Here is a 283,907-nt window from a genome sequence, read left to right as displayed (position 1 = left end):
TTATTTATTTACCTACTTATTTTATATAGCTGCCCCATAGCAGAAGAACTCTGGGAAGCCAGTGTGGTGTATGTTTAGAGTGTCTGACTAGGACCTGGGAATGAGGGTTCATGAAGCTCATTTGTTGACCTTGGGCCTGTCACAGCTTCTTAACCTATTTTACAGGCTCATTGTAGGGATTAACTGAGGAGGGGATAAATCATGTACTCCTTGGATAAAAAGGTGGCCTATAAATGTAATAAAATCTTCTTGTATGCTTAAGAAAGCTGGAGCGGCCAGCCAGATGAAGATGTCAGTTGCCAACCTAGCATCCAGAGATATCCATGTGGTCAAAATTGGACCCACTAGCAAAACACTCCTGGCACCTGGGTGATTTCTAACACTGCTTCCAACTCTACAGTTCTATGTAGAACTGCACTGAAAATGACAAATGGTCTTATCTCCAATTGTCCTTTGGCAGAACTGGACAACATTGATACCACACTCTTTCGGCTTGAAGGTTATCAACTAGAAGGGCAGGCCAGTACCTGGGGATTGTTGGGTGGCCGTTAATTGTAGATCCCATGCTTCCATGTATAGGAGGATTAGCCTATTTGCTTCCACTCACATCTTCCCTAGTTCCCCTACAGATTGGGCAAGTAGTAAGCACAAGATCATTCTAGTCTTCAACCCCTTCCTCTCTTGGTCAGCAGTCACCATAAGGCTCATTGTAGAGAAAAATAAGTGTTGTGTGCCAGATCTTCTGCTCTGTATGTCTTTCTAGGAACTTGAGGTATAATGCCATAAGGAAGTATGTCTGTTCTTGCATGCAGTTTTCACTTACTGTATATGGGGGGGGGGCATGTATTTCTAAATTCATTTGTTGAAGGCATTTTGATGACATGGAAGAAGGGCCTCGGAGGATGATTTCGGGGTCTGGGTAGGTTTATATCAGGCATCCCCACACTGCGGCCCTCCAGATGTTTTGGCCTACAACTCCCATGATCCCTAGCTAACAGGACCAGTGGTTAGGGATGATGGGAATTGTAGTCCAAAACATCTGGAGGGCCGAAGTTTGGGGATGCCTGGTTTATATGGAGCGAAGTGATCCTTGAGGTATTGCGGTCCTAAGCCGTTTATATAGCAAGAGAGGGATGGTACTTTCTGGGTGAGCCATCATTCTAGAGATGGTTGGTGGACTTTTTATATCAATCATGCTGTCAGTCATAGTCTGCCAATGGTCAGGATCTGCAATGATGGCAGTTGTGGTCCAACAACATCTGAAAGGCCACAGGTTTGTTATGTACACAGTGGTTTTCAAGATGTAATGTCAGTAATCCCAGCACTCCAGTTACTGTAATTGCATCTCCTCTGTCATTCTCCAAGCTGTCTGGGGTATATGAATGTTGTTGTTTTTAAGGCATGCTGATGAGATTACAGATGGCTCTGTTTATATTAGGATTACATTCCAGGGAAAGTGCCTAATACCAAAATTGCATATAGCTGGGTTCAATGGCAGGTGGGGTTGCTAAAGTCTTTTTTCCTCTGACGTCTGCCCCCTTTTCTAATTTTACCAAGTGCATAAAGTTAAATGTGCCTAAGTTGCAAGTTACCTGTAGTGTAGTGAGCAGTATATTGCAGTCCGAAAGGAAAAAGTCTCTACATGTGTTACAGTGGTGAGATGTTGATTGGCTACTAGTGTAAGTTTGGCCTTTGGAAAGCTTTTAGTGAATTATTGAGATTTTGCTTCAGCTTCAGTACTATCAGCTACTGTAGATGGAGGTTTTCTAAGTATTATTTGTAACTATAATCTTCTGCAAGAATTTGCTCTTGGTAAGCACCCTGCTCCCACTTCGGAGCATTGTTAATCCCTCCCCAGGAGCTGCTTCCCATTTTCCAAACATTAACTCCGTTGACAGGATTTCTCTGTGCCCAGGTGTCACCTCAGAAAGACAGCCAGGCCTGCTTGCTGAGTTCTGCTGGCCGCTTAGATAAACTAGAGAACTTTTGCAGAGGACTGAGCTATGTAAATTTAAATATAAAAAGTCTAATATTTGTTTTAGATAAACTAGAACTAGAGAGCTTATTGGGATAGCTAACATTGTGCCTTCCAGATGTTGAGACTAAAGCTCCTATCAGCCCTAGACAGCATGGCCCATGATAGATGATGGGAATTGGAGTCTGAAAGTGCACCATGTTAGTTACCCCTGGCGTAGATATTTTATTAAAGTCCCAGAGCAACAATAGAAACAAAATAAAATAAATCCTTCCAGTAGCACCTTAGAGACCAACTAAGTTTGAAATTGGTATGAGCTTTCGTGTGCATGCACACTTTTTCAGATACAACAACAACAACAATAATTATTCCAGGCTAGGGTTGCCATATTTCAAAAAGTAAAAACCAGGTCAACCTGCAAATTTTTGATTGACTTGTCTAAGATCCAGGACAAAGCACCACCTTTCAGAAATTCTCCCCGGATGTCAATTGCCTTTGAAATCCTGGTAATGTCTGGGAAAATCCAGAGTTATGGGAGCCATATTCTAGGCCCTAGCATAACTTTCTCTGGTTCATGAGCAGCTTTAATGAGTGTAAACAGACCAATTGTAATTCCATGACTAAATCATAGTCCTGCAATACTGTAGTTCTATTGATCCCCTTTTGTGAACTATTAACGTTTTTTGTGGGTGATAGCCTACTATGTCATACTCATACAAATTTAATAATAGACCATTGATTTCAATGGGTCTACTCTGAGCATGAATTAATTGGATATCTCCCTGTATATTTTTGATAGGCAATGTGCCTGAAGAGTTTGGCTTGTAGTGCAGATAGTGCAGAAGTTGCTAATGCAATGTTAAATATAAACCAAAGAGAGCTTTATGAGTCTTACTGGAGCCCTGCTCAATATAGTGCATCCTAGTTGTTAATGTTGATTCATTACATCATTGCCATTTGCTTCTGAAAAACTTGCAAGCTTAAACAGTGGCTTATTGTTGAGATAAATGCTTCCATCTTCTCAAGATCCGAAATGTAAGGTCATTTGAATGTTGTGCTTATGTGTATGAGAACACATAGATCTGTGCACATAAAATGTAACTCTTGACACAATTTTTGTATGAGCTTTTCACTTCTGTTGCTGGAGGCACTACACTGTTGTTGCAAAACTTTTAAATGTTGCATGTGGGTTACTTTTTGAAAGAACAATAGTACTGTATTTGTACAACATGAAGGAGGTAGATACTCCCATGTATTCCTGCATATTCTTTTTCTCTCTCTCTCTTATCTAAAGAAGTCTTTGAAATAGTATAGTTTTGAGGCTGAAAAGAAATAACGTGACTGTTGTCTGTTGGAGAAATCTATATTGTGTGTCCTAAAGACACGCTTCTGGAAGCAGTGTTGTACAGTTTAAGCCATGTATTAATGTCTTGATTGATTCAAACCTATTTCTCAAATTGAATGTCAGCTATGGTGAAATATATCTCTATTAAACTTTTTACTTTTTACTGTATATTGATTGCAAACCAAACCCCGATGCTTTTGCATAAGATTTGGACAAAAGGACACATGCTTGCAGAATCTTACATTTTGGCAACATTTGCTACAGTATAGTTTCTCCTGGAAAGGGGCTATGATTTAAGTACCAAGATTGCTGCTGTTTATAATCTAGCTTTGTGGAAATTGATGCTTATTGAAGGTACACAGCGCAAAGGTTTCACAGTTCTTGGCAGCAACTTTATAATGAAAAAAATAGTGCTTTTTTGGCTGATATGATATGGAATGCATACAATTATCTTTATTACAGGGTTCTTCCCTGAAAAGATCCATTCTTTGTCCAGTACACTTTCTCTTTCTGTTCTCCTGTTTGGGTGTGCCTCTTAGATGGAAGAATTGCTGTGCTGCATTGCAGTGGTTTCATTGCTGTAGTGTTGGCTGCTAAAGCAGTGACATCATCCTCTGAATTGTCGGTTACTAACAGGGCTCTTCCCTTTTTATCTTAGTTCTTCTGCTATATTTATAATAATATATCTTAAATTCAAACTGTTTGAGGAAGCTGACTGATTTTTAAATAAATCTGATTTCAGCTGAATTTGAGAAGAACTGGATTTTGTTGAGAGGCCAAAGTAGGCTAACATAGAATAAAGGGAAAGAGATAGCTTTCTGTGCAATAGTAAAGTTAATGCTAATGAATTCCTCTAGCTTCAGAGTCACGCATTTTGAGTGATACAAGGCTGCAGTCCTGTACCTGGAAGCAAGAGTCAAAGCAAGACTTAATTTGAATAGATATGTTTAAGATTAAGTTGTGTTGTGTCTCTAAATATTTAGGCATTCTAACTTGAATGTAAAGTTCTGAACATGTGGCTCATATAGGAAATTAGTGGAGGAGACATGCAGGAGATGTTAATGAAATTTCCTAATTCTTTCCAGAGGATGTTGGTGATGAAGGAGAAGAAGAGAAGGAATTTATTTCCTATGGAATAAGTACTGACATTCATTATGGGATGAAGTCAAACAGGTGAGTCGAATCTGTGTCTCTTCTGACAATAAGCAAACAAGCCGTGCACTTGATGCAATTGTGGGACTGAAGAGGAATTCTGAGATTTAGGAAAAAGCTGTATTGGTAGGAAATTCTCTCCTGGGCCAATGTTAGTTGGACAGGAAGAGATGAATGGGAGCCATGCCCACTGGCTGATAGAGGTATTTCGTATGACTGCAGAATCTCTCTGCCATCATCTCCTCCTGTTCCTGCCTGCTCCACCAATTTTCTGTGCTCACATAATGTAGAAATGTTGTTCCTTCTTTCTATCTGGGAAAGTGCAAAGTGAAGGAGAGAGCGAGAGCTTTGCTTTCTGCCTGAATGCCTCTTTCTCCCTTGTGATCCCAATTGTGACAAAAAAAACCCACCAAAAAAACCAAGGCAGATATTTAAATGGGGGGAGGGGGTTACAGCAACAACAACAAAGAAAAAGAACAAGAACAATTTTATTATAAGCTACCCATCTGACTGGGTTGCCCCAGCCACTCTGGTCTGTTCCCAACAAAATATTAAAAACACAATAAACATCAAACATTACAAAATTCCCTATAAGCTTCTAAAGAGAATAGGTTAGTAATTTCCATGAGTGTGCATACAATATTTTTTTCTGAATCCCACCCCCAGAAATTTGGTTTGCACCAAATTCTGGACTGATCCACTGGTTGGCATTTCACTTCTGAGCATAAACCCATGGTCTTAACTCTAGAAAGACAACATGGGGACTGTTTGTATACACCAGGTTCTGCCCCACTTCTCAAGCCCCTGGGCATAGGCTAGGTGACTGGAGCACCTTCAGCGTAACCCGATAGCCTGGACTCACAACTGCAGTTGTGAGCACCAATTCAGCAGTAGCAGAGGATAACTGGGAAGCTTGCTGTGGAGGTTAGAAGCATATACCTCATTTTATTATCAAACAGACTACTGCATACTATAGAATACTACCGGCTTGCATGAGTGTAACATTCCTCATTCAGCCACCTTATCTCTACAAGATAAATTCGAAACCCACACTGAGTCAGGGACTGAAGAAGATAAGAGCAGTTCCTTCCCCCCTCCTTTCTCAAAACATCAGATCACCAGATTCTCACAATGGGAGGGGTGAAAATGTCAACAGGGACATTGACTTGCTGCCTGGAGAGTGCCTTCTGACAGCAGATGCAGTCATGAGCAAGGCTTACTCATGAGTAGATCTAGAAAACAGGAAGGACCTTAGCCAGTTGTTTGCTGTAGAGCCCAAGCAGATGATCTCTCAGATTGATCTGTGAATTGCATATCTGCAAATAGAAGAAAACACGTACATGGCAAAGGAGGAACGGAAAGGAAAAGCTTCCTTCCTCCTTTTCTTAGAAAAGAACTTCCAGCTATAAATATAGTTGCTTCTGCAAGGCAGGATTAAACTGTGTCCCTGACTCCTCACTCCCTTAGCCCCTGTGAGACCCCATTCATATTGCATCCTCATTCTGCATACAAGGGCATAGAGTCTGGGTAGGCAAGATTTTACCCACGTAAAATACCATATTCCTTCAATCCTAACCAATGAAACTTTTCTTACTTTTAAAATGTTAGGAAAACTTTAGATGTCTAGAACTTCTTTAAGTCTAAAATTAGACTCCCCCCTAAAGAGGTTAATGTTCATTAAACTACAATTACCTTGTGAACTCTAAAATACATATGTTCTCAGGTTAAATTGAATAGGTGCTTACTATTATTTCTTTGGTTTACAGTTTGGCATTCATTAAACGAGCACCAGTAATTGATGCGGACAAGCCTGTGTCCTCACAACTCAGGGTGCTTACCCTCAGTGAAGACTCTCCATATGAAACTCTGCATTCCTTCATCAGCAATGCTGTTGCTCCCTTCTTTAAGTCCTACATCAGAGAGTCTGGCAAAGCAGACAGGTAACTACTTTCGTTTGTGTAAATTCTAGCCGTTGCTACATGAAGGAATAAAAGATGTGCAGGGGAAGGAAGATATAACTGGAAAGTGGATGGTGGTCAAGATCCCAAGAGCTTTGTGTGCATGTTGAAGCACATATTTGTGTGGATCAGGGGTTCCCCAAGCTTTTCTTCTGGCTGCAGCTTCTCTGCATTAGAGGCCTGCTCCCAAAGATCCCCAGAGATTAGGGAGCAGCTTGCCAAACAACATGGGTAATGTTGAACTATGTTAAATTGAACGTCATTGGCTAGCCCTTTGAAATCTTAGTCTTACATGCTAGCTTAAGAAATTTGAAACTTGGAAATACATGTTGCCTTTATGGGGTGGGGAGGGCAGCTGCATGCACATTGATTGTACATGACTCTGTGTGGGGTGGGTTTTCCTTTGGCTCACTTCTGTGTTCCCTCAGGGATGGCGATAAAATGGCTCCCTCAGTTGAGAAAAAAATTGCGGAACTCGAAATGGGACTTCTGCATCTGCAGCAGAACATTGAAATCCCAGAGATTAGTTTGCCAATTCATCCAATCATTACCAATGTTGCTAAGCAGTGCTATGAGCGTGGAGAAAAGCCGAAGGTTACTGATTTTGGTGATAAAGTTGAAGACCCAACTTTTCTCAACCAGCTGCAGTCTGGAGTTAACCGGTGGATTAGAGAAATCCAAAAGGTAAATTCGAAAAAGAAGCTTAGTGTTCAAGGGATGTTCAGTTTCCCTCTTTAGTTCATTGTTGGATACCTTCCCACTTACATATGGTTAAAGTGAGGATGAAATCTTCAGTGTGTAATATGGAGCATATTTGGAATTGCATGTTCTTAATTTAAAAATAAGAAGCAGTTTCACATTTTACTTTCCTATATTCTTCCATTAACTATTTTATGTGTAGCAATGTGAACACACTCGGGTACATTATTTAGCAGTTTTATTTTTTTAAAGCAGGCATCCCCAAACTTCGGCCCTCCAGATGTTTTGGACTACAATTCCCATCATCCCTGACCACTGTTAGCTAAGGATCATGGGAGTTGTAGGTCAAAACATCTGGAGGGCCGCAGTTTGGGGGGTGCCTGTTTTAAAGTAACCCTTCCATCTACTTTGAGATAATCCATCTGAAGCTGTTGGATGCAAGTAATCCATAGATTAATATTTTGAAGATGGGAGATAATGTCTATATAACCAAATGTTATGCCTTCAGTTGCTCTGACTCCACCATTTGTTGAACAGTAGAAGCATCATTACCCTCTTTACCAATTTTCAAGGTGACCAAACTAGATCGGGACCCTGCGTCAGGCACTGCTTTGCAAGAAATCAGCTTTTGGCTAAACCTGGAACGTGCTCTATACCGTATTCAGGAGAAGCGTGAAAGCCCTGAAGTCCTCTTAACTTTAGATATCTTGAAGCACGGCAAACGCTTTCATGCTACCGTCAGCTTTGATACAGACACAGGTAAGAGCTTATGGAAGCTGTCCAGAAACAGAATTTGGCAGGACTATAGCCATTGTAGCACATTTACATTAACACGAGCCAAGTGATTAAATTCTTTTAAATGTTTGAAAAAGTGAAATCGGCTTTCTCTTGTACCATCTAGGTCTAAAACAGGCATTGGAGACAGTAAATGACTACAATCCGTTGATGAAAGACTTCCCTCTCAATGATTTGCTGTCTGCTACTGAACTGGATAAAATAAGGCAGGCATTGGTTGCAATATTCACCCACCTGAGAAAAATCAGAAATACAAAGTATCCTATTCAACGAGCGCTGCGCCTAGTGGAGGCCATTTCAAGAGACCTGAGTTCTCAGCTACTCAAAGTGTTGGGGACACGGAAATTGATGCATGTTGCCTATGAAGAATTTGAGAAGGCAAGTCTTCATTTAGATCCTTATGGATCCGGGGCGGGGGGGGGCTTGAGCTAAACTTTTGGAAAGAAATACAGCCCCATCCCAGAAGCCACATTGCACTCCTCCTTGCTAGCTGAAGCCTTAGCATTGCAATAGGTAATAAAAGGTAGAGATGTATGGTGACACTACCTTACAATTCTTTTAAAAACAACCTTTGGCCCTATATACCTGAAGGAGTGTCTCCACCATCATCATTCAGCCCAGATACTGAGATCGAGTGCTGAGGGCCTTCTGGCGGTTCCTTCACTGCGAGAAGTGATGTTACTCGGTGGTGACGCATGCCCTGTGGAATGCCCTCCCATCAGATGTCAAGACAATAAGCATTAGACTTTGAGAAGACATCTTAAGGCAGCCCTGTTTAGGGAAGTTTTTAATGTTTGGTGTTTTAGTATGTTTTTAATATTCTGTTGGGAGCCGCCCACAGTCGTTGTGGCAACCCAGTCAGATGGGCGGATGTTGTCAGTCATAATGCCAAAGTCATTGTTTGGTGCAATATAGCTTTTTCTACTCTTTCATAACCGTCCATCCCCCCCCTCCCCCGCAAATAAAGTTTGGAGGCAGATCTATCATCACATCCTTAGTGAACGCATACAATATGCAGAATTTGTGTGATGGAGCATGGTATTCAACTTTCTTTCAGGTCATGGTTGCATGCTTTGAGGTCTTCCAGACCTGGGACGATGAATATGAGAAACTGCAAGTTCTACTGAGAGACATTGTGAAAAGAAAAAGGGAAGAGAATCTAAAGATGGTGTGGCGCATCAATCCTGCTCACAGAAAGCTCCAGGCTCGTCTTGATCAGATGCGGAAGTTTCGACGCCAACATGAACAACTGAGAGCAGTTATCGTGAGAGTGTTAAGACCACAGGTAAGTAAATGGCTGGTGCCTTTTTTAGAGACTTGGGTTGTGATTTGTTAGAATGGAACTAGTCCATTCAAAGTAAGAACTTACTCTTGTCCTGACCTGGACTATTTTCACCTAGAACACTTTCTGCGAAGCAAGCTGCCCCTCATTTGGGAGGAACGGTTTAAATCCATTTCCAAAGGAATTGCTTCAATGCAAGAGAGCTCCCCCTACTGGTTCTTAGGATAAATACTAAAATGAAAAGCTTGATAGTTATTGAATTTTGACTATCAAGAGACACATTAAAAGAGGCCCTGTATATCTGACAGACAAGTGAGCTAGTGAGTGAAATAACCACAGCTGCTGTTTTTTGAACCTTTGTTAGAGGAGGAGGCCATGTTGCTGTGTGTTCTTGGTAGTGTGATTACCACTGCTATTGCTTAACGTTATCTTTTTTTATGCAGGTGACTGCAGTAGCCCAGCAAAATCAGGGAGAGGTACCTGAACCACAGGATATGAAAGTAGCAGAAGTGCTGTTTGACGCTGCTGACGCCAATGCGATTGAAGAAGTAAACCTTGCTTATGAGAACGTTAAAGAAGTCGATGGCTTGGATGTTTCCAAAGAAGGCACAGAGGCCTGGGAAGCCGCAATGAAACGTTACGATGAAAGAATCGATAGAGTTGAGACCCGCATTACTGCTCGCCTAAGAGACCAGCTGGGCACAGCAAAGAATGCCAATGAAATGTTCAGGATCTTCTCCAGGTTCAATGCTCTGTTTGTCAGGCCCCACATCAGAGGTGCCATCCGCGAATACCAAACACAGCTGATTCAGCGTGTGAAAGATGACATAGAGTCGCTTCACGACAAATTCAAAGTGCAGTATCCACAGAGTCAGGCTTGCAAAATGAGTCATGTTAGAGACTTGCCTCCAGTATCAGGGTCTATAATCTGGGCGAAACAGATTGACAGGCAGCTGACAGCCTACATGAAGCGTGTTGAAGATGTCCTTGGGAAGGGTTGGGAGAACCATGTAGAGGGCCAAAAACTGAAGCAGGATGGAGACAGCTTCCGTATGAAGCTCAACACCCAAGAAATATTTGATGATTGGGCCAGGAAGGTTCAGCAGCGTAACCTTGGTGTCTCCGGCCGCATTTTCACCATTGAAAGCACTCGTGTTCGAGGCCGAACAGGGAATGTCCTCAAGCTGAAGGTCAACTTCCTCCCAGAAATAATCACCCTGTCGAAAGAAGTCCGCAACCTTAAGTGGCTAGGGTTCCGGGTTCCTCTCGCAATAGTCAACAAAGCTCACCAAGCAAATCAGCTCTATCCTTTTGCTATTTCTCTGATTGAAAGCGTCCGTACATACGAACGAACCTGTGAAAAGGTGGAAGAACGGAACACCATTTCCCTCTTGGTTGCTGGACTAAAGAAGGAAGTGCAGGCTTTGATCGGGGAAGGAATTGCTCTAGTCTGGGAATCGTACAAACTAGACCCATATGTCCAACGGCTAGCAGAGACAGTCTTCAACTTCCAGGAAAAGGTTAATTTGCTTTGAAGTTTATTATTGGGATTCGGCAGTTTTGCAGTGCATGATTCATTGATAATGTATTGCTTCAATAAAGAAACTTTGAGAAATTGCCATTTAGCTGTTCAGCTTGGTAGCCATAATGCCAACACTCTAAAGCTGGCCTCATGCAACAATGGATTTTGATACAGCCTTTTAATAAAATATTTCAGTCAAACTAGAAGTAAGGCAGTATTGACTATATAAAACAGGTTATAGTATTTTTTGTCAAAACCTTATTAGTACAATATTGCATACCAGACAGGATATCAGTCTAGTTAGCGAAATCAATACTTGAAAATGCAGTTTTTATTTGCATTGTATTCAAATGCAGTGATCCTGAGAGTAAATAACACTGCTAATAAGCATGCACTTTGTTTAAAATCTGAATCTACTGGGAGTAATGATATATTAGACTTACATGTTGGAAAGGCAACTTAGACATTCGCTAATGGGTGGCTTTATAGAGAACAATCATTTTGCATACTGAAACTGAACTTTAAAGACTGTTTTCATTTCTGTCTTTTAGGTGGATGATTTGCTTATCATTGAAGAGAAAATAGACCTGGAAGTCAGATCCTTGGAAACTTGCATGTATGATAACAAAACCTTCTCTGAAATTTTAAACAGAGTTCAAAAAGCTGTGGATGATTTGAATCTTCATTCATATTCCAATTTACCCATCTGGGTTAATAAACTAGATATGGAGGTAAGCTTTGCAAGTGGTTACCAGGACAAGATAGCTCTATTTCTTAGTAAGCTAAATTTTAAAGTTATCTGGTTTGAACACTTGAGAGATTTTGAGCTAAAAGCCTGCTGGAAGTTAACAGTTTCCTAATATATCCCATCATCTTTCACTCACGGGATGCAGAGTCCAACTGCAAGGCTACAAATGTATGTGATACTAAAACAATAGGCTCAGCAGTAATGCCCAGCATTCTTCTGCATTATTGTTGCTGTTAATTAAATTTGTATATACCACCCTTGATCCAAGTATGTCCAGGCAGTTCACAGCCTTGCATGAAAGTAATGTCGTCAGCTGGTGCCTAAAAGGTATAAGAGCCAATGACCGCTGTACAGGCAACTCCCCATTTACGTGCGTTCAAGGAATGCATGACCACCCACACATGCACCACTGCAATCCCAGAAGTGGCAAAAAAGACGGGGGGGAACGGCCCTAAAATCATGAAAATGGTATCCAGCAATCCCACAAGCCTTTGAGGCCTGTGGAGAGTTGGGAGTTTGAGCAAGGAGGTTTGGAGGCAGCAGTTGTGGAATTTGGTGCATTTTTGGTTTTTAAAAGGGTTTCCAGAGGTTTAGAGGGTGTTTGCAGGCTTATTCCCAATATACATGATTTCAGTTAAATGCATGGTGCCTCGGAACATAGCCCCCACATAAATTGGGAGTTGTCTGTATTTCAGAGGAGAGGGAGCTCCATAACGGGTGCCGCCACTGAGAAAGCTCTGCTTTGCAGCACCACATAATGAACTGCTGACAGCTGAGGTACCACAAGGAGTGCCTACTTTCCCACCCACCACATATCTCAGTACATAGGTGGGGCTGTGTGGGAGGAGTCACTTGCAGGTACAAAGGTCCTACGTTGTGTAGTCAGTCACACTGCTTCAGCTAACCTAATTCAACCAAGAAGGACAAGTGTCTAGAGGACATGTCAGAGAGCTCTAAGCACCAGTCCATATCCTCAGGTCTCAAAGGGGCTAATAAGAAAGGATGCTGATAAGAAAAATCTTTCCATGGATGTTTAGTAGCATGTGCTGTCATTGCTAACTTCAGGTCTGCTGCGTTTCTTTCAGTACTTCAGTTTTGTTAATACAATTGCTTCCTAGATCGAGAGAATACTGGGAGTTCGTCTGCAGGCTGGTCTGAGAGCATGGACTCAAGTACTACTTGGTCAAGCTGATGACAAAGCAGAAGTTGATATGGACACAGATGCTCCACAAGTCAGCCATAAGCCAGGTGGAGAGCCAAAGATCAAAGTACGTGGTGTCTTTACTTGACTCCATGGAGTCTTGCAAGCTGGAAGTAATACATGCAAAACCTCAAACTAGAAAAAAATGTGTATTGAAATGCTGCAATATAACTTAAATCTTGTCCTGTGTTTGCACAATTCAGGTAAATCTGATGATGTTGCACAAAATTTGGCATCCAGAGAATCCATAAGAATCCATAATTTTGCTGAATGAAGTTCCCAGCTCTTACGATCACAGAAAGAATGCTTATATTATGAGCATTTATTTAAAGGCTTGGAGTTGCAGGGAACAGGGATGTCTTGAGCTCTTTCATACCAATCATTGGCCAGCCTCCGCCATCCTTTTCCATGGCTGCCTCTTTTTAGTCCTGTTCAATTCCCTGTGTCTTGTGGGGAGTAAATAGTTATTTGGTCTATTGTTACAGGATGTATTGCGTTCATCAACCTTCGCAATAACTGTTACTGAATCAAATGACAAATATATATACTGCTGAAGACACCACGCTTGGAAATAAATAAAATCATTTTTTTAAAAGAATTTCAGAGACAAAGGGTACAGCTCTGTGTCAGGGAGCTTTCATTCTAAAATTTGACAGTTTAAGAGATCATGGAGGAGAGGATATAGGATTGCATATATGTGCTTAGCCTTGACGGTGAAGATTAAGGGTTACGCTAAAGGCTTTACACGAGAGGTGGCTTTTTAGAGACTGAACAGAATACATAACTTCATCTAGTGCAGTTTATATTTGTGCTATAATGCACAGTTTCAAAGATAACTTAATACCACAGTCAGATTTTGGGTTATGCTACCAGACTAATGATAGTTTAATGCATTTTGTTATTACTTCCTCCAGTAAACCAAAACTGAACATGGCTTTATATTCCTGCAGAATGTTGTGCATGAACTGCGGATAACCAACCAGGTAATCTACCTGAATCCACCCATTGAAGACTGCAGATACAAACTGTTCCAAGAACTGTTTGCTTGGAAAATGGTAATACTGTCGCTACCTAGAATCCAAAGTCAGAGATATCAGGTAAGAATAAAGAAATACGACTTTTGAATCCTAATAATCTTGATTTAACCTAAGTCTTTTTTTAAAAGAAGTTATCAAATGTCTGGTTGCTTTTAAATCAAAATGTGGTACATCTGCTGTGTTTTGTTAGGTGGGTGTGCACTATGAATTATCAGAAGAAGAAAAATTCTACCGTAATGCCCTGACACGGATGCCAGATGGCCCTTCGGCACTTGAAGAGTCTTACTCTGGAGTCATGGGGATCGTAACAGAAGTTGAACAGTATGTGAAGGTAAGAGAACATGTTGTGTTTCCTATTCCAGGGTTATTACATAACATTATTCCACGTGACAGTGTCTTGATCAAGAATATGGAGTGATGAGTTATTTAACATTTGCTTAAAGTACGGCGTTTACCATTTCCATTATCAGTTTGTACACCCAAGATATATCTAATATATATATGTAATAGCTTACAAATTCTTAAAATGAAAAATTTAAGTACTGCTTTTGTGTGTGCGCACTCGATCTGTAGGTTTGGCTCCAGTATCAATGTTTATGGGATATGCAAGCTGAGAATATCTACAACCGCCTTGGAGAAGACTTAAATAAGTGGCAAGCACTCTTGGTTCAGATAAGAAAAGCCAGAGGAACCTTTGACAATGCTGAAACCAGGAAGGAATTTGGGCCTGTTATCATCGACTATGGAAAGGTAAACACCCTGAAGGAAAATAGATCTGATAGTAGAGTTATAGAATCATAGAACTGTGGAGTTGGAAGGAAGCCCAAGGATCATCTAGTCCAATCCCCTGCGATGCGGGAATAATGTAGTAGATATCTCCTACATTAATTTTCGTTAAACAGTATCAAAGAACAGACCACAAATAGAAGGGGTGGGGGAATGAGTAACTACAGTATATAAACTTAGTTGGTCTCTAAGATGCTACTGGACAATTTTTAAATTTTTTATTTCTACAGTATATAAGAAACATAAGTTTGCAAATTATAAGATAAGATGGCATAGAGTAAAATTACCACTGTTTTAATTGTATAGGTGCAATCCAAGGTGAACTTGAAGTATGATTCTTGGCATAAGGAAGTGCTCAGCAAATTTGGTCAAATGCTGGGCCAAAACATGACAGAGTTCCATTCTCAAATTTCCAAGGTAAGTTTGCCAAAATTCGTCCCACTGAAAATAGCTAAGCAATTTTTTTTTTGCCAAAGTGCCCCTAACCATAGATAGCAATGCTCGCTTCTCTTCTCTCAATATGGGATGAAAGAGATGGTTCCATGTCAAAGCTTTCTTACTTTGGGACTCTTAGAGAAAACCCATGTGTAATAGTGGGATGTCTGAAGAACTGTGAGTACCTATACTAAGCCTGTATTAAACTAATTGGGTGTGATTGGCACCACCATAGAGGCTTTCCTTGTCTTTTGAACAGGGCATCTAAAACTTACTCCCTTTCCTTTATGAGAGCATTTTTAAATTTTCCCTTTTCCAATTTCTTAGTCACGGCAAGAGTTGGAGCAGCACTCAGTGGACACAGCTAGCACATCCGATGCTGTGACGTTCATCACATATGTGCAGTCACTGAAACGCAAAATCAAACAATTTGAGAAACAAGTTGAGGTAAGCTTTCTACAACACGTTTCTGCAATCAGTTTCAATGGTAAAAAGCTTTGTAATAAAGATAGAATCAGAAGATATGTGATCTAAGCCTGTTCCAAATAAAACATCGCTGTACATATCTCCTGTTCGGAGGATGTGTCAAAATAATATACCCATTTTTTAAATAAAAAAAACCCTACATGGTGATGGGTTTCAGTATAACGGTAGCATCTGAACTTCACACTTTTCGTTGCAATCGTAACTAATTTTTTGCTGCCTATAGCTCTACCGTAATGGCCAGCGCTTGCTTGAGAAGCAGAGGTTCCAATTTCCTTCATCCTGGTTGTACATCGATAACATTGAAGGAGAATGGGGTGCTTTCAATGACATCATGCGTCGAAAGGATTCTGCCATTCAGCAGCAAGTAGCAAACCTGCAGATGAAAATTGTTCAGGAAGATCGAGCTGTGGAGACTCGTACAGTTGACTTACTGACAGACTGGGAGAAAACAAAGCCTGTAACCGTAAGTCGTCTTCGGTGCCCTGGAATTTTGACCCTCAAGTCATCATTCCTTTGACACCTATGATCTCCTTTAGCCAAAACATGCATCTAGTGGTGCACTTAGCACTTAACAGCATGATCACCATACAAATATCCTGCCTTAAGTCAGGCTGAGACCCACCAATTGAAGACCACTGATCTAAATTATGAATTTTTGTAATTGTGCTTAGCTGTCTCATTCACTAACAAACCCCAAGGATACTTGGGACTAACCGACTCAATGCGACCTTGAGAACTGGAATTTGGTGCTTTTATATTCCTTGACATCCCAACTTAATGGGAAGTCTGGAAACGGGGTGCTTGTACCTCTCTTCTGCAAAACTGGGATATGCTATATCCCAAAATAGCTTAAGGTAGTCGCACACTATCTATAAAAGTGAAATTTGGTACACGTAGTCAAAAGTGCCACCTTACCATAGCTGCCAAGTACCCCGTTTTCCCTGGGAAACCCCCGTTTTTACTTACCTTTTCTCGGCGGTCCCCCGTATCACTTCGTCTCCCGTTTTTCTCTGTTATATTCTCCTGCCGACGGCCATTTTTTTTCTGATTTGCCCTTCTATGGGCACCATAAATGGCTGCCGCTGGCTTCAAAAGTCGCGTCTATGCATGTCTGGAAGTGCGTAGACACGACTTCCAGTGTCGGCGGTGGCCATCTTTGGTGCCCATAGATGGGCAGAACGACACCGGAAGTTGCGTCTACACACTTCCGGACATGCGTAGACTTTCAAGGCCGGCGGTGGCCATTTTTGGTGCCCATAGAAGGACAAAGCGACACCAGAAGTTGCGTCAACGCAACTTCTGGTGTCACGCGGCTGCTGGTCCTGGACTCTGCAGTTCGGGACTTGGAAGGTAAGCACCTTACATAACAGTGAATTATGGTGGATTAAAGAATGGATTCAACTTAAAGATACTGACCTATTAGACCTGGAGGGACAAGGGCTGGGATTCGGCTGGCATCATTATATGTTAAAGGAAAAAATAGTTAAAAGGAATACTTTCATGTATAACATCATTCGAAAATCGCTATACTTAACATGGCAGAAATATAGAAGATATTTCGAGCCCAATACACCCTGGTGGATTTCACCATTAGAGGTAGTTGCGGTGAGGAGAAGGAACATGGAATCAAATTGGCCGACATACAAAGAGTTATTAATTCAAAAAGACGGGAATTGGCAGATAAAAGAATATTCGGAAATAAAGGGATTATTAAACACTTGGCTAGAATATTTTCAAATAAATCAAAGGCTACAAATTGACAGAAAAATAGGATTTAATAAAGAACCATCCAAATTAGAAGAAATATTATTGGTGAATAAAGATAAATTTATATCAAATTTATATCAAATCATTTTAAAATGGAAAACAGAGGAGGAAATGACCAAAGATTATATGATAAAATGGAGCCAAGACATAGGACAACCAATAATAATGAAGGATTGGGAAAGTCTTTGGAAAAGAGATCTTTATTTCACACCAAATTACGATTTGAGAGAAAATATATTAAAGATGCAAAGCAGATGGTATATTACACCAATTAAAATGGCCAGATTCTACCCGGGGTCAAGCAACATCTGCTGGAAATGCAACCAAGAAGTAGGAACTAACATACATATGTGGTGGAATTGTAAGATAATCAGGGTGTATTGGGATTCGATTTATAAGGAATTAAAGAAAATGTTGAAGTACTCATTTAAGAAATGCCCGAAACTATTCCTTTTGGGGATGATGCCCAATGATATCAAACCCAGTGATAGATGCTGTGTCAGCTATGCGGTAGCCGCTGCGAGAATACTAATTGCAAAAAACTGGAAAACCACAAGCGCCCCCAGCAAAGAAGAATGGCAAGGAAAACTTCTTAACTATTATAATTTGGCGATAAAACACGATGAAATCAGTAGTAAAAAAAACAAAGAATCCAAAAGTAATTGGAAACCATTTCTAAATTATTTGCAAAAAAAGTTAGAAATTCCACAAATTTTTTTGGATATTTAAAGGGCTCTTTAATAAATAAAGCTAGCAAACAAGGATATAAAGAAAATTTAAATGAAATTATGTAACATCACAAAACCGTAAAGTAAGGTATGCAGAACAACCAAAAGGAATAGTGGGATGAGTTTAGAAACGGTTGTGAAGTCAACGGGTGGGTTAGGGGGGGGGAGGGATTTGAGGGGATATAATCGGGTGAGAACGGAATAAGAACAATGTAACTATTAGATGTATTACTCATTTTATGGTATTGACTGTATATAATAAAGTTTTCTATAATAATATTTTAAAATAAAAATAAAAAAAAAAAACAGTGAACTCCAATATGCCTCATCTGATAATAGTATTTCACTTCTTTCTTCAGGGCAACCTGCGCCCAGAGGAAGCTCTCCAGGCCCTTACCATCTACGAAGGAAAGTTTGGGAGGTTGAAGGATGACCGTGAGAAATGTGCAAAGGCCAAGGAAGCTCTAGAACTTACAGATACAGGACTTCTCAGTGGTAGCGAAGAACGTGTTCAGGTATGAAAATCTAGTAGCCGGGTACAGTATATAAATTTCAGCAGCTGTATTCCGTAGAAAGACCTTTCCAGCTACGCTGATCGAAACCTACTAGAATTATTTGTCATATCCTGCTTCTCCCCCCCCCTTTAAATTACTGCTGTTTCGAAACCATCTCTTGTCTTGTAGGTTGCTTTAGAAGAGCTCCAAGACCTTAAAGGAGTCTGGTCTGAACTTTCCAAGGTCTGGGAACAGATTGATCAAATGAAGGAGCAACCTTGGGTTTCAGTACAGCCTCGCAAGGTACTTCAGCTGTGTATGTGTAAAGAACTTGAGGACCATAGCAAGAGAAATTGCAAATCTATCCTCTTTGAACTGTGTAAAACAGAAGCTAAAAATGTTCTGCCGTATAGTCAGCTTTGACATGGTTTGGCATATATTTGATAGCACTGATTAAACCTAAGGGCCCAGGGACTTCCATTCTGTCCCAGAGCATCTTGACCATCTCTGCACATCTCTGAACCAACTTGGGTGTAGGAAGCTAACCTGTCAGTAAGGCAAAGGGACTAACCTACCAATGGCTACCACTGCAGGCTTCAACATCGGCTTCTTTACCTTTCTCTTTATTTAAATTAGCAGTGCAGCTTGTTGGCATTTGTAATCAAGGGGGAAGAATTTGGGATGCAGAGAAGGACGGTGAGGATGTCGGATGACAGGGGGATTTAGGTTTGAAAGATGGGTGGGGGCATCTGCTATGACATTTGGAAAACTTTGGAGGACTGTGGGGAAGTTGCAGAGGGATGCTCAGCAAAGGAGAAGCTGAAATTATGTTGCAAACCACCCTGACATCTATTGATAAAGGGTGGTATACAAATTTGATAAAAATTGGGGGGCATGGTGGTACTGGTATGGAATTTGGGCAGGCAAGATGCATGAAAGTAGCACATTGGGACCAGGTGGCAAAGGATATTTTAGAAGAACACGTAGAATGAGTTTGTGAGGCTAGTCTTTTTTAGGGAGTCTTTGAGTGACTTGATAAAGAGCAACTTATGCAGATGGGCTCTTATCAAAAAGGAGAACAAGATAATAACTTGGTCAGTGTTCCTGGCAAACAGGACTAATTGGGTGAGCCATCTGTTAATAAAGGTGACAAATGAGTATAATGCTCAGCAATTTGCGCAGTCTGTTAACTTGTTAAAAGTTGCTCCCCATGTTCCTTACAGCTTCGACAAAGTCTAGATGGCTTACTCAACCAGCTGAAAAATTTCCCTGCTCGCTTACGGCAATATGCATCCTATGAGTACGTGCAGAGGCTCCTGAAAGGTTACATGAAGGTAAGCTTGCTTATGAAAGACCTCTGGATAGAACATCGTGCTGATGCCTAACAAGACAAGGTTACACCTTTCCTTCATTTCCACCCCCCGCAGATAAACATGTTGGTGATAGAGTTGAAGTCAGAGGCTCTTAAAGATCGCCATTGGAAGCAACTGATGAAGAGGCTGCATGTGAATTGGGTGGTTTCCGAACTAACCCTGGGGCAGATTTGGGATGTTGATTTGCAGAAAAATGAACTGATTGTGAAAGATGTGCTACTTGTAGCACAGGGAGAGATGGCACTGGAAGAATTCTTGAAGCAGGTACCTATTGGCTTTTAATAAATACTTTTGCTCGTTCAAAAACTTTAAATCTGTATTTCCAGCGAAGTTCCCTTAACTCAAACAAAACTATTGTCACTGAAAGAAGAAGTCCTGATGCAATGGTTGCTACTTATTTGTGACTCTGCATACTGAGAGAGTAAAGGGAAAGTGGCAGGAAGACTTGCTGGAAAAGGCTAAGAGGTTTCCTTCAAGGAACACAGCCTTCTGTACTCAGGAGTGCAGGGGAGTCTTCCTGAAGAAGAAGGAGCAACTTGCTTTCAATATTCTGTTCTTCCCAAGGAAGTCCAACTTTTTAGAGGACAGTTGGTTAAACCTACATCAGGCTGCAGGGTGTATTTCAAAAAGTTTTGTTCTTGGCAGCTGCTGTTGATTTTAATCATCTATTGAATATTTTTGATCGTTAGTGTTAACATTTTATATTTTTTGTAAACTGCTTGTCTCTATCAAGCAGTATATACATTTTATTAAATAAAGAAACAGCTAATTACTGTAGAATGAAATAATGATAGAATCAAAAGTGGAACCATTTGAACATCTGGCCACAGGTCTTGCTTCCTGACAATCACTTGTTGCATGAAGATGTTCTCTGGCTCTTCTTCGTTTGTTGGGCTATTTTTAAAGAAAAGCAGCCTGGGCCTGCCTGATTTTTTTACCTTTAATCCTAAACATCACTGTACATTGTTTTCTGTAAAGATAAGAGAAATGTGGAACACCTACGAGCTGGATTTGGTTAACTACCAGAACAAATGTCGTTTGATTCGTGGTTGGGATGACCTTTTCAACAGAGTAAAAGAGCACATCAACAGTGTTTCTGCAATGAAGCTATCGCCATACTACAAGGTAGAACCCAAAATGTATCTTTTGCTCTTTTCTGTCTCTTTAATGTACTGTATTCAGGAATGTTAATGCATATGCTTCAGTTTGCACCCTTTTGTATAGTTATGACTAACTAGCAAGCACAGCTTAAATATAGATGCATTGTGCTTTATTTGCAATAAATGTGTAACTCAGTTACATAAATGGAAGCCATTTATTGATCTGCAGGTGTTTGAAGAAGATGCCCTAAGCTGGGAAGACAAACTGAATCGTATCATGGCACTTTTTGATGTCTGGATAGATGTCCAGAGGCGCTGGGTTTACCTGGAAGGCATCTTCACTGGGAGCGCTGATATCAAGCACCTGTTGCCTGTTGAAACACAGAGATTCCAAAGGTAATGTTTTGTTCTCGAGGATAAATGTGAATGCAGGAATCTCTGTGACTTCTTATCTCACCCAGGAGGCTTTCATGTATAAGTGTGTCCCTCCTTTGGGACATTGATGGGTGGTGGTTCTGTTTTGTTTCAATGCTCTCTCTCCTTGACTTCACAGCATCAGTACAGAGTTTCTGGCCCTCATGAAAAAGGTGTCCAAATCTCCCCTGGTCATGGATGTTCTGAATATTCAGGGTGTACAGAGATCACTGGAAAGATTAGCAGACTTGCTTGGGAAGATCCAGAAAGCTCTGGGAGAGTACCTGGAGAGAGAGAGAGCTTCTTTCCCTCGGTAAAGAATTGATATTTCACTGCATTAGTTTTGTTCTATAAGCAAACTTTGGCATTAATACGTTGTCCCCCCAGGTTTTATGTTACCTTATCATCCCCATGTTCTAATTTTGTGTTTGACCAAAATATTATACCACCTGTGCAAATTTTGGCTTGGAAGTAATTTAGATTGGGAACAAGCTTTTAAAAGAGAGTGAATGTTGACATTAAGATATATGCCTTCAGTGAAGAGCTATACTTTATTAAATTTCTATACCACCCTTCATCTGAAGATCAGAGGGCAGTTTATGATTTCAAAACACAAAAATACATACCATAATAACTAACAAAAACAATACCCCCCAGTATTATTATTTCTTAAATAATAATCTGAAGATCACAAGGCAGTTTACGATGTCAAAACACAAAAATACATACCATAATAAGTAACAAAAACAATACCCCCCAGTATTATTATTTCTTAAATAATAATCTGAAGATCACAAGGCAGTTTACGATGTCAAAACACAAAAATACATACCATAATAAGTAACAAAAACAATACCCCCCCCCCAGTATTATTTTTTATTAAATTTCATTTGGGAGCCTTGGATTGAGACGTTTTGTGACTTGACACAATACTATATAGTAACTGGATTCAGTAATTTGCGGCCTGGGCTTCCCATGTTGTCTTAGACCAAAACTAATTACCTACCTACTAACGGCAAATGTGAATATGTAAATACAATAAACAATGCTGTTGGCTTTATTATTTTATGTTTGAATGACTTCAACGTGGCTTATAAAAATCAGTAGTAAGATGGGGCCCTGGTCTTAGGCCTACAACCTAAATATGTGACCCCCAAAAAATACTGGGGGGGGGCAGGAAAAAAGTAAACTCAGGCACTAGTTCTCCACAGTCAGAGGCAGTAATGCTTCAGAATGCCCGTTGCTGGAAACCACATGAGGGAAGAGTGCTCTTGTGCTCAGGCTCTGCTTGAGGGTTTCCCATAGGCAACTGGGTGGCCACTGAGAGCAGGATCCTGGACTAGGTGGACCATTGGCCTGATCCAGCAGGTTCCTCTTCTGTTAGTCAACAAAGGTGTTTGAATGATCAACTGGAATGGAAAGAGTTGAATGGGTTGGAGGAGCAAAAGGTTGCCGAGTTGGTGAAGTGGCCTCTTCACCCTTCCTCTGCTGCATCCCGGTGGAGTGGGAGCTCCCAGGTAACAGTTGTGGGAGGGAGAATCCTGATAGAGCTGGCTTCTCAGCGTAGCTGATGGCTACCTTGTTTCCCTTCACTCCCTCTACTGCAGCCAAATGGAACAGCTCCCGTCCGCTGACAAATGTAGTCTTCTGTTGCTTCACTTGACAGTCCACATAGAAAAATCCTGGATTTATTGAGGGTACTAGATGCTTGTCACTTTGCATTTCGCTGTATCCCTTTTTGTCCATTAAAATGTCAAGCGCTATTTTTTATAGGTTCTACTTTGTTGGTGATGAAGACTTGCTCGAAATCATAGGGAACAGCAAGAACGTAGCTAAACTGCAGAAGCACTTCAAGAAGATGTTTGCTGGAGTGGCGAGCATCATCCTTAACGAGGACAGCTCCATTGTTCTGGGAATATCTTCACGCGAGGGAGAGGAGGTACAGTGAAGGGATACCTCACTCTTTAAAACGGGTGGGGAACCTCTGAACAATCAGGCCATCAGGAGCAAGCTACGCCCACCTGCCCTACACCTGACAACAGGTGAAGGGCATGTAAAGGCAGGGCGTGGCAGGATCCACCAATTGGCTTACCAAGACCCCAAGCATTAGCTGGTTGTCAAGCACTTGGGAAGTGCTGTTCAAGGGGCTCTGCAACTTCATTTGGAAAGGGGGAAAAAGCCTCTGTTCTTACAAGTATATATTTTCTCCAAAGGTCAGCAGGTTTGGAGTTACTGCATATTAGCTGATAGGTGGTAACTCCAAACCCTTTGAATCAGCTGTGTGTTCAAGTTTTCCGTAGGGGGCTTGGTCACACAGCCAATCGCTGCAGAAAGAAGGTTTAAAACGAGTTACTTCTTGTTAGCTGAATTCCAAGTCTCTCTGGTGCTTCAAAGCACCACACAGGGCTATTTGCAAGCTCTGCACATCACTGTGAAGTCCTCACATGTTGCAGATCTTCTATCTCCCTGCGATGAATTTGACAAATGTGCAGACTGTTAAATCTGGCCCACCAACTAGAAAGATTCCCCATCCTAGCTTTTATGAAAAGAAAAACACACTTAGGCAAACTTGGTTTTTTTTCCTTCAGGTGCTGTTCAAAACTCCTGTTTCAATCACGGAGCATCCCAAGATCAACGAGTGGCTCACACTTGTTGAGAAAGAAATGAGAGTCACACTTGCCAAACTGCTTGCCGAGTCTGTCACAGAAGTCGAAATCTTTGGCAAAGCAACCTCTATTGATCCAGCTACCTACATCTCCTGGATTGACAAATACCAGGTATAGGTTTGTTCTCTTCAGCCTTCAGAAAATACATTGTGCTTTTTGGGGAGGGAAAGGGAAACATCTGGCAAAAGCCAATGTCTATTTTTGTTTAATGCTCTAGGCCCAGCTTGTTGTCCTGTCAGCCCAGATTGCCTGGTCAGAAAACGTGGAGTCTGCTTTGAGTGGCATGGGCGGTGGCGGTGACAGCAGTCCTCTGCAGTCTGTGCTGACCAATGTTGAGGTCACCCTGAATGTGCTTGCAGACTCTGTGTTGATGGAGCAGCCACCTCTCCGCAGAAGAAAGTTGGAACACCTGGTAAGCCCACAGCCTTCGTTACACTCTCTAGATGTCCCATCTCCAATTGCTTTTAAACATAATGTTTCATGAAATAGTTGTTTTGATACTTCGCATTCTGAATTTCACCTTTTCTTTTTTTCAAAAGATCACTGAACTGGTCCACCAAAGGGATGTCACGCGATCACTGATTAAAAGCAGAATTGACAACTCCAAATCCTTTGATTGGCTGAGCCAGATGAGGTTCTACTTTGACCCTAAACAGACAGACGTGTTGCAGCAACTGTCCATCCAGATGGCCAATGCCAAGTTCAACTATGGCTTTGAATACCTTGGCGTTCAGGATAAACTGGTGCAGACTCCTCTTACTGATCGATGCTACCTGACAATGACCCAAGCTTTGGAAGCCAGGCTGGGAGGTTCTCCATTTGGTAGGTTACTGTTTTCTGTATGCCCATTTCTCGAAAACTTTCTTAACGCTGGAAACAAAAAAAAATAGTGTGTTTAGGTAGCAAAGCGATTTTAATAGCTGCACAGATAATTTAGTCTTAACTAAAAGGATCTCGGGGTTGCTATATAATATAGCAGTCTTGCTGAAACTAAACACACCTACTTAATTACTGGGTAGAAGGTCTCCTGCGAGTCCTATGTACAATGCCTTAGGGTTCTAGTTTGGTATCGAGCTGGAATTTGACTTGCATCCTCCAGAGACTGAGGGTTATAAGAAAATTGTATGGCTATAAAGTGGTAACAAGTGTTGGGCATGGCTATTATTTGGAAGTGATGGTTAAGATGACATGAAACATGTCTCTTTTTTTATATAATGGACAGGGCCTGCTGGAACCGGTAAAACAGAATCCGTTAAGGCTCTCGGTCACCAGCTTGGACGCTTTGTTCTCGTGTTCAACTGCGACGAAACATTTGACTTCCAGGTATGGTGGTTTCAACTATGCTACCTTGGAATACTGATAATCCTGCAAGTTTCAAGTGTCTGTGTCTACTGTACAGGGAAGCTATAGTTGGTTTCATTGGGCAGCCCCGTATTCTGAAGCAAGAGGAGGAGCACTTCTTTGATTCTGTGTCTGTACAAAATATTGGTACCATATAGGATGCCCTGCCCAATAAGAGCAATTTCTGCCTCTCTAAAACTTAAGGAAAAATCCAGCCCCGTTTTACAACTGCTCAGTCTACTATTCAGCTGTATAATACTCCACAGCTTCTCAGTGTTCATTAACCTTCCCGATCTTTTCTTCAGGCAATGGGACGCATCTTTGTGGGTCTTTGCCAAGTGGGCGCGTGGGGCTGCTTTGACGAATTCAACAGACTTGAGGAGCGAATGCTTTCAGCCGTTTCCCAGCAGGTCCAGTGCATCCAAGAAGCCTTGCGAGAACATTCAAATCCAAACTTGGAGAAAAGTATGTTTGACACAAACACACTCTGCAGCTAATTATTCATGTGTGGTATCTAACAGGATACAATTCCTGAAACAAACTCTGGGGGCCCCCAACCAATTAACATCTCTCTTAAAATTGGACATTATAAACATGGGTTCTATCTCCGTGCTATATTTTTGCTAGTCGTCGTCACAGTGGCAACAGCCTGCATATGCTCAGGGTGAGACAAGCACTAGAGTCAGGCAGGCAAGTGAGTGGGGGTGGGGCAAGCTGAAGTGGTGGGCCAGTGAGCTGGGCTTAGGGAAGTGGGGCAGGTCAGCTGAGAAAGGTGGGGTGGTGGGTTGGGTGACAGGGGTGGTGCAGGTGAGCTGCAAAGGTTTGGTGGGCTATGGGGAGCAGGTGCTTGAACAAAGAGGGGGGGAGGGGAATTTGGAGAGGAGGAGAAGGGTGCTTGGAGACCTAAGCAAGCAAGAGTCATCAGCCCCTAGTATTTCAATATAAGTGGCTTTTATTGTGAGTAGGTGCCTTGCTGACTTCCTTTCATGTATGCGTGCATACACAAGTTGATTTGGTTAAGAACAGCAGACTGAACGACCAATGCTTGCTTCCAGCTTCTACCACCATTACCTGTGAGTTGCTGAACAAACAAGTGAAAGTGAGCGCAGACATGGCAATTTTCATCACAATGAACCCTGGCTATGCCGGTAGATCAAATCTCCCAGACAACTTGAAGAAGCTGTTCCGGAGCTTGGCCATGACAAAACCTGACCGTCAGCTGATTGCCCAAGTCATGTTGTATTCCCAGGGATTTCGGACAGCAGAAGTGCTTGCCAACAAGATTGTCCCATTCTTCAAGTAAGAAACACTGCTTGGTAGTAGAAGCGCATAGCATGATTTGTTCTTAGAGCTGTGTGAATTCAGCATTGACTGGTCCAACCTGCTGCTGGCATTGTTATATTTCTGAAACTTAATCATCAATTATTCTGATGCATCTGACTGTGCTTATGCAACCGCAGTATAACTTGGAAAAGCATCCAACTCCAAGCCAACCTCAGCATTAATCAGTTGGTGTCTTTGGCTCCTTAGGTTATGTGATGAGCAGCTCTCCTCTCAAAGCCATTATGACTTTGGCTTGAGAGCTCTGAAGAGTGTCCTGATCAGTGCTGGCAATGTGAAGAGAGAGAGGATTCAGAGAATAAAACGGGAGAAGGAGGAGCGTGGTGAAGTGGTTGATGAAGGAGAAATTGCTGAGAACTTGCCAGAACAAGAGGTATAGCCTGGGTTTGCATGTGACGGAACTAATGTAAAGTACATTTACGTACGCAGATGCTTGCAGACTATGGATGCACAAAAGGAGGGTAGTGTTAAATTGATTGATTTCTTGCACTCTGTATTCATGCCTATCATGCCTCTTGCTGCCGTAGATGTTGCTTTAGCTGGCTACCAGTAGGCTTTGGTAGAAGGCATTTAAATTGGTGTCAGAAATGCTGCTGTTCATCATGAGGGTGAGCAAACTTCATGTCTTCTCCATAGTACAGTATCTAAAAATCTAAAGGAAAATTCAGTAATTGACATTGCATCATTCACAAAGTTTTTATTTCTTTACATTTTATCTAGCACATGCTTCCTCAACCTCAGCCCTCCAGATGTTTTGAGACTACCGTGTTTCTCATATTTTAAGGCATCCCCAAAAAATAAGCCATGACAGGATTTCTAAGGGTTGGTGAAAAATAAGACATACCCCGAAAATAAGCCATGTCGTGTAGCCCCGACCGAGCGAGAGGCGAAGGCGCGGGACCCAGCAGGAGCTCCCTGCCTGCTTCCCCGAGCCGTCGCGCATCGGGGGACAGAGCCGAAGATCGGAGGGCGCTCCTTGCTGGGCTTGACAAGCCCGGCAAACAGCGCCCGCCGATCTTCGGACCTGTGCTGTGTGACAGGCAGGGGTGGGGGGAAGCGGAGATCGTTCTCCGCTCTCCCCCCACCCCCGCCTGTCACCAAAGATCGGCGGGCGCTCCTTGCTGGGCTTGACAAGCCCGGCAAACAGCGCCCGCCGATCTTCGGACCTGTCCTGTGTGACAGGCGAGGGTGGGGGGGGAAGCGGAGATCGTTCTCCGCTCTCCCCCCACCCCCGCCTGTCACCAAAGATCGGCGGGCGCTGTTTGCTGGGCTTGACAAGCCCGGCAAACAGCGCCCGCCGATCTTCGGACCTGTCCTGTGTGACAGGCGGGGGTGGGGGGGAAGCGGAGATCGTTCTCCGCTCTCCCCCCACCCCCGCCTGTCACCAAAGATCGGCGGGCACTGTTTGCTGGGCTTGACAAGCCCGGCAAACAGCGCCCGCCGATCTTCGGACCTGTCCTGTGTGACAGGTGGGGGTGGGGGGGGAAGCGGAGATCGTTCTCTGCTCTCCGCCCACCCCCGCCTGTCACCGAAGATCGGCGGGCGCTCCTAGCTGGGCTTGACAAGCCCGGCAAACAGCGCCCGCCGATCTTCGGCCCTGTGCTGTGTGACAGGCGGGGGTGGGCGAGAAGCGGAGATCGTTCTCCGCTCTCCCCCCACCCCCGCCTGTCACCAAAGATCGGCGGGCGCTCCTTGCTGGGCTTGACAAGCCCGGCAAACAGCGCCCGCCGACCTGTGCTGTGTGACAGGCGGGGGTGGGGGAGAAGCGGAGATCGTTCTCCGCTCTCCGCCCACCCCCGCCTGTCACCAAAGATCGGCGGGCGCTCCTTGCTGGGCTTGACAAGCCCGGCAAACAGCACCCGCCGACCTGTGCTGTGTGACAGGCGGGGGTGGGGGAGAAGCGGAGATCGTTCTCCGCTCTCCCCCCACCCCCGCCTGTCACCAAAGATCGGCGGGCACTGTTTGCTGGGCTTGACAAGCCCGGCAAACAGCGCCCGCCGATCTTCGGACCTGTCCTGTGTGACAGGTGGGGGTGGGGGGGGAAGCGGAGATCGTTCTCTGCTCTCCGCCCACCCCCGCCTGTCACCGAAGATCGGCGGGCGCTCCTAGCTGGGCTTGACAAGCCCGGCAAACAGCGCCCGCCGATCTTCGGCCCTGTGCTGTGTGACAGGCGGGGGTGGGCGAGAAGCGGAGATCGTTCTCCGCTCTCCCCCCACCCCCGCCTGTCACCAAAGATCGGCGGGCGCTCCTTGCTGGGCTTGACAAGCCCGGCAAACAGCGCCCGCCGACCTGTGCTGTGTGACAGGCGGGGGTGGGGGAGAAGCGGAGATCGTTCTCCGCTCTCCGCCCACCCCCGCCTCTCACCAAAGATCGGCGGGCGCTCCTTGCTGGGCTTGACAAGCCCGGCAAACAGCACCCGCCGACCTGTGCTGTGTGACAGGCGGGGGTGGGGGGGGAAGCGGAGATCGTTCTCTGCTCTCCGCCCACCCCCGCCTGTCACCGAAGATCGGCGGGCGCTCCTAGCTGGGCTTGACAAGCCCGGCAAACAGCGCCCGCCGATCTTCGGCCCTGTGCTGTGTGACAGGCGGGGGTGGGCGAGAAGCGGAGATCGTTCTCCGCTCTCCCCCCACCCCCGCCTGTCACCAAAGATCGGCGGGCGCTCCTTGCTGGGCTTGACAAGCCCGGCAAACAGCGCCCGCCGATCTTCGGACCTGTCCTGTGTGACAGGCGGGGGTGGGGGGGAAGCGGAGATCGTTCTCCGCTCTCCCCCCACCCCCGCCTGTCACCAAAGATCGGCGGGCGCTCCTTGCTGGGCTTGACAAGCCCGGCAAACAGCGCCCGCCGATCTTCGGACCTGTCCTGTGTGACAGGCGGGGGTGGGGGGGAAGCGGAGATCGTTCTCCGCTCTCCCCCCACCCCCGCCTGTCACCAAAGATCGGCGGGCGCTCCTTGCTGGGCTTGACAAGCCCGGCAAACAGCGCCCGCCGATCTTCGGACCTGTCCTGTGTGACAGGCGGGGGTGGGGGGGGAAGCGGAGATCGTTCTCCGCTCTCCCCCCACCCCCGCCTGTCACCAAAGATCGGCGGGCGCTCCTTGCTGGGCTTGACAAGCCCGGCAAACAGCGCCCGCCGATCTTCGGACCTGTCCTGTGTGACAGGCGGGGGTGGGGGGGAAGCGGAGATCGTTCTCCGCTCTCCCCCCACCCCCGCCTGTCACCAAAGATCGGCGGGCGCTCCTAGCTGGGCTTGACAAGCCCGGCAAACAGCGCCCGCCGACCTGTGCTGTGTGACAGGCGGGGGTGGGGGGGAAGCGGAGATCGTTCTCCGCTCTCCGCCCACCCCCGCCTGTCACCGAAGATCGGCGGGCGCTGTTTGCTGGGCTTGACAAGCCCGGCAAACAGCGCCTGCCGATCTTCGGACCTGTCCTGTGTGACAGGCGGGGGTGGGGGGGAAGCGGAGATCGTTCTCCGCTCTCCCCCCACCCCCGCCTGTCACCAAAGATCGGCGGGCGCTCCTTGCTGGGCTTGACAAGCCCGGCAAACAGCGCCCGCCGACCTTCGGACCTGTCCTGTGTGACAGGCGGGGGTGGGGGGGGAAGCGGAGATCGTTCTCCGCTCTCCCCCCACCCCCACCTGTCACCAAAGATCGGCGGGCGCTCCTTGCTGGGCTTGACAAGCCCGGCAAACAGCGCCCGCCGATCTTCGGCCCTGTGCTGTGTGACAGGCGGGGGTGGGGGAGAAGCGGAGATCGTTCTCCGCTCTCCGCCCACCCCCGCCTGTCACCGAAGATCGGCGGGCGCTCCTAGCTGGGCTTGACAAGCCCGGCAAACAGCGCCCGCCGACCTGTGCTGTGTGGCAGGCGGGGTGGGGGGGAAGCGGAGATCGTTCTCCGCTCTCCGCCCACCCCCGCCTGTCACCGAAGATCGGCGGGCGCTGTTTGCTGGGCTTGACAAGCCCGGCAAACAGCGCCCGCCGATCTTCGGACCTGTCCTGTGTGACAGGCGGGGGTGGGGGGGAAGCGGAGATCGTTCTCCGCTCTCCCCCCACCCCCGCCTGTCACCAAAGATCGGCGGGCGCTCCTTGCTGGGCTTGACAAGCCCGGCAAACAGCGCCCGCGTGCACTTTATTAAAAAATAAGACATCCCTCAAAAATAAGCCATGTCGTGTTTTTTTGAAGAAAAAATTAATATAAGACATGACTTATAATATGAGAAACACGGTACAATTCCCATCATCCCTGACCACTGGTCCTGCTAGCTAGGGATCATGGGAGTTGTAGGCCAAAAAACATCTGGAGGGCCGAGGTTGAGGAAGCCTGATCTAGCATGTAGATTTTAAGTATTTGTGCTTCTATTTTGCATTCTTTTCTTGCGAACCACTCTGAGAGATTTGGATGAAGGGTGGTATATAAATTTAATAAATAACAACAACAACAACAACAACAACAACAACAACAACAACAACAACAACAATAATTAAATAATTAAAAAGTATTTCTGATGTAGGATCTCAAGTATTCACACGAGTTTAACAAGCAAGCCGGGTTTTTTTGTTCTTCTGTGTATAGATCCTGATCCAGAGTGTCTGTGAAACAATGGTACCCAAACTGGTTGCAGAAGACATACCATTGCTTTTCAGTCTCTTGTCCGATGTGTTCCCTGGCATTCAGTATCACCGTGGAGAAATGACTGCCCTGAGGGAAGAGCTTAAGAAGGTCTGTCAGGAAATGTACCTGACGTACGGCGATGGGGAAGACATTGGCAGCATGTGGGTTGAAAAGGTAGGTTGCATCAGCGCTCACTGCCAACAAATAGCACAAAGTTATGTGAGATCTGGCCACAAACAGCCTTCTAGAAATCTAAGCAAGATAATTATATCTTCCTTCTATTTATATGCTATCTCTCCTCCATCATGGAACCCAAGGTGGTATACATGTGGTTCCTAGGTGTCTCCCACCCAAGCACTGAGCAAACCCAGACTTGCTTTAGCTTCAGCAAAGTGGTGGCCTTCCTTGTTTTTGGACCGCGACAGCTGGACCCACCCAAAGCATTCTACATTAAGATGTTCCTCATGCAACACTTCGATTTGTCTCCTTCTCCATAGGTTCTTCAGCTCTACCAAATTACCCAGATCAATCATGGTTTGATGATGGTGGGCCCATCTGGAAGTGGAAAGACCATGGCTTGGAGAGTTCTTCTGAAAGCACTGGAGAGGCTGGAGGGTGTGGAAGGTGTTGCCCACATCATCGATCCCAAAGCCATCAGCAAAGACCATCTCTATGGCACTCTCGATCCCAACACCAGAGAGTGGACAGATGGACTGTTTACGCATGTCTTGAGAAAGTGAGTGTGTGGCTATAAGTAAAGGTGTGAGCTAGAAATTTCTCCCAGGTGTAGGAAGAACTTGGGCTGGTTGGATGTTTTCTCAAATGGCCCTACATTATTCCCTTGTCTAGGATAATAGATAACGTGAGAGGCGAACTACAGAAACGGCAGTGGATCATCTTCGATGGAGATGTTGATCCTGAGTGGGTTGAGAATTTGAACTCTGTTCTGGATGACAACAAGCTGCTGACACTGCCAAATGGAGAACGTCTGAGCCTTCCACCAAACGTAAGGCTAGCTACTCTTCCCCCTCCCCCCCAAAAAATAAGAGAATAAATTTGCTTGGACAATATTGCTGGATTGGGAAAATGTCTGGTAATTTTGAGGTGCTGCTATCAGCCAGGAAATTCATTTTAAGGTGTTTCAAGCAGACATAGTTTGGAAGTAGGTTGTTACTCCCTAGTTTTGTCATGCAGGCTCTTATCAGGGCATGGGCTAAGGTTAGTCAAAGGAGAAAACTCTTAGAAGTTTGCCACAGCTGTGTCCTCAGATAATTTTGAGGTCAACGCTGGTTTCTAAGCCATCTTTCTGCTTTTTCCCATAGGTGCGCATCATGTTTGAAGTTCAAGATCTGAAGTATGCTACTCTGGCCACAGTGTCAAGGTGTGGCATGGTTTGGTTCAGTGAAGATGTTCTAAGCACTGACATGATTTTCAACAACTTCCTGGCCAGACTGAGGAGCATCCCTCTGGATGAAGGTGAAGAGGAAGCTCAGCGTAGGAGAAAGGGCAAGGAAGATGAGGGGGAGGAAGCAGCTTCCCCAATGTTGCAGGTATAGTTCAAGAGCATATAACATGAAAGATTGCAGTACCACCTTGCTGTGGGCACGCAAATTATTATACAAGTAGTTCAGCTCTATTTTGCCCGAATAATGGTTGACAAAATGCTGTTTCAACAGATTCAGAGAGATGCAGCAACAATTATGCAGCCATACTTCACATCAAATGGGTTGGTGACGAAGGCGCTTGAACATGCTTTCAAGCTGGAGCACATCATGGACCTCACACGCTTGCGCTGTCTTGGCTCTCTCTTCTCCATGCTGCACCAAGCTTGCCGCAACGTAGCACAGTACAATGCCAACCACCCAGACTTCCCTATGCAGATAGATCAGCTGGAACGCTACATCCAGGTAATTCCCATAGCTGAGTAAACAAAAAAGAGGGAACTGCCAAGCTGCCCGCCTTGTTGATTAATCTTGCTGGTAATTTTCATGTGGCTCTCTTGTGTGGGATTCCCTTTTCTCTGCACTTTTACTGATCAGTTTCTGAACTTTCCCAGCGATACCTCGTGTATGCGATTCTGTGGTCCCTTTGCGGAGACAGCCGTCTGAAGATGAGAGCCGAGCTGGGTGAATACATCAGGAGAATCACAACTGTGCCACTGCCTTCTGCACCAAATATACCTATCATTGATTATGAGGTAAAAAATAACCTTTCTATTTAATAAATGCCAGGCTTAATGTAATTACTTACTGATGCTATTTGCACAAAACTTAATCAATACAACAAAATAGATGATTTCATAGCCTTCTTCCAAAGACTTAGCTGCAACATATTCAGTGCGCTTACATTTTGGACCATACGCTTAACTAAACAAATTTCTTGGTGATTTGAATTTAATGCTGTCATCAGATTTACAGACTGATCCTTTGAGCCTTGTTGATCTGGTTGGTTTTTAATTCATACACTTGCATATCGGAATAAATAAGTTTTTTTAAAAAAAAGTATACTTTGCTTTTAGATGGTATACTCAGGTATTTTTGAGTCATTTCCCCCCACTCAGAAGTGTATTAGCTGCTGTCTGTAATGAGTTACTTTGTTAAAATCTTTTATAAAGTGTTCTCAATCTGCTGTCGGCTTAGTGGAGGCACTTCACTTTTTTTAAATTCCAGCAAACAAAAGCAGGGCCAATATAAATATATAGAAGTCAGTAGTACCAGCAATATATAAACAAACTTATTTTAAATGCTTTTTATCAGCTTAATGGTGCAAGTAATGTTAAACCTTGAAGTAGCTGCTTTTAGACAACACCAAGTTGTTGCTTTGGCAGCAGGAGAAGCAGATAATACAAGATACTTATTTTTCTTTCTCTCTCCCCATAGGTCTCAATTACTGGAGAGTGGGTTCCCTGGCAGTCAAAGGTCCCGCAGATTGAAGTCGAGACTCACAAAGTGGCAGCTCCTGATGTTGTGGTGCCAACCCTAGACACCGTCCGCCACGAAGCATTGTTGTATACTTGGCTTGCAGAGCACAAACCCCTGGTGCTGTGTGGCCCACCAGGTTCTGGAAAGACCATGACTCTCTTCAGTGCACTCAGGGCTTTGCCTGACATGGAGGTAAACAGTTCTTTGTGTGTGACCTTCTCCCATTCCAAACATTCTGAATGAGTAACCACATCTGCAGGCTTTAAAATGCCACTGAGCAGAAGAAGATCAGAATAATTTATTCATCTTCCATGTTTAATTAAATCTCTCTGCACAACAATGCAATAAGCAGAACAAGCCTGCCTCTGAGCCAGAATCGTTTGTTAGTTTAAGAACTTTATATACCACTTTTCAAGTTTACAAAAAGCAATTAAAACAAATTCAGCTAACCTGGCATGCTAGCAGAAGAGCACGATGTTGACTTCCTCCCGTAGAAACATGAGCAGCATTCATAAAGAGCAACAAAACTTTAAAAGCTGTCACCAGTTGGCAGTGTTTATGCCTCTTGGATCTTGCTGGTATTCCTTTCCTGATCACGTCCTTGCATTTTTAGGTGGTTGGTCTGAATTTCTCCAGTGCTACTACTCCAGAGCTGCTCCTGAAAACCTTTGATCACTACTGTGAATACAGGCGTACGCCTAACGGTGTGGTGCTGGCTCCTGTCCAGCTAGGAAAGTGGCTGGTGCTCTTCTGTGACGAAATCAACTTGCCGGATATGGATAAATACGGCACACAGAGAGTCATATCCTTCATCAGACAGGTGAGTATAAGTCAGATTAAAGAACTCAACTTTTTTGTTGTAGTTACACTCCATTGTAACCGCCTCTCTCAAATCCTCAGATGGTGGAACATGGAGGTTTCTACCGCACATCTGACCAGACATGGGTGAAACTGGAGCGAATTCAGTTTGTTGGAGCGTGTAACCCACCTACAGATCCTGGAAGGAAGCCTCTTTCACATAGGTAATGTGTCCACATTGCTATCTATAAGTTGCTGAAGTTGCTGCAGTCTAAATTCATATTAATGTGCTTTACTAAGAAGTAGGATTCAGCCTTTCAAATGCTCTATTAATGTTTTGGCTACTGGGATGTAGAACTTCAGAGTTTTTGTTGTTGCAGTAGGCTTTGCATGCTAGTTCCGACACCTTGAATGTGGCCTGGCATCTCAATGGCAGCCAGTGCTGTGCTTTCGGGATCTGTTTTTGCCATATCTAGACCCATGTATTTAGGCTCTCCTGTATGTCTTTCTAGATTTCTGCGCCATGTTCCTGTTGTGTACGTGGACTATCCTGGCCCAGCTTCCCTCACTCAGATCTATGGCACTTTCAATCGCGCTATGTTGCGGCTCATTCCATCCCTCCGCACCTATGCAGAACCTCTCACTGCAGCCATGGTTGAGTTCTACACAATGTCTCAGGTAACTGGAATAATAAAGCACTCTGCAGCTTTTTTTATCAAATGTCTAGAGCGAGTAGTTAAAAAATACTTCCCTGGTTACTATGGACAACTCCTTATCCTGTTACTTCCAGGAAAGGTTTACTCAAGACACACAGCCGCACTACATCTATTCACCCCGTGAAATGACTCGATGGGTGAGAGGGATCTTCGAAGCTCTGAGACCGCTGGAAACATTGCCTGTCGAAGGCCTCATTAGAATTTGGGCACATGAAGCTCTGCGTCTCTTCCAAGACAGGTAAAGTGTCTCTTATTGGGGGTAGAAAGTTGGTGGAAGTATTTATAGGTCCTGTTTCAGTACCACTGCTATGGGCCATCTTTCCACCCAAATCTATCTCTTCCATATGAATGTCAAGCTTAATGCTACTTAATGCAGGAAAAGAGTAGATGGCTAACTGGGGGGAAAGTATATTTTAAACATGTTTAGATAACGGAATTTGTGAGCAAATTTCAAGCTAGCTGAGTACTACTTTTCACAACTCATAATTTGAACTCTGGGCATATGATGTAAATGTCAGTGTCTGGGTTCAAAAGATTAGACAAACTCGGGGGGGGGATTGCTTAGCCAAAGGAATATTCAGAACACGGATTACTCGCCCGTGGTGTCCCTGAATCTTAGACCGTCGCAAGTGATAAGCAACCATTACCTTTCGCTAGTAGTTGGGAGAAGTGCATTTCACACTTATGAAATACAGTGGTATCTCGCAAGACGAAAGTAATTCGTTCCGCGGGTCGTGTCATCTTACGAAAATTTTCGTCTTGTGGAAACAAATGGCAGACGGCAAAAAATTCGTCTTGCGAGACGCGGCCATAGAAAACTTTGTCTTGCAAGGCAACAAAGAATCGCTAGACGCTTTCATTTAGCGAGTTTTTTGTTGCGCGAGGCATTCATCTTGCGAGGTACCACTGTAGTATTAATGCCAAATCTTCTCTGTCATGAAGTCTTAACTTTAAGCAGTTAATGTGCTTTCTAATACTAATGGTTGCTCCTTTTATCTAGGCTTGTGGAAGATGAGGAGAGACGGTGGACTGATGAAAACATTGACATGGTAGCTCTGAAGCACTTCCCCAACATAGACAAAGAGAAAGCAATGGCCAGGCCCATTCTGTACAGCAATTGGCTATCCAAGGTAGAAGCTCTGCCTCTTACTTGAACTTTAATACCTTGCTTTAGTTTGTGGGCATATAGAAGTGTGCTGCGTTTAATTTTTTCTGCTTTTTCAGTTGATTGAGAAAACCTATGACATTAAAACTCCTTTAATCAGTTGCAAATTGTATTATCATGACTTAATCATTGGTGGCAGGTGTTGACTTGGTTTGAATAATATTTCTTTTGATAATTTAGTCAGAAAGGAGCATAATTACATTTAGTGTGTTTATATTGGAAGTTACTGTCTTGACCTCGCTTTTAAAACTTCCTTGGATATCAGGGCACAGCTATCCTTTTGAGGATGAGCACCTCTCAATTCCCCCCCCCCCCAGTGTAACGAACCGTAGCTACTATCTGTTTTAGTGTGAGATTCATGCAAGAATGGAGCTACCTGGGATTTTGAGTGTCTCTTAAAATAAATGTAATTAGGTCCATATTCCATTCAGGCAGAATGTTTGCCTGTATGGGAATTGAGTTGTCCCATTGTCCAGCTCACATACATTTCTCCTCTTCTGCTTCCCTTCTTGTAAAAAAAGAGTCTACGTCTGCATGTGCAAAATTCTCCCACGTGGCTGTCTTCATTCTTGCCCTTTTTTCAGTGATTGCTTCTCATTCCCTGTCTTGGGAAGACGTATTTGTTTGTTGCTCACCACTGTTTCCTACTTGGGAAAAGCTTGGGGATTATTGTTAGTCAACATGAGGCAGTCAATTAATTGAGGTGGGTGGATAAGCTTCATGAATAGGCAATACTTTGTGCCTCTTCAAATATTGTCATAAGCAAGGACAGCTCCAATGCTGATGCTTTATGGTTTGCAAGTATATAAGTAGTTGTTTAAACTGTCTTTTAGGATTATATTCCAGTTAATCAAGAAGAGCTAAGAGACTATGTGAAAGCCAGACTGAAGGTTTTCTATGAAGAAGAACTTGACGTACCACTTGTCTTGTTCAATGAAGTCTTGGACCATGTGCTAAGAATTGACAGGTACATGGCACTTGTGTTCTAAACTTTTTTCCAGTTGTAGCACCTTGGCAAATATGTTTCTAAACCAATCCAGTATGTATTTAGAAAGGGGATGCAGGTTTTTTTTTAATCACTTGGATATTGAGTGCTAGAGCAGAACACAAAGAATACTGCCTACTATGTACCAGTATTTTTGTAGGGGATAGTTGTTTACCAGTTACTCCTAAGCTGCAATTGTAGGCACAGTTAACTACGTAGGAGTAAGTGCCATTGAAAACAATAGAATTTAACCCCTGAGTAAGCATGCCTGGGATTCTCTGCTAGTCAGTATTGTATCTTCTAAGTCAAGACTCTCTTTTCAGAATCTTCCGTCAGCCTCAGGGACACTTACTTCTCATTGGTGTTAGTGGAGCAGGAAAAACTACTCTCTCGCGATTTGTGGCTTGGATGAATGGCTTAAGTGTCTACCAAATTAAGGTTGGTGTGCCCATTTCCCTAAACTGAAGGTCCAGCTTCTGTTTCCTGCAGCATTAAATCAAGCTTGGCAGGCTAGATAAAAATCATAGACGTTTAATCTATAACGGATGTTCACAGGTGCATAGAAAGTACACTGGTGAAGACTTTGATGAAGATCTGAGAACAGTATTGAGACGATCTGGCTGCAAGAATGAGAAAATAGCATTCATTATGGATGAATCAAATGTACTTGATTCTGGATTCCTGGAGAGAATGAATACTCTGCTGGCCAATGGAGAGGTAACCTTACTAAAGGCTGGACTTGGGGGGGGGGGTCCGAACTGTGCCATCCAATCCTGTTTAAGAGATTCTGGATTACTGACAAGCTGCTATACAGACCATTATAATTCTTGTTCCAAACATAGTAATTTATTTATTAAATTTGTATACTGCCATTCATCTGAAGATCACAGTACAGTTCACAAAATAACAATACATAACATAACAAAACTTAACAATACAAAATGAGAATATAAAATACATAATACAACAGAAAGAAACCAATAATCCCTCACCTCCAAACAGATTATTAGCTCGTTGGAGGGTCTTGCACATTCTGTGAAAAAAACAATTTTTTAGAGGCTCTTATTTCAGATTGTCATTGGATCCTCATCAATATTTATCTCAACACAAAATTCAGAGATCTGTCTGTAAATTAAGGTGTCTCTCTTCCATTTAGGTTCCTGGCTTGTTTGAAGGGGACGAATATGCCACACTTATGACTCAGTGTAAGGAAGGAGCCCAGAAAGAGGGTTTGATGTTGGATTCGCATGAAGAACTTTACAAATGGTTCACCAGCCAAGTCATTCGTAATCTCCATGTGGTCTTCACCATGAACCCATCTTCCGAGGGCTTGAAGGACAGAGCAGCTACATCTCCAGCCCTCTTCAACAGGTACACAACTGCTTATTTTCCATTACACCCATTACATTGGTGTATGGATAATTCAGATGAGCAGGACTGTAAACTACGGTTAGTCTTCAAAGCGTGTCATCTTTTGCTTTAGGTGTGTCTTGAACTGGTTTGGAGACTGGTCGACAGAGGCGCTTTATCAAGTTGGCAAAGAGTTCACCAGCAAAATGGACCTAGAAAAGCCAAACTACATTGTACCAGACTACATGCCAGTTGTCTATGACAAGCTGCCACAGCCACCATCACATAGGGAAGCCATCGTGAACAGCTGTGTGTTTGTTCACCAGACCCTTCATCAGGTGGGTTTGTCCTCTCACTTTTTGTGCACCTTCTTGCAGTCCTCAAAACATTTCCTACTTCGAAGGATATTTTAAAATACATCAGTTTTTTAACACTCTTTTTTCCCCTTCTGGCAGGCTAATGCTCGTCTAGCCAAACGAGGTGGCAGGACAATGGCCATCACTCCTCGTCATTATTTGGACTTCATCAACCACTATGCCAATTTGTTCAATGAGAAACGGAGTGAGCTGGAAGAGCAGCAGATGCATTTGAATGTTGGCCTTAGGAAGATCAAGGAAACGGTTGACCAGGTATGAGTCTTAAGGAAAAGAGCATTGGAAGAAGGAAGAAACCATTCATAACAATCCTTGGAAGTTGTTTTGAATAGAGTTCACTTTAATTGAGAATTTCCTGTCGGTTCTAGGTTGAAGAACTTCGCCGTGACTTGCGGATAAAAAGCCAGGAGCTGGAAGTCAAGAATGCAGCTGCTAATGATAAGCTGAAGAAGATGGTGAAAGATCAACAAGAGGCAGAGAAGAAAAAGGTGAAGACCTCAAAGTCCTTTTTAGTGCATGTTGTCACACCAAGTTGTGCCTCTTAACTCAGAGCAGGTAGGGTAAGAACAGGGATCTTTAAATGTCCTGTGTAACTTGCTTCCAGGTTATGAGCCAGGAAATCCAGGAGCAGTTGCATAAACAGCAAGAGGGCATTGCAGACAAGCAGATGAGCGTGAAGGAAGATCTGGATAAGGTGGAGCCTGCAGTCATCGAGGCTCAAAATGGTATGTGAAAGTCATCTGTTGAGCAGCTTTTCAGTGCATTCCAATCTGCTGCATGCAACAGGCACATTTTGCTCCATGCTTTCGAATATGCCCTTTACGGCTCCAAAAAAAATCCGTGCTTTTTGGCTTGTCAGCTTAATTCTTCTGGGTAATACTTTGATCAATGATCAGGTTTGGGCTCTGATTGATTAGAAGCACAAGTAGTGCAGCTTTCCAGAATGCCAGATCATGTTGCTAGATAATCCACATTGTATATGGATGTTGTTGACTTTTAATAAAAAGCTTTGAGTACAAAAGCATTGTCTTTTAAAAACAAAACCAATTAGTTCATCTGCCTTGAAAAGGGGTGCCCAGTCTGGCTATGCCTTTGACAGATGACAAAGTTGCTCATCATAGTTTTGTGTGTTTTGAAATGGTGTTTCTGAAGGCTGAGAATCTGGGAAACATCCAGGTCCTTTTCCCTTGGCTTTAAAAAAACAGTGGGAGATGTGCCTGGTAAATTGTGCCTTTCATTTTTTAAATCAAAGTTGATTTTTGCTGAAGCTTAAAAATCTTTCACACCGATCCGCAGGAGACTTGCTAATCATCTTGCTCTTCACTGTTTTCTCCCAAATCATTATCTTTTCTCTCCTGGCTGATTGGGCTTGCTCCTTCCTAGCTGTTAAATCAATAAAGAAACAACATCTGGTGGAGGTCCGTTCTATGGCCAACCCTCCTGCTGCCGTGAAGCTGGCGCTAGAGTCGATCTGCCTGCTCTTGGGTGAAAGCACAACTGATTGGAAACAGATCCGTTCCATCATAATGCGGGAAAACTTCATCCCAACCATTGTAAACTTTTCTGCTGAGGAGATCAGGTGAATAATTGGCAGGTTTACAGTGGCTGCTGCTGGGAACAGAAATAAATGGTTCATAAAGACTTCTGCAACACTTCTTGCAAGTTGCAGATAAAAAGCATAAATTTTTAGGGCTTGATTTCTACTTCAAATTAGTAAATCTCATCTTGGTTCAAGGAGAACATTCTCAGAAAGAAACTCTCCACTCAGTGGATTCCATTGTGGCCAAATCTCAGTCTTGGAACCATGTTTCTTTCTCCTATTCCCAGCAGCAGCCTTCAGTGTTTGTTTTTGCATGCTGAACCCTTTTTTCCATCCTCTTAATAGCTGTGAGCTCTATAAAGAAGCAGCACCTTATTGAAATAAGAGCTATGGGCAACCCACCTGCGGCGGTAAAACTGGCTTTAGAATCCATCTGTCTCCTGTTGGGTGAGGAGACGAATGACTGGAAAAAGATCAGGCCAGTTATTCTGAAAGATAATTTCATCTCCAGCATTGTCAACTTTAATATTGAAGACATGAGGTATTTGTGTTCTATAGCTTTGCTTATCAAGGTGATGGGATAACTTGCAGGCTTGGCAGTTGCATGCTGAATGGTAACACCACACTTGTCCAGATACTTTCTCAAACTCTCTCTCTCCTTCCCCCCCCCCTTATTCCAGTGATGCAATACGGGAGAAAATGAAGAAGAACTACTTGTCAAATCCAAGTTACAATTATGAAATTGTGAACAGAGCGTCTTTGGCCTGTGGCCCTATGGTGAAATGGGCTATTGCACAGGTAACTTGTCTTGTGGTATTTAACTGGATTAGGATTAAAATAACATAGAAGCGCAGTAGTATTTTGAAGGTGGTTTCCTGCCTCTTGCTGTTTAGCTCAGCAGGTCACTGACAGACCCATAATGGCTTTAAAAATAACAAAGCTTTTAAGCTAGAACTGTTTCAAGTGTCCCAGAACTGAGTGACCTGGTGTTATCTTTTTGTTTCCCCCCCCCCCAGCTGAACTATGCCGACATGTTGAAACGGGTGGAGCCCCTGAGAAACGAACTGCAGAAACTGGAGGACGATGCCAAGGACAACCAGCAGAAGGCCAACGAAGTAGAACAGATGATTAGAGACCTGGAGGCCAGCATTGCCCGCTACAAGGAAGAATATGCCGTGCTGATTTCCGAGGCTCAGGCTATTAAGGCAGATCTGGCTGCTGTGGAAGCAAAAGTGAGATGGCTGTGAATTTATCCTTGTTGCGCTTCCTTAGAAATTTGTCGGTGGTTTCCCTCTTTTATCACGTCTCCTTAAGGGCTTACATTATAGTTGCGACCTTGAGTGGTCCAGTTGAGGGAAGCAAAAAGATAGTGGAATGCGTGCTTCTAAGCATTCTACAGAATTTCCTTGTTAGTCCTCTTTGTTCAGGCATGAATTTAAAATCCAAAGTTCATTTAGAAGCTTAATTTAAAAACGTGTGTATCACTACTTCTGTGTTTTTTGTAATAATTCCTACAGCTGCCTAGTGCTGCATATATTCTAGGTTTTAAGACTGCCTTTTAAGCCAAACTTAATAAGCAAACAATTTTGCTATGCTTCTTTGTTGGTGCTAGCTGCACCTCCTAATAAAAAATCGTTGTGGTTTGCTCCCGTTTTCCTCAGCCTCCCAGGTATTTGAAATGTGAGTTTCGTAATAGGGTGCTGAAAACCTGGCCCTGTATCTGGTGCAATTACAAACTTCTCAAATGTTTTCAAAGGCAGTTAGCAATCTTCGATCCAGTTTTCGTTTAACGGTAGCGATGGTTTTACTTGCAGGTAAACCGCAGTACGGCCCTCTTGAAGAGTTTGTCTGCAGAGCGTGAAAGGTGGGAGAAAACAAGTGAAACCTTCAAAAACCAGATGTCCACCATTGCAGGAGACTGCTTGCTCTCAGGAGCCTTCATCGCTTATGCTGGTTACTTTGACCAACAGATGCGTCAGAACCTGTTCACAACATGGTCTCATCACTTGCAGCAAGCAAATATTCAGGTAAAAAACTGTCCATAGGTCATAAAGACCACTGCTATTTGCTTGAAATAATTAGAGCACTTCACTTTATGGTGCACCTTCCTCTTCTGTGAAGCTCAGAACAGCTTCTGCATGTTTCACACATGGTCTCCCACCTGAGCAGCTTGCAAAACCAGATACACTTTGCAGGACCATCATGTCCCTTCAGACCATTTTATTTTGTTCCCAGATGTCCATAGCTGTCAAGTTCTCCCTTTTTTTTTTTAAGGGAAATTCCCTTATGCCGAATAGGCTTCCTCACGAGAAAAGGGAAAACTTGACAGCTATGGATGTCTGATGATTTTATAAGGTGGCCGAATATAAAGGGTGATGCAACATGCATATTTTAGGATGGGATAGCTCAGTTGGTAGAGCATAAGACTCTTACTGTCAGGGTCGTGGGTTCAAGCCCTGGGTTGGGCGAAATATTCCTGCATTGCAGGTGGTTGGACTAGATGACCCTCAGGGTCCCTTCCAACTCTACACTTCTACGATTTGTCAACACTATTGCCATCACCTCCTTTGACTTCAAGCTCTGCCCCCACTTTGCCATAAATAGCAGTGAGTGAATATGGTCTGCAGCCAAGAGAATGCCAATGTTTGTGGGAGCCTAAAGCCATAAGTAGCAGGAAGACAACTGATTGCTTCACCTAGTCACAAAAGTTTGTCAGTTCTTGGCTATGAAACACAATGGTCCTTTCCCTGCAGTTCCGTACAGACATTGCTAGGACCGAATACCTGTCCAACGCAGATGAGCGCCTTCGCTGGCAAGCAAGTTCCCTACCTGCAGATGACCTGTGCACAGAAAATGCCATCATGCTCAAGCGATTTAACCGGTATTGTTGATTTTCTTTTAATTAATTTTGTGCATACCAATGGCTTCTTCAGGCCAGAAAAGCTTTCCAGTGGAAGTACCATCTCAACCCTTCTGATGTGATCATTTCTGTCCAGGCTTTCTCTAGTGATTATGAATGTTTTGGAATTGCCTGGGCTCTCGGCATTTACAAAAGAAGCCTTGTTAAAAGACAGGCGAACCCTGCTCATTCAACACATTGTGAGCATAGAGTTGTTTGCCAGAGGAGATTGTGAATGGCCACTGGTATAGACAGCATGTGTTAGGAAAATTTTGTGGAGAAGTCTAGCATAGTCTTAAAATGAAACTTTCAAGTGTTGTCTGGCAAAACCACCGTTCTAAGAATTGCCATGCGAGATCAGATCCCTCTAACAGCACCCTATAGTCAGAATGGAAATTTAGAAGCTCAAAAAGGTAATGTACAGTAACTTTGAGCCCAACTATTTCAATAGTAAAGACTGGATGATATACACATATATTATGTACAGCACTCATAATTTCTGAAGTAAAAATTATTCCACGCCCCTATTTGGTATCTACAGCATATCAAAATACAAAAGAAGGGCTTTCAAAATATTTGAAGGACACCTAGTATAGCTAATTGTAAACTTTTTCTGTTCCATGAATCCATAAATTGAAAATGCTTCTTCCACTAATATGTGTTGAACAAATCTCCTCCTCCTGGGCTCTCTGAATCTTAACTTACATTCTACCAATTACCTTTTTAGGTATCCCCTGATTATTGACCCCTCTGGGCAAGCTACAGAGTTCATCATGAATGAATATAAGGACCGTAAGATCACTCGTACCAGCTTTCTGGATGATGCTTTCAGGAAGAATTTGGAGAGCGCATTGAGATTTGGTAATCCTCTGCTTGTCCAGGTTAGTTCTGTGCATATATATATATATATTTATAACTGGCACAAGCTTTGAATGAGTTGTTGAAACAAATATTGTGTAACTTGAATAAAAGGGCTTCAGAAAAGCTGAAAGATAAGCACTTCACATGATATCAGAAAGACCACAGTCAAGATCCAAGGAACTGTAACATTAGTTCCATGAGCCCAAGGGAGTTTGGATTTAGCACTGTGTGGAAAACAGCTTTTGAAACTTGGGGAGAGACTCTTCAAAAGGCAGCTTGTAATACAGCATGGGAATTTGCAGTTCTAATTAAAACAAGAGAGACCTCAATGGGTCCAAACTCTTGGGTGTGCCTAGAAGAAACTTTTGGAGTCCCAGCCTATATGTGGATTGCTGTTAGAACCAACTTCAGAGTTGAGGGGAAGTACAATTCTTAACACTTAAATTATTTCCCCCTTTCTTAATTGCTTGCCCAGGATGTGGAGAGCTATGACCCTGTGCTGAACCCTGTGCTGAACCGTGAAGTCCGTAGAACTGGAGGCCGAGTTCTTATTACCCTGGGAGATCAGGATATTGATTTGTCTCCATCATTCGTCATTTTCCTCTCCACCAGAGATCCAACGGTAAGCAAAAAACTTTATTTGCCTGACCATCTGTTGGTGGGAGTGGAAGGGAAAGAAGATTCTATGTAAAAGGTAACTATTGCTCTGTTTGGTAGGTTGAGTTTCCTCCAGATCTCTGCTCCCGCGTGACGTTCGTCAACTTCACAGTAACTCGCAGCAGCTTACAGAGCCAGTGTCTGAACGAAGTACTGAAAGCTGAAAGGCCAGATGTGGATGAGAAGCGCTCTGATCTCCTCAAACTTCAAGGTACAGTATTGGCAGGAATCGGATCCCGGGCGGGACTTAGCACTGTAGGTGGGCCTTAAAGCAAGCTAGAGATATTTGCAGAATCTCCCTCTGCTGCATTCTGACCCAGATTTTATAGTTCTGCACACACAGGTAAGTTCACTGCTTTTATAAATGGGGGTATGCAGGGGTACACATACCCCTAAACATTTAGTGAATCTAAGTTTGGCCTCATTGAGGGGCAGTATTTCAATACAAGTAGGAAAAAGAGAGTACCCCTAAACATTTTTAAGGTAAAAAAAAGCACTGGGTATGTTCACTAGAATATCAGAATCTTTCAGGGGTGCATTTTCCAGCATCTTTCAAGCTGAGGGAGATTTCTGTTACTTTATTTTTAATGTTTTCAAGCCAATGACACAAAGAACTCTGCTATACAGTTGAAAACAGAACATTTTAAGTGCATTATACAAATGTGACACTAGATGGTGAGCTTATGGCAAATTCAATGTATATATTTAAAACGTTTTATTAAAAAAGCATTTTCACAGCGTTTTTTTGTATCTAGAGTCCACTCAAGTGAATTGAATTAGAAAATGAAGTGCCTCGTCACTGACATATATTGTTTATTTGTGTAATTGTACATATTTTTGAATAAAAACGTGGCTTTTATAACCTTAAAAACCTAGAATTGCAGGATGTGGGGGTTACTCTGCAACCTCTTCAATTTCATTCAAGGGCCCAAGAGTGAGGGACTTTACATTTTTAAATACTCTTGTGAGGGCAATCTGTTACTGACCTTCTGAAATCTGATTGATTTGAACCCAAGGGATATCGGCTTGGATCCAGTGGTGGCCGCTGAATTCTTCAGGCTTCCCCATTCCACTCTGGCCCGCCTCATGCTATTCCAGGGGGTTCCTCAACCTTCAAAACAACTTGCAGGGGCACAGGGAGCTGTAGTGAGTTGAAGGAGCCAGGAAAGCCCCCATTGTGCAGGTGGAGTTTTGCTGACTCTGGGTCCAACCTGTCATTTTCATAACAACTGTGGAAGGGAAACTGATGGAATCTGTTCACCCTTAAAGAAGCCTAATTAAATTAAGGACTGCACTGATGTTGCTCTGTGGCTGAAAGCAATTTCTGGGGGATGTTGCAGAGTTCTTGGATTCGCGCAGTGTATAGCTGCAATTGTACTTAAGGTTTTTTTTTTTCCTCTACCCAAAGGTGAATTCCAGCTGCGTCTGCGGCAGTTAGAGAAGTCGCTTCTCCAAGCCCTCAATGAAGTGAAGGGCCGGATCTTGGATGACGACACCATCATTACTACACTGGAGAACCTCAAGAAAGAGGCGGCTGAGGTCACCAGGAAAGTTGAAGAAACCGATATTGTCATGCAGGAGGTGGAGACTGTGTCTCAGCAGTATCTCCCACTTTCTACTGCCTGTAGCAGCATCTATTTCACAATGGAGTCGCTAAAACAGGTACAAAAGCACGACTGGCTTGCCGCCTTCTACCTGTTAGCCATGTTTGTTGCACAACATGATAAGATGCCACAGGTACAGAAGCTGCTGCTGTTGCTGCTGTGTGACTGTTATTCCCTCTTCAACTCCCCTTTAGATACACTTCTTGTACCAGTACTCCCTCCAGTTTTTCCTGGATATCTATCACAATGTCTTGTATGAGAACCCAAATCTGAAGGGGATAACAGACCATACCCAGCGTCTTTCCATCATCACAAAGGATCTCTTCCAGGTTCGGTAAAGCCATATCAAGTTAAAGCCATATCATGTTATCAGTAGGAGATGAAACTGACCTTTCTCACTTTGCGTTGATAGGTTGCTTTCAACAGAGTCGCACGTGGCATGCTGCATCAGGATCACATAACCTTCGCTATGCTGTTGGCCAGAATAAAACTGAAAGGCACTATTGGGTAAGCATACAATTCTCCTTTCTTCAATAGGTGGCCCAGTCTTCAGTCTCTTACAAATGTAGGCAGTGTGTCGTGGCAGTTCTTTAAAATAAAAGCATACCCTGTCTTTTGCAAAGGTGGCATTTGTAAAACCAACGCAGTACAGCCTAATAAACCACAAAGCAAGTTTACAAAAAGATAAGTCAAAAAAATCAAGAAAAATTCATAACCCGACTTTAAAACATACAAAAATTAAAATACTAAAACAGATTAAAATTACCTCCACTTTCTGGGCAGGCCTGGAATGTTTATAGCAGGAGCTGAAAATATCAATAGTCTGGGAGTTCCAAAGTGCAGGAGCTGCCGCATTAAACAATCAAGTTCTTACAAACGTGGAATGAATATTAAGTGGCAATTCTAGTAGTGCCGTGGCCGCCAGTCATAGCGGTCAAATGGGCCCACTTGGGGTAAGGTGACCTTGTAGGTAAACTGCTCCCACCTTGTTTTTTATATAAAAAAATTAATTTGTTATTTTGACAAAGTAATAATAATAAAATAATAATAAAAATAATAAAATGTGCACCCCACCCCCAAGACCATTTCATTGTAACTATCCAACCTCCCAAAATTTCAACACCTCTTGCGATTGTTTGACCCATTTCCATTTTAACAGTACAAATTATACAGACACCTTCCATATCTCCTCCAAATCATTTCTCCTGCATATTCCCCATCTTACCTTAATAGCACAGGTCAGTTTATCATTAACAGCTATATCCCACACCTCTTTGTACCATTCTTCCATTTTACATTCTGCCTGCCCCTTCCACTTCCTAGATATAATAACCCATGCAGCTGTCAATAAATTTGTGAGCAAGTCCTTCATAGCCTGTGTACACCTTCCACCTCATCGTAAATTGATGATAATGCTACCTCTGGACTTTCAGTCAGCTTCAACCCAGTTATTTCTGTTAGCTCCTTAAACACCCTTTGCCAAAAAAAATTATACATATTTACACCCCCACCACATGTGAACATAATTCTCCGTTTCCTGGCATCCCCTCCAACATAACACCAAATGTTCCTTGTTTATATGATTTAATCTGACTGGTGTTAAATACCATCTCCAAATTAATTTATAATAATTTCTTTTTATCCTTATAGACAACATTTTAAAAGTGCGCCTCTCCCATATTTTCCCCCCAACTTTGACTATTTATCTGCTCCCACGTTCTTATGGGCTGAAAATGCTACTGCTTTTGTCCATGAGCACAAATAGTGATTTTTTCTCTAACATGCTCTTCCTTTGTTGCCAATTGCAGGGAGCCTACCTATGATGCAGAATTCCAGCATTTCTTGAGAGGGAAAGAAATAGTACTCAGCAGCACACCTCTCCCCAACATCAGTGGCCTGACTGTGGAGCAACTGGAAGCCATGATGAGGTTGAGTTTCCTTCCTGCCTTTAAGGATCTGGTTTCCAAAGTCAAAGCTGATGATGTGAGTACTGTCTTCAAACAAAGCTGCCAAACTGAAATTAAAAAGGAATTGCTGGTGCAATGGGAGAGGGCCTTATGCCTTGACATTATCTTTATTGGGGACCTTCTTAACACATGGCACCTTTTTCTTGCACTGAGAATTTGTAGATGTGTTTCGCTTCCATACTTACTGCTTCCAGTACATGGACTGGATAGCTAAAGCTGCCTGATCAGTGTATTGTACAACTTATCAACTTTAATATGTAGTAGTGATATAGGTGCTGTTTTTCCATGTCAGTCTCCCACCCACCCACCCCACAGACACACTCTTAGTATCTTCATTGTGGTCATTGGTCTAACACAAGGTTCCTGTTCTTTATCTCCACATGAATCACAGCAATTCTGCATTTGGCTGGACAGCAGCTCACCGGAGCAGACTGTGCCATATATTTGGGCAGAAGACAAACCTGCAAGTAAGTGGAGAACTCCCATTTCTGGATCAGTTTTAAGTATATTTGGAGAAAAGGCAAAGCAGGTGGATGTGGAGATTTATTCCGTTGCTCTGGGGAGCGGTGCTTCGGTATTACGTGCGCAAGGAATCTATTGCAGTTGGCCATTCGTCTGCCTTTGGTGGTGGCAAGTACCAGTTGTCCCCCGGGAACACCTACAACTGAAATACTGTGTGAACTGGCTGCAAGTATGTACGCCGTATCCATGGTCAGAAACTGAGGGCCGCTGTCATGTGCTTTGTCCTGAGGAGATCCGAGGTAGCTTATGTGCTTCTAGGGTTTAGTCACTCTCTGTATTCCCCTACTGGGAAAAGTTGGTGTTGGAAGAAGCATACTCCCTCAGTCCTCCTTTGCAAGACCTTTTAACTGAAGACTTTTTTTCTCTCTCTCTCTCTCTCTCCCCCCCCCTTTCTTTGGCTCAGCAACCATTGGGCAGGCCGTCCATCGCTTGCTCCTGATCCAGGCTTTCCGTCCTGATCGCCTACTGGCAATGGCCCATCATTTTGTTTCCACAAACCTTGGAGAAAGCTTTATGTCGATTATGGAGCAGCCCTTGGACCTGGCACACATTGTGGATACAGAGGCAAGTAGGCATTTTAAGTCACACCCATTCCATTCCACAGAACCTCAGGTGGAACTTCTGTAGGCATGCTGCTTAAACTCTTTCTCCATTTTGCTTAGACCGCTTCTGTACCACTTAAATGTAAAAAAACAAATCTATGTGATGTACAGGAAGCTAAAGCAGCAAGAGCAGACAGCTTGAACAGCACAGATGTTAGAAAAATGCACAGTTGCATATGCAAATATTACATTAATACAAATTATTAATAAATATAGGCCAGTGTCAATTCCTTCTCCTTCTGAAATACCTCCTGGCCTCTCACTCGGGGCCCAGAGAAACTCACAAAGAGGGTTCCTGGAACCTGCTGACATCACCCTACTCTAAACTTGTTTTTATGGGCAGGCACCAAGGCAGATGGCGTTTCCTCAGGCTGCCAGCCGCTGTGTCCCAGTCAGCTGCAGTCCTTGCAGCCCTGCTTCTTCCTCTTGTAATTTGCAAGGTGGTTTTCTGTGGCATTACAACATGCCTTTTTCTAAAAGGTTGACTGTGGTTCTGCATGCCTGTGGGGAGTTCAGGCTTCTGAATCTTAAAACAGCAGTGCCCAGCGCCACATAGCATAAACACTGTTGAAACTTTGCAGACTTTTCAGAAGCAGTCTGTGATACGGCTCAGGTTTTGCTGCTCAAACAAAGCCCCACTTTCAAAGACACCCAGCACACCTCAAGTAGACCTTTGGATCTCAGCCTATATTGGGAAACTGGGGTTTGGATTGAACCTCGACCTAGATCCGGAACCTACCTTAAATGCCCACAAGTCAGCGGGAACATGAAGGAGAAGAGGTCTGTTTGGAAATGTGCAAGGCATTCCACCCTCCTTTTATTACTGAGTGCAGTTACAATCCTGCGAGTGTTCCCCTCAAGTCCTCCCTGTGCCGTCAAAACGTGAGAAAAGTAATGATCAGCTCCTGTGGATGTTAAAAAAAAGCAAACCTGCTTTGTCCTATAACTACCCTAATTGCTTTACCTCTTTTCTTTCCCCTGACCCACCCTTCTTGGATTTTAGGTGAAGCCTAATACTCCTGTGCTGATGTGCTCAGTGCCTGGCTATGATGCCAGTGGGCGTGTTGAAGACCTTGCTGCCGAGCAAAACACACAGATCACCTCTATTGCTATCGGTGAGACCTTTGGGCATCCTTGTCACTCCAAATGCTGCAGAATGTGGCTTTAAACTCCGCCTCTAAATTGTAAACTTCGTGTTGGCAGGTTCCGCTGAAGGATTTAACCAAGCTGATAAGGCAATCAATACAGCAGTGAAGTCTGGCAGGTAGGCTCTGCTCTGTCTGGCATTTACTCTGGCATTGTACAAATAAGTATACTGGAACTTCTTAATCCATTTTTTTTATAAAAAACAATTATTCTAGATGGGTCGTGCTAAAGAATGTCCACTTGGCGCCTGGATGGCTGATGCAGCTGGAAAAGAAGCTACATTCTCTTCAGCCTCATGCCTGCTTCAGACTCTTCCTTACAATGGAGATAAATCCAAAAGTAAGCAGCTCGGAAGCAAAACCGGGATCTTTGCAAGCCTTTTCTTTCTGCACTGTTGTTTCTGGGAGAAGGGTACCACCTTAAAACAGACATACAGAGATAGTATTCCCACCCACCCACCTAATGGGTTCTCTGTCCAGCCTTTTTAAAAACCCATTAACCCTCTCCTAACTAAAGTCAACTGGCAATGAATAGAAAATAATAAATTAACCTTTATGCAGATATTTTTTTTAAAAAAAAGTTTTATTTAAATAAACTATAATGTTTAAATAAAACCTCAACGTGGTTTTTTGAGTGTCTCAATACATTACCTCAGTAAATGGGGACAAAAGCAAATACAAAATGAAAAATGTCTAGATGTTCTTTACCTTCCCCTCCGTTCTCTTCTGTTGGTATTGCAATGAGGCTCTGGCACTCGTACTTTACCAGCTGCCGGTGGGTGACTTCTGTTCCTTATCATTAAAAACATGAAGATACTTCTTGACACTAGAAGCATGACTCTTATTAAGGTTCAGCATGAATTTGAGCTGGCGTAGTCATTTTGCAGAGGTCTGGGAAAGGGGGGAACATCTTTTAGTGCATAATTGTGGGACTTATTCTGTGCTTTAGGTACCAGTGAACTTGCTGAGGGCTGGGAGAATCTTTGTGTTTGAACCACCCCCTGGGGTAAAGGCCAACATGTTGAGAACCTTCAGCAGCATTCCGGTGTCCAGAATGTGCAAGGTAAGCTGCCTCGATGATTATAAACAGATCCTATAGCTAGCCAAAGCATTAGTGGGACAGCATATGGTGGTTCCCAAAAGTGCTAGTAGGGGTTAGGATCCATCAGAGTTTAGTTTAGAGCCCACCTATTCCCACCTAAAAGGGAGTGTCAGTCACTCATTAATTCTTGCATTGGGAAGATCATCCTCTGCTGGCCTTTTGACCATTCATTCATTCATTCATTCATTTAAATGAAATAAGTTGAAGCTCCTCCCAGGCTACGTTTCCTTAACGCCAACCTTGCAGAGAGAATGGTGCTGATCCTCTGCTTGCTGCTGACACTCGGGTAGAGTGCAGAGCATCTGAGGAAGGATGGGAAAAGGCAGTGCAGAGCTTTAGTAACCCCCTCTAGCCTACACAAAGTAGGCAAACATTGAGGCAGTCTCTCTGAGGCAACCTAAATGTGCCATATCCACAACGGCCAGGCCTTCTGTTCTGACTCAAGTGTCCAAATGAAATACCTTGCCTTCACTAGCACAGTCCTAAGGCTGCCTACTGTGCCTGTTTGCTTTGGCAAACATGCTCCAGGAGGTTTTCCTGTAACTCCACAAGATTAAAAAAAAGGACCAAGTAAGGACAAGGGTTTATTCCTCGTAATTTCAAGCATGCAGTTCTTCTCTTGAATGCAATGTAAGAAGAAGAAAAACATTTTCCCCCCTCTCTCCTCCCTAGTCACCAAATGAGCGCGCTCGTCTCTATTTCCTTCTTGCTTGGTTCCATGCCATCATTCAAGAGCGTCTGCGATATGCTCCTCTCGGCTGGTCAAAAAAATACGAGTTTGGTGAATCTGATCTAAGATCTGCATGTGATACAGTGGATACATGGCTAGATGACACAGCAAAGGCAAGTGAAGTTGCAGGTGTTCCACTTTACTGCTCTGTCTTAAAGGGAATGTGGCTGGATTGCTTTCATGAAGGACAAGTCATTTGTAACAAGTAGGCAAAGCACATTCATAAACCTTATTCATAGCATGCCTTTCCTCAATGGAGCTCAAGGCAGCATACAGGGTAAGTAAAGCTAAATACCGAATATCTTGTCCAAGATCAGCAAATGGCTAGACTAAGCAAGATTTTGAAACCTGGGTCTCCCTAGTTCTAGATTTTGACACCTGGCCAGTCTACCACACTGGTTCTTAATTTGTAATAATGTTGGCTTTGTAGACTTTTAGTATCCGAAAGCTACCTCCATTACAACAAAACTGTCTACCCCTCCAGGGCCGCCAGAATATCTCTCCTGACAAGATCCCCTGGTCTGCCCTGAAGACCCTGATGGCTCAGTCGATTTACGGAGGACGCATTGATAACGAATTTGACCAGCGTTTATTGAACAGTTTCCTGGAGCGCCTCTTCACCACTTCAAGTTTTGACAGTGAATTCAAATTGGCCTGCAAGGTTGACGGTCATAAAGACATCCAGATGCCAGATGGAATCAGGTACTTAAGTTCTACTTTTAGTAGCACGCCTGGGTCAGGTTGACTCGAAACTGCTCAGTGCTATGGACCACGTGGTCATTACCTGCCATTTTGTCTTGACAGGCGTGAAGAATTTGTCCAGTGGGTTGAGTTGCTGCCAGATACGCAAACACCATCCTGGCTTGGGTTGCCAAACAATGCCGAGAAGGTTCTTCTCACCACCCAGGGTAAAAAAGGCTTCACTTCAGTAGTTCATTGTTAACCGGAGTCTAAACAATATTTGCTAAACCACAAAAGATTCTGTAAAGAAGCTTGCAAATGTTGCATCGGTTACTATGGAATTAGCTGGGTTTAAAAAAATTAACGGCTTAGTGCAGCATGAATCTCATGAACTAAATTTAGCCACATAGGGATGTTGAAGTGTTGCAGCAGGGATGAATCCCTTTTTTTTTTTTTTAAACAAACTTTATTTGGAATTGTTTAAAATACACACACTCACAAACATACACATACACGTATAGCGTTAAAGTAAAAGAGAACAAAACTGAAATAAGAAAAAAGGAAAAAGAAAAGAACCTTATATTCGAAAACAATCACTTAAACAAAGTAAAATTAATAACATAACATAATCAAAATAATATTTGTAAAGTATCCAAATCATAATTATAACAGAAATTCTAACGTAAGAATCTTAATCATCAAACAGAAGATAAGGAGATTTAAAATAGAAACAAATAAGGAATAAACGAATCAAATTTCTCTTCAGACAATCATTCATGCTCAACCCCCTAATTTTTTGGACTCTAGTCCAATTCATCTTAACCATTAGTTCTGTTAAAAAAGGCTTAATTACCCTCCCCCTTACCCTCCACCCTGGTGACTTCCAGTCATTCCTGTATGTTGATTATCTTTCTTTATTCTGATGCATACTTAATACAATTTTCTCCTGCCCTTTAATTTCCTTTTCAGGGATGAATCCTGAAAGCCAAGACTTTATTCACAATCTAATCAGCTGAAGTTATCAAAACCACACTTTGAGGATATGTGGCTGAATGTTATATGTGAACCGACTAATAGCACAGGATCAAATTCCTAAACTATATGCAGGGCTTTCAAAGCTCAAGTTTGGATTAAAGATTGCCATTTAATCATGTATTAATCACAGTTAGCCTTGTTTACATCTAGCACATGTATGTTAATCTTTAACCTTTTAAAAATAGTTAAGCATTTCACACCCTGTACATTTCAGGTATTGATATGATCAGTAAAATGCTGAAGATGCAAATGCTAGAAGATGAGGATGACTTGGCCTATGCTGAGACTGAGAAGAAGGCACGGAGAGACTCCACCTCGGATGGCCGGCCAGCTTGGATGCGAACACTGCACACCACGGCTTCCAACTGGCTCCACCTCATCCCACAGACACTGAACCACCTGAAACGTACCGTGGAAAATATCAAGGTGAGACATGCAACCCTAGTATGTACAGCAGAGCTGGGGAACTCTACCAAGGAGTCTTGGTAGACCACGAACTTGACATGAGTCAGCAGTGTGATGCAGCAGCTAAAAAAGCCAATGCAATTCTGGGCTGCATCAATAGGAGTATAGCATCTAGATCAAGGGAAGTAATAGTACCACTGTATTCTGCTCTGGTCAGACCTCACCTGGAGTATTGTGTCCAGTTCTGGGCACCACAGTTCAAGAAGGATACTGATAAGCTGGAACGTGTCCAGAAGAGGGCAACCAAAATGGTCAAAGGCCTGGAAACGATGCCTTATGAGGAACGGCTTAGGGAGCTGGGTATGTTTAGCCTGGAGAAGAGAAGGTTAAGGGGTGATATGATAGCCATGTTCAAATATATAAAAGGATGCCATATAGAGGAGGGAGAAAGGTTGTTTTCTGCTGCTCCAGAGAAGCGGACACGGAGCAACGGATTCAAACTACAAGAAAGAAAATTCCACCTAAACATTAGGAAGAACTTCCTGACAGTAAGAGCTGTTCGGCAGTGGAATTTGCTGCCAAGGAGTGTGGTGGAGTCTCCTTCTTTGGAGGTCTTTAAGCAGAGGCTTGACAGCCATCTGTCAGGAATGCTTTGATGGTGTTTCCTGCTTGGCAGGGGGTTGGACTGGATGGCCCTTGTGGTCTCTTCCAACTCTATGATTCTATGATTCTAACTTGCTCTGGCCACAACTCCCATAATCCCTAGCCTTTGCCATACTGTCTGGAGCTGATGAGAGGTAGAGTCCAACCATATATGGAAGGCCACAGGTTCCCCAGCCCTGGTGTAGGGCAAAGGTTTGCAAAATCATATTAATACTGTCTTAGATGATAGCAGTGATATTTAATTGAGAAAATTGTCTTGGCTTCAAAAATCAAAACACCCAAACTTTGCTTCTTTAATGTTAATGTATAAAGTTACTGATGGTGCTTCCAGGAAGGATAGTGCTGGGATATTCCTGCTCCTCACAACTCAGTTGCCAGGGTTTTCTCCACTTACTGACACTTTGCTCTTCCTTCGGAAACCAAGGATCCTTTGTTCAGATTCTTTGAGAGAGAAGTGAAGATGGGAGCCAAACTCCTTCAGGACGTTCGTCAAGATCTTGCAGATGTGGTTCAAGTGTGCGAGGGGAAGAAGAAGCAGACCAACTATCTGCGGACGCTTATTAATGAACTAGTGAAAGGTGGGGCTATTCTAAACAATTGTTTCAAATGTGCACCCACAGCTTCCCAAATTAAGATGCTGCTGCTGTTGAAAGAAAATGGAAGGTCTAAGGAGGCCTGCTTCTTGGCTGTGGTGTTGTGCCTATGGGATGGGGTTAAACCAAGTTCAACTAAACCTGCTGCCAAATCATAAATCCAGCTCGGTGGTTGGTTGGTTTTTCACATGTTGCAGAATCCCATCCGTAGATTCTGCAGTCGGTCATGCTTAATTTAGTATCTTTCCATTTTACACACAAGAGGTTTCAGTGTACCTGTTGAGTGTTTGGAAGTGAGCATAAATGCCATGATAAAGTAATTTAATTGCCATAATTACCTTCTGGTGTGTTTTTTTTAATGTGTTCAGTGTTTGTTTATATCGGGGTAGTCAACCTTTTTATACCTACCGCCCACTAATGCATCTTTCTTGATGGTGAAATTTCCTTACCGCCCACCAGTGCTCGGTGGAAGGAGGATTCAGCTTGTGCCGTAGAACCCCCTAGAATCCTGAAGCACCCACTAGTGGGTGGTAGGGACCAGGTTGACAACCCCTGGCTTATAGGGTGGCTATCAATGAAGGAGACCATCCAGTTGTGACTAGTCTTTTGCTCACAAAAAGTACAGTGTTTTTATACTTTCTCTCTAGGCATCTTGCCTCGCAGCTGGTCTCACTACACTGTGCCTGCTGGCATGACGGTCATCCAGTGGGTGTCTGACTTCAGTGAGCGCATCAAGCAGCTACAGAGCATCTCCCAGGCAGCTGCTGCAGGTGGAGCAAAAGAACTGAAGGTAAGCAATAGAATATTTCATAGTGGTTGAATGGTAATGTGAGGATACACATGAGATGAGTTTCAACTCCTCTGTGGCTTTGATGTGAAATATGAAGACTACAGTGGTACCTTGACATCCGAACAACTTGACTTCTGAAGTCGACAAACCCGGAAGTCTTTTCGCCGCGTGCGCGTTCTGCCAATGCGCAGAAGCACGAAATCGCGCTTCGCACGTGCACAGAACTGGCGCTTCAACAACCGAAGACTTCGACTTACGAAGACGGCCGTGGAACGGGTCGTCTTCGTAAGTCAAGGTACCACTGTACATCAGGGGTGGAAAAACATGTTCCTTGGAGGAAATAGAGGATAATAAATACACTCAGCTGATTGCTAAGGAAGCAGTGAAGCCCTGGTTCTGTAATCCCTCTACTGATGAAGTCTCTTCCATGGTTTTTCAAGCACCACTTTTTTAGTTATGTACAATGCTGTCACCATATGGATCACATCTCACCATAACAATGATATAGATGCACTTGTATAGCATGTTCTCATATGCTGTTTGAGAAGGGGTTGAATACAGCGTATCCTCATTTTTACCACACTGCTAAGAAAGTGCGGGTGTCTGTGTTTCCATTCACACAGATCTGCTTAAATCCATGGGATTTTGTGAGGCTGGCGAGGCCAGTAGCTTTCAGGGTCAGAGGGAAGGCAGAAAGCGCTTCCCTGTCAGTAGCTAAACTGCTCAGACCCTGAGAGTGCAGATAAGCACCTAAAATGATTGGGCAAAGAGAGATAAGAATAAGTCTGTATATGACTCACCAGCAGACCTGGGTGATTTGTCACCTACGAGGAGCAGGCTGTGATGTTGGTTTCACTCAGCGGTATATCACTGGTGAGCCACCGCTCCTGAGTCCCTCTGCTAGCAGCATCTGCTGGAGGGAGTCAAGAGTTTCTTCCTCCAGCGGGCACTGCTAGCAAAGGGACTTGGGAGCGACGGCAGTTTCACCAGTGATAATATCGCTGAGTGAAACCTCTTAGGTTTGTTCCTCCCTCTGCATCTTTAAACTGCTCGACTGAGGAGTGTGCAACTGCCCCTTGCCTCAGTTGAGCAGTTAAAGGAGCCCCAATGCCCTGTGCATGAATGGTGAGAACACTGGGCCTGTCTCAGCTGGGGGGAGGAGGAAACCTTCCCTCCCCCCAGCTGAGCGATGCAAACGAGCTGCATTATCCCAGCCAGCGAGCCTGGGTGAAACCGCCTCAGTTCTTGAGGTGAGAACGGGGGCAATTTCACCCGGTGTCTTGCGGGCAGAGGCCAATGCATCTTTGTTTTTTCAACATCGCGGTATATCGCCAAACCACAATGTTTGGCTGGGGATACACCGCGATGTTGAGAAGCTAATATCGCCCAGCCCTACTCACCAGGTCTTCACCTGAAGGCCTCTGATCCTGATCCAATGAATCAAGTTGTGTCAAACAAACTCTGCTGTGGATTTGCTTAACAGAACATCCATGTATGCCTGGGAGGCCTATTTGTACCTGAGGCCTACATCACAGCTACAAGGCAGTACGTGGCTCAAGCCAACAGCTGGTCTCTTGAAGAACTCTGCCTAGAAGTCAACGTTACAACAACTCAGAATGCAGTATTGGATGCCTGCAGTTTTGGAGTAACAGGTTAGTTGGAGCTACTGTCTCAAGGGTGACGTGGAGGAAATACTCTTCGTACTGAAATGTTCCAGTTTCTTAATGGGTGTAAAAGTTAACGCATCACGCAGAGTATACAGCAGCGAAGTAATTTTGTGCGTAAGAGACCATGAGGTTAGAATGCAAATGAATTCAGTTGTGCTGAAGTGGTGTTCCGTTAACATTTTGGGCGTATGTGTGGCAGATCTGCATCTTACATCTCTTCACAGAACTGTTGCTTCAGGGGGCTTTAATGGAGACAGGTGTATGTCACAGTGGCTGTGGCAAAGATTCCAGATATCTGCCGATTCCTTTGGCTTCATGTATGCAGTTAGGTGACATTGCACTCTGTCCGTGCCAAGATCGGACAATTTTCCAAGACTGCATCTAGCTGCCATGCATGTATGAAATCCAGCCCTCCTGAAGTGAACACATACTCATTGGAGGTTTTTAAGAGGAGGTAGGGTGGCCATTTGCCATAGTTACTTTAGTTGAGATTCCTGCGTTGCAGGGAGTTGGATAGATGACTCGGCGTCCCTTCCAACTCTACAATTCTGTATGTTTTGCTTCTAAGGAGACTTTATATGAAATGCTGAATTCACAAAATAACAGACTTCATATGCTTCACTGCTGACATTTAAACAGCCCTCTCTTTTTAACTCAATAGGCCTGAAGCTTCAGGGAGCCACATGCAATAACAACAAGCTGTCGCTTTCCAATGCTATTTCAACGGTATTGCCCATAACTCAGCTTCGCTGGATCAAACAGACAAATGCTGATAAAAAGTCTAATGTGGTAAGTAATGTGATCTGTTGAGTCTCGTGCTTTTCAGCCGTACATGCTGTTTATGCTCTCCTCGTGATTTACTTCCTCTTCACCTTGTACTGAACCTTTTTGTTTTGCAGGTGACATTACCTGTTTATCTGAACTTCACTCGTGCTGATCTGATCTTCACGGTTGACTTTGAAATTGCTACCAAGGAAGACCCCCGTAGCTTCTATGAGCGTGGCGTGGCTGTCCTGTGTACTGAGTAAAGAAAAGGCACCTGTAACCAGCATTCAAGCATTTTTTGCATCTCAAGTCCGGTTCTAGAAGGCTGCTTTAACACTGCAAAGCATAGTTATGTTGTCAAATGGTTATGTGGAGGAGAGTAAGATTGATGTATCTGAAACGTGATTAGGTGTTGACTGTTGGACTGCAAGGCATAGTTAAGTTTTCAGTATAGAGGTGGCTAAGAAAGAGTTATGTTTGAGAAGTACCTGGAAAGACTGTCGTTTTTGGATTGTTCTAGATTGGTGTACTAATGTCAGATGCTTAAATAAATCTTTACAGCACGATTTCTTGTTTTGTGGGCGGTTTTTCAGTGCCTTATTCACTTGTCAAGATCATGAGAATAAACCAACAAAAGAGAGAGGCCTGTATACACAAAGCTAAGATCAGAAAGTAAGTGTCCTGCAATCCTATCTTGAAATAGCCTCTATAGCAGGAGAGACTCCACATCGAGGTGCTAGCTTGAGTTATATAGTCCATCTGTAGAATGTGGCCTGCCATTTGGCAACCTGATAGCTCGGACTAAATTTATTCCTTCAATTCAGCTTTTGCAATAAGTATTTCAAAATAGTCTCTAGAACAAGCCTGCCTTCCAGCTCTTGTTGGGCTCCCATCAACCCCAGTAAGCATGACCAATGGTTGGGAGGGCAACAGATTGGGGGGCACCTTTCTAGAGCTATTTATTTCATTAAAATCTGTGAGCCAACACTATGGCCTATTGCACACAGCAAGTTAGCAAGGTGAAGAAAGCTCAGATAAGCGGGAAAAGGGGGCATCAGCTGCTTGTGGCAGAAGGGCCGGTGAATACTGCTATTTCAGTGGGGTACAAGAAATGTATGGTGTTACTGAGATTTCCTTACTAAAGGGATAACTATTGTTCTTGGCAAATTCTCTGCCATTTAGTATCTTCCAAACTACCTTTATTACTAGGTGACTCACACTAGCAAAGCCAGGAGCATTAAGGCAGCCGGTTGGGGATTAAGACATAGACGGTTAGTTTGATGTAACAAGGCTGTCTAGTCTTCAAGACTGTCTTTGGTCTTCAAATAGTGACCAGCGTATAGTGGTGGCCTGCTTTCAGGCAGGACAGAATCGTGCCATGTTTGCCCTTGACATCCCAATAACCAGCAGTTCATAACTGTGTATAATTGTGAAGACTATTTAGCGTGGTGAAACAGTATAAAAATGTTCTCACAAACCCTGCTTCCTCACTGATAGACAGAAACCATCTTCTAGTATGAACTTGCTTTTTAGTGGTACATGTTCCTAACTGTCCAGAACTTCTGAGATTACCCTTTTTTGTGTAATGTAGCCTTGCAAGAACAATGAAGCGCTTAAACGTTAAAAAGACTTGCACACTTGTGGGCTCCACCTGATTTATTTTAACAACAGGCATTGTTTTCACCCACAGGCATAGGTAGATTGCAGTTAGGCTACACTAACTCAAGTCACCCGCAATTTTTTCCTTGCCGTTTCTCCGGCACTGTCTAGGACAACCCTCCCTTGCTTCCTCTTGACATTAAGAAATTCACGCAGATTATCACAATCTGCCAACATCGGGTGTAGCACAAAATCACAGGGTGATTTTTCAGGGAGAACAGCGTGCTTTGAATAACCTGGCCCAGGAAACCAGGAAGGTTCTGTGGTCATCTGCAATACTTCAGCAGCTTCATACAGTTGAGGTTCATCCTCACGAGTGACAATTAGAGGGACTTCCATGGGTGCGAAGGCAGAGAGGGGTTCTGGGCCTTCTGAAAGAACACTGTCTTCTGTGCTCAGATGCTTCAGAAAGATCACCCTACTCGACTCAAGGGAGCCCAAACTACTGTTGGAGTTGCCTGAGAATTCTTCATCATCACCATCATAAGGATCTACGTACTAAAGCAACAGACACAGCAAAAGACTTCACTTAACAAGAGGGAAAATTCCTTCTCAGCAGCCAACTTTTGTGAAAGAGTCTCTGAAACTAGACTGGATCAAGTTGCCCATAACACTTAAGCCGTGGTTTGTTTAGCCCAAGCTAAGGTGGTTTGTTTCAACGTCTGAAACCAGCCCAGAATGCTAACAATGGTTTCTTCTCAAAACAACCCACTATGGCACCAATATCCAACTAAAAAGTTCTGCCAGTCTTGTTTAACCATTATTTGCCCTACCCAAACGCTTGCCAAGCTGCAGCAGGCATCCCCAAACTGCGGCCCTCCAGATGTTTTGGCTTACAACTCCCATGATCCCTAGCTAACAGGACCAGTGGTCAGGGAAGATGGGAACTGTAGTCCAAAACATCTGGAGGGCCGAAGTTTGGGGGTGCCTGCTGCAGAGGCAAGGGCAGCTGGAAACCAAGCTTTGGAAAACTAAGCTGTGGCTCATTTGCTAGCCTGTGAGATAACTCTTGGTTTTTTAAACAAACTGGTTAAAACATTCACACTTAGCGGCTTAGCATTGTGTGTAAATGATTTAAATAACTGGTACATTAATCAGACTACAAACTACTACTAAACAGTCATAACTTCAAAAAAATCCCACCCTGATCTAAGCCTAACAGTGGAAGCAAGAATGTATCCCACTATAATAATAATATACAGGCACCTGTTGAATGCATTTTTGTTTGAAAGCACATTCTGCAGATGTATTCGTAAAAGTGGAATACTGGCAAAGCAAAATTCTATTGGAGGGCAGAGAATAGATATTAAAAACTTACTTGAAGTTTTGTTCTCTCCCAGGATCCTGCCAAAACACTCTTGGGCAGCACCTGTTTTGGATAAGACACTTTCTGATGTGTATATAGCACAAGGTTAAAGCCTGACTGCTCAAACAGCTCAAAGCTTGGCAGCAGATTCAAACTCTGCAGGTTCACTGTGTGCATGTGCTCCCAACTGTCCCTATATACCAGGAACAGTTTGGAGTTTTAGCTAGCTACCCCTAGCAAAATAATTGCCCCCGTTTTACAATTTGGGAGTGTAAATTTTCAAAATGTTTCTGTAAGATGCAAGAGTTGCCATTCTTCAACACTTGTCTGCACTTCCCCTTGCCATCCACAATGGGGGCGGCTTCCAATTTTTTTAAAAAATACATTAAAATGTCGCAGATTAAAAACTTCCCTGAACTTATATAGCTTTTTAATGGATAAAACTTTTTATCTCTATATTACCTCCATGTCGGCGTCTGATTCAGATTCACTGCTGTACTCAACAGTACACTTTTGCTGTGAAAGAGAACAGCTGGTGAATACAAGGGGATTTCATTTAATATTCCTAAAACACTTCAGTCCTGCTCCCCACAACCTTAGCTTCCAAAAAACTTCCCACTGCCAAGCACACTAAATGGTCTTCCTCAAGTTTCCCATTCAACACCTGAAAACTTTTCACTTTGCCCAGATTTAAACAAAGAGGCAGAGTAGTTTGCCATTTGGAGCAATGTGGAGTTCACCCTTGTTCCACAGTTCCTACCCATGCATGATGCAATACCGAAATACCGGTGGACAACAAAAGAGGTTTAAAGATGCTCTCAAAGGCAAATCTAAAAAAAAAAGTAGTATAAGCACTGATAACTTGGGGAAAACTAGCCTGCAAGCACTCCAATTGGAGAAGAGCTTTTACCAAAGGTGCCATGGACTTTGAAGACACTCAAACTCAGGACGAAAGGGAGAAACTTGCTAAGAGGAGGAAGGCATGCTTGGCAAACCCTCACCGTGATCAACTCCCGCCGGAATCCAATGTCCCCACTGTGGAAAGACATGTGGATCCAGAATTGGCCTCCAGTGTCACTTACGGACTCACTGTTAAGGCCGTGTTCATGGAAGACAATCTTACTCACCTACAAGTGATAGAAGAAGAAGAAGAAGAAGAAGAAGAAGAAGAAGAAGAAGAAGAAGAAGAAGAAGAAGAAGAAGAAGAAGAAGAAGAAGAAGAAGAAGAAGAAGAAGAAGAAGAAGAAGAAGAAGAAGAAGAAGAAGAAGAAGAAGAAGAAGAAGAAGAAGAAGAAGAAGAAATTATTTTTCAGGGCAATTTAGGAAACACAAGGAAGCTGCTTTATACCATCGGCCCATCTAACTCAGTACTGCCCACACAGATTGGCAGTGTCTCTCCCAGGTTTCAGACAAGTAGCAGACCTGCTATGATGGCTACCAGCTGCTGGGAATCACAGGTGGGCAGAGTGCAGCTACGCTCCTGTCAGCTCATAGACCAGGCATCCCCAAACTTCAGCCCTCCAGATGTTTTGGACTACAATTCCCATCTTCCCCAACCACTGGTCCTGTTAGCTAGGGATCATGGAAGTTGTAGGCCAAAACATCTGGAGGGCCGCAGTTTGGAGGTGCCTGTCATAGACTTCCCACAGGCAAGTCACTCCTTCCCGCCATTTTCATGGGTGGAAATAAACTTTTTTCAAAGAGGGCCAGATTTGATGAAGTGAGCGTGCGTGAGGGCCGACCAAAATTGTTGAGCTTTTTTTTTTTTAGGATTGAAGTTGCTGAGCTTTTTAAAAGGATTTTACCCCAGGACATATACTGCCACAGGGGCTGGATTAAATCAATTAAATTGACCGGTGGACCAGATTAGTCCTCCAAAACGGACTTTGGACGTGTCTGTGGCAACGGCCACCAAAGTGCCACAGTAACGTGCACAGCCTAGGATTTGTGAGACAAAGGTTCAAATCCCAGCTCAACCATGAAACTCACTGGGTGACACACACACACCCTGGACCAGTCCACTGTCTCTCAGCCCAACCCACCTCATGGGGATAAAATGGGAAGGGGGGGGAGTCAGAATCATATATGTTGCTTGGAGCTCCTTGGAGGAAAGGTGGAAAACAGGTGTATAAATAAATAAATGGAACATGCACAGGCAACAGCAGATTATTAAACTTTGGCAAGGGTTAAGAGGGATGTACAACATCAGCTCTAGGCATGGTGAGAGGATTCCATGTTACCTCAAGCAGGTCTTGGGGGTCTTGGCTCGTCACCTGCAGCCGTTCCCACCTCAAATTTCACAGGTGGCTCAAATTAAGCTGCTTCATCCCAGTCACAAGGCTCTGCAGAGTTTACCAGTACAATCAGAGCCATCCCTGGGCCAGGTGAGGCCAGTCCTTGTTAAGTTTTGTGTTTTCAAACCAGCATTTTAAAGTGAAAATCTTACCATGTACTTGTGAGCTAATCGCTCTATATCATCGGATTTCCCCCCTGGATTCAGAAGATCACATGAATCTACTACAGAAGAAGGGGAAAGTGTTTGGTTAAGGGGGGGAATCAGCTCTTAAAGCAGTAAGTGTCTCTGTTTGGCCTCGCCTCCCTTCTCTTCTCAATCTCCTGACACGAATTTAAGCAAATGTGGTACGGAACATCATCTGAAAGGTTTGTCCTTTACCACACAGTGTCTCTGTATTAGAAACAGTTTCAGCTGTTTCTAAAGTGGATCTGTTTTTACGTGTTTCTTGCTTTATGGTCTTGATATATTTGTTTTAGAACTCTATTGTTGTAACTGACCCTGGGACCTTAATGGTAAAGGGCCATCAAGTTTTTAAAAAGAAAACAGATTTAAGGATCACTGCTCTTTGTCATAGAGGCTGAACTGAACACACAGAAGGTAAAATTCACACAAACTTCTTTTTTTTTTAAACTTTGTTGGAGTAAAATTTGAGCTCTGTCCCTTTTGTTGTACCAAAATGCCATGTGAGGCTGGCTTTCCAAAATGCATTGCTTTTCCATTCGGTTCTATACAAACTGGCAATGCTATCAAAAGACTCCACCCCAAAAAGTTACCATGAGCTATTTTTTTAAAAGGATTCTTTCTCCATCTGTTTAGCACTGCTGAGAAGAGGAAAAATAAAGTTACTGCCTGATCCTAGGCCATGCCCATCAAATTCCATATGAGATACTCCAAATGCAAAGGATTACAGCATTATAACCCAAATACTGTAGCTACACATTACTTGCAACAAGTTGTTGACCTTATGGAGACTAACGTTTAGCTCAAGTGAATTAGGACAGTTGCAAAATCAGAACAGGTATTGATACCAGTTCCCTCCATCCCCGTACCTGCCATAAAATTCCCACTTTGGTACATTTTCCTCCTCTTCCTCCTCCTCGGCTTCTTTTCTTCCACAGATGTCATCCTGTCTCCAGCCAGCCTTCAGTGTTCTGTGGTCTCGCCACCCATAATTAAAACCTTAACTACTTGCACCTGAACTTGAAATTTCTATAGCTAGGGATGGTGTGACATTGTGGTACAGTAGCTGGAGTGCATATTGGGATTTGTAGTTAAAGGGCCCCCGCCCCCCCAAAAAAAAGGATTAGGGAGGAAAGGGGGGGAAGTGGGCTTGGAGAAGGGTGGGGTTTCACCTTTATTTCAGTTCTGAGTGAGTTGTTGGAATAATAATGTTTAAAAAATTAAGCATTTTTCTCTGCCATTTTGGATTTCTTAAAACAATTTGGTGATGTAGGTGGGACGGCTCGGGTCAGGAGCAAGCCAGCAGTAAATCCCACTGTGCAAGTGGAGTTAACTCTTTACCAACCAAAGCACAATCTGTCAGGCCTAATGAGTGTGGCAACTCATCCTCAATAGGTCTTGCCCCCATGATGCAGTTGTCCCCAGCTACCGGTATCCAGGGTTTCTTCCAAGCAGTTCTTCCCATCTCTCCTCCACCCTTTTCATGCCTCTTCTGGTTCTGGGAAACAAGTAGGGAGGGGAGCTTCTTGCAACTGGAGAGGGAGACATGTTGTAAACAAAACCTGCCCTTATTCCATTATGGGGTATACAAGAGCCCTTACAGAGTCCTTTGTAGGTTCTCCATCAGTAGGAGAAATAACAGAGGCCAACCAGAGAATATTGAGAAGCAAAGCAGCTAATAAGCCTGATCTTTATTGAACTGTTGCAACAGGGTGCTCCCTCACAGGCAGGAGAAAGAAGGAGGACCCAGAACAAAGGTGTGCCTGCCCTTATATAGACATTTTGAAATTCCCTGCCCTGGAACTCAAGACCACCCCTCCATACATCATACATACATCACAGAAGGGGTATAGCCCAAGACCACCCCCCAGATACATCATACCTACATCACAGAAAAGGCAGTCTACAGAAATTTGAATGTTGTTGTTTTTCCTGTCTGCCAGGTTATCTGATAATGCCTTATCTACCCTGTTTCTCATATTTTAAGGCATCCCCATAAAATAAGCCATAGCAGGATTTTTAAGCATTCAAGGAATATAAGCCATACCCCGAAAATAAGACATAGTGATAGGAGCAGCAGCAATGCCGGCCGCGGCAGGAGGAGGAGGAAAAAAATAAGACATCCCTTGAAAATAAGCCATAGTGTGTTTTTTTGAGGAAAAAATAAATATAAGACGTGTCTTATAATATGAGAAACACGGTAGTTGCTTTTCCTGGTAGTCTGGCCATTTCTTTGAGATGGTAATCACTTAATTCCTGAGACAATGGGAAGGTTCCTGCACCCCTCCCTCCTTGCAGAGAAACATTTGGTCAGTTTGGGAGTCAAAATGGTTTCAGGACTGTCTTCCTGTACTGTTTTCAGTCATTGGTTTATATATTTATGCACGTGGTTGCCTTGTATGAACATTTATTATATATCTAAGACCTTAAAATTCTTATAACAGACACCCATGACTCTTCACCAGACTTTGCCTCTTGGCCTCCCAACTCCCACCCTCCTGCTTCAACTTCTGCCTCTGATTCTAGACTTCTCTCTGCCATGACTCTTCCCAGCTCACTAAGCCCTGTTGCTCTTCAGCATGCCTCTTATGAGATCAGGAATCACTTGTTTCTTGCCCTTTGTGCCGCAAAAAAAGCTTTCAAGTCCTCCTCACCAAATAAGCGAGAGCCCTTGAAAGACATTGAAGCCAGGTTGACTATGATGCCACATTAGCATTCCAGTTGCCAAATTTTGCACATGGCCACTTTTTAGCTTTGATTGTTTTGTCCGCTCAAAACACACCTATGGCACCATTGGAGGGGAACAGAGAGGAATGAAAGAACAGAGGAAGGCTTCAAATGACAACAAAGAACTGCAGAAGGAAGAAAAACAGGCAGGTTGAATAAGATTTAAAAAAAACCACGCTGAGAATAATCTGTGGAAATCAGGGAAGGAGAAAGTGGATAGGTTGATCTTCCTAGGTGTGGTAGGGAGAGAAACTGGAGGAAGAGGCTTGGGGTGCTGCCTGCCACTGCAATTTGGGCCTCGTGACCCTCTCCTAGGTTGCGTGGGGGCTGTTAACCCATTGTCTTCTGGAGGCCTGCATGCCAACCTTGGAGCGAAATGCCTCATTTGAATCCCTGCATCATGTCAAAGTAACATTAACATTGGAGGACATCTGTTCAACTCATCCACACTTTTGTTGGTCCTGAGATTTCTAGTCACAGGGTCTGAGAGGCTTCTATTTTGTCCTGCATTTTCACCAGGAAAACCCGCTCTTTACTGCTGAATTGGAACAAATGTCTATTTGCAGAAAACCCGATTGGCATTTGCTCTGATTCAATAGTAAACGGTGGGTGTTCGGGGGGTGGTGGTGAAGAAAGGTCTCTCGGACCCTTGACTAGAACTCACGGAACAAAAGAAATTGTGGATGAGTCTTTAGTTTAAGAGGGGAGAAACAAAAAAACCAACCCTTTCTTCTTTCCCAACGTATGTTTTATTTCACTGGTGCCATTTTAAGACACGGTTATTTGAGAAACTGCGAAAATCCATTTATACCCAGCAGAGAGAGAGAGAGCAGAAATGTACCCAAGGCAGCCAGGTGATTCGTTTCAGCATCACTGCAGAATTGGAAGGAAACATTAGTGAGACATGCAATCTCCACAAAACTAAAGCATTAAACTATGCGGAACTTGGGTGCTTCCTGACGGAAGACTGCAGGTGCACAGAGCTAGAACAGGGCAACAGAAACAATGAACGCAGGAAGCTGCTTTTACCCAAGTCGGGCTATTGGTCTGTCTGGCTCAATACGTCTACACCTATCGGCAGCACCTCTCTAGGATTTCAGGTGCGACCTTTTCCCCCACCCTAGACGGATATGCTGAGGACAGAACCCAGGACCTTTTGCATAAGTCACCATGTCTAACCTGCCAAGGAGTGTCCCAGGGTATGATCCAAAGTCCCGCCACCTTGTTGAAGCCAAGCATGTTTGGGTCAGTGTGTGGATGGATGAGCACTTTGGGGACCTGGTGGGTCCTGCCTTGGGTTTCATAATGGGAAGAGGGTGAGTTATGCATGCGTGTGAAAGTAAATAGATAAATAAAACAGAGCACCTCCCATACGAGCAGTGCTTTTTTCTGGGGGTGGGGGGGAAGCAGGGGGACGCATACCCCTAAACATTTTTTTTGACTCTTTGTACTTTTGTCCATTTACTGTACAGTGGTACCTCGGTTTATGAACACAATTGGTTCCGGAAGTCTGTTCATAAACTGAAGCGTTCATAAACTGAAGCGAACTTTCCCATTGAAAGTAATGGAAAGTGGATTAATCCGTTCCAGACAGTCCGCGGAGTAACCGTTCATAAACTGAAGCGAACTTTCCCATTGAAAGTAATGGAAAGTGGATTAATCCGTTCCAGACGGGTCCGCGAAGTACTTAAACTGAAGCGTTCATAAACTGAAACATGGGTGTAATTGGTTCCGGAAGTCTGTTCATAAACTGAAGCGTTCATAAACTGAAGCGAACTTTCCCATTAAAAGTAATGGAAAGTGAATTAATCCATTCCAGATGGGTCCGCGGCGTTCATAAACCGAAAATTCATAAACCGAGGTGTTCATAAACCGAGGTTCCACTGTATTTATTTCCCCTGATTTAAACTATAAAATGGTGATTTTCTTGAGTCAAAATGAGAGTACCCCTAAACATTATTATTATTTTAGAGAGAAAAAGCACTGTGTATGAGGAAAAGCTAAATCAGCTAGGAGCTTAGAAAACAGATGACGGAGGAAGATGATGTTAAACATAGTGTGGAGAAGGAGAGCATTTTCTACCTCGCAGTACCAGAACCTTGGTCACCCAATGAAACTAATCAGTGGTAGATTTTATATGTCAGATTCTTCATGTGCTTGTGCCCTTGGGAAAGACATCAGTTGGAATGTATTTAGACCTAATCAAAAACACTTCCCCTTTTCCGCCCTGCAGTACTCTGCCTGTCTCTCTCCATTTTTTTGCTTGCCACCTGAGCCAGAGAGTTCCTGGGCTGAATGGACTGGTAGAAGCAGAAACCCATTGGGTTCCACCACAAGGAGCTCCGTCCCATGTCTTCTTCTAGGTCTCTCTGCAAGGCAATGGTGGCTGGACCCCATTCAGACTGGTAGGGCAGGAGGCAGGGAAGCCAACAGTAGGTGATAGGCAGACCCAATGGCAGCCATTGCCAACAAACTCTAGTTTTGTGCCCATCCTGCTACGCTACCTGCTGAGTTCTACATGGGCAACATGTTACTAAGGAGGAAGAAGCCAACACCTAGGGTCCTAGGGCCACCCTTCTGCACTTGGTTGCAAGAATGCAGGGCAGTGGGGTGAAGGCAGTCAGAGGTTGATAGCAGAGTGGCACTTGCCCTGATGCACCAACCTCCACTAAGAGAAGGTATGCAAGGAGGGCAACAGAGAAGAGGTAGTGCCCAGGCAGAGAATTTCCTTCTTCCCCTGCCCTGCCCACCAGTTCCATCATGGTTCCCTATTTGTTACACATCACAGCGAACAAGAGCCCATCCTGCTACCTCAAGTCTGGGTGGCGCGCAGTTTCTTTTGCCGTAGCGTTTCCCCAACCCGCTCTAGAATCGGGATGTCCTTTGACTTCCTGACAACTGTTTCGTCGAGCATAACAATGTCGCTATCCGGCTGCGCCAGCAGAGGTTGCGGCAAAGGAGCCACAGGTGAAGTTGGTGAGAGTCCCACAGCTTCCGAAGGCTCCACATCCATGAGCAAGGCAAGGTCGGGCACCAGCCCCTGAACTTCCACCTCCGAGTCTTTCGGAAGCGCAGAGCCCCTTGGAATTATTCCGGGCAGGTTGATCGCCGTCCCTGTAGAGAGACTTCCATTTGCTCTTTGGGCATCGCTGCTGGGTTCCATATCAATGTCATCGTGCCTTCTTGTTGATGGAGGAATCCACCTTGCAGGCATTGGGAAGGGTTCTGATGCTTCCCCTCCTGATCCAATCAAGTGCATGATAGGAGTGTGGGCTGCTTGGTGCTTTTTGTCGCTAGGTAGGTTCACACTGAACTCAGGGTGAATTGAGAGCTCCTCCCAGAATCTGCCGCCGGAATCTGGAGGCTAGCACAATGACAAAACACTGTACCATCATACAAAAACAAGACATGCTCATTTACCCAAGTGGAATGAGAGATACAGAGAGGGTAGGGAGAGAATGTGTACATACATTATGTGTCTGCATAGAGAAGGACATCTAAAGCATTCGGGCAATCAGCAGTTCATGTTTCCATAAGTTTTACAGCTAGGGATGGGCGGAACAGCTCAGTGTTAAAGCACAGGCCTTGCATGAAGAAGGTTTGCCCCTCTGGCATAATGCTGGACAGTTTCTCACCCGCTTAACTGTTGCCAGGGGCTGTAATCAATGATAAGGTCCTTGGGGCAGAAACCCAGGACCGCTTGCATGCAAAGCCTGCGCTGCAACCAACAAGTTGCAACTCTTTCCCACTTTCCCATAGGAGCACACTACCTCCAGGATCAGACCTCCAGCAATGCCTCTGGATATTAGTTACTGGAGGCAGCAGCAGCAGCAGGAGACGGCCACTTTCCTTACATGCTGCTTGGGGTGCTGGACTAGGCAGGCCTTTAGACAGAGTGGTAGGGCTGGTTTTATGTTCTTTTGGGGAATGGCGTTTTCACAGAATCTTAGAGTTGGAAGGGACCGCAAGGGTCATCCTGTCCAGCCCCCAGCAATGCAGGAGTCTTTTGTTCCATGTGTGGCTCAAACTCACGACCATGAGATTATGAGTTCTCATGCTCTACCAGCTGAGCTACTTGTAAGGGGGAAAGTGGGAAAACACTCTTCTCTAATGCATTTTAAAAATACATTCCTGTTAAGATCAACGTGAAGGCAGGCTACCTTGCCAGTGGGGTTCTCAGAGTCACCCTTCCTGAAGTTGAAGGTGCACGTCCTGCAGTTTAAGTCTCCCAAGCTTAAATGGCTAGCTCAGCTCTTCATACACTCACGAGATTTGCAGGTTTCCCCTGAATCATCAAGGCCTGAATAACTTCTTAAGGAAGCTGCTTCCCTGCCCTGATCCACCCTGCAGCCCTGGTGAGAGATGAAACTGGGGAGTGTCTCTTTTCATAGTCGCAGAGCTTCATTCAATTCAGGGAACATCCAGGGATTAGCCCAGGATGCTTTTCTATGCTAAGAACTGAACCCACCCCATTCATTCATTCATTCATTCATTCATTCATATGCTTCTAACTTCACTTTCAACCAAACGCCCCCAAGGCAGCCAACAAGACATACAAATTATGCCATACAAAAATGTGCACATTATATAGATAGATATAGATATAGAAAATTCCTATAAATATTAATTACAAGCAGCATGAATCCTCACACAGTGAATTTCACAACTTTATCAGAGATGTGAACTTGCATTCTCTGCAGCAACTATGTCACCCTTTGCTAGCTCTGCTAGGCAATAATGGGTGTGTTTTGTGGAAGATATAGATGGAGCAACACAGCTGCCTGCAATTAAGGACTTTTCATTGGGAGGGCAATAGCTATGGACGCAGGGAGAGGGCTATCAGGTGGTCAGGTGACAAAGAGGACACGTCATTTTTAATAGTTGTATAGAAGGCAGGATTTCCCCCTTCTTCTACTATCCAACTATTAAAGGAGAAACAGACCTTGTTCAACCTGACCAACCTTGGTCACGATAAGCCCTGCATTTCAAATTTTCCTATTGCTCCACCGTGCATTCCTACATCTTCCCAGACCTTGTACCCCTCTTCCCTCTCACCAAACAAGAGAGCACCCTCAGCGCACCTGGTGACGAAAAGCTGCACTTCTCTTCCTCAGCTTCATGGAACCTGTCGTGCAAATCACACTGAATGCTCCTTTGGTGCAGTTTCTTTTCTTCCGCTGTACATCTGACATGGCCTGGAGGGGAAACACTTGAATGTGAGCTGTTGCTCAGAGTGCCTGCTGCTCCCCTCTGGCAGCTACTTCCTACCTCTCAGACCCCATCTGCTGTCTGTGGTGGCCACCAAGGGAATCCCCCTATCTCTGTTTGGCTTTCTGTTCCGAGACGGTGTATACGGTGTATATATAAACACCAACAATTGGGAAACACTTGCCTGCGAGTGCTCCAATTGGAGAACAGCCTTTACCAAAGGTGCCATGGGCTTTGAGAAACTCAGGAAGCAAGGGAGAAACGTGCTAAGAGGAGGGCACGCTTGGCAAATCAACACCATGATCAACTCCTGCCCGGAAACCAATGTCCCCACTGCGGAAGGACATGTGGATCCAGAATTGGCCTCCACATTCACTTACAGACTCATTGTTAAAACTGTGTTTATGGAAGACAATCTTACTCGTCTACCAGTGATCGCCAAAGAAATAATAATAATAATAATAATAATAATAATAATAATTTATTATTTATACCCCGCCCATCTGGCCGGGTTCCCCCAGCCACTCTGGGCGGCTTCCAACAAAATATTAAAATACATAAATCCATCAAACATTAAAAGCTTCCCTAAACAGGGCTGCCTTAAGATGCCTTCTAAAGGTCTGGTAATTGTTGTTCTCTTTGACCTCTGGTGGGAGGGCATTCCACAGGGTGGGTGCCACTACCGAGAAGGCCCTCTGCCTCGTTCCCTGTAACTTGGCTTCTCGTAGCGAGGGAACTGCCAGAAGGCCCTCGGCGCTGGACCTCAGTGTCCGGGCAGAACGATGGGGGTGGAGACGCTCCTTCAGGTATACTGGACCAAGGCTGTTTAGGGCTTTAAAGGTCAGCACCAGAAAGTACCTAGGTTCTAGGGCAGGCATCCCCAAACTTCGGTCCTCCAGATGTTTTGGACTACAATTCCCATCATCCCTGACCACTGGTCCTGTTAGCTAGGGATCATGGGAGTTGTAGGCCAAAACATCTGGAGGGCCGCAGTTTGGGGGTGCCTGTTCTAGGGGAAGGAAGGAAGGAAGGAAGGAAGCATACTCTCCAAAGACATAGTGTCACTAGGCTGCTGTGCTGTTTCTAACAGATCTGACTCCTGTCTCTGTTCAGGGCTAATGCACCTGCTATTTTGAACCTGTTCTTCACTATCCATTATTTCCCAGCTCTTTTCTTATTCTGGACTGTGTCCCATCTCCCACCACAACGAACCTGTGTCCATTCACCCTTCATCGGCCTGACTGGAAGCTTCCTGAGGTGTGTGGGGGGGTCTCCACTCCTCCTCCTCACCTGCCCAGTCCCTGACACACATCCCATTCTTATTTTCACAGCAGTTCTTTTTTAAAAATAAATAAATTGCGCCCCCTCAGTTTGGCGCCCTGTGTAGGGGAACTGCACACACCTCCCTAAATCCTGCACTGATTGTGGATAACACATTGTCCAAAATATCGACTTAAACCATTAGGATACGAAACTTGATCACATTCTGAGCCTTTCCAGACCAGGTAAGTGTTGCTTGTTTTTCCGATCGCAGAACATTTTGTTGAATGTTTGTGAGCCGTGATCTAAACACAACCCTTTCCAAACTGTTCATTATTCCAAAAGGGAAATATCAGTGAATCTCACACACATGGTTGAAATTCCCTTTTGTAGGCAACTGTCCAAACTGCAGGAGCTCTGTCCTCTTTTTCACCTGTGGTCAACGTGGCCCAAAGTTCAGATAATGGTAGTGTTGACATCCACAAATGAAGATAGTTGCTACAGAGTTTTATATAACAAAGCTGCAAAAAAAAAAGTACAAACCTACTTGATGAGCCAGATCCCCTGATTTTTCCACGAGTCCATCTGTGGGCATATAGATGATATCCTGTTTCAGAAATAATTACATCGTAAATAGAATAACTTCTTAGAATAGAAAAGCAGCTGCCTATGTCTGATTCTCCCATGGCTATAGCTCTCTGAAATGCGGCAATAATAAATGTGAATAGCTTGAAATAGCTTTTGTAAAAACTTAGTTGAAGTACCGTACTGGCCTGAATATAAGCCTCATCCCCCCCCCCAATTCTGACCATGAGAAGTTAAAATGTGGCTTAAACTCGCAACCTTACAAAAAATCGGCTTTTATGATATCGCTGCTGAAACAGACTCGTGGTAAAACAGAACAGGTCTGAGTGCCTGCAGAATTTCAAGGGAGCGGCTTATATTCGGGTATTGTCTTTTTTTCCCCTCCCCCCCCATGAGTTTTAAAGGTGTGGCTTATATTTGGGTGCGGCTTACATTTGGGCCAATATGGTACTTTCCTGACTGAATAAATTTAGCATGCAAAGTGGGCAGATGCAAAGATAACACAAGGGTGACAAAAGAGGGATTTTTAGCAGGTGTTCCTTGTATGGACAGGTAAACCTGCTGAAATCCCCTCCGTTAAAGGTGCAGGAGGCGTCCTGTTCTCTCTGCCCCCGCACCTGGCCACTCCATTAACATGCAATCTTAAACAGGTTTGCTCTCTAATAAGAGAGTGTTTTAGGATTGCAGCCTGGAGATGCAATCCTGTGCTCCGCTTACCGTACCTGAAAGTAAGCCCCATTGAACTCAACAAGTTATATATCTGAGTAGAGATGTGTAGGATTGGGCTGCAAGTTATTAAACCTTATGCATTTTTGTTGGTTAATGAATAAATCTGCATGAATTTGCATATTAGTACAAAGCTTCTGAAGACAGAAAGCACACTTTGTGTTCAGAAGATGCCCCCATTTGTGGCATTGGTACCTTCTTAAAAAAAAAAACTCTCCTGTGTGTAAGAGACGAATCAATCCATATCCTAAGATGGTGCCTGCCACCTACAGTTGTTGTTTTTAATAACAAAATGTTACAAAGGTTATTGTACCATTTCTAGCATTCAAAATAATTTTTTAAAATTATTTAAATGTTGCTGCTGAATTAATCAAGGACACCTTTTCATTGAATTAAAAGATTTGGTGTTACTTAATGTAGTAGATTGAGGGACCCAGGTGGCGCTGTGGGTTAAACCACAGAGCCTAGGGCTTGCTGATCAGAAGGTCGGCGGTTCGAATCCCTGTGACGGGGTGAGCTCCCGTTGCTCGGTCCCAGCTCCTGCCCACCTAGCAGTTTGAAAGCACGTCAAAGTGCAAGTAGATAAATAGGAACCGCTACAGCGGGAAGGTAAACGGTGTTTCCATGTGCTGCTCTGTCATGCTGGCCACATGACCTGGAAGCTATACGCCAGCTCCCTCGGCCAATAATGCGAGATGAGCGCGCAACCCCAGAGTCGGTCATGACTGGACCTAATGGTCAGGGGTCCCTTTACCTTTACCTTCAATGTAGTAGATTAGACAACTACTGTTTAGTTGAGTCGCCTGTTGGTGACAATAAATCTCTTAATAAAAAACAGGGCATCCCTTAGAATATTAGAACTATTATCCTGATTATCAGTTATACAATTATCTAATTATCTGGCATGGCAGATAATATACCCTGAGCTCCTAACTTCATTCCCCTGAATATGAATACAGTGTTATTGGAAAGCAAGTACTACATTTAAGGAAATACTCCTCTCTTGAAAACATGGTTTTAGTACTGCAAAAAAAGACCCCTCTATTCTTCTTTGCATCATTAGCAGGATATAGAGAAGAGGCACAATTGCCTGGAAATGCAGCAGTCATTTTACCTTAAGGTTGGTGTCAGAAGCTGGTCTTGTCCCAGACTCCACTGTGCATTTCTGCTTTGGGGGGGGGGGGGAGACCATAGAGGCAATGTTGTAAATGGCCACAAATGGGCAACAAACTTCTCTAAAGTTTAAGAAATTCAAAATACATAGGATGATTTTTTTAAAAAAATACATTTTAGTTGGATAGAATGGCCAAGTGAAAAGAGTGCTGGCTCTTTTGTTCCCGACAAGAATGGAGTTTGAAACTAGCCTTTATGTATACCAATAGCTTAGTAACTTTTACCATCTTGTAACCAAGCAACACTTCACTGCCTGTGCAACTTTCTCTGACTGCTGTATGGAAAAACACATGAATCTGACCTTTGGAGAGTTTTGTAAGTAAACTATTTTATGACTTACCAAACATGTGATCTATTTGTGTTCTTGCTAGGGAAGTGATATATATTGGGGTTCACTGGGAAAGGCACATTTAAAAAGTTTTACAGCCTATGTTTCCATGCTTTGCTTTGCTGTCTTTTTTGTGTTGTTAAATTTTTGCTGGGGTTCCCTCACCCAAAAGCATTTGCCCAAAACTTAGGTCTCGCCTTCCAGGATTCCAATGAATTGTTATAAGGATAAAATAGTGCATCCATGGATGCTAACCTACGCTCTTTGGGGAAAGGCTGGGATGAACATTTTATAAATAAATATTTCCCACTTTATTTTCACTACTTTTTAAAGACTAGGCAGCTCTGTTAATCTGAAAATATTTGAGGAGGATGAGGATGGCGATGATAGGAGAAAAGGAAGGAGAATTTATTTTATAAATATTAGAAAACAACATTGTCTTCTGTGATCTGGAACATATAGACCAGTATTTCCCAAACTTAAATCTCCCGCTGTTTTTGGACTACGATTCCCATCATCCCTGACCACTGGATGGGAGTTGTAGTCCGAAAACATCTGGAGGCCCAAGTTTGGGAAACATTGATATAGACAGAAGAAAACCCCATAGAGTTAAATAAGGAATTTACCATGAATCTATGCCTTAGTCCCTCCATGTTGTCTGGAGATTTGGCAACATCCATCAGAGCAGAAGTCTAAAACAAAGGTTTAATAGAGAGCTTTGCTGAAAAGGACCACTTTTACCATGTTCCTACATGAAGAAGAAGAAGAAGAAGAAGAAGAAGAAGAAGAAGAAGAAGAAGAAGAAGAAGAAGAAGAAGAAGAAGAAGAAGAAGAAGAAGAAGAGGAGGAGGAGGAGGAGGAGGAGGAGGAGTTTGGATTTGATATCCCGCTTTATCACTACCCGAAGGAGTCTCAAAGCAGCTAACATTCTCCTTTCCCTTCCTCCCCCCACAACAAACACTCTGTGAGGTGAGTGGGGCTGAGAGACTTCAGAGAAGTGTGACTAGCCCAAGGTCACCCAGCAGCCGCATGTGGAGGAGCGGAAACACGAACCCGGTTCCCCAGATTACGAGTCTACCACTCTTAACCACTACACCACACTGGCTCACAATTTCAGTGAGTATTTCCATTCATCTTTGTAACTGGCAAACTACTTCATGGCTTAATCTCTTGGTACCCACTTTCTGCTCTTTTTGCATCCTGAATAGGAAGCCAAACTCATGAAAGGAGTTGGGGTTTTTTTAAATGCTGTTGACCTCAGCCCATTGTGACTTAATGCACAGCTCCAGAATAAATTGCCTCTCCTGAGCTAATCATGTTTTCTTAGAGCAAAACCAAATATAACTTTGGCAATATCCATACTCATATCTCTTTAGCTGTGAACTGCCCTGAAGATATAGGGCGGAATACAAATAATAATAATAATAATAATAATAATAATAATAATAATAGCTGACATAGCTTCCCTGTCCCCGCCCCCCGCCAGAGAATCTTAGGAACTGTTGTTTGATAAGGGTGTCTACCTCACAGACCTGTAATTCACACCAGCCTTAATAAAATACTGTTCCCAGGATTCCTCATTACATAACCTTGACACAACTCTTGTTGTGCCCCACTTCAAGTGAAAGAATGTCCCCATTTTCTAAGGAATGTTGGAGGGTAGTTATCCTCTTCTGAATAAACTCGTTTGCAAGTACAGTCCACCAGGCTTGCTCTGCAAATGGGAGTGCTGCTGGCTGTGAGGGCAAACAGTGCTAGCCTTCCTCCGCTAACAGTACTGTGATTCTGACATCTACTGATTTTAGTGTCCACAGCCTAGTTAGGATCTGCATCTCTAAACCAGGAAGCCATTACCTCTAGAAACCTACCTTTGGGTCATTTTTAATTCTATTAGACACAAAGTGGTAGCATTTTGCCTTTGCGAAGAAGACACCTCACACCAAGGCAATCTGTTCCATGCCACGCTCACAGCTATGGTAACAGAGCGCTGTGGCATATACTCCACTATGACATCACCACTGGCATGGAAAGCATATCTACATTTGTTGTTGTTGTTTAGTCGTTTAGTCGTGTCCGACTCTTCGTGACCCCATGGACCATAGCACGCCAGGCACTCCTGTCTTGCACTGCCTTCCGCAGTTTGGTCAAACTCATGTTCGTAGCTTCAAGAACACTGTCCAACCATCTTGTCCTCTGTCGTCCCCTTCTGCTAGTGCCCTCAATCTTTCCCAACATCAGGGTCTTTTCCAAGGATTCTTCTCTTCTCATGAGGTGGCCAAAGTATTGGAGCCTCAGCTTCACGATCTGTCCTTCCAGGGAGCACTCAGGGCTGATTTCCTTAAGAATGGATAGGTTTGATCTTCTTGCAGTCCATGGGACTCTCAAGAGTCTCCTCCAGCACCATAATTCAAAAGCATCAATTCTTCGGCGATCAGCCTTCTTTATGGTCCAGCTCTCACTTCCATACATCACTACTGGGAAAACCATAGCTTTAACTATACGGACCTTTGTCGGCAAGGTGATGTCTCTGCTTTTTAAGATGCTGTCTAGGTTTGTCATTGCTTTTCTCCCAAGAAGCAGGCGTCTTTTAATTTCGTGACTGCTGTCACCATCTGCAGTGATCAAGGAGCCCAAGAAAGTAAAATCTCTCACTGCCTCCATTTCTTCCCCTTCTATTTGCCAGGAGGTGATGGGACCAGTGGCCATGATCTTGGTTTTTTTGATGTTGAGCTTCAGACCATATTTTGCGCTCTCCTCTTTCACCCTCATTAAAAGGTTCTTTAATTCCTCCTCGCTTTCTGCCATCAAGGTTGTGTCATCTGCATATCTGAGGTTGTTTATATTTCTTCCAGCAATCTTAATTCCGGCTTGGGATCCATCTAGTCCAGCCTTTCGCATGATGAATTCTGCATATAAGTTAAATAAGCAGGGAGACAATATACAACCTTGTCGTACTCCTTTCCCAATTTTGAACCAATCAGTTGTTCCATATCCAGTTCTAACTGTAGCTTCTTGTCCCACATAAAGATTTCTCAGGAGACAGATGAGGTGATCAGGCACTCCCATTTCTTTAAGAACTTGCCATAGTTTGCTGTGGTCGACACAGTCAAAGGCTTTTGCATAGTCAATGAAGCAGAAGTAGACGTTTTTCTGAAACTCTCTAGCTTTCTCCATAATCCAGCGCATGTTTGCTATTTGGTCTCTGGTTCCTCTGCCCTTTCGAAATCCAGCTTGCACTTCTGGGAGTTCTCGGTCCACATACTGCCTAAGCCTGCCTTGTAGAATTTTAAGCATAACCTGGAATTGGGATGTAGACTGATCTTCTCCAATCCTCTGGCCATTGCTGAGTTTTCCAAACTTGCTGGCATATTGGGTGTAGCACCTTAACAGCATCATCTTTTAAAATTTTAAACAGTTCAGCTGGAATATCATCACTTCCACTGGCCTTGTTATTAGCAGTGCTTTCTAAGGCCCATTTGACTTCACTCTCCAAGATGTCTGGCTCAAGGTCAGCAACCACACTACCTGAGGTGTACGAGACCTCCATATCTTTCTGGTATAATTCCTCTGTGTATTCTTGCCACCTCTTCTTGATGTCTTCTGCTTCTGTTAGGTCCTTACCACTTTTGTCCTTGATTATGGTAATCTTTGTATGAAATGTTCCTTTCATATCTCCAATTTTCTTGAACAGATCTCTGGTTTTCCCCATTCTATTGTTTTCCTCTATTTCTTTGCATTGCTCATTTAAGAAGACCCTCTTGTCTCTCCTTGCTGTTTTTTGGAAATCTGCATTCAGTTTCCTGTATCTTTCCCTATCTCCCTTGCATTTTGCTTGCCTCCTCTCCTCCGCTATTTGTAAGGCCTCGTTGGACAGCCATTTTGCTTTCTTGCATTTCCTTTTCCTTGGGATGGTTTTCGTTGCTGCCTCCTGTATAATGTTACGAGCCTCCATCCATAGTTCTTCAGGCACTCTGTCCACCAAATCTAAATCCTTAAACCTGTTCCTCACTTCCACTGTGTATTCATAAGGGATTTGATTCAGATTGTATCTTACTGGCCCAGTGGTTTTTCCTACTTTCTTCAGTTTAAGCTGGAATTTTGCTATAAGAAGCTGATGATCTGAGTCACAGTCAGCTCCAGGTCTTGTTTTTGCTGACTGTATAGAGCTTCTCCATCTTTGGCTGCAGAGAATATAATCAATCTGATTTCGATGCTGTCCATTTGGTGATATCCATGTGTAGAGTCGTCTCTTGTGTTGTTGGAAGAGAGTGTTTGTGATGACCAGCTTGTTCTCTTGACAGAACTCTATTAGCCTTTGCCCTGCTTCATTTTGAACTCCAAGGCCAAACTTGCCAGTTCTTCCTTTTATCTCTTGATTCCCTACTTTAGCATTCCAGTCCCCTGTAATGAGAAGAACATCCTTCTTTGGTGTCATTTCTAGAAGGTGTTGTAGGTCTTCATAGAATTGGTCAATTTCACTTTCTTCAGCACCGGTAGTTGGTGCATAAACTTGGATTACTGTGATGTTAAAAGGTCTGCCTTGGATATCTACATTAGGGTCCCAGAAAACCACTCAGCCACTCGCCTGTATTGTTTCACCCCCTTCTCCTGGGCTGAGCGTGCATTGGATATAGTTGCCATTCTGCTGGCACAGCAGAAGCGTGTCTCTCACTCAGTGACTGGGAGAGACACACTGCTGCTATGCCAGCAGAACGGCCACTACAGTATATCCTTCGCATGCTCAGCCCAGGAGGAGAGTGAGAATACAGACGGGTCTGGGTGTGTTGAAATGGAAGAGATTTTCCAAGTCTCCTGAGGGGGCAAGAAGCATTTGCTTCCTGCATTGCCCTTGCTCAGCGTTCTATGGCTCTTTTGTTGAGAAAGCTGCTTAGGTGTTGGAATCAGAGCGGCTAATGGCCTTGGCCTGGGAATTAATGGCGCCATGGTGCCTGGCATCCTCTCACTGCTGTGCTGGAGATGCTGCCTCATTCTCTGAGCTACAGCAGCCCTTGAGGTCCTTGCACAGTGCTTGGGTAGGCCACAAGGAAGCCATGCTCAAGCCCAGGGAAGGCAACCTAAGGCCTGGGGGCCGGATCCGGCCCAATCGCCTTCTAAATCCAGACCGCAGACGGTCCAGGAATCAGCGTGTTTTCACATGAGTAGAATGTGCCCTTTTATTTAAAATGCATCACTGGGTTATTTGTGGGGCATAGGATTTCGTTCAATTTTTTTGCCAAAATATAGTCCGGCCCCTCACAAGGTCTGAGGGACGGTGTACCGGCCCACAGCTGAAAAAGGTTGCTGACCCATTCAAGCCCCTGTGCATTGCCATTCTACTACTACTACTAGGCTCTGATTGCTGCTTTGTTGATTTTGTTACTGGATGGTTTGTGGTTGTAATTTTATTATTTGTAATAAGCAATGCTTTTTTCTTGGGGGGGGGGGGCGTGCAGGGGTATGCATACCCCTAAACCTTTTGTGAATCTAAGTTTGGCATCAACATGAGTAGGAAAATTAGTACCCCTAAACATTTTAAGAAAAAAAGCACAGGTAAGAAGTGTGTTTTGTTTTTAATTGCTCTATTTTTGCAACCCACCCTAGACTCATAGAACTGAAGAGTTGGAAGGGACCACAAGAGCCATCTGGTCCAAGCCCCTGCAATGCAGGAATCTTAACTGAAGAATCCCTGGCAGATGGCCATCCAACCTCTGCTTAAAAACCTCCAATGAAGGAGAATCCACCACCTCCCGATGGAGTCTGCTGCGCAGTTGAACAGCTTTTACCATCAGAAAGTTCCTCCTTACGTTTAGCTGGAATCTCCTTTCTTGTAATTCAAGGTTTAGATCCTACCCTCTGGAGTAGAACTGGCACCATTTGGTGAAAGGTGGGCTGTATTCATAATATCATCCTTGTTATCATATTCAGTCTTGTTATGTGGAACAGTAGTTTTCCTGGACCACTCGGTGTCATTTGATACCAACCATGGTAACCTTCCAATTGCTCGTCTGGGTTGGGCTTGAAGGCATTGCTTTATGGTGGGGTTCAGGTCACTCCTGGATAGTGGTTCTCAGAAGAATGGTGCTGGGGAACTTTTGCTCTGCCCCATCTACATGAAACCCCTGGGAGAAGTAATCATGAGGGTAGGTCATCTCTGCTGTTCTTTTTTTTCCCATTTTCTGATCCAAGGGAGGCTGTACTGTAAAGTTCTAAACTGGCACTTGGGTGTTGTTTTGGGGGTGGTGAAGGGCAAAAATCCAAGGAAAAAATCTGAGTAGGATGCAGGTGCTGTGGGTTGGGATACCATGTGCTACAGAAAGTGGTTTACAACTGGCCTTAGATAGGGTGACACACTGCATCACCCAAAAGACCAGCTATACAGCTCGAGAATTTTCTCAGAGAAAAGGCTCAGGTGGTGGGGTTAGCCATGATTGTTTTACCTACTGCATATACCAACTGCAGCCCTATTTAGAGAGGTCAGACCTAGCCACAGTAATCCATTTTCTAGGCACATCCAAGATTGTTGACTGTAATGTCATCTCCATGGGACTGCACTTGAAGACAGCTTGGAAAATTCGGCTGGTTCAGAATATACCCACCAGGGTCTTGATGGGAGACACGGTGTTATAACACCATTACTGCACCAGCAACACTGGTTGCTGGTGTATTTTCAATCCCAACTTAAAAGTACTGGTATTTACCATTAAAGCAAGTCACCTGTCATTTGGTGAATCAGTACTTGGTAAATCAATACATCTGTTGGAAGCAGTTCAGTTTGCATTAAATAGTACTCCCAGCTACGCCCACCCGTCACTCAGCGGATGACGTATGACACCAGGGGTGTAGAGATGAAGGACAAAGGAACCACCATGTGTTTGAGTGTGCGCTCTTAGATCCTGGTCCTCACTAACAAGGAGGAACTGTATGACATCCCCAAACTGCGGCCCTCCAGATGTTTTTGCCTACAACTCCCACGATCCCTAGCTAAGAGGACCAGTGGTCAGAGATGGGAATTGTAGTCCAAAACACCTGGAGGGCCGAAGTTTGGGGATGCCTGATTTAAGTACTGGAACTTTAGGAGGAAGTGATCATGACCTCCTGGGTTTCATGATAGAGAGGCAAGGGAAAGCAGAGTTGTAATCAGACATGCACTCTGGACTTTAAGGCAGCTTAAGGAAGAACTACGGGGTGAAATCCCAGTCAGAAACCCTGAAAGTATTTCAGAAAACTGAAAAAAAATCTGCAATTTTTACTGGAACAAACTAGTATGTCTTGTTACTTCATCCTCCCTTGCCTCAATTTTCCTGCCTTCCACACTGATCACTTTCCAAAAGAAGCTGACTCTTCCACCCTTAAAGCTTTGTGATAGGCAACCATCCTCATTTGATGAAGGTGGTCAGTGAGCAGCATGTCTAGAGGCTTTGTGGGCTCTATAACTTCTCAAACATGTCATGGGGACCATGCTGGCAGCCCTGCCCATGGATATCATGCTCGAAAGGAAATAAGTTCAACTGAGTTTACTGTGCTCTTAGTATGACTGTTACCGAGCTTTATCAATCTTAATTCAGTGAATCTGAAGAAGCTATTTAACAGAAATTAGCAAGTGGTCATCACCATCCCAGAGCCTCTTCTTAACATAGCACTGACACAGGGCCTCCATATACTTTTAAAAGCCAGGATTCACTGACTATCATCTTTTTTTTTGAAGTTTGTAAGCCTGCACTTTGTTTTATAGACCATTCTAGGAGCCTTTTTTGGCTGAACAGTAGGATAAAAGATTCTCTAAATAATTAAGGCTCTAACTAAATTTTGCAGCATGGATGCTGATCAAACTTTGGCAGCAACTGCTTATAGACCCCAGTAAAGGAATCCCATTGAAAAACAAGCATTCCAATCTGTTGTCGAATACACATGCAATGTTCAACCAAGATACAAGATACATTCTGAACACTTTTATTTCTAGATACTTCCAGAGTAACTGTACATGCAAAACTGCATTAGTCACAATAGATTTACAGTAGATTCTAATCTATTTTAAGTGTGGAATTTAGAATCCTTTTTACAGTATATAAAAAAGACTAAACATCAATATCCCAGAACTTTGAATAGGATGTTTAAATATTCCACTTTTTAAAGTTGCAACACCTAGTTACTAGGCATTGTATGTTACAGATGGTTCAGTTATCAGAACTTCAGAGGCTTAACAGCAACATTGCAGAACAAATCTAAGCTCCCAACGCATCCCCCCTTTTCTGTCCACAGCCAACCCCCAAACCCTGCCATCCACTTAACCAATAGAATTTATTTGCCTGTATATAGGATTGTACAGTGTTATTTATCATGAGAAGACACTCCCTCAATGGCATCTCACATAAACTTTAAAAAGAAATTTAACAAAAATAAAGGTGTAACATCTTCAAAAATAAATATAAAGAGGGAATGCAGACAAGTGTCAAGACATTTTGGCAGGTCACATTCATAATATACAAAATATAACTTATTCAAAGCCAAGGGCAAAAGAAATGTATCCAAATTTCTCTTTCAAGAAGTCAACCATCTAATCCACTTCTTCCATGCGTGATGTGTCATCATCTCCTTCAAGTGGTGGCATTTCTTCAGCAGCAACTGCAGGGGTAGTTTCTTCTGTAGCAGTATCATCTTCATCTATACCTGTAATTAAATTACAGTGTTTTATCACCAACTTTAACTCTAGTACCTTTAGCAAAAAGTGAGTTTTAAACTATGTTTATTTACACAACAATAAAGCTTTCCCAACTATACAACATTTAGTTAAGAGGTTTAACTTACCCAAGCCAAGTTTTATCATTCTATAAATACGGTTGGCATGTGTCTGGGGGTCTTCTAGACTGAAGCCAGATGACAGGAGAGCAGTCTCATACAGCAGGATAACCAGGTCCTTCACTGATTTGTCATTCTTGTCAGCTTCTGCCTTCTGCCTCAGTGTCTCAATGATAGAATGGTCAGGATTGATCTCCAGATGTTTCTTGGCAGCCATATAGCCCATTGTGGAGTTATCCCTGAGTGCTTGTGCTTTCATTATCCTCTCCATGTTTGCTGTCCAGCCATATGTGCTGGTCACAATACAGCATGGGGAAGTCACCAATCGGTTGGAGACTACAACCTAGGTAAGTACATAGAGAGATTTAGAGAGAAAATCCATACAGCTAAAGATGTTACAGTACTAACATTTTTGCACTTGAATGTTATCTTATTGGGTATTTAGTTTGTACCAAAAGGCTGACTTTTAATGGGGATACATGCAGGCTACTTCAACATACTGCAATACGGAATCATCTCAACACCAAGTGCACCAGCATAATTAAGCTTTAGTTATGAAACAGCAATCCATTAGGTAGCCCTAAGAATTTTAGAAGGTTTAGACAAGGATTAGAAAGGTACCATAGTGGTGAACACCACAGGTATCACATCCAGACGGCTGGGATTAGGTCTCAAATTCAATCTTTAGCACCCCCAGTTAAACTCTAGAGTCAGAGGTAGAATAACTTCTGCAAACTGTTACAGTGGTACCTCGGGTTACAGACACTTCAGGATACAAACTCCGCAAACCCAGAAATAGTACCTCAGGTTAAGAACTTTGCTTCAGGATGAGAACAGAAATCGTGCTCCGGCAGCGTGACAGCAGCAGGAGGCCACATTAGCTAAAGTGGTGCTTCAGGTTAAAAACAGTTTCAGGTTAAGAATGCACCTCCGGAAGGAATTAAGTTCTTAACCAGAGGTACCACTGTACTTTGAAAGATGAACAGTACCAGATAACCTTTGAACTTGCAGGAAACAAGAGTCCCCCATATAATCTGTCCCCATATAATCATATAATAACTGCTTTTACCAGAGTTTATATAACAGTGGTACCTCGACTTACGAAGACGATCCGTTCCGCGGCCGTCTTCGGAAGCCGAATCGTTCGGTTGTCGAGGTACCACTGTATTTTTTCATGTTTACCTTCTCTACTTTCTTTTCAAGTATATCTTTCATGATCTTGCAGAGGCTTTCAAACTTTGCTTTCTTCTCCTCCTGTTTCTTTTTCTCCTCTTCATCTTCAGGAAGTTCCAGTCCCTCTTTTGTTACTGAAACCAAAGTCTTCCCCTCAAATTCTTTTAGCTGCTGTACACAGTATTCATCGATGGGCTCAATCATGTAAATTACTTCCAATCCATGTTTACGAAGACGTTCCACAAATGCAGAGTTTGCTACTTGATCTTTGGTTTCACCTACGAAGAGAAAAACAGATTCAATTACTTTAACTAAGCACTCCTCCATCCCCATAATTTTTAAGTCTATGACCAAACCATTTCCCTCAAATGAAATTTGCTACCAAGCCACAAACATGCAGCATCAATGCCCAAAGTAACAATAGTCTAAAAACCTAGATGATGAAATACGGCAAACCTGTGCAACAAATTCAAATTCTATAAAGCCACCCTTGGTCAATACTCAAGTCAGCCTAAAATGCAATATCTAGCTAAGTTTCCCAATAATCCACAGTTACTCAATCAAGGTAACCAGACTTCATTTCACTACTGAAAGTTGTAGTCATTTTAGCTTCTAGCTATAAAAGTGAAACTTGCCTGTAATGTAGTATATATGTTTCTGATTTTCCTTCATCCGGGTGCAGTAATCTTTTAATGATACCATCTCATCCCCAGATGCAGAAGTATAGTATCTCAACAACTCTGATAGTTTCTTGCGATTCTGTGAATCCTCATGTATGCCAAGCTGGAAGAAAGTTGCAATTTTTATGTTAGGTATCACCCAAAACAAGACTCAAGACTTATAGGAAAGTGCATTCTCTGACCCAACCAACCTTAATGTTTTTGGAAAACTGCTCATAGAACTTCTTGTAGTTTTCTTTATCTTCTGCCAACTCAGTAAAGAGTTCTAAGCATTTCTTGACTAAATTCTTCCGGATCACTTTCAGAATCTTGCTCTGTTGCAGCATTTCACGTGAGATATTTAGAGGCAGGTCTTCTGAATCAACAACACCTCGCATGAAATCTGTGAAGAACATATTCATTAGTCTTTCATGCAGAGGGATAATCTAGCTACTCCTAGGCATGGTTTATTTACATGCCTAAGTAATGGCATGTTGCTTTCCATTTATAACAAGTTTTCCTGAAACAGTCATCCCCTAGGGTTGGAGTTTATGATGGCTAGTGAATAAAGATTAATCAGAAATATTTGACATGGGCATGTTCACCTCCCTTACAAACAAGAAGCCTCTATTTAGTAAGATAAATCCGCAACTGTGTTATTGGAAAATGCTCCTTTACTGCCAACTGTTTTAAATAAAAGTACAGGGATCAAAGCATATTATTTTCCCTCATTTTACTCAATTGTTCCTAGTTAGGGTGTTTGATCATTAATAAATATTGATTATATACTTACACATAACATGCATTAATTCACTCTCACAATATGTGACGTACTGCCATTTACACTTGTTATACATCTTCCAGGCCACTCTGCACGCACCACAGGTAGCAGCAACTTCCATCCTATATCTACCAGGATACCACTTAGCAGATGTAGAGCTATTCACTTACTCAGATATTCAGGGATTAATTCTTCACAGTTATCCATGATGAACACTCTGCGCACATACAGCTTGATGTTATTCTTTTTCTTTCTGTTTTCAAACAAGTCAAAAGGTGCACGCCTTGGAACAAACAAGAGTGCTCTGAATTCCAGCTGCCCTTCCACAGAGAAGTGCTGCAAAAAGAGGAAATTGTAGTGAAACATCTGGAGAGCCAAAGGATTCTCGCACCCCATATGCGAGCACTTGATCACTTCCATTGGCAGAATAAGCACTTTTTACACATGCCATGTAATACCCGCAGCACTTCTGTAAGAATTAGTTGGCGTAAGTGTGGCAGCACTGTCACTTTGTAACTCCTTGCCCATTGATAGTAGGCAGGTGCATTCACTGTATTCTTTTTTGGTGCATGAAGACATTCTTATTTAGGTAAGCCTACCTACATTTTTAGAAGGTTTTGTGAATTTTAACTTGTCAGTCTATTCTATTCTGGTTTTAACTGTCTGCATGTTATAAATTTTGATTGCAATGTAGTCCTATATGCAGGAATATAGAGTAATGTTATTGTTTCATCAATTTTTAAACCTCATTGAGGGCTTTTTCTACAATCAAGCAGTATAAACAAATTTGATTACTATACCACAACTTTAGCCTTCCATAAGTAACAATCTTACTTTGACTGCTAGATGATCTTCCCAGTCATTGGTCAGGCTCTTGTAGAATTCTCCGTATTCCTCATTAGTAATGTCATCTGGGTTCCTGGTCCAAATTGGCTTAGTCTTGTTCAGCTCTTCCTGATCAATGTACTTCTCCTTGATCTTCTTCTTTTTCTTCTTGTCACCTTCTTTCTTTTCCTCTTCCTCATCAGAGCCAACATCTTCAATCTCAGGTTTATCTTCAGCTTTTTCTTCTTTCTCTTCCTTTTCTTCCTTCTCTTCTTCTTTTTCCTCAGCCTCATCATCACTCACCTCTTTATCACGCTCTTTCTCCACCTGCCCGCAAAAAAAGTTGAAACAAGGCCAGTGAATTTGCATGACTGAACTACATAACAAGTGAAAAGACCACTGGTTGATAAGGAAGCACATAAACCTCCACAATACCACTTTCTTTCACAGCTTTGAAATTCAATTGCCCTCCTACTCCAGCCTAGTTAATTCAAAATAATTTGCTGCAAAATTTCATTAAAGCTTTCCCAATGCTTGAGTATGCACCAAAATTTTGTTTCCCTTGCTATTTTTGTCACACATATCTGAACTGCTTGATAGTTCTTATTTTAAGGAAAGTTAAGAATTATGCTTTTTGTATCTGGTACACAATACAGTACAATGGTTCTGGAGACAAAGTCACTTACAAAAAGTGTTATTGGATATCCAATAAACTGAGAATGCTTCTTCACTATTTCTTTAACTCGTCTCTCTTCAAAGTATTCTGTTTGATCTTCCTTCAAATGCAGAATAACCTTTGTACCACGGCCTAAAGGCTCACCTGCAACACAAAGAGTTACAGAAGTTAACTGCCACTGCCACAAAAGCTATTTTGAGTATTTGACTGCTAAGTAGCAATTCTAAACAGCCAGCTTTAGAAAATTTAATATTTTAATGTGCGTAATATGTTGGCTCAGTAGAATTACTGATCTAGTTTTGTACCCATGCTCTAGTTTTCCTTAGAATCATGGCCATTTACCAAGAAGATGGAAACTAACATTCCTTACCATTGTCCAGCCGGACAGTAAATGATCCACCAGCTGAAGACTCCCAAGCATACTGTTCATCATCATTGTGCTTGGTGATCACAGTTACTTTCTCAGCAACCAAATATGCGGAATAGAAACCAACACCAAATTGACCAATCATGGAAATATCTGCACCAGCTTGCAAGGCCTCCATGAAGGCTTTGGTGCCAGACTTGGCGATGGTTCCCAGATTATTCACCAGATCCGCTTTGGTCATTCCAATGCCAGTATCCACAATGGTCAGGGTACGATCATGCTTGTTAGGAATAAGGCTGATCTTCAGGTCCTTTCCAGAATCCAGTTTGCTTGGGTCAGTCAAACTCTCATATCTGATTTTATCCAGAGCCTGTAGAACACAAGGTAACCTTTTCAGTGTTTAGAAAACCTTAACATAAGCCAATTATTTGTTTTCTACCCCTTGGAAGATTTACTTACATCAGATGAATTGGAGATAAGCTCCCTGAGGAAGATTTCCTTATTGGAATAGAAAGTGTTGATGATCAGGGACATCAACTGAGCTATTTCTGCCTGGAAGGCAAAGGTCTCCACATCCTCCTCCATTGGCTGATCCTGTGTGTGTACTTCCTCTGGCATCTACCAATAGTAAAAGGGGGGGGGAATTAAGCACAGATCACTGACTGTAGCCACTGAACTAACAATTGCATGTTTTAAGTATCCTAACTATGGTCCCCAAGTATCTGTTACCTACGTAGGAAAATTATGCTTTAAGTTTAATTTTGTGGGGAGTCAGTTTTAACTCAATCTCAAATATTGTACATACTAGACAATTAACTAGGCAATCAATAAAAGTTCCCAAAGTAATGTTTCACAAATCGAAAGCAGGTTACCATGCAAATTTTCGTGTTACAAAGTTGGCTACGAGATATATAAAAAGAAACCAAAATTTGGCAAACTCCTATTTAATAATGCAGTATTTCCCAACAGTCTGCTCTCCTGGGAGTAATTCAAGCAGTAGCACTCTATGTAATCAATCACCAGCCCAGACTCTCAATACATATTGCATGGTGCAATCATAAATCAATCTTTTGAAGAAAGCTTACTCTGCCATACATAATATGCACCGGTTTTAAGTTTAAGAAATCCTGGCAACAAATTTAAAAATAGGCCAATGTTTGCTGGCTGCATCTACTCAGCATTAACCCCCACCGAATTCTGCAAGCCAGCAACTTCTGAACAAACAGGTAAGAAAGAAGGCTTAAATATGGTCTTGCTATGGATTTTTGCTACTGTAACATGAACCATTTACAGTAAACCTGAAGCTCGAAAAAAACGGGGAGCATGAAATACCAAGAGACGCGAATGCTGCAGCCAGCTGCTGGATGCACAAACTCAACAGCACCTGCAAAACAGCCCCCCCCCCTCTTTCTAGCTAAACGACCCACTGCGAAAGGAACCGAATGACTGAGGGGCACTCAACTGGCTCTTCCAAGTCGCCAGTCCCTGCGCCACCTGCCGGCCTCGACGCGGAACACACTAAATCCTTCTAGAAACTGCTAGAGTCTTCCCGCCCACCCTCTCTTTTTTTGCCCTTTAAAAACCCCTCCCTTCACCAGCGCTTTGACAAGCCAATCCTCTCGGCCGCGCCGCGAAGCTGCCAGCGACTTAACGTGCACGCGCCGCCACAGCAGAAGACATCCCCCCTCCCCGCACCCCAACTCGCATCCGCCTCCCCATCACCACCGCTCCCACGAGCGCCGCTTCCATTCCCCCCCCCCAAGTACTGGACAATCGAGCCCGTTCTCACCGAAAACACCCGCCCGCTCCTTCGACGTAACCGCCTTCCGCGCCGAGCGTTTATTGGCTCCCGTTTATCGGCTCCGTTATTGTGCCCGTTAGCCCCGAGCAACCCTGTTTATTCAACCCCGCAGAAAAACACCGACTATTTCTTGGACAGTTTTCTACGCACACGTAGAATGAGCGGCGAGAGCGGGCATAGGAGACACGCGGAGGTGTTTGTGTGTGGGGAAGAGACGTCTTTCCCCTCGTATCTTCTAACCCCCCCCCTTCATCCGCCTCCGGTCCAACCGCATCCTTCACGCTGCCGGCCGCGCCACTTCTTTCCTCCGTCCTTCTCCCCTTCCCCATCATAGCGCGGCACCTCAAAACACCAGCAATTCCGCCCCGTCACCGGCGTCGCTTCTCCGATGCCACTTCTGTGGCTATCGCAAAGGGCAAGGGCGCATTTTGTTTCGTGAGGGGCAACATCCCTTCTCCCCCCCCCCCCCGCGACCAAGCGGTCTCCTCACCTTGGCGGCGGTTGGATGACCAGGCTGCTTGAGAACGCTTCCTCTCACAGACCTCGCTCTCCCGCTATCTCCTCTCGAGCTGCACTGCGCGGCGCCCCCGCCTCACCCTCGCCTTATATAGCTTCGCCCCCGCCTCTTTCCAGAACCATCGGGAACCTTCACTGACAGAGAAGGCGCGGGGCGGGGAGCAGGCGGGGATTCGTCTCCCGCGTGGGGGGGAAAGAGGAGGAGCCAAGCTTGGAAGGCGCTGCAAGCTGCGCATGCGCTAGCCGCGCCTCTCTTTACCCTCCCACATGGAAACTCGCCTCGCGGGAGACTGCGCCTGCGCTAGTGCAGAAATCTCCGCGAGGGGCCGCTGGTTAGGAGGAGGAGGGAAACGCTGCAGCTTGGCGCGGTGACGCCGTCGCCCTCGTTACGGAGAACAACCGAGAAGCGAGGGCGGGGCTTCTCGCCTTCCCTTTGCCGTAGCCCCTCCCATCCTTCATAGAACTAATGAGGGGGGGGCAGAATTGCGCCCTTCCCCCTCCGCTACGGTTGGAGGCTTGAGAAGCTTCCAGACGCTGTCTTCCCTCAGAATGTCCTAGAAGCCGCGGGAAGCTGAATGTGTTCCTCTTCTATCTCTCCACAACACTTAAGAACTGCTTGGAAACGCGAATAAACGTCAATACTTAGTTTCAGTTTGCACACACAGTTGCCCCCTTGAAAACAAACTGTCTCTTCCACAACCCCCTCTCCCACCATGTGTGATTTATACCTATACAGTATAGCATATATACCTCAGGATGACTCCCCATGAGCCCAAGAGTATCTGCAGACCCTCCACGTGTCCCTATTTTCCAGGGTAGTCCCTGATTTAGGGAGCTGTCCAGTTTCTGATTTGGTCCCGAAATGTCCCACTTTTCCTTAGGATGTTCCTATTTTCATTGGAGAAATATTGGAGGGTATGGAGTTATCCGACACCACCACCCCCAACAGCCGTCTGAAAACAATCTTGCATAGGGAAGTTTTTAAAAAATGTTTTATATTTTATCTATGTTGTAGAATCATAGAATAATAGGGTTAGAAGAGACCACAAGGGCCATCCAGTCCAACCCCCTGCCAAGCAAGAAACACCATCAAAGCATTCTTGACATATGCCTGTCAAGCCTCTGCTTAAAGACCTCCAAAGAAGGAGACTCCACCACACTCCTTGGTAGCAAATTCCACTGTCGAACAGCTCTTACTGTCAGGAAGTTCTTCCTAATGTTTAGGTGGAATCTTCTTTCTTATAGTTTGAATCCATTGCTCCGTGTCCACTTCTCTGGAGCAGCAGAAAACAACCTTTCTCCCTCCTCTATATGACATCCTTTCATATATTTGAACATGGCTATCATATCACCCCTTAACCTTCTCTTCTCCAGGCTAAACATACCCAGCTCCCTATGCCGTTCCTCATAAGGTATCGTTTCCAGGCCTTTGACCATTTTGGTTGCCCTCTTCTAGACACGTTCCAGCTTGTCTGTATCCTTCTTGAACTGTGGTGCCCAGAACTGGACACAGTACTCCAGGTGAGGTCTGACCAGAGCAGAATACAGTGGTACTATTACTTCCCTTGATCTAGATGCTATACTCCTATTGATGCAGCCCAGAATTGCATTGGCTTTTTTAGCTGCTGCATCACACTGCTGACTCATGTCAAGTTTGTGGTCTACCAAGACTCCTAGATCCTTTTCACATGTACTGCTCTCAAGCCAGGTGTCTCCCATCCTGTATTTGTGCCTTTCATTTTTTTTTTTTTGCCCAAGTGTAGTACTTTACATTTCTCCTTGTTAAAATTCATCTTGTTTGTTTTGGCCCAGTTGTCTAACCTGTTAAGGTCATTTTGAAGTGTGATCCTGTCCTCTGGGGTATTAGCCACCCCTCCCAATTTGGTGTTGTCTGCAAACTTGCTCAGGATGCCCTCAAGCCCATCATCCAAGTCATTGATAAAGATGTTGAATAAGACTGGGCCCAAGACAGAACCCTGTGGTACCCCACTAGTCACTACTCTCCAGGATGAGGAGGAGCCATTGATGAACACCCTTTGGGTTCGGTCAGTAAGCCAGTTAAAAATCCACTGAATGGTAGCATTGTCTAGCCCACATTTTACCAGCTTCTTTACAAGAATATCATGGGGCACCTTGTCAAAGGCCTTGCTGAAATCAAGATAGGCTACATCCACAGTGTTCCCTTCATCTACCAGGCTTGTAATTCTGTCAAAAAATGAGATCAGATTAGTCTGACATGACTTATTTTTCAGGAACCCATGCTGACTTTTAGTGATCACAGTTTTTTTCTAGATGTTCACAGACCGTTTGCTTTATGATCTGCTCTAGAATCTTTCCTGGTATTGATGTCAGGCTGACTGGGCGGCAATTGTTTGGGTACTCTCTTTCCCCCTTTTTGAAAATAGGGACAACATTTGCCCTCCTCCAGTCTGCTGGAACTTCACCTGTTCTCCAGGAATTTTCAAATATTATTGCCAGTGGTTCTGAAATCACCTCTGCCAGTTCTTTTAATACTCTTGGATGTAGTTCATCTGGCCCTGGAGACTTGAATACATCTAAACTAGCCAAGTATTCTTGTACTACCTCTTTACTTATTATGGGCTGTGTTTCCCCTGCTGAATCATCTGCTCCATATTCTTCAGGTCGGGCGTTGTTTTCTTTCTTGGAGAAGACTGAGGCAAAGAAGGCATTGAGGAGTTCTGCCCTTTCTCTGTCCCCTGTTCACATTTCACCATCATCTCCTCTAAGTGACCCCACTGTTTCCTTGTTCTTCCTTTTGCTACGGACATACCCATAAAAGCCCTTTTTGTTGCTTTTAACCTCTCTAGCAAGCCTGAGTTCATTCTGTGCTTTAGCTTTTCTGACTTTGTCTCTACACGTGCTGGCTATATGTTTGAATTCCTCTCTGGTTATTTCCCCCTTTTTCCATTTTTGGTACATATCCCTTTTAAATCTTAACTCAGTTAAAAGTTCTTTAGATAGCCACCCTGGCTTCTTTAGGCACCTTCCATGTTTCCGTCTCATTGGTATTGCCTGAAGTTGTACTTTTAATATCTCCCTTTTAACAAACTCCCAACCATCATGAACTCCCTTCCCTTTTAGTATTTCTGTCTATGGGATCTCACCCAGCGTTTCCCTAAGTTTTCTGAAGTCGGCTTTCTTAAAGTCTAGGATTTGAGTCTTAGTATGCTTGGTTGCTCCTTTCTGCTGAGTATTAAACTTCAGAAGAGCATGATCACTCCCACCTAATGATCCTGCCTCTTCTACCCCACTAACCAGGTCATCACTATTGGTTAGGACCAGATCGAAAATGGCTGATCCTCTTGTTGCTTCTCCCACTTTCTGGACAATGAAATTGTCTGCAAGGCCAGTGAGCTGTCCAGAGTGACTGGGGGCAAATCGGAGGTGCTGCTGGCCTCCCACTCCCAGGAAGGAAAAGATGGGAGCTGCCCTCTGGGGTCTCCCGGGCTCTGCACCCACCTGGCATTATTTAGATTGATGGCCTTCGATTCCTACCTTCATCGTTTGGGCAAGGTTGATTTGATTCTCCCCTTTGTTCCTGGTGTAGATCTTCATCTACCCCTTTTTCCCTGGTCCCCGTCATTTTGTGGTTCGCCTCAGGTGCCAAAATGTCTTGAGCCAGCCCTGGTGGCAAATAACGCTCAAAGTAATTTGGAGATTCCTGACCTCTGTTGTGAGAATGTTAAGGTTTATATGTATTAAATGTTCATAGATGTACCAAGCAAACATGTGCAAGAGGGCAGTCCTGTAGCCATTTTGACTATCCCAGGCTGACAAGGCCTTTCTCTTTGAAAGGAGGGAGGAAATGGGGGGGGGGAAACCTCCCCATTGTCTCTCTGCTCACAGATCCTGCCTTAAGGGCACATTTAATGTGTGAACAGGGAGGGGAGCTTGTCACCTGGCTCAGGAACTCAGTAATTATCATTACAAAAAGACTGGCCAGGCTTCCCAAGTAGACTTGGCAGATTTCTCAGACCTCTTCTTTGATGTAGGTGTGATGTGTGGGGTGGTGGTCTTGGGCTACACCCTTCTGTGATGTATGTATGATGCTTCTGGGGCGTGGGCTGGACTGGGAAGGAGGGAATTTTCAAAGTTCTATATATGGGGAGGGAGACCCTTTGTTCGGGGTCCCTCTGTTCTCCTGTGCGAGAGAGAACACCCTCCTGCAGCAGATTGTTTTATTTTATTGGCAAATAAACCGCGGCCAACTAGCCTTGCTTTTCCTCTACCTTGGGTTGGTTTCTGTTTTGCACTATCGAAGAGGGGTAATTTATTTCGCCCAATCTCTTCAGAGGTTCGGACTCCCTACCGGGGTAAGACCTTTTTAAACAGGCAAGAAAGCCTTTTAAAATTCTTATAGCACCTCTTGCCCATCTGGCACAGAGGGGAAGGGGGACTTGGTGAAACTAGAGTAAATGGCCATGTGTTTGCTCCAGCTTTATTATTGCTGGGACCCAAAAGACTCCTGAGCCACATGCCTGTGCTCGCTTTCCTTGACTGAGGTTTAGCCCAGAGAACCAAATTGTATTTTCCACACCCCTGAGAAAAGCGGGGAGCACAGGGCCGCCCCAATACATTTTGCTGCCTGAGGCAAAGGGACAATAATGCACCTCCCTTTTCCATTCCCATACAGAAGGAGCCAGGTGGATGTTACTTCAGCACCATCAATCTGATAGCATCCTGCATTGTTGTTGTTGTTTAGTCGTTCAGGCGTGTCCGACTCCTCGTGACCCATGGACCAGAGCACGCCAGGCACTCCTGTCTTCCACTGCCTCCCGCAGTTTGGTCAAACTCATGTTGGTGGCTTCTGTACCTGTGGCAATAGGCTAGTTCAAGGTAGCCGGAACAGGGTGTATCCAGGGCTGGCCCTATGGCCAGGCTGGGTGGCGCAGGGCGCCTGCCCGCCATGAAGCTGTGCCTGCGCTGCACCAGCCCGCGCAGCTCCGGCTACCCACGCAGCTCCGCCCACGCAGCTCTGCCCGCCAGCCGCGCTGGGAAACGGGGCAGGGTGGGGGCGCCAGAGGGATCCGTCGCACCATGGCGCCAGGGCACCAAATATACTTAAGACGGCCCTGGATGTATCACATGCTTTTGACAAAATCTTCCCAGATCAGAATACACAAGTTTACTTATCATAGTAGCTAAGTTCAGTAATCTACACAAACACAACATAAAATTGCACTCAAAGAGAAACATGGCATTTTTCCGAGCACAGTTCAAAGTGTTGGTGCTGACCTTTAAAGCCCTAAATGGCCTCGGTCCAGTATACCTGAAGGAGCGTCTCCACCCCCATCGTTCTGCCTGGACACTGCAGTCCAGTACCAAGGGCCTTCTGGCGGTTCCCTCGTTGCGAGAAGCCAAGTTGCAGGGAACCAGGCAGAGGGCCTTCTCGATAGTGGCGCCCGCCCTGTGGATCGCCCTCCCATCAGATGTCAAAGAGAAAAACAGCTACCAGATTTTTAGAAGACACCTGAAGGCAGCCCTGTTTAGGGAGGCTTTTAATGTTTACGGTAATAGATTATTTTATTTCATTTTTCTGTTGGAAGCCGCCCAGAGTGGCTGGGGAAACCCAGCCAGATGGGCGGGGTATAAATTATTATTATTATTATTATTATTATTATTATTATTATTATTATTTCTAACAGCTCACTTGCGCTACAAGGCAAGCATTCATGACTTACCGTAGCTTGGTTATAGAATAAACCACAATAGTCTTTGCTGGTTTAACTGTTTCAAACTAACACAGCAGCTACCCACTGGAAATCCTTCATATTTTCAGATTTAGGAAGGAACTTGGGAACTGCATTACATCAAGTCAGATCAGTATGCAGCATCTAGCCCCAAACTGAATGGTGATGCCTTTCCAAGGTTTCAGGAAGCAGTGTTTCCCAGCCCTACTAAGAGAACCCAGGAATTGAATGTGGTGCTTTTTGTATGCCATGATAAATACAACACCTACCGGGGGTTGGGCTAGATGATCCCTAGGGTCCCCTCCGACTCTACGATTTCACGAACCTCTGCTTAAAAGCCTCCAATTAAGGAGAGGCCTCCACCTTCCAAGGGAGTCCACTGTCGAAGTACTGTAGAGTGCTAAGCTGGGATCTTCTTTTTGCCATTTGAATCCATTGTGTTGAGTTTCCCACCATTCATCTGGACCTGGTTAGTTATAATAATAATAATAATAATAATAATAATAATAATAATAATAATAATAATTTATTATTTATACCCCGCCCATCTGGCCGGGTTCCCCCAGCCACTCTGGGCGGCTTCCAAAAAAAAACACAGAAATTCTAAAATACAGAAATCCATCAAACATTAAAAGCTTCCCTAAACAGGGCTGCCTTGAGATGCCTTCTAAAGGTCTGGTAATTGTTCTCTTTGACCTCTAGTGGGAGGGCATTCCACAGGGTGGGTGCCACTACCGAGAAGGCCCTCTGCCTGGCTCCCTGTAACTTGGCTTCTCGTAATGAGGGAACCGCCAGAAGGCCCTCGGAGCTGGACCTCAGTGTCCGGGCAGAACGATGGGGGTGGAGACGCTCCTTCAGGTATACCGGACCGAGGCCGTTTAGGGCTTTAAAGGTCAACACCAACACTTTGAATTGTGCTCGGAAACGTACTGGGAGCCAATGTAGGTCTTTTAGGACCGGTGTTATGTGATCTCGGCGGCCGCTCCCAGTCACCAGTCTAGCTGCTGCATTCTGGATTAGTTGTAGTTTCCGGGTCACCTTCAAAGGTAGCCCCACGTAGAGCGCATTGCAGTAGTCCAAGCGAGAGATAACTAGAGCATGCACCACTCTGGAGAGACAGTCAGTGGGCAGGTAGGGACTCAGCCTGCGTACCAGATGGAGCTGATAAACAGCTGCCCTGGACACGGAGTTGACCTGTGCCTCCATGGACAGCTGTGAGTCTAAAATGACTCCCAGGCTGCGCACCTGGTCTTTCAGGGGCACAGTTACCCCATTCAGGACCAGGGAGTCCTCCACACCCGCCCGCCTCCTGTCCCCCACAAACAGTACTTCTGTCTTGTCAGGATTCAATCTCAATCTGTTAGCCGCCATCCATCCTCCAACCGCCTCCAAGCACTCACACAGGACCTTCACCGCCTTCACTGGTTCTGATTTAAAAGAGAGGTAGAGCTGGGTATCATCAGCATACTGATGGACACCCAGCCCAAACCCCCTGATGATCTCTCCCAGTGGCTGCATATAGATGTTAAAAAGCATGGGGGAGAGGACAGAACCCTGAGGCACCCCACAAGTGAGCGCCCAGGGGTCTGAACACTCATCCCCCACCACCACTTTCTGAACACGGCCCAGGAGGAAGGAGCGGAACCACTGCATGACAGTGCCCCCAGCTCCCAAGCCCTCTAGACGGTCCAGAAGGATGTTATGGTCGATGGTGTCAAAAGCCGCTGAGAGATCCAGCAGAACAAGGAAACAGCTCTTACCTTTGTCCCTAGCCCGCCGGAGATCATCGACCAGTGCGACCAAGGCAGTTTCAGTCCCATGATGAGGCCTGAATCCTGACTGGAAGGGATCCAAATGGTCCGCTTCTTCCAGGCGTGCCTGGAGTTGTTCCGCAACCACTCGCTCAATCACCTTGCCCAAGAATGGAAGATTTGAGACTGGGCGATAGTTGGCCATATTGGCCGGATCTAAAGATGGTTTTTTAAGAAGCGGTTTAATAACCGCCTCTTTCAGCGGGTCTGGGAAGGCTCCCTCATGGAGAGAAGCATTTACCAACCCGCGAAGCCCATCGCCCAGCCCTTCCTGGCTAGCTTTTATAAGCCAGGATGGGCAAGGATCAAGGAGACAGGTGGTTGGTTTCATTCGTCTAAGCAGCCTGTCCACATCCTCGGAGGTAACAGATTGAAATTGATCCCACAAAACTTGACTAGACAGGACTCCAGCACTCCCCCGCCCCGGCCCTGCTCCCACGGTGGAGTCTACCTCTTCCCGAATCTGAGCGACTTTATCTGCAAAAAACTTTGCAAAATCATTGCAGGAGATCATGTGGCCCGTACTGGGCCCGGATGGAGCAGGTGGTTCATCTGCAGTTATATTACCGGTATCTATGTTTAAAAATACATCATGTGTGAAACAGCCCACAGAGTATACTCATCTCCAGAAGTGGAGCTCAAAAAGCTGTGACCTTGGAAGCACGCTGTTTTGAAATTCAGTCAGACTCAGCACTGTGTGCTATATACTTAAAGCTGCCAGACAAAAAAGCATAAAAATAAGAAAGCATGTGGAGCCAAGGTGTCTGCAAAATTTCCGGGAATAAAATACACTGCAATACACTAGGGGTTCTGTTTTCGGTATGGCTCTACAGATGAGGCCTCATACTCTTATTAGATTCACATGGGGATGTTGTCAACAATGGCAATTCTTTGTCAAGTTCTGCCTGCCATCCTTCTGCAACAATGTTTAATCAGCCTTACTCGTTTTGATTTCCCAGCCCATACTGCTGACAGGGAATAACATGGTAGCATGTTGCTGGATGTTGTGTCCAGTTGCTCTATTCTAAGTTCCAACATACTGACAGAGCATCACACAGAATGCTCACTGCCCCTCTAGGGCATGTCATTTTCAGGAGCAAAACTTAATTTTTGCAAATTTATTCAGTGGGGGGGGGTCTTAAAATATGTTTTGGGGTGTGAGGAATTCAAATCTGCTAATTTTTGTGTGATTGGACAACATGTAGCTGGGTAAGTCTACGTCTGATGAAGTGGCACATAAACTGCTTTAGGAAAACAAAAAAAATTAAGTTTACCTTCTGAAAATATCAGGTGATTCATAATAATAATAATAATAATAATATGAAATAAATATGCAAGTACCCAACAATCATTTTTAATTACGGTATTTCTATGCAATTCTACACACATTTCATTTAGCAAGCAAAACAAATAAATATTAATTTAACCAAAATAGTGTTTGAATTCCCAAGTAATGTTACAACTTTTTAGAACCCCACATTTTTTGAATTTGAGTGTTTAAAAATTCAATATGTCCTATGGCCACCCCTTCACCCCCCCCCCCCGTAAAGTCTGTCATTGAGGGAGAACTATCTATCTTTCCGAAGTATAAGAGGCTTCATCCCCTGATAAGGGTCAAAATGCAAGTAGATAAATAGGAACCGCTACAGCGGGAAGGTAAACGGCGTTTCCATGTGCTGCTCTGGTTTTCCAGAAGCGGCTTTGTCATTGAAATATACTCGGAGTCGAGAGTGAATTTCATGCTCTTTATTCAGCTCATAGTCATCAAGGAGGAGAAGAGAAGACGAATGGCTCTTTTCCCAAAACCATCTGCTTATATACATTATTTACACAATGGGCCTTGCGTGATTGGCTACTTCAGGGCTACACCTGTGGGCCAATTATATTGTGGATTGACTTCTGCCTGCAGCCTGATTGGCTGCTCCTACAGGCCAATCAGGTAGCAGATTCACTTCTGCCAGCCGCCTGATTGGCTGCTCCAGCAGGCCAATCAGGTTGCGGATTCACTTCCACCTGGAGTTGGATTGGGTAGCTCCCGCTGATTCTGAATCCTATTGTTCTAGGATTCAGCTCAGTACATAACACCCCTCCCCTCTAAGTTCCAGTCCTGCCCGGGAAGTTGCATTCGTAGTCCCCAAGGTCTGCTGGCCGCCTCCGTGTGCGTTGTGGCCTGGGGTGTTCCTTGGTCAGGGGTTCTGGTTCTGGCTCATGTTCCGAGGCTGCTGGCTGTGCCGGGGCTGTCTGGTCTGGCGCCACTGAACCACTAGGTTGTAGCTCTGGTTCCGGTGTCCTTCCAGCCTCGGGGCGCCCCTCTGTGCCTACTGCTTCTGCTTCCCCTGCCCACCCCTCTCGCTCTACAGGCCTCACTGCCCTGCTGTCCCCTTGGGACCCCTCTGTCCCGCTCTCCTCCCAGGTTCCTCCTGGGAATCGTCGCCGTAGCTGGTCGCAGTGGCGGCGCCAACATTGCCCCCCTTCCGTTAGTACCTCGTACGACACGGGACCGGTCACCTTGGTGACTGTGGCGGGTACCCATGCTGGGCCTGCCCCAAAATTCTTTGCATACACTGGGTCCTGGGCCACAAATGTCCGGGGGTTCCTGCCTTTCCCCACCACTACCTCATCCTGAGCTCTGTCGGGGTGAAGTCGGTCCAGTCTAGTTGCAAGGCGCCGGCCCATTAGTAATTCAGCTGGGCTCCGGCCCGTCGTTGTGCTTGGGGTGCTGTGCTGTGCTAGAAGAAATGCGGCAAGGCGGTATTCCCAGTCCCCTTGTGTCATGCGGCGGAGGCTGTCCTTGGTGGTCCGCACCATGCGCTCCGCTTGGCCATTGGTGGCAGGGTGGAATGGTGCTGAGCGGATGTGGCGGATGGCGTTCTGCGCTGTGAAGGTCTGGAACTCCTCTGACGTGAATGCGGTTCCATTGTCCGAGACGAGGGTGTCAGGGAGCCCGTGGGTCGCAAACAGCTTACGTAGTACCCGGATGGCTGCCGCCGTAGAAGTGGATGGTACCAGTGCGACCTCCAGCCATTTGGTGTAGGAATCCACCACTATGAAGAATGTTTTTCCCTGGAAGGGGCCAGCGAAGTCCACGTGCAAGCGTGACCATGGATGTCGGGCGGACTCCCAGGGCTGGACTGGGGCCCTTGGGGGATCCGGGCGGGATTCTTGGCAGGTCTGGCAGTGTTGGACCCAGGCCTCTATCTCTCTGTCAATCCCCGGCCACCACACATAACTCCTGGCAAGGGCCTTCATCCTCACTACCCCTGGGTGTGTCTCGTGTAGGGCTGTGAGGACCCTTTTGCGGAGGGGCTGGGGAACAACAACCCTGCTTCCCCATAACAGGCACCCCTTGTGTGCCGACAGTTCATGTTTGCGGTTTGTGTAGCCAGCGAATTCTGGCCCGGGGCTGCTGCTGGGCCATCCTCGCCACACCCAGTTCAGGACCTGGGAGATGACCCTATCTTTTGTGGAATGGTGCGCAACTTCTTGTGCCTGAATGGGTCGGTCGGGAAGCAGCTCCAGGGTCATAACCTCTTGCGCAGGCGCTGGGTCGGGGCCTGTTTCTGGTAGTGGTAGCCTGCTGAGGGCGTCTGCGTGGCCCATCGCCTTCCCAGGGCGGTGGATTAGTGCATACTGGTAGCCGGCAAGGAAAATTGACCACCTGAGGACACGTGGAGACAACACTTGGGGGGTCTGCTTCTCAGGGGCAAACAGGCCAAGCAACGGCTTGTGGTCAGTCCCTATGGTAAAGGGCCGCCCGTACAAGAAATCATGGAATTTTTTTACGCCCTTCACGATTGCCAGACCCTCCTTGTCAATCTGTGAGTAGTTTCGTTCGGCTGCAGCAAGCGTCTGGGAGAAGTATGCCACCGGCACCTCTCTTCCATTCGGGAGTTGGTGTCCCAGGACAGCGCCGATGCCATAGGGAGAGGCGTCGCATGCCAGCACCACTGGCAGCCTCTCGTCGAAGTGTGCTAAGACCGAGTTCGAGACGAGCAAGTCCTTGACTGCCTGGAATGCGGCCCTTTGTCGCTGGCCCCACACCCAAGGGGCCCTTTTATCTAGGAGTCTGTGTAGGGGCTCCGCTACTGCTGCCTTATGGGGAAGGAAGGCATGGTAAAAGTTCAATAGTCCCAAGAATGACTGAAGTTCGGGCTTGCTCTTGGGCGCTGGGGCCTCACAAATGGCCCGTACCTTGTCACCGGTTGGATGGACCCCTTCTGCGTCCACCTTAAATCCCAGAAAGTCCACCTGCGGCACTCCCAGTAAACACTTTTCCCGCTTCACCTTGAGGCCCGCCGTCTGGAAACGGTGCAGGACGGAGAGGAGGCGGTCCTCAAATTCCTCTGGTGTGGGCCCGGCGATCAGTACATCATCGAAGAAGGGGGTGACGCCAGGAATCCCTTTAAGGAGTGAGTCCATTAGATTCTGGAATATGCCTGGTGCCACGCTAACGCCAAATTGCAGCCGCTTTACTCTGAATGCCCCTCTGTGCGTCACAATCGTCTGAGCCTCTGCTGTGGCTTCGTCCACAGGCAACTGTTGATACGCTTGGGCCAAGTCCAGTTTGCCAAAGATTTTTGACCCAGCCAGGGTGGCGAGGACATGGCTGACCACTGGCACTGGGTATGCATGGGCCGTGAGAGCCTTGTTTATGGTGCATTTGTAGTCTGCACAGATGCGGACCGAACCGTTAGGCTTGACGGGTGTGACAATTGGAGTTTCCCAGGGGGCGTTGGGCACCGGCTCCAGCACTCCTTGCTCCACGAGCCGGTCCAATTCCTCGTCTATGCGGGGTTTCAGGGCGAACGGGACCCGGCGGGCCTTGTGCCTGATGGGTCGTACAGCGGGGTCTAGCTGTAGGGCAATGGGGGGTCCTGTATATCGTCCCAATGCCCCATCGAAAACCCCTGGAAACTCTTTGCATATGGCGTCCACGTCCACTTGTAAGCTAGTGCGGTTCACCCCGGTAACGGCTAGCCCCAGAGGTCCAAACCATGCCAGTCCCAGTAAGCTAACGTAGGGGCCCTTAACTACCAGCAAGTCCAATTGTTGCTTTCGCCCTCGATATTGCACCCTGAAGGTCCCCACCCCCATAGTAGGGACCTTACGTTTCTGGAAGTCCCGGAGGGTGAATGGGGCCGGCCTTAGTTTGGGACCCCCATTAGGGCACAGTTCCCTTAATGTTCGGGCCGAGATTATGGATAGAGTTGAACCCGTGTCCAGCTCCATGCGGCATGGGGCTCCCTCTATCTGTACCTCTATATAAATTTTCTCTGTGCTGGGATGGGGCAACTGGAATACCTGGTAGTCCGTGATCTCCGTCGAGTTGCCTTGGTGCATGGTGCCGTGTGACCTGGGGCTCCTGGGTCGGTCATCTGATGCTTGTCGACGGGTGAGTCGAGCCCGACACACCCGGGCGATGTGTCCCAATTTTCTGCACTGCCTGCACTCTGCGTTGCGGAAACGACAGGTCCTCCTCTCGTGGTTCTCCCCGCAGCTTGCACAGTTCCCTCCTTCTCGTCGAGGCTGCTGTGGTGTGTGTGCTGCTTGAGTGCGCCGCTGTACTCGGTGTACTTCCTCCCTGTCAGATTCGGATTCGTCGGTGAGGTCTTCGTGGTAGACCCTCGGTTGGGATGGCGGGGCCGGTCGTGCCTCTTGCGTTGACCTCTCGGCGGCTTCGGTTGCCAGGGCTTCCTCCAGAGCAATCTGGAACGTGAGGTCTTTTTTGGCGTAGAGGCGTCGTTGCAACATCTCGTCCCTCAGGCCACCGACGAGGCGGTCACGAAGCATGTTCTCCAATTCTGAGAAGTTGCATAGCCGGGCGGCTTGGCGGAGGGAGGTCACAAACCCAGTTATGGTTTCCCCCGGGGCTTGCCGCTTTGCGTAGAAGGCATTTCGGCAAGCTACCACCGAGGGCTGTGGTGAGAAGTGCTCCTTCAGCCGTTCCATTATTGTTTTGTAAGAGACGGTAGCGACATCTCTAGGTGCAAGGAGAGCCCGGGCGATTTCAAACGTCTCCTCTCCACAGACGCTGAAGAATGTCGCCCTCTTCATGGCATCGTTGGTGACTTCTTTCGCTTGCAGGAGGAAGTTGAAACGGGCGGCGTACCCTTCCCAGTCTCCTGATGCTGGTTTGAATGGCGAGAAGCTGCTGTCGGTTGCCATTCTGGGTTCCTTGGGTCCTGGAGCTGAAGCCTGGATGCCGGTGCGATGCAGCGGTGCAGCAGGTGGCGGTGCTGCGGTGCAGTGCGTGGTGGCGGTCAGCTCAGCAGGATCCCACCTTCGTCGCCAGTGAAATATACTCGGAGTCGAGAGTGAATTTCATGCTCTTTATTCAGCTCATAGTCATCAAGGAGGAGAAGAGAAGACGAATGGCTCTTTTCCCAAAACCATCTGCTTATATACATTATTTACACAATGGGCCTTGCGTGATTGGCTACTTCAGGGCTACACCTGTGGGCCAATTATATTGTGGATTGACTTCTGCCTGCAGCCTGATTGGCTGCTCCTACAGGCCAATCAGGTAGCAGATTCACTTCTGCCAGCCGCCTGATTGGCTGCTCCAGCAGGCCAATCAGGTTGCGGATTCACTTCCACCTGGAGTTGGATTGGGTAGCTCCCGCTGATTCTGAATCCTATTGTTCTAGGATTCAGCTCAGTACATAACAGTCATGCTGGCCACATGACCTGGAAGCTATACGCCGGCTCCCTCGGCCAATAATGCGAGATGAGCGCGCAACCCCAGAGTCGGTCACGACTGGACCTAATGGTCAGGGGTCCCTTTACCTTTACCTTTATGCCTGCAATTAGGCTCAAATTCGAGTAACAACAACAACAACAACAACAACAACAAAAACTTTGAAAGTTTCCTGCACAAACAAAAAAACCTTGATGAATCTGGCTGGAATTTAGCAGGCAGGCTTAATCTTCTGTGGAAAGGCTGCCTTGACAGCAAATTCCAGCAAAGTTTATTTTTTAGATTCCTCATTATAGTCAATGAGGGCAAAACAGAACTTTTGATTTAACTTATCAGATTTGGACCCAAATAAATAAAATCAGAGCATCACACAGCAGGCCTGACACGGATTGGGCAGTTTCCAAATGCTACATACAGTAGTACCTCTGGTTAAGAACTTAATTTGTTCCGGAGGTCCGTTCTTAACCTGAAACTGTTCTTGACATGAGGTACCACTTTAGAAGATTAATCTTGTGGTTGCACCACAGCCTTAATATTTCTGATGATTAAATCACGCAGAATATTCAAATGCATATTAGAAAGGATACAGGAAAGATGCTAGGATTGTCTAATAGTGAACAATCTCTTCATTTGTTGAGATGGAGAATCCAAAGCAGAATAATTAACTAGGGTCCATTTGCATTGTATTCTGTTCATCCCCTCTGCAGTTCCATCAGAGCCTCTCATTCTCTCTTATCAAGTCGTCTATGGGAACAAGCAAGGAAGCAAGCAAGCTCTCTTCCAAATAACTTTGCCTAAAAATAGGCATCTGCTCCCTGTTCTGCCAAAAACATCCAGTCACGTCTCAGAAAGGCACGTGGGTGGAGAATCTATAGAGAGAATATACACTGCTCTGATCTCCACTGGGGACCCGGGTGGCTCCATTAGCCCCAAAGGCACCCCAGGTGTTTCATAGTCAACAGATGGATGCAGTTTAAGATAGCTTATATGATTTTATTTTGCTAAATTTCCCAGAGGTGTATCTCCCATTACTATAAACTCATTTACTATCTAGAACATTAACCATTATTAACCTATAACCTATAACTATAACTATAACCATCTCTCAAGACACTGAAGACAAGAGTTTCCAACTCTCTACCCTTCAGAAGTTATAGGCAAGTGTTATCCTATAACTTAAAATGTTTTTTTTGGGGGGGGGGGTTATTGGGTTGTTTTTGTTTTGATTTTATGTATTTTGTGTTTTCATATTGTGATTTTATCCTGTGAACTGCCCTGAGACCTGCGGGTATAGGGCAGTATACAAATTTAACAAATAATATCAATAATAATGCCTGTTGTCCTTGTCCATGGAGTTTTCTTGGCAGGGATACTGGAGTGGCTTGCCAGTTCCTTCTCCAGGTGGATCATGTTTAGTCAAAACTCTCCACTATGACCTGTCCATCTTGGGTGGCCCTGCATGGCATAGCTCATAGCTTCTCTGAGTTATTCAAGCCCCTTCGCCACAACAAGGCATAGACCAGGCATCCCCAAACTGCGGCACTCCAGATGTTTTGGCCTACAACTCCCATGATCCCTAGCTAACAGGACCAGTGGTCAGGGATGATGGGAATTGTAGTCCAAAACATCTGGAGGGCCGAAGTTTGGGGATGCCTGGCATAGATCCATGAAGGGTTCAATGCTTATTTAACTTATATGCAGAATTCATCATGCGAAAGGCTGGACTAGATGAATCCCAAGCCAGAAGAAAGATTGCCGGAAGAAAGATCAACAACCTCAGATATGCAGATGACACAACCTTGATGGCAGAAAGTGAGGAGGAATTAAATAACCTTTTAATGAGGGTGAAAGAGGAGAGTGCAAAATATGGACTGAAGCTCAACATTAAAAAAACCAAGATCATGGCCACTGGTCCCATCACCTCCTGGCAAATAGAAGGGGAAGAAATGGAGGCAGTGAGAGATTTTACTTTCTTGGGCTCCTTGATCACTGCAGATGGTGACAGCAGTCACAAAATTAAAAGACACCTGCTTCTTGGGAGAAAAGCAATAACAAACCTAGACAGCATCTTCAAAAGCAGAGACATCACCTTGCCGACAAGGGTCCGTATAGTTAAAGCTATGGTTTTCCCAGTAGTGATGTATGGAAGTGAGAGCTGGACCATAAAGAAGGCTGGTCGCCGAAGAATTGATGCTTTTGAATTATGGTGCTGGAGGAGACTCTTGAGAGTCCCATGGACTGCAAGAAGATCAAACCTATCCATTCTGAAGGAAATCAGCCCTGAGTGCTCCCTGGAAGGACAGATCGTGAAGCTGAGGCTCCAATACTTTGGCCACCTCATGAGAAGAGAAGAATCCTTGGAAAAGACCCTGATGTTGGGAAAGATGGAGGGCACAAGGAGAAGGGGACGGCAGAGGATGAGATGGTTGGACAGTGTTCTCGAAGCTACGAACATGAGTTTGACCAAACTGCGGGAGGCAATGGAAGACAGGACCCATTGTTCGGTTTCTGCTCCTGCCAAAAATGCAAGTAAATAAATAGGTACCGCTCCAGTGGGAAGGTAGATGGTGTTTCCATGTGCTGCTCTGGTTCGCCATAAGCAGCTTAGTCATGCTGGCCACATGACCCGAAAGCTGTACGCTGGCTCCCTCGCCCGGCCTACACAGCAAGATGAGCGCCGGAACCCCAGAGTCATCCGCGACTGGACCTAATGGTTAGGGGTCCCTTTACCTTTTATTTTGGTTTTATATATTGATTTTATTCTGTGAACTGCCCTGAGACCCCTAGAGTCATAGAATCATAGAGTTGGAAGAGACCACAAGGGCCATCCAAGTCCAACCCCCTGCCAAGCAAGAAACACCATCAAAGCATTCCTGACAGATGGCTGTCAAGCCTCCGCTTAAAGACCTCCAAAGAAGGAGACTCCACCATACTCCTTGGCAGCAAGTTCTACTGTCGAACAGCTCTTACTGTCAGGAAGTTCTTCCTAATGTTTAGGTGGAATCTTCCTTCTTGTAGCTTGAATCCATTGCTCCGTGTCCACTTCTCCGTGTCCTACTACCCTAGATAAAGGGTAGTATATTCTTTCAATTAATATTATTATTATTATTATTATTATTATTATTAGAAAATGGGCAACCTCGAACCAAGCTCGAACCAAAGCCCACAAATGCCAAACAAACTACAGAGGAAATACATGCAGCTAGATCTTGCAGGTGTTGAGGAGATAGGCAACAGCATCGGTAGTGTGTGTTCACATACAAGTCAGCTGCAATATATAGCTTAGAAAGCAGCCTCCAAAAAAGCTGAGCGGTAATGCTGCTAGGAGAATGAAAAAGGGCAACCAGACCAAGGCAGGCATCAGAGACCCAAGTGCTCTTGAAAGCATCAGCAAATTAAGCCATATCTATAGTTCTACTGGAGTTAGGAAAAGGAATGTTGCACTGCTCTACATCCCCACTACCAGATGGTACCTCATCAATGCAAGCTGCAACCCTACCCACGCAGAGCAGAAGGCAGAGGACATCATGCCTGCAGTTCATAGGCAGGCATGTGTGTTGCCAGAGGCAACCATCACACCCACTGCAGTCAATTCTCTCTCCATCTCTCTCTTTTTCATTGCTTTCATTTGGTGAATTGGTTGCGTCCCTCCAAGCGTACAGAATTAAGGAGGGGGGAGTTGATTCTATAAAGAACAGTAGAGATCATTGCATGTGAAATGTGCAAGAAACAGACCTGCTTTTCCGAGTTCCGTCTCGGAAAAGAGGTACTGTACAAGGAAGGGCTGTAGCTCAGTGGTTGACCATGTGAGCTGCATGCAAAAGGTCCCTGGTTTCTTCAGGTGGGGCTGGAACTGGCTGGAACCACGGCCTTTCAAGTGACAATACTAAGATAGAAGGACCACTGGTCCGATTAAGTATAAGACAGCTTCCTGTTTCAAGTATACTCAAATATTTAGGCACGAACCCTTCAAAGTAACCCATGACGAACATCCTGTGGACACGCAGCATGATGGGACTTCCTTTTTCTGCTGCCAAAGGGATTAGGAGGGATGCAACTCGGGAGAAGAAAAACCGCTCAGGATTCCAACCGTTGTTCCATTGCAGAGTACTATAAGAAGAGTGTGGCCTTGTCATAAATAGTCTTGAATGCTTTTGGAGAACAATGTTCCTGAACAGCCTTTGCTCCATGCACAAGCTGCATGTCGTGATAAAGTCCATTAATGCACAGTCTCTAACATTTCGTAGACACAAACGCTTGTAACACCTGCTATTGTTATACCAAATCAACTGCCCAAGCCCAACCTATTTTATTTATTTCACATCCATTGCCACACCTCCATGGGCAGTTAGATATGCACATTCCTTGGCTCTACCCAAGTCTGCTTTAAATTATGTTATGTCCCCATTTTTGTATACTGTACCAACCAGCAAAGTGCAACAAGCATTCAGGGCTCTGTGCTGGAAGCTCTTATTGTATCTCTTCTGCACCATGGTTTTAATAATTCAGAAATAAAATAGTTCCCCCCACCACCACACACACCTACAGTCTGGAGTAAATATAGACCACTCAGCTGTTGCATGTATAAACCAAAAGAAAGCGGGAGGTAAGTTACAGTAAGAGAACTAGGCGTTGGGTCTTGCCCAGAGTCTCTCTTGTTAATGGAAGGAGGGAGTACCATGAATTCTCCTGTCTTGCAACATGAACCAAATTCACCAGAGGGAGCTAAAGTAATACATTCAGATTCTAATATTATGTGCAAATGTCCATGCTACACCAGAAACATTACAGCATTCCTGATTTTTCTATTGACATTTTATTCTATTAACATTTATTCTTTGCTATTTAGATACATTTTATAAAGTTTGGATTATCTATTTGGATAATCTATTATATGCATGCTGTAAAATGTGATATGGAATCTGTACCTTGGAACACTGGAATGTGCAGCTGTGAGATGACACCTTTGCAAGGGGCCTAGCTTATAGTTTGCTACCAGGCTATGCCTGCTTGCGTAGTTTCTCTTCCTATGGGAAATTAGTGAAACAAATGCTTTCAAGGTCTATTGCTACTTAGGATTGCCGGTTCCAGATTGTAACAAGGTTGCTGTGCAATCATATGCTTGTTAATGCACTATGTTCAACAGGGTTGAACATCATAGGGTTGTGCACAGGACAACAGCCTCAGGCAGCTCCTAGGAGTTTAGTTGTACAGTATTAGTCTGTTGCAGCAAAAACAGCAATGAATTTTGTAGCACCTGACAGACCTAGCAATTTTATCAAGGCATAAGCTTTCACAGACTAGCGTCCATTTAATAGCTCAGTCAGCAGAGCATGAGATTGTGGTCGCTTCTAATCCCACAAATTTATGATTCTATCTATACTAGCAGAAACTTATCTTTACATGTGTATTTTATATACTTTGATGTCAATAATGCCTTTCTTTGTTACCACAAACTGCTTGCTATAGAACAGGCATAGGCAAACTCGGCCCTCCAGATGTTTTGGGACTACAACTCCCTTCATCATTGACCACTGGTCCTATTAGCTAGGGATGATGGGAGTTGTAGTCCCAAAACATCCAGAGGACAGAGTTTGCCTATGCCTGCTTTAGAAGCTGCTTTCCTCCTACAGAACTGCAAATTATAAACTGTAATTTACCCAGGTAGGATTGTAGTCTTTCTTGAAATGTTTAAAACAGGCACAAACACAAGTCTGTCCCCCCTCACCCCCGCGAACATAGTTTATGTGGCATTCAGGACACTTGCATTCTGTAACCTTTATTACATAGCTAGACTTGCAGCTATGAAGGTGATATTGTGCTTTATGTACTAGGTCTTGAAAGAGACAGTTTCCTTGAGATAAGTGCAGATCACATCACAACTGGATTCACAATGATTTGGCCCAGCTTTCAAAAATAATTCACATTGGTTTGAAGGTTTATGAAAAGCAATGAAAGGAAGTTTACAGGTGGCTTTTCCTTGGCTTTTTTTGGAATTGGTTCTTTTGAGATAATTTTCATTGTCGTTGCAGATACATTGTATTACAGGCATTCCCAAACTGCTGCCCTCCAGATGTTTTGGCCTACAACTTCCATGATCCCTAGCTAACAGGACCAGTGGTCAGGGATGATGGGAATTGTAGTCCAAAACATCTGGAGGGCCAAAGTTTGGGGATGCCTGTTGTATTATCTGTAAGTCCAGCCATGTAATAGATGTTCTAAAAAGCAAATGGCTCGGGATGTGACATGCAGTATGTTGCAAATACCACCATAGACCTTTGTACCCATTTCAGAAATCACAAGTCAGCAGCCACAATGGAGGCTATTGCAAGATTAATAATAATAATAATAATAATAATAATAATAATAATAATAATTTAAATGTCCACAGCTATTCAGACTTAGAAATATTCCAAGGAGAAGCACCATCCAAACTCAGGACACTACTTATTTCCTATATTTTTGTCCTGTTTTCTAGACTATCATCTCCACATAAATGAAAACAACAACAAACAAAGAGATAAAAAGCATAGGCCCTGACATCAGGCTTACAAACTCAAAAGGTAAGACATACAAGGGAAGGTGAGTGAACAGGATATGTAGAGCAGAAAGATAAGCCTTTCAAGGCCGAAACACAGTGGTAAGCTGTAAGAATTTTCATCCAGTGGATTGTGAAATCATTTTATTAAACAGAGGTTCCTCAATGGAATTGTACATGCCCATTCTTATTATTTCTGAGGCTTACAGATCCTGGTATTATTATTTTTCGGGGCACTATACCTTGTAAACCTCCCCCACCCTTTTTCCTGCCCCCAGATCTTTATCCACCCCCTGCACATTCCTATCAGCCCTCAAAGGGGTCAATATCATTTTGGGCTGAAGGACAGAGCCCAGAGCTCACTTTTTTCTGGAGACTCTCTCTCTCTCTCTCTCTCTCTCTCACACACACACACACACACACACAGGATCTTGCTATTGTGAGGATTACAGTATAGTCAGAATCTCCTATATTGCAACTTGAATCCATTGGTTTGGGTTCTACCCTCTGGAACAGGAGAAAACAAGCTTGCTCCATCCTCCATATGACCGCCCTTAGCTATTTGAAGATGGCAGTCATGTCTCCTCTCAGTCTCCTCTTTTCCAGGCTAAACATACCTAACTCCTTTAACTGTTCCAGATCCTTTATCATCAGGGTCACCCTCATCCGCACACGTTCCAGTTTGTTAACTTCTTTCTTAAATTGTGGCGCCCAGAACTGGACACAATACTCCAGGTGTGGCCTGACCAAGGCAGAATAGAGAGGCACTATGACTACCCTTGGTCTAGCTCCTTTGCTGGAAGCAACAATACAAACCGCACAGTGAAGAAACAAAAGCCTACCATACGCATTCCTTAAGCAATGAAGAGCATGTGCAGAGAGCTTATCTCTAGATTATCACGATCTATTTACTTACACTCCGCCTTTCTCCCTTACGGGAACCGAGGCGGCTTAAGAGAGAGAGAAAGCAAGAACCCCCTCAAAAGATAGGGGGGAAATCTTTTTTTTAAAAAAAAAAATCGACATTGCTATCATTAAAACTATATCCATATATAAAATCTACGAAAGCCATACGAACAATTTCAAAAAAACACAACAGCAGGGCAGCAGCCCTTTAATTAACAGCAACCGCTCCGCCCCTTTCCTAGGTATCTCCTTGCACGCCTCCTGCCAGCTTTTGCCCTCCTCGCTTCTTCCTTATCTCTCTTTCTCCGCCCCCTTCCGCTCCGGAGGCTCCTCCCTCTCCCCCCCTCTTCCTACCACCTGAAAGCTTTGCCTCGCCCCGCCCCTCCGCATCCCCAAATGGGCGCAGCCGGCGCAGGCGCGGCGCCGCGGTAAACAAGGGGCGGGGAGGAAAAGGCCTGAGGCCCCGCCCACATCGCGGCGTGAACGTTCCACGGGCTTCCCTTCCCTTTTGCTTTCGGGCAAGGGGAAGCGAGCTTTCCCCCTTTTCTCGGCGGCAGCGGCGGCGGCGGTGCTGGCGCCTGCGCGCTGGCCTCAACATCCGGGCACTGGGGCAGGATGAATGCTCCTTTCCAAGATGGCGGCGGAGGGAGGAGGGAAGGAGATGAACGAGATTAAGACCCAGTTTACCACCCGCGAGGGGCTGTACAAGCTGCTGAGCCACTCGGAGTACAGCCGGCCCAACAGGGTGCCCTTCAACTCGCAGGGCTCCAACCCCGTCCGCGTCTCCTTCGTCAACGTCAACGACCAGAGCGGCAACGGCGACCGGCTCTGCTTCAATGTGGGCCGGGAGCTCTACTTCTACATCTACAAGGGGGTCCGCAAGGTAAAGGGACGGGAAGGGGAGGGCGCCGCCGCTCGGAAGGGGCTGCCGGCGCCGCGCTGAGGGAGGCGGCGCGGCCTGAAAAGGGGCGCTCGGGGCTGGCGGGGTGGCATGAAGGGGCGCCCGGCCCTCTCTGGCTGGGCTCACCCTCGCCGAGAGGCTGCCTGACTGGCGTGACCGCCTCCGCCGCGCGGGAGCTGTCAACAAACACGTTTCCCTCGCTTCCTTTAAAAAAAGAAGGGGGAAGAAATCCGTTAAAGGGTCCCCCACCCCTTGTAGCTTTTTTGGGTAGGTGGGTGGGAGGGAGAGAGGGAACTTTGCGTGGTATGGAGAGCAATGGAGGTGTCCTTGCCGGGCTCAGTAGTATAGGGCAGGTTACACAGGTCCCTCTTAACTGCTGTGGGTCTTCACTTTGAATAAGATAAAAGTAAATAGAAGCGGGGAGGCGGCAGCAAGACTTTTTTTCCTTTTTGCCTTGGAAGACTTTAATGTAACCTGCTCTCTTGACAGGAAGCACAAAAAGGTGTCTCTGGAAGTATGTGTGGGTGGACTGCTGGGTACCTTTAAAAAGTTGGCTGCCGTGGTCTTCAAGGAAGAGCAATAAAATAAGAAGGGTCAAGGGTGGACTTCTTGTTCTGTTGATTTATTTTTTTCATTTTAAGAAGCGCTGTTAGCTAAAGCAGTATTGATCATTTTGGTTTTCCAGGAATGCTGTAAGGTATTTACCCTTAAACAAAGCTGGTCTATAGGAGCCCTTCCAGCTCTCCGTTTACAGGACAAATGGATCTGGATGTGTTCATTTTCATTCACTGCCTCGTGAAATTTTGGGAGGAGAAAATTATTTTGTCGTCATTGTGTCAACACCCTTTCGAGGTGCATGTAGTTGGCAAGGCTTGGTAGCTAGGAAAACTGGGAATTTTGATGTAGAAAGTGAGGAGTTACAGCAGTGTCCTGGTTGGTAGTGAGTTTTGGTTGGAAAATGTTTTCAAAGTAGTGCAGATTCTTGTGTGTTTAATGTAAATGTAAGTGCTTATATGAAATAGAAACAGCTCTTAAGATGAGCCTGCTGGATCAGGCCACTGGTCTAACTAGTCCAGCACCTTGTTCTCACAGTGGCCAGCCAGATGCCTGTAGGCAGCCTGAAAGAGAAGGGATAAAGTTTTTTTAGCCATTCACTTGATATTAAATAATATGTCATCACAGTTAAGTTTATTTGGATAGTTTGGAAAGTTTGCACTTTCATCTGTGAGTTGGGTGCCTGACTAAATCATACAATTCCATGTTAATGAACATAGGCATGTAGATAATAGTAATGATAATAACTAACAATAATAATATCTGGTACCTGCTGTATTATATTGAAATGCCAGTTTCCTACTCAGTAGTAACATGATGGGTTAAATTGCCAGTGAAAAATCAAAAACTCTAGTTGAGGATCAGTTTGCAACAACTAGCCCTACAGACCTATTTTTAAGTATCCCCTTAAGCCCAAATCTTGTACACATGCACCTGTGCCTTATATTGATGCAAGCTTTTCATTTCAAAAGGAGAAAACAGAGACCTTCTGACTATATAGAAATTAAGTGGTGTGCTAATTAATATTGCCAAATGAAGCTTTGTGGTTTCATTTCATAGCCTGATGAAGTTATTACCACATTTTAATTGCTTGAACTTTATCGTTTCTATGGCTCTTCTGTCTGAGATTCAGTGCCCTAATACATAATTAAAACATTAGTTCATCTTTCCTCAACAGCCAAAAAAGAGTTCAAGAGTAGCTTTTAGATCACTTTATTGAAGAGGAAAAGGAAGAAAGCCCCTACTCTCATGCTTATACTTTAAACAGGCACAACACAGAAGTAAAATGGCTAGGGATGGAGGAGGCAATAAGCAAACTTGGCTACAGGTTCTTTGTTTTTCTCTATTGACGAGTTGGGGTGAAAAAGTTAAAGGTGAGAAGCGGCAAAAAACTTGCTGGTCCATCAACTGCACTGGTGGCGCGGCCCTACCTCTCTCCTCTTTCCCCATTGCTGCAAGTGGATATAATGGCTGCTGCCAGGTGACAGTTGCTGAAGGAAGGAGTCTGGCTCCTCAGTAGAGCTGTCAATGACCACTCATGCCTTCCCTTGTTTACAACCAAATGCTACCCATGGGAGCTAATTTTCAAGATGGCCCAGTCTCTGAGCCATTAAATTTCTGTGGCACCAGTTATCACAATTGTAAAATATGGGGGAAGGAGTGTGCAGTTTGGAAGTATGACAGAGATCTTGAAGGGTTATCAGACTAGCAGTAAATGGTCAACAAGGAAACCAGTATATTTTGTTTGGCTTTCTGAAGCCATTTAGATTCTCCCTTTTGATTAAAAGAATAATGTCATACTGAATGAATGACAGTAAGCTCTGTTGAGAAACATCTAGTATATTTCAGATTCAGCTGTAAATATTTTGAAAGGCAGTGCAAAAGTCAAGAAATACTTTAATTTAGCAAGTTGGCTAGAGCCTTGTATAGCCTTAAAAAGTGCTTGAATCAAAAACAGTATCTTAGCTGGCAGTTCTCAGATTTCTATGTTAAGAAATTGATGTTAAAGGTTTTTGTAGTTTTTGCTATGCATGGTAATCTTTGATACAGGCGTTTTGATACAGGCATTTTGTATGAGAGGCCGTTTTGGTTTAAGTAATAATTAAATGTTTTAGACATCTTTTCAAAGGAACTTATAGGGTTCTGTTTTTTCCTTGAAGAAAGCTATGGAAGAAGAAAGTAGAAAATGTGAAACATTATGTTCTGAAAATGAAACTTTTTAGTTAGAATGCAGCAATCATGTACTAAACCAGTGATGTCAGGTGGACATCTTTAAAAACACTGAACTTTTTCCAGTGGTTCACTTTTCCGTGGAAATTTAATTGCTTCATAAGTTCATTAGTAACAATGAATGGATGCCAGTTGCAAATACAATATTAGGCAAGCTCAGCAGTTTAAAAGTTGTAGTTAACGTTTTTCAGAAGATTATCCCTATCAAGTGTGAGAGAATACATGCATTTGTAAGTTGCAGGTGCAAGGGAATAAAAACAACATGTTGATTATTTTCAATACCCTTTTGCCTTAAATTCAGAAAATGTAAGGTCATTAAATTTTACAAGTATTCTAAAAGAAATGTCTACATAATATATCATTTAAGCCACTTCAAGTGTGCTTTGTAGGGCAACTTTTTTGGAGTGCTTTTATCTTTGTTTCCTAAATGGAAGTAAAATAAACATACTAAACTAGATCACTTTCTATGCATCAGAAAATTTCCCAGTGCAAACTGAAAAATTTCTTAAAAACCGGTGTAATGGTTAGAGTATTTGACTAGAACCTAGGAGGCAAGGGTTCTGATCCCCACCCATGGAGCGTTCTAGGTGGCTTTGGGCCAGTCACTATCTTGCAGGCTAATAGACCTCACAGGGTTGTTTTGAGCATGAAATGTAGTGGAGAACCATGTATGCCACCTTGGGCTGTTTGCAAGAAATGTGCAATATAAATGTAGCAATAAAAAAATCAGTATACAGTGGTACCTTAATCCGTTCCAAAGTCCGTTCTTAAACCGAAACCGTTCTTAAACCGAATAGTTCGTAAACAGGGCTGTTCTTAAACTGAGATACCACTGTACTTACATACATTATTTTCAGTTATTTGTAGGACTGTAGGATAAGTCTATAGAATCAGATAAATAGTATTTATCTTCCTGTTTGCTATTTGAAGGCCAGTGTTTATTCATGGGCTATCCAGATTCCCGTGTTCTTGCTCAGCTGCCTACTTCTGAAATCTCATTGTGTTGATTCATTCCCCCTAAACCTGGTTGTAATAACATTCCAAGTGAAGACTAAAGTCTCATGTCTTTGCACATCACTATCTCTTTGGTTGAAATTTATTAGCATTTGTTACTAGTATTTATATACTGTAACTAGTGTAACGGGGACTTTACAGAACAGCACAGGTCCCAACATACCTTTTAAAACACGATACAATTGCAAATCTTTATGTTAAGCCTGCTCAGGGATTGCATGCCCCTAGTGGAATTTTGGCCTTCAACCCTTTGAAATAGCAAACCATGTTTATCAACTGTTACTTCATATTCTAAAGCAAATTGTGATAAACATGTTCATTTTTTTGTACAAAGGTAAAAGACAGAAATTCCTCTGGGTGTTTTTGCAAGTTCTTGAACATGTTTACAATTAGGTATTTCAGTTTAAGCTCTTTGAGGCAGAGACTTGTCTCTTTGTTCTGTAAAACACCTTTAACAACAACAACAAAAAGTTCTTGTGTCCATGTTGATGACGCTTGTACTGAAATATCAGTTTCCAAAGCAGTTCACTATAAGAGAAACAAGTTAGTGTGGTTAGCAAGTTGCTGATCAAAACACTGAGTACAAATTCTCTTTGAATCATCCTATTTCTGGTTTTTGGATCCCAGCTTTTGAATATTTTTTTGCTGATGACCAGGGCAGGCTCAAGCAGGTAGCGCGTCCTGGTGCTGAGGGGCGGAGATCGTTCTGGCGCCCCCGCCCTCGTAGGGTGCCCTGCGCCACCGGGGGTCTACCTAGAGCCGGCCCTGCTGATGACTGTAGGCTCGAATGATGGAGCTGAATCTTGGGAGTTCATACTTCATGCTTCCTATTCTTATTTTGCCTACCTGTCTCACAGGATTGTTAGGCCACAGTGTTGTTCTGAACCACAGTCAGAAATTAGCTAGTTGTGTTTTGCTACTGGCACAGATCCAATTGCGACCGCGCGGAGATCTCTGGATGCCATGTTGCTGACTGGGGAAAGCAAAACGTCACTTAGAGAAGGATCTGAAATATTTTCCTTGAAGCTTGAATTTGTTTTATTATGGATTGTTTTACTTGATGTTTTAATGTATTGTAAGCAGCTTTGAGATTTGTTCTATGAAATATAAAGTGGTATAGAAATGAAATGAAATGAAAAGCAACAACAACTTCGGGGGGGGGGATGGTGCCTAGACATTCCATTGTGTCGACTATAACCTAAGTTTGCCATTTGGCAATTCGATTATATATCTGAGTTTCTAATACTGTTCTGAACTCTTTGGAGAAAGAGTAGGAAACAAAAATATCAAAGTAAGTGCTAATTGAAAAGATAACCAATTTTATGGCTCTATACTACCCCAAGAATCACCAGGCTCCCCCCAAATATTAAACAGAAGCATTAAAGAACTAGTTAATATATCCAACACCCATGTACCAATCACCTGTGAGTAAATTCGTATTTTCTGTTTTGCTGAAATTATGCAAATTATCGTCATCGTTTGACTTTGTCATAGCTTGTTTGTAATTGTTAGTGGCAAACACTCATTGAACATTGACAATGTCCTGTGGGAAGTACTGGTATTCTAGGGTCCATATTAACGCTGTTGTCCTATTCCCAGTTGCTTGAGAGTACAATTATGTTTAGTTCTTACATTTGAGCAGAACTGTACAGGACTGCACTGTAAATATCACTTTAGATAGATTACCTATGTATTGACCCACTCTGTATTTGCATAGTGCTTTAAAAAGTAAAAAGGGTAGATTTCCCTTCCATTTAAATGTGTATGTGAATCCATATTGGATTGGAATCCAGATAATTGGACTATGTTCTTGTTACTTCACAACACGGAATATATGTATTATCTTGCCTTGGTCTTTAAATTAATTAGTCTGGGAGCTGAGGAATGCTTTGTTTGTGTGTATGTGTTGGCCTTAACTTTAGATGTCTTGTAAAGGGCATATGACTTTGCTAAAATGTAGATTTTTTTTTTTAAAAAAAAGAGGTAGCCAAACAGAATGAGATACAGGATATTCAAGTATTATAAACCTGCAGGAAGATGTCTAGTTACTGAGGAGGAGCCTGTCCTTAAAGTTCTAGCCTGTCAAGACAAACTACTGATAAATACTGCTTTTGAAGTTGCATCTGTAAAACAAGAAATTGATCTCTTTTTTTCTTGCAAAGTATTTGAAAGTCTTAAGCTATTCTGTCATACCAACTGTAATGATACATAGAAATAACAATTCATGTATTATGATATAAGCTTTTGTGTGCCAGACTCCACGTCATCAAATATATTTATATATTTTATGACATTTTTATCCTGTTCTTCCTTTCAAAGAATCTCAGAGTGGCAATATCTGAAGCATAATATTTGTCAGGCCAGGCATACACATGGTTCAGGAGAAATGGAGAAGACAGCGGCCAGAGGGAAACAAAATGCAAAAAGGAAACTTTTGACTTTGAAAGCATGTGCCACAATAAATTGGTTAGTCTTGAAGGTATCACAAGACTGTTTTTGCTGCAACAGGCTAAAATGGCTGCTACTCTGGAAGTTTTGTAGAAAGGCCATGCTTCTATTAGGCTTGCCTCTTTTCTGCATTTGAAGGTAGATGTGTGTCCAAAGACATAAGTAGAGGTGAATTTTTTAAAGCCAGCTTTGTGAGTACTGAGGATTAAGGGATCCAAAATACATGTCAGAAATATGGTGCAGGTTTCTGTTTTTCCATCGCTGGGATTGTATGTTTTATTTTGCTTTGTCACAGATAAAGCAGTAGAGCCCTGGAATAATTAATTTATTCTAAATTGCCCTTCTGTCAACCCTGTAAATTTCATGTACCCAGCTGCAACTGCCATTGGCTCCCTTGAATATTCTTGAATGGTAGATTACTGCAGGGATTGACCTGGTCTTGTGTCTTATGTTCACATGCATCATTATAATCCACGGTGCATACTTGGGATCTCTGACCAATTAAGGTATAACTAATATGTTTTAAGCAATACTTGGTATGCACCATCACTTTTTACCAGAATCCCAACAACCAGTAGCTCCTAGGCAGATTCCCAGAAACTGGCCAGTTGTTCATCCATGGTGCATAGTCTGTTTTTGCTCACCCTTGAATTACTGGATGGCATCTAGAAAAGTTCGCTTTTTAAAAATTCTCAGACTGACGTATCAGATTGCTATATGGTTTACCAAATATTAATTTTTAATGTAATGTCGCTAGTGTGGGAAGGTTAACAACGTCCATGGCTTAATCATATGAAGCTCTTGACCTGCACTGAGGCATGGCAAATGATTGTCTAATTGTCTTAGTGTAATACATCTTGGCTTTCTGCATACAGGATAGCTAATTTAACATGAAGTAAAGAGTTGCCTGATAAAATGCTTGCTCTTGGGTTAAGAGCCAGATAGCCTGTCATTTGTACCTAGATGCGCTGAGGTACATAAAAGTTTAGACCAGGGGTTCCCAACAAAACTTTCTCAAGGACCCCTCATCGAGCTGCTAATGTGACAAGGACCCCCAGTAATTCCTAATCCTAAAATTAAAAAGTGAGAGCCAAATTAAGAGTCTTTTTATATTTTATATTTATACGTTTTTTACAGTTACAACAGAGTACTCCATCAGTATACAGTTAGTTTTAATTTTCAGTTCTTAATGAGATGAACCACTTTTTAACCAACGGTCCATTTTTAACTACGCAAACTGTAGCTTCCGCGAAAAACAACGCTTTGTTTACAAACACTACTGTTTTGCAAAGAGGCAGCGTGCGCCAGGGAGGAGGGAGGGGAATGGAGAAGACAGGGTACCTGCGCAGTAGCGCACAAATGAAGCCGACGTGCGCAAAGCATCTTGGGGAGGTGAGCGTTAGTAGAATGCGTGCGCTGCCTCTTTGCAAAACAGTAGTGTTTGTAAAGCGCCACCTAACGGCATACAGCAGAACTACTGCCTCTATCTAATTCTAGTTTTGCGCTAGACTCTGCTCATGCAGGAAGCGGCCAAAACAAAAAATCTGTTATCATACGAAATATATTTAATATATTTTTTATTCTAATCGCATCTTGCGGACCCCTCTGGCATAGCTCGCGGACCCCTGGGGGTCCCCGGACCACCTGTTGGGAACCACTGGTTTAGACTACAGTTAAAGTGACAAACAGAAATACTTCAGTATCTTTGGCTTCCAGAGTATTGTACCTGATGGTTTCTCTTCTTTTGTTGGAGTTGAGATGATTTGTTATCTCTGGATGCCTTCACTGTCCATGCAAATTAAGGGTGGGGTACCTCTGCCCCTTGGGCCCAACTGTGTCTCCCCACTGGCCCATCAGGCCATTTTGGCCAAACATGACCACTTGCATGATCCCTGTGGGGCAGGAAAAACCTAGCTCAGCTGAAAGGGCATTTGCAGGCACTGTTGATTAGCTTGTTAACAGTGTCTGAAAAGTGCTGTGCAGATAGCACCTTGAAAGGTGCTTCTGAAAAATCCTGTAGGCAAAAAGGTTCACGAGGCGCTATTGTGATGCCAGATGATTGACATGTGGATGGCTCTGCCTACCTGTCAGACTTGACCTGTAAGGGTTGGGGGAGATAATGATAAAGCTCTCTGGCCAGGGCCAGTTCCTCACCCCTGATGTAAACAACAGTTCTCTAGGAAAGCAGATTTATGGTATTGTGTCCATTACTGGAATTGGATGAAATGTGTAACAATGGTCTTGGAAAACAATATGGCATAGACACTCTAGATGTGTAAGCAGCTTGCTGCATAATCCTACACATGTTTACACGGAAGGAACATAGAAGTACCACTGTCCTAGGTAAATGTAAAGGTACCCCTGACCATTAGGTCCAGTCTTGGACGACTCTGGGGTTGCGGTGCTCATCTCGCTCTATAGGCCGAGGGAGCCGGCGTTTGTCCACAGACAGCTTCCGGGTCATGTGGCCAGCATGACTAAGCTGCTTCTGGCGAACCAGAGCAGCGCATAGAACCTCAGTTTACCTTCCTGCCGGAGCGGTACTTATTTATCTACTTGCACTTTACGTGCTTTCGAACTGCTAGGTTGGCAGAAGCTGGGACTGAACAACGGGAGTTCACCTCGTCGCGGGGATTCTAACCGCCGACCTTCTGATCGGCAAGCCCTGGGCTCTGTGGCCTAAGCAGGGCTAATTCACAAATATAGGTAGGACTCGCTCATAAGCGACCTAGAGTTAGAAGTGAGCACTGAGATGGTCAAGCTTGCTGATGATACTAAATTGTTCAGGGTTGCTAAAACAAAAATGTGAAGAGCTCCAAAAGGACCTCTCCAAACTGACTGAATGGTCAGTAAAATGGCAAGTGCAGTTCAGTGTAAACAAGTGCAAAATGATTCACATGGGGGCAAAAAAATCTTAATTTCATGGTGTCTGAACTAGAGGTGACAGATCAGGAATGAGGCTTTAGGGTCATGGTAAATAACTCGATGATGATGATGTGAACCCAATGTGCAGTGGCTATGGAAAATGCATAGTGTCAGACTAGGATCTGGGAGATCAGGGTTCATATCCTCACTCACAGTCATGAAGCTCACTAGGTGACCTTGGGCCAGTCACAGCCTCTTCGCCTACCTCACAGGATTGTTGTAGGGATTAATTTAGGAGGATTTACTAGCTTTAGTCTTAAGAAAGCTGGAGGTGCCAGCCAGAAGACAGTCATCAGTCTGACATCTGGAGATCTCCATGTCATTGAAACTGGATCTGTGCTGTCTGCAAAATGCGCTTGGTGCCTGGGGAATTTCAAACACTGCTTGGGGTACCCTCCAGAACAGCATGAGAGTCTCTCCTTCCTCCTGGATCTCAGTTTCTTCTGTCCATAGGAGTCTTTCCTGTTATGAATGGGGAAGTCTGGATCCAACTGTAGTTTTAGCCAAAAAAAATCACAGGATTATAAGGATTTATCAGACAAGGCTTTTATAAGGATGCTTGAGAACTTTTTTGAAGCTTTTTATAGTGCTTTTCTGAAATGATTATACTCAACAGTGTTATTGTTTTCCTGCATTTCAGTCATGACTTCAGACAGTTTGTGGCTAGTGGTTCTCTTCTGGCTAGTTGGAAAGGGGGCAGTAAAGTTTAGTAGTTTTTATTGTATGTAAATTGCATTTTTGGTGTTTCAGAAACAGATAACTGTAGTAATACTCATTCCTCAGTTGGTTTCTGGGTAGTATGTTAGCAAGTGATTTATCTTGTTAACTGCCTCCACTGTGTGGGGAACTCTGAGCTCAGTTGCAATTCTGATTCCTTGAACATGTTCTTCTAACTTCAAGATTACATAAATTGAAGCTTTGAAGATGGGATATTTACAGTACTTTCTCCCTGCATTTCTGAGGTCACCATTTCTAGTAACATGGTTATTAAGCTAACAAACAGTGGAAAACAGCCTAGAAACTTAAAAAACAACAACCCTATGAATCCATTTTTCGTACAGCATCCACAGGATGGCTAAATCTGTGGCTGTATTCAGGATAGAGTTGATTTGTTTAAGTATGTTAACTATTCTGCTATTCTAAAACTAGGTACAGTAAAGGTAAAGGGACCCCTGACCATTATGTCCAGTCGTGACCGACTCGGGTTGCTGCGCTCATCTCACATTATTGGCCGAGGGAGCCGGCGTACAGCTTCCAGGTCATGTGGCCAGCATGACTAAGCCACTTCTGGCAAACCAGAGCAGCGCACAGAAACGCCGTTTACCTTCCCGCCAGAGCGGCACCTATTTATCTACTTACACTTTGACATGCTTTCAAACTGCTAGGTTGGCAGGAGCAGGGACCGAGCAACGGGAGCTCACCCCGTTGTGGGGATTTGAACCATCGACCTTCTGATCGACAAGCCCTAGGCTCTGTGGTTTAACCCACAGCGCCACCTGCGTCCCTTTCTAATACTAGAGGGTGAGCTTATTTAATACGGGGATGTGGGACCTATGGCCCTCCAGATATTGTTGGACTCTAACTCCCATCAGCTTGCTGGGCCAGCCGATGGGATCAAGGCTGCAAGTTCCCCATCCCTGTTTTAATATAAAGAGGTGATTATTTCCTCCACCCACCTCACATTGGTAGAATTTAACACCTACAGCCTGAATTCTGGCATCCTTTTTGTAGGGATGTCAGAGATTTCATATGGCATCCTCTTCATTAAAACTTGGGCTTTACTAGTAAGCTATGATTTTAACTCCTTATCTCTGGGCTTGGTTGTGGTCCCCAAAATACTCACACTAATTTGTGACTGAGGATATGTGCAACTTTTTGAGCTCTATAAAGATGTTCACAGCTTTAAAAAAATATGTATTTGCTTTTCAAAATCAGTTGTCTGATGAAAGCTTTTGTTTGGGGGCTAAAGTAGATATAATGGCAGCAGTCGCAAGTGTTCTCTGTGTTTGCCCTACTAGCATATGGAATGGGGTGTGTCTAATTTAAACATCAGTCTCAGGGTCATTGGTACAAGCAACACATTATGCAAAAGGATTAGTACAAAATACATGTGTGCCCTACATTGTGACTGATGTGCAAGCAGTGAAGTGTTGGGGTATGTTGTAAAAATGACTTGCTTCTAAAACCTTTTTGAAAGTGGCAAAATAAAAATGGGCCCTCCTAATCCTAAGCATCTCAGCTCAGTGGAACCTGAAGCTGGGCAGGTTGTTATAGCTTTATTGGTTAATAATCAGTCTTCACTGTACTGGAACTATCCAGACATCCAGCTGGCTGGAAGAACTGAGATGTAAAAGAAAACTATCTTGCATATCTTTAATAGGCCAGTGCTGTGGTCTGTGAATGAAACAGCTATGCAAACTAAAGAATAGTGGAAGAGTTCCTTCTTTCTGGAAGAGGGTAGTCTTAATTTTTTTCTCTTTTACCTGAGACGGTTGAGTTGCAATTAGGAGAATGTTTTTCTGGACCTCAGCTGTTAATAATGTACATTGCCTATTCAGAAACTGCAAAAATGGTATTTATAAAATTGCACAGTTAGTCAGGCCATAAGGCTGCCTACAGCTGAGGCTTGCATAAACAAACAACGATACAACACAAATTAAAGACACCACTTGTGTAAACATTCTAGGCTACAGGGGCACCAAGAAGTGGAGAATTAGCAAACTAGAAATCATAACACTAACTTGGGGTCCCTCTAAGGTAGGTGGTGTGGGACATGCATTTGAAATCCTTTTATTATTTTGTATTGCATATTTAATACTGTATTTTATTCTTTTAATTTTTGTGAGCTTCTTGAGAGAGTAAGTGTTTTTGGGCAGCCCTACAATTATTGTAAATTGAGGTCTTTGTGTTTTTTTTAATGAATTGTTTTAACTGAGGAAATAGGTACAGTAAAAAAATTACCACCACAACCAGAACCCTGGAAACTATAGTTTTGTAGTTGTGCCATATATGCACCCCCCCACTTGACTCCATATTAATTCTGAAAAATCACTACCCCTTGGCACCATAATCACTTAATTTATACTGGTCCTTCTGCAATAAGACAAACTCCCTCTTGATTTCCTGTACAGTTGTCCACCAGCTCTTAGCCTAAATCTTATTGTTGTTGTTGTTGTTTAGTCGTTTACTCGTGTCTGACTCTTCGTGACCCCATAGCACGGGTGGACCATAGCATGGACCATAGCACGCCAGGCACTCCTGTCTTCCACTGCCTCCCGCAGTTTGGTCAAACTCATGTTCGTAGCTTCACGAACACTGTCCAGCCATCTCGTCCTCTGTCGTCCCCTTCTCCTTGTGCCCTCCATCTTCCCCAACATCAGGGTCTTTTCCAGGGAGTCTTCTCTTCTCATGAGGTGGCCAAAGTATTATAGCCTCAGCTTCAGGATCTGTCCTTCTAGTGAGCACTCAGGGCTTATTAGTGCACTCAAAAGAACTTTCATGACTTCCATATCATGGACTTTCATGACTTCCATATCTTATATATCACTAGTAATTGACTGTATTGATTTCCAGCTGTTATGGTTTGGTTAAGGCATAGCGACCAAAGTGTATTTTGGTGCCTGACTACCTACAAGATATAACACCTTCCTTTCCCTGCTTCGCTCAAACTTTAGTTTTGTCATTGCATCTCAGTTGGATGAACTGTAGTTGCTTCCACCCAGGAATTGCTTCCAAACTATGACTCCAGAAGGTTTGGATGCAGTTTCTGGTTTGCAGTAACCATAGCTTGTCAAGGCTGGATTTTGCAGCAAGCTACAAAAGGGAGGAGGAACGCCCCCCGCCAAAGTTTCTGAACCATGGCTTGACAATGATATCTGAATTGGATTGGTGAAGTCAAGCTTTACTAAAACATCACTTGCTTTGCCACTGAGGGACAGATTCAGCTAACTGGTCCCAGTAACACAAACCCACACAAGGACTTATTGTAGTGCAATGGGGAATAACCCCTCCCCTCCCACCATGTGCTCCACCAAATTGGCTGCTGTGGGGCGGGGCGAGCAGGATAACTTCCACATCAGCATGCGGGGGAAGGAGACGGGAGATCATTCCATTGGGCAAGCAGAAATGCTTGCACTGATGGGTCAATCTCCTTAGTGCTGTGTTATACATAGAGAGATATGTAGTAGATTATAGCCTGCATTTTGTCACAAGTCCTCAAAGCAACTAACAGCTGCACGCTCATAAAACAAAACAAAACAGCAGGAGCTGGATTGGGTGGCAGTTGTGTTAATTGGCTCTGAGATGGGATGTGGGAAAGACAGCCTGACAGGAGTAGGCCCCGATGTTACCCTTGATTGCTTCCCTCACTCTTTCCATAGAAGAGATCACCTCTGTCCATTTCTGCCATGCCACATATCTTCTCTTGCCAAAATTGGTAAGTGGTGCAAAACCCTACTCTATCTAAATGCCATTCTTGAGCTTGAAACCAAACTATTCTCGTAAATCTGTTTGGCTTAGAACACTGTTGCAGGATTGCTGAAGATTGCACATGTGACCATATCGTCTTTTCTTTGTGTGTATATATGTTGAATATGTGTTGCACAGGCTTTGTGTAGCTGTGTTGTGGGAAGTGAATGAGAGGATCATATGCATCCTTTTATTTGGCTCAGATAAAGTATAGAAGGCTGTTTTGTGTGGAAGGGTGTGTGACTTGCACCTTGCCTCTTAGGGGCGGGCCCCAGAGATTGGCACAGCAGTTCTAGTAACAACAGCTGATGGTGCCAGCAGCTGCTTTAAACCCTGCATGCTAAGAAAGTTTCTCTCAGGAGACAAAGTCCCTGACAGAGGCAAGACCTGCCCTGGTGTGGGTGTGTATGTGAGCAGGTGGAGGGAGGGAGGATGCAGTGAAGAAATATCTTTATGCTCCTGAGACACGCCAAGCTTTCTACACAGCCAGTTCCAGATTGGGTCAGTTCCAATGCTCATGCCCATTCTGCAGTTATTAAGGCAAAAGATGCACTGAATACTTCTTCATTGTGGCTGATAACTCCTCATCTACAAATGGGCTGCAGTCCCTTTTTATTTGTTAGGATGCAGAAGAAGTTGTTTTTTATTCTCTAGCAGGGATAGGATGAGAAAACTTTCTGGAAAATGGTCTCATTGACATTGTTTTCATTGCATTAAGCAGCAATAGAGTCCAGTTTAGATGTTATGTCAAAACAGACTTTTACCATACTGTGTATCTGGTTATAGAACCTTGTTCCTTTTCTGAATCAGTTATCTCCAAGAAGTGACTGTCTAAACATCCTGCACAAACTGAGAACCCTTATTCCAAGAAACCACAGATTCCCTCAGCTTCATACCTTTTCTCATTTAAATGTTTAAGGGATCAATAATCTCTTCCCTTAACCTAGAGATATGTCAAAGAATGGATGTTCCCATGATAAACATGTTGCTAATTATTTTGAGGTTGCAGTTGGTGGCAAGCATATATAATATGATCTCTTCCTCCAGTAGAAATCTTTGAGGCCGCCCAGTATTTCTCCTCAGTGACACAAGTTGGCATCTCACAGACTAGCTTCAATCACAGCTATTGCATACTCTCCTCAAGGATCCTGAGAAACCACATGTGGCCATTACACATTGTCTCTGGCAACAACACAGTGAATGTGGATTCATATATGTGGATTATAGTGTCCAGAAGTTCCAAAACTCAAGATGGAGATACTGGAAAGCAAAATGACAAATGGCAAGTGAAAAAAAATTCATTGCCTGGAATGAGTTGTGAGGTGTGGTTGATGTTAAGATGGTGCATTTGTTGCCTTGATTCACTACTAAGTCCATGTGCAAACAGGAGTGACTGTGCTGGTCCATGTCAGATGGCACAGATCATTTTGATGGAGGACAAGGATGAAAATGGCTGAGAACAGCCAAGCCATTCAGACATCTCAGCTCCCTTTCCCAAATCCTTGCATTGTCCTGAGGCCAGGAAATGAGTTTCATTAAGAGCTAAACTTGAAAATGTTGCTTCTACCAAAGCTTCACTCATCAGCTTCAGGGCTTATTTATACCTTATAATAGTCCCATGGCTTGCTTCCATGTTTTTAAGTGTGGGTTTGGGGACTGGGTCATCCTGAGAATGGAGGCAGAAACTCTCCCAAGCCATCATTGGTTTCAGCAGGGAACTCTGGCATGCAAAGGGCAGAGAGCTTGACTGTGCTTTGCAGCATCAAAAAACAACAAGAAAAAGTTGGGTAGCAACCGTGAGTTAAAATTACCAATGCAGGGGGAGAGGAGAACCAACACTTCATTGTGAAGTACTTAAGCCAGATGTGGGGTGTGGATGGCAGCTTCTATTTTAGACATATATTTATTATATTTATATATGTTAATCCAAACATGTTCTCTGCATGAAATACAATTTATAATTTGCAGTGCTGTAGGAGGGAAGCAGTTTCTTTCAAAGAAAAGTAAGCAGTTTGTGGTAACAGACAAAGAAGGGCATTATTGACATCAAAGTATATAAAATACACCTATAAAGGTAAATTTCTGCTAGTATAGAATCATACCGTAGAATTGTAGGGTTGGAAGGGACCCTGAGGTTCATCTAGTCCAACCCCCTGCAATAAAGGAATCTCAACATAGCACCCATGACAGATGGCCACCTAACCTCTGCTTAGTAGAAATTGATAGAATAAGATTTAAGCTTAGCCTTTGGCTAATATTTTTTCTTTGAAAGAAAAATGCAAGGCGGAAAGAATAAAATCTTATTGGGTGTGGGAGAAAGTTTTATTTATTTTTTACAGGGTAGAGGGCCATACCCTAAAACAGGCATCCCCAAACTTCGTCCCTCCAGATGTTTTAGCCTACAATTCCCATCATCCCTGACCACTGGTCCTGTTAGCTAGGAATCATGGGAGTTGTAGGCCAAAACATCTGGAGGGCCGCAGTTTGGGGATGCCTGCCCTAAAAGGATCCTTTTTTTCAAATGAGTATGGCAGAACCTTGAGCCCATGTCTCCTTGGGCAGCCTGCGTCCAATATATGCTTCCTCCAAAGCAAGCTGTCTGGGGTTTGTATAATATTGAACATCCTTCCCTGGAGTTCTGCCTCTGAAGTGCCTTAGGGACATTGATGAGTAATGATCACCAGCTGCAACACAGTCGCTGGACTGACTGAGTCAAAGTGCTCATGAGCAAGTGATGGTTTTCCCATCTCATTGTCCTTCTGGTGCCCTTGCAGTGTTGTGTGGAGGAAGGGTACTGCCTGAAACAAAAGTTACCCCTTCCTTGGGAAGTGGGACTCTTACGTGCATATAGTCTAGGAAAAACTGGGTATGGATAAATAAATGGACGAGGAGAACAAAGATCTGTGCTCAAAGTAGTTGCGCCCAGGCCTTGATCCTATAAGGCAGGTGAGCCTCTGCACCTTTGACCAGCAGTTGCAGTTGCAGTGGCTGGAGCAGAGCACATGCTGCTCATGGACTCGAGCATTTCTTCTACACAATTGAGAGTATTGAAGCATGAGGAGCAAGATGTGGGAGATGTGTGTAGCAGTTAAACTGTGAGGCATGGCACCTTTCCTCCTTGTGAACATTTTTGAAGCAGCGGAATATAATCTCTGTTTTGAATCCTGAGGCAGAGTTCTGAGAAGGCAAATGGTGGCAATGAGCTTTTCCTGTATTTGTGCTGAGGCTAGGCTAGGCTGAGGCCCTCTCTTTGTGCAGTCTGTCCTTCCACCATAGATCTTCTCACCAAAGTTCCCATTGTGGAAACTATGTGAGACCCAAGTGATGTGTGCTCTGTCATCTGAGTAAGGGGCTTCCTTAGTGTGGGGCGGTTTGTATACTGGTGTTACTGTGCTGCAATTAGGTGCAGTTAGAGTCTATGGTCTGTCACAGCAGTGTAGGTGGTGGCAGGGAGAGGAATAATGTATTTTGGCAACTCATTTTCAGTTATTTTGCCAGCAAAGAAATTGGGCTAAGCTTGATCCTCACCACCTGCTGCCCATCTTGGCCACTCCATCAATAGTTCTGCCAACAGTGAAGATATGTTGCTGTCTCCGGGACTATCAGCTAACATGATTGGTGTGGTGTGTGCCCAAGATACATCAGCATTGGGAACGTAAGCCAGTTAAGATGGTATCCTTGAAGTTTGAGATTGTAGTGTGAGCTACCTTGGGTTGGTAAAATCTTAATTGGACTGATGTGCTGGTAATCCCTTGGAAGAGGCTTTGCTATGACTGCTTCAAAAAATCCTTAATTAAAGGACAAAATAGTTGGTTCTAGTTTTTCTCCTTAGCAATAAAACATACAAGCAGCTCAGAAATATCTAATGTCTCGCAGAATACCAATGTTCTACCCCAATATCTCGTTCTGAGGAGAGAAGAGAATTATTATTCCAAATGACTTCAAGCTGCAAATACAGGAAAAGGTGGGCAGCCGTTATGGAGGGAGGATCTGTCCAAATGAGCAGTAATTAAAATGGAGTGCTGAATATTTGAAGACTTAATAGATGCAGGAAAGAAGTTGCTGCAACTAGAAAGAGAGGGAGTAGGAAAATAAGGCCTTTGCTACATCCTTTTTATAGGATTTATAAAAGTGACTGAGAACAGGGATTGGGAGGCATGGCACAGGAGACACTGTAATTATATTTTCAAGTATAAATAGAAGTCTGTCTGGGATTGCAGTTCCTGGAGGCATCTGTGTGTGTGGCACTAAATAAGTTTCTCACTCTGGTGATGGAGTTGAGAAGCAAATCAAAGTAGAAGGTTAACTAGTTTTACATTTTTAACCAGAGCAGGAAAGTACTAAATTTGTAGGCAGTGTGTCATGAACACATGCGAAACCTAATTTTTCTATTTCTAGAATCGCTGTAGCTTTATGTGTTACTGTTGTAACACTTTTTCCTGATTGTGTTGGGACTAGAGTCTTAACATTTGGGTGGGGGAAAGTAACATGGTTTTTCAGAACTTGTCGAGGAGCCTTCCAATGACTTTTGACTTAAGTTCAATAGAAGTTTAAATTGTTATTGCCCATTCTTTCTAACTCAAGAACTGTAACATAAAATGATTTTCTAGGAACGGTTAATTACTTTCTTGCCTGAATAGGCAGAAATCCTCCGCCTAACTGGCATGTATACATCAAAATTTTTCCCATTGCCAGTGGTGTTTTATTATTATCTTTGTACCCTCTTAACCCTCAGATTTGCTCAACAAAACTGATTATTGATTAATGAGCTTAGATTATTATTGTCTTCATAGTTTTTCTTTAAGCTATCAGTAATATTATACCACATCTTTCTTGATCATCACTGTTTCTGTAAAATTAGCATGATTTAGAGTTCAAAGAGTACATTTGATTAAAGCAGAGAGTGATCTAATTTAGGGATGTCACAGGGATGGATGTAGCCAAGATTATAAAGAAGCTGAACAATATTTATGAATTAATGGGTGTACAGAGAATGAGGAGCTCACACATAGCTGTCTATAACCTATTGATTGGAACAAAAGGATATTATTTGAATGGGAGTGCTCCTTTTGCCCTGCTCCCTTTTGCCTGGCTCCAGATTCATTTTATTTCTCCAAGATGGGCTGTTGGGGATTAAGGCCTCTCACCAATGTCAGGGAGGGGTTAATCTGGCATGCTTTACTGGATAGTGCAATGTTTGGAAGGGTGAAGGAGGTGCCCTAACCAGATAGGCAAGAAGGCTTTGCATAGCAGGTGAGAATAAGGAAGTTGAGAGGTACTGCAATTTTAGACACTGATCCAAAGGAGGAAAAGGTGTGAGTAGCTTCTTCTTTCTTCAGCTGTTTGGAGTTCTGGCTCATCATCTCCTACCTCAAACAATCACCCCACTGCCCTTTTACCTATTGGGCCATGTTGTGGAGTTTCCAGAAAATTGTTCCATGCTCTAAATTAGGATCTTATTCGTCATGTTTATTTTGACTAATAGTAAACAACTTAAGAAGTACCGTGTACTCTGACAACCGTACATGCTATATAGCGCCAGCATTTTTCCAGCAGCTGAAGGGATTTGAATGAGAAGGTCTGATAAGGAGGGAAATTAAAGCACACTAAGAATTGAAGGCACCGAAACAGTTGTCTACAATTTTTGGCTTTCCTTGCTGGCCATGCGAAAAACTCGATAGATACTGTATTTTCCCGTGTATAACACACACCCGTGTATAAGACAACCCCTACTTTTTGGGACTCAAAATTAAGGAAATGGGGAGAGATTGCCCAGAGTTGTTGAGCTTTTTTTGGGGGGGGGGATTGCCCAGACTTCTTAAGCTTTTGTGGGGGGGAATTGCCCAGAGTTGCACAACTCACTGAAGCCATCAATCGTCTGCCTGCTAGCCACCAGCAACCGCCAAACACATGGCCACTTCCCACAGCAGCAGCCAATCACCAGCACACATTGCCGTAGCCCAAAAGCCACCGCCAAATCACCGCTTAAAATCTCCTGCTCACGGCTGCCACCAATCGCACGCGCTCTCCCCCCACACTATCCGTGTATAAGACGACCCAAAAAAATTAACAGTTCTTTATAATATAACAACCTCATCTTATACACAGAAAAAGACAGTAACCCCTTCTCTACATTTCCTGAACTCAAGCACAAAAAACATTGGGGGCAATGAAAGGCAGTCTGTTCCTGAATAACCAAGCTTGTCTGGCAACATAGCTGTAGGTAACCCTTAAGTTTCTGCCTAGTGGCCCAGGTGGAAGGGATCTCCATAGAAAGATATCTGCCACTTTCTACAGCTTCAAAATTGGGATAAAGGCAGGCTGCTCACTACAGTGAAGTTACATACTTGCCACAGTGAGCATAACTGGACATATTCCCTGTTGTTATGCTAAATTTATCAAACTCAAAGCGCTTTGTATTGGGCAAAGTAATGTGTTATAAGTAATGTGGAGTTGTAGGGGTGGAGAGAGACGTGGAAAGAGAAGGAAGGAAGGAAGGAAGGAAGGGGGGTTGGTGAAATTTCATTATTTTGCATCGTAATGGTATATGAACAAAGTTTTGTGTCAATGTCCCGTAAATAGGTACCTTATTTTTGTTGGCGGAATGAGAGTCCGGAAGGCCCAGGGCATAGTTGGTTGCAGATGGCTGGTTGCCTGACTTCTGTAGAATTAAGAAACAGGCTCTAGTCTAGTGCATACAGCTGCATGTGTGATTAGGAGCCCTGACCAGCCATCAGCACAGACCCAACACCCCTATAGCCTGTTCTCACTTTTTGCTCAGCGAGCAGAGGTTGTGCAGGCAGGGCTTCTGCATGTTTGGTGAAAAGGGACAAGATAAGTAGCCACAATCCCACTCGCCTCCATGACTAGATGGAACATGAGAAAGTACCTACTGTATAGTTATGGGAATGGGGGTGGAGACAACTTACAACTTTGAACATGCCCAGTGAAATTGCATTTATTCATTATGATGCTACTAACTCATTTTTATGAAAACGTTCTTATGCATGGAAAATGTTCTGCCCCACATCACTGCTAGTACACTAGGATGGGTGAGGAGGTAGTAGGAAGTGAAAGAGAGCACATTTCCAGGAGGGAACACACTAAAATGCCAGCTTGTCTTCTAGCAGTGGTGGCTGCCAATTGCTCCAAAACCCCAGCATTCATTTTCACTCCCACCCCACCAGTTGACTACCTGCATGCATATGACGGAGTAGCTGCATATGGCACCATTTTGAGAATATGTGAATTCCTTTCTGCTGGCTGTCAATTACAAAGCCAGACTTCCAAATGTTACTAAACCAGGTTAACAAGTTGTACGATTATGAAACAAATGAGGCTAATTGCTTTCACGTTGTTATGCTGCTAGGGCGCATCTTTTAATTGTTTCAGTTGGACCTTGGGGAAGGGAGAAGTCTACAGCAGAAATCATTTTGAGAGAGCTACTGAAATTGAATTGCTCAATAATTACTGAGGCCTTTTAAAATTGCGTCTGACAACATTTTTTGTCTCTGCAAAACCTTTCCCTACTCCTCCGATAGGAAAACACCTGCTAGGGAGGGAAATTTGAGACCAGTGTATATAAGCAAGGAGAACAGTAATCTTGTTCACATGCTTTAAACTTGTTTTTTCTGTCTCAGTGAACATGGGAAATCTTTCATACAATGAGTGTGAAAGCATTTTGCAGCAATATTTTGGGCAGCAGACAAATAGTTGTACACATGACACTGCACAATCACACTGAATAGCCCCACAACCCTGTTGGCTTTCTACCTGCATGCTTTTTGTTCATGGTCTTCTACAGTTGTGAAGTTGGGATTTGCAAGATAAAGTGGGAAGGTTATCTGCCCTTGCCTACTGGCCCTATTGCTAAACCTGTGCAGGTGGCAGGTGGTTACCTTGCGTGTTTGCTTAAGTGTTTACCTTAATGCTTTGTCACTGAGGCTGAGACTCTTGTCTGCTGGGATTCTGCTAATTCTTGTAGAACTGCCACCATCTCCCTCCTTCTGCCTACTTGTTTCTGTCTGCCATCTCCCTCCCTCCCTCCCCCTTCTCTTTTCTGCTACAGTACCTTCCTTTCAAACACCAGCCAGTGTTCCAACTGGCCAATCTGGAAGTGGAGGAATGCAGTAGTAGGTAGTGGCGGTGGCAGCTTACACCCTGTGAACTACTGAGTGCTGAGGAGTGGTGGCAAAGAGTTGTGAGCTTGGCACCAGTGGTACCAGGAAAGGAGAGGGAGGTGCAAACTCATTGTGTGGCGGTGGAGTGAGGGGCAGTCTTTTTGCAGTTGCAGGGAAGGGACCATTGGCACACAGTCCCAATATTACAACCAAACTATGGGTTGCTCGTAATCTGGCTGCAAAGGGCTTACATGGTCACTTATTTACTCTCCCCTTCCATCCTGCACTTCCTGGTTTCTGTCAACCACACTTTATCCTGACACCAGAATTGCTCCGACAGTGGTTACCACAAAGTTCTATCAAAAGCATACTATGAACCTTAATCTTCCCAATTCAGACATCATGTCAAGCTATTGTCATTGAAAATCAAGAAGCTTAGAAGAGAGTTGGCATTACCATGAGCTTGCTTTTCCCTCTTGTGTCCCCAATGGTGAAAACCTGTTTTCATTGGTGCCATGTTATTAAAACCAGAGTTGGTTAGAGCTCCTTAAAGAGAATGTGTGTGTTTCATACTCTGTGATCTTCTCAAGATGGCATACTGTGTTGGCTCGAGGTTTCTTGATCTTTAGATGTCTGTAACCATGCTGTGCTGTTGTTATCTCTGACAAGTTCCTGTTTGAAGCTCACTTGCTTAAGCTAATCCGCTTTACGTTTACAGTACAACTGTTCATTTTTCTTCCTTTCAGTGGACTGGTGTGTTTTTTTTCATGCCACCAAGCTGTACTTTTGCAAAGCATTCTGTGGTTCAACATAAATGCACTTGTTCTGACAACTTGCTGTTTTCTCTTCTCCTATTCAAAAGTTGTTCTTGTCTTCCTTCTTTGGCATAAGTTCATTCACATCTTAAGTACCCTGGAATAGAAACTGTGTTTCCCATACACAGCTTATTGCAGTCATGCAGCATAGAAGATCTATAAATCAGACCTGTTAACCAACCTATGCTTACATACTGTTTGTGTGTGAGGGAGCAGATGAGCAATGAATTTCACCACTTACTGGCTGCAAGGCAATTGTGTTGCTGGTACTAAATGTTTCATTATGGGGTGGGAAATTGAAACGTTTCATTATGGGGTGGGAGATGAACTTGTGATATTTAAGTTGAACTTCCTCCTCCTCCTAGTGTTCTATGAAAAATCATTCATTTTGGGAACTGTTGCTGTAAAAAATGACAGAGGGAAATCATGAATAAAATATTTATAATCTATAAAACAGTATTAACAACAAAGGAACACAAAAAGCTAAACACTATAATGTGTAAAAGGTAAAAGGTAAAAGGTAAAGGACCCCTGGACGGTTAAGTCAAAGGCGACTATGAGGTTGCAGCGCTCATCTAGCTTTCAGGCCGAGGGAGCCGGAGTTTGTTCACAGACAGCTTTCCGGGTCATGTGGCCAGCATGACTAAACCGCTTCTGGCGCAACGGAACACTGTGACGGAAACCAGAGCGCACGGAAACGGCGTTTACCTTCCCGCCTGATCCTGATCCATTTATGAGCCTACTGTAGTGTTGACTAGTGTACCTTATACCTATTTTGACTTTGAACTCTGCTTCTGAAGCCTTTAAGTACACCAGAGAGATAAGGTTATGCAGGTGGGTTCTGGGGAAAAGGCCTCTTCAGAAGGTGTGCCCTGACCTGACTGTAGACTGCTCAACTCAGAGAGGCTCACCTGGTGTCTTCCTTGATGCTCTTCTTGCACTTAGCAAATACCTCTTTATTCCCACAGACCTTCTTTCTTTCTTTCTTTCTTTCTTTCTTTCTTTCTTTCTTTCTTTCTTTCTTTCTTTCTTTCTTTCTTTCTTCACTGTCAGATTATCAAATAACAGGGTGATGTACAATAAGAAGCACCATTAAAAACAATACAAATTGTTTAGTTTCTCACTGACATATAACTCTCTGATTTTAGACTCAATTTGTCTTTTCATTGCATTTAACGCTTTGTTTTCTGATAGTTTGCTTCCCTTGAGAACTTACTCAAGTGTGGAATAGAAATGCAGTCAATCAATTGCTAAAGTAGGTGGGATGTAAAGAGCTCTGTTCTGGGCTTCTGCACATACAGCCCCTTTGCTTTGCAAAAGACCACCTTGAAGCACTTATAGAAACAGTCTCTGGCGTACCAAAAGGAACATTAATTGAAAGTGGAGAACAGAAACTTTCTTGTGCATGCACCAGAGCACTTGAACAGTTGCTTAGAATTTTTTGTATCCTGTCCTATATGTTTTTTTAAAAAAATCTGACTCTGATTTACATAGGTTGTTGCCAATACCTGTTGCAAGGTAGGCTTGCATAATTATTGCAACCAGTATATCTGATCTACCTTTACACAGACATAGCACTGGGACACAGGTGTCACCAACGTAGTGCCCACAGAGGCATATGCTTCTGTGCACAGGGTCTCCCCGCCCTCACTGAAATTAAACATGAAAAAAGCATTCTGCTGTGTGCAATAAGAATGGGTTGGGGTGTCCATAATAGTTTCCTTGGTTTGTAGTTGTGTCCATGACCCAAAAAGGTCAGGAGCCCTTATGGACAGGAAGGAGTTCACTTATTCCAAAAACTTCATCTTAACTCTAGTCTAGAATTCCACCTCGTGCTGCCTTAGAGTTAAAATACTTCTGCACCTCTTACAACCCTGACAATCAATTTACAATGCATGTATAAACCAGCTGGTTTTCATTTTTAGAATTTAAGGAGTGCTGTAAAATGGCATTTTATTCATAGCTTACTTGGAATAAAGCATGTCAATTCCAAGGCAAAAGCAAATTAAGACTTCTATGCATTTCTTAACATTTCATAAAGCAGGTGTCTCTGGGATATTTTTTTTATTGCATGCTGCAATACTAAATTGAATAATTTTGTAATTCTCACCTGTTCTTACTAGGCAGTTTCCATATGATCAAAAACATCTCTACAATTTGACAAAAGTACAAAATCAGAATTTGACACAACCATTTAGGATAGAGAGAATGCACAGTGATTAACCACCACCACCACATTAGAACATCTCCATAGCAACCCAAGATAAAATTATGCAAACTGCATTTAGTTTGTTGATAACTTATTTACATCTAAGTGAAAGATGAACATCTACGATTTTGACTTCTGTTGTGTGCGTATTATAGGACTGTGAACAGTTTTTTTTACACTGAAATGCCAGTATCTGTAATGCATTCATTTTTCAACCAAGGTGCTAAGATCTTTGGGGTTTCAATATTACTGTTTGTATTGTGCTACTTGATACTTATATATAGTAATTGAAATTGACAAGTTGGTGTGTTTGCACTTGAAAAAAATCCTGTTGCTTAAGGGCCAAAGTAGACATTACATACAGATGTGAGTAACATCTCTGTAGCAACCTAAAAAAGCAAATCAAAATTTTTGAGAGACGGTGAGTAATCTTTTCCCTAGTGGCTGTTTTTTATTATCCAAATATGCCACCCTCCAAACCCATCCCCCCCCCGAGACTTGCTTTGGAAACTTACTGACTGTAGTACTACTCTGAATTGAGAAACAACTACTGAGGAGAGGGAAGTAGACACACCACCTGTTTCTCCTCCTGAAAATCCTGTCCTGAAGCTGCTGCTGATTGGCCAGCAGGGTAACCTTAAAGAAACCCATACATTTGGCCATAAAATGAAGCCAAATTGGAATCATTCTAATTTCAAAGAGGAAAAATAATAATTGGACAGTTAGAGTGGCTAACCATTGAGTCTGACTTAATACTACATTAAGGACTGGATTTAGTGGAAGACATTGCCCTAGTTTGCATGGAACACTAAACTCTGGATGGGATGAGTTTCCTCATAGGAACCTTCTTGCATGCCGGCAGTGGGTGGGAATAGAGGCAGAAATGGGTGGCCGAGAGGCAAAACAGTCAGGGGAAGCAGCAGCTGTCATTCTTACCTTTGAATTACGGTCCACATTCCAGCCTTGCAAAAACCCAGAGGTTTTCCCACATGCAGATCTCTCTTTCCATCCAGGCAAGCAAAAGGGATGATCATATTTCAAAGAGTTATTCTGGGCAGACAAATGCACTTGAGGAAGTGAAACAGTGCCAGTGAGGTGAGCTTGTATTGAGGTGAGCTTGCATTAGACCCCTGGGCCTGAGGCTCCCCACCCCAGCACTAAACCATTGCTTAGTGTAGGGTTGGCTCATATCTTTTTCAGCCTAAGGGCCCTAGTGAAGGCTGCTCACTTATGGCATGGGCATGACAAACATGGATAGTTTGTGTCTGCATACACAACATTTTTCAACCCCACAATAGGCTAGGAGTGTGGGTTGAGATAAACACAGGGAAGGAAAATCAGGGTAGTCTTGGTGCCTTTTCTCCCTCTGGCACAGCACCTTTGTAAGGAAGTTTTCGTGCTCTTTCCTATTTCTCAGGTCTCCAAAACCACCTTCGAATGACAAGGCAAGGCTTTCCTACCCCTGATTTTGGTCGAAGGTTGGTAGGCCACAAAGGTGGTTCTGTGGATCAGAACCAGGCCAAGGTTTCGTGCTACATGAGGGAACAAACCCAAGTGAAGCATTGGGCTCCACTTCCTCCTTACCCATTTTACAAGGAGAGCTTTGCAAGGCCTCATCCCCACTTTCCTCTAATCTCTGCTTGTTGCATATAAGCAAAATATTGCAGTTTATCACATATACTGGTTAGTTCAAAATAAGCTAGCTTTAGATGGCGAGTTAAGGAGGTGGCTTGTTAAACTAAGGAGAACTTTCAGTAAGCTACAATTACTACAGTATTTCATACACAAGGATAAGCTAAGATGAGGGGAAAGTGAAAGAAAATGCTGGCAAATTCCTTCTGGCTGTACAAGATAGGGGAACGCATGAGCCTCTGAGGCTTTTAGGCTTATTGCAGCTTGTGCACATAGCACTAAAGAACGTTTTAGCATCACACACAAGCACATCCAGTGAGTTACTCTTTGGTTATGTCCTTTATAGGAAGCACCTACTGCTTTGAATGACCTAGAGAATGTCAGGTTTTTGTGCTGATTTGTCAAGTAAGTACAATCATAGGGTTAATCATCAGTGAGGAAAGAAATCTGCTGCAATACCTTTTTTGTTTAACAAAATGTTGCACCAAACCAAAGAATGGAAATCTTTATGCATTCATGTAGCACAATTGCATGGTGTGCAGTGCTGAATTGCCATCTGAAGAGCTTAGTCAAAAGATGGAAGTTGACACAATAGATAATAAACAGTGGTGGTATGTGTACTGAATGAATGCCTTTTGGATGATGCTAGCAATCTCCATCTCCACTTATCTGAAGTCATGCAGATCTTTGGCAACAAGTCTCAGTGGCTTGAAATTGTGTTTAAGGAGCATCAAAATTTTGATTCAATCTCTGCTTTAAACACATAAGGGTGCAGAAGAATATAAAGCAGGCAATAAGGGAGAAAATCCTTGTTTTGAGGGTGTCATCTGAGGCCTGAAAGAGGAATTGAATCAATGCTTTGTGAATGTGTATGGAGCCTAAAAATTGGCCCTGCCTAAAATGAGTAAATGGGGTATGCAGAGAGCAGGTTGGGCTAACCCTTGACAGATTCTGAATTGATGTGTCTAATGAATATATTTGGACTTTTTTCTATCCACCACATAGCCTTTGTTGCATATAACCACAATTAATAGCCCTTTGTGCTGATGAAAAGTGGCATATAAATGCTGGTATGAATAAAATAAATACTCCCAGTATATCTTAATGATAGAACTTTGTGTTCTGTAAATAGTGGCCATTTATTGTTCAAAATCACTCTGCATCATCAAGATATGCTGAGGCATTTTTGATAGGCCCCTTGGCAATTTTGCTTTGAGGTTGTGCAAAGATCTATCTTAACTTCCATGTTGTTAAATACCTATATGAAACTGCTGGGGAACATCATTTGGGAAACAATGTCACCAATATGCAGATGATTCCCAGCTGTCTCTCTGTTCCACCTGAAATCAGGTGATGCTGTGAAGATGCCAGGCCAGTGTCTGGTGACACTAATGAGCGGTATGCAGGCCAGTAAATTGAGCTGAGCCTTTGCCCATATAGTTCTCAACAGATAACAGTCAATTGCTTACAAGTCTATCCTGAGTCACAGTGTACTTTTAGAGCTCAGAGGTCAACAGTCAACATGATTTTTTCACTGCATCAGCTGCAGGAGAAATGCTGAGAGCAGACAAAGGCCTTTGATCTCTTCAGCTGAAAAGGACTCTTCACGCTGCTCAACAAGATAGATGGCTCACCTAAGATTGTGTTCTTCCACGAGAACATGCACAGCACTGTCCAATATGGCGGCTCATCCCCCTGGGATGATGGTCAAAGAGTGTTCTAGCTGTACAGACCCAGGGCAATTCAAAAAACTGAAGGAGAGCAGGACTGCTGCGTTTGGGGCAGTAATTTACCATTAAAAACAACAACACCCCTCAGTTGGTTCCTCGAAAAGGAAGCATAAATAAGGAGACTGACTTGCAGTGTGATTTTTCAAGGATTTGTGTTTGCTAAATTGTGTCAGTTATTAATATAAATATTGGCCTAATCATTTCGTAACTCTGACTGCTTCCCACCACAACATCTAAATGTTGCTTAATACATTGTCCCTCTGTTCATTTAAGAATGTGAAAGCAATTTTTACACCTTGGCTTAAGATAGTTTTTTCCCTCAGCTGGGTTGTTAGGCTTAGAGATTTGGGGGTACAGTGGTACCTCTGGTTAAGAACTTAATTCATTCCGGAGGTGCGTTCTTAACCTGAAACTGTTCTTAACCTGAAGCACCACTTTAGCTAATGGGGCCTCCTGCTGCCGCCGTGCCACCGGAGCACGATTTCTGATTTCTCATCCTGAAGGAAAGTTCTTAACCTGAGGTACTATTTCTGGGTTAGCGGAGTTTGTAACCTGAAGCCTTTGTAACCCGAGGTACCACTGTAATGATGTGGAAAGTTTTGTTGTTGTGTGGTCTTCTGAAGTTTTAGATAGTTACATTTGTCCCAAATAAAACTTACGTAACTGAATACAGTGGAACCTTGGTTTATGAACACCTCAGTTTACGAATTTTCGGTTTACGAACGCCGCAGACCCATCTGGAACGGATTAATCCACTTTCCATTACTTTCAATGGGAAAGTTCGCTTCAGTTTATGAACGCTTCAGTTTATGAACAGACTTCCGGAACCAATTGTTTTCATAAACCGAGGTACCACTGTATGGAAATCCACAGTTGATACCAATACTGACGGGTAATTTTGTGCTTACTTTGAGTGTCACAAAATGGAACAAACTGTCACTTCTACTGTAATAAAACATAGTAAGCAGAGAATACTCAGTATAATGGAATGAAATGCAGTGGGTATCCATGAGTAGTAACTAGGGCTGCCATATTTCACAGATCCTGAATCCTTCACCTTTTGAAGCAGAATATAGTTGGTGATTCTCACAACTTTTTCAGCCTTCTCCAGCTGCTGGGAATTATAATCCAAAACACCTGGAGGATGCAAGGTGATAGAAGGCTGCTTTATGTCCATGTTAGGAAAAAATGGACTCCTTAACAGTAGCCTGACATGCAGATGCTAAATAGGTGAAACTTTTTCTTGTTACCTTATATATTTGTCGGGAAAAGCCTAATCTGAATTCTTGTGTGTCAGGTTGCTACAGGAACAGAAGCAGACCTAAGGGAAAAGGTGGCAGCCCAATGAGTACCTGAATTTAAGTCACCATGTATCTTTCACCTTGGTATAAAAGGTTTATCTGGGACTCTCAAAACAGTATTTTCGTTTGCTACACATTAGCATTGGCTACATCTTGCTCTGGTTTTGTTTTGGGTAGTGCATAGATGCATAGATTTCCAAATGGTCTACTTAAAGTTATGGTTACAGGTAGGTAGCCGTGTTGGTCTGGATCGAAGTAAAATAAAAAAATTCCTTCAGTAGCACCTTAAAGACCAACTAAGTTTTTATTTTGGTATGAGCTTTCGTGTGCATGCATCTGAAGAAGTGTGCATGCACACGAAAGCTCATACCAAAATAAAAACTTAGTTGGTCTTTAAGGTGCTACTGAAGGAATTTTTTTATTTTACTTAAAGTTAGTTTTTAAACTCACTCTGGGTTTTAATCCTGCATTGTTGCCACAGTTGCTACAAACATCAGGCTTGTTCTATTGTAGAGCACACTAGAGTACCGTTATATTCATTGCTAATCTTATTTTCAATCTTTTTGCAGGCTGCTGACTTGAGTAAACCAATAGATAAAAGGATATACAAAGGAACACAACCAACGTGTCATGACTTCAATCATTTAACAGCCACGGCAGAAAGTGTTTCTCTACTAGTGGGCTTCTCTGCAGGCCAGGTGCAACTAATAGATCCTATTAAAAAAGAAACTAGCAAATTATTTAATGAGGAAGTAAGTGGATACCGTAATCTTGGTGCATGCCTATGTTTATTTTCTTTTATGAGCCCTCCATGTGCATGTTTGTTTTTCCATTTGAAAATAGTCACCTTGGAGGGATACTAGGGGAAGCCTTTGAAAGTGGGAAAGCACATTTATATCACATTCTGTGATAGGGACTGTACTATGGAAGAGGTGGTGGTTTTTCTCACCCTCTCAATTTCTCACCATTTGCTTATTGTCAGAAGACTGGAGTACTGTATGGTATATAGCAGTGCACTTCGACTGTGGGCTGCGTTACATCTGTATCACCTCCTAATCCATGGGTGGCTAACCCTCAGGTTGAGGGGTTAATCTGACTCCCAAAGGCCCAACAATTTTGCCTGTGGCAGCAAAATAAATAAATAAAGTAGACACAGTGCTGAAATGGGTAGACTCTACCATTCTATGATTGCATGAACTGTTATATGGAATGCTCTAGACCAGGCATCCCCAAACTGCGGCCCTCCAGATGTTTTTGCCTAGAACTCCCATGATCCCTAGCTAACAGGGCCCAGTGGTCAGGGATGATGGCAATTGTAGTCCAAAACATCTGGAGGGTCAAAGTTTGGGGATGCCTGCTCTAGACCTATTTCAGTTAATATTAATGCTTAAAAGCTTGCATATTTGCAGAACATAAATTTAATAGTTCTTGGTTTACCTTCGAGCTTGGACAGCTGCATCCGAAGAGCTCCTTCAGGAGAGTTGCACTCAGTGGTTTCTTAGCTTGAACAGCTTACTGCTTTGCAGCTTTCCTCAATTTCAAGTATTTTACTGTGCAGTGAAACTGGAACACATACATACTAGCCTTTGCTAGTATGCCCAAGACAGTTTTGGGCAACTATACCAAAAGCAAGTTGAAGCACAGTTTTGGAACCATGAAACTTTTTGGGACCATGAAAGTGATTTTTTGATTGCTAAGTAACTATTCTAGAGGGGTGGGTAATTCATAATGTAAGTCAACTATGCCCAAACACCTCCCCTTGTTCTCCTTCTGCATACAAGGCAAGATAACAGAATCATAGAATTGTAGAGTTGGAAGGGACCACGAAGGTGGTCAAGAATGCTTTGATGGTGTTTCCTGCTTGGCAGGGGGTTGGACTGGATGGCCCTCGTGGTCCCTTCCAACTCTATGATTCTATGATTCTAAGGTCATCTTGGCCAACTCCCTACAACGCAGGAGTCTTTTGCCCAACATGGGGCTCGAACCCATGACCCTCAGAGTAAGAGTCTCGTGCTCTGACTTAGCTGTCCTAGATCATCAGCTCTCCAAAGATGGATCAGCACAGTTTGGACAAAATGTGCTTCAACTTGCTTTCGGTATAGTTTATCGTTCATTGCAGTGGTTTGTAAAGAAAATATAACACTGAGAGCAGCTGTAAGTCACAAACCTTGTTCCACAATTTTGTACTGGCTTTAATGCCTTGTTACTGATGATGATAGATGATAATAATAATAATAATAAATAAAAAATATCATGCATTTTTTTGTTTTAACTTGCTGAGGATTAGTATACCATAAGATGGTGCAATGTTTGGCTACCAGATTTTTAAAGTAGAGAGATCTGTAATTTAATTTGAATACAAATTCTACTTTAAAGTGAGTCTCTAAAATCTGATGCTTAAAGGTCTTCTATCCAGTCATAAATATGCTCAGCAGTTTGCTATAGCAACTCAGGTACGGTAGTTGCAAACACATTCAAAACACATTTGTGCATTTCTAGCACCTGTGTCAGTAAAATCGTTAACTGGAAGTCTAACATTGATTATGACTCAGTTGAATTATTCTAGAAGATGAGTATCCCTGGATATAAACTGGGTTGGGGTTTTTTTTTTGTTGGGTCCTGTTCTCATGAATGTCAGCCAGACCTATAAAACCTTCTTTTGTTTCATTGGCTGAAAATGTTTCACTTTTTGGGGGTCCAGGAGGCATATTCCTGAAAGTGGTCACCTTAGTACAGAATGTGGTGGACTTTGGGCTGGGCATGTTTTTTTCCCTTTGAAGTTTGCTGAGACGAGTAGTAAAGAACTCTGCATCTCACTATAAATTTGCTAGTTTGGATCCTATGATAAGTTGACTTAAGGATGCTTACAGAAGGAGAGTTTCTCATCTTCTCATGCTACCGCTCACGTGAGAAAAGACTCCCCAGAACAATGTGAGATGGGGAAATGTGTGTTGGGGGGGGGGGTTGGCATCTTCTGTGGGGAGGGGTAATTGCTGAAAATTGGGCTTGGATCCCAGTATAAGCTTTAATGTAAGGGATTTCACAAAAGGAAAGTTTCCTGTTCTCTTCTTTATTATTAATATTACCATCTCTCTCTCCCCCGCCCCCACACTGGGAAAATGCGAACCTTCTTTGCTTGTACTGACTCCAGATTATTAGGGATAAGCCCAGAGGGAAAAATCAGCATTTGTCAGCCTCCTTCCATGGACTCTTCTCTGGACCATCCCAGCATTTTCTAGTGACAGCTGCTCATTTAACATATTGTGAATTGTACACAATTTGTCATGTTGATGTATATCCTTTATTGAACAAGACAGGGCAAGAACTCTAGGATGGGGTTTTCACATTTCATAATTAGATGATTTCCGCCCCTATAATCTCCAGGGAGTATTGAAATTATAGTGTTTTCCCTCAGTGAGCAGCCTTTGCATCACTGTACTAGTGGCAAAGTCTTGTATCATAAATTTTGGTTAAATAAATAAAATAAGTTATATCCCAGTTGAAGACAGTATTCCAGAGAGGAAAGGATATTTAGTTTTATAGCTGGTTGCCAAAAAAAAAACAACCCCTGGTATTACTGTTATTTGCTTCTTCCCTTTTTTGTTGTGATGCTTGAATGGCTTAGGTTGGCAGAATAATGATAAAATCCACAGAAGTGCCATTACTATCACTTAAAGATAATGAACCCACAGGCCAAATTGCATTGGTTGTTCACAGAAGCCCAGCACAGGTAATTGGAAGGTGGAATCTGCAACTGAAAATCTCTTCCATCTATTGTAACTAATTACCTTGAATGTCTAGATATCTTCTACACAAAAGCAATGGAGTATTTGTTAAGTGGCTCAAAGATTTTTAACTTGCCCATATACTAGATTTCTCTTCCCCATCCTAGGTCCAGACTGTCAAAGAATTTTTTTTAAGTTGAGCATACTTTGCAATTGCCATTATTTTTGTTGAAATAACTTCTGCTTCCTTCCTATTTTCACTTCAGTAAGGTAGAACTATAATACCTAAAGTGGTCCCATTATTCCACTAAATTGCTTCTTCTCTTCTGGATCCTTAAAACAAAGTTCCTTTTTCCAAGGACGAATTCAGTGGTTGTCTTTTCAGGGTCCCGTCCCCTCCCCCCAAAAAATCTATGTCAGATTCAGATTTGATGAGTAAGTTCTTCACAGATTGTACGCAGCCTGACTTTCTTTTTTCCATTGAACTGTGTTAAGGGAGGCTTGCCACAAATCATGCTGACCATTGCAATGTTACTCCAGATCTACATTGGGTAAGAAAAACACACAGTAGCTTATAACTGAAGTAGCCATAAGCTTGTTTTCTGCAAGTAGAATAACTCTGTGTATTAAATGCCAACTGGCAGAAAATTAATTACCTTATTAAATGAAAAATCAAAACTGAGATGACTCTGATGTGTACCTTCTTTCCTTTGTTTTCCAGAGACTAATAGACAAGTCCAGAGTAACTTGTGTAAAATGGGTTCCTGGTTCAGAAAGCCTCTTCCTAGTAGCTCATTCCAGTGGCAATATGTACTTGTATAACGTGGAACACAGTTGTGGTACCACAGCCCCACACTATCAGCTACTTAAACAAGGAGAAAGTTTTGCAGTCCATACATGCAAGAGCAAATCCACAAGAAACCCTTTGCTTAAATGGACAGTAGGTGAGGGGGCCCTGAACGAATTTGCTTTTTCCCCAGATGGGAAATTCTTGGCATGTGTAAGCCAGGATGGCTTTCTTCGTGTATTTAACTTTGATTCTGTGGAGTTGCACGGTACAATGAAAAGCTACTTTGGAGGGCTGCTGTGCGCATGTTGGAGTCCCGATGGCAAATACATCGTAACAGGCGGAGAAGATGACTTAGTGACTGTCTGGTCTTTTGTGGACTGCCGAGTGATAGCTAGAGGCCACGGACACAAATCCTGGGTCAGCGTCGTGGCCTTTGATCCATATACCACTAGCGTAGAAGAAAGCGATCCAATGGAATTTAGCGGCAGCGACGAGGACTTCCAAGACCTTCTTCATTTCGGAAGGGATCGGGCAAACAGCACGCAGTCTAGGCTATCTAAAAGGAACTCTACGGAAAGTCGTCCAGTGAGTGTAACATACAGGTTTGGTTCAGTGGGCCAGGACACGCAGCTATGCTTATGGGACCTAACAGAAGATATCCTCTTCCCACACCAACCCCTCTCGAGAGCAAGGACACACACAAATGTCATGAATGCAACCAGCCCACCTGCAGGAAGCGGTGGAGCTAATCCAGGCAGTAACGGAAACAGCATCACAACACCTGGGAACTCTGTGCCCCCTCCTCTTCCACGGTCCAATAGCCTTCCACATTCTGCCGTCTCCAATTCTGGCAGTAAAAGCAGTGTCATGGACGGCGCCATTGCCTCTGGCGTTAGCAAGTTTGCAACCTTATCACTACATGATCGGAAGGAGAGGCACCATGAAAAAGACCACAAGCGGAACCATAGTATGGGACATATATCTAGTAAGAGCAGTGACAAACTGAACCTAGTTACTAAAACCAAAACAGACCCAGCAAAAACTTTGGGAACGCCCCTGTGTCCCAGAATGGAGGAGGTTCCTTTGTTAGAGCCTCTTATCTGTAAAAAGATAGCACACGAAAGACTGACTGTGTTAATTTTTCTTGAAGACTGTATAGTCACTGCTTGTCAGGAGGGATTTATTTGCACATGGGCAAGGCCTGGTAAAGTGGTAAGTTTTAACCCTTAATGCTGCGTCAAAGAAGTAGAACTTGAATAGGTAGTTTTTTCTCAAAACATAACTGAATGTTGAATATAAAAAAATTTCTTTATGCTTAATGTAAAAAGAAAAGATTATTTCCTCAGAGCCATACTTTTGGATACTGCATGCCATATTTCTGAACGATTTGAAGTGTCTGGCCCAGGTAAAGTTCTTTTGAAATACAGTTGCCTTCCAGCTGGAGAAGTGTTGTGTATCCAAAGTGTCCGTGATAGTTTTCCTATATTTTCAAAAGCTATTTTTGTATAACATGATTCAGACAAATCTAAAAAAAAAAAATCAACTAGTGAGGGTAGAATTGTAAGGGCATTCAGGATATCTGATTGGTTGCAGCTTGGGTAAGCTGTAGCTTTGCATAAGACGCATTCTGGGCAAATTGAAGTTGAAACACTTATTCTGACAGGAATCCATAAAACAGGGTCTGTTCTCACTTTTTTTTTTCCTTTCCAAAAGTTAGTCTCCTTCTCCTTCGGTGATCATCTCAATAGCAGTTTTTAGTGTCGCCATTTAAAATTTGAATAAACTTGGTATTAAATATACATTGTAATATTCTGATCTTTAATATCAATCTTCTCCAAATATGTAAGGTCACTTTTTTTTAAAAAAAAAAAGCTTCCTAGTGAATTGTATCCCTTACTCATTTCTACCCCCTAATCACTTTACAGAACGTTTGTGTTAAAAGTATTTTTAATTCATGCATTTTTCATTAAATCCACAGGCTTAAAATGCGGCACTAGTGATGTCTTCTTTCATGTTAAGAAACTGAAATTATTTATTCAATATTTAGTACTTTCTACTGATAAAAATTATTTTGCCTTCAAATACTCATGGGCAATTTGCAGGCTATGGCCAAGCTCCAAGACTTTTGAGGTGGCTTTTGGGCATGCAATTTGGTTGATTTTGGCTTGCTCTTCTCAGAGGGGGCTCCCCCAAAAGCAACCAATAAGGGGGGGGTCCTGTAATTCAGAACCCAACACTGTGTGAGGGGTTAGAGCTGCAAGCAAAGACTTGGGAAGTCCAATGTGTGCATTAGAATGCTTTAAGTGCACACATGGGTTCTCTTGATCTCTGCCAATGATGGATAAACCAGCAAAAGACCCTAAATGGCAGCTGGTTATCTTTCTGGAGATCTTCCTGAAGGTTCCTAAACTTGGTTCCTAAATCTTCCAAAACTTGGAAAGTGTTGTTGAGAGTTTCTGAAGTGCATCTGTTTTACAAAATTAACACAGACGCTCTTCTAGTAGACATTAATGTCCATTTTGACTGTAAGGATTCACAGCTCTAAAATATGTAATAATTGGATATTTTAAGTGAAATCTTATCAAACATGTTCTGGTATGTAATGTCACCTGTATGCCTTATCTTGGATAGACAATCTGGAAAAAATGTGGCATTGCTTTTTGTGTGTGGGGGAAAGCAAATGGTAAGGATAAAGGACAAAACTCTCTATGTTCCCAAGTGCTAAAATCATGGAAATGTGTGTATTTCTGTGCCAGGGGTCAAACAGTTTTGAAGGTAATTTTGCAGATGTGCATTGCTGAGCTATCGTTGGTAGCTATCCAAGCCCCTCTGCTTAGTATATGCTAAAGTAACTTAACATTCACCCTTTGGCTACTTGCATTTCTATTAAGTAAAAATTCTGCAAAGAAGTTGTGTTTAACCAGTACAGGTTGTAACTTGCACGCAAATGACAATTTGATTTGGAGCACATTTCAAATATTTCAGAGATAAGTATGCAGTACCAAAAGCTAGGATTTCTATATTTGGCCAATGCGGAAATCTTTAATTAAAGGTAAGTTTCATGCTGATGTTGTTCACTAGGTCTTTGAAAACTAATATCACACACTGATGTAAATGCCATATGTTTAGGATGTGTTTATTTAGAATGGGTTTCAAATTATTATTATGCTTTATTTTTGCAGTCGGTGAGCTCACTCAGCTGGCCTAAATTAGCAAGTTAGGTGATATGTTTACATGGCTCTGGCCAAGAAAGTCTTTGTTCCAGAAAGGTGTTAATAAGCACCATTTTCGTTCTATAGGAGAGCACTTATTAAACTTTATACTTATTTAATGAGTCTTCAAAAACACTCATGGTAACATATTTCTTTCCCTTGGGTTATACACTGCATATGTTAGTCTTGCCTATAGTTTAGTTTCGTAGCTTTTAAAGAGTTTAAAGCTGCTACTCCTCAAAAACTACTTCCATTGCCCTTTACCTCTGCTGAATTTGTTTTCCACCCACCCTTTGGCAGAGGATCTCAGTTGGAAAGAAGGGTCACAAACTTCCAGTTTGAGGAGCAAATGGGCCAGAAGACTCAACCAGTTGTGCAGTCTGAAACCTCACTGCTACTGAGCCAACCCTATCTTTTTCCTTCCTCACCTGTCTGTCTGCCAGGCTGATGCAGTCGGGAAAGCAAATGTTATTTCCTTGAGAAGAACAGGGTTTGAATAGGCAGGAGTGGGCAACCTGCGGGATTCGTATTGGGCTACCTTCATCCTCAGCCATCATGGCAGAGGGTGATGGGAGTTGTAGTCTGACCACACCTGGAAGGCCGCAGGCTAACCCATCCCTGGTACGGACAGTCCATCCTTAGAACAAGCAGCTTTTGTCTGGCTGATACTTGGGCTAGACTGGAGTCTCCAGAGACCCATAGGGGAGAAAGGAAGCCCTGCCGATGTCACTGGACAATATCTCCCCTCACCCCCCACCCCCGCCATAGCGCACAGACAGACTCACTGCCGGGTTCGAGCAAGAAGAGCTATGCTATAAGCATTATGACCTCCGTGTAGCATTTGCACCATGTCTTGAGCTTCCTTAACTCCTTTCTCTTTTGAAACGCTACTTAAACACGAGTTCAGGTCTAAAGTACCATGTTCAGCAGAAAACGTGGGACAAGCCCATGTTGCCTACCGCAGCAACAATTTTAAAACTGTACTAATTTGTGGGAGAAACTACTTTACAGGAAACAAAACTCCTCAGTAATGGCTTTGTAATATATATATATATATATATATATATATATGCTGCACTACTGGGAAAGACAAAACTGCTTATCTATCTCTCGGCCATTTCCTTCCTGATTACATAGTATGGCAGAGATGGCAGGAAAGCTTTTGCATTTCTTTTGCAGTGCTACTGTCACACATTGAGGTGTTGCTTTCAGTAGCAGGCTAATCTGCAGCCCTCCAGGTGTTACTGGACTGCAGCTCCCATCAGCCCCTATGCAGCAGAGCCAATGGCTGGGGATGTTGGGAGCTGCAGTCTAGCAAAACCTGTAGGGCCACGGCATCTTTATCCCTGATCTACAACCCCTTGTGATTTCAGGGGAACCTGCCACTACTTAACCGGAAAACTCATGGTAAGAAAGAGTGGACAACTGCAAATGAATACAGTAGTTGAGTGAAATGGCAGCATATACCGTACCTTGGCTGAGAAAATGTGTTACCACTTTGTACAACAAAATGCACATGAAATTTAGAATATTTATTTGAACTATATTGTACAGGGAAAAAAATCTAGATTTAAATTATAGAACGTCCTTTAGTTTTCCAATAAACAGGAACTATATAGTACAGCATCATGTTTAAACGAGTTCTATCATTGCTGTTTTAACAGACATTTTGTGTTGCTATTTGGGCATGGGAAGACGTCACGTTTACTACTAAATCTTCATTGGCAAAGGGCATTTCATTTTGTTTGAACTGAAGTATAAAGTGCTGTTGGGCAGTACTATCTTATTTCGTTTGACTTAATTTTAAATTCAGGGATGGTTAGGAATTGCTAAATCAGTTCTTGATTTTGAGGTTGCCATGATATAAAATGAAATATATTGAACCATAAACACTGCAAACAGGAGATGGGATTCCTTGAAATATTGCCATGCAAAGTTCTCGGGATTGGTGTTGGCTTAGTACACCACATTAAGAAGCTGCCCAGTTGAGAGTGGGCCAGTTACTTCTGTGAAGCCAGGAAAGAGTAATTGCCTTATTATGTGGGTGTCCAGATTAGGAGGGAAAGATTCTTACTAAAGACTTTTCAGAAATGCTTGATCTTTTGGAACTCAGTTATGTACTTGAAAAGACTGTATATGTCTCCTCCTACCACGTTAAAGCTACTAAATTTGCATTTAGAATAACTGCTGGCCTGCTTGTGTTCTTAAAGAAAGAAAACCAGCTAATTTACTGTCACATAACTTGTGTAAAGTTTAAAAGCGAGACTTTTTCCTGCATTTATGAAATCTGTATACATGAATTTGTTAAGATCGACACGTTAGGTGATCCTGTACAAAATTGTAATGATATAGTGGGGGAAAATCAACAGTAAAATTCATATGTATTTTCTTTATAAACGTCCATCTAATTTCTTGACAACTTGAATAAATTTCATAAGAGCCTTTCTAACATAACAAATTGTTAAAACTAAATTGACTGTTGCAATAATAATGAAGCTTTAATAAGTATTGTTATATTTATAATTTTAAAAAATCATGTTTGTTTCATACTGCTTATTTTTTAGCGTTTTATGTCACTGTTTCAGCTGAAGAACCCTACTAAATACTTGACATTACAGAATAATTTACTGGGGTTGTCCTCTGTATACTGACATTAAATAAAAAGTGTGACTGAACTGTAAAATGTAGATAACTGTCAATAGTGCTTCTCATGCCTGAAGTTCTAATATTGATCTGCCGCAGTTAAGACTTCTCCTATGCAGGAAGAAGCATATTCCTGAACAAAAAATGGCCACCATGAAACTGCTGCCTCTATAACTGCCATTCTTATAAATGACCAATGTACAACCTCTTTATTTTGTACAGTTTCCAGATGTTAGCTTTGACTTACTTATATCGATCTGTCAAAATCCATGTCCATTTGAACTGTCATAGATACCTTACTGGATTATTATATTACTTAAATGAGAAAATATGCAGTGGGCGTGGTTAAAATGGGTGTTTCTAGTTTAAATAACGGAATTGTGGGAGGAGGTAAGATGATGATGTAAATCCATTAAACAACCAATGGAATGGAGAATTGATGCCTTTTGGATTCTACAGGAGCTCTTTTGTTTATCAAGCGCTTTAGGTGCTGCTCACCAGAATGAAGTGCATAAAAGGACAACCCAAGGCTACCTTTAAACACAGATTCATGCAACTCTCAAGTGTTTGTGTATCCATTTGGGCCATGTAGGCTGCTGATATTGCAGGATGTTGCTGGCAAACGTAAATTCAAATTTCGTTAGACCACTTGGTTCTGTGCTCTCTCCAAAAGCAAGTATTCTTAATTGTTTCTGAATCAGGCAAGGTAGTGTCGCTAGAAGATATCTTCCCCCGACTGGACCTTTGAATATGGACTTAAAAATCCACCTCCCAACTTGGTTTCCAAAGCCACACTTCCTGCTACAGTTCGGTTACTTTACTTTCTAGTTACCCAATTCCTTTGATTCCTGCCCATTTGCCTCTGTGCACCAAAGTGGCTTTAAATCTAGCAGTGATCCCCCTCCCCGAGCTTTATGAAAACACAGAATGAAAAGGGGTGGTGGTGGAGCTGTCCTTGCTGAAGTGTTATATGACCACTGACTTCGGGTACAGAGTCTGTGTCACAGCAAGATCATATTCATTCGAAGCCTGGCATCTAATCTGACTTTCAGCATATAGCTTTCCCCAGGAACAGCATTTGAAGATTCTCTGCACTGGCTCTGGTATAATTTTTAAACGGATCATCCCTAATTTTGGCCATCGGGCAACTTGGCTTCCAAACATGACGAGAGAGACCAGCTCCTCAGTGGGTATGGCAGTTTCTGCTAAATTAGCAACCGTAACCGCATCTTGGTGTGAGGTCCTACCTTGAACATATGAAGGATATTGCTCCTTGAAGTTTGCTATATTCAGGGTACCAGTATAGTGCCCCCCAGATGTCATTTGTCTCTCACTTACATCAGCCCAAGCCAGCCTGGCTGATGGTTGGTGATGATGGGAGAAGCAACACAGCAACATCTGGAGGCACCATGTGAGGTACCCCTGGCATAGACCTTGTAGAAGTGACATGGCTTACCCACAAAACTAGAGCACGGTGCCCCAACTACTGTCAAATGCTTTTTAGTGTCTCATTGATAGAAGCAGAGTCTGTTGCAAAAGGGAAAGTGGATATATTTTAGAAGAAGAATGGAAGAAGAACTTTTATTTAAATCAATTATGATTATGCAGTCTTAATTTCTGTAAAGAGTTTGGGTGTTGTCCAGTGAAGTCTTCTGACAGAAGTGATACATCAGATGAATGGGAGGCAGGCAAATTTTGGCGATTCTGCCTCCCCCTGCACCCCCTAAGTGCATTTCATAGTGCTCACCATTGTTAACCAGTCTTGAATGGAATAGCTTATTTTTTATTGTGCCTAAAGAAAGCAGTCTTTTTTGTTTGTCGGGTAGCTTTGGCTCTCACTGTCTCAATATTTGTTGCAGTGTGTTATGCAAGGTACTGGTTTCCTCCCTGAGTATTTGCATAGAAGCAATGTTGTTTCAACTTAGTCTGCTTGCCCAAGAAAAATACTTGAATCATTCTGAAGAACACTTTCCTGTCTTGATGTGCCAAGCTTTCGAAAAGAAATATTTTATATTGATCATAGTTGGCTTTCTTTTTGATAGTTTCCTTGTACAACCCTTCTGAAACAGTCAGTTTTCTTTAAAAGCAAACTAGGGAATGATCCTGTTCCCCATCTGCGGATGGTAGATGAACCCTTTCAAACACCCTAATGTATGTGCAAACAAAAAGGAAAAAAATAGAGCAGCTAGATTCCCTCCTTAGACTTAAGGATGGTACCTTAAGAGAATCAAATTGTATTATGCCCTACTTGTTATATTTGGTAGAGAAACGGCTACCTTTTCATTCTATCGGGTAAATGATTACTTTAAAGGAATGCTTATGTAATAACCATGGAAAGTTGGGCCAGTGAAAATTCATTGATTTGCATATAGTATGTGTGAGACCTACAGAAAACCTGTCTTCAGTTATTCTACAATTTCTCTGCTAAGCTTCCTTTCTTTCCTACGTGTGACTGAGATATGCATGTAATAGATTTTGTTGAAGCTGGTCGAGGTCATTTTATAAGAAAACCATCTATTATATAGTGTTGATGGTTTTTGTTTCCTAAGCCCCCCAAAGCCAAGATATATTTGATCCCTGATATATCTGTATACTTGGGGCATACCAGCTAAGATGTCGGCTTTACCCCAAGGCACTATATTTTGATTCTTTACTGGTTGGGAAATTTAGGGGAGAAATACATATTAAATAGGAATGATCTACACTATAATAAATGAAAAGTCTGTTCCTATTTGGGTTTAAATCAAACTCTTCTCCAGAGTCCTGCACTATCCAGAAACAGATGAAACAATACCAAAAAATACCCACAAGGGAATAATAGAACACACAGGCTTCAAGTAGTGATCTTTTTCAAACTCTTTACTACTACAGAGCTGAAATGTCCTACTTCTAGCTTTAACAGAATTAGATAATTGGGGGGTCTTACAGCTATTGCTGGGATCCAGCATCTTTCAGCCCCAGCCAGCATGGTCAGGAATGTGGGAGTTGTAACCCATAACGTTTGTTGGGTTGTTGTTGTTGTTGTTGTTATTATTATTATTATTATTGGAAGCAAAATGGAGCTACAATAATATTTTAACACCCTAGGGTTCCACAGCTTAAACTGCTGTACTTGGGGGCGGGGAGTGAATGGAGGCCGCACACAGTATTTGAGCTAGTTGGCTAAGCAGCTTGAAAAGTATCGAGTATGAGAAGTTCTTTATACTTAAATGCTCCTTGAACAGGCCTGTGGTGGGGGGGGGGCTGACTGATCAATACAAAAGTCCTCTGGGTGTCAAATTAGTCACGTAGTTCTCTGGACCCAGGCCCAAGTGTTTTAGATAATTTTGAAGGACATTTTTATATTATTAAACAGCTTTGTGCTGACGGGAGTCACCATTTGTTTGCTTGAACAGCTTAGAACTCAGAAAGAGTAATAGAAGACAATTAGAATATCATTAAAATTTTGCCAACTCTTGCTGAACTAACACTTCCCAAAGACTGCCCAATTTGCCTTTGAACATAGATGTTTCATTCTTAGTTACTTATGGCTAATGGATCTATTACTGGCAACTGGCTGTAGGAGAAAAAGTGAATCATTAAAGTTGGGCTTAGCAACTGTGTGTGCTCCGCAAGCAAAAGTCCATAGCTCAGTTGCAAACTGGGTCTCCTCTAGATATGTTGTTGCCCGATGGAGCATCAAATACCCCCTTTCAAGGTACATAGTACCCAAGGCCAATTTATTTTGGCAGCTGAGGAAGAAAATCCTTCAAGCACTTCTTCCTGGCAGTAAAAAGAATAAGCCGCAATTTCCTGCTCTTTAATGATACTCAAAATCAGGTACTTGAGGTGGATGCTTCACTTCCTCTAATGATCGGGCCAGCCCTGGAGAGAGTCCATGGTGTTTGTATACAGAAGATTCTAGATTCACTGGCAAGCACCTGCAGTTAAAGAATTTAAACTGGATTTTAACAAGTAGAACCGGGAAAGAGCTGCTGTTAATCAGAATACTTGGACCAATGGACAACTGTCATATTTTGAATCCTCCCCCCCCCCATACTTAACCCATCTTATGCAAAGTTTAGACTATGATGTTCCCTGTTTTCATTGCTTTATTTGAAAAGGACACACTTCCGGCATTTAAAGTTCCATAGATAGTTTTGAATGGGTACATGCCATAGAAGTTCTAAGAAGCCAGAATGCTGGATGAATAAGATATTGAGGAGTCATGTTTCAGTGCCCTGAAACCCCTTGCTGTTTTCCATGCCTGGCAGAAGCAGAACATATTATGCAAATCCAGCAAATAGATGTAATTGCTTCATAATCATACAGGTCACAGAAATCAGCTGCTCTTAGTCCAGAGCTCTGAGTCCGCTTAGCTGCTCACAGCCAACCAATTAGAACTTGCTCATTCAGAGGCTGTATACTAGTGCTAAAAGAAATTGTTTTGAAAGTTACACACCTCTGACAATTTTTCAAGACTATTTCCCCATCCAAACACACCTTTGCATTAGGGATATATGTTTGAGTACACTTCCATATCCAAATATAAATGTATTTGCTCTGCACTACATTTTTTCAATGGGATCGTGTGCAACCACACCATAGGAGATCATGGGTCCAGCTGCCTTGGAAATGGGGACATGTTCCCACTTCTCTCGTCCCCTGCCCCCCAGCAGTGACAGATGAGAAGAAACGGTGGCTTTGAAGAGCTATGAAAATGTGCAGAAATGAAAACAAGGCATGAACCATGGGGACTTTGGTAGTGAAAAGTGATCCCCACCAATTCAGCTGAGAGCCCACTACCTACATCTGTCGACTAAGTCAAATTTTGTTGTCAAACTCTAATATGAACACCTGGGTTAACAGTAAATAATTGATGTTGGATGATACTGATAATTTGGACCTGTGGCGTAACCAAGTAAAGCAATTTGTTTATTAATATTGACATGTTTGAGAAACGTAAAGAATATAGTGACCATACAGATATCAGCCACAGAACAGCCCGTGTTTTTTAACTACGTTGGTTAAGGGTTGTCCATTAGGATTTATTTTTCCTATTGAATCCGACTTTGGGGCCGTCACTCCTATGACATGGCAAGTTTGTGCAGATGGTTTAGATCTGACTTCACCTTTGTTTGCTACTTTTCCTGCCTCTTGTTTCTAGCTAATGCTACACTCTTTATTCAAAGTGGTGTTTTCTTAAAGACTCCTTTCCCATTTTGAACTCAGCAGTTTTACACATTTCTCTGTGGGACATAAGTTTGGTGTGGAGTATGCCAGACTATGTTGTGCATAACACTATATTATGAAAAGTGCATGCCTACCGAAACAGTGGTTAGGCTACTGGGCTTAAAATGAAGACACTTTGAATTATACCCTAGTGCACCCGGAGGAGCTAAGTCTGTCTGTCTGTCTGTGCTGCTACCTGAAATGTCATCTTGAATAAACTTGGTTTAGACATTTTTAAGAGATGAAAATATCAGGCCAGGTTCTCGTCTGGGTAGCTTGTGTTCTCCAAAGCCGGGCACTTTTGTCCAACCTGTTATCTAGAGAAAGGAGTATACTTCTCTTTCATAGTGCTTTCTCAGTATTTGGGTCAGACCCCCAAAAGAGCTCCTGTAGATTCCAAAGACTTAATTCTACATTACAATTGGACTTGGATCTTAAGCCAACCTAAATTTCACAATATTCAGGTAAGAAAAATACCTGCAAAACAAAGTATTCAAAATGAGGGATTTCCCCCTAAGCATACTTAAAGTGGAACAATTTAAAAAAACTAAACTAAAAAACAAGCACCCAAGTTAGGTGTAGTTGCCAGTGTATCTGTTAGGGGAGCGGTGTAGTGGAGAAATGTTCAGAACTGTATCTCTAAAGCCAGTTTTGCTAGCCTTGCTGATCAGTTTCTGAATGGAGAAACTATTGCTTAGTGAGCTGCAACTTAAATATGAAATGAGCATTTCCCTCTGTTTAAAACTCAGTTTTAAAAATGCTAGTTGGAAATGTGAGAGTTCACTGCAAGCGCAGTTTGCAGCAACCACTGGCTGCAGTTGCTTGTTAGTCTTCCATTTGTGGGTTTCATTAGGAGGAAATGATTTCCTTTTAAAGGGTTGCTTCCCTGCGATGTCTGTGCCTGACATAGCAATATTGGTTCTGTTTGCTGGGCAGATCCACAAGCTGGGAAGGGTCCATTATGTCATTTGAAAAAGCAGGGTAAAATTCCCCCCAGCCAGCAGTTCTGCATCCAGGAAACAATAGGCTGCAGCATCTTTCCTTGGCATAGATACAGTGGCTGAGAGGGGCTCCTGCTTGCACTTTGAAACATCTGGCTGAAGAGCCCCTCATGAATAAGCATCCCCACCTGAGATGATTGTTCGTGAATGGTACTTGTGTCTTATGGTTGCAAGGTGCATACAGCAAAGGAGAGAGATACATGTTGATCGTAACCTGTGCCCTGTAGCTCACTGACTTTATGTTTTTAATAGGATAGCTCAAGTTTTGTAAGACATGAGCTAAAATCTAATCATATTATGGTCATAATCAAGATTCCTGGGGTCTATTAAAAACGAACACATACTATGGTATAAGCTTCTGTGGACTAAAACCCACTTAGTCAAGTTTATCAGGATACTTAATAGAAAGATATTTAATTTATTTTTTTAAAAAAAGTCCAGTTGCACCTTAGAGACCAATTAAGTTTGTTATTGGTATGAGCTTTCGTGTGCATGCACACTTCTTCAGATACACTGAAGATATACTCACTTATATATAGTGAGAGGGTGGGGAGGGGTATTATTACTCAGAAGGGTGGTGGGAATGGGTGATTGGCTGATAGGTGTGGTAAACCTGTTGTAATAATTCAATAATAATAATTTATTATTTATACCCCGCCCATCTGGCTGGGCTTCCCCTGCCACTCTGGGCGGCTTCCAACAAACATTAAAATACATCAAATATCACAGATTAAAAACTTCCCTAAATATTATTCTTTTAATCCATGGTTTTTCAGATAAGAAATCCAACATAGAAAATCCAGGATTGGACCGAATAGCTGACATAGCCACCCAATAACCTCCAGAGCTGCTTGGACGTATGTTATCTGGGTTAATGACTGCAATGTTAATGACTTGTGTTAATGACTGCAATTTTTGGACATCTCACCCCTTGCTTTTTCCTGTAGGACCAATTGCAGTCGTTAACAGTCATCAACAGGTTTACCACACCTATCAGCCAATCACCCATTCCCACCACCCTTCTGAGTAATACCCCTCCCCACCCTCCCACTATATATAAGGGTCTGGTGACTTCTGTTTTCAGTGTATCTGAAGAAGTGTGCATGCACACGAAAGCTCATACCAATGACAAACTTAAGTTGGTCTCTAAGGTGCTACTGGGCAGTTTATTTTATGTATATATATCTACTGCGTCAGACCAACACTGCTACCTACCTGAATCTAGGGTATTTCATGTTCATTTTAAAGCTGCAACCATATTCCTTGCTTGCTGGAACATATTACAGCTGCTGCACCCCTGAAATTCTAATTATGATCTACATCTTACAAGTTACTTTGAACTAAACTGCTACATAAGGAGCGAAATCGTTCATGTTAAGACGTTCAAACAATGTGATCTATCACTTTGAAGTCATAATATGCAAATGCCACGGTGCACTTAAAGTCTACAGATATATATAGAACTGTTTAGAAAACTAAATGCTCGGTTCTCTTGCTGGATTAATGCAAATTGCTTTGTTTGCAGGGTTTATTGCCATCCCCAAACCAGGCCAATTCTCCAAGTGGAACTGTAGTATAGCCATCACATTTCTGCTAGCAAATCTTTGAACACAGAACAAGAAGTAATGGCAATGGAACCAGGAGCTGCTGTTCAGCCAGGGAGCACCACAAATTCTTAAAGGCAGAGTGTAAACTTGGAGTTATGTGAATCACATAGTGTTTTACAAAAATAATAATGTAATGAATTCTTTTTACAGCTAATATTTAGGCTGATGGCCGAAAGAAGATTTTTGCTTTAAAAAAAATACTTCTTTTGGTGTTGCAGTTAAAAATAGTATATATTTTCCAGTTTCTCTGTAAAACAAAATGTTTGTTAAATCTGAATAAGTTTAATGGTTATATAAATTAGAACTTAATTGTTGGGGTTTTTTGCACTGATTTTTTTTAATCCAGCAATGGTTAGTCTAGAATGCTCTCATGGAAAATGAAAGTCATTACTTTCTGGCTTAATAAATGTAATTCAGGAAGATGGATGCTGCAATCATAGAGGTTCCCCTCTCCCCCCCAAAAAAGATGGTTTGCACTTAAATAGCTTAATGCTAGTAGAAAATTACTTTTAAATGGGTGTTTGGACACCCTCTAAAGCTATGTTATGGGGAAAGAGATCCTTTGTATCTATTAAACGTTTTATTTTAATAATGTTTTGAGCTACAATCTGTATTATATGTGTAAATAATGTAATTAAGTGATTGGGGGAGAAATGAGTCATTACACTAGTAATTTTCATTTAGGAAAGTGATATTTCTAATTCAGAAAATACATATTAAACTATCTTGAATATGCAGTTTTGTTTATGTTCTGTTTAAATTAAATCAACTGTGATGTCATCTTTTTTTACTGTAATATTGGTGTGGACATGCAGGGCATATTCATTTTGAAAACACTCAGGTTGGATTCACTACCTATTTAACCAGGCTTGCCCTTTGCTATAAGACATAATAATTCCCCACTATATTCTAAACCAGGGGTCCCCAAACTACGGCCCCCGGGCCGGATGCGGCCCAATCGGCCTCCCAATCCGGCCCGCGACGACCCCCGCCGCCCGCTGCCGCCGCCCGCTCTTACGGCGCGCGGCGCGGCGACGATCAGAAAAATCAGCAAAAAATCGCCGAAAATCCTTTTTGCGCATGCGTATGGGCCTCTCCCGACCCAGAAGAGGTCATTTCCGATGCACTTCCGGGTCGGGGAAGGCCCATACGCATGCGCACAAGTGATTTTCGGCGATTTTCCCCCCGCCCGTGTGCGTGTGCGCATGCGCACGGGCGCGCACTCCCCCGCCCTCCGGCCTGCTGCGCGCGCACTCCCCTGCCCTCCGGCCCGCCGCGTGGTCGGCGCGGCGGGCACCGGCCCACTGCGCGGTAAGTCTGGGGACCCCTGTTCTAAACACTACATCAATTCTTTAAATTAGCCTAATTTTCTAATCAGGTTAGCCATTTAACAGTAGGACTATCCATTTTTATATACAGTGGTACCTTGGTTTATGAACACAATTGGTTCCGGAAGTCTGTTCATAAACTGAAGCGTTCATAAACTGAAGTGAACTTTCCCATTGAAAGTAATGGAAAGTGAATTAATCTGTTCCAGATGGGTCCGCGGCATTCGTAAACCGAAAATTCATAAACCGAGGTGTTCATAAACCGAGGTTCCACTGTATTAGAAATGCATTGTATGGCATATTTTGAGGCTAGCATAATTTTAAATGTTGATTTAAAATTCAGTGTAAGAGCAATACAGTGAAATAGGTTGATACAATAGAATAATGTGTCAAACTATACAGTTTATTTTCCAGAAAAAGTCATGTCTTCTGTTCATAGCTGTCAAGTTTTCCCTTTTCTTGCGAGGAAGCCTATTCAGTATAAGGGAATTTCCCTTTAAAAAAGGGAGAACTTGACAGCTATGCTTCTGTCGGAGGAGAGATTTGACAGCCTACAAAGTCTAACTGCTGCTTAATTAGTTAGCATTAAACTGATTTTATTGTTGTTATTAATATTCATTGTGAAAATGCTATCTGCTTGATACCAGGATCTATGCGGGCTGGGTTTTATTTTCCCGATAGTGAAAGCCGCACCTTTTTAACTTTATGAGTGGAAGTGAGCCTTTCTTCTTTCTTCCTCACATGACAAAAACTGTCTTCTTATCCCCCCCCTCCCAGATATATCTAGTAACATGATAAGTTTTAATGTCTCCTCACAAAAAAAGTCCACAAAGGCTATAACCTACATAAAATATTTAGGCATATTCACTGGTCTTCAAAGATAGCTTTTTATATATTTGGAGGGGTGTGAACAGGCGGGCAGGCAGCTAGCTACTCATATTGCCTGTTACATTCAAAACTCTGCAGCTAGATCTAAATCTTTCAGACCATGCTTCTCAAAGTGGTGCAAATCACTTTTTTGAACAGCATGTTTCAAAATCGGATCATGGAGCCCTGGGCTTCCTCAGGAGGAATTGCAGGCTATAAACTAATAGGGCCCTTCCGCTTTTCCAAAGGAGTGCTCTGACATGTAATCAAGACAAGTATTAATTAGTTTGACAGAGGGTAACAGCAGCACTAAGACACTCAAAGTGTTTCAAAGCCTCCCTGCCTTTCTTGTTCATTTGTTGGTGGTCTGAAAAGGGAAGAAGAAGAAGAAGAAGAAAACAGATTCCCTACCTGATGACTTGCGTAGGCTCTTATTTGTACAGGGAAGTATTTACAATCTTAACCTTTTAAATATATGCAAGTATTTGCAAAGCCCCGGTAGCAAGGAGAGTTGCATTCGCAGCCATGCCTGGTATATGTGTACTCATACAATTTCACTTAAATACGGTATATGAGCAAGAAACACTTCAGTAGTAACTTCATGACCTGTTCACCAGAGTGTTGCTCCTCTGATGTGCCTAACGCTGCTCTCGTAACCATGTCTACTCAGAAGTTGCTTATATTGAATTAAATAGGGCTTACTCCCAGGTAAGTAGAATTTGGATTAAAGTCTGAATCAAAAAGAGGCAGAACTATAATGAACAAATTACTTCTATGACGGGATTCAAGTTCAAATGCAAGAGAGGAAGTTGGGAGCATAGCTTTACTTCAGAATGCACGAAACCCATGTGGCTTGACAGTTGCGAGTTTCTTCCCTTAGAGGGCTGTGCAAGAACCCTCTGCCCCTCCCAGCTGGTGGTAGTTGTCACATGACAGCTCTGTGGGCTTCAATAGAACAGCTGTGACAAAACAGTCCCATCAGAGAAAAGCTGAATTGTGACCAGCAAAAATTGGGCAAACTTGCATATTTTTGCTTGCTTTGGATGAATGACATTTCGCTTCTGCTAGTTGTGGGTCAGGCCAAGCAACTTTGAAGGGTTCTGAAGCCCCATCCCTTGACTAGGAACTCGCATGCAGCTCCCCCTCTGTCTTGTGAGATTAGACCACATCAGCTATGGGGGTTACAAACTTCAAATGAAAAAGAGCCAGTGTCGATTTCAAAGCTGAAACCTGACATTTCCCACTTGCATGTAAACACTAAAACAACAGAACAATCCAGTCCTTGGCTGCCTTTTGTGCCTTTTAAGCGTTGTGGTGTGACCCTCAAGGCTACTTGTGCTATATTACCTTGATGGTGCAGGAAGAAAGCATGCCAGAACTGACATGTAGAGAATTTGTCTGCACTGCACTGTTAACTTACTTGCCAATGGGTACCTAGAAGCAGCACGTCTTCTGAGCTGCCTCTACTCTTCCCTAAAGCACCTGCCAGGTAAGTCCACCTCGAGAAGTGGGGTGGAATGGGATAAATCCCAGAACCAGTTTACGATGCCATGCAAAAATCAGTGTGGGTGAGAGGTACAGAGATTAACAGCCTTTCATGAATTGGCATGTAAACTAATCAGCACAATATTTAGGATCCTTTGCTGTTTGGCGCATACTGCACTTTCCCCAACAGTGGATGTCTGAAATTTTTTTATATAAAAAAAAATAGGAACTTGCTCCGTGAATTTGCACTTAACTTTCTGGATCTGAATGAAGTCAATACACTTGAGAAATGCTTGTGCTTGAAGATGCTTAAAGATACTTTTCACTTGTGCTGGTAGCAAGATTGGAAGCTTTTGCCATGCACTTGGATGAAACTGCAATATTGTTAGAGAGTTGTTGCCCTCATGCATGGAAGAAATGCAACATTTTAGCAGTATAGAAGCTACATGGCTATGTTCTGGTTCGTGCTTCCCTTGAATACATCTGTGGCTTTTCTGGAGGGAAAATCCAATTGCCGTACAACTTTCATTATTTAAGGTAAGGTCAGGTCTCACTTATTTTTGTACTATCTACCGGTCCACTAACATTACTGATTTAAAAAAACCAAAAACCCATTGTATCATTGACTTCCCTTCTAGGATAGGTGTTCACCTCCATATTTTGGGGGATCTGATGCTTTGGATGGTGGTCATAAATTTATACAATTAGTTGTACCAGTAATTCACAAACTACTTTCCTTGTTAGAGAGAGGTTGTTATAGAAGTGGATTTCATTTCAAAAGGGCAGAATATAACAAACCTTGAGAGTACCATTTCAAAACCCTGTATTTTAATAAAACGGCATTTTTATTTGTCATTTAAACGGTAATTCTGAAAGCAACTTAAGAATCTTCTTGTCCCTGGCGGAGACAAGGTTCCCCCACAAAATATACTTTCAGATATTATTGGCTCTTCTCACAAATGCACAATGTGTTCTTTGAAGTGAAATTGTATCGAGCATGTGACAAATCGTATTTTAACTGAGAAAGCATGCTCATGCTGTTTAAGCTTCCGTGCTACAGGAATATGTTGGGAGAGCAACAGCAAGACTAACTTGATCTTACGAATGACGCATGCAGAGAAAATCTGCCCATTTACATAATTTGAAAAATAAATCTTTACACAAGATTGCACTCAAATCAGATGTAACATACTCCAGAAGATACTAAGAAGACTCAGGTTTTGAAACTACCAAACACCTTCGCCACTGCTTCAATCTATATCTCCACAGTCACATTTACAAAAATACACAAATTCAGTTTCAACACATCTTAAATAAGAAGTACTGTATCGTATTTAATATAAAAGTAGTAACAATTCCATTCCTACCAGTGCAGCACAATTGGAACAAATGTACAACCCACTTAAGAGGAAATAAAATTGTACATCGGGAGCTTGGAAAAAATATGAAGTGTAGTCTGAGTTATGAAAACGGTGCTCACGTAGAAAGGCTCCTTTTCCTTTTTTAAAAAAAGTTAAGCACAAAAATAATAATATTGTAGCATCTTGCTGCAGCATTTGAGAAGATAAGGCACTATTGCTGTTAGTGTACCTTTCAAAAGTATTGGCGAGCACAAGGGATTCTTAGTCCATCAGAAACCCCCTCTTCTTCCCAGAGCAGGCAAGTGGTAGTGTTTCACCGGAGATTTAAATTCCTTCTGTCTTTCAGACTGTTGGTGAGACAACACAAGTTAAAATGGGCTGTTAATTACTTGTATAAAATTGTACAATCTGAAAAGCAAGGCAGAATTACCTTGCAGTGTGTCCCAAAATATGTTATGGGCTGCAACACTTGGACTTGCCCGTTGGTTGCTGGGAGAGGAAAAACTGACTGAAATGGAGGATTAGGGTAAGAAGTCAAGTTGGTTACTTCAGAAGCAGCCGGTTTGGGCAACTCCACTGTATAGGGATTCTGAAATCCACGACGTCCCAGTGGATTCTCTTGGGCTCTCCTAAGAAAGTTCTTTTAAAATAAAAATAAAAGTTCAATTTTTTTTTGAGAGCAGTATCTTTCGTGTAGGCTAAATGTTGAAGTGTTTGACCTCCCTTTATATGCACCTGTATTGGTCTGGTTGACCTTGTACACGTGCTTAGACCATCACAGCAGCAAACTTACAAACCAAAATGGTTCTTCCTGAGTACTGTTGCTTGTGTTCCGTGAACACACCTTCAGAAAGAAACACATAGATGGATGTACTTTTAAGGGTATTCGGATTAGCGTAGGAGCAAACGTAGATAATGGTAACTACACCAATACTGGCATCCAAACACTACTGAAGAAAAGCCTGAGCATATTGGAAGGTTGATACTTACCAGGGAAATACCCAGTAGGTTTTTTGCTGCTCTACCGTAATTTTAAGAGAACCAAGAATTTCAACTGTGCCACAAGCCAAGGCTTGATCAAACTTGCTCTGTTAGTAGCATGAGTTTTAAAAAGGAACTAATTTCTAAAACTACTCCCTAGAACAGCTATTGGAATACCTTTTAAATAAGACAAAACATTGGTTAGATCTGACATAGAATTTGATAAGGTGCTGGCAACTTAAACCTGGTGCCTTCAGAATTCCATGCCGGGAGGGAAGCTTAGCGTAGCCGTTTCAAAAGGTAAGATCTGTTGTTCATCTGGCACATTTCATCCTGCCCCCTCCCCTCGCACAAGTGATCCAACAGATCCTGGAAAAGCTTTATTAGAATAAGCGATCCTCCTTTCCCTGCTTGAATTTCAGTTTGATCAGCACAGAATCTTGTTTGGGTGCTGGCAAATGGGATACTGATAGCTCAAGTGACAACTTGCATCTGGTTCAGCCAGATTCTTCTGATTTCATAGTTCTATAATTAATGAACAATTTGCAGGGATGTTTTAATAACCCTGGATGCAACAGCAGTCATGCTCACAGGAACATCTCAAGAAAAGATGTGTAAATAAATAACCTGCTCCAGCATAATTACGAGCATAAGGTCACTAAAAGTTTTCTGAGCCCCAAATGCTATACTGTATGCTCCTCCAAGCTGTAAATCATAGTATTCAGCACCCTGACATTAGCCTGGTAGTGACTAGCAACAAGAAATTCCATGAACAGGCTTGTAGAGAAGGGACAGAACATTTTCCCCATCCACTCCCAAGCTAAAAACTAAACAGGCTGCCAGGAAGACTCCCTGATTCCATATAAATGAGGCAGGTTCCTGCAAGAGGGATAGAGCCCTCTTCTCCCAGCCCCCAACAAGCTAGTAAATATTTTTGCAGGCCAGTAGCTTTTGGGAGCTTATTTGCAAGGCTAGTGTACAGTATGTATGCAAAACCCTCTCTAAAGCTACCTGTCTTGCTTAGATGGACACTGTTTAGATCAGAAATCCATACAGCCTTGGATCCTTTTGATACAAAAATCCTAAAATATGTTTTGCCTATCGGACACTATTCATCATATCATCGCATTTGACACAGGGTTGTTCTGTTGGCAATTTTAAAATGGCATTACTTAATTAGGTTTATTACTTATTCATTGATTTAAAGATTACCTGCCTTTGATCCTCCTTTGAAATACGACGCAAGCTGAGAGTCTCCCTTTCTAATGGGTTTTCTGTTAATCTCATTCTTCTGCGTATGGTCAAAGCTTGTTTCTCTGCCAACCTGTTCAGCACAGAGCCAGACAAAATCTCACCTATGAAACTCGAAATTTGTTTGTGTCAACTAGTTGAGCCAACATAGCAACTTCCGTTTTTCAGCCGTACTAAACAGTAATTTAAAATGCAGCTGTTAAGTACCCAAACCTAGTGAAGTAGGTCAAGATTTAAGCTTGGGTGCTAGAGATGTAATTTAAGTCCTCTGGGTGATATCCAGTTGTGGAGTCGTGTTTGCACCAGTGGGACTTCCCCTTCCTTGCAGCCCCCCCCCCACCTGCCCCTATGGTCTGTTCTAGTTAGCCGAGGGCCTCTATGGAGCAGTTTGGGGGGGAGAGAGAATTAATGAAGTTGTGAGAGGAAGGGAAGTCCTGATCATGCACTGTTGCAATGGTGGACCTCACTTACTGATTTTAAGTCTGGGATTGAGAAGCTGGAGACACCAGCAACTCCTCATTTATTGCTCAATTCAAGAGACACTGAAAGTTTACCCACCTTAATTCTCTGAAGTAAGGGTGCTGTAGGGCTTCATGGGCACAGATCCTCTCGTCAGGATCATATTGTATCATTGCATACATAAGAGTTAGGCTCTTGTTTGACAAGCTAGGCATAAATGGAGAGATTCCCTTCCCTTTTCTGATGGGAAAATCAAAGCTCATCACTCGTGACCTGCATTGATCCAGTGAAAGGAAACACATTCCTGTCAGGAGGCTATTAATGTCGGCCTTATTGGGGGATGGGGGATGGGGGATGGGGCAGGGATGCCAAACAGATAAAGCGGATGCAGAAAATCTTGAAGGCTAAACACACATTTTGCTCTTTGTCTCACCTTCAATTTGCCTACCCAGAAGCAGCAGATTCACCGTTTGTTTGTGCTTTTGGTTCCAGCTCTGTCACTGGAAGCCTCAGCAGCTTAGAAGTGCCTTTTATCAACAGCAATTGCTTTGACTGCCACAGCCATTCCTGGACCAGGAAAACCTGGCCATGGCAGTTCGCAAATTGGTTGCTTGGAGACTGGATCACTGCAGTGCGCTCTAGGTGGGGCTTCCCTTGCACTTGATCTAGAAGCTGAGGTTTGTGCAGAATTGCTGCAGCACAATTACTGACAATAGTGAGACTTTGTCAGCGTATAACACCTATGGTCAGAGATCTGGCTACCGGGCCGTCTTCAGCAGTGCTTTGCAACCCATTGCCTACTTAACATATATGTAGCATTGCTGAGTGTTCAAATGACTTCTCATACATTAATGATCCACATTATTCCCATGTTACTGAGGAATGAGGTTGAGAAGACAGTAGCTTGCCTCAGGGCACCTGGCGAGTTCATGGCAGAGGTGACTTCCTGACTCAGCATCTTGGCCATTAAGTAAATAGCAGCTCTCAGGATCTTCCCATGCTTGAGGACGTACTCTTTGATTGCAGTTTAAAATACCACAGTGCTGGAGTAGAAGCACGTGTGACTTCTGGCATAGGGGTGGGGAGTGGGATCTCTGGGGAGGCAAAGGGATAAATGCATGTCCCCTGCTGGACCTGCTCTGTGCTTAGAGCCTGAAGCTGGTATTTCTGTACCACTTAACACTCTGCAGCAGAGATCTAACTTGTTTTTGAATGGAAAAGTAGGCAGCGAGCAATCTAATCAATTCACAAGATGCCATGATTTGGAGTGTGACCTCAGCTCACAACTGATGAAGTAGCCTCAGGTTACACTGAATAGTTAGTCTATACCAGGCATCCCCAAACTGCGGCCTTCCAGATGTTTTGGCCTACAACTCCCATGATCCCTAGCTAACAGGACCAGTGGTCAGGGATGATGGAAATTGTAGTCCAAAACATCTGGAGGGCCGAAGTTTGGGGATGCCTGGTCTACACTGTTTTAGCTACGGACTAGCAAACAGCTTCCTTTGACATGATGCGTGAGCATTCTCCTCTAAATTAAGACATTCATTTGTACGGGTTCGATCAAAGAGAGAATGCACTATTAAATCCCAGAATTCAAAATGTACTTACTGCTTGAACTTATTAAGAATCTTCTTGGGAGGAGTACCTACAATATCATGGATTTTTGATATTTGGTCCAGTTCATTAGATCCAGGAAAGAGTGGGTGGAAACTAGAAACAAAAAAGAGGAATTGGTTGGGCAGTGTGGGAAATTAAACTGCCAGGGTTGAGGGTTTTCTCCTTGTGAGGAAAACTGTCCAGTCTTAAATTGTGGCACAGGTGTTAGTAGTATTTGCCCCCTGCACCAACTATTGAGGAGATTATGGGTGGAATTCAGCATTGTGCTATTGCAAACATTCCATCTGTGCAAGGAATGCAGTTTGCCAGAAAGAACAATCCTCTCTCCCTCCCCATGTGCTTTACCACTGAGCTTTACCAGTGGTTCAGCTTTTCACAGTATCTGAAATTGTTTCCGTGACACAATTGTGAACACTTCATGCCATCTACACAATCCTACCCTTTATGTGAATTTCAGTAAGTCAAGGGTGGTGTGTCCCATTTTGCCACCCAAGGCAAAATGGCAAGGTGCTGCCCCACCGCCAATGCCTCCGTTACCTGGGTCACAAAGCGGTGGCAGGAAGCCGCCACCACTGCTTCTCTACTAATGATGGGGCAGGCTGGGGGCCACCTCATGGTGTTCTACTGCCCAAGGCGGCTGTCCCAGCCCACCTCATGGTTGGGCCGGCCCTGCTCTCAAGTCAAACCATCAATTCCTTTAAGATAATGTACCTTGCAATTTCGTAGAACACACAGCCAGCACTCCACATGTCCATTTTATAACTGTAGTACCCATCTGTGAGAAGACATTCAGGTGCCCTGTACCAGCGCGTAGAGATGTACTCTGTATAAGGCTGTTTGGAGTGTATACTTCTGCAGGAACCAAAATCCCCAAGCTTCAGAAGATCCTGCTGCAGTTAAGATAGTTGTGGCATCTCAAATGAGAAGGCATTCATATAAAATCAGTCATGTGTAAAGATGCTTAATTTGAGAACGGAGGGGAAATCTGGCTATTGCATTGCAATGAACTCTGCTCCATGGCTATTTTGGGCAGAGTGCCTGTAATCTTTGGAAATGGGGAGAAAACGTAACTGCAGGAGCACTGAACATGGTAATGGGGTGTACTTAACCAAAAACAAGCTTGTCACTTTGAATCTTTGGTCACAAGAAGACTTACCAGGTTATAGAAGATTACATTTCATCAGTAGTGTTTGGGAAAGATTAGGGACAATACTGCCACTTATCTAAACTGGGCACCTGTAATTCCACATCCAAAACTAACAATGCACTTTTCTCTTATGTACAAATGCACTTCCAAATTGCAGTCTTAGCATAATGAATACAGAGTTCCAACATATTTATCACTTGTGCTACGGCTGTGTTTCCCAAACTTACAACAAACCTCTTTTGAGTTTAGTCTTACTGGTGTGCCCCTTCTCAAGCAAATATAAATTGGGGGTATTTTTAATAATACTATTTTATTTATGATGAAATAATAATAAAAAATTCTGCTTTGTACTCTTTGAAACTCTTTCACGACCCTGGAAGGGGGTGGGACACATTTTGAGAAACACTGCACTAAAGACTGCTTACCTTTATTAATATGTTTTCTGGTTTTACATCTCTGTGAAATAACCCATTCCTGCAAGAGAATTATTCAGGGCAAGTAAGTATTTATATACCAATAATGGCATACAGAAAGTACCCTGTGCATTGGGGTTTTCCTGTTCCCCACTGTCCCATTCCCAGTCCACATTATGAACACTCCTGAAAACCATCCATAGCCTGGAGATTGGGGGATGCCCCAGAGAAGAATTTGCAGTGTGAGAGGCTGCAGCTTTAATAGATACATCAAGGCCAAACTGCATGGATGCTACATGCACAGCCTGCTGCTAGTGGTTTACTGGTCTTTTCTGTGCATAGTGTTTTTGTAGTTTTAACTGTGATTTAAGGTTGTTTTAATGTGATTTTATGAAGATTGTAAGCTACCTGGGCTCCTATGGAAGGAAGGGCATATATATATGAAGCTAGTAGGCTTAACCTGGTTCCTTTATTTTGGAGAAAACTAGAATGGGCTCCCAATCCACATTGGAGCCCTGTACCACCACCACCCCACTGAAAATCATTCCCTTGTGGCTCTTATTAGCCCCAGAAAATGCTGTATACTGCCACCAGTAGTCTACTTTTTGGAGGCAAGCAGATGAGCAATTTTCATCAGTGTGAAGTCAGAATGAATGCACATTCTGGATAGGGGCCCCAAGGCTGCTTTTTCTCCAAAATAAAAGCAGCCCCACTTGTTTAAGGATACGATTAATATCATATGTATTTTGACCCTCACAGTAGTACCTTTGGGGTATTCACTGGTCTCTCCAGTTCCCGGCTCAATAATATAGCCAAATACTACATTTGCAAAAATAAATACAAATGACTGCCTTACCTGTGCATGTGATCAAGAGACTTGCATAACTGGTACATATAATTCATTATTTTTCCTTCAGGGAATGGTTTTTTCCTCCCTAGTGGAAACAGTCAAATGAGCATGGTACAGTTTTATTCAAAGTTCACTTTTATGATGGAGAGCTTGCAGTCACTTCTGCCAGTTAAGTGAATTTTAAATACAGATGTGAGTTGGTTTGCCTGTGAAATGTGGTAGTGTTTGTTTTCCTTTTATATTTTCCATACTGGTGAGGAAGAACACACTGGGCTGGTTTAATCTGTTTCTAATATACTGTTGATTTTAAAAATACTTGTTTTTAGCTGTATTCTCTTTGTAAACCACTTTGAGGGTTTTTGTTTACATTCATTCATTCATTCATTCATTTAACGAGGCTTTATCTTAACTACAGTTAAGAGTTCAGCAGTCATCTATCCCCCTCCCTACAGCAAATTCTCCTGCTCAGCCTTAACCACTGTTAAAAGAAACACTGGCACTCACCTCACCACAGTTAACACATGCCAGAGTTCTGGATAACTGCAGACAGTCAACTCTTCTCTTAATAGTGGTCAACATGATATGAAGGTTTGCTCCCCAGAAAGGTGGGCAAGGAGGAAGTGTTGATTCCTAAACTGGCTTTCTAATATCTGCTATTTATAGGGGGGGGGGGACAACAACCACAGGCCAAGACCGAAACAGTCCCCAGACTTGAAAGTGATTCCACTTGTGGTGAAAAGGATTGGTGCTGGAAAGGAAAGTCAGTAACTGCTATCTACTCTTGCTCTGGAGGGAACCCCAGCCATCTGTAATAACTTTTGAGGTGTGCAAGAAAGCAGGTGAGTGCAAACTCCTGTTCTCACACGCATGCACATGGCCAGGAATGACAAAGGAATGGCAAGAAAAGATAGGGGAATAAATCTCTCAACAGCACTGAAATGTAATAGTGGCTTTCTAATCTCAGGCAATCAGTTGTTTTGAATTGTAAATATATATATTTGTGATGAGTGAGAGCTGTTACAGCAGGACTCTTAATTACAGAGCAGAGATGACACAATTATTAGCTGCTGTTCCCTTTCTACGCAGTCTTCCCACCTGCACCTGTTTCCTCCTTTCCAGCACCATCAGGCAGGTGTTTCCCTTCCGTATCTGTAATTATATGAAAATGTCATCTCCACCTTTCAAAATCTCTCTCTGCCTTCACCTACTGGGAAGAAGACTATCGGCGGTAAACAGCTGAATTGCACAAACAGAATGACTTCAGCTTGGGCAACAGGGCTGTCCAACTATAGAAATCTTGTGGTCCTCCAGATGTTGTTGGACAACAACTCCCTGACAACTGGTCCTCCAGATGTTGCTAGAGAAAAACACACTGACAATAGGTTATGCTGAGAGTTGGAGTTCAACAACATTTAGCGCTGTTCCCCACCTGTCCTACTTAATTCTTTTGGTCAGTCATACTGTACAAATAGTTGGGTTTTTGCGTAAATGAATAAAGAGCATCTCTGCAAAGGTCTTTCTCATTGGCATGATCTACATACCTTTGATCAGTTCATAAATGTTCATGTCCATGAGTTCACATATCAATGCCACAGCACCGGCTTTCTTGTCACTGAAGGGGGGAAAAGAGTGTTCTTATTTAACTACATGGAAGAAGGGATAAAACTACTTATGAAATCCTTTGGTTGATGGGAGGTGTTCTCATATGTAAAAAGGCTAGAACTCTAGCAAAAGTTCTGAACTCATGCGGAGACAAACGTCACTTTATGAAAAATGTTTTGTTATCATCCACTGACCACCTGTAGTCTTTTATTGGGCAGGTGACATTAGATGCCCCTCCTTACAATACGGGCAACTCCCCATTTACACAGGGGTTACATTCCCAGGCATCGCGTGTTTAAGTGAAATCGCATATATTGGGAACACCATTAAAAAAGCCTGCAAACACCCTCCAAACCTCCTTGCTCAAGCTCCAACTCTCAACAGGCCTCAAAGTTCGGGGCAAAGGCTTCTGGGATTGCACTCGCAAAGGCTTGTGGGATTGCTACGGTAGAAACTTCATGCAATTTCTGCCATTTTTGCTCTCTTTTAGGGCCATTTTTGCCCCTTTTCATTCCACTTCTAGGTTCATGGCAATGCGTGTGTGCATGGTCACTTGTGCCTTCAATGCATGTAAATTGGGAGTTGCCTGTACATGTAATTCTCCTTAATAGTGTCATTACTTGAGTCCTTCATTGTACTTTCATTGTACTGTTGGTGCTGCCATCATCTACACTACCAGAGAACACAGATAAAGATGGAATAAAAGCAAGTTGTTCCTTAAAACTTGTACACGTAGAGTCTCAGTGTTCATGCTACCAGTGGCTCAGCCATTCAAGTGCAAGTGATTGGCAGCCCCAGTAGGCTCACTTCCCAACACAAGGGTATTTGCTGCCCTCCTGGGAGCAGAGGTGTAGGAAAAGGCAGAATCTCATTCATTATGCCACAGGAAAATAGAGGAGGTCTAACCAGATTAAGACTGGTCTGGCAAATGAAATTGTGATTCACCACCTCCGCATCATCTTAGGGAAGAATACTCAGAGTATAGAAAGGGAAGGTGAAAGAAAGGATGCAGAACTTACAATATCACTTCATGCAACGTAAGGATATTTGGATGTGGATTCAGTCGCCTTAGTGCTTGTATCTCTCTCATACTGTTCACATGGTCGATACTTCAGTATATAAAAAAGGGAAAAGATTAGGCTACCGTCTTAAGGTCGCTTTTGTTTGTTTGTTAAAATTACAAAAGAGTAAACACTTCATTCCCCCCTTCTCTTTATTGTTGCTCTGTCCAGTCTGTGGATTATGGACCACACATAATCTCAAGAGATGTGTAAGACACATGCTTGGATGAGTGAATTAGAGCATTTCATGGTTTTCTCTTCCGGTAGCAGAAGAGTGTTATTTATTTATTTTATTTATGTATTACATTAATAGCAGAGGCCTCTCATGGCGTTCCCCAAGTTTTGAAAGTGGCTTATAAAGCAGCATGTAAACTACTTCCATAAGAGATCACAGAGAAGTCTCTATCTCTGGTCACCAGCTCCTATAACTCTGATGGTGGTGGGATCTGGAGAAGGGCTATGTACTATGTTTAATACTTGGGACAAAAGAGAGAGAAATGTAGTGGTTGTAAGGTTAGTTGTCCTCTTTGAAGGCACTCTTTTTCTGTATAATGTTTATAAATATTCAGAACCAATATTTAAAACAAACTTTGATACTGTAATATTAATTCAGGGTGGATAAAAATCAATGATTTTTTATTTAAATTGGATTTTTAAAATAAAATGTTTTTGAAGGAAAAATCTTTCTAAAGATATAACTGTAAAAACTACTCTGAAAATGTATTATTCAAAAAATCAAACTTTCATCTGGTTGTAAATATTAAGATTATACCAGCAAGAATGAGTCTTTCTGTAAAAAAAAAATTAAATCAAGTCTTACTGACTAGTGATTTAAAGCGTCATTTAAATCGATTTGATTTAAATCAAATCCACCTGTATGAATTTCAGTATTTCAACATTTAAGTAAAAAGAAAATTTAAAAAGCAGCTGCACCTACCTTTCAAAATGCTGTTTCATTTGTTTACATGCATAATATTGTCCATCCTTGAAATTTTGTACCTTCAGAACATCAGAAAATGTTCCCTCGCCAATCTTACCAATCGTTTTATATTCTAAAAAGGTCAAAAATTTAAAAGAAAACTAGGTTTTAGTATCAATAGCAAACTTAATATCCTCAGGATTGCTTTAAATTCTGCTTCATTGGACATGTTTACAGTTATAGCTTATTTATTTATTTATTCAACCAACTCTCCTATCATCACTGTATCTATCAAAAACTAAGCCTTGCATCCCTCTACACGGTATAAGTATTATGGAAAAGGTAAAGGTAAAGGGACCCCTGACCATTAGGTCCAGTCGTGACCGACTCTGGGGTTGCGCGCTCATCTCGCATTATTGGCCGAGGGAGCCGGCGTATAGCTTCCAGGTCATGTGGCCAGCATGACAAAGCTGCTTCTGGCAAACCAGAGCAGCACATGGAAACGCCGTTTACCTTCCCGCTGTAGCGGTTCCTATTTATCTACTTGCATTTTGACGTGCTTTCGAACTGCTAGGTTGGCAGGAGCTGGGACCAAGCAACGGGAGCTCACCCCGTCACAGGGATTCGAACCGCCGACCTTCTGATCAGCAAGCCCTAGGCTCAGTGGTTTAACCACAGCGCCACCTGGGTCCCTTAAGTATTATGGAAACACAGCTCTTATTTATGGACAGCTGTGTGAGGAGCTCCACCTTGCTTAAGATTGTGTTTGCTGTAATAACTCACTTGAAGCTTTTCTTTGCTTAACTGCCTAGCAGATGCTTCTTCAGCAAAGTGTGCAATAGTCATTTTACTCCCATGGTCATTTAGTTTTCAGAGATTTGAGTTTGCTGTGTAAGAGCATCAGAAATGAGCAACAGGCATTTTAAAGCCTGACCACTAGGGTGTTTAAATTCATGCCTATCTATCCCTCAAGTTTTGATTCTTGGAATCATAGAATCATTATTATTAATAATAATAATTAAATTTCTATACTGTCCTATACCCGGAGGTATATTGTTGGAATCCTTTAGTGAAATGTAGCATGTGAGCTGGGATCACAGCTGTAGCAACATCTATAATCTCCTAATGCTCCACTATGTAATTCAGAGTTTTTTACTCATGTGTGACATTAGCACTCACACAGGGATAGCTGCCCATGGATATGTCTGTTAGCCTCCATATAGACAGCATCCCTCTTGCTATCATATTCATCACCCTCTTAACCATTCTTTAACCTTCTTTGGTGTTAAGTATCTGCAGACTTGAGTCAATTCTAACTTTCTTTCCAATTGTCTTCTGTAGATACCCCTGTCCTTTCTAATTTGGTTTAGTCTTCTCCCATACATATCACCTCTACAGCAACTGCTTCTAAAAGCCTCCACTGGCTAACTTCTCATGACAATTAACTTCTTCAGACTGCAGCTAGCTGTAAATAAAAAGTAGTTCTTTCAGGGAGGGATGCGGGAGGCTCAAATTGCTCTGCAGCTGGAAAAGCAGATGCGGGTGTATGCAATTCGAGTGCTTTGGCTCGTAACTGTACAGAATTGATAGCTTTGGAAACATGTGTTTAAAACATTTGGTTAAAACAAATCACCCCACCTCTAAAACTTTAGATTCATTGAAGATTATGGAGTCTGAACATGTAGACAACAAATTGTGCTCTAGCATCTAAACAGGGATGGCGTCTTCCACATATTCTTGGAGTAAAAAACTAATCATCCTTGACTACTGGCCATGCTAGCTGGGGCTGATGGGAGCTGGAATGCATCAACATCTGGAAGGACACAGCTTGTCTATCCTCACCTACCCTTCGTTTAAACAAAGTGTGACCGTCAGGGCCACATATCTAATAATGGCAAAGCACATGGAATCTGGCCTATCCCCAGTTCAAACAATAGAACAGAGACTACAAAGAGTGAAGTATATACCACAGTCATGGTAAGAATTGGTTGTGTTACCCCCCCCCATTAAAAAACTATTTTTACAATATGTATCACTGCTTGATAACAAATCAGACCATTGCTGTTACCTCCTTAGGTATGTTTACTTGACAAATCTATATAGTAACAAAAGGCAGGGCGGAGAAACTGTAGCCCTCCAAATAACGATGGTCTGCAACAGGTGTGGGGAACCTTTGACTCACCAGATATTGTTGAACTACAACCTGCATCAGCCCTACCAAGCATGGGTGATGTCCAGGGATAATGGGAGTTGTGGTTCAGCAACCTCTGGAGGGACGAAAGTTCCCCACACATGGCTATGTTGGCTGGGGATAACTGGAGTTGGAGTTCAACTGGTGTTGGAGGGTCAAAAGTTTCCCACTCCTGAGGGAAGGCTTGTGCTTGATACATACATGGAAGGAAAACCCATTAAATTGTGTTACAGGTTAGTAGTCCTGTTGGTCTGACGTAGTCAAAACAATAAATAAATAAAAATTCCTTCCAGTAGCACCTTAGAGACCAACTAAGTTTGTCATAGGTATGAGCTTTCATGTGCATGCACACTTCTTCATTAAATTGTGTTTTGAGTAAGCATTATCAGATCAGGGTTTAGGAAATGTTTTTAGGCTGGACTGCAATCTAAAACATTTATCATGGCATGAATTTTGTCATATAATTCTCCAGATGTATAAAGCAGGCTGAAAATATGATAGGTGTTCATATACACCTTAACTGAAGCAAACATCCTAATTATTGAGCATGAAATTTGAATAGGATACATACAACAAAATAAAAATCTATGTTCAAACCCTGAAAAATGATGCCAGCTTTATCAATGAATTTAAATGCTAATTCCTTTTACAACTCCAACTGTGCTTTGATCCATCTTCCAGATTTCCTCTGAAATACCCATAAAATTCCACCATTTTCCAGAAAGAGTGCCACCCTTTCCCCTTCCTCAGAGCCAAGATCCAAAATTCTTAGTTTATAACTAAGCTTTCTTTGCCACAATCCCAAATTTGTAGCCCAAAGCTGCTGCATGGGAGAAACTCCTGTCCTTTGAGATCACTCAGTGAGCTGCACGGCTGACCCAGAGGGGATTTGAACCCTTGTATCTCCCAGGTGGTTGACACTCTAACCCAGAGTTTTCCAAACTGTGTGTCACGACACACTAGCATGCTGGCATGTTGTGTGAATGCTCCCCGCGTTCCTCCCGCGGCTAGAAAGGGGCTAGTTTAACCTCCGGTTTGCTAGTAAAACTGAATTACTGTGTCGCAAAATGATGCATGTCTAAAAAGTGTGTCACCAACATGAAAAAACTGGAAAGCTCTGCTCTAACTGCTATTGTTGTTGGTATCTGAAGAAGTGTGCATGCACACGAAAGCTCATACCAAAATATAAACTTAGTTGGTCTTTAAGGTGCTACTGAAGGAATTTTTTTATTTTGCTATTGTTGTTGACACCCTACTGCCTCTAGAGACAATGGAATGCGCCTCTAAGGGTGAAATCAAACCACTGCATTAATCGCGCCAAAGTGCGAGTACAAGCCTGGGCAGCGTTTATGGAGTTCCAGGGCTGCCTAGTCAATGACCCCGCCCCCGGCCCTTGGCCTCGCTGATGTGATCCAAAGGAAAGCAGAGCAATATGTTGGGCACCAGCTTGGCTGCAGCAGTTGCTGGATGGAGGCGTACAAAGCGCCACCCAACCATCTTAGGGACTCCCTTCTGGATAGGGGTTTTACTCCAAAGCCTTGTCTTCTCCTGAATAAATCCCACAAGGCAGTGGAGGAGGCTTAGGACCAGAGTTCTCCTTCTCCAAACGGGCTACCTTCCCAGGTTGGTGAGCCCCATCAGCCCCCTGGCTTACCTCTTCCCCACCATCCCCACTAGCTTCCCCTCCCCGCCCCACTTTTTCTTTGCACACAGCTCTCATCCTCCCCTCTCCTCCCCTCCCCTCCCCCACTAAGCTGGATATCGAATCAGACACCTCTCACTATGAGAATTTAGCATCTTTGTTTAACTAGCGGCTGCCATACGCCGGCCTCAGCAGCCACGGGTCGGATCTTTCCATGACCTGGAACAAACTTCTCCGACGCGATGTTGTAGATCATATACGTTACACACGTGTACACACGTACACACACATATATTCCTTTAACCCCTCCTCCCCCGCCGGCCTCGCGATCCGTCTTGAAAGCCGAGCCGCACCGGCTCCTCTCCCTCTCCCCCCCTCAATTCCCCTCAGGGAGACTCGCCACTGCCCCCACCCCCAGCGAGGCCGCCCCCTTACTGTTCATCCTCCGCTCGCTTTCCCCGCGCGTGCCCTCCAGTGGGGAGGGGTGTGTGGGGCGGCGAGGGTCCTCTCTGAAGCGCCAGGGCCCCCCGCCCTCCGCTCCCCGCGCCGAGAACTTGTCAGTGCGCCATGTTGTATCCCCGTCACCCTGGCAACCCCAGAGCGTCAAGCTCCCTCAACCCGGGGGCGCGACCGTGTCAGTCCCGCCCTCGGAGCGGCGCAAGCGCAGTTGCTAACCTCCGCCCTCTCCTATTGACTGCGGCAACCGCAGGGCGGGCTCCATGGCGGCGGCGGGGCCTCCGAGGTGCGCATGCGTACACCACGGCTCCTCTCCTTTCTGAGCGCATCCTCAGAACCCCGCCCCCCGGGCGGTCCTTGCTCATGCGCAGTCACGGGAGCGCTTAGAATCTTAGCAGAGTCGGAAGGGATGCACCAAAGGTCATCTAGTCCAACCCCGCTCGGCAATGCGGAAATAGCAATCCACGACAGATGCAACCTCTGCTTTAGAATCATCAAATGAAGGAGAGTAAGCTGAATTGGGAGTAAGTCGCCGTCGAACTTCCGAGTAAGCATGCTTACACTCAGCGCGGCTTACTTCCGAGTAAGAATCTCCTGCTCCATGAAGACACATCTTGAGCATATAGTTAGCAAAATATAGTTGTTTTTGAAAAGGAGGTATGTTACCAAAAGCAACCACCACCCACTGTCAGAATTACAAATTAGTTATTTTGGAGTGGGAGTTGACGTGACAGGCATTCAAAAGGAAATAAATAACATGCTGGTTGAGTCGCTCTTGCAGAAGTCGCCACTTTCAGTACAGAACTGGGATTGCAGGGGTGTCATCTTCACTTGCCTGCGTCCCAGTTCGCCAGATACAGTATACGTATCTGCGACAGCTCCGCGTAATAAGACAACATAGGATCTGAGTAACAGAGATTTTGAAAATCCAGAATTCGAAGGTCTATCCAGCTCTGAAAATCAACCAGCTGTTACACCGTTTGCCCATAACCATTTTTCTCTAGTTACAGGTAGGTAGCCGTGCTGGTCTGACGTAGTCGAAACAAAATAAAAAATATCCTTCCAGCAGCACCTTAAAGACCAACTAAGTTTTTATTTTGGTATGAGCTTTCGTGTGCATGCACACTTCTTCAGATTTTTCTCTAGCTGTTAAAAAAAGGCAAAGCATAGTGTTCACTCGTGTCGATGCTCTGTAATAAATAGCCATTAGACAGACATTAAACGAAGCAGCCCTTTTTCATAACCACAACTACAATTTTTCGCACACTCTCAAATGGATCACTTTTGAACAGCATGCAGATCTGCTTCGTTTTCCAATGAAACACACATTTGTGATTTAAAGAAACGTAAGAAGCACAGTCATTAATATTTTGTACAAATTCCAGTCTTCAAAGTTGAGTCACCGAGTAGCAGAAAGAAAGCAAAGGCAAAATGTTCTCCCAGTGGCCGGTTAGCTCAGTTGGTTAGAGCGTGGTGCTAATAACGCCAAGGTCGCGGGTTCGATCCCCGTACGGGCCACAGGGAAGCCTTTTGTTTTTCAATAAAATGTTCGTCCGCCGCAAAACAAAACAAACAAATGCTCGCTTGCCGTAAAATGTAGCTTAGAAAAAGCAAATTTGTTCATTTTGCAAAGAGCAAAAAAGGCGACGGTTATGCGATGTTTAAAAACTATTTTCTTTTTATGTTTCGGATTTTTAGGGGGAAATGCTTGACTTAAAAATAAATGTATCAGTACAGCAACAAAAACAAAAACCTGTGCTCCACCCGGTTAAGTAAAAACCACCCAGGCTTTATCCTGCGGAGGGGCTGTGCACATTTCTGTACACAGGGCTTTCTAACAGATCGCTATGGAGACAAATAAGGTCAGAATACTCATCTTTTGTCAATCCATTTAATCTGCTCGGGGTTTTGAACTTTGACTTTGGCAATACCTTCCATTTTAATAATAATAATAATAATAATAATAATAATAATAATAACAACAACAACAACAACAACAACAACAACAACAACAACAACAACAACAACAACAATTTAAAGCTTCTCCCTTGGATAATGCAAACAGAACAAAGCATAATTAAGTTGCGATTTTATTTATTCCTATTTGCCCGTAATCCAGAATGTCCCCATCGAGTTCGCGTCAAAGAGATGAGCAAGTGTACTAGGGGTTCGAAGAGGAAGCACCATGACTCCGGAGAACCGACTACAGTATCGCTTTTGAAGCTAATTTGACCCCGCTCGGCTTCCACTGCCGACGCTTTAACTCTTGCTCCTCCTTCCGCACTCCACCCCTTCGCTGTCGTCACGTACCGCAAACAGCCGAGCCTGATTCCTATTGGTCCGGCACTGTTTGTCCCTCAAGCGCTCGCGGCAGGGGCGGGGCTTAGAGAGACTTCCAACCGACTCCCCTGACAGGAGCTACTCGCTAAGATGGCGGCCTCTGAAGCGAGCCGGCCTGTGGATCAGGACTCGGCGCTCGGCCAGGAGGCCGTTTCCTCTGGGGCTCTTTGGCGCCTACAGCAGCCGGGCGAGACCTTGCCCCTTGGGAAGCAAACGGGGAGGCCCGTCTCCGGGATGCCCGTGAGCCGCCGTATCGCTGGGGCTGCGGCATCGCCTCAAGGGCGGGAAGCCTCTTCTCCAGTAGCCCAGGAAGACGGCCTCACGGCTTCTCATCCCGACTTTCCGGCTCGGGGCTTCAGCTCGGCGACTTCCGCCTCGACTTCGGCGGCCCCGCCGGTGTTCAGTATCCCGCACGACGCGGCGCAGCGGCTGCAGAAGGTGCCCCCTGCCCCCGCCAGGCTCCTGCCGCCCAAGGTATAATAAATAAGCCCGTGGGGTTTATGGGGGGATTTTTCGTGAGGGGTGTGAGGATCGCTGATGTTTAAGTCGTAGAATGGTTGAATCACAGCTTGCGGGACGGAGGGCTGCTGCTATTTATTAATTTAATAAATTTATACACCGCTTTTAATCCGAAGATCTCAGAGTGGCTTACAGCATAAAAACACAAAATACGTATTATTATTATTGTTATTTTGAATTATGGTGCTGGAGGAGACTCTTGAGAGTCCCATGGACTGCAAGAAGATCAAACCTATCCATTCTGAAGGAAATCAGCCCTGAGTGCTCACTGGAAGGACAGGTCCTGAAGCTGAGGCTCCAATACTTTGGCCACCTCATGAGAAGACTCCCTGGAAAAGACCCTGATGTTGGGAAAGATGGAGGGCACAAGGAGAAGGGGACAACAGAGGAAGAGATGGTTGGACAGTGTTCTCGAAGTTACCAACATGAGTCTGACCAAACTGCGGGAGGCAGTGCAAGACAGGAGTGCCTGGCATGCTATGGTCCATGGGGTCACGAAGAGTCCTAAACAACTAAACAACATTGTTATTACTATTGTTAAGTATTTTGTGTTTTTATGTTGTAAGCCGCTCTGGGATCTTGGGCTGAAGGGTGCTATATAATAATAATAATAATAATAATAATAATAATAATAATAATAATAATAATAATAATGGGTCACCAAAGTGCTACTTTACATGGGGGTGAATAGTTCCCAGGACTGGGTTTAGTGTCCTCTGAATGAGAGAGAGAGCACTGGAAACGTAAGGTGTCTTGGGAGGAAAAGAAATTCTGGATTTCCTGTGTACAAAGCAGGCACTCCTTTGAAGCAGTAGATTTACTGGTGTTTATCCATCACAACCATCACAAGTCTCAACAACCCCCAATTTCAACAACCTCCCGTCATGCGTATGCACTCTCCCATGTGAATGCCCACCGCTCTGTCAGCAACATAAAAAACCCTCGCCTGGGGCGGAGCTTCCCCAAATTTGTGAGCTTCTTTGGGGAACATCACCAAAACTTGCTTAGCTCCGACACTGTCCAGCCCCCCATCACGCCCAGGACACTCTGCCCTCCTCTCCTGCCCTCCTCCACTACTGCTTTCTGCCCATTCTAAAGTTGCATAAGCATCTGCTCTCTCTGTTGAACTGAGGAATGTACCATAAAAAAATAAAATGAGATTCCCAACTTTCACAAATCCTGTCCATTAGTTTCCCATTGATGAAACACCAACTGACCACACTAGACTTTTACCCAGCAATCTGCTTAACAATAGCAAGTCAGTTAGTTAGCAGTTAAAACCAATGATTTCTTCCCTTCTTGATCTCCTTCAGGTCACTGTTAAAAATTCACTCCATTCCCCATAAAACCTTAATTTTAATCTTTACGACAAGGAGATGAACATGTATAATAGTAGTTTCAGGAGTATGCAAGCTAGAGTTTTTTTTTAAAAAGTTGTGCCACAATTTCAGACCAATCTTGACTATGTTTACTTGGATTAAAAGAAACTTTTAAAAAGAAGTGTGTGGTGATCCAGATCAGTTTCTTTTCAAGAATGTACAGAAAACCTTATATGACTTTGTGCTTAAATAAGCTTTATTTTTTCTTACAGCTGTTGGAAACCGTCTGTGTTCAAGTACAGCTAGAACAGAAAAAAGAGAAAGAAAGGTCATTGCTATCTCTTGCAGCAATTCAATCAAAAAATATAACCACTAATCAGCCACTTGAGAAGAATTCCAGGATTGTACCACTCAGTGTTACTAACCCACATATTGTTACAGTGCCTGGACCACAGCAATTTTTGTTATATAAATCTTCTGAACCTACCCTTCAGCTGCTTCTGCAGAGCCCTCTACATCCTCTTGGACAAGTTTCCTCAGGCAAGATAACACATGAACTACTCAATGGACAGAAGAACATATCTGTTACAATATCTGCCTCAGATTATCCAAATATTACTCTCGCCCCATTTTGTTCAGCAAATTCACTTACAAACCATGAGAAGAAGTACAAATATCATAGAGTTAAAAAATCTCTAAAGGTCAAAACTCGTTCTGGGCGGATTTCAAGGCCTCCCAAATATAAAGCTAAGGATTACAAATTCATTAAAACTAAAGACTTGGCTGACTGTCACCAGTCTGATTCTGATGACTATGCTGAGCTAAGTCTAGAAGATGATGAAGGAGGAGGCAAGGAGAAGGAAGTGTGCTCGTTATTTGGTCCCTTGAACTATGACCTGAAGCCAAAATTGTTTAAATGTCAAAGCTGTGAAAAATCTTACATAGGAAAAGGAGGATTAGCACGGCATTATAAACTTAATCCAGCTCATAGGCAGGAAGAATATTCACAATCTTCTCCTATAAATAGACAGTTACTGGAGTGTACTGGGCAGACAAGTTGTGAAAGTATGCATCAGATGCTTTCACCACCACTAATTACTGCCCCTTTAATAAATAAAATTGGATCAGCTGTAGACTTGAAAAATAATCTTCCTATAGAGAATGAGCAACAGGTAAGAGAAATATATATATTTCTACAGTATTTCAGATTATCCAGGGAATGGTCAGCTTATGCCATCTGCCTTTCTAGAGCAAGCTGGATCTCCCTCTGCCACTTATATAAATCCAGTTCATGGCTACAGGAATCTTATACAATAGGCTTCATTGAATGGCGTTGCTGGAATATTTTTAAAAACTGCACTATTGACGCTTCTAATTCTAAAAGCTAGTAGCTCTTTAAAGTTAGACAGTAGGGAAACAGGTGTATTCCATTCTTATCCCTGCAGTATGAAGAGGGAATTAGTATGGGATAGAGGCTGCTGGTAACGTTTAAGTATTTAATGGACAATCTAATCCAAAGGCAATTTCTAATCAATGTAATGGGGAAGCATACCATACAAAAAATCCTTTTCATGAATGGCATTTGTCTTATGAAAGCAATACTGTATTGATACATGCATGTCCTAACAGATCTTCAAATACTGTGAATTATTGGTCATGATTACTGGATAGATAAGGTAACTGGTGTAAAAGTTGCTAGTAGTCTCAGTGCCTTCCTCCTTCTGATTTGCAAGATTCATGTTGAAGCTTCCTTGCAAGTAGCAAGCAAATGAAAACTGCTTACCAGCTGCAGTAATTCCAGTGTTCCAGCTGGAACATTGAGGCACCATTGTTTTGCCTTGTTGCACTATCCATGTTCCTTACCGTGTCAAAAAGTTGGTAGTCCTTGTTTCTGGAAGTAGACAGGGTTATGTGAAAATAAATCCTAAAACAGCAAAGTTAGCAGCACATGCAAACCATAATGATGTGACATCACGGTGCATTCAAGGTAGGAGAAAAGGTGTTTGCCATCTTGTTTTGAAGTGAGATGTGGGAAGTATATGTGCCTTTTAACTTAGTTTTATAGGATAATGTTAGTATAATTATTCCAAAGTGAAAAATTAATACATGAAGTCAAAACTGTTTAAAGCATTCTTATGAACATTTTTTAAAGTCTTCTACATCTACAGAAGATGGAAAGTTAATAGAAGATCAAAACACTGATTTATTGTATTTGGATCCTGGAAGACCCCGACAACCAAGAAGGTGTGGCCGACCAAAGACAGTTGAAAGATCAAGGTATTCTGGAAGATATAGCAGACGCAGTCAGTTCTCTTCAAAGTGTCTTAATAGTATGTCGGCAGAGCACCACAGTATATTTAGAAGGAAAGCTAGGCTAAAAGAGGTATGGTTCCTTTACACAATTGTTCATGCTCGCTTGTCTAGTGATAGTTTCTCCATTAGGCTATAGTGCTCACAATACAATCTTAAGCATGTTTACTGCTGGGTCTCATTGTGCTCAGTGGGTCTCATTGAGCTCAGTGGGACTTAAACCTTCTTTAAAAAGGTGGACGTTTCCCCATTTCTGAACTATCTAGCCCTCTGGGATTTACACCAGTCCATCTCCTCACCCTCCTTGAATGACTTTGCCTAGCTGGAATGTGTTGTTGTACCTTAATAGTACCTTACTTACTTGAGTGGATAGATACGTGTGTGCATGTGTGTTGAAACCTATGACTTTTGTGTAGTTGGAAAAAGATCCTACAGTACAAAGTAAAAAACCTCAAGCACTTTTGCCAGCTGCCCTTGCCACCATTGGCTTATGGCTTCAAGAACGTTGCTCATGAGGAAATGGTGCTCCAGGATTGACAAAGGTTCCCCATCCCTTAGTTAGACTCATCCATTTAAAATGTTTTGATAACTTGAAAAGGTGTCTCAGTTGGGCAACACACATTCCTGAAATTATTTTTGCTATAAGTACAGTATAAAATGGGGAGATGGCTGGTGCTATTTTATAAGAACTATGTTTCTAAGGGTGCCTGCTGCTTCATCTAAGAACAAGCATGGCCGTCTCATCAAAGCTTTTATACTGTACATATGTGACAACCATATCATATCTGCAGATTCAACCATTTTAAAATACCACAATTTTGTTATCTGTTGAAAGACTTACTATTTTTTATTTCAGAATCTGCCAGCTAAGATTCTACTTGGTAACTAGCCTTTCATGTAGTAAATGAGGCTTTGGAGAGGCTCTCTTGAAAACTTGGATAAAGTTTCTGCCCATGGCAAAATAATCCAATTGTGTGTGCTTCACACAAGTTGTACATGTTTTCTGCATTAGTTTTGATCATCTCCATGCAGGAAGAATGTTGTGTGAGGTGGCCCCTAGATATAACTGCTGGGATTTTAAAATTGAATTTATTCTGGCAATGACTCATAAGAACTGTCTCCTAACATTGACACTTCTCAGTGATTTATCTGTTTTCTGTAATAAATTGCTCAGATATCATGCATTTTTCTTTGTCCATTTCCATGTATTTAGACTTGGCGTTTTAGCGATTTGACTTTATGGCTTCTCTAAAGAAATTATTATGGTCTTTAATAGCTGATTCAGCAATGTGCCAATGAAGATTTTATGGAGCTGGCTCTTCCACGCTTTACAACACTTGTTACTGTATCTGAATTCCTGTTGATGAAGGTAAGATACATCTTGCAAACTTAGTGTAAAATGCACAAAAAAACGAATAAATACTATCTTCAAATGTGCATTTAATCTCCTATAGTCAAACTCTTTAAACTTGAGTCTCTCATGCAGATATGAACAAAAATAGGATGAAACCGGATTAACCAGGAAGAGTACAAGGAATTACATGGTAGAAGATTGAATAAGTGGGACACATCACTTTCCCTGCTGTATTTGAAGTTATAGTTTGAGAAAGTCAACAATTTTATTTCATTCTTTATGGAAATATAGATTAGTACAGTAAGTTATTCCAGTGAGATATTTTTCTCGTAACAGGTAGATAGGAGTTACAGTTCTTAACATAATCTTCCTGGATCTTGAACCACAGCCTCTGTTGTCTAGTTTTCTTAACTCCAGTCCCTACTTCTCCAGACTCTGTTTAACATAAGATCAATTTAAGCCAACGACAAGCAGATGGACTGACAGCTCTGATCCAAACCAATGTGGTCAAGATAGGGGACTTGCTGGAGAGGTTCAAATAGTGCTTTCTGCCTTTAATCGCCTGTTACTTCTTTGCATTATAATAGGCTTGAATGGTACTTAGAGCACCTGATTGTGAATTTGCTCATATTCATGTAGTTTTTGTTACTAAACAGGTAGAAAAAAATTGTCCAGCAAAAGCACTCTTTCCAGAAGTATACCGGGAATTTGAAGAGCTGCACACTATAGTAAAGAAAATGTGCCAAGACTATTTGAGTACTCCTGAATTAAACAACCCTCTGGCAATAAAAAACCCAAAGGTATGTTGGGTAGTTCCGTGTGTGGCTGTGAATCAAGATCCAGTAGCTAAACTGAGTGCAGCAGGTGAAACTGAACATATTTTCTTTAAAAGAAGGAGTTTGAAGATAAATAGCAAATATTGAAGATAAGCAGAAATTAAGTACATTTTATTTTATATTTGCGCTTCTATCTTTTGCTTTTAGGCCTACATGCTAAGATCAAATATAGTACCTTGGAGTAAAAAACAATCACCACAATAATTAAATATTAAATTTAAATTTAAAAATTAAATTTAACTATTAAATAATAGTTAAATAAGGCAAATGGGCAAATTTAGCAGGGGTTCAAATACTTTTCCCGCTCACTGTACATGTCCTGCTGGCTTACCCCCTGTAAATAAGAATTTTGAAATAATGGAATTTACTGGGAATAAATTGTGTATTACTGCTCTAAGACAAAAATATTGTGTCTCGTCTTTCATAGGTGGCTGAATCTCTAGGAATTATAGGCGGTGATCTTGAAATGCAAATGGTTCAAACAATAGACTCTTCACCCGAGTGTACTAAAATTGCTGATGCGCGTGTATGTACAGAGATTTTGGGACAGAAACGAGCAACTGAGGTATAAAATAGGTGAATTCTACCAAATCAATAATACTCTAAAAACCTTGTAGCATATTTAACTTTGCTTGTGCTTTTTTGCTTGTATATGTCTTGCTGAAAATAAGCTGTTGCATACTTGGTCTTTATATAATAAAGCAAACCATACTTTTGTGGCATTAAGTTCATTCACTTGGATTCTTGTGTGGCACGAAGTGCTGCCAAATGAATAGAGCTTTTTAAAATATTGGAATAATTTTAAAAAGTTGATATTTGATGAATATGATAAGTTTATTTTCTCTCTCAACAGGGTTCAGATGAAACGTTGCCATTTGCAAAAAAGATCAGAGCTGAAAATTTGTTACAAAGTGTGACTATCAGTTCAAGTCATGGTGAAATAAAGGAAAGAAGTCCTGCATATGAAGGTATGTGAATTCTAATATCTCCATTCTCTCCTGAAGATAAAATTATGTGCAAATAGCTAGGAAGCTGAAAGAGTACAATGACCCTTTAAATTGTAGTGGTATAAGTCTAAAAATAATGTTGAGTAGGGAGAGAGAGAGAAAGGAAACTTCGCTAAAATTTTGCTGTATCCTTCACACTTGCATTCTCCCTTCTTGCCAAGGTACTTAATGCATAGGTTTTCCAAAAGTTTTTTTTCCTTTATTGGTGATTTTAACCCAGATTTCACTAAATGAATGTCAATACTGTTGTTTTACAAACACAAGCTTAAAGCCCCATTGGGCATACAAAACTAACTATACCTTTGTTTAGCTCTCAACCTATATGGAAAGGAAATGTGATATAATGCAAGTATACTTTCAGGGATAAATGTTAACACTGCCGAGCAGATTTTTAAAAAAATCTGTTGCCAAAGTAGAAGCTGTTTATAAACTATTGATTCTATTATACTACTTAATGCCTAATATTATACTTAAACAGCTTAATTTTTTATATGGGTAGTGTAAGGGGGAGAGAGTATAGAGAACCTCCCCCTATCATCAGGAGCAGCTCCTCCCCAAGCAGCCATGGAAGCGCAGGGTCTGAAGGAGCAAGTCAGGAAGCAGAGAGGGAGAGCCAGGGCTCCGGCAGCAGGGAAGAGCCCCTGCTCCAGAGGCGGGAAGAGAGAGAGACGGAAAGGGGGGAGAGGGAAAAGACGGAGCATAGACCCTTTCCCCCGGCAGCGGAATTAAGGAGGAGGAGAAAAGAGAGGAGATTCGCTGTCCCCAGGCTCTTATGTTGGTCAAAGGGGCGAAAAGGGGCAGTGCCAGATTCTGACACGGAATAACGCGGACATGAAACCGACAGCTCATCACACTGTAAATAATGTGCACCAATAAAGACTCTGAAAGACAAGTTTGTGGAGAGTCGTTACTCAGGAATAGCCGTAATAACCTCTGACAGGTAGCATATACCACAATTATATACCACAATCAGGTGGTATATAATTTTTATGAAATAAATATTATTTTACAATACACTTTCCTTTTTGTCTGTTTTGAAAAGCATGCATGTAAACTTAAGTTTTGTGTTTTTTAACTTGATTTTTTTAGGTTTCCCCCCAGAACAGAACTGCGGAGCAAACATTTGCACTGGAAATACATTACAGCAAAAGGAGCGCCACAAATCACTTGAACTAGAAGCTTCAAATGAGATTGCAGATACAGATCAGTTCCTGCAAGGGAAGGCTGAGATCTTACAACCTGCAAGCGTATCAGGGTTGGAGTGTTCAGGCTACCTATTCTCACAGAGTGAAAGGTTGCCACTTGCCAGTTCAGAAAGTTCACAAGAAAAGATGGTAGCAGCGTACACAGGTTGTAATGCAGCAAGCAGACTAAGTGTGTTTGAGATTTGTAACTCCACAGCATCAAAAAAAAGCTAATCAAAATCCTTCCTTGTCAGTGCATGAAGAAAGCAATCATAATGAAAAATATCAAGAATCTCAGGAAGAAGTGAGGATTTTGTCATTAATAGATCGTGAACATCCTAGGGTATCTGATTAAGCAAAATCTTCCCAGATTAGTAACCTGGCAGTAGCTAATCCATTTGGGTCTCAATGAGATAGCGTTTCTATATGAGCTTTGAAAACTCATTGACAATCGATTAAAAAGATGACTGGATGAGCTCGAAACTCTTCTCTAGGGAAATGAAATAGTTCAGGCTTTGCCTCATCCTGGTGCTGCTGTCTTTTTCCACCAGTGTTGTAACCAAATTGATGATCCTGCTATGCACTAACACATTCAAGTTCTTTGGAAAGTACAGAGGCTCTTTTAAACAACATTGTTCACACAGGGAACTTGCTCAGAGTAAAGCCATTATAAAAATATATGGGTTTTTTTAATAAAAAAAAATCTTGAAATGTGTATTTTTGTTAACAAATCTAATTTTCTGCTGCTTGTGACCTTTGTGCAATTACAACTAACATGACTGAAGAGTAACTAGAATTCTATGTAAACTGCACTGTTTACCAAACTGATCCATTTTTTGGACACAACTTATTACCAAAATTACACTGCTTTTTGACTTAAACAGTAAGATCAGGAACCAGCTCATTGGTAATAACCTTTTAATAAAATTGATAATCTGTGCAAAAAAAAAGGTAATGACATTCAATGCTGGACATTAAACTGTAATTGATGGTTTATCTAGTTCAAATTAAAGGTACTACATATACTATCCTTGACACCTTGGGTGTGTCAGGTCATTTTGATGTTTTGAACACAGGAGCTGCTCTAAAGCTGCTAAGCATAGAGGGATTGTATTGCAGTCAGTTACGAAGTGAAAGCTTCAATCTGGTAAGTAGGTCACTGTTATATTTGGATATTTATTATCTGGAAGAGTGGGCCTCCATGTCCCCAAGATTAATCCAATCCCCCAACATACAGACTTCAGTGATAGACAGATTTAGATAATTTCCCAGAGTAGCAGCAGTTCTAAAAAGCATATGCCTCTAGGCACAACCTGAGCAGAAATGGTAATGTAGCATTTGCCTAATGTTAACAATTTTCTGTTGACTCTTTAAAGTAGAAATGCAAAAAGGGCCTAATAGCCATTGGTGCCTGGAAAAAAATGGCCCAGGCAGCTAGGATGCTGAGAATGGCAGGAGGCTGTTAGTGCTTTGCCTCTTGTATGTGTTTCCTGAAATCCCCAGTGCTTTCTGTGCTGTCATGGCCTAGCAACAGAGGCAAGGATGGGCCTTTATGGGATTTACACATCGGCCTTGTAATCCAAGGCTAGAGCCAGGCAGTGTAGTTTGGGTGCTCCCCCTTATTCATGTGTTAACTTTTCTCATAGCCCTGGTGAAAGATCCAGCTACAGTCATATTTAGATTATAAATGAGAGTGCGCTGATGCACTCAGGTACTGCTAGCGGGTTTTACCCAGGCATATAGTTGGCCATTGAGAACAGTATGCTTGACTAGATAGACCATTGGCCTAATCCAGCAGGCTCCTCTTACACTCATGGTGTGAAAGTTCAGACTTTAAAACAAAAGAAAAAGGAGTTCAACTGGATATTGAAATATGTGAAAGCAGATTTTTAGAGACCCTAAAGTTAATCAAGCTCTGTTTTAGAATTGTTTTGATTCTATTATTTTACAAAAATGTATATAAATCTGGCTGGTACTAAAACCTCTAAGTGGTTTTGTTTGTTGTAATCCCAATATGGGACCTGCTAGGTAGATATCCCGGTAATCTTAGAAAATAAAACAGACTTTATTAAAAAGTTGGAACTATAGAAAAATAAACACAATGCAATTTATATAATGTATTAGCAGTGCAGTTCAAGGCAAATGCAACTTTATAAAGTGGTAGGAAAGGTTAGACCAGCCTGTGTCCTGTTTCCAATAGCATGCTTTCTAGTAATACTTGGCTGGTATTCTCAATGTAGGGCTGGTATAACCATGATGACAAGTAGGCCATCAGGAGATCTTGGTCAGCGGTATGTGCAATCTCTTGCACAATAGTTTGCTTGAGTTTTAGTTCCTTCGAGTACATGTTCAAGAGCTTTCCAGAAACTTCATCTGAAACAGAAAAATTAAATCAAAAAGTAGCTCTGGAAATATCTAGGCATTCCGAATATGGCTTAGAACAGCAAATGAAGCGAATAATGTGCACTAACTTTGTCCCCACCCTCCTCACAATTAGATGCTGTGTTTCCTAGCAACTGTCTGCAGCGAGAAAACATCCTGTAGCCCTGTGCACTTTGAAAGCCTGAATTTTCTTTTTTCAGGGTTTCAAAATGCATAGATGCAGCCATGATTCCAGGAGCCTTCCCTGCTGCAGACAGTTTGCTAGGGAACATATGGCGAACGGGGTACAGCTACCACCCCCTCCAAGTGCATACTCTCGTATGTACTGACGAAGCCATAATTCAGAATGCCTGAGTAGTGCTCTAATTTTCCTTCATACCGGTATTACAAATGCTGAACATACTACATTGCTAGCTAGATTGCTGGCCTATAGTTTTTAAGCTTTAGAATTAGTTAACTCATCTTCCATCCCTCAAGTTCCATATTTCTCCTGTTGCATAATTTTTTTAAAAAAAACTTATTTGGTTTCAACATATGGAATTCTAGGAACTGATGTGGGTTGATGATGTGAAGCATTCTCTCCTGACAGCTTTGGTTGCCTTGCATATTTGCAATTCAAGCAATATAAGCTAAATTTAATTTCTTTAGCTCACAGTATTTCACTCTCATTTTCAAATAAATATGCTTCAGCAGAAAGAAATAGCAGTATCTCAAAAAGGAAGAATTTACTCACAGAAGTAAGGAATGGGCCACGTGTGAAAGAATGGTGTCTTCTGATCTCCATAATATGCTTCTAAGTCACAGATCCCTTTAGTAGTGGAACATAGTTTTTCCATTTTCTGTTGTATTTTTGCCTAACAAAGTTTAAGTGTCTGTGTAAGAAGCTAGTATTTTGTAACCAACAGTAAAATCCTAACCACGTCTATTCAGAAGTTACAGTGAATTTTATGTTGGAACTGCCCTGAAATCTGCAGATGAAGAGCGGTATACAAATTTAATAAACAATAATAATTAATAAATACCATATTTATGTGAATCTAATGCACCTTCAAATCTAATGTGCACCTCAGTTTTCAAAACCTTGAAACAAAAAAAAGTACAGTGGTACCTTGGGTTACAAACGCTTCGGGTTACAGACCCCCCCTAATCCAGAAGTAGTACCTCAGGTTAAGAACTTTACTTCAAGTTGAGAAAAGAAATCACGTGGCGGCAGTGGGAGGCCTCATTAGCTAAAGTGGTACCTCAGGTTAAGAATGGTTTCAGGTTAAGAATGGACCTCCAGAACGAATTAAGTTCATAACCAGAAATACCACTCTGTTTGCTATGTCTGTGTTTTTCAAGCTTGCAATTGAATCTAATGCACCATCAAATCTAATGCACACTCTAATTTCCGTGACATAATTGGGCCAAAATGGTGCACATTACATACGAGTAAATAATGTAATAATAACAACAACAATAAATAAATAAACGTGCAATCCTAGTCCCACCTACCTGGCCTAACCTCAACTGAATTCAATGTGACATTTCTGAGTACACATGGATACGACTGCAGCTTAACTTATGTTCTATCTGTGCAGGCTACTCAATCCCTACTTTCAGCAACTCAGAAATTTCACAGCCAGGGAACTTTTATTACAAAGACTAGATAACTGGTGAGAGGGTGGGGAGGGGTATTACTCAGAAGGGTGGTGGGAATGGGTGATTGGCTGATAGGTGTGGTAAACCTGTTGATGACAACTGCAATTGGTCTTACAGGAAAAAGCAAGGGGTGAGATGGCTAAAATCATCTCACCCCTTCATGTATAATGAGATAAGAATCCAATGTCCTTATTCAGACCAGGTCTCTCCATGGTTTTAAGCTTGGTAATGAGTTGCAATTCAGCAACTTCTCTTTCCAGTCTTTTTCTGATTTTTTTCTGTAATATGACAGCTACTTTGAGATCTTGTATAGAATGTCCTGGAAGATTGACGTGTTCTCCTACTGGTTTCTGTGTCTTGCTTTTTCCTGTAAGACCAATTGCAGTCGTTAACAGTTCAACAGGTTTACCACACCTATCAGCCAATCACCCATTCCCACCACCCTTCTGAGTAATACCCCTCCCCACTCTCTCACTATATATAAGGGTCTGGTGACTTCTGTTTCAGTGTATCTGAAGAAGTGTGCATGCACACGAAAGCTCATACTAATAACAGACTTACCGTAGTTGGTCTCTAAGGTGCTGCTGCAATTAATTTTTTTATTTTGTTTGGATTAGAGACAAATCACTAATTAAGGTATTCAGTCAGTACTGGACTAAAATTAGTAGTTCTCAAAGGGCATTTTTCACAACAAAACATTAAGAATAGCTTCAGTTCTCCCTTCTGAATGTTTTGCACAGAAGAGATTCATTTTTCATTTGGTTGATTGCTCCATTAGGTAGATTTGCATATAATTCTTATACCCTCTCTTTTGCTCTCTTGTGACGGGATGTTGTTTTGAATATTCATGGAAAACATGGTTGAAAAGAAGACCTCTAGATCTCCCACCAGTGGCTATGGCCTCTCCCTCTCCAGACAAGGGTTCAGAAACTGCCCATGAGTTTCATTTAGGTGCTCTGCAATGTGTCCATAAAAATACAGTTAAAAATTACACGGCATCTAGCAGAGTGTGTTATAATTGCTACAACCTGCAGAAAAATCACTTAACTGGTCCCCTGGGTTGGGGAAAGTTTTTGGAACCACTGACCTATAGGAGGATGGTGGAAGCAAAAATGCAGTGGGGGGTCCTAATAAGAGAAATAGAGTACAGTACCATGTTTTCAAAAGTATCAAGTAGTTCTGTACAGCACTCCTCCAATTCTACATTGTAGTCAACTGGTCGTCTTCCGGACTCTGAAGCAATATTATCATGTTCTATTTCCAACTTGGCGTCTTTGCACCTAAAGAAAAATATCATTCACTGTAGGAGCTCTGCCCCTCTGACAACTCCTACCCCTTGTTTCCTATAATATATAGGGTCAGCTGTAGTCCGTGCATAATGCAAGGTAAATTGTTACATTCATATCACGCAGATTTTAAAATATCATGGCCTAGGGTAATAAATTTGCATTGGAACCATCAACAAGATCTTTCAATATACTTACTCTGCAGAAATTTTGATGTTCACGATTTTGGTGGCAGTGGTAAATCCCTTATTATTCAGAGTTTCCCACTTCATCATTAAATTATGCCAGTCTGCTGCATTATCTTTAATTTTTCTTGCACTGATGGATAATACAGGTGTCCTGGGAGATGAGCCTTTGGCTAATCAAAAACACAACAATAAAACCCTTTAAATAGGAAGAGGGAAAATATGTGAGACATTTTAGACTGCTGGTGACAATTTTTTTTTGTAATGTAATAACTAAACAACAAACCCTATTCTCATTGTTTTGTGAAGTTTCAGCCTCTATCTTCACCTGGCACTTTGCTTCAAACCTTCAATAAGAGGTTTTATTTCATTGATAGAAAACTGACAGGTCTCTGCCCACTGCAACACTGTGCGCCTGCCCATTGCCCATCACCCAAATGTGAAGACGACGACCAACCCAACTGCGAGCTGGGATTGTAGTAGCATCGCAGGATCATCTCGCTTCCTTCCTTCGCAACCCCACAAATCCTTCCCAAAATTCTCCCTCCTCCCTGCCTCCCTTCAGAAACAGAAACAGTCTCTCAACTCCCTCCTCGCAGCCACCTCGCAACATCTCCAGTGCCGGATATACGTATAAGCTAAACAAGCTATAGCTTAGGGCCCCACTCTCTTGGGGGACCCCAAAAAATGTAAAGGAAAAAAACTAGATGTACATTTTCAAAATATAAGATAAAAACAAATAAACCTACATACAGCAATAGTGTTTTGTGTTGTGTAGGCTCCCATGATTTAAGTCATGGGCCCCGCCTGCTAGCCTGCTCCCTAAAATATCACTGGTTTGCTCATATCTATATATACCATGTTTCCTCTTTTTTAAGACACCGTCTTATAACTTTTTTCCTAAAAAAAACCAGGGTGGCTTACTTTCGGTGGGATGTCTTTTTTTTTTAATTGCCGGTATGGTTTTTACGGCTCAGGGCGCTGCTGGGCTCTCTTGAGTGCTTGGCGCTGCAGCAGCCACCGGTTCCGGGTGGCGGGGCGGCAGGCGTTCTTGGCCGGGCTAGGTGGCGGCGCTGGCTCAGGCGCTCTGCCTGCCACTGCAGGGCGTTCCAAGCTCCTTGGCCGGGCCAGGCAAGGAAGAAGCAGTGAGCCCAGTGGTGACGGCAAGCATGGAAGCGGCAGGGACGGCGGTGGACGAGAAGGCGGAGCGCGGGGATGCAGCCAGCAAGACAGGAGCGCAATCAGCTGTTAAGCGGAGCACTTGGAGTGCCGCTTCACAGCTGATTGCGCTCCTGCAGTGCTGGCCGCATGGAGTGACTGTGAGTGGAGGTGCCTGTGGGGGTTGGTTTCCGCGGCGTGGAAGTATGGCTTATTTTCGGGGTATGTCTTATATTTCTCAAATGCTTAAAAACCCTGCCATGGCTTACTTTATGACTACGTATTTAAAAAAGGGGAAACAGGGTAGGGTGCCTACATTCTGCATGTGCAAATGGCTTTAGATACGGTACCTATTAGGTCCATAAATGACAACCTATACAGCATATATTCGACACAAAAAACAGCGACCATTTGTTGTTGACAAAGGACATATAAAGGGCGCCATTACCTTCAGGAGCTTAGGGCTTCATCAAACCTAAATCCGGCCCTGAACACTTCCTTATAGTTCTGAAGTCGGAGGCCAACCCTGCCTCCAGTGGCGGGGAGTTCCACCGTTTCGCTACCCTCAGCTATCTCCAGCTTCATCGCACCCCCACCCCCACCCCCAGTCCTGGTATTACTAGAGAGGAAGGAAAAAACTGCTGGGTTGTGGCGCCCCCCTCCCAATGCGCCTTTCTCCAGCAACCGCTTTCCCTGGTGGAGGCTGGGGCTGCACCCGAAGGAGCTGCAGGCCGCGCTCCCGCCCGCTGCCTGGGGAAGAAGCGCTTACCGGCCATCTCCGCCGACACCCGAGGCCTACGCCGCTCCCTCCCCTCGGAAGTGCGCTCACGTCCGGCTCCGCCCAGCTTCGCCGCCCAGCGCTGGAGACCCAGCGCCGCTGGGCCTGGGGGCGACGCGGGAGCTCAGGCCCCGGCCGCAGCCCCTGCTGCTGAGGTGAGTCGGGCAGCCTAGCGCAGCGGGGAGGCAGAGGGTGGGAGCCTCCTGGCTGGGCAGCCCTTCCTCCCTTCCTTCCTTCCTTCCTTCCCTTAAGGGCTTCTCGGCTGGCTGCAGGAAGCGATAAGAAGCGGAGAGAGGGACGCTCACCGTCTGGAGAACCCCCCTTTTATGCATTCCTTCCCGGGTTTCCTTTTGAGAGACCTGGCGCTGGAAACACGTGTCGAGGCTCCGTCCAGACGAGCTCTGGGCGGTTGGTCTGCTTCTGTGCCCGCTAAGGCGCGCACAGAGGATGCTGCTTGCCTTGAGCATCTCTTGCGGTGGTGAAGCGGGGGCGCATGTTTGGGAACCGCCGAGTGCTGGGTTTGTTTACCTCCTTTAGTGTATTTCGGCCGCCTTGCCTGCCTACGTGCTTCAGGTAGGGTGGTTGGGCTTCCCAACAGTGCTGATTATTACTCTATCGATTAATGGGGTCTCTTAATTCTGCCCTCTTCTATCACTCATGGGTTAGAATTGTCACTGCATTGAGGAGGAAGGACAAAAATCCACCCATAAGTTTTCCCCTCTCCCATTAGTCTTTTCCTTTCTTTCTTTCTTGGAGATTCGTGCTTTCCTCTTCATGCCCTTCTTAGCAAAACAAATACAGTACAGTAATGCAACTTCTAGACGGCATTAAAATGGGGGTGGGTTGGGTGGGAATGGTATCTCTTTAAGCAACTTCTCTCGCTGCTGCACAGTTTGCAGAATTAATATTGCAGCATCCACCCTTAACAGCTCCTGGGTTCCTGAAATGAAAACATATTCCGAGAAACATTTTCCATCCTAAATATCTGTAGCTAGGAAAATGGCAAGGTTCCTGATATTTGAGCTGTGCATTTACTAATTCTGCAAGCTACAGATATTGGCACAGCCACCTTGTAGCCCAGTGATACTTCAGTTATTTACTTCTTTTACTGTTCTGCCTGATGAATTCTTCCTTGGACAAATCATTTATTTGTTACAAATGTATGCTTTTGAAAAAGGTAGCTCCCCTGGGACCTGGTTTATGTTCGTTTAAGAAGCAAAACAGTTGACGCTGTCCCTTCAAAGTGTTTTAATGGTTTCATTATTTGAGCTCCTCTTACTTCAACAGGAGGAAAGCACACATCATTTCCCAAATTTATTATCTGCAACAAAGATGTATCCTGCCTTAGGGTAGCGGACTGAATGTGGTGAACTGGCTGCTTAAAGCCATAGGATTCTTCGATGGAAGACTAGCAGAGTGAGTGCGCCATAACCCTTGGTTTTGACATGAGTTTTAATATTCTGTTTTGAAAAAAGTACCTGAAATTTATGGTAACCTCATGAAATAGAAGTTCCCTAAAAACTCTTTTAAAAGTGCACTGTGTTAGCAGAGCTTAAGCAATCCAGAGGGCTGTCACATGAGAACTGGGTGTTGAAATTAGCAAGACATTCACTTTGACCTTTAATTGTGCTTAATTCTAATGCTGGTATATAGGCAGGTAAATGCCAGCTGGCTACCGCATGTTCAGTGATGAACTACATTTGGGTTGTACATAATTTTCTACACTTAAGGCAACTGTATAATGTATGAGGAGGTCTTCAATGCATGTTTAGATGTCAGTAGTAGGAGTAAATCATACGACCCAGCGCAAGAGGGATACAAGGATTTAACTAGACTCCCCCCTTCCCCACTATTAGCAAGGGACAATATTTATTTGGAATAATTACTTTCATTTTGTCTCAGCAGTGCCTTTCGAAAGAATACTAGCTCGCTCAGCTTCTTTTGCTTGCATGTGTGGCTTTTACTTGCTATGGTCCTGAGTGCTTGCATAGACATTAATTCTGCATAATTTCCTACGGTGGCAGAGATGGAAGCATTGGCATTGGCTTGAATTAACAGGATTGCTGATTTGGCACATAGTGGCTATGTTTGCAAGTCATGGCAAGCCATAGTTAATGGTTTTCTGTCAACAACACGTATGATTTCCACATCACTCCTCCCCAAGTGTGACTGGGAAGGACAGACCATGACCCCTGGCTTAGTGTTACATCCAAGCGGAGTTACCATGGTTTGTTTTGCTCCAAATAAACCATGATGTGAAACGAAGGGTTGTTCTTGGCTTGCCAGTTATGGTAAGCCCCTGATTCAGGCATCATACTAATCCAGGGGTTATGCTTTGTTGCTTTCACTAGAGGAAGGAGTGGTTTCTGTGTTCACAGCTTAGATGTGACATGTGAACTGGGCCAGTTTGTTTGATTCTGTGTAAGAAGGCAACGCTCATGTCTACAACTGGACGGAGAAATTGTGAGGTTGACAATGCTCATAGTTGTGCCATGAACACCATTTGTGCTCACTGTTACCATATACCATTGCTTTACATTTATGCAGTACACAACTTTTCAAGGCATTTCACATACGTTAGGTCAGGCACCCCCAAACTTGCCCCTCCGGATGTTTTGGGGCTACAATTCCCATCATCCCTGACCACTGGTCCTTTTAGCTAGGGATGATGGGAGTTGTAGTCCCAAAACATCTGGAGGGGCAAGTTTGGGGGTGCCTGCGTTAAGTAATTCTTGCAGCAAACTTGTGAGTTGAGCCAGTATGATTGTGCCCATATTGCATGTAGGGAGCTGAGGCTGAAAGAATAGTGACTTACCTTAGGCACCCTATTGAACTTGTACCAGAGGCTTCTTAGCTACTACATTAGCTTCGCTTCCACAGGTGTGGGGATGGGGAAGAGATTTGTCACCAGCATTAAGATTCACTGTTACATCTTTGGATCAGCCTCTTAGAGCAGGGGTCAGCAAACTTTTTCAGCAGGGGGCCGGTCTACTGTCCTCAGACCTTGTGGGGGGCCAGACTATACAAGTGAAACTTGGAAAATTAGACTATTGTTGAAAAGTGCATTTATTTCAGTAATGCAACTTAAAAGGTGAAAGCAATATATGAGATAGATGCATGACATGCAGAGCAAGATATGTCAAGCCTTTATTTGTTGTAATTGTAATTGTTTGTCGTTAGGCGGGTCAATTATAAATGGAATGTAATTAATGAAATGTAATAGCGATGTTTATTTATGTTTATTTTTGTAACTATTTGTTTTATTACTGTGGAATTTCCAAAAGAAAGCATTTGTAAAAATAAAAATAAAAATAAAAAATAAAAAGTTGCATATCTGAAATAAATGCACTTTTCAATGATATTCTAATTTTCCGAGTTTCACCTGTATTTTGAAAAATAATAATGAAAGAATTCCTATGCCCCACAAATAACCCAAAGATGCATTTTAAATAAAAGCACACATTCTACTCATGTAAAAACACGCTGATTCCTCGACTGTCCATGAGCCGGATTTAGAATGTGATTGGGCCAGATCCGGGCCTTAGTTTGCCTACCCATGTCTTAGAGAGTATTTTTGTTTTTAAACTCTGTGGGATTTATAAATGGGATCCGGGGCACAGAGGGAATCCTGAGTTTTGCATTCTGTGGGGAAATTCACCAATTGTAGCGATGTAAAATGAAAGGCAGGTATCTTGTGCATCAATTCACACTGCTATTTGCTGTCCAAGAGCTTGGTTCTGGAGGAGAAGAGGGAAGGGGGAAAATGCATGACTCCCATCCCTATCTTATTGAAGCAAAGCTGCTTTGTAAACCACAGTTCGAAGTTGGCTTATTTCTGCAAACTATTGTTAAGGCTAACCACAGTTGGTCTGGCTTTGAATGTAACTCACTCTGAACCGCAGTTAATGGAAGTGAATTTTTTTTCTACAAAATATTTAGGGCACCCGTTGGCATCCATCAGTTTGGGGAAACAGTGGAGGAGCGTTGGAACATTTGCAACTAATTGCTTTGTGTTCTCCTTTTCATAAATTGAAAACCTTTGTCATGCATGAAAAAGAAATCACAAAGTATTGGTCTGGGTTATGAGACACAAAATGTTATACAGCGTAAGCCAACTAGTTGCAGATCTGTGATGCAGTAAGTATTATTATTGTTTTTAAACTTTTCGTGAGGGAGAAAAACCACTTTTTCCCAGCAGCATTGTACATACTCCCAGTTGTATAGATACTAAGGGTGACCACTGAAATAAATACTCCTTGTTTTCATGGGCTTCAGGAGTACATTAAGTTTATCTTTCCCAGCCTCTAGGTACCACATGCAGATGTTTGCCATGGCATCCACGACTCCATCGTTTACCTTCAAGGAGTTCTGTCCCTTGTACTATCTCCTCAATGCCATTCCTACAAAGATCCAAAAGGGATTCCGTTCCATTGTGGTTTACCTCACTGCACTTGACACGAATGAGGACTACATTGCTGTGGGCAGCAGTATTGGAATGTTGTATTTATACTGCAGGCGCTTGAACCAGATGAAAAAGTACAATTTTGAGGTATGAACCAACACTTAACAGGACACCTTCATTTTTTAAAAGGTGTGATGAAGCTTAGGCCTTGGGTTTTGTCAATTTTAGCATACTGAAATGTGCAGAGATGTAAAGCTATAGAGTTAATTAACTTGAGAAAAAACGGTTGCTCTGGCTGTTGCTAAAATTAGATTAAGAGTCAGCATCTATTTGTGGTCTGCAATTATTTTATCTCATACAGAATGATTTAGGGCTTTGTTCTCAATTCTATCTACTTGCTTCTCAGTATTTAGGGCATTCTGTTGTTCATCAGTTTATTTATATGCTGCTTTTCCACTAGAGATGGTTCCCAAAGTGGTTTGCAGGGCATAAGAAAATGAGAGCTGTAATATATCACAAAATATAAACGTTAGTACATCGAAGTTCAACAGCAGTTTCAAACCCCTACAGATTGCAACAACATAATATCAACATCGAAATAAAAATTTAAAAATTAATTAAATTAATTTGAAGAAGTATGCATGCACACGAAAGCTTATACCCAGAACAAACTTAGTTGGTCTCTAAGGTGCTACTGGAAAAATTTTTAATTTTTAAAATTTTGTTTCGACTGCGTCAGACCAACACAGCTACCTACCTGAATATAATATCAACACATTTATTTATGTTATGTATTTAATTTCTATCCCGCCCTATACCCAAAGGTCTCAGGGCAGTTCACATAAAGTATCAAATACATAAAATCAAAGCAAAAACAACAATCCAATAACCCCCCCCCAAAAAAAAGAGTCAGCATTTTAAAAAGGGTATAGGATGTAGATCAAGTCAGGCAAAGGCCTGGTTAAAAAGGAACGTTTTTGCCTGGCACGTAAAGGTGTATAGGGAAGGCACCAGGTAGATTTTCCTGGGGAGAGCCTTCCACAGACAGGGAGCCACTGCAGAGAAGACCTGTTCTCGTGTTGCCACCCTCCTGACCTCTCAGGAAGGAAGCATACATTTATACCAATAATTCATATTAGTATTTCATTTATTTGGAAAGATTTATACACCACACTTCATCACAAAACTCTCTAAGCATTGCACATACTAAAATTACCAGTAAAATGCTAAAATCCACAAAACTATTAAAAACACACATATATATATATATATTATAATAATTATAAATAAAACACAAATTAAAATTGGTAACAATGTAAAAGCAACTTTAGGTGACTAAATTGTATGTTCGGGTAGGCTTGCTGAACGTTTGCAGCAGGCATCTTAAAGAAAATAGTGAGGGCTCTTGTTTAATTATCAGCAGACAGGAAGATTGACACCTTATAAATGGTAAACAATTCATATAGCATATCAAAAAAGCCCTTTAAAGCCCTAAATGGCCTCGGTCCAGTATACCTGAAGGAGCGTCTCCACCTCCACCATTCTGCCCGGACACTGAGGTCCAGCACCGAGGGCCTTCTGGCGGTTCCCTCACTTCGAGAAGCCAAGTTGCAGGGAACCAGGCAGAGGGCCTTCTCGGTGGTGGCGCCCGCCCTGTGGAACGCCCTCCCATCAGATGTCAGAAAAACAGCTACCAGATTTTTAGAAGACATCTGAAGGCAGCCCTGTTTAGGGAGACTTTTAATGTTTAATAGATTATTTTATTTTATTTTTCTGTTGGAAGCCGCCCAGAGTGGCTGGGGAAACCCAGCCAGATGGGCGGGGTATAAATAATAATAATAATAATAATAATAATAATAATAATATATTATTATTATTATTATTATTGTTGTTATTATTATTATTATTATTATACTTGAACTTCAGTGGTGAAGAAACACAGAGCAGAATTGCCTCAGGATGAGGAGGGAAGGCAGGTGGGGGCTGAAGCTCTCCTTCAAGTATCCCACTTTTATCTCGGCCAATATGAATAAACATGGCTTCTTAATTTTACACCTGTGTTTGTTTGCTTTTCCTGCTCCACCAGGGGAAAAATGAGTCTATCACTGTCGTGAAAGTCTTGAGCTGCTTTGATGATCTTGTTGCTGTTGGGACAGCTTCAGGCAAGATTGCCATTTTTCAGCTTGTCTCGTCCTTGCCAGGGAGAAACAAACAGGTAAGAGCCAAACTTGGTTACAGCCTGTGCTGTTCACATTAATTGTGTGATTCCGCTTCAGCTCAGTGGTAGAGCAGCTGCTTTGCAACCTCCACTGCCTTGTGGTACATCTTTGGGAGAAGAAAAGACTCGGGAGTAAATCCAGAGTGGAGACCCAAAGACAATTGGATTGCTCCTTGTACGCCTCCTTCCTGCAGCTAAGCTGGTGCCAAACGCCTTGCTCTGCTTTCCTTTTGAGCACATCAGCGAGGTCTTGTCATCTGGGCAGCCCAGGACCTCCATACACACTGCCCAGGTTTGCATCCTAGGGAGGTCACTTCAGTTCTGCTAACGCAGCAGTTTGGCTTCACCCCGGAGGTGCACTCCATTGTGTCTCAAGACAGACGGATGCCAATAATATGTTAAAGTGTCAGTTGGGGCTTTTGTGACATTGCAATTCACTACACAGATCTACAGTCATACCTTGGTTTAAGTACGCCTCGGTTTGAGTATTTTCAGTTTAAGTACTCCGCGGACCTGTCGGTGGTGGCGCCTACCCTGTGGAACGCCCTCCCAACAGATGTCAAAAAGGAAAACAACTACCAGACTTTTAGAAGATATCTGAAGGCAGCCCTGTTCAGGGAGGCTTTTAATGTTTAATAGATTATTGTGTTTTATTCTTCTGTTGGAAGCCGCCCAGAGTGGCTGGGGAGACCCAGCCAGATGGGTGGGGTATAAATAATAAATTATTATTATTATTATTATTATTATTATTATTATTATTATTATTATGTCTGGAACGGATTAATCCACTTTCCATTACTTTCAATGGGAAAGTTCACTTCAGGTTAAGTACGCTTCAGGTTAAGTACGGACTTCTGGAACCAATTACACTCATACCTCGGGTTAAGTACACTTCAGGTTGAGTACTCCGCGGACCCGTCTGGAACAGATTAATCCACTTTCCATTACTTTCAATGGGAAAGTTCGCTTCTGGTTAAGTATGCTTCAGGTTAAGTACAGACTTCCGGAACCAATTGTGTTTGCAAACCGAGGTACCACTGTACCTAGAAACGTGCGTGAGCATTAAAATGAAGTAGCAGGACTAACAGAGAAGTGCCATGGATAGCTACATCAATGAATAAACCCACCCACTGTAGGTCTTCCGCTTTCCGCTTGTTTTCTCTCGTATGCTCACTGGTGTCTGTCTTTGCAGCTTCGGAGGTTTAACGTGTCTGGGATCCACAAAAGTAGCATCACAGCCTTGGCGTGGAGTCCCAATGGAATGAAATTGTTCTCTGGAGATGACAAAGGGAAAATTGTGTATTCTGCTTTGGATCTGGATCAGGTAATTGGTTGTTTGCCCAAACTTTTGATACCTGGGATACAAATGCAGTGGTACCTTGCTTTTCGAGCTTAACCTGTTCCGGGAGTCCGTTCGATTCCCGAAACTGTTCAAAAACCAAGGCTTGGCTTGGCTGCAGGAGCTCCCCGCGGAAGCTGCGTCGGACGTTTGGCTTCTGAAAAACCATTCACAAACCGGAACATTCACTTCTGGGTTTGTGGCATTTGGGAGCCGATTAGATTGGGAGCCAAGCCATCCAAGGTACCGGTGTATTCAAAATGTATATAAAAACTTTCCCTATAGATTAAAATGTGGCGGTAGTTAAAATGTAGAGATGGTGGAGCCCAGGGGGCTGTAAGTAGAGGAGCAGTTGCGTAAAATTCTGCCACTTGTGAGATGGCATTTATTGAGGGTTCCCCCCCCCCCCGCCCTGATCACTATCTGTAGTTGTTAGGTTTTCCCCAAAGCATTTATTTACTTAAATCCCTGTGGTGGGTGGTATTGATCTGCAAGACCTGGCTTCACATCTTTGCTCAGTCGTGGGGTCAGTTGGTGGTCTTGAACATTGCCTGCCTTTCAGCCTTGAGGTTTTTACTTTGAGAAATATCCTGAGCAAAAAAGAGCATCCAAAATGCTGTGACTTCAACTATGCAAAGTGAATTCTAGTGGACCCCCCACAAATTGTCCAACGCCAGATAAACCAGCTTTAGCATAAGCTTGCACAGATCACCCGGCAAGTTTAGACAACTTAACTTGAAATATGACGGCTCTGTATATTCACACTACGTCCTTCCAGGGTCGTTGCAACTCCAGTTTGGTACTGGAAGAGCCTTCTTCAGTAGTGCAGCTGGACTATAGCCAGAAAGTGTTGCTGGTCTCCACATTACAGCGAAGTCTGCTTTTTTACACTGAAGAAAAATCTGTCAAGCAAGTTGGAAGCCAACCCAGAAAAAAGTAAGCCTTCTAGATTTTTGTCCAGACATTTAGAGATGAGATTTAAATAATTAATATAACTCCGTATAATTCTGTTAAGACATTTCATGCACTGTTGCCCTTTTCTAAAGTTGTTAATAAAGGAGGCAAAATAGATCATTTGAAGAACTGTGCATGTTTTTATTCTTTTAATCGTTCCAGTGGGGAAGGACTCTGCTGAAGTAAAAATGTAAGAAGCTTCCAGCTGTTGGTGGGCAAGAAATTAGTATCCTGACCCTATTTTGTTCCGTATCTATTTCCCCGTGATTCCTGAGCTTAAGGGCTAACTCACATTTCCTTGTTCATTCACACAATCCTCTCCCAGTAGTATATTATTATTTCATCCCAAACTCCCCAAACAGTTAGCGAAACAAAGGTTTTTCTGTAGCACGGCAGTAGTGCAAGGATTTTCCCTTGCTCAGTGGAACGTTCTCCCTTCTCTCTTGCCCACACACTATCGCTAAATCTGTTAGGAGTGTTCCCCCAATCCTGCAGAGCAGATAGGAAACAGCGCAGGGCACACACAACAGGGTAGGCAGAATAAAAATAAGTAAAGCTATTTATACCAAATTGGATAATCCCTTTTTGTTTGTTTTTTATACCCTTCAGTTTTGAGGATTTAAAATATTTCCCATCCAAAAAGAAGAAAGAGCAATTATCTATCCAGGTTGTGAACAGCCCTAAATGTGAGCCACAGTACTTCCATGTGCACCTAGTGTAATGGTCAGTTGATGCATTGCACTGTGCTCTAGGACAAATCTTTAGACTCCCAGAAACAGTGTTTAGGAAGACACCTACTGGTAGGGTTGCAGCAAGAGGAAGAGGGGATTGGAAAAATCTTTGGAGCATGCATGGTAGACCATGCAGAGCCTTGGCTTCCAGCATATATTTTTCTTTCTTATTTATTGCATATTGGTAACGCAGGTGGCGCTGTGGTCTAAACCACTGAACCTCTTGGGCTTGCTGATCGGAAGGTCGGCAGTTCGAATCCCCACGACAGGGTGAACTCCCGTTGCTGTGTCCCAGCTCCTGCCAGCCTAGCAGTTCAAAAGCATGCCAGTGCAAGTAGATAAATAGGTACCACTGTGGTGGGAAGGTAAACAGCCTTTCTGTGCGCTCTGACACTCGTCACAGTCCTCCGTGCGCCAGTAGCAGTTTAGTCATGCTGGCCACATGATCCGGAAAGCTGTCTGTGGACAAACACTGGCTCCCTTGGCCTGAAAGCGAGATGAGCACCGTAACCCCATATGCCAACTTTGCTGCCACATAACACTTGGACAACACCATTACTGGCCCCAACAACATCAAACATACCATCTCAGGACTATTTAATTGCTCATCTTCTAACATTGTGTATGCCAGGCATCCCCAAACTGCGGCCCTCCAGATGTTTTGGCCTACAACTCCCATGATCCCTAGCTAACAGGACCAGTGGTCAGGGATGATGGGAATTGTAGTCCAAAACATCTGGCAGGCCGCAGTTTGGGGATGCCTGGTGTATGCCATCAAATGCCAAAAGTGCCCTTCAACTCTCTATATCGGACAAACAGGCCAAACCCTATGCCAAAGGATAAATGGACATAAATCTGACACCAGGAATCACAAGACAGAGAAACCAGTAGGAGAACACTTCAGTCTCCCAGGACGTTCTATACAAGATCTCAAAGTAGCTGTCTTATTACAAAAGAATTTCAGAAATAGACTGGAAAGAGAAGTTGCTGAACTGCAATTTATCACCAAACTTAAAACGATGGAGAAACCTGGTCTAAATAAAGACATTGGATTCTTATCTCATTATACATGACAAACTATCTTAAACCATCTCACCCCTTGCTTTTCCTGTGGGACCAATCATAAACAGTAGTAAAATTTTCCTGTAAGACCAAATGCAGCCCTAAACAGTCCGGCCCCTCCGCACCCTCTCACTATATGTGGGGATCTGGTGACTTCTGTTTCAGTGTATCTGAAGAAGTGTGCATACACAGAAAAGCTCATACCAATGACAAACTTAGTTGGTCTCTAAGGTGCTACTGGAAGGAATTTTTTTATTTTGTTTGGACTTAACCTGTCCTTTACCTTTCTTCTTCTTATTATTATTATTATTAATAATAATATTCTCCATTTATTTACTTGTAGCATCATAAGAACCATGTATTCACTTACACAGTTTGTTGCAAAGGTTTATCAGTTTGCACTTGGAGACAAAAGAGTTTTAGCATTGTTCATCTTCCTAGTCCCACCACTCCCCACCTCTGAGTATAATAACCATGTGGTTTGTTCATTCTTCTGCTTTTACATTTTTAGTACTGGCAAACTTGGAGCATGTTTTGTACCCGGGCTGTGCAAGCAGAGCGACCTGACCCTGTTTGCTGCAAGGCCAGGGATCCGCCTTTGGAAATCAGATGTTCATGGGACTGTTCAGGCCACGTTTATTTTGAAAGATGTATTTCCTGTTGGAATGAAACCTTTTGAATTATATCCCCGACTGGAACCCTTAAGCAACAGTAGCTGCAATTTCCCAGACAGGCAACTTGGACTCATTTCCTGCTTCTTCCAGGAAGGATGGGTGCTGAGCTGGAATGAATATAGCATCTATTTAATAGATACAGTAAACCAGGTGAGTCAAACCAAGAGAGCAGTAGCATTTTAAGCTGGACGTGAGTGGCCTTTAATCTGGAACAGTTAAATTACATTGATCTTAAGAGGTCTGTTAAAACTATCTGATCTGCACAAATAGGGCACAGGTTTAATTAATCCCTGGCAACTCCAGTTCAAAGGGTTTAGTAGCAGGTCAGGTGATGGGGAGGACTTTCTGCCTGACACCCTGGAAAACCACTGCCAGTCAGAGTAGACAGTATTGAGTTAGATGGGCCGGTGGGTCTGATTCTGTACATATCAACTTCCTTTGTTCCTATCTCAACATGCTTTCTAGACATAGAATTGCTTACAATAAAGCAGTGAAACACTCTTTGTATTAACTTACCTGGCGTTGAGCCACTGCACATTGCAGAGGGATTCTGGGGCATGCTCTGAGATGCACTGTCAATTCAAACAGGGTGGTTTGCCTGGGATGAAATTTGAAGGCATCCCAATACTTTCCCCTCTTTTTCCTTAGTGTTCTGTGTAGGAGGGCTCAGGTCTGGAGCTGACAAGCGGCCTTGGACATGAGCATTTTGAGTGGCGTGGCAGGATGCTGTAGGCAGGGTGAAAATGTCTATTCTTTCCTAGAAAAATCCTCGTATAATGCAGGGGAAAGTTGCTGCTTTTTAAACCCCTACCCCATCTTGTTATAAGCTGTTAAAGGGTTGAGCAAGGTCAGTTCCCTCTCCTTTCCTCACTCCCTACCATTTCCAGTTCCTTTTCTTTCTCAGTTGACACATCAGCGTTCAGTAAATCCTGGACATTCACAGGTCCTCCTCCTCCCATTTTGAGCCCTTAGTTTTGTTTTTGCTTAATTTGCAAACTTGCATATTTAGGAGTCCAATTTCTCTTCCAAGCTGATGACACGTTCAGCCACCCTAGCCAGCTATTAATGGGAATGATTTTGCACTTGGATATAAAGACCGTTGCCAGTGAATTCCAAATAGGTCATGCAAATTAGTTGAGTTTATACAAGTTACCTGCGTATCTTTCCCTTTATCTCAACCAACTCCTTTAAGGGCTTCTGCCAATCTTTAGCTTCTTTGGGACTTGGAAGTGTCTAGGATTGTGGTCTGAAGCTACATTTCTTAAGCCAGGAGTGAATTATCACAAACAGAGCTACATTTATAAATCATTTATAGCCCATTTCTGTTCTTAGCCAAGCTTTACATGAGTCACCCTCTCCCCAAGTCTGCATTAGTGCTTTCCTTCTTTGAGGGCTGCTGTTTTGCTCCTTGATTTGACTGTATAATGTTGCTTGCCAAAAATAAAATCAGGCCTCTGAAGTGTTGCTTGCATCCTAAAATGCTTCCTGGCACATTCGTCGCTCACCTTTAACTTCTCTTGCTTTCACAGACCCTGATTGGGAGTTTGGAAGGATCTGGCGATATTGTGTCTGTATCCTGCACAGAAACTGAGATTTTTCTCTTAAAGGGAGACAGAGATATCATTAGGATCTCAAGCAGACCAGAAGGATTGGTCTCAATAGGTTTGCATACATTAGCATACTAAGTTTATAGTATTGTTTTTTTTTAAGATTATGTTAATGCATAGATGATCGTTTTATTCCAAGGAGCTGTGACTAGAGCTGTGTGTGCTTTGCTGCCACTGCCCTTTTTGTCCCTCAAAAAGTTACTCCTGGAGATTGGTGGGGTTTCTGGAATGCCATGGAGTTATGTGTGGGGAGGTGAAGGGGGTGGCTACACCTCAGGGCCGGGATCAGTAGAAATCGGAGACCATCACTTGCAGAGTGGAAATGCCTTTTGATCATGGACTCCCTTGGGCTAAGCCATGGGTAGGCAAACTAAGGCCCAAGGGCCGGATCCGGCCCAATCGCCTTCTAAATCCGGCCTGCAGACTGTCCGGGAATCAGCATATTTTTACATGAGTAGAATGTGTCCTTTTATTTAAAATGCATCCCTGTGTTATTTGTGGGGCAGAGGAATTCATTCATTCCCCCCCCCAAAAAATAGTCCGGCCCCCCACAAGGTCTGAGGGACAGTGGACTGGCCCCCTGCTGAAAAAGTTTGCTAACCCCTGGGCTAAGCAATAGGGAGCAGATTTAAGGCTGTTATCGGGTAACTCAGCCTACAGATTCTACTTCCTCTTGTACTTGTCATTAGAAGGGGCTGGATAAATCTTTGGAGAATAGGGATATTGGTTTTATTTTGGGCTGTCCTGTCTAGTAGCAGATTACCTATTGGAAGGCTATGACTAGGTGTTTGGGGAGATATGTTGGGACCACCTTGGTGGTAAAATGTCACTGCAGGACAAGATGCTATCCTAATTAACCCAAAGCAACATCCCAGGATACATTTGGGAGCCACGAACACAAGACACCTCTTGCATGCCTCTCTCAGCAGCCAGATGTCTCTTGACAAACGTGCAAAGCTCCCGTTGAAACAAAGCAAACAAACCCGCCTTGCCCTAGTATGAATGTGTCTTTGTTTATTGCATGCAAATCTGTACCAATGCATCACAATAAATTCTGGCTTAGTTAGAATGATTTTTTAGGACACAATAAGACACAGCTTTTAAAGAAATGATTTGAATTTCCCTGATATTTTTTGTTGAATTGCAGTCTTTTAATGAGATGTGTTTTAGTGGTACTGTATCACTTTACTTCAACAGTTTGTTGTTTGTTGTTGTCAAGTTTATCTTGGAAAACACATGCATAAAAGCATATTTTTATTTTGCTGTTTTGCAAACCCCTTGATTGGACCAAATCTGGTCAACCATTCTGTTTCCAGTCAGATGCTTCTGTGAAACTTACAAGGAGCACATGAAGGCCTTTTGCTGTTTGTCACATAGCAATCTGCTATACTGTATATTTTGGAAAGTCGTTTGTCCTCTTTGCATTCAGACAACTCTAAAGATATCATAACCAGATTTTGCATGATGGTTCCTGAGACCAAGGAGCAGATTGCCTTCTGCTTGGATACATTTTGAGTCAAGTTGCCAGGCTGAACCTTTGAATTATTATTATTATTATTATTATTATTATTATTATTATTATTACTAAAACTGCACTGATCTCAACTACTTATTTCAAAACAGCACTGATTTTTGGTTGTTCTTAGAATACCGTAGCTGCTAGTCTAAGAGATATAGACTGGCTGCATTCTCACATAACACTAAACTATAATTTAGTTTAGCTCCCCTTACTCCTCCTGCAATGCTGGGAGGGAGTATTCAGTTCTAATTTCAAAAAAATCCTGACTTAATGTTACGGTACTTACAAACCAGGGATCATGGTTTAAAACAAACTCTGGTTAGCTGAACAAACCAGTTTCATAAACTGTGGTTTGAAGTTGGCTTGTTTGGAAACTGCCCAGAATTTGCAGTTAAACCACAAACTCTGGGGTCACATCTACACCACACATTTAGGTTACAGGGCCTTCTCGGTAGCAGCACCCGCCCTGTGGAATGCCCTCCCATCAGATGTCAAGGAAATAAGCAGCTATCCTAATTTTAAAAGACATCTGAAGGCAGCCCTGTTTAGGGAAGCTTTTAATATTTAATGCTTATTAATATTAATTTAATATTTAATGCTGTATTGTTTTAATATTCAGTTGGGAGCCGCCCAGAGTGGCTGGGAAGACTCAGCCAGATGGGCGGGGTATAAATAAATAATAATTTATTATTATTATTATTATTATTATTATTATTATTATTATTATTATTATTATTAAAGCCTGGCTTCCCCCAAAGAATCTTGGGAACTGTAGGTTGTTGGGAATTGTAGATCCACAAGAGGTAAACTACAGTTCCTGGGATTCACAGAATTGTAGAGTTAGAGGGGACAATGAGGATCATCTAGTCCCTGCAATGTAGGAGGTTTTTTTTTTTTTGCCCAGCGTGGGGCTTGAACCCACGACCCTGAGATTAAGAGTCTCTACCAACTGAGCATAGGCAGATGCGGGGTCTTTCCTTCAGGCTACGGCCAACCAGGACATGATTGTTAAGCCATGACTTTGCTTTGCTTAAAAAGGTACGGTGTGAATGTGACCTGGTTCATAAATTCCTCAAAGCTGGCAATCCTTGAAGATGAAAGAAATGCAACAAACGTCCTTCTCCTGGCCTCGGAGAGAATCATTCTCACTTGTGTGCACAAATTTACATTTTAGCATTGCATGAAATCCAACCCTCTTCTCTTCTATCATTGCTAACAGCCAGAGATCTAGAAATGCACTGATTTTTTAAAAGCTGTCTAAGCTAGCAGCCGTCACTTCATCTTGCAGCAACCAGCCCCCCTGGATTAATGACATGTTCTTCTGTCTTGTGTGAGAAAGAAGACTGAAGACAGTCCATGGATTTAATTGAGCAGCTCCCAAGTTCTAGCATAACCATGGCTTAATGGGAAAGGAATCCTTCTCCTCCCACCCCTAAATATCATCCTTTGTGCTCCAATTTCAGATAGGAATGGAAGGTCGATGAGCCCGCTATCCGATACGAGCCCCAAGTTGCAGAGCCCGTACTCTGTTGCTGCGGCGTCTGTTTTGTCCGAACCTTCTCCAGAAGCGAGCCAAACGCGGGGCAGCTTCCCTTCGTCCCAAACGCCTGGCGGCAGGAATGACTCTGTCGCCAGAGCAGACCTGGAAGTGGCGCTGCTAACGGAGAGGATCCGTTCCCAGAGCTTCAATGGGTTCGGGGACTTGAGCAGCGACCCGAGAAGGCGGGGCTACTCAGTGGCCAGTGAGCCCAGAAGCAGAAGCACCTCAGTCAGTTCCGTGGGCAGCGGCTGCAGCTTCGGGACCAGTGGAGAACAGGCCTCGGTCCAAGTCCATAAAGAAGGTCTGCTTTCTTCGCAGCGGTTCAGTGTGATCAGCTCCGAAGACTTCAACCAGGAGCTGGTCGTCAAGCCGATGAAAGTGAAGAAGAAGAAAAAGAAAAGACCTGGTAAATGTTGTTTTTGTTTGTTTGCTTGGTGGTGGGTTTCTTACCTACCCTTTTTCGTAAGGTCCAGTCTCCCTGAGCAGACAGATTTTTATACCGCCCTTCATAGGTCTCAGGGAAGTTCACAACATAAAAAAATACAATATAAAAAAACACACAAAATACACAATAAAAACAAAAAACCCACAAACCAATAACCCCCCTCCCCATCATGGTTTCACTGCTGTTCGAAGATGATAAGCAGTTTAGAGCAGGGATGTCCAACCGGTCGACTGTGATCGACAGGTCGATCCCTGTTTGATTGCGGTTGATTGCGGGCTCTTTCTCCTCCTCAGCGGAAAAGGAACATCCGGCCCCACCCCCTCGCTCTGTGCTTTATTCACGCACGATTTCCAGAATGGAAGATGGAGTTGCCGCTGGCGGGACTACTACTTTTGTGATGTTGCCGCTGGTAGGACATCACTTTTGTGACGTTTGTCGCGCTCCCCCCCCCAATGCGGCAGAAGTATTTGCTGTCCCCCATAAAAAAAGCTCAACAACTTTGGGTTCCCCCCCAAAATGGGTAGATCACTGCTATCTATATTTTCCTTGGAGTAGATCGCAACTCTTGGGAGTTGGACGTCCCTGGTTTAGAGCATTCAGAGTCTTTGTAACACTTAAAATAACCCTGCAGCATAAATCAGTGTTTTGTTGTTGTTTAGTCGTTTAGTCGTGTCCGACTCTTCATGACCCCATGGACCAGAGCATGCCAGTCTTGCGTGCAAATCAATGTTACTTCTCCCTATTGGAGAGTGGGGACAGAGGCTGAGAGAGAGAGGATTTCCCCTTTGACAGCAGTGGGGCAGAGGTGACATTCAAACCAGAAACTTCCTGATTCACAGCTCAGTCCCTTGGCTACTACAATACAACAGTTAAGGTTGCACTGGTGTTCTGCTTTGGTGGCAAGTTCCCCAATGCCCAAGTAGGCAGTTTGGCCTGCCCATGTATTCCTGGTTGGTCAAATTCAGGAGCGTCAAATAGATGGTTTCTTGTTTTTCGTTTGCCCCAGAAAGGCATTCCCTTAACTAACAACCTTCTTTTCTCTCTTTCCTCCTCTCTGCCCCTCAACTTACCTATTTCCCTCTCCCACCTTTCCCAACTATGTATGAGCTTAGAAAACTCGAGATACCTCAGCTCTCTGGAAAGCACACCGTCCTGTGAACATCGAGACTTTGTTGACAGCTCTCAGTCTGTCAATGTGGACTCTTTCTCCATTGAATCTAGCCTCATGGGCAGTTCTGAAGACCAGGAAAGCATATTCTGTGTCGAATCCCAAAATGTGCCACAGGAGGAAAACGGCTCTGAAACATTCAGCGTCCTTCAGTCCCCGGAGTCGATAGCTGCTCTGACACCAGAGGACGACGATGCGGCAGAAGTCCTGAAATGTTCCAACGGCGAGAGCGAAGTAGGCACATCTCCTGCTAGGAGCTCCTTGGCTTCCGGTTCCCCCTTGCTTCTCGCAGAAGATAAAGCGGCTAGCGATGGCGCTGAATGTCATTGGAGCTGTATGTCTGAACAAAACGAAATCGTCTCAAAACCACCAGCCCAGGATGAAGAGTGTTGTTCTATCCTGCATAAAACAGAAGGCACTTTAGCAAAGTTAGTTGCTTTTGATTCTCTGGAAGAGACAAACCCCGAGAAAGGGATGTCTGGAGATGTGAAAGCCAGCCTTAGTGCTGAGGACTCATTTGGCCAGGAGGTGGGAGTTGAGACCCACACAGAACAGAAGAAGCAGCTACCTCTAACGGACCCAGTCCCCGCCAGTCCCCTTCCTGCCCCTTTTGAAGAGGAGAGCGGTCTTCAAGAGAGTGCGTTACCCGGGCAAGATTTCAGGGAGCCACGGACGGCTAACCCCAACACTAGCGCTTCCAGTGAATGGATAAGCAACGCCTCCGATGCCACAGCTGAGAGATCTGCATCGAGTGATGAAGAGGATATCTACAGGCACGGCTTGCCTTACTCTTCCTCTGAGACGAGTGTGACAGAAATGGGGGGCTGCCTCCCGCCCCAGGAAAAAGTCAGAACCAGCTTAGATGAAGGAGCGCTTTTAAAGTCGGATCAGGTATGCGCTTGAATGCAAACTTGCATCACCCCCTAGAGGCTCCCCAGCATGAGTGGAAGGTCCTTGCGGCCCCACCAGCCATTTCCCCATTGATTTCCCTCACTTCTGCTGCAGCCCTCCAAACCACAGTGTTCCCTGCAATCCCCACAGGTTGATTTGGGCTGGTGGGGGGGGGGGGGAGGAAGAGGGGAGAAGCAGGAAAGCCATATTGAACTCCACATGTGTTTCCTCTCAATCCAGTCCCTATTTTATTACATCTTTAAAATGAAGCACAGTGTTTAGGTTATTGGGGCCAGTCTCCTATGAGTCAATGCCCACAAGCTGACTTTCCAGAATACTGGCTTTCCAGAAGCTGCATTAAAAAAAAACAGGTTCCAACAACTAGAAACTGCAAATATGCTTTTGTTTGGTTTACGAAAGTAGGAAGAGAGCCATGGGACACTGGAAGCGATTGGTATGAAGGAGAAGACATTTGCCGTGTAGCAAAGAGTGATAACCCCTTTATTTCTGGCCACTTAAATTTATTGCACAAACGCCAGTTTATTCTTGAAACTTTAGCACAGAGCATCCATACCCTATCAGACTTTACCTGCCTCTGGTCAGCGTGAGAAACATACTTTAGGATTCACATCTAGGAGCCATCATTCCAGTGTCTAGGTATTAATGGTGTTTTCCTGGCTGTGAAGCTCTTTAGAAATCCCGCCATAGCTATCAAAACAGTTACCAGGCTGGGTGATAAAGCTGAGAAAACTCACACTGGATATAACTAAATAAATTTCTAGAGACTGCTAAGCGTTGTTTAATGTCTGTCTTGCAGAAATCAAATGACCCTTCTTCTTTTTAATGGAGCATTTTAAGAAGATGCAACAAATGCACTTTTTTCCCCTTTTCGTGATGTCGACATTTGACCGATTTCTCACACCGATAAAGATACCTCACCCCATTCTAACTCTCCAGTCTTTAGTTTGCAGAAAGCTGGATGGGCTACGCAGGTCCTGGCTATGGAATACTGAGCCTGGTTGTCTCTGAAAAGTACATTTGGTGCCTGGACTACAAAGGCGGTCTGTATTGCAGTGCTTTACCTAGTGCTGGTCTGCGCTGGCAGAAGTTTGAAGATAATGTCCAGCAGGTGGCAGTCTCTCCTTCAGGTTGGTTAGCCTGGCATTGTTTTCATCATTGTCATCATCATTTTGCCTCCTGTACTTGGGTTGGGGGGGGGGGCTGGGGAATAGCTTCTGGAACTCAGCTGCAAAAGCCTCGTTGCAGCTGCCCTCTGTTTGATTAAACTTTGTTTGCCTTTTCTTATATACAGAGATCATTCTTACCGCAGACAAGGTCCATGCGTGACCCTCGATATGATTATGAGCAATTTCCAAATCTCGGTAGCAGAACCAGCGCACTTCTGCTGCATACTTCTAGAGTCCAGAATTAAGTTTGGAGCTCGGGTTAATAGTCTGTTGCGTTAGTACAGAAAGCAATAGGCTGAGGGCAATCTGGTCGCATGTTGTAGAAAAGCAACCAAGCTTCCCTGAACTGTTCCACCATAGGCTGCAAGTGGGCTGGTTAAGTTACATGTTTCAGTGATAAGAAACCAGTTGGGATGAAATATAACCTTCCCCTGACAGACTAGTACTCTTGTGTGGAGGGATGATTTTTGCCAGGTGGAGGAGAACATTTGGACAAGCCCATGCACACCCAGCGTGAAGTGTAGTCTCGAAACAGCGTTTTATCAGTTCTCCTGATTGTATGTTCTGACTCTCATACCTGCTCCTTAAGCTGTGCCTGATTTTCTGTGACAATTCTGTTCAACGTCTTTGGAATTTTAGCAGCATTCAGTATAATACTACAGGGGGCAAGGCTGGCTGTTTTTTGTTTTTTTTACCAGGGCTTACCAGGCAGCTCTCCGTTCAAATAAAAACCTAGTGCACCTCAAACAATTGTAAAATAATACAATAATGGTCAAAGTAATAAAAGCAGTGTGCCTTCTAATAGGTTTAAGGCAGGCACCCCCAAACTCGGCCTTCCAGATGTTTTAGGACTACAACTCCCATCATCCCTAGCTAACAGGCCAGTGGTCAGGAATAATGGGAATTGTAGTCCTAAAACATCTGGAGGGCCGAGTTTGGGGGTGCCTGGTTTAAGACCTTTGGGGGACATTTCCAGCAGAACATTTTGCATCCACAGGGCGGATAATGAAATTATTCCAGTAACACATGACACAGAGTTGTACATACACGTCTTCAGTAGCTGTGAACTACAGCCTTTGGGCCCTGCTTAAAGAAAAACCTTGCAAGCAACTTCTGTGGCTGTGCTGTTCATAAAAATGCTTTTTGCCGGTGTGTCATTGCGGTGATCTCTCAAGGAACTCAATTCAGCACATTGCGACATCCAGCTAGCCCTTAGCTCCTGTCGCACAGCTGTGTTGCATAACTGCTTGGAAATTGCGCACCGTGCTCTAACTTGGCAATTGATTTGGTGGAAAGCACAGCATGATTCGAAGAGTTGGGCTCGCCCCTTTACAAACAATTTAAATGGAAAGATTAAATGGGCGATTGACAAACAAAAGCTTTAAATGCATGGAAGCCCCCCCTGCTCTTTATATTCTATTCTGTATGAAACACACCTTTCTTAAATATGCGAGAGCCAGATAAGTTGATGGTGTTCTGTGCATAATTCCCCTATATATAAACTTAAGCATTTTATATTTTGTACTTGGGTAAAAAAAGAAGAAGAAGAAGCCATGTGAATTGCATTTTTAAAAGCTCTTAATAAATAGTACAAGCATTGTATGTGCTTACTTTATTCAGATGTTGCTTACGGTGAGGATTTGATTATGGGATGTTTGTTGTAGTCCACCCACAGGTTCCCTATCCCTCCATTAAGGGAATACCTTAAAGAATAAAATCTCCTTGTTTTGTCGTCCTACCTTTTGCTAGGAAGTGAAGCTTTATTCACAGGCAAGACATTTCCAAATATTGTTTTTAAACTTCGGTTACCTTTTTCTCTTCCGTTAAGTTGCTTTTTTGGATTTCTCATCTCCTGGCTTCTGCATCTTCCTTCTGACGTCTTCTGAACAGTGTGACTTTGTACACCCACACCCACACACACACACACACCCCTACCTCCCATGAAAGTAGGTCTTTCGAGCTTTAAAATGACTGTAACTAATGAATAAAATTGGAGCCCATAAGAAGGTCCAGAGGTGTTCCCTTGTGCTAAACATGATTCATCTGACTAATGTGAGGCTCCTTCCTCAGGGACTCTTCTCTGGAAGGTCGAGCACAAAACCAATAAAGCCTTTGCCTGTGGAAAAGTGACTATTAAAGGGAAACGTCACTGGTACGAAGCTTTGCCTGAGACAGCGTTTGTATCTTTGAGTGATGACACAGCCTGGATTATCCGAACAAACGGCGATCTGTACCTGCAAACAGGTACTCAGTTACTTGCTTTTTTCTGCTTCTTCTAGGGTGGTGGTGTTTCCCCCTCCCCCCCCAAAAAAGTGCATTTTGGGAGAACCCTCTGGTTCTTTGGAAACTTCTCAAGGTTGTGACGAAGTAAAGCAGACAATTTTTCCTGCCATTTCCTCCTTCACTCCCTCCCCTTGCACATCATGACTCAAGTTCTTGAAAGCAGTGTTATCGGAGGACACAGATAAATATAGATTTTTAAAAAAACACATTTTTTAAATTGGTAAATGTCACAGAAGCAAATAAATAAGGGAGAAGCAAACACATCACCATTGTTATTTATTTATTTTTTTAAAAAAACCTCATTACCTGCTGGCATTAACAATAAGAATATTCCATCAGTCTTGATTTAAATGTATACATTAATATAGGAAGTCCAAATGTCTAAAGATGTGTCTAAATGAAATGGATGATTGTGAGTTATGCATTCATATGTAAAAAGTGTGAGATCTTCAGACCACTGGGCGATAGACGTTTTACCGCAGAAGTCTCTTAGGCACTGTAAAGGCTTGTAGAACCCACTTTTGTTGCCCACAGGAATATGATTTAAGAATGTGTGAACATCCACAGATATCAAGGCTTTTTTTCAGAATGAAATTGATAAGAGCGGTAATTTCTGACCAGGAAGAAAGCACCACAGGCCATGCCCGGAAAGGAATGTGCTAAGAGAGCATGCTGTGAGCTTAAAGCATGGCCATAATAACCACAGGAAGATAATTTATGAACCCTGAAGGTGAGCACCGTAAGCGTAAAAAGTGAGTTAATGCAATTTATTTCTACTCTATATTTTACTTGAAGGCCTGAGTGTGGATCGTCCCTGTGCCAGAGCAGTAAAAGTGGACTGTCCCTATCCGCTCTCGCAGGTTACAGCCAGAAATAACGTTGTCTGGGCATTAACTGAGCACCGTGCGCTTATGTACCGCGAGGGGGTAAGCAGCTTCTGCCCTGAAGGGGAGCAGTGGAAATGCGATGTCATCAGGTAAGCAGTGTTTAATCAGAAGGTATGTTCTGTAATAGATTTCCCTTGACCTTGCAACACCTTAGTTTGGATTTGCACATCTTTCGAAGGGAATATTGCATCATGCGAGAAGGCCAGTTTCCTAATCGGGGGCGGTAGGTTTCATTGACCTCGCGTTACATTGCGCTCTGTTCTGAAACTGTACAAGAGGGTGAAAAGCAGCCCGTTCGTGGAAGCAGCATGAGGACGTTGTATCAGCTGGCATTTAATATTGCACAATTTGATAACAGCTGTGCATTTATGTGGTCATGTTCCAACGAGGTGTTGGGTGCGTGCACTGTGGAAGCTCAGCCAAAGCCAAGCAATTAAGCTCACCACAGAGAACAGCCATTTAGCAGATTGTCTTTACAAGGCCAACTCCAGCATACAGTTCAGTTGCTTGCAAATTCCTGCAACTGATAGAGTTCTCCGAGTTCTGAAGCCTGGGAATTTTCCAACTCCTTCCTCAATACGATCTCCTCTGAATGCCTTCCCTCGGATCCACGGTTCCAGCAGATAGCCTTGACAGTTCCTGCGGTCTCTTACCACAACCCACACAAAAGGCTGCAACCCTATATATATATTGAGAGTTATGTGCAAGGCTAAAACAATAGCATTCTGCTGAACCATTTTAACTTCAATTCACAGAGCTGTAAATAAGTGAATCTGAAAAGTTGGCAGGGCATGGTACGGGCTGTATATTTGGGGAGGGTGGAAACACTTGTGTGTAAATGCCTTGTGACTTTTGTTCATTTTTGCAGTGAGATGCAAGCTCTAGAGCCGGTGTGTGTGACTCTTGGAGACCAGCAGACCATATGGGTTTTAGACATCCATGGCAATCTGTGGTTCAGAACGGGCGTTGTTTCAAAGAAACCACAAGGGGATGATAACCACTGGTGGCAAGTAGGCATTCCTTCTTCTACTTTTCAGTAAATACAGAGGGCAAAATACATACTTTGCATGTGTAAGGTCCCTGACGCAATCCGACCTAAAGGAGCTCGGACCTGAGAAAGGCCTTTGCATGAGACCTTGGAGAGCCACAATTGATCGGATGCTGATCCGGTTTGCATGTAACACTTAAGCCAAGCATGAGAAGAGATCGTGGACACTTTGACCCTCCTCCAGTCCTGCTGCTCTGCCCTCCTGTCACAGTGCTATTTGTTGAACCATAGTTTGGCTTAGCCAGTTGTTCAGACCCATGCTCTTGGTACGCCCCACTGCAGACAAGTCACGAGGTGTAACCATGGTTGGTTCTTGATTTACAGCTCATGGTTTGTTTGCAGGAGACAAACCGCAAGCCTGGGTTGAGATGACATACAAAGCCAGGCATCCCCAAACTGCAGCCCTCCAGATGTATTGGCCTACAACTCCCATGATCCCTAGCTAAAAGGACCAGTGGTCAGGGAAGATGGGAATTGTAGTCCAAAACATCTGGAGGGCCGAAGTTTGGGGGTGTCTGCACTAAGCCATGTATGTCCAACGCATTGATTGCGATTGACTCGTAGATCGTGAGATGGACCTTCGTCTCAATCACCCTGCTTTGCCCAACGCCCAGTCAGCTGACCGGCCCAGAAAGGCGCAAGGCGCCTCCCATCCCCAAGCCTCAACCCCGGGCAGGGAGGCAGAGATGAGGTTCACGGGCTCTGCATGGGCTGCAATTGTGGAGGTGCTCAGTCAGCTGGCCAGCCGGGAAAGGGAGCCGAGGGAAGGGCAGCGCAGCGCACGAGAGAGACATTGACATCCTCCTCCCTCCCGCCAGTTCCCATGGAAAGAAAAATGCCCTCTCCCTCCTACTTCTGCATGGATGCTGAGCTTTCTCCACCTTTCCAGCTGCAGCCTAGCTGCATTTACTCAAAAGTAAGCCGCTGCCCCCCCTCCCCAAGGAGCTCTTCGTCGGTAAAGGTGGAAATGGACATTTTGGGGCGTGTTGCCTTCCCATGTGCATCAAGGGCCCTGGGAGGGGGCTGGTGTGTGGGGTAGTAGGTTTTTATTTTTATCATCATCATTATCATCATCATTTATTATTTATATCCTGCCTATCTGGCTGGGTTTCCCCAGCCAAATATAATATGTTTAAGTTGAGGAGTGGGAGAGTGTGGCAGATCACTGCCAGTTTTTGATATTGGGTGGTGGATCGCAACCTATTGGAATTTGGGCGTGCCTGCGCTAAGCCCAAACCATGGCTTAGCACAACACAGCAGCAGCAGGACTGGAGAAGGAGAAAAAGCAGCCTCTGTCTCCTCTCCAGGAGCCTGGTATTCACAGTAAGGTCACAATCACACAGAACTAAATAAAAATAAAACAGAAAAATTCCTTCCAGTAGCACTTTAGAGACCACCTAAGTTTGTCATTGGTATGAGCTTTCGTGTGTATGCACACTTCTTCGAAAGCTCATACCAATGACAAACTTAGTTGGTCTCTAAGGTGCTACCGGACGGAATTTTTCTATTTTATTTCTATTTTGTTTTTCGATGGCAGACCAACACAGCTACCTACCTGTAACTGTAGCATCCTGGGTGAAGAAGCCCCGTCCCAGAGAAAGTGTCTCAGATGGCACAGGGCTAATGTTCAGCAACTGCTTCTGATATTTTTGACTCACTGTGAGTTTGTATAGAACTGTATTACTTACAGGATGAATTTGTTTTCTGTGTTATATGCTGTTGTGCTTTTGATGGGACTATAGTGATTGTACCGTTTGCTCATTTTTAAGGTTGTTGAGCTGCTCAACATGGTTGTTGGAAAATTGAAGTACTACAGAAATTGAGTCAAATAAAAAAAAACCCCAATCAGCCCTGGGAACTGCAGTTTTAAGGGTCTCCTCGCAATTTTGGCTCCCTTAACAAACTACAGTGGTACCATGCAAGACGAACGCCTCGCGCAATGAAAAACTCACAAGACGAAAGCGTTTTGCGTTGCGTGAGGGACTCGCAAGACGACGAGGTTTTCTATGACCGCTGCTTCGTCTTGCCAACCCAATTGGCAACCCAATTGTACACCATATGCTTTGCATGTAGAAGCTCCCAGGCTCAATTCCCTGCATTTCCAGATAGGCCTGAAACCTTGGAGAGCCATTACCAGTCAGTGTAGACCAGCGTTCTTCAACCTGAGTCCCCAGATGTTCTTGGACTAGCCCCCCCATATTCCACGGCCAGCTGAGCCCAGTGAGTCAGGGATGATGGGAGTTGTAGTCCACCAACATCTAGGAACCCAATATTGAAGAACACTAGGTAGGCAGCTTCCTATGTTTCTGTTGGGCACAACGCGGACAAAGTGGAGCACTTAAAAGTCCCGCTTATTTCAAATGTGGACTTTTCCGAGCACAATTCAAAGTGTTGGTGCTGACCTCTAAAGCCCTAAACGGCCTCAGTCCTGTATACCTGAAGGAGCGTCTCCACCCCCATCATTCAGCCCAGACACTGAGATCCAGCGCCGAGGGCCTTCTGGCGGTTCCCTCGCTGCGAGAAGTGAGGTTACAGGGAACCAGACAGAGGGCCTTCTCGGTAGTGGCACCCGCCCTGTGGAACGCCCTTCCAACAGATGTCAAGGAAATAAGCAGCTATCCTATTTTTAAAAGACATCTGAAGGCAGCCCTGTTTAGGGAAGTTTTTAATATTCAATGCTGTATTGTTTTAATATTTGATTGGGAGCCGCCCAGAGTGGCTGGGGAGGCTCAGCCAGATGGGCGGAGTATTATTATTAAATAATAATAATATTATTATTATCATAGAGACTCACAAACCTCATTGATAATACGTTGGGATTTTGCCTGTTATTGTGGGTTTCCAATCTTAACTTTCTCTTTCGCTGACCTGGTCCTTTTCGTACATTTCCCCACCACCACCACCAGGTAAGCATTACGGATTACGTAGTGTTTGACCAGAGCAGCCTTTTCCAGACCATCATCCAGGCAACCCAGACAGTGGCCACAGCAGCTCAGGCCCCCGTCGAGAAGGTGGCAGACAAACTCCGCACGGCTTTCTGGCCACAACCGCTTCAGTGTCAGCCGAGTCTTCTCGCCGTCAGCAGCGGTGGCGTCTGGATCTCGTCGGGGAAGAACGAGTTTCACGTAGCGAAGGGAAACCTTGTAGGTAGGCGCGCTTTTCGTTTCCGGCTTTTGTTTGCAAAAGACGAAGCCGGGCAGTTTGTCCGCATTTAGCAGCACAATAGTGTGTCTTCATTCATGCCAACTGCTTGGAAACGGAAGATTCCCTGAACCGCCTGTGGCAGCATGTACTTGCGTTGTAATGGGATAGCTCAGTCGGTAGAGCGTGAGACTCTTCATCTCAGGCCCGTGGGTTTGAGCCCCACATTGGGCGAAAGATTCCTGCATTGCTGGGAGTTTGACTACAGCAGGCATCCCCAAACTGCGGCCCTCCAGATGTTTTGGCCTACAATTCCCATGATCCCTAGCTATCAGAACCAGTGGTAGAGGAAGATGGGAATTGTAGTCCAAAACATCTGGAGGGCCGAAGTTTGGGGATGCCTGGACTAGAGCACCCTCAATGGCCCTTCCAACACTAAAGTTCCGTGAGAAACGGTGGTCAACTTCTTTGGCAATTCTGCCATTCCAAAGTGGGCAAAAGTAAAAGCGGATCATTTAACACCATATTCTGAGTAATACATATTTTTGGAAACGTCACTGTGAGTGGAAACTCTACTCCATAGCCACAGCAGTTTTCATTATCTGATGCATAGATGATGGTGATGATGAATATTATTACAAATAATAATATTGACTTATAATAATATGACTAATAATATTAGTCACCCCCCCCCCAGAAAGATGAACTCAGAGCAACTTGCAAAAGCAAATAAAGATGTTTCTGCCTGGCACCTAAAAACAGATAGTGATGATGATGCCAAGTGTGCCTCACGGAGCATTCCACAAACAGGGGGCCATCCCTGAGAAGGCCCGCTCTCGCACCTCCCTTCTCGAGGGAAGGGCCTAAGATGAGAATTCCATGGTGTATAGAATAAAAACTTGAAGCAGGAATCCCAGGAGCACCAGAAGAGTTTGGGAGAAAGCTGGCTGTTTTCATGCTTAAGACTCTTCCTCTTTCCTTCTCCAGGTACTTATTGGAATAACGTCGTGCCTCGCGGCACTGCTTCGGCCACAAAATGGGCGTTTGCATTGGCTTCCGCAGCTCCAGCAAAAGAAGGTAACGTCTGTCCCCTGGCTGCCTTGCAAGTTTATTCTGCTTTTTATGACACACTGGCGAAAGATAACAAGATAACATCAATATACTCCATCCATTGATATCGACAGGTTTTCTAAGGGCATTAATGCGTACTGGACACAGGGGCGGAGGAAGGAGTGACTCCTGGGAGTGACACGGTATCTTGGGCGCCTGCCGCCTCCCCATTGCCCCAAACGGTCCACCCTCCGCCTCCCCCTCAGCTGTAGGGTGGCTGAGTGGGAGGAGGCAGGCAGACTCCTCAGAGGCCCCGCCGAGTGTCCTGTCCCAGCTCGCCCCGCCCCGCAGGCGCCCGATTGGCTGCCTCCGCCACTGACTGGACAGAAAGGAAGGGCAGACCTGAGCAATGGCTTCTAAGCCCATGGCTTAGCCTTTGCTCTGCACTGCAGCACAAGTAGGATAAAGAGCACAGGTCAACCTAGCAGTCCCATAAATAATCATTAACGCGGGGAGTTAAGATTTAAAGTTCACAAGCAATTAACAAAAATGAAGGATTAAAAGTGTGTGGTCTACTTTCGGTTCACACACGAAGACAGACACACGGTATTAATTGCGCTCACTTAAGCCAAACCAAGTCTGCATTTTTGATTTTCACATTCCCGTCTTCTTTGGCGGTTAAGCTGGCACATTGCCTGCACTGTAACAGTTCTTTTGGTAGTGAGATGGAGTAATCCTGAGCGGAGTAGGGCAGGAGGAATGTTCCACCACTTTCCAAAACCTCGCTGGCTTGCACCAGCCAGGGCAGGAGTTCTCTTGTATGTGGTGTGGGTGTTTTTCCTCCAGCCCTGATGATTAGCCTGTGTTTAATTCCATCACTCCCATTATTGAAACCAACGGAGCGGTGGTGAGATTATTCACAGCAGCTCCAAGCTGGCAGAGGTACTGAGCCTAATTGCAGGTTCTCTCGGAGGAACAAAAGAGATTTTGGATCCAAGGTTGCCTCCACCCCAGGCCCAGAATGCATTGCTTCAGAAATTAACACTATTTCTGGATGAAATACAGGCAGCGGTAGATCTGGACCCAAAGAGTTTTCTGCAGATGTTGTAGGGGCTTCTGCCGCAGCTACATGGGGGGTGGGGGACAGAGGGGTACTGCCATTATTAAACCATCAGTGGAGAGGCACTTCTTCCCCATCCTAACTCATTTCAGCCAATGGTTCGGATGATTTGAGGGCAGTGCTAATATGCCAAGAGTTCCTGGCTGATTAAGCAGCATAGGAGGTTGTCTTCTACTGAATCAGACAATCAAGCCCACTATTGTCACAGTGCATGGCAGTGGCCCTCTCCACTGACTTCCAGGAAGGGGTCTGTGCTTGGCCTGGAGATGCCAGGAATCTCCTGCATGCAAAGCATCATCATCATGTTTGTTTGTTTGTTTGTTTATACCCCGCCCATCTGGCTGGGTTTCCCCAGCCACTCTGAGCGTCCCCTAACAGAATATTAAAAACACGATAAAAGATCAAACATTAAAAACTTCCCTAAACAGGACTGCTTTCAGATGTCTTCTAAAAGTCAGATAGTTGTTTATTTCCTTGACATTTGATGGAGGGCGTTCCACAGGGCGGGTGCCGCTACCGAGAAGGCCCCCTGCCCGGTTCCCTGTAACCTCACTTCTCGCAGGTAGGGAGCCCCCTGAAGGCCCTCGGAGCTGGACCTCAGTGTCCGGGCTGGACGATGCGGGTGGAGACGCTTCTTCAGGTAGCGTTGGCTCCCTGAGCAACTCTGGAAAACTCAGATTGTGTGTGTTGATTTGCCAGACATAAAAAAAAAACTCGCCTCCATGAAATGAAGCAAGTACATATTTAAACTGTGGAGCTCCCTACCCTAAGATGCGGTGATAGCCACGAACTTGGATGGCTTCGAAAGGAGATTGGGCAAATTCATGGAGGATAAGGCTGCCAGTGGTTACTCGCTGTAGTAGCTCAACATTACCTCCAGGATCAAAAGCAGCTTGTCTCTGAATACCAGTTACTGGGGTGTAGCAGTACAGTAGCAAAGGGGTATTTCTTTATGTCTGCTGCTTGGCTTCCTGCACTTGGATGGGCCTTTGGAATGATCCAGCAGGACTCTTACATTATTAAGCAGCTATCTTTCAGCCTCAGCCTGCCCATCTGCATTATGGGGATAATGCTGGCCTACCGTACCAGGGCTGTTTTGCCAAGATACTGTAAAATTTATACACTGCTTGACTGTGAGGAAAACCTTGGAGCGGTTTATGTATGCAAAGCTTATTGAGCGCACAGTAGAAATAGTAATAATAGTAGTAATTATTTACTACAGGTGAAACTCGGAAAATTAGAATATTGTCGAAAAGTGCATTTATTTCAGTAATGCAACTTAAAAGGTGAAACCAGTATATGAGATAGATGCATGACATGCAAAGCAAGATATGTCAAGCCTTTATTTGCTGTAATTGTAATTATTTGTCGTTAGGCAGGTCAATTATAAATGGAATGTAATTAATGAAACGTAATAGCGATGTTAATTTTTGTTACAGGTAGGTAGCCGTGTTGGTCTGAGTCGAAGCAAAATAAAAAAACTCCTTCAGTAGCACCTTAAAGACCAACTAAGTTTATATTTTGGTATGAGCTTTCGTGTGCATGCACACTTCTTCAGATACAAGAAGTATCTGTATCTGAAGAAGTGTGCATCTGAAGAAGTGTGCATGCACACGAAAGCTCATACCAAAATATAAACTTAGTTGGTCTTTAAGGTGCTACTGAAGGAGTTTTTTTATTTAGTTAATTTTTGTATTATTGTAACTATTTGTTTTATTACTGTGGAATTTGCAAAAGAAAGCATTTGTAAAAATTAAAAGAAAAATAAAAAACAATAAGTTGCATTACTGAAATAAATGCACTTTTCAACAATATTCTAATTTTCCGAGTTTCACCTGTATATTCAATCTAGGTTTGAATACATACTGATACTTAGACACTGGATGGTTTTGTAATGGCGAAGGCTTCTGGAAAAGCAGATTTAACCATGAAAGTGTTGTCCCTCCCACAGGGAGTTTCCTGTGGTTGTGCCAAAGCAGCAAGGATCTCTTTTGCGTCAGCGACCAAAACCCGCAGTTTCATCCTTCGACTGTTCAGCTACCCCCTGATGACGAAATAGAATACTATTCAGCCTGCCAGGATGCCATATGGAGCCTGGACCACCTGGGACGGGTCTTCATAAGGACACTCTCGCCAAATTGCCCCACTGGGATGCACTGGACCAGACTGGACCTTGCTCAGTTAGGTAAGACTCCTTGTGAGCCTGTTTGTCACATACAGATTTCCCGACTTGAACACAGACTGACGGGGAGCATTTCCTCTGCATACCTGGTGAGTATTTGAACACAAAATTGCTCTGACCCATGAAACCTATGGATAAAGCATTAAACATGGACACATTCTGGTAGCTTGGCTTCATAGAATTATTTGCCATCTTAATCTCGGAGAAAGGGTAGGACAGAGAACTGCATGGCCAATTTGACTTGACTGGTTTTTGCTGACGGAAAGAAAAGATGACCCACATTTTCAAAACAGCGGAATGAAGGTGCCATCGGAGAAAGGTGTGATGTGCTCTTTGGGAGCATCCTTGTGCCGACATCCCAAAGGAGCGATGGGGAACCGGTGATCCTCACATCATCCCTGACCTTTGGCCTTGCTGGCTGGAGCTGATGATAGTTGGTAGTCGCAACAGTATATGGAAGGCCAGAGGTTCCCCTCCCCTCCCCTACAGGATAAAGGTAGATCAAGAATTAGTGCTATCATTGACCCGCAGAGGATCAGGATGTCTGCCACTTCCCTGTGGCTCTGTCCCACTTCTCCAGCTGTGATAAAACTGGGAAGGGTTTCTTCCCATATGAAGGTGTTCCTGCCCACCAATATCTTGCAAAAGAAAACAAAAAAGTCTTTTCTACTTTAAATGTGCACTCTGGAAATCAAACTCGAGGCAAGTAACACATGATGAAATGGCATTAGCAAATAAGAGGCTTAAAATAGCATACCAATAGGTTTCGAAACGTCTCTTGCGCAGATTTCTGAGGCACAGCATTTGACGTGATCAGAGCTGCCCTGTCATATCACAGAGTTCCGAAAACGAAGCATGAATGGCTTTGACAGTGTGCTAGCAAGCGGAAAGATTTGTTTCTCTGGATGAGCAATTAGCATCAGCTCTGGAGAAAGGAGGAAAACCCAAGGTGGAATAGTAAAAAATAAGCCGAAAGTGTTACATAAGGAGTGCGCATTTGGAGATCAGATTGTGCTGCATATGTAAATAAGTGCCCAGCGATGCAGAGCAGGTGATATGTGACACCTTGTTCAGAGAGCCCTGATGCTTAGCTAGATCAAAAACCAACAGCTGAACCGCTGAGGTCCAAAGCCACCGTGATCCAGTATGTCTGTGCTGGGAGGAGTAACAAGACTTTATTTTAAATAGCGCTGCTGAATGTCAAACCCAGAGGAGCAGCAGAATTATGCCGATGACTCTCTTCCCCACCCCACGGCTATTTTGAGCCGGGCAGGTCTTATGTAACGGTGCTAAAATAAAGATAGAATTCAAGAAGAAACTATATGAGAATAAAGCTAGGGAGAATTCAGATGCTCAACACCCTGGTTGTTTTAACCCATTTCGAATAAAGCCACTTTAAATCGTCATTTCATCCCTTAGCATATTGGTATCCCTTTCAACCTCTAGGGAACCTTGGGACATTTCTGAGCCGCCGCTCCCCCCCCCCGGCCCCATTTTCTCTGTGGTCTCTTTCTTTGACGTACATGTGGGCTTCTCCCATTTGTGCAGGAGTTTCTAGACTGCAAACTCAGTACAAAGCTAGTGCCATTTCCCTCAATTGGAGAGATTTTATCTTTATTCTGTACGCGAAGGAAGTGAGCACTTTCCCACTGAGTTCTTTTGAATACCACAAGAGCAACAATGCAGATAAAAAAAAAAATTCTGATAGGTTTTCCCCTCAGTGAATCCTTTCTTTCTTTCTTTTTCTCCCTACAGACCTATTACTTAATTCAATTTATATTTCCTTTCTTTTCTGCCACACACCTGTGGTGCAAAGGCCTTTTTTTAAAAGCCACAATTGTGTTAGGGATATATAGTGGTACCTCGGTTTATGAACACAATTGATTCCGGAAGTCTGTTCATAAACAGAAGCGAACTTTCCCATTGAAAGTAATGGAAAGTGAATTAATCCGTTCCAGATGGGTCTGTGGCGTTCGTAAAATTCATAAACCGAGGTGTTCATAAACTGAGGTTCCACTGTACCTGCATTCTGCCACGACCATTTTGAGGAGAAGAGCGCAGATTCCATTTTTGCACACAAGAGACAGAAACCACGGGTTTGGCTTAGCATGTTGGCCGAACATCAAGTTGTAGTCAAAGTTTGTCCTTGCCTACAGCTCTTGGTTAGCAAGGAGAGACCTTAGCCATGAGCCTCAGTTCAGACATCAACCTTAGCCCAACCTTGGCTTAGCCTAACATGGGATTTATTTTATTTAAAAAAAGAGAGAAAGAGAAGAGTAAAGTGACTGTCAGCTCCTCTCTGGGATCCCACACATTTGTGTGGCTGCAGTAAGAAGCCATGCTTTGTCTTGCTGTGATGTGAGAATTAAGCCATTGACAAGAGAGGCAAAAAAAAACCCACACGCATTGCTGCTGTCCCATAGAACAGGATGCCACTCTGATACTCGAGAACGTTAAACTACCATCGCATTCTTTTAAATTGCCTTAAAGATTACAAGGGAGGTGGAAATTTGCCTGCGGCTTGTGTGGCAAAAGGGCATGTTCCTTGCTTGCAGTTCTTAATGCAACTTAGTATTTTGGACTTCTCTTTCTTAACTAGGAATATGTCAGGGGTTGGCAAAGTTTACCTCGCCAGGGCCGGTTCACTCCCGCGGAGATTGCTCCGTGGGCCGGATCGTGTCTGCGCAGACTCAATTTTTGGCATCTCCGTCTGCGCAGGTACAATTTTCGGTGCCCCAGAAATGAGTCCCCGCTTCGTGCTGCACCAGTTTAGTGCAGCGCGCAGGGACTTGTTGAGCGGGCAGCTCGGTTCAGGGGCGGCTCGTCGGCCATTTAAACGGCCTCCGTGGGCTGCTTGTGGCCCATGAGCCACAGGTTGCTAACCCGTGCTACAGGGCCGTCTTAAGCATATCTGGCGCCGTGGTGCGACTGATCTCTGCGGTGCCCCCGCCCCACCCCGTTTCCCAGCGCGGCGGGCGCGGCGCGCAGCGTGGCTACCGCCTGGAGGGCTAGGGCCCTGTACAACTGAGCCTGTTCGCAGGGCCGGCCCTGGGCCAGGGGGCGCTGCCCGCCCCCTGTTGCAACGCCCCTGCGCGTGGCTGAGGCGGCCCCAGGCCCGTGCGCCTCCGGAGAGTGGCCTGAAGCCCCACGCCACTGGACCCGGGCCTAGAGACAGCCCTGCCCTGCTATATGTGTAATGGGATGTCTCCCAGCCACAGCTCAGAACATTCTGTTAGTCAGTGCAACTCACTTGGGGGTGTGGGGATGTGTTTGTTTTTTAAAGTTGGGACATGTTGCCAGTGGCATAGCCCCATGGCGGCGGGGGGGGGGGGGCGGGTGCTGCACGGAGCCTCTCCACTGCCTCCCCCCTAGCTGTAGGGCGGCGGAGGGAGAGGCGGAGGGCAGAGGCAAGTCCCACGCTGCCGTTTCAGGCAGCGTGGAGCCTGCAGGTGCCCAAGCCACCACGTCACTTCCAGGAGAGACGCGTGGCTCAGGCTTGCTGCAGGCCCCGCGGTAAGTGCCGGCCCCTGCAGTGTGGCGCTCAGTGCCAGCCATGTTTCATTAACGTTTGTTGACTGACCTAAAAAGTTTCGTGAGCCCTATTTTATTTTATTTTTTTAAACTGATATTTTTGTCAGTGATGAGACCCGGGACGGCCTGCACCCCCCGCACTCCCCTTCCTCCACCATTGCATGTTGCCCAGATGCTACTTGTGCACTGCATAACTGCATTGCTGTCTGTTGTGTCAGTGTGTGTGTTATTCCCCCCCCCCATCCAGGTGTTTCTGCTACAAAATATAGAAGCACTAAACATGAGAAGGTTGACCTTGCTTTATAAACCGTAGGTGCTTCCCCCCCTTTTCCTTGAAGTGCCTTTTTCCAGTGTAAATAGCATAGCTGAAGTTTCTAGGAACAAGTGCTCTTGTTGATGGAGGGCTGCCTAATGACCCGAGAGAGTTGCTTCACAGCTTTACACTTTTCTATTTCAGTCCTCGGGGGAAGCAGGAAAGTTATGGTGCCGCCGTACGGCTGGGAATAAAAATAACCTGTTGACGGCACAATCGTTTTTGGAGGAAGAGCTCCTTGCTTGCGTTGCATACTAGAAATGAGAGCAGGGCTAGCTCTGAAGTACTTGTTCCATAGTTCGGCAGCCACTGTTTGCTAGTAACATTTGGAATGTTAAGCGCAAACCTGTATTTATAGGCCTGGTCTGTAAGCACAAACCGGCTCCCTGGGAGAGTTCACTCGACGTCATGCGAAAAGTTGCAGCTCTAGTTTGGACCAGTTGCATTGCATGAAGGGTCCCGCCCCACCCACACCAGTTCCTCTTTGATAATCATTGTTTTAAATGTCAGTGATTTGTGGACTTCATTGTGTCCTGTTATCCTAAGGCACTTCATAGAATTGTAGAGTTAGAAGGGACCACAAGAGTCACCGAGTTCAATCTCTTGCAATGCAGGAAGATCTTTTGGCCCAATGTGGGGCTCGATCCCGTGACCCTGGAAATAAGTCTTATGCTGTACCAACCAAGCTACCCCGCAAACCAACTTCAGTGAAAAGGACTCGCTAAACAAGCAGAATCAACATCTGACATTGCACCTTCCACCAGTCAGCTCTCATATTTGTTTTGCGTTGCTAACATAGTGAAATGTTCTATGCCCGCCTTACAGTAGACATATCATTCTCTTGTGCAAATGATTCAGTTCAGGGGAATTTTCCCAGGTAGTGGCTACACATGGGGCAGGGGCGGGCGAGGCAGTGGATCCTTCGTGCCTGGCCTGCACTCAGACTCTGCAAAAGTCAATGTCCAACATCTGCACAAGGGTCACAAGTCTGAAATCTTACAAGCCCAAGTCCCAACTCGTTCTCTCCGTTTCCTGGATGGTGCACAAAATGTCAGCCGTGCAGCTCAGGCCTGGATTTTCTGCTGAGAGGGTCCATATTCTCACATGCATCCAGTGAGAGGTAATCTGTAGAGTTGGAAGGGACACCAAGGGTCATCTAGTCCAACCCCCTTCAGTGCAGGAATCTCAACCAGATCATGCATGACAGGTGGCCATGCAAGCTCTGCTTAAAAAGAACCTCTAAGGAAAGAGAGTTTGCCGCCCATCATTTTTCTTTGTAGTCTCAAGTGTCCATGGAAGGCTCTGATTTTTTTTTATTGCAACGGCAGCATTGGGGGAAGGGGTGTCCAATCCTCCTCTTCCCCCCTCTTCTTCCTGAAGCTGATTTAGGGGGAAATGAAGGGGGAAACGGAGAGTGGCTTTGTAGTTCGACCCTAACTAGTGTCATAAATCGGAACTGAAGATGGCTGGTTGAATGACTGGATGCCCCTCTGCCTCTCTTTTTTTCAATTAGGTGCTGTGAAGCTTAAAAGTTTGGCATGCGGCAAACAGCACATCTGGGCCTGTGACAGCGGTGGTGGAATCTACTTCCGGGTCGGGACCCAGCCGCTGAACCCAAGTTTGATGCTGCCTGCATGGATCATGATTGAGCCACCAATCCAGGTAGAAAAACAAGTTGCCTTGTTTCTAATTCAAAACCATCAGAATGCCTATATCATGCAAATCCAATTGGAAAAAAAAACGTTAACATAATAGGCTGTATGATAACAATTGCAAAGTTATTTACTAGAAACTACTTCTCAGAAGGAGCTTGCTGATCAGGAGGTCAGCGGTTCGAATCCCCACAACGGGGTGAGCTCCTGTTGTTCGGTCCCAGCTCCTGCCAGCCTAGCAGTTCGAAAGCATGTCAAAGTGCAAGTAGATAAATAGGTATCGCTCTGGCGGGAAGGTAAACGGCGTTTCCGTGGGCTGCTCTGGTTTCGCCAGAAGCAGCTTAGTCATACTGGCCACATGACCCAGAAAAACTGTCTGCGGACAAATGCTGGCTCCCTCGGTCAGTGAGGTGGGACAGCCTGATCCTTCAGCCAGATAGAATAATTTCCTGTTCCTTAGAACTTGTGAGTCATGAAATTTGCCTGCAAGTGGCTGATTTTTTGTCTTTAGCTGCGCCACTTGTGTAACACTCCCAAATTCTAGGGCAACACGACTTCTGTCAGGGTTGATACGGATCATAAATCTGTCGCCTAAAATAACATTGCCTTCCTTGGATTTTGGCTGGCGATTGGAGTAACTAGACCTTACCTCTCCTTGTGACTCTGAGCCTTGGCTTTAAATGCTGGCTTATAACTGATAAATGTGCACATGTTCCTTTCATCGTGTTCTCTACGCAGCTTGTGGGATGGCTCGCGACCCCTCTCATGTGAAAGCGGATCGGCTGTTTACCATCCTGTTTTTCTGTTTGCTGAGCCGAGATCAGCGGTCAGCAAAATGACAGGCTGGGGAGCTATTAAAATATGGAACAGTTGTTTATCAAAACATAGCCTGTTCTGCTCTGGACTTCTAACAGTATACAAACAAGCTGTCAGAATGCCCTTTGGCTCTCTGAGAAGTGCACTTTTAAATCTCCGTCAGGTTTGTTCTCTGCTCCAGCATCTGAGCATCCCAGAAGTAAATCCATTATCTCTTTGTTTTCATTCAGCACAATAGCATTTCTATACTTTTACCATATAAATCAGATTTTGTTCAACTTATAAATATTAGATGGTGTGTGTGTGTGTGTGTGTGTGTGTGTGTGTGTGTGTGTGTGTGTTTGTGTGTGTGTGTGTGTGTTTGTGTTTCCAGCACACTCTTGTTGGGTAGAATGAAGTCCCTTTTGTTTTATTCCTTTAGCAATTCTTGTAATCTGTAGGCATAATAGATGGGGAGAGTAATAGTAATAATTGTAATTATTATTATAATATAAGCGCCATAATCATCAGACACCCCATTAAAAATGCACTGGGGTGTCTGATCCTGATGATGTTTAGTATATGATTGTGTTTAGTTCCCAGTGCATTTTAATGGGATGTCTGATCCTGATGATTTCATCATCAACATCACCATTTATTAAATTTGTATACCACACTTCATCCCTAGATCTCAAGGCGGGTCATAGCATAAAATTGCAATACAAAAAGCACAAAATACATAATAAAAATAAGAACAGAATCAAACCAATAACACACACCCCCTCCCAGAACACATTTAAAATGGCATTGAATGTCAATCAACCAAAGGCCTGGTTGAAGAGGAAGGTTTTCGCCTGATGCCTAAAGGTGTATAATGGTGCTTCCATGATACGGTCGTTTCAAGTTTTTGAATATATTTCTTCACTTTGGACTTGGGTGCTGAGTTTAACCTGAGGCAAGTTTGCAGAAGGAGGGTTTCCAATTCCTGCAGCTACCTGGATCCCTCCCCCACAGCCCCTCCAGGTGGGATGGTGCAAGAGGGTCTCCTGGAAACTTTCCTTCCATGAACATCGTTAGATTGATTTATCTTTGCATCCGATCATTTTCGCCGCCTGCCCCCCCCCCTCCCCACCCTTGTCTTTCAGTGCTGTGCTTAAGTAAGAAAATGTGCACTATTTAGTATGGCAAGAGAGAGACCTCCATCTGTGAAAGTGTTCTTCAATTACTCATCCCTGTTTTATCAAGGGCTCATGATGTGGATATCTGGTGGTTGTTGTTGTTTTATGCATTGCCTTATACGACTTGCATAGAAAGAAAGCCCACTGCATTTTGGTGCCTAGGCAGCAAATCTAAATATTACTTCCCATGATGGTAAAAATGAAATAATAAACAACTTAATTCACGATTACCTTCTCTTGCTTGGTCCTGCTTAAAGCTGAGACTGACTCTGGCATCTGAAGAAGTGTGCATGCACACAAAAGCTCATACCAATGACAAACTTAGTTGGTCTCTAAGGTGCTACTGGAAGGAATTTTTTGTTCTGGCTTTAAAGAAAGAGAAGCAAGAATGCGTAATAAAACGAGTGTTGCCTTACTTGCTTATGCAGGATGAGCGGCTTATCCTAATTTTGGTGTTGGAATATGTTTTTCGTAGCTTTTTTAGTTTTCTACTATGTCTCGGGCAGGAGGCGGGAGGTGGTGGCTCAAGTAAGTGGGACAGCTGGTGGATGATCCACTCTTTCCAATTCTCAGGTGTTCTTGATCTTTATCTCAGATGACACAGGGAATGTAAACACTGCTGTAAATAAACTGCAGCAACTTGAAAGGGAATCCAGGAGAGATGCTTAACTAAAGTGGAGTGTGCAAGTGGGCCTCTTGCATTCGGAATTTCTTAAGGCATTGGGGAATTCTGTGCCATGACTCTGATAATGAAACAGTCCACCAGTAATAAATAATAATAATAATAATAATAATAATAATAATAATAATAATAATAATAATTTTATTTATACCCCGCCCTCCCCAATGAGAACCGGGCTCAGGGTGGCTGACATCAATAAAATTACAATAAAATGTAAAAGAAAGGAAAACAATTGATTAAAATACAATTTAGATTTATTTTTTTAAAAAAATGCAGCCTCATTTTAAAATGGCGCAAATCAAAACCATAAGGGAGGAAAAACATAGTGGTCAGACCAAGTCCAGCCCAAAGGCCAGGAGCTCCATCTTGCAGGCCCTGCGGAAAGATGTCAAATCCCTCAGGGCCCTGGTCTCCTGTGTGAGAGCGTTCCACCAAGTTGGGGCCAATACTGAAAAGGCCCTGGCCCCAGTTGAGACCAATCTAGCCACCTTATGGCTCGGGATCTCCAAAATATTGTTATTTGTGGACCTTAAGGTCCTCCGCGGGGCATACCAGGAGAGGCCTACTAGAGTACCTACTAGAGTAGACACTTGACAGTATTTTATCGCCTCGCCCTGTACCAAAACAGCCATATCTGCAAAAAAGGAGCGAGAAAGTTACCTCTATTTAGAGCCAGTGTGGTTTAGTGGATGAAAGACCCCTGTTCAAATTCACACTAGGCCACAAAGGTTACTGGCATAACTTTGATCCAGTCGCTATCTTTCTTGCCCAGCCCACCTTGCAAGGTTGCTGTGAGGACGCAAAGGAGATGGGATGGAAGCACCCTCTCTAGAAAGAAGTACAATAAAAATTTGAGGAGTAATAACATGAATATTGAACTGTTTGAGCATAACATAGTGATAACTAATATTACACACACACACACACACACACACACACACACAAATGTTGGTGCACTGCAACTCCTTTCATCCCTGGACATTGGCTTATGGGAGTTGTTGTTTAGCAATGTTTGGAGAGCCACCAGTTAGCTAGTCCTGGCATAATGAATCTAAAAAGTTAAAACTGTAATGGAGGGATTGGGGGAGGGGGAGGTCTGTGAAGAGATCTCCCAGGTTATTTTTAAAAGATCAAAGGAGATATGCGGGGTACTTCAGATTTGCCAGGCAGGTTTCAATGTTCCTCTCTCTACCCACTCCCCTAATCCTTGCACTGATTACCAAAATGAAATCTCTCACATGTGCACACACGCAATTCCCTGCCTTGTGGGCAGTGCCGGATTTACGTATAAGCTAAACAAGCTACCGTATATCTTAGGGCCCCACTCTCTTGGGGGCCCCCAAAAAAATTAAAGGGAAAAAACAACAATGTACATTTCCAAAATATAAGATAAAAAACAAATTACTTTGATAAAATACATATTTTGTTACGTGCAAATGGCTTTAGAAACCTATTAGGTCCATAAATTACCATATAGCATATAGTTACAGGTAGGTAGTCGTGTTGGTTTAACGTAGTCGAAACAAAAAATAAAAAAATTCCTTCCAGTAGCTCCTTAGAGACCAACTAAGTTTGTCATAGGTATGAGCTTTCGTGTGCATGCACACTTCATATAGCATATATTCAACACAAAAAAAGCGACAAATTGTTGTTGAGAAAGGAAGGCTGGACATATAAAAGGCCCCATTACCTTCAGTAGCTTAGGGTCTCATCAAAGCTAAATCCGGCCCTGCTTGTGGGTACCTGAATATTTTGCAACATTGGGCAAATAATAGCTTGGACATGGGGGCAAAAGGCTAATGTCTTCCTTCCTGCAGCACTGCGGCGCTGATCTGAATCTCAGCTATAGCTGCTTTAATCTGTTTTTTTTATTGTTAAGGGACATCCTGCTTGGCAATCTCCCACAACGCACCCACCCAATGTGGCTATAAGGCAGGATCCTAACAAATCAATGGAAGACTTGGTGGCATAGAGATGACAAGCGGCGCATGCGTAAGGTCCCAGGTTCGGTATCGATTAAAAGTGTTGAGAACCTGGAAGAGCTGCTTGCTGCCAGTGAAAGGAGGCAATTCTGGTCTCCTATAAGACTGGTTATCAGTGTGCACATGGTTCCCGGAAGTCTTCTATTCAGAAACTGGGCAGTCTCAGACATGCTCATCTTTGCAGCTATGCAGGGTGCTTCAGACCATGCATGAGTCTCTCTGGTTGCCTGGACACGTGAGCGCAGCTTGCAGATGGGTGCCAAAATCACCCCCAGGAATGCAGAGCTGAAGGGAAGCATGCTCGGCTTTCTACAACTTGAACACAAAAGCCACAAAGAGGTTCCTCCCAGGAAGAACATCATAGCAATGGGAAGGTGGACCTAGCCCCATCCATTGGCCGGAAAGGGAGCAGCTGCAAAGAGCACGCTTCGTTCTTCCTTGCCAGAAAGCAGGAGTGCGTGGGTGTTGCTGTTTTCCCCTCCTCCCTCCCAGTCACTTTCTCCTTTTGTGCCATGTCTTCTGTATTGCACAAGGAGCATGGAATCGCAGAATTGTAGAGTTGGAAGGGACCCCCGAGGGCCATCTAGTCCAACCCCCTGCAATGCAGGAATCTTTTGCCCAGCATGGGGCTCGAACCCACAACCCTGAAAAGTTAAGAGTCCCGTGCTCTAACGACTGAGCCATCATCTTATTACCGATCCTTGTAACCCCTCTCCGGAGACCTTTTCAGCTGAAGAGCAGGGTAAAAATACTTTCAATAATAATAAATAATTGCCTTTAGGTCAAGGAATATATGGGCTTTAAAAATATTATTTTAATAGAGTGGAGTGGACACCCAGGAGAAGGTGGATGCAGCAGAGCAGAGTGTGGATCTGTTTAAGGGTTTTAAGAGGACATCCACGTGTCTGCCTAAGCACATGTTCAAACTTGCAGCACTAAATTTTCCCCCAGGCGCCCAGTTGTACTTTTGGGAATGAAGCTTGTAAAATGAGATTGCAGGATAAAGGTCAGCGATGGGCCCTGCTCACGCATCCTGCCTCAAGTGATTCCCAATGTAGCCCCTGTTTGGTGGTCGCTTTGAGACGAAGAGCCTTGGGATGAAGGGCTAGCTCATCTTCCTTGTGCCATCCATATTTGACTGCTTTTTCATTCCTTATTTCTTTCTCTCTTTTTTGCTCACTTCCATTTTACCTTTCAGCCTTCTTTTCACAACATGTGTGTTGTGAGTGAGTGAGTGAATGAATGAATGGCTTATTAAAGGCTGGAAAGGATTTCTAAATAATTATCCCGAGTTTGGAGTAATAAAAGTACTGTTTCTGAACACTTAAGGGCAGGATTTGCCCTGTGCAAGGACATCTGATTGCACAAAAGGGCGTCCTTACCTTCTCCCCTTCTCCCCCCCCCCCCAATGCATGCCTTGAAATTTCCCAGGGATGTGTGGAAGGATCTCCCAGAACAATGTGGGTGGCGGGGGGGGGTGTTTCTATATTATATATTTTGTCATCTCAGTTTGTATTTTTCTGTTGCAAACCACCCTGTGTTCTTTGAACAAAGGATGGTATACATAGAACCATAGAATTGTAGAGTTGGAAGGGACCCCCAAGGGTCTTCTAGTCCAACCCCCTGCAATGCAGGAATCCTGCCCACAACCGTCCCTGGGTGGACTTGAAGCACCAACTTTCTGTTTAGCAGCCAGATGCGCTGACCCATTGTGTCACTGGGGCACACACATAATAATAATAATAATAATAATAATAATAATAATAATAATAATAATGGCCTGCACCGGTGGAACAGGAGGAGGAGCGCAGTGTTCAATTCCACCCTATATCCTCCCAAGTTGATGAGGCTCGTTTGACATCACCACGAAACAGCCTTTAGTCTCATCGGCCCAGTCCTATGGGATGCTCGTCCAGCAGAGATTCAGCAGGTGTCTTCTGCCTTAACTTTCAAATACTTGTGGGGCAACCTTTTCTGTCCTGCCAGGCTTACGCAGACAATTAAGAAAATATTTCCTGTAATAGTTAGCTGATGATCCCCCACCCTAAATTTTGTATGTGGTTTTTTTTGTGTGTGTTTGTGTGTGTAATGCTTATGAACCGCTTTGATATTTTTTATGATGCAGTATACAAGTATTTTTTTTCATAAATGCAATAGGTTTATAGACTAAGCAACAGCATGTGGTGTATTTAAAAGCGAGCAGGTTTTTTGTGGCTTTCGCGAATTAAAGCCTAGTTCGTCAGATGCCTCAACCATTGGGGGGGGAAAAGCGGCACTGTGCTTGACTTTGCTGCAGGGCTAAGATTCAGCAACCACGCAACCGGAGTCTTTTAAACTTCAGCCTTGGATTTAAAAGAGTCTGGCTCACACTCCATATTACTAGCCGACATGCATGTGAGGAGGATGTGATTTGAAGTGGGGGGGGGGGGATGGAAACAGAGGAAGGAGGAAAAATGAAAAAGTAAATGTGTTTGACCCATAAAGAAAAATCTCCTAAGTTGGCTGCCAATGTGTGATCAGTAAAAGATCCCTTGCAATACCCAATAGCTATTCCTTCATGTTTGTTATTGCTTCTGTTGGTGTTCGGAGGGCATTTCGCAGTTCATACTCAAACATGCAGCTACACAAGGCTGTGGGAGACATCGTGTGGGTATGGCACCCTGAAGAGCCTCATACGAAACTCTCCTACTCGACTCCCTGTGTGCAGCAACATGTTTGCTATCTGCCCGTCCAGCTTACTGTGCGTGCTGCAAAGTGATAAGAAATTCTGTGTTCTGAATAAGATACGGATAATTTCCCCCTATTTTGTTGTCATCTGTAGACCAGAGCATGGTGTGCTAGATCAAACAGTCTGTGTTCAGGACCCAGACATCATAATACAGGGCTAAGAACGGCCTGACACCCGTCTTCCACCCCATCCCCAATGCATAGTCATCCAAACATTTAAACCTCATTGATAGCTAAAACCAGGGTGGAGAGCCCTGCAGGCTCTCAGTCTGGCCCTTGACACTCTCCATAAGCCACAGCCTCTCTCCAGGCCATGCCCCTCATTGCTTCTGCTCTGCTCCCGCCTTGAATGTGTTTACCTGGTTGTAATGTGTCCTTGGACTGCAAATCATGCTTCTTGCTTGCCTGGGTAGAGGCTGGAGAGGGGGCCTTTTGCATATGTTGGTAGAAACCTCAGGCTTTTGGGTGTCTGGAATTTAGCCTCTTGTACAAAGGGGACCCAGGTGGTGCTGTGGGCTAAACCACTGAGCCTAGGGCTTGCTGATCAGAAGGTCGGCGGTTCGAATCCCTGTGACGGGGTGAGCTCCCGTTGCTTGGTCCCAGCTCCTGCCAACCTAGCAGTTCGAAAGCACATCAAAATGCAAGTAGATAAATAGGAACTGCTATAGTGGGAAGGTAAACGGCGTTTCCATGTGCTGCTCTGGTTTGCCAGAAGCGGCTTTGTCATGCTGGCCACATGACCTGGAAGCTATACGCCGGCTCCCTCGGCCAATAATGCGAGATGAGCGCGCAACCCCAGAGTCGGTCACGACTGGACCTAATGGTCAGGGGTCCCTTTACCTTTACCTTTTACAAAGGTAAATAATCTCCCTTCATCACCCACCCCCTTCTCATTTCCCCCAGCGCCACCTGCGTTGGCATGAAAGCCTGCTGTTGACCTGGGAAGGGTCCCTAGGGCAATGGCAGAATTCAGGGTGACTCGCAGGCTGCCGTCTTCGCGGCATTGCAAAGTAGCGGGGCATAGGCAAGATCTTGCTATGTGCAAAGAAAGAGAGATCACACACCCAGAAAATTAGTTGCGCACTGCTCTTGTAGTTCAGATCACACAGTACAGGGAAAGGGGTCTTCGCGCCACTTGCCAGTTTGAGCTGGAGGAGAGTTTTTCATCCCAATCGCTGTGATCAGATTCTGACTGGAAAGGGGATGAGCTTCTTTGGCTCCTAATGTCCGTTCTCCCGGTAGCCGTAACTTTGCTAAAGGCTAAGATATATAGAGTGTAGATCGAGTTGCGCAGAATGGCGATAATTCAGATAGGCAGCTTTTTACTCCAGAGCACAATGCCTGTGTATTCTATAATGTAGAAATAATAAGAAGCCGAAACAAGCAAAAGGCACTGGCACTGCAAATAGCAAGGGCCTGTGCGCATGTATCATATTCGGACATATTCTGCATTATTTGATATTTAAATTGAAACACGATGGGAAACTTCTGGAGGATGCAGTCCTGAAAAATGAAACGTGTGCGAGTCAGAGAGCGAGAGATGGAGAGAAGAGAATCTCTTTGTAAGAACAGTATGTCATGGAGTCTTCCGCCTACCATATTTCTCTTTCCAGGACAGATTTGCTTCCCGTTACGCTTAACAGAAATTTGGCACCGAGTTCAGATTTTAAAACAGAAGCGTTATATAAATATCATTAGTTACTTTGGGTTTTTGGAGAAAGTGATATTGAGCCTGCATTTTACGGGTGGGTTGTTTTGCCTTTTGTTTTGCCTTCCCAGAGGCGATCAAATGGAATGTTATCTAATTTGCTTTGAGTTTCCTTTCTGCAATAAATAATAATAATGCTACGTTTTCTGAAGCTCTTTTGACTGCCAGTATACATTCAGCACTTTCTCTTCACTCCTTCCGGCAGTTCCATCTTTAATTTAATTTCCCGCCTCTCAGTCAGTGCCGATCCATTAGAGAGGGTTTGTATCAAATGGCAGAGGATGGCATTGACCATTGTATTATCTTTTGCAGCCAGTTGGAGTCAACTTGGTTAGTGTGTTCTCAAGTCCCAACGACCAGAGCCTGTGGGCGATCGACAACAAATGGAACGTCCATGTTCGCACGGGGATTACAGAGGAGATGCCTGTAGGCACAGATTGGGAACAGGTTCCAGGTGAGAATATTTTGCATGCATCATTTGGTTGCTGTTGAAACACCATTGGGAAATACGGTATGTAATCTCCCAGATCTCCCCCATGAAATTAGAAGCAGAGGAAAAGGGAGAAGCAGTGTGTGGCTTTTCCTCCTCCCCTGCCTTCTTTTTGCATTTCCCTTTACTGACACTGTATTTTGCTTTTGTATTCGCTCTTCAGTACTTTGACCAAACTTCTCCTTTGGCTTCAGGGCTTCAGGCATGCCAGCTGACGATAAGTACAAGGACTGTTTGGGCACGTTGTCCGAATGGCGACATAGCACGTCGGTACGGCATCACGGATAAAAACCCCGCAGGAGATTACTGGAAGAAGATTCCAGGGAATGTTTCTTGTTTGACAGGCGAGTGGTGTTTTGTTCTCTCTCTCTCTCTCTCTCACACACACACACACACACACACGCTCTTACGGTCTTGTAGGGCTTGTAGTGGCAATTGCATCCAGTACTTAAAACATGAAGCATGCTGGTCTGAGCAGGAGCATAATTCATAGCTGGATCTCTCAATGGGTGGAGCACGCAACTCTTTATCTCAGGGTCATGGGTTCAAGACCCGTGTTGGGCAAAAGATGCCTGCATTGCAGGGGGTTGGCATAGATGACCCTCAGGGTCCTTCTTTCCAACTCTACAATTCTATGTTGTTGTTTTCAAAGTGTTGAATGTCCTCTTCTTAAAGAGAACATTGGATGAATACAGTCATACCTTGGTTTTCGAACAGCTTAGTTCTCGAACATTTTGGCTCCCGGATGCTGCAAACCCGGACGTGACTGTTCCGGTTTGCGAACTACAGGTAAAACTCGGGAAATTAGAATATCGTCGAAAAGTGCATTTATTTCAGTAACGCAATTTAAAAAGTGAAACCAATATATGAGACAGATGCATGACATGCAAAACAAGATATGTCAAGCCTTTATTTGTTGTAATTATTTGTCGTTAGGTGGGTCAATTATAAATGGAATGTAATTAATGAAATGTAATAGCGATGTTTATTTTTGTATTATTGTAACTATTTGTTTTATTACTGTGGAATTTCCAAAAGAAAGCACTTGTAAAAATAAAAATAAAAAATAATAAGTTGCATTACTGAAATAAATGCACTTTTCAACAATATTCTAATTTTCCGAGTTTCACCTGTATTTTTGGAAGCCGAACGTCGGACAGGGCTTCTGTGGCTTCCGATAGGCTGCGCTTTGGTTTTCTGAACGTTTTGGAAGTCGAATGGACTTCCAGAACGGATTCCATTCGACTTCCAAGGTATGACTGTACCGGGTTTCCACAGAAAGCCTTGCAAAGAGCTTACTAGAGAGTAGGTGGAAAGGAATTGACCTAGAGCCTGGCACCCGGCTCATAAGTGGTGATGCATCTGCTGCCCCTTGGGTGTGCTTGCCACACATACGTGATTAAAAATCAGGTGGTAGGCGCTCTCTTCTTGTGGGCAGTTGAATCAGGTCTGTTTTGGCCCTTCCTCCATGTGGCATTTAAACAACTCCCCACCCCAGCCTGCCTTCAGCTGAACTGTTGAACCTGTTAGGCTTCAAACGGGACCTTTAGCACAGGAGACACAGCAATGCAAAGCAGGCAATGCTTCTGGGAGTTGTAGTATGGAATGGGATGGGCTCCTTAGCTAACAGCCTGCCTGTTGGCCTGCTAAAATTGAACCTGGCAACTTTTTCTTCCCCAGCTACTCCTCTAGATGAACTGTGGGCCGTTGGTCCTTCGGGCTGCCTCCTCCAGCGCCTCACAAAGACCTTCCGCCATTCCCACACGTTGCAGAAACACAGCGACGCTTCCATGTCCTTTCACTCAGATGAAGACGAATGGGAGGTAATATGAGGCCCCCAAGGACCTGGAGCGCTATAACAGCATGGACACGCACGTGGGAGTGTTGGGCCAGCGTCTGACAACAATCAGCACTTTGATATATAAAACACTGACTTTGTCCAATATCCCCCCAAACTGTGTCGTGAGGTTGTCTTGTTTCTGTATCTCTTGGGCGAGGTGGGCAACTTGGCTTTAAGAAGTCTTTACCGTAGCTGTACCGTTTAAAAATACTTATCGATTTAACCTCGTTAGCAGCAAAACAAATGTTGCTCTAGCATGCAAATTAATATCTGTGCGACATCGGGGAGGAAGTCTGTGACATAGGCTGAACAGCAGAAATGCATTTTTTAATGTCCTTGCACTTTTACACCGCGTAGGGGGAAATGGGTGCAAGGTGGAAGACGGTTACTTTTCAGAACGAGATAACCCTTCTCAGTAGAAAGTCAACGCGGCAAGGCAAGGCACAGTTTGGCAATTGAGGCGAAAACCTCTTGGGACCATTTTCCTCGTAGCTTCCAGGGTTCCTCTGAACCTTTGCTCTGCAGTTACTAATTTCAAACCTTGCTGAAAAGTTGGGGTTCCTCCAAGAATTTGTGCAGGCATTGGCTCCTCGTATGCCTAAAACCGGGACACTAATGGCTTTTGTTTCATAGATACCCATGAGAGGATTAGGCAGAACATTGAAAGTCAGGCTTGTAATATGAAGGGAGGGGCTGTGGGTGCCCATTGAGATCCATGCTTGGCCTGACTGAACTGTAACCGGAGGAGACTCTGAATTTCCACTTTTGTATCACGAAACAAAACGAAAATAAAGAAATTGCATCTCACGAGAGAGTCTCTGGTATTGGTTAGGTTTTGTCTTCAGAATGGTCCTTTTTTAAAGCTATATTAGCTATATCTTGCAATGTCTTACACTTGAGATGTTTACAGCAGAAGTGCTTGATAATTTACTAATCACTGCAATTTATATTTCATGGAGAGTTTAAAAAGAAAAAGAAAAACCCCAAAACTCTAGGAGAGAGGTTAATTCCAGTGGCTTGGGTGGGAAAGCCTTCCCTTATAGTTTTAAGGATATGTTTATTTGAGGAACAGAAGCACCCTTGGGTTTTTTTTTAAGCAGCTGCTAATGAACCTGTGGATGAGCCAACTTAACAGCAGGGACTGGGGGGGGGGCATGTGTGGAGAATCTTTGGGAACCCAGCGCTCAGGTCAAGTGCCACGCCTGTTTCCTTCTTTCTTTCCTTCCTTCCTGTGGTAGATTTCTGGGGAGAAACCACTGCAAACCAAGAACACGGCACCTCTGCATATCGAGAACTTAACATTCGGTCACCGCAGATACCTGTTTTGCAACAAGCGCTTGCATAATGAGTGTTACGCTCCTTCCCTTTCAGTTTAGGGTGACTAGCAGGTCATATTTGTTTCCCTCTGAGACCTGATCTGTTTTGCTCGATCCCTTCCTCAACCTATATATGGAGCCGGCCTCGGAGTTTCTTTTTTTAGACTGCCACTGGATCGTAACCAACTCAGCTGCCGAGGTTCACCCAGGTCACTTGATGGTCTGTTTGGGGAGCTTCATCGGCAAGTGACATGTCAGAAGGCATCCAAGACACTTCTCTGAAGTCGGGAACTTCTGGAGGGTGGAAACGGGGCTGTTTCGCACTCCTCCTGGCCAAGAACGAGATGTTCATGTTACAATACTGAAATATTATACAAAAAAAAAAGACCTCATGATAACGGCTTGGCTTGCTAGTTTGTATTCTCTGTAATAGGGCACCTTGCTTGGTTCATTAATACAGTATTAGCTGGTGTTTACAACCCTTTTAAGCCAATAAGTTTTTTTTATTATGTTTCATCCAACAGTCTGAAATGTTTACCATCTTTAGTTTCATTTCTGTACACCTGTGCATGTGGTCCCCCCCCCAATTGTGCTTTCAGATAAGTGCAATAAACTCTCCTTTTTCTTAAAAAGATGCTTGGATTTGGGTTTTTTTTAAAAAATATATATATATATGGCTTTCTTGGGGCAACTTAACATCACTAAACCAATACACAAACTGCAATGTGAGCTGATGGAGTAACAACTTCTCACTTAAGATTCAGTTTTCTTCTGCAAAGTCTGGAATAATTTAAATGCGACCGCATGGACCATTCAAGCTGAGCATACACCAAAAATTCTGCCCTGGTGCACTGCAGACATGCAGACACTCTTGCATAGTGGCACAGGGAACGTCATTGTTTAGTCGTTCAGTCGTGTCCGAATCTTTGTGACCCCATGGACCAGAGCACGCCAGGCACTCCTGTCTTCCACTGCCTCCCGCAGTTTGGTTGGACTCCTGTTCGTAGCTTTGAGAACACTGTCCAACCATCTCGTCCTCTGTCGTCCCCTTCTTGCTTTATTTGTTCATGCAAAATATTCTAAATATTCTGTAATAAGGGACCATGGGAGAGGTTTCGCCCCAGCAAGCTATCTGTCTGAAATTCAGATCCCCAAATACAGACGATCTTTTACCCTCGTCAGATTCAATGTTCTCCCTTCTGCCTTACTACAGGGCAGATTTGAGGGTAAACCATATACTGCACGGGTCTGCCCTTGCGGCTCTATGGAAGTAGAAACTGCCTCACGTGTACTTTTACGCTGTCGTTTGTATGACGATATACGTTTGACTTTTATTACACCTGTCTTGCAAAAGTCCATGAAAGAATCTGATCATCATAGTCTAAAACTACTGCTAGAGGACAAGAATTCCAAGACTACATTAAATGTAGCTAAATTTTGCTTGTCTGCAATCAATCGCAGGAAGCAAGTGATATCCCATAATGACCCAACCCCTAAATGTCAACTATAGGGAGTCCGTTAAGAAGTGATTTTAATTTTTTGTATTTAAATCCTCGTTATTTTCACACTGCCTTTTGCATTTTGTTATGCTTTGTGTTGATCTGTATTACTGTATGTGTTGATGCTGGTCTGCGACCGTATTAATAGATTCATTCATTCATTTGTTCATGCGTGTATGGAGATCTCGAAGAGCAGAGGACAGTCGGGAAAGAGTGGATTTCCGCAGTGTTACAAAGGAAGAAGGCAGAGGGTTTGGCAGCAGGACTGAGCATGGCAAATGGCAATTTAGTGCCTGGAAATATGCTTGATCTCATACAGGCACTGCTTAATAATGGCAGGCGCATTAATGTCTAATGAGGCCAACACTGTTGTTACTATAACTATGAAGTGAATTAATAATGGCTTAAAACGATTCCCAGTCATGTATCGCATTCCCCAAAAAACAAGCTTTTAGTCACAGACATTTAAATATAATGCGGGTGCCAGATCCTTGCTGTCACTCCTGGGGACAAAAGAAGGCCAGTCTAGCAGATAAAAGTTGTTCTGTTTCCTTGGGGAAATTTTCTTTTGAATAGTGAGATTTCCTAGATAAATAAATGCCTCCAAAATCCCTGATTTATGCCTTCTGATATTTCTTCGGCTATATGATATACTCCAGTAGTTCTACTGGAAAAGGGGATCTCATCAGATTAGCTCTGATGTACCTCCCAACTCTATAATTCCACTGTCTGCAGAACAAATTGAATATGCTATCTTTGAAACATTAGAGTGTTGCAAGCAGCATGTGCCATATTTCTCTTAAAGTGTTGTACATTTTCCTTCTGCCCTGTCATTTGTTATGCTTATTTGTTAATTTATATATATTAAGTCAGGCCACTGGACCGTCTAGCTCAGCATTGCCTGCACTGACTGGCAGCAGCTGTCCTGGGTTTCAGGCAGGAGTCTATTCCTAGCCCAAACTGGAGATGCTGGGGATTCAAGCTGGGACCTCCTTCAAGCAAAGCAGATACCACAGAGCTATGGCCCTTTCCTCTGCAATGCCAGTTTCCCAAACTGGGATCTGGCTGCTCTACCAGTTAACTTGCAAAATCAGCATCCTTGGCATAGCTGTCAACCTTCCCTTTTTTTGCTGGAAATTCCCTTATTCCAGCGCCGTTTCCCGCTGCTATCCTGGATTGTTAGCTATACCGTAGACCAGGCATAGGCAACCTTGGCTCTCCAGATGTTTTAGGACTATAACTCCCATGATGCCTAGCTAACAGGGCCAGTGGTCAGGGATCATGGGAGTTGCAGTTCCAAAACATCTGGAGAGCCAAGGTTGCCTATGCCTGCCGTAGACTGTCCCCGGGACAGGTGAGGCTGCTGATCCCTTATTTTCAAATCCGAAAGTTGACCGCTATGATCCTTGGGAGGAGAGCCCCTTCGCCCTGTGGCTGAGAGCCTTCCTCCCATTATAAGAGAGCCGCCTTCAGCAGCAGAAGGAAGCTGGGCCTTGAGTACATCCCCCACCCCAAGGTTTCTCTGCCCCTGCACACTGTCCCGTGGAGCTGGTTTGCGGTGAAGTAGTGCTTAATGCTTTCTTTTCCTCCCTGTGTGTGCTTTCCCCCACTCCACGCACATGGAAACACTCTGCAAGGTTTTGCCGGTTTCTGGGCAACTGTTTCTAACGCGTGTGTGCCAAAGTGGGAGGTATAAGAGCTGGGAGTCTTTCAACTTCAGGACAAAGGGGCTGCAGACTCAAGATCTCTTGCAGCTGTTGTGTGACTTCCTACTACCCAGCTGGAGCAGATCCTTTTTTAAAAAATTGCAAACTCACATTAAGAAATTGAGATGAGCCCGCTGGATCAGGCCAGTGGCCCATCTAGCCCAGCATCCTGTTCTCACAGTGGCCAACCGGATGCCTGTGGGAAACCTGCAAGCAGGATCCGAGCACAAGAGCAGCACTCTTCCCCTCCTGTGGTTTCCAGCAACTGGTATTGAAAAGCATTGCTGCCTCCAGCTGTGGTGTCATTTATTCTGAAAAAGGAAGAAGACCGGAGCTAAGGTTTGGCAAGGGCTCAGCAGAGCAGAGCTCCACATCTGGTTTTCAGTGCCAGGACTCGACCCTGTAATAACAGGGGAAAGTGAGCCTCTGAGCATGGTCAGAATGTATTTCATCTGCTCTCAGCAACACTGTTGCAGGTTGTCCGTATGATTAATGTGAACAGGCTTATCATTGTAAAGGCAAAGGTAAAGGGACCCCTGACTGTTAGGTCCAGTTGCGGATGACTCTGGGGTTGCGGCACTCATCTCGCATTATTGGCCGAGGGAGCCGACATACAGCTTCCAGGTCATGTGGCCAGCATGTCAAGAAACCAGTCAGAGCACAGCAGGTACTGGGCATTGCAGGGGGTTGGACTGGATGAACCCTGGGGGTCCCTTCCAACTTTATGATTCTAATATTTTTAAATAAAGTTTTTAATAATACAGTAAATTATGGGAAACTAATGTAAAAAACAAAAACAAAACAGCTACAAATAGAATGCGGAGTCCTCTCTTAAAGGTAATTCTTAACCCTTAGCACCTACAGAAGGGAGTAACCCCTGCCAGCTTCCAACTGGGATCTTTCCTTTCTCCTCTCAGTCCCTGCACCCTAATAAAGATCCCGAGGAGAGGATGCCAAAGAAGAAAGAGAAGAAAACGAAGAAGGGAAGGTGGAGAGAAAAAGAAAGAAAGAAAGAAAGAAAGAAAGAAAGAAAGAAAGAAAGAAAGAAAGAAAGAAAGAAAGAAAGAAAGAAAGAAAGAAAGAAAGAAAGAAAGAAAGAAAGAAAGAAAGGCTACAGAGTATGTGACTGATTAAGAAGACTGCATGTTTGTACTTGTAAGAGAGAGCTTTCTCTGTGCAATCGGTGAACAGAACAAACCGGCTTTCCAGACCTTCAGACTGTGCAAGCAAGCAAGCAGTGCAGCGGCATAAACAGCCTGTCCTGTTCTAGAGTCAATTTGATGGGCCGGACTATTGCATACCCACAGACATCATGCAAATGGTAAAGTTACTTGTGCAACTGCTGGATTTGCATCTCCTCCAGCTGCAAGGGTTGTGACTGATGCAATAAGCCAGTACTGAGTCTGTACAACTCAGCCTCTACAGAGAGAGGTAGGAATATCAGGTCTTAGGGTCCCCCAAAAGACATCCTTTTTACTGTGCGTTCACAATGACTTGTGCTCATGATGGTTATATCAATGGTTATAGGTGATCCTTTCAATGCTGTTTTTGCCTGAAAGTTTTTTTTGGGGGGGGTGGGGCAGACCTACTGCTTTGTTTCCAGTCTGTGCATGTCGTGCTAAACTCCCATCACTTTAAATGTTCACGGGGTTTGTTTTGTTTTGTACTGTTTTCGTTGCACTATATCGCAAGAGTGCCTCTCCAGGCGGCAAGAATATGCAAAAACTGAGGGAGCATCGCAGAACTAGTAGTAATAAAGCAGTGTGGACGCTCCTGAATAAATCCACGACTGATGCACTATTACAGCTTCAATGACGGGTTGCAGAATACAGTTGCAAAATCAAAAGACCAGCCTGAAGGGGTCCCTAATGAATATGGAAGGCAGGATTTGGAATATGGAATATTCCATATGGAATGTGGAAATGCAGAATTTCATTTTTAAGCGATTACGGCTCTGCCAATAAGCCAAACCAATTTGTGTGTCATCCCAGAACAACTGAAGAAACAGCTTTTCTCCCCCTTAACAGCAACAATCACACACATTGTTTTATGAAGAAGTAAAAGTAGTATTTACTTACATAATCCAGGTCTTGAACCAGCAATTACAGTAGCAAAATGAAGGCATGTTTATAACTGCTACCGGTATCTAAGTTACAAACGTGCAAAATATAAGTTCAAAAATGGTGTCTGAACTGTGGGCCCGGTCTGGCTGTGTGATGTGTGGTCCCCCACTTCTTGTTCAATCGGTGGACTTCCACCACCCCTCTCACATGTGACAGGGGACATGGGCTTGTGTTACCTGCTGAACCTTGATTTCTGCATGCAGAAGTGTTGGTGATGGAAATGGTGATTTCTGACTCAGGTGCACAGCAAGGCTTCTTGGAGGCCAAAGGAAGAGAGGGGAGGGGAGCCTGTGTTGTCCAGTGTACAGTCAATTTGCTCTTCTTGAATACAACACAATCTGAGTATCTTCTGTGACGGTGTATTGAGGCCAAGGAGGAATTTCTTCATGGCTGAATAAATCAGGTTACTTATTGAAGGGGACAGGTGGGTCATTTCTTGCCAAGAGGATGTAGAAACAAGAGGCAGATGAGAAAAGGGAATGCCGCATTTTCGTCTCCTTCTCCAAAGAACAGGATAGAATTGGCCAGCCAGCTGATCTGATCTGTTGCCCAAACAAAGGAAAAGTGATGTGTGACTTAGTGGCAACACAGCTGGTTGACAGCCCTCTATGGCTACAGTATTTGAATCAACATCCTTTGTAAAAGGGCTTTCCTGTAACCAGACATTTTAAATACATTTGAAGCACATTACTTTCCCCCAAATAATCCTGGGATTCTTAATCTCTCACAAAGTTACAATTCCCAGCACCTTTAACACAAATGGCACTTCCCAGGATTTGGGGGGGGGGGAAGCTACGTGCTTTAAATTTACAGTGTGGGTGTGACATAAGTTGCTTGCCAGAATATTACCGCTGTTTCTACAGAAAACCTTTGGCATTCTTGGAGGGCCTTTTGAAGGCAGAACATCTGGGGGATCTTGGAACAATCGCACAAGCTCCCTTTACACCCCTCCACCTCATTTCCCCCCTCCCAATGTAAACAGAGAGGCTGTGGCCATTGTGCAACATCTGTGGCACTCTGAAGATCCTGCAAACAGAGGAGCATCAACGTGTATACTGGTCATGTTCTTTCCACTTGCGCATGCAAACGCCCAAGATGCTGTTTCGAAAACTGGGCTAAGAGTCCTTTTTGTCAGGGCCTGGGAGGAAACCAGAAACACGGATCGATAAAAGCTGTTTTTAAAATTTTATTTTAAAGATAACTACCTAATTGATGCTTTTGAATTATGGCGCTGGAGGAGACTCTTGAGAGTCCCATGGACTGCAAGAAGATCAAACCTATCCATTCTGAAGGAAATCAGCCCTGAGTGCTCACTGGAAGGACAGGTCCTGAAGCTGAGGCTCCAATACTTTGGCCACCTCATGAGAAGAGAAGACTCCCTGGAAAAGACCCTGATGCTGGGAAAGATGGAGGGCACAAGGAGAAGGGGATGACAGAGGACAAGATGGTTGGACAGTGTTCTCGAAGCTACGAACATGAGTTTGACCAAACTGCGGGAGGCAGCGGAAGACAGGAGTGCCTGGCGTGCTATGGTCCATGGGGTCACGAAGAGTCGGACACGACTAAACTAAACAACAACAACCTAATCACAGGGCAGCAGGTGAATCAAGCTTAAAAGATAAGGTGCAGTAGGAAAAATAATTTGGTTGTGGGCTTTTCTCCCAATGCATGTACAAAAATCATATTTGGGTGCAGGGTTCCAATGCTAAGCATCTCAGTGTGTTTATAAAGCTTGGGGATTTCTGCGAGTTCAAGCATGTCTAAGCTGCACACTGATATCACCCTCTCCTCTGAGCCTGCCACTTGATCTCAATGCTCTGCTGCTTCCCCCCCTTTTTCCTCTGGGCTGCGAATGTGATAGGGGACGAGTGATGCAACACCTCTTGGCCTAGAAAGATAACCGTTTTCTGAAATCAGCTGAGCCGAATACTTCCCAGCCAGGCAAGGTCAGAACCATGTCAAACGCCGCCACCCCCAGACTGTGTAGAAACGATTGCAGAGTGTCCCAGGAGCAGGCTGCTTGTGGCCAATTGTACGGCAATTCCAGAACCTTCCTCCGACTCAAGGGCGTACCCACCACGGGGCAAGTTAGGGCAGCTGCCCTACTCTAGAAGCAGGGCTGGTGGGCAGAGGCGGAGCACAGCCCGGCGGAGCGCGAGTTTGCCATTCCTGCCGCGCCGCGCCGCACCCTCCCTCCAGCTCCCCGTCGCGCCCTCTGGCAAGGCCAAGCGCGGCGGGGAACCAGAGAGTGCGGCGCGGGCGGGAACGCTGAACTCGCGCTCCGCTGGGCTGGGCTCCGCCTCCGCCCACCAGCCCTGCTTCTAGGGAGGGGCACAGCCCGGCGGAGCACGAGTTCGCCGTTCTCGCCCACTTTGTGGCCCCTCCCCTTCCGTGCCTTGGCCCCTCCCCTTGCCCCCCCCCTAGTTTTGATCCTGGGTACGCCCATGCTCCGACTGATACGTAGTGGGAAATATGTGGTATAATAGGCAAAACTACCGGTAGTTGTGATGTTGGTTGGCCTGTTCTCTTCAAATGCATTTGTCTCCCTCAATCCTGAGACCAGACTTGAGGGATCAATATTTCCTTCATTCTTCTTCATGGCTATAAAAGGGATTCGCCACCCCACTTTTGATTTATTGAACTCGTTAATATTTATATACTGCTAGCCATAAAGAACATCACAGAAGTTTGCAACATTATGCATACAAATGCACAATTAAAAGCCATTATTATTATTATTATTTTTATTAGTAGTAGTAGTAGTACTAGTATTTTTAAATCAGAGATCTTATTGCCTTCCAACCTCCTTCCATGTTGTTTGGAACTAGATTTTCAAAATGATTCCTATGTTTACGCAAGGAACAGAACAGTGTCCTATCATTGCAATTCTCATTTTTTTCTCACATATGGTGGGGTGGGAAAGAGTCACAATGTATGGGATTTGTTGGCCATTGAGACACCTTCATTGTACTTCTTCTAGCTCCTGCTAAAAAAACCATTGTGTTGAAAAAAGCCTCCCTAGACATGTAAATTTCATAGGCCTTTTCATATGTCTTTTTATAATGTATGATTTTTTAAAAAACTGCTGGTATTTTATTCGGGATTTTTTAAAGGCTAAATCGTTTTTGCTTTTATCGGTAATTTTAATGTCTCTTTTCTATAAACTGCTTTGAGGTTTTGATGATTAAACGGCATATCAATCTTGTTAATTGAATAAATATGCAATCAGCTGGGCACCGGACAATCCTGCCATGGGTGTGTGCATTTTGGCCATGATTACTCAGTGGTGAAGGAGAGATACTTTGCACATGGTCAGAGTAACTCTCTTCTTCCTGGACTTCACATCGCGTATTCCAGGGCTGAATTGATTGGAAATGGGATTGAAATATACCCTTGATGAATCCTGATTAAAATAAAAGTATATTTCTCTTTCTTTTGTAGGCGAAGGGGATTTCTCCCTTTCCGCTCTTGCTCTGTGGCTGCCATTTTTGGAAGCTGGCCTTGTTGCCCATTAGTTTGGTTGACATAGCAACCCCAGATACCTTTATTAAGCACGACAGCAGCTGTATAATGGGCATTAGCTGCTTCCCCCCCCTTCCTTTCTCAGCCAGCAGCCCCTGCAGAAAGGCCACAGTGACGATGACGATGACTGACCCTTTTTTGAAAGGCCCAATTTGGGCATGCTGTCAAGTGTTAGGAAACAGAATCGCTACATGTGAGGTAATACTCCGTGTCAGAACAGTAGGCCTCTTGTTCAAAGCCTTTGGCAGTCCCAGCACCTTTCCAAAGCATTAATGAATTCCGGATCCTAACGAGGATCTGGGATCATGGGAAAGTAACTGTTAGAATCATAGAATCACAGAGTTGGAAGGGACACCAAGGGTCATCTAGTCCGACCCCCTGCAATGCAGGAATCTTTTGCGCAGCATGGGACTCGAACCCATGACCTTGAGATTAACAGTGCCGTGCTCTCCCGACTGAGCAACAAGCATAATAAAACATTGAACGTTTTTTTTATATATAAAAAACCACACTTCCCTATACAGGGCTGCCTTTAGATGTCTTCTAAGACTTGTGGAGTTACTTACCTCCTTGGCTCGGGGAAGTCACATAACTCCATACCGTACCCTCCCACATTTCTCCGACAAAAGTAGGGACGCCCTAAGGAAAAGCGGGACATTCCGGGATCAAATCAGAAACTGGGACGGCTTCTGTAAATCCGGGATTGTCCCTGGAATATAGGGACACTTGGGAGGATCTGAAATCAACTGAGCAGAGAAATTAGGTACGGTAGGTTAAAATCAGTGCTTTTTCCCTGCGGGTACTGAAGGATGCGCTTTTTGAGAACATTCCAAATTCCGCGACCAAATTGTTATGAAATAGTGAGCAGGCTTTTCAGATCAGTAGCACTTTTTCTGGGTGAGTGTTAAGCAAAGGAGGAAGGGTAGATGTTAAGAATCAAGAGGGCTTAGTAATTGAAGCCACAGCGGCCACATTCCCACTGCACATATAAAGCGCTGTGAGATCGCTTTAAACAGGATTCCCCCACAAAAGAATAATAATTATGGGAGCTGCAGTTTGTGAAGGGTGCTGCTGAGAACTGTTAGGGGAGACCCCCCTATTCCCCTCCCAGATCTACAATTCCCAGAGTAGTCGAACAACCAATCTTAAGTTGCCATCTTGACAGGCAACTTTGAGAGCTGCAGTTCTGAAGGGAATAGGGGTCTCTTAACAACCCTCAGCACACTTCACAAACCACAGCTCCCAGAATTATTTGAAGGAAACTACAACTCTTTAAAGTGGTGTTATAGTGCTTTAAAGGCCTGGTGTGAATTTGGCCAGCATCTGCGTTAGTAAAAAATGCATTTATTTGGTTTTTTTTGCAACTCTTTCCAGGATACGGCAAGACCTCTTTTATAGGGTTGCCATACATCTGGACATTACTGTACTGGGATTTCAAAGGTGGAATTGACATCCAGGGGAATTTCTGAAAGGTGGCGCTTATCTTTGGCAGTTCAATTGTCTAAACATGTTTTGGGGGGTCTTCCCAAAAACCTTTTGGGGTGCCCTGTTTTTTACTTTTTGGAATATGGCAACCCTGGCGCTGTGGTCTAAACCACAGAGCCTAGGGCTTGCTGATCAGGTCAGTGGTTTGAATCCTTGTGACAGGGTGAGCTTCCATTGCTCGGTCCCAGCTCCTGCGAACCTAGCAGTTCGAAAGCATGTCAAACTGCAAGTAGACAAATAGGTAACGCTCCAGCGGGAAGGTAAACAGCGTTTCTGTGCGCTGCTCTGGTTTGCCAGAAGCAGCTTCATCATGCTGACCACATGACCCGGAAGCTGTACGCCAGCTCTCTTGGCCAATAAAGCGAGATGAGCGTCGCAACCCCAGAGTCGTCCGCAACTGGACCTAACGGTTAGGGGTCCCTTTACCTTTATCAGTCACTTTCTGCTTCCTAGGGAAAGGGAAATCTGTGGGGATACTGATTTTGCAAAAAAGAAGGGGAGGGGAGTGGAGCTAGTTAAAGGCCGAGTCTAAGCATCTGGTGTTCAGTTAAATAGCACAGAAATCCCTGGACGGGAAGTGTTATGGTACTGTCCCTCCATCCTATCCTATCCTGTGTTAAGTTATTTCAGGCTGGCAGATTAGCCAATATGCCACTCCGGTACCATTGCAAACACCCACAGGATTTCAGGATCCTTTAGTGGCTTTTCCACTCACCTCTTTATAAATGGGGGACAAAGCACACATGAAAATGAATCCTGTACATGATGTTCCTTTGCTGGGAATGTGCACACATTGCCCTGGCCAGAATATCAGTGATGCTGCCAAGCTGCTACTCGTGGACGAGGGGGGACATCTAAGCAGTGCTATTGCTGATTATCTATCCCTGGCAGGTGCCTGCATGTTCAGTTGCATCAAACCATCAGTTTCTCAGATTCCATTGATTTGAATTGCTCACAGGTCAGTTACGGGAAACATGCTTGGCTTGCAAGAGGTCCCCCCAGGTGCGATACTTGGCATCTCAAGGTGGAACTGGGGAAGATGAGCTAATATGGATCAATTGCCTCCACAAAGCATCTTCCTTCAATCCAAACCCTCTGTGCTTTTCTCTTTCTATGGACTGTGCTGTTATTCACATCCAGCCGAAGGCAGATAAAGTAAGAATTCTCTTAACGGCAAATGGGCATCTTTTGCAAAGTACTGGAATACGAAAGGGGGGAGGGAGATAAAAGAATGCATTCGGGGACCAGGTGGATTAGTTATTTATCATAACATAACAACTGCGTTTTGATGCAATATAAATATTCCTCCATGTTCGCCCTCCGTGGAATGCATCCCATGGCTCCACGTCTATGTTTAAAACGATATCCCAACCCCTTATAATTGCTGTGCAATGCACTCCCGAGAGGTGTGGATGTGCTGGCAGGCGCATAAGCCCTATTAGTGGATCAGAACAAAGGTTAAAAGCCCCACGGCTTTGCAAAGGCCCATGGCATGTGCCCCCTGGCATGCTCCCTACCCCTCATCTCCAGCATATGGTATTTGGGAGGCATGTTGTCTCTGGAACTGGAGGTAATATTGTCCACATGATGAATAGCCATGGCCAGCCTTCTCCTCTGAGGATAAGGCTGGAAAAGGGACTGTGCAATCCAAATCATTTTTATGAGCGCTTCGGGAAATCGCCGTAACGTTTGGACCTGTTTCGTGAGTTACCAGTGTTTGTGCTTAAAAGAGGAGGCTAGATCACACAGAAAGGATATACAGTCATACCTTGGAGGTCGAACGGAATCCGTTCCAGAAGTCTGTTTGACTTCCAAAATGTTCAGAAACCAAAGCACGGCTTCTGGTTGGCTGCAGGAAGCTCCTGCAGCCAATAAGAAGCCACGGAAGCCCCATCGGACATTTGGGTTCCAAAGAACGTTCGTAAACCGGAACACTCACTTCCGGGTTTGTGGTGTTCGGGAGCCAAAACATCCGAGTACCAAGGCGTTCGGGATCTAAAGTACAACTGTATAATAAGAAGTGAAGGCTTGCAGCAGTGGCCAATTTTCACGTTGCAGGAATGGCCTACTTGGTACTGTCTACATTGCTGACTCCATCATGACCATTCAGAGACATTGGAAGCTGGAGCCCAGCAAAGCCTTGAGGACAGCAAGTTGGCTAGCCCTGATTTATCGAATTATTTAGGCTGCTAGCCTTAGCTCTGAACACCTACGTTGCATTTTCAGACATGTACGCAGAGCATGTAGCCCTCCAAATACTGCTAGACTCCAATTCTCATAGCCCTTGGCCATTGAGCTCAACAGCACCTGGAGGGCCAAAGCTTGCTTTTAATATCTGCACAGTACCATAAAGCAAGACTTTTTCTCTCAAAATGCTCTGCAGGTATTCCACTCTGACACCACCACATTCAAATAAAAGACAACACCACAGTCAGGGATTTAAAAAACAAAACAAATTCTAATGAAAACAAATGCTTCTCCCGCTCCCACAGTTTTTATATTAAACACACCGGCTCTCCGCGCAAGAGCCGAGAGCCCTATTTTCATCACGCAAGCGGGAACTGCAAAGGAAGGACGTCCCCGGGGGGGGAAGTTCTTAACTCTTCAGTTTCAGGTCCAAGGGCTTCAGGAAGTGTGGCAAAGGCAGGTCGTCCAGCGCCTCTGGGAACTGATCTGGTGAAATGGTCCCGATTAAGACTTGCATGGACCTCACAAAGAGGGAGGGAGGCGCTAAGCCCGCCAGCCACTGGAACCTGGGCTTCCCCAGCAGGCCCTGCCATTGCTCGGAGTCCTGCAGCAGCTGCTGCTTCATGGCACAGTGGGAGCCCTGAGGCACAAAGAGGAACAGGGAGTCCAGGAGAAGCAGCTTGGTGCGCAGGTTCGAGGCCGGGCTCTCCCAGATCTGATGCAGGAGCAGGTCCAAGGGCGTGTTCCCCGTGCAGTCAACGAGGCAGGGCGAGGCCCCGTGGCCCAGCAGCAGGAGCAAACACTCGGGCCTCACCAGCTCGCAAGCCACGTGGAGGGCGGTCTTGCCTCCTTCCACTCGGCTGCACCCTCTGCGGTCCAAATAGCTGGCCCGCTCGCCCGCCGGGAAGTCTCTGATGGCCTTCAGGATCTCCAGAAGGATGTGGACGCGGTTGTAGCGCACAGCCATGGCCAAGTGAGGAGCCGAGGAATGGCAGCAGCTGAAGTGAAGGCTGGGGGTAGCCAGGGCGCTCTGAGGGAAGTTGCTCAGCAAGTAGCGGGCGTAAGGCTGGTGGTTATGCACCAGGGCGTAGAGGAGGGCCTCAGAAGGGGAGTAGGTGCTGACTTTGCCCCCTTCCTGCCAGTGGAAAGCCTCCATGCGCCTCATGTCCTCCAACAGCCACACGGGCAGCTGGTCCCTCACCGCTTGGTAGAAGGCAAAGGAGGACTTCTTGCATTGCTTCTGGGACTGGGAGCTGTGGCTGCTGTAGCTGCTCAGCCATTTGATGTTCCAGGGCATCGCTGGGGTGGCGGGTCAAGGAAGGTGGCTTCCCAGTGGTCTACCAAGCCGTTTCCTCATGAAGGCCCAAGAGCGGTGAGAATGCTGGGAAAGGAAGAAGCACAATGATGATGACGATGATAATGATAATAAATATATTATTTATACCCCGCCCATCTGGCTAAGTTTCCCCAGCCACTCTCGGCAGATTAGGACACACACTCCCCTGCCCACTCAAACATTGCCCCTCTGAGCCCATCATACAATTCTTATCAGAGGGTGCTCTTCAACACAAATAATAGAATTGGAAGAGACCACAAGGGTCATCCAGTCCAACCCCCTGCCAAGCAGGAAACACCATCAAAGCATTCCTGACATATGGCTGTCAAGCCTCCGTTTAAAGACCTCCAAAGAAGGAGACTCCACCACACTCCTTGGCAGCAAATTCCACTGTTGAACAGCTCTTACTGTCAGGAAGTTCTTCCTAATGTTTAGGTGGAATCTTCTTTCTTGTAGTTTGAATCCATTGCTCCGTGTCCGCTTCTCTGGAGCAGCAGAAAACAACCTTTCACCCTCTTCCATATGACATCCTTTTATATATTTGAACATGGCTATCATATCACCCCTTAACCTTCTCTTCTCCAGGCTAAACATACCCAGTTCCCTAAGCCGTTCCTCATAAGGCATTGTTTCCAGGCCTTTGACCATTTTGGTTGCCCTCCTCTGGACACGTTCCAGCTAGTCAGTATCCTTCTTGAACTGTGGTGCCCAGAACTGGACACAGTACTCCAGGTGAGGTCTGACCAGAGCGGAATACAGTGGTATTATTACTTCCCTTGATCTAGATGCTATAGTACTATTAATGCAGCCCAGAATTGCATTGGCTTTTTTAGCTGCTGCATCACACTGCTGACTCATGTCAAGTTTGTGGTCTACCAAGACTCCTAGATCCTTTTCACATGTATTGCTCTCAAGCCAGGTGTCACCCACCCTGTATTTGTGCCTTTCATTTTCATTTTCATTTTGCCCAAGTGTAGTACTTTACATTTCTCCCTGTTAAAATTCATCTTGTTTGCTTTGGCCCAGTTCTCTAATCTGTTAAGGTCATTTTGAAGTGTGATCCTGTCCTCTGGGGGTATTAGCCACCCCTCCCAATTTGGTGTCGTCTTTCCCTCCACTAACTCCTCAACCTTCCTCTCCACCTCCCAAACCACAATGGACTTTTAATTTTATGCTGTTTTATTTATTAAATTTGCATGTCGCCCTTCATCTGAAGATCACAGGACTTGTGTATCCCACCAAACCCTCTGGTTGATTTAGTCACTGTCCGTAATGTCCTCCTTTCTGCAGCAGAATCTTAAGCAGCTCTAGATAATAATTGCCTAAGCCCCCAACAAAGTCTGCAAGGAGAACGGAAGGGACACTTCTCCCCTCACCCTTTCACCTCTTGTGCCTCTTGATTTTCAGCACAACAGTTAGCAATTAACTCTCCTCTCCTCACCCCACTATCCCATGTCCCTTTAAAAATATATATAATAAAACGGGGAGGGAAGAGCTGGTTGAACAAACGGGGCATCTTAAATCTGGTCTGGACTGCAAACAACTTCCCTTAAGGCAGGTGAAACTGAAAACTGCAAAGGTAGCTTTTACCAGACACCTGGAATCTAAACAACTTGTAGGCAATAATCTGTTCAGGGCCATTGCCCTTGAGGTTTCCTTGGATAGGATAAGGAATATAAACTCCCCCCCCCCCCAAAAAAAGCCACATGACATCTATTTTGATTTAACTAACAAAGCTATCGGTGGTCACATTCACACCACCCATTTAAAGCACCGTGATACCACTTCAAATCATCATGGCTTCCCCTGAATAATTTGGGGAGCTGTAGTTTGTGAAAGGTGTTGAGAAATGTTAGGAAATAAGAGTGGTTTAACAGTGAATCCTTCTTCCCAGGGAACTATGGGAATTTTAGCACCCATAACAAACCACAGCTCCCAGAGTTATTTTGCGGGAGCCAAGACTGTTCAAAGTGCTATAAAGGTATCATGTGTAAATGTGACCGACGTCAACTTTATTGATTGGAAGTTCCTGGTATAACAGAATGAAGAACATGCCTTGCAACATCCTTAAAGGTAAAGGGACCCCTGACCATTAGGTCCAGTCGTGGACGACTCTGGGGTTGCGACGCTCATCTCGCTTTAATTGGCCAATAGAGCCAGCGTACAGCTTCCGGGTCATGTGGCCAGCATGACTAAGCCGCTTCTGGCGAACCAGAGCAACACACAGAAACACAGTTTACCTTCCCGCTGGAGTGGTACCTATTTATCTACTTGCACTCTGACATGCTTTTGAACTGCTAGGTTGGCAGGAGCTGGGACCGAGCAACAGGAGCTCACCCCATCACGGGGATTTGAACCACGGACCTTCTGATCAGCAAGCCTGACCAGCGCCACCCGCATCCCTTGCAACATCCTTAGATTGCGCCAAACTCTGTTGAGCAGGCATTTATCATTAATGGGCGCGAAAAATAGCAGGAGGAGATTAGTTTGCTTTGACCCCCCCCCCCAAAGAGGCATAAGATAGGTTATGAAATTCAAAGCTTGAGGCATAAACAGCACATCAAACACTGAACGAGAATTATAACTGAAGCTCTCAGAACGATATGAGCTTCAGAGGCACAGTTTTTGACATGGTGAAGCATATTGGCAGAAGGGCTGTGGCTCAGTGGCAGAGCATGCATGCAGAATAGTCTCGGGTTCAATCCTCAGCAACTCCAGGCCATATTGGAAAAGTCTGAAAGCTAGAGAGCTGCTACCAGGCAGTGTGTAGACAACAGATGAGCTGGATTGTCTCCCACTGAACCAGTGTAGGCAATCCTGAGCTAGATAAACCAATTCTTTATTTTGGACTCTTCCTTCCTTGGAGTGTTTTAAAGTAGAGATTGGATGGCCATCAGTCATGAAGGCTTCAGTGTAGAGTCCTGCATAGCAGGGGCTTGGATTTGATGACTCTTGGCGTCCCAACTCTACAATTCTATGGTATAAGGCAGCTTCATTTGCTCCTCTCTCTTCGTGGAACCTCAATGGGCTGCTCCAGCTCCATGCAACCGAAGCCCAGAATTTGTGCAGATTTAAAATTCAGAAAGGTAGCAAACTACAAATCTTCCCTCTGCACCCCTAGATTCCCAATCAGTGTAACACATGCAGTAATGTGACTTCCTATTTGTTTACAATTCCCTTCCCCCGCCCCAATTATATTTATTTGTAATTTTCTTCCTTGTAGCAACCCTTGACAACAACCCAGTGCTCCCCCAACGCACTGGATTGCTGTGTGTGTGTGTGTGTGTGTGTGCGGGAGATGATGCCAAAGTTTGTGGAGTGAGGGTGGGGGGGGGGGAGAGGGGCTCCCTGTAAGGCAACTTTTAAAAAGATATTTATTTATTATTGAATTTATATCCCACCTTTTTGTCCATTGAGCTCAAGGTGCCATACCCATGGTTCTCCTAATTTAAACCCCCAACGACAACCCTGTGAGGTAGGCTTGTCTGACCACCAGAGACAGCGGTTTGGAAAAGGGCCGCCTTACGGGCTTTGGAGCTGGTGGGTTTCCCAAGCACCTAATGGAGCAAAAGTTGTTGCTTTTTAGAAGGATGTCCTCCTTTCTGGCATCTTTTGAGCCCAGCACAAGGGGATTATCAAAGCATGTTGTTGTCACTGCTGCGTCTCTCTCTTCCTACTGACACCCCTGAGATGAGGGAACTCTGCAAGCCAACTCAGAAACAGAGTTTTCTGTCTTACTGGCGCTTGCTGAGAAGTTGAAAGGTACCCGCTTCCTGGCTCAGAGAAGCTTGCTATGAAACAATTGAGAGGTCGTTGGTCGGAAGGGACACACTATGAGGAGGTGTCACAGCGAATCAGCTGGCAGGCCTGTGACAGGAGCCTCAGTTCACATGACCGAGCTGGCGTCCCTGAGAACCCCAGTTGAGCGTAGCTATGCAAAAATAGCGTGCAGTGAATTGGGTGTGTGACTGCACCCAACCATGAAGTTGCCACACCGCCAGCCTCACACCGCTGCCAAATCTGGTCGCATTCTGGCAGCTGCAGTGAACATGGTTTGAGTGCGATTTACCACAAAAAAACTCGCTCAATGCGCACTCTCCATTGGCCAGTTTGGTCATTTTCAGGGGCCCAAAGTGCTTTCAGTGCGAGGCAGCTGCTTGGTCCATCTAGCTCAGTATTGCCCACACTGACCGGCAGTGGAGCTCCAGGGTTTCAGGGAGGGTGTGTCTCTCAGCCATACCTGGAGATGTTGGGGATTGAACCAGCGACGTTCTGCATGCCAGGCAGATGCTCTGCCACCGAGCTACAGCCCGTCCCCATTTCAGACCAATGAAATGCCACAACTTTGTCTTTCCAGATGTTGCAGCGCCATGATCTCAATTCTAAGCTCTCCCCACCTTCTCCAGCAACCTCCTCCTCTCCTTGCTGCCTTCTGGAGGAGCTGCCTTCATCTTTCTTCCAACACAAGTCCAGGCTGCCCTCTCCAGGCCCTCCACCTCTCCTCACCTCCAAGCTCAGGAGTCCTGCTCCCTTCCTTGCTTGGCAAATTCTCTCTCCTGTCCCATGGCATTCTGGAGAGGACCTTATTACTTTTAGGGGAACCATCTCCGGGGCCAAGGCTTCAGAGCAGAATGGAATTCTCGCAACCCCAAGCTCTGCAGCTCCCCGCCCCCCAAACTCTCCTTCTTCCTTCCTTGGAGGTTTTAAAGCAGAGATTGGATGGCTATCTGTCCTGGATGGTTGGACTAGTTGATCCTTGAGGGTCCCTTCCAACTCGACAATTCTGCGATTCCCCCGCATCATTTCGAGGCGCCCCTCCCTCCCTTCTCTTCCCACATCTCCATCTTCGCCTCCCGCGCCCCCAATTCTCTCCTCCTTCGCCCCAGATCTCGCCTTGCGCCTCCTGCCTTTGCAGAGAAAGGGGTCGCCCGCCCCACTTGCGGGTGGGTGGGTGGGTGGACGGACGCATCTCGAAGCCCAGGGGAAGCGGCTGCTCGACGGGAAAGAAGCCCGAGCGGAATCATCCTTACCTCGCCTCCGCTGCAGGCGATGATGCCGCCTCGGACTTGGAGAGGGGAAATTGCGCGTGGGCGCCGACGCTGCTTGCCGGCTCCTTGCAGCCGAGCCGGCTTCCTGCTGGTGCTGCTGCAATGAATGAGCTGCGCCTCTCGCTCCTGCTCTCCGCCCTCGGCAACCACACGCAGCTCAGCCCGGCCCTCCGCGAGCTCCTCCGCGGCCTGCGCTCTCCTCCTCCCCGCTCTCCTCCGGTCGTTGCCGCCGCCGCCGCTTGCGCAGAGCTGGATCGCCGCTTCCCTTCCCGGAGCGCAGGAGAGGCAGCAACCGCGCAGCAGCAGCAGCAGCCAAACCTCGGCTGCCTCCTCTAGGCTCTTTTATCCCCTCCGGGCCGGGGAAGGTCAGTTCGGACCGGGGAACTGTCCAGCGCCCCGTGATTGGTCCCCGACCAGGGCTCCCCCAACTTCCCATTGGCTGCGAAGGAGGAGAGGCCGGGGCCCCGCGACGATTGTTTGCGTCAGAGGGAGGCGAAGTTCCAAGGAACTTGGCCGGGCTGCGCGCGCGCCATGGAGACCAAGCGAGGACGCGGAGGAAGGAAGGAAGGAAGGAAGGAAGGAAGGAAGGGGTGACTCAGGTGGCATGGGTGCCACCCCCGCGAAGAGGATCAGGTGGTCCCTTCCAGGCGCATCAGAGTTGGGAGAGCCCAACTTCCACATGCATGCGCGCCGATCCTCTTCCTTCCTTCGCCTTCTCTCGAAACCTCTTGCACCTCTTGGGGTGGGAGGAGCCGTTTTGCAGGATTGCAAGTATCCAACTTTGCCGCTGCTAACTTTTTATTTATTTACTTCATGTGTGCACTCAGGGAGTGATCAGCACCTCCACTATGGAGAAGAGCTCTTCCGAAATCTATCAGAAAGAGCAGGGACTGAGTTTGACCTCTACGCACACAGGGAGGCGCGCGCGCAGAGGTGCCCTTGCTGGGCGCAGGGAGGGCGGTGGTGGTTCTCCACATTCAGCGTGAGAAGTTGTGCGTCGTGTCTGAAAGTGGGAAGAAAGGTGGCGCACCTTAGGATTCGGCCCAGGGACAATCCTTTGCCTAGAACCTGAAATTAATGATCAAGACTGTGTGACATTTGGGCTGTGCCCAGGAATTATACTTAGATTTTTTTATATATATAAAAAGTGTGTGTGGTTTTGTGTGTGTATTCCCTTTACCTGTAAAATGGAACTAAAACCTATATTGCTTGGAGTTGAATGTACGACCTCTTTAAAACCAGGTCTATTCTACTTTTGGTCATGGTGCTCACAAGTGGAATTGAATGGTTGACTAGAAGATGTTTTTAAGGTTGCTCGTGAAAGCATTCTTGCAGTCTTATTCCAAGCAGGTTTGCTCAGAAGTACCGTATGTTGGGTTGTGAGTGGCCTTTTAGCAGCGCATACAGTAGCTCACTGAAAGTGCTAAACGGACACCATATATAAAAAAGAGGAAAGTGTGCATTATTGCTTTCTATCCAATTTAATAAATCAGCTAAGATTAATAAGGTGGCAGTCCTGGAAGGCAGTCCTCCTGATTTCAATGGAATTTGGCTCTATGCAAGGCTGCCAACTTTTTGGGGCCAGTCGACACATTTAGAATTTTGAGGAAGTGCCGTGGTCCCGGAAACGTTGCTGTAGGGATGTGACAAGCTGGAACGTGTCCAAAAGAGGGCAACCAAAATCGTCAAAGGCCTGGAAACGATGCCTTATGAGGAATGGCTTAGGGAGCTGGGTATGTTTTGCCTGGAGTCGGAGAAGAGAAGGTTAAGAGGTGATATGATAGCCATGTTCAAATATATAAAAGGATGTCATATAGAGGAGGGAGAAAGGTTGTTTTCTGCTGCTCCAGAGAAGCGGACACGGAGCAATGGATTCAAACTACAAGAAAGAAGATTCCACCTAAACATTAGGAAGAACTTCCTGACAGTAAGAGCTGTTTGGCAGTGGAATTTGCTATCAAGGAGTGTGGTGGAGTCTCCTTCTTTGGAGGTCTTTAAACGGAGGCTTGACAGGCATATGTCAAGAATGCTTTGATGGTGTTTCCTGCTTGGCAGGGGTTTGGACTGGATGGCCCTTGTGGTCTCTTCCAACTCTATGATTCTATGACATAACAAAAAAAAATGGCTACCAAGAGCAGCAAGAAAGACAAGACTGCAAAATGGTGCAAGTCCCCCATCAAGCGGGGGTGGGGGGTGGGAGGGAGGCACTGCTACACTCACTCGCAGAGAGAAGCTCTGTTCAGATCAGCAGGGAGGCTGGGTGTCCAATCCAGGCACCCAGTGAAAGTTTACAGGGGTGACATGTTCAGGGTTGGGAAGGCTGAGCCAGTGCAAACAGGAACTTCCATATGTGCTATAATCTGGCCTTGGAATGTGTTAGGAAAGCGTATCATTCAGAGCGTTTGCCAAGCTCTATGTGGAAACCTAGACTGAGGCAAATAGCATTGTACATTCCCCACTGAAAAGTAGGTCAATGCAATCCAAACAAAGCTATGAAGATCTCTGGCGATGTCCCAAACTTCATTTATTTGGTCTTTCCTGATTATATAAAAAAAGGCAAAACTTAGGAAATGCCAAAAACAGTGTCTAAAATTGAGCTTCAGACCCCAGGCCAAAATAACCCTCCTGCCCCCCATCCCCGACTAACGCAGTTCTGAGATAAACAGTTTAAAATCCTTGTTGACCTACCCAGGGTTAAAAATACAGGCTGCTGCATTTTGAGACCAGCTAATGTTTCTGAGCTGTTTCCAAGGGCAGCCTCACATAGAACACAGTGGTAGTAATGGGAAGGGGGTGGAGTCAGCAGAGCCCTTTCACCTGGCAACCATTCCGCAGTGCTTTGAGCTGCCACCTTAACGGAGAATGAAATCTGAACCTTCGGAACATTGTGCTATTAGAAACAGAAGTTGAGTTTGAGGATTAGCTATGGCTTTCTTTTGCCCAAGGTCACTCACACGCAGCCACTTTTGATAGTATTGATAAGACTGTTGTCAGAACAATACCATTCTGGTGCCCTGTTGTGATGATATATAGACAGCTACAAATGGGGCTGGTTTCCTTGACCAAAGGTATGCACTTAACAATCACATTTTAGTTAATGGCTGTTTGCCATACCTCCCGTATTTTTTGCTCCATAGGACGCACCTAGTTTTTAGAGGAGGAAAACAAGAGAAAAAATACTTTGCTTTCTTGAATTGTCCTAGGCATAGCAGCCAACTACTAGAGGCCTAGGTGCCTTTGCCCCCCCCATTAAATATTTGAGTAAGCTTCTTTTGCAAAAGGGGAAAGCTCCATATATATTTTTAGGATCAGCTCAAAGTTGTGCAGTTTTTTTTGCAAATGGGGAAAGCCCCGTTTTTTGGGGGGGAGGGGCAGCTCACAGCTGTGCATCTTTTTTGCAAAGGGAGAAACCTCCATTTTTTACGATCAGCTCAAAGTTGTTGAGTTTCCTTGCGAAGGGAAAAAAATCATGTTTTTATGGGGTTCAACTCACAGTTCTGCAGCTTCTCTAGGAAAGGAAAAGGACCCATTTCTATAGTTTCCAGACAGATAATCTAATCAGCCAGTCACATGTCTCCCTCTGCAGACAACAATTGAGGCCTGGGTGGGCCGGGAAGGGAGCTAGCTCCCTTATCTCCCTCCCCGATCTCTTGCAATCAGCTGCTGAGCTGATTCCTTTCAACACTCTCTTTCCCTCTTGTTAGCCTTTAGATCCATAAGACGCGTTTTTTTCCTCCCAAAAAGTAAGAGGAAGTGCCTGTGCGTCTTATGGAGTGAATGTGTGGTCCCTGGAGCCGAACTGCCCAGGGGCTAAAAAAAGAGAGAGCACGATCTGCCTTTAGCCCCTGGGCAGTTCGGCTCCAGGGACCACACATTCGCTCCATAAGACGCACAGGCACTTCCTCTTACTTTTTTGGAGGAAAAAAGCGTGTCTTATGGAGCGAAAAATATGGTATGTGGCTACTTTTAAACCATATTTAAACTACTTTTAAATCATAGAAAGAAGCACTGAGCCAAAACGTCTCCACCAATTTCTCAGAAGTTTCCTTCCCTGAGAAAAAAGACTTCCATTTTCTTCCTTCGTTCTCAAGGCAATTTAGATTATCTTTAGCATTTCTGTGGGCGCAGGATTTTGAGCTTACCTTCTAGCTGCGAGGCTAGATGTGTCTTTTTCTTTCCTGTTTTTCTCCAGTGCTCTGTAGCCTGTCAGTCTGCCTGCACTTCTTGATTTGGAAAAAGCCACATGTTGCCTTCTCCTGGTCTTCCATTGCTGCTCCTAAAAGCTGTCATCATGTGATAGTGGGCACAGCCCAGGAAGCCCATTTGACTATAGTCAACTAAACCAGGTGCTGGGAGCTGATGGGTCTCAAAGCCTCAGTGAATTAGAGACTTCCCATCTGGCGGATTGAGAAGACAAGACCAATATTGGGCCCAACAGTAGATAAGGCCAGTGCCGGATTTACGTATAAGCTAAACAAGCTATAGCTTACGGGCCCACTCTCTTGGGACCCCCCAAAAAAAACTAAAGAAAAGAAACCCGGATGTACATTTCCAAAATATAAGATGAAAAAACAAATAAAATAAAACCTACATACAGCAACAGTTTTTTGTGTTGTGTAGGCTGCTATTTTGTTATGTGCAAATGGCTTTAGATCCCTATTAGGTCCATAAACTACCATATAGCATATATTCAACACACAAAAACAGCAGCAATTTGTTTGTTGATAAAAGACAGCTGGACATATTAAAGGGCCCCATTGCCTTCAGTAGCTTAGGGCCTCATCAAAACTAAATCCGGTCCGATTCTGCATGTGCTGTAGAGGGAAGTGAAGGGCAGATAGGGCTCATCAACCAGGGAAGGAACCCCATCTAGGAGAAGAAAAACTCTGACCCAAACCTCTGCTTCCTTTTGGGACATCTTTGAGAGGAGAAAAGGCTAAGGAGCAAACCCTACACCAGGGATGAAACTAGGCTTTTTTTCACCCGGGTCAAAGACCCAGTTTGGCGCACACACACCCATGCACATTTGCGCGTGCACGCACACACACACACACACACACACACACACACACACACACACGGAGAGAGAGACTGAGACCCTCAATGGTGCCCCCCTGGAGGCTTCACCCAGGGCTATGGCTCTGCCCTGCACAAATCCAGAGTGGAGTCCCTAAGATGTTTGGATGGCGCCTTGTATGCTTCCATCCGGCAACTCCTACAGCCAAGCTGGTGCCAAATGTATTGCTCTGCCAGGCCGAGAGGGTGGGGGGCAGGGGTTGTCATCTGAGGAGCCCAGGCTTTCCATACACGCTGCCCCTGCCCATGCTTGCGCCCCTGGGAGGTCACTTCGGTGCAGGGCCGTCTTAAGCACACCCAGCGCCATGGCACAAAAGTCCCTCCGGCGTCCTGTCCCTTTCCCAAAATTTAGCCTGGGGTGGAGGGCGCCATTGGCCAGTCCTCTCGCTGATGCCCAGCGGTCGCGAGGAGCTGGGCTGGCCAGCGAGGCGCTCATGAGAGGCACGCAACGCAGACGCCGCCGAGAGGGAGGTGAGGAGGAGTAGGAGAAGCCGCGGCAGCGACTCTGGTGACCCCCAAGCCCGCGTCCCGGCTGTTGTTGCCTTCAGTCAATCAGGGTCAGCCTGCACATTTGTACACAGAGCCAAAAAGAGACGCCCGCCTTGCCCCAGCAGTGCTGCAGCCGAGGGAGAGGAGGAGGTGGCAGCGGAGCCATAGGGCTTAGTGGCTCGTTGCGCCCCGCCAATGCTGGGGTGCCCCTGAGAGGCCAGCGCCCAGGCGCAACGAGCCACTAGCTCCTATGGGAAGGACACCTCTGCTTCGGTGCTGCTAACACAGCAGTTTGACTTCGCTCTTGGAGACACACTCCATTGTCTCTCGAGACAGTTGCATGCCAACCATCTACTCTGCATCTCATTCACATCTGCGTGAACACCAGTTGCAAGGAGCCCTGGCCAAGAATGGCCAGTGCTCCAGGGTAATTAACAACAGTCTTAACAACACAACACAGACTCTCCACCCAGGATATATGCCCTTCAAGGAGCACAGTCAGCAGGAGCCACGTCCTTTTGGACCCCCAGTAAATTGTGTGGACAGTCTTGTCTCTCTGCTTGATCCAATATTTGCTTTTGTCTTTGCTGCTCTGGGAGAGGCCCACTCAGCTCCTCTGCTTCAAAAAAGACTTCTTAGGTCAAAGCCCAGTTAGTGTGAGCCATCATTTTGCACTGTGCCATGCCAAGATAACTGGCATTAACAATGGGCTCTGCTTTCCGTTTCCCTGTTTCTACTGTTTTCATCTGGGAACCCCACAGTGACTCAGGCAGTGAGGGAGGACATGAGTTGGAAACAATGACATAAGCAAAGGACAGACACCAGCAGCTCTTGTTATTTGAGCTTCCTGGAGTCTCTGGTGCCTGTTCACTTTGGAGCTTCAGCCCAAACATGTTGAATTCCGAGTGACATCTGGGGGATCAAAAGAATCTTTCTTTTCTTTTCTTTTTTTTAAAAAAGGAATGGGCCAGGAACCAAAACTTTCCAAGGCAGCATCTATGGTCCACCCAAGCCTGAAAGAATCCTGAAAAGGAATTGTTTCTGCTTCACATTACATTCACACGCGAGCAGTAATGAAATGTTTAAAAAGGGATTCCTTCTACTGCACTGTTATGTAAACAAGACTATGGGAAAAGACCCAGGGCAGAAAGCCTAGCTCCCAAAGCCAAGATTCTTGTTATTCTGAAGTCAAATGAAGGGAATGTGATGATGTAACAATACAGCCTGGGAATAATAATAATAATAATAATAATAATAATAATAATAATATACCGCCCTATACCCAGAGGTCTCAGGGTAGTTCACAGAATAAAATCAAAATATAAAACCACAAAATATATAACAAAAATAAAAACAACAACCCAATAACCCCCCCCCAAAAAAACACACACATTCTCAAAGGGCATACTGTACTGGTAGGATGTCAATCAAATCAACCAAAGGCCTGGTTTTAAAAAATGCTTTTGCGTGACGCCTAAAGATGTATAATGAAGGTGCCAGGTGAACCTCCGTGGGGAGAGCATTCCACAGATGGGGAGCCACTGAAGAGAAGGCCTGTTCTCGTGTCTCCACTCTCCGGACCTCTCAAGGAGGAGGCACACGAAGGAGAGCCTCAGAAGATGATCTCAGGGTCTGGGCAGGTTCATACGGAAAGAGGTGGTCCTTGAGGTATTGCGGTTCTGAACCGTTTAAGGCTTTATCCAGCACTTTGAATAGGACCTGAAAACTAACTGGTAGCCAGTGCAGTCGGACCAGTATTGGTTTAATATCAGGCATAGGCAAACTCGGCCCTCCAGATATTTTGGGACTACAACTCCCATCATCCCTAGCTAACAGGACCAGTGGTCAGGGATGGTGGGAGTTGTAGTCCCAAAACATCTGGAGGGCCGCGTTTGCCTATGCCTGTGTAATATGCTCAAGCTGTCTTGCTCCAGTGAGCAACCTGGCTGCTGAATTCTGCACCAGCTGAAGTTTCCGAACCGTCTTCAGAGGCAGCCCTATGTATAACGCATTGCAGTAATCTAACCCTGAGGTTACCAGAGCATAGGCAACAGTAGATAGGGGTGTAGCTGGGCCGCCAGCTGAAGCTGATAGAAGGCCCTCTGGGCCACTGAGGCCACCTGAGCCTTGAGCGACAGCAAAGGATCCAGGAGTACCCCCAAGCTACAAACCTGGTCCTTCAGACGAATTGTAACCCCCATCAAGAGCAGGTGATCTCCCACCCATCCGGTCTAGGGAACCACCCACTAACAGTGCCTCAGTCTTATCTGGATTGAGCTTCGGTTTGTAGGCTTTCATCCAGTCCATTACTGAGGCAAGACACTGGTCCAGCACTTCTACTGCCTCACCGCAGATGTAAAGGAGAAGTAGAGTTGAGTGTCATCAGCATACTGCTGACAACGTACTCCAAACCTCCGGATAACCCCACCTAGCATGTAGATGTTTTATATATATAAAGTTAGGGGGCGTCTTATACAAGATAGTGCCGAAGCCATTTTCTTCAATCTGAGCAAAATAGGGGGTGTCTTATACAGCCATACCTCGGGTTACCAACACCTCGGGTTACGAACTCCGCAAACCCGGAAGTATTCTTGTCGCACGCGTGTTCTGCGCATGCGCAGAAGCGGCGTGCGCGTTTTGCGCATGCGCAAAATGGCGCTTCGGGTTACGACCATTTCGGGTTACGAACTGCGTAGGTACCACTGTACATGGGGGCGTCTTATAGACAGAGAAATATGGTGATTCCCAATGAAAATGATGAAGACGAGTGTGACATTTCCTTTGATAAATCACAGAAAGAAATCACAGAAAGAAACGCAGAAGACTCTTGTCATCTTAGAATCATAGAATCATAGAATCATAGAATCATAGAGTTGGAAGAGACCACAAGGGCCATCCAGTCCAACCCCCTGCCAAGCAGGAAACACCATCAAAGCATTCCTGACAGATGGCTGTCAAGCTTCTGCTTAAAGACCTCCAAAGAAGGAGACTCCACCACACTCTTTGGCAGCAAATTCCACTGCCGAACAGCTCTTACTGTCAGGAAGTTCTTCCTAATGTTTAGGTGGAATTTTCTTTCTTGTAGTTTGAATCCGTTGCTCCGTGTCCGCTTCTCTGGAGCAGCAGAAAACAACCGTTCTCCCTCCTCTATATGACATCCTTTTATATATTTGAACATGGTTATCATATCACCCCTTAACCTTCTCTTCTCCAGGCTAAACATACCCAGCTCCCTAAGCCGTTCCTCATAAGGCATCGTTTCCAGGCCTTTGACCATTTTGGTTGCCCTCTTCTGGACACGTTCCAGCTTATCAGTATCCTTCTTGAACTGTGGTGCCCAGAACTGGACACAATACTCCAGGTGAGGTCTGACCAGAGCAGAATACAGTGGTACTATTACCACTGTACAGTGGCACTATTACCACTATTACCAGAGCAGAATACAGTGGTACTATTATCTTCTCAGAGGCCTCAAGTACAGGAAGTGCCAGCTAGGAAAGTCACACAGGAATGTGTTTTGAACAATTTTTTTTTATATAAAAAAAACACCCACCCACTTTCCCTCTGTACAGAAAAAATTGGAACAGATGTTTCATGGTAGCAGAGTCATCTAAGAGATTTCCATGCAAATGGTCAAATCCAGACAGCTCCACCCTGCTCATGGGGCATGAGACATCTCTCTCTTTGAAGCAATGAAATTCACATTTGCAGTGGTTAAAAAAACAAACAAACTTTCAGCTTCCAGGCTTTATATTTTTAGTAACATAGTTTTTATGCATTTTCATCTTAATAATGTTTAACATGGTTGCATTGCATTGAGGTATATCTTGGTTTACATTAGAGTATATGACCTGCGACAATTACATGAAATTAAAAATAAAAATAAAGCAACAATAAACACTCAGACAAATGTTTATGAATATATTAACAAAGTTGTGTCAAAATGTGCTTATCAAAATGATTACTGCATTTGCAGTACTGCCAGTAAAGTTATAGCAGTAGTAGCAGCAGCAGCAGCAGCCGTAATTATTTTAGTTTAGTTTACAGTGGTACCTCATGTTGCAAACAGGATCCATTCCGGCGGCCCGTTTGAAACATGAAAAGGCCGCAACATGCACACACGCATGACACAAGGTGGTGCTTCTGCGCATGTGCAAAGCGCGATTTAGCACTTCTGCGCATGCGCGCAGGTCACGGACACGCCGAACCCGGAAGTAACTCATTCTGAGACTTCCGGGTTCGGCGCGTCGGTAACCTGAAAAGACGCAGCCCGCAGCAGACATATCCTGAGGTATGACCGTATTTTATTTTATTATGTCACCCGTCTGTCTGGGTTGCCCCAGCCACTCTGGGTGGCTCCCAACAAAATATTAAAAACACAATAAAACATCAGCCATTAAAAACTTCCCAGTACAGGGCTGCCTTCAGATATCTTCTAAAAGTCAGATAGTTGTTTATTCCCTTGACATCTGATGGGAAGGTATTCCACAGGGTGGGCGCCACCATAGCTGCCAAGTTTTCACTTTTCTTGCGAGGAAGCCTATTCAGCATAAGGGAAAATCCCTGTAAAAAAGGGATAACTTGGCAGCTATGGGCGCCACTACCGAAAAGGCCCTCTGCCTGGTTTCCCTGTAACTTCGCTTCTCGCAGTGAGGGAACTGCCAGAAGGCCCTCAGCGCTGGACCTCAGTGTCCAGGCTGAATGATGGGGGTGGGGACGCTCCTTCAGGTATACTGGACCAAGGCCGTTTAGAGCTTTACAATAAATCCACATTAAGCAATGGGCTGCTTTAATACCCAAAAGGGAAACCCAAGTAAGTCCAAGAAGCCCTTATTTCCACTATGAACATTTATTATATCCTCCCATCAGAGGTCAAGGAGATAAACAACTACCTGACATTTAGAAAACACCTAAAGGCAGCCCTGTTTAGGGAAGTTTTTAATCTGTGATATTTTAATGTATTTCGGCATTTGCTGGAAGCCGCCCAGAGTGGCGGGGGAAACCCAGCCAGATGGGCGGGGTATTAATAATAAATAATAATATCCACACTCCCATAGTAGTGACAATTAAGAATTTGCAAGGAACACAGGGAGGGACTGTCACTATTGCATATCCCGATTTCCTCAATTGAAGAGCAATTTTTCAATCTCAGCACAGCTTACACTCCAATGATCTGGTGATAACTGTATATATTGACTTTGGCCAGATTCTGCATTCAGCCCATTCGACGTTTTGGATTCTGACTCATCCAATGGGCGAGCTGGACTGTTTCTGATTAAACAGTGCTGGGTTTATACCAGGGAGAGTAATCTGCCTTCAGATAACAGCAAATGATACCAAAATATTGTTTTCTAAAGAGGCAGATAACACAGTTTTTCGTTGAGTCTGCAAAGGCAGCTGGTTGGAGAGGACCAAAAGAGGTATGGAAGAGACAGCAACTTCCCCTGCACTGCAGTGTTTGATTTTTGAGGGAGGGCCAAAGCTCAGTGGTTAAAAACAGCTGATTTGCATGAAGTCGGTGGGGATAAACTCCCAAATTAATCCCTGGAAAGCTGCTGCCACCCAATATTGTGCTAGATGGACCGAATGGCTTCATCTAAGACAGATTTCTATGATGCAGATGATCTATTGTGAGCAGAGAACCTCATAACGCCAAAATCTGTTTTTCTCTTCCCTCCTCATCCCTTTATCCTTGTGTGCTGTGTCTTTCTAGATCAGGCATAGGCAACCTTGGCTCTCCAAATAGATGTTTTGGAACTACAACTCCCATGATCCCTGACCACTGGCCCTGTTAGCTAGGGATCATGGGAGTTGTAGTTCCAAAACATCTGGAGAGCCAAGGTTGCCTATGCCTGTTCTAGATTGTAAGCTTGGGTGCAGGGCTTGTTTTGTTTTCTTACTGACCAGTATCTGGGAGCTTTTCGGTGCTGAAGAGTAGCCAAAAAAAAGGCTTCGAATGAAGGGCTGAATGGATATTGGTGCTGTCATTTATTTATACATTTGTGTATCAGGTCCTTGGCATATTATCACAAATAAAGAGAGAGGTCTTTGCCTAAGGAACAATCTTGACAGCGCCCCCAGCAGCCTTAACTTAACTTACTAAAAGTTTGAAGGACTGAGCCAGGAGGAAGATCCGTATAAATGGTTCCATCACCTAAAATGGAGGTGCACAAGGACCGTATTCCCTCTAGGCCAGGCATGGCCAAACTTGGCCCTCCAGCTGTTTTGGGACTACAATTCCTATCATCCCTGTTAGATAGGGATGATGGGAGTTGTAGTCCCAAAACAGCTGGAGGGCCAAGTTTGGCCATGCCTGCTCTAGGCCAAGCCTTGGAGGAACAGGAAGGATACATACCAACTGTGGGTGTGGTTAGGCAAGAATTGGCATGGCCAAAATTAGTGTTGCCCACCTACGAATACAAACAGCATGCACGGATTCATTCTTATAGATGGCGATGCAATGTCTAATGACAAAGATATACAGCGCCGGCTTTCTCTTGACTTGAGGATCTGGGGGGGCCTAAGAAGACCTTGTGGTCCCCCAAAAGCTGTTGGATTCCAACTCACATGGCCAATAAATCACAAATGATGAGAGTTGCTGTCCGACAATATCTGGAGGGCAATAGGTTGCCAAACCTCTATTTAGGGATTATGGAATGCTGGTATTCTGTAGCGAGGAAAGTCTACAGAACTCTTGCTCAGGGCATCCTGAGCAAGTTTGCAGATGACACCAAATTGGGAGGGGTGGCTAATACCCCAGAGGACAGGATCACACTTCAAAATGACCTTAACAGATTAGACAACTGGGCCAAAGCAAACAAGATGAATTTTAACAGGGAGAAATGTAAAGTACTACACTTGGGCAAAAAAAATGAAAGGCACGAATACAGGATGGGTGACACCTGGCTTGAGAGCAGTACATATGAAAAGGATCTAGGAGTCTTGGTAGACCACAAACTTGACATGAGTCAGCAGTGTGATGCAGCAGCTAAAAAAGCCAATGCAATTCTGGGCTGCATCAATAGGAGTATAGCATCTAGATCAAGGGAAGTAATAGTACCACTGTATTCTGCTCTGGTCAGACCTCACCTGGAGTACTGTGTCCAGTTCTGGGCACCACAGTTCAAGAAGGATACTGACAAGCTGGAACGTGTCCAGAAGAAGGCAACCAAAATGGTCAAAGGCCTGGAAACAATGCCTTATGAGGAACGGCTTAGGGAGCTGGGTATGTTTAGCCTGGAGAAGAGAAGGTTAAGGGGTGATATGATAGCCATGTTCAAATATATAAAAGGATGTCATATAGAGGAGGGTGAAAGGTTGTTTTCTGCTGCTCCAGAGAAGCAGACACGGAGCAATGGATTCAAACTACAAGAAAGAAGCTTCCACCTAAACATTAGGAAGAACTTCCTGACAGTAAGAGCTGTTCGGCAGTGGAATTTGCTACCAAGGAGTGTGGTGGAGTCTCCTTCTTTGGAGGTCTTTAAGCAGAGGCTTGACAGGCATATGTCAAGAGTGCTTTGATGGTGTTTCCTGCTTGGCAGGGGGTTGGACTGGATGGCCCTTGTGGTCTCTTCCAACTCTACGATTCTATGATTCTATGATATTTAAAAATAAGGGATAACCTTTTATGAGAATAGATGCCTGGCAATCCCACCGTCATCTTAATATAGCTTGTTATGTTTGCTGCGTTAGATATATATTAGCGAGAATAGGCTGCACTGGCAGGAACACTCTGAGCCCAAGGCTTTGGCATAAATATAGAAACAAAACAACTCAGCAGGAGAGCATCTGTGATCTATAACCTAAGATGTACAAGGGAAAGGCAGCAAAAACACCCCTACATTCCAATTGCTCATGATGACACATAGTCGTATATACAGAATGCCCTTACACCGCATGCCGCAAAGACACGGAGTATGGATCCTATACATGCCTACCCAGAGGTGTGTCCCACTGAGTTCAACAGTAGAATCATAGAATCATAGAGTTGGAAGAGACCACAAGGGCCATCCAGTCCAACCCCCTGCCAAGCAGGAAACACCATCAAAGCATTCTTGACATATGCCTGTCAAGCCTCTGCTTAAAGACCTCCAAAGAAGGAGACTCCACCACACTCCTTGGTAGCAAATTCCACTGCTGAACAGCTCTTACTGTCAGGAAGTTCTTCCTAATGTTTAGGTGGAATCTTCTTTCTTGAAGTTTGAATCCATTGCTCCGTGTCCGCTTCTCTGGAGCAGCAGAAAACAATCTTTCTCCCTCCTCCATATGACATCCTAGTACTTACTCCTAGCTAAAGGGTATACAGGATTGTAGTCTTTTAGACCTTAAGCATTCATGCTTTCCTGTACATGGGGCAAATTGACACATCCAAACTGTGTGCGATATTTAGCGAGATGTGCAGGCATGTAAATCAGTCTATATTTTTGCTTACCCATGCATGCTTATGTCAGCCATTTCTGGCACCGAGGTGGCCTGGAAAGGGAGGGAACATGTTGTCTCCTGCTCTGCAAAATGTGCAGTCACCTGGAGACCATCGTTAAATCGCCACTGGTGATCAGGCAAGTGGTTATTTACAAGTCCTGCAGAGAATTACATTTATTTGGCAAGCGTTCCAATGGAGCATAACGGTTGGAGCAGCAGAGTAGTTTTCAGGAGATTCAGATTTAAATCCCTATTCAGCCTTGAAGCTGAGCAATTCGGGGCCAGTTACCCTTTTGGCTCTAATTTACCTGACAGGAATGTTCTGATGATAAAATATGGAACAGGGAGAAGTCTTGCTACGCTGCCTTTAGCTCCTTGGAGTTTTAATGTGTGAG

The 283,907-nt window shown here is 44.0% G+C and overlaps 9 protein-coding genes and 1 non-coding gene across 19 annotated transcripts in view; 5 read left to right on the top strand and 5 right to left on the bottom strand.

The window, feature by feature from the left end:
- Positions 1-60,352, top strand: part of DYNC1H1 (dynein cytoplasmic 1 heavy chain 1) — a 62,540-nt gene extending 2,188 nt beyond the window's left edge. The window contains exons 2-78 of one of the 2 annotated variants that reach the window (XM_060271770.1): positions 4,406-4,493; positions 6,239-6,412; positions 6,859-7,114; positions 7,702-7,888; positions 8,031-8,302; positions 8,982-9,209; positions 9,650-10,726; positions 11,280-11,459; positions 12,595-12,744; positions 13,628-13,774; positions 13,905-14,045; positions 14,288-14,464; positions 14,807-14,917; positions 15,263-15,382; positions 15,645-15,884; positions 18,276-18,431; positions 18,600-18,713; positions 19,634-19,744; positions 19,838-20,047; positions 20,762-20,908; positions 21,113-21,279; positions 21,437-21,610; positions 23,071-23,236; positions 23,886-24,074; positions 24,181-24,375; positions 24,503-24,785; positions 25,186-25,286; positions 25,610-25,769; positions 26,360-26,603; positions 26,835-27,018; positions 31,211-31,423; positions 31,747-31,985; positions 32,099-32,255; positions 32,572-32,799; positions 32,926-33,156; positions 33,306-33,446; positions 34,129-34,362; positions 34,784-34,990; positions 35,071-35,192; positions 35,481-35,646; positions 35,759-35,922; positions 36,685-36,814; positions 37,683-37,816; positions 38,158-38,272; positions 38,390-38,551; positions 38,991-39,205; positions 39,318-39,522; positions 39,640-39,813; positions 39,927-40,046; positions 40,163-40,283; positions 41,444-41,639; positions 41,779-41,896; positions 42,115-42,330; positions 42,913-43,125; positions 43,852-43,979; positions 44,725-44,878; positions 45,334-45,480; positions 45,576-45,726; positions 46,924-47,177; positions 47,314-47,448; positions 47,532-47,626; positions 48,928-49,102; positions 49,478-49,553; positions 50,012-50,172; positions 51,214-51,325; positions 51,414-51,474; positions 51,572-51,695; positions 52,305-52,418; positions 53,130-53,300; positions 53,672-53,889; positions 53,992-54,095; positions 55,118-55,329; positions 56,396-56,549; positions 57,212-57,354; positions 58,838-59,006; positions 59,683-59,810; positions 59,921-60,352. In XM_060271770.1, the coding sequence (XP_060127753.1) occupies positions 4,406-4,493; positions 6,239-6,412; positions 6,859-7,114; positions 7,702-7,888; positions 8,031-8,302; positions 8,982-9,209; positions 9,650-10,726; positions 11,280-11,459; positions 12,595-12,744; positions 13,628-13,774; positions 13,905-14,045; positions 14,288-14,464; positions 14,807-14,917; positions 15,263-15,382; positions 15,645-15,884; positions 18,276-18,431; positions 18,600-18,713; positions 19,634-19,744; positions 19,838-20,047; positions 20,762-20,908; positions 21,113-21,279; positions 21,437-21,610; positions 23,071-23,236; positions 23,886-24,074; positions 24,181-24,375; positions 24,503-24,785; positions 25,186-25,286; positions 25,610-25,769; positions 26,360-26,603; positions 26,835-27,018; positions 31,211-31,423; positions 31,747-31,985; positions 32,099-32,255; positions 32,572-32,799; positions 32,926-33,156; positions 33,306-33,446; positions 34,129-34,362; positions 34,784-34,990; positions 35,071-35,192; positions 35,481-35,646; positions 35,759-35,922; positions 36,685-36,814; positions 37,683-37,816; positions 38,158-38,272; positions 38,390-38,551; positions 38,991-39,205; positions 39,318-39,522; positions 39,640-39,813; positions 39,927-40,046; positions 40,163-40,283; positions 41,444-41,639; positions 41,779-41,896; positions 42,115-42,330; positions 42,913-43,125; positions 43,852-43,979; positions 44,725-44,878; positions 45,334-45,480; positions 45,576-45,726; positions 46,924-47,177; positions 47,314-47,448; positions 47,532-47,626; positions 48,928-49,102; positions 49,478-49,553; positions 50,012-50,172; positions 51,214-51,325; positions 51,414-51,474; positions 51,572-51,695; positions 52,305-52,418; positions 53,130-53,300; positions 53,672-53,889; positions 53,992-54,095; positions 55,118-55,329; positions 56,396-56,549; positions 57,212-57,354; positions 58,838-59,006; positions 59,683-59,810; positions 59,921-60,049 (13,685 nt within the window). In that variant the 3' untranslated portion in view covers positions 60,050-60,352. Of the gene's footprint in view, positions 1-4,405; positions 4,494-6,238; positions 6,413-6,858; positions 7,115-7,701; positions 7,889-8,030; positions 8,303-8,981; positions 9,210-9,649; positions 10,727-11,279; positions 11,460-12,594; positions 12,745-13,627; positions 13,775-13,904; positions 14,046-14,287; positions 14,465-14,806; positions 14,918-15,262; positions 15,383-15,644; positions 15,885-18,275; positions 18,432-18,599; positions 18,714-19,633; positions 19,745-19,837; positions 20,048-20,761; positions 20,909-21,112; positions 21,280-21,436; positions 21,611-23,070; positions 23,237-23,885; positions 24,075-24,180; positions 24,376-24,502; positions 24,786-25,185; positions 25,287-25,609; positions 25,770-26,359; positions 26,604-26,834; positions 27,019-31,210; positions 31,424-31,746; positions 31,986-32,098; positions 32,256-32,571; positions 32,800-32,925; positions 33,157-33,305; positions 33,447-34,128; positions 34,363-34,783; positions 34,991-35,070; positions 35,193-35,480; positions 35,647-35,758; positions 35,923-36,684; positions 36,815-37,682; positions 37,817-38,157; positions 38,273-38,389; positions 38,552-38,990; positions 39,206-39,317; positions 39,523-39,639; positions 39,814-39,926; positions 40,047-40,162; positions 40,284-40,941; positions 41,138-41,443; positions 41,640-41,778; positions 41,897-42,114; positions 42,331-42,912; positions 43,126-43,851; positions 43,980-44,724; positions 44,879-45,333; positions 45,481-45,575; positions 45,727-46,923; positions 47,178-47,313; positions 47,449-47,531; positions 47,627-48,927; positions 49,103-49,477; positions 49,554-50,011; positions 50,173-51,213; positions 51,326-51,413; positions 51,475-51,571; positions 51,696-52,304; positions 52,419-53,129; positions 53,301-53,671; positions 53,890-53,991; positions 54,096-55,117; positions 55,330-56,395; positions 56,550-57,211; positions 57,355-58,837; positions 59,007-59,682; positions 59,811-59,920 lie in introns of both variants that reach the window. The other variant, XM_060271767.1, reaches the window with a different exon arrangement.
- Positions 60,353-70,760: 10,408 nt separating this feature from the next.
- On the bottom strand, positions 70,761-77,914 carry LOC118075181 (uncharacterized). The gene is made up of 4 exons (XM_060282852.1): positions 77,861-77,914; positions 76,848-76,898; positions 73,036-73,149; positions 70,761-71,318 (listed from the first exon to the last, which is right to left on the bottom strand). The coding sequence occupies exons 1-4, from the start codon at positions 77,912-77,914 to the stop codon at positions 70,767-70,769; spliced, it is 771 nt and encodes a 256-aa protein (XP_060138835.1). The 3' UTR covers positions 70,761-70,766.
- A 7,249-nt stretch (positions 77,915-85,163) lies between these two features.
- HSP90AA1 (heat shock protein 90 alpha family class A member 1) lies at positions 85,164-92,907 on the bottom strand. The gene is made up of 11 exons (XM_035105777.2): positions 92,803-92,907; positions 90,971-91,129; positions 90,515-90,881; positions 90,155-90,288; positions 89,478-89,795; positions 88,814-88,979; positions 88,075-88,265; positions 87,839-87,986; positions 87,213-87,481; positions 86,040-86,373; positions 85,164-85,901 (listed from the first exon to the last, which is right to left on the bottom strand). The coding sequence occupies exons 2-11, from the start codon at positions 91,127-91,129 to the stop codon at positions 85,789-85,791; spliced, it is 2,199 nt and encodes a 732-aa protein (XP_034961668.1). The 5' UTR covers positions 92,803-92,907; the 3' UTR covers positions 85,164-85,788.
- A 22,169-nt stretch (positions 92,908-115,076) lies between these two features.
- WDR20 (WD repeat domain 20) lies at positions 115,077-163,965 on the top strand. The gene is made up of 4 exons (XM_035105763.2): positions 115,077-115,374; positions 145,407-145,589; positions 149,284-150,564; positions 162,945-163,965. The coding sequence occupies exons 1-4, from the start codon at positions 115,111-115,113 to the stop codon at positions 162,996-162,998; spliced, it is 1,782 nt and encodes a 593-aa protein (XP_034961654.1). The 5' UTR covers positions 115,077-115,110; the 3' UTR covers positions 162,999-163,965.
- A 3,565-nt stretch (positions 163,966-167,530) lies between these two features.
- MOK (MOK protein kinase) lies at positions 167,531-182,814 on the bottom strand. Of its 5 annotated transcripts, none has more exons than XR_004691972.2 (12): positions 180,553-182,213; positions 178,389-178,503; positions 177,410-177,499; positions 176,330-176,400; positions 174,795-174,873; positions 173,951-173,999; positions 173,090-173,268; positions 172,370-172,471; positions 170,858-171,031; positions 170,265-170,372; positions 168,498-168,707; positions 167,531-168,414 (listed from the first exon to the last, which is right to left on the bottom strand). XR_004691972.2 is itself a non-coding variant. In XM_035105731.2 (12 exons), exons 1-12 carry the CDS (start codon positions 182,643-182,645, stop codon positions 168,337-168,339), a joined length of 1,266 nt encoding a protein of 421 aa, XP_034961622.1. In that variant the 5' UTR covers positions 182,646-182,814; the 3' UTR covers positions 167,531-168,336. The 5 variants fall into 5 exon arrangements, 4 of the variants coding, with proteins under 4 accessions (XP_034961622.1, XP_034961611.1, XP_034961631.1 ...); XM_035105731.2 differs by lacking the exon at positions 180,553-182,213 and adding an exon at positions 182,639-182,814 and having other exon boundaries at positions 170,261-170,372; XM_035105720.2 differs by having other exon boundaries at positions 170,261-170,372.
- Positions 182,815-184,103: 1,289 nt separating this feature from the next.
- On the top strand, positions 184,104-184,177 carry TRNAI-AAU (transfer RNA isoleucine (anticodon AAU)). The gene has a single exon. It is a non-coding gene; the product is annotated as a tRNA-Ile (tRNA).
- An 820-nt stretch (positions 184,178-184,997) lies between these two features.
- ZNF839 (zinc finger protein 839) lies at positions 184,998-196,413 on the top strand. 3 transcript variants are annotated; one of them, XR_004691971.2, is made up of 8 exons: positions 184,998-185,473; positions 187,110-188,009; positions 188,990-189,220; positions 190,424-190,516; positions 191,158-191,301; positions 191,765-191,913; positions 192,191-192,305; positions 193,434-193,453. XR_004691971.2 is itself a non-coding variant. In XM_035105681.2 (8 exons), exons 1-8 carry the CDS (start codon positions 185,090-185,092, stop codon positions 193,760-193,762), a joined length of 2,334 nt encoding a protein of 777 aa, XP_034961572.2. In that variant the 5' UTR covers positions 185,044-185,089; the 3' UTR covers positions 193,763-196,413. The 3 variants fall into 3 exon arrangements, 2 of the variants coding, with proteins under 2 accessions (XP_034961583.2, XP_034961572.2); XM_035105681.2 differs by having other exon boundaries at positions 185,044-185,473; positions 191,765-191,902; positions 193,434-196,413; XM_035105692.2 differs by lacking the exon at positions 191,158-191,301 and having other exon boundaries at positions 185,043-185,473; positions 191,765-191,902; positions 193,434-196,413.
- Positions 195,573-201,000, bottom strand: CINP (cyclin dependent kinase 2 interacting protein). 2 transcript variants are annotated; one of them, XM_035105707.2, is made up of 5 exons: positions 200,950-201,000; positions 199,036-199,195; positions 198,705-198,831; positions 196,644-196,764; positions 195,573-195,901 (listed from the first exon to the last, which is right to left on the bottom strand). In XM_035105707.2, exons 1-5 carry the CDS (start codon positions 200,954-200,956, stop codon positions 195,699-195,701), a joined length of 618 nt encoding a protein of 205 aa, XP_034961598.1. In that variant the 5' UTR covers positions 200,957-201,000; the 3' UTR covers positions 195,573-195,698. The 2 variants fall into 2 exon arrangements, with proteins under 2 accessions (XP_034961598.1, XP_060127810.1); XM_060271827.1 differs by lacking the exon at positions 200,950-201,000 and adding an exon at positions 200,629-200,928.
- Positions 201,001-201,023: 23 nt separating this feature from the next.
- Positions 201,024-250,111, top strand: TECPR2 (tectonin beta-propeller repeat containing 2). 2 transcript variants are annotated; one of them, XM_060271776.1, is made up of 21 exons: positions 201,024-201,113; positions 202,246-202,374; positions 205,267-205,507; positions 207,447-207,575; positions 208,771-208,902; positions 209,696-209,853; positions 212,176-212,488; positions 213,868-214,000; positions 216,928-217,410; positions 218,562-219,508; positions 220,473-220,656; positions 222,766-222,939; positions 223,774-223,954; positions 224,734-224,875; positions 227,820-228,060; positions 229,042-229,131; positions 232,176-232,409; positions 237,764-237,912; positions 247,287-247,428; positions 247,659-247,808; positions 249,145-250,111. In XM_060271776.1, the coding sequence occupies exons 3-21, from the start codon at positions 205,274-205,276 to the stop codon at positions 249,294-249,296; spliced, it is 4,368 nt and encodes a 1,455-aa protein (XP_060127759.1). In that variant the 5' UTR covers positions 201,024-201,113; positions 202,246-202,374; positions 205,267-205,273; the 3' UTR covers positions 249,297-250,111. The 2 variants fall into 2 exon arrangements, with proteins under 2 accessions (XP_060127759.1, XP_034961542.2); XM_035105651.2 differs by having other exon boundaries at positions 205,260-205,507.
- A 13,282-nt stretch (positions 250,112-263,393) lies between these two features.
- Positions 263,394-269,648, bottom strand: ANKRD9 (ankyrin repeat domain 9). Its single transcript, XM_035105630.2, has 2 exons — positions 269,509-269,648; positions 263,394-264,523 (listed from the first exon to the last, which is right to left on the bottom strand). The coding sequence occupies exon 2, from the start codon at positions 264,437-264,439 to the stop codon at positions 263,552-263,554; it is 888 nt and encodes a 295-aa protein (XP_034961521.2). The 5' UTR covers positions 264,440-264,523; positions 269,509-269,648; the 3' UTR covers positions 263,394-263,551.
- Between the last annotated feature and the right edge of the window lie 14,259 nt (positions 269,649-283,907).

The sequence above is a fragment of the Zootoca vivipara genome, chromosome 1, assembly GCF_963506605.1.
Source record: "Zootoca vivipara chromosome 1, rZooViv1.1, whole genome shotgun sequence".
Lineage (NCBI taxonomy): Eukaryota > Metazoa > Chordata > Lepidosauria > Squamata > Lacertidae > Zootoca > Zootoca vivipara.
Note: the sequence above shows the minus strand (reverse complement) of the source record. Positions and strands in the feature narration are given on the sequence as shown.

What these genes read in the sequence shown, in the direction of transcription:
- LOC118075181 (XM_060282852.1), bottom strand. Translation starts at nt 77,914, where the DNA reads ATGGATGTTGCCAAATCTCCAGACAACATGGAGGGACTAAGGCATAGA. An exon ending in GACTAAGGCATAGATTCATG is followed by an intron (nt 76,899 to 77,860) that starts GTAAATTCCTTA and finishes CCCCCAAAGCAG; the next exon opens with AAATGCACAGTGGAGTCTGG. An exon ending in CTTCTGACACCAACCTTAAG is followed by an intron (nt 73,150 to 76,847) that starts GTAAAATGACTG and finishes TTTCCCCTCCAG; the next exon opens with GCCATGTCAGATGTACAGCG.
- HSP90AA1 (XM_035105777.2), bottom strand. Translation starts at nt 91,129, where the DNA reads ATGCCAGAGGAAGTACACACACAGGATCAGCCAATGGAGGAGGATGTG. An exon ending in GATATCCAATAACACTTTTT is followed by an intron (nt 89,796 to 90,154) that starts GTAAGTGACTTT and finishes TTTTGCGGGCAG; the next exon opens with GTGGAGAAAGAGCGTGATAA. An exon ending in ACATATATACTACATTACAG is followed by an intron (nt 87,482 to 87,838) that starts GCAAGTTTCACT and finishes TTCTCTTCGTAG; the next exon opens with GTGAAACCAAAGATCAAGTA.
- WDR20 (XM_035105763.2), top strand. Translation starts at nt 115,111, where the DNA reads ATGCTCCTTTCCAAGATGGCGGCGGAGGGAGGAGGGAAGGAGATGAAC. An exon ending in TCTACAAGGGGGTCCGCAAG is followed by an intron (nt 115,375 to 145,406) that starts GTAAAGGGACGG and finishes ATCTTTTTGCAG; the next exon opens with GCTGCTGACTTGAGTAAACC. An exon ending in GCAAATTATTTAATGAGGAA is followed by an intron (nt 145,590 to 149,283) that starts GTAAGTGGATAC and finishes TTTGTTTTCCAG; the next exon opens with AGACTAATAGACAAGTCCAG.
- MOK (XM_035105720.2), bottom strand. Translation starts at nt 180,760, where the DNA reads ATGTATCAAGCACAAGCCTTCCCTCAGGAGTGGGAAACTTTTGACCCT. An exon ending in ACGTTGCATGAAGTGATATT is followed by an intron (nt 176,401 to 177,409) that starts GTAAGTTCTGCA and finishes TCCCCCCTTCAG; the next exon opens with TGACAAGAAAGCCGGTGCTG. An exon ending in CAAAGGAGGATCAAAGGCAG is followed by an intron (nt 168,708 to 170,260) that starts GTAATCTTTAAA and finishes TTATTTTAAAAG; the next exon opens with AACTTTCTTAGGAGAGCCCA.
- ZNF839 (XM_035105681.2), top strand. Translation starts at nt 185,090, where the DNA reads ATGGCGGCCTCTGAAGCGAGCCGGCCTGTGGATCAGGACTCGGCGCTC. An exon ending in GGAAAGCTAGGCTAAAAGAG is followed by an intron (nt 189,221 to 190,423) that starts GTATGGTTCCTT and finishes GGTCTTTAATAG; the next exon opens with CTGATTCAGCAATGTGCCAA. An exon ending in GACAGAAACGAGCAACTGAG is followed by an intron (nt 191,903 to 192,190) that starts GTATAAAATAGG and finishes CTCTCTCAACAG; the next exon opens with GGTTCAGATGAAACGTTGCC.
- CINP (XM_035105707.2), bottom strand. An exon ending in AACATCAAAATTTCTGCAGA is followed by an intron (nt 198,832 to 199,035) that starts GTAAGTATATTG and finishes ATTTTTCTTTAG; the next exon opens with GTGCAAAGACGCCAAGTTGG. An exon ending in TTGATACTTTTGAAAACATG is followed by an intron (nt 196,765 to 198,704) that starts GTACTGTACTCT and finishes AAACTTTGTTAG; the next exon opens with GCAAAAATACAACAGAAAAT.
- TECPR2 (XM_060271776.1), top strand. Translation starts at nt 205,274, where the DNA reads ATGCAGATGTTTGCCATGGCATCCACGACTCCATCGTTTACCTTCAAG. An exon ending in TAATAGATACAGTAAACCAG is followed by an intron (nt 212,489 to 213,867) that starts GTGAGTCAAACC and finishes TTGCTTTCACAG; the next exon opens with ACCCTGATTGGGAGTTTGGA. An exon ending in GGTGGCAGTCTCTCCTTCAG is followed by an intron (nt 220,657 to 222,765) that starts GTTGGTTAGCCT and finishes CTCCTTCCTCAG; the next exon opens with GGACTCTTCTCTGGAAGGTC.
- ANKRD9 (XM_035105630.2), bottom strand. Translation starts at nt 264,439, where the DNA reads ATGCCCTGGAACATCAAATGGCTGAGCAGCTACAGCAGCCACAGCTCC.